The sequence below is a fragment of the Diadema antillarum genome, unplaced genomic scaffold (assembly GCF_040938485.1).
Source record: "Diadema antillarum isolate AM-2024a unplaced genomic scaffold, OU_Dant_1.0 seq00000965_RagTag, whole genome shotgun sequence".
In the NCBI taxonomy this organism is placed as follows: Eukaryota; Metazoa; Echinodermata; class Echinoidea; order Diadematoida; family Diadematidae; genus Diadema; species Diadema antillarum.
The window spans coordinates 191,613-479,970 of NW_027271811.1; the positions used below are offsets into that span (position 1 = coordinate 191,613).

General features: G+C 37.8%; 3 protein-coding genes, 1 long non-coding RNA gene and 1 other non-coding gene across 5 annotated transcripts; 4 read left to right on the plus strand and 1 right to left on the minus strand.

Moving 5' to 3' along the window:
* Nucleotides 1-85,212: 85,212 nt before the first annotated feature.
* Nucleotides 85,213-200,453, plus strand: LOC139741947 (uncharacterized). Its single transcript, XM_071652515.1, has 3 exons — nt 85,213-85,305; nt 87,792-88,035; nt 199,614-200,453. Exons 1-3 carry the CDS (start codon nt 85,244-85,246, stop codon nt 200,451-200,453), a joined length of 1,146 nt encoding a protein of 381 aa, XP_071508616.1. The 5' UTR covers nt 85,213-85,243.
* On the minus strand, nt 145,291-146,184 carry LOC139741952 (uncharacterized). The gene has a single exon (XM_071652521.1). It carries the CDS (start codon nt 146,182-146,184, stop codon nt 145,291-145,293), a length of 894 nt encoding a protein of 297 aa, XP_071508622.1.
* LOC139741953 (uncharacterized) lies at nt 168,869-173,195 on the plus strand. The gene is made up of 4 exons (XR_011711652.1): nt 168,869-169,023; nt 170,625-170,699; nt 172,049-172,339; nt 172,897-173,195. It is a non-coding gene; the product is annotated as an uncharacterized lncRNA (long non-coding RNA).
* A 15,330-nt stretch (nt 200,454-215,783) lies between the features above and the next one.
* On the plus strand, nt 215,784-215,857 carry Trnas-gga (transfer RNA serine (anticodon GGA)). The gene has a single exon. It is a non-coding gene; the product is annotated as a tRNA-Ser (tRNA).
* Nucleotides 215,858-221,644: 5,787 nt separating this feature from the next.
* On the plus strand, nt 221,645-250,788 carry LOC139741948 (uncharacterized). Its single transcript, XM_071652517.1, has 7 exons — nt 221,645-221,732; nt 222,478-222,501; nt 228,657-228,738; nt 229,205-229,454; nt 229,780-230,281; nt 248,460-248,777; nt 250,685-250,788. Exons 4-7 carry the CDS (start codon nt 229,221-229,223, stop codon nt 250,786-250,788), a joined length of 1,158 nt encoding a protein of 385 aa, XP_071508618.1. The 5' UTR covers nt 221,645-221,732; nt 222,478-222,501; nt 228,657-228,738; nt 229,205-229,220.
* Nucleotides 250,789-288,358: the final 37,570 nt, after the last annotated feature.

A 288,358-nucleotide genomic window follows, 5' to 3' on the forward strand; every position in this document is an offset into this window, starting at 1 on the left:
TCCTTGTTTCACGCCGTTTGTATTACAGGGAAGGGCTCTGATTGTTCTCAGTCTTCCTGCATGCTAGCTTGCATACCGTGAGGGAACTGTCTGACCAGTGAGATGAACTTTGCTGAGCAGTCGAACAACTTGTCCATGATCTTCCAGAGCCCTTTTCGGCAGATGGTGTCAAAAGGCTTCGTTAGGTCTATACCAAAGTTTTGTAGAGACCGACATTCTGTTTCTGACACTTTTCCTGGCTTTGATGTGCTGCGAAAATGATGTCCAGTGTGCAATTGCGACCCTGCCCCAACCCGCATCGACTTTCCAGTATAGGAAGCCTTCCTGCAATAGAGTGGTCAGTCGGGCGGTTCAGCAAGACGCTGGCCAAGACCTTGTAAAGGAAATGAAGAGTATGGAGATACCGCGGTGGTTGTACGTCTGTCGATTTTCTTTGTGCCAGTACAAGTGGACAATAGAAGCATCTTTTAGTTGCTGCGGGATTTTGGATTGGTTGCACACGTACTGGAATAGCTCAGAGAGCTACTTGGTCAGGGTTGGGCCACCAGAGGCGTACATTTACTCAGTAGGAGCCACATGTTGGAGTGGAGTGCCGGTTGGTATACCACAGCGGACAAACTACCTGTGGGTTCAATTGTCCCCCGTCAGGAGTACTACCCCTCCATGACATCCGTGTATGGGCTCCTTTTATAAGTAATATGTAGTATGAACACGGGTATGAACTGAGATATAGGATCATACAGAATGAAAATATAAACAACTTTAATATACCAATTATATGACGATGACATATGCAAAGGCAATAGCTGATAAAAGAAATTGGAAAATAAAAGTCGAGAAATATTCGAACTTTGTAGTTGGCAATTTTAAAACCATAAGGTTGCTATGTGGTTGCCTATTGGCTTTACGAAATATCCAGCACAAGCTGCCAGAAGTGAACATTTACTGCAGATATATTCTATGCTAACTTTTTAATGTTGCTTTACCTATCACATGTAGGCTGATGTATAATGCAAATTCCTAATGAATTGGACAATCTTTTTGGATGTGTGCTATTTTTTTCTCTCATTATTTGTGCAAAAAATAGACTTGGGGGACTGGATGCCTCAAGTCAGTCGAATGATGACTCCTATGACAGGCAATCGCAAACGTATCCTGAAGACACTTCAACCAGCTTTATACCTGGCACAAGAGATCACGTCACTCCACTTGATTCTACCAGTATTGATCCTGAAACATTGAGTCACCCTTTGCATCAATTCTCGGGCAACGAAGTCAGCGATGTCACAACTCTAGAAGACAACGTGTGTGACATCTTCCAGAACACATCACAGGTAGTGAAACAAAGATTACCTCTTTTAGTTGTCAGAAGTTCTGAACATGCCGATCGCTTCATATCACATAAATGACTCCGATAATTCGCTATTACTTTTCATAGAAGACTGAGTTAGTTCCCTCTACAAGCTGTGGATTGCGCTTGGCGTCCAAAGATATAGAGAGAAAGTGTTTGATACAATGAGAACGTTGTAACTACTTCACATCGCTAGGAAATTGTGGAAGTTAATTGTTAATTTTATGATTACTTTGAAAATGCTTACACATTGTATATGCTGAGGTTTAAACAAAGAAAAGATTTCTAATCAGCAAGTTTTTCGAGATTTGGAGTGTTTAAGAATATTCAAAGTACTAGTAAACTAATACTGTCTACAGAGCCCTTCCCTGGACTCCGCCCCGTCTCCACACTATTAATAATAGTGACAATACTAAACTTTGATCACTGGATTTTCGATCTGAGTTATTTCAAGCATGCCGTGTTACATAGAGTTCACACAGGGACACTGGGTTGTGAACATCCACATACCAAGACACACCAGGCAGTAATAGGTAAATAATCTGCAATACTGACACAGATGATTATATGAACAGTTATTACTCATTCTGTTTCATTGTACGTCTTAAGAGAATTATATACTCATGTCTCAATGGAGGTTGTCAACCCTGGATTTGTTAAAGATTTTCTTTATTTTTTCATTTTGTCTTTAAAGAGCGATGATTATAAAATGGAGCCTAGCAGCGAGACAGATACTACAAGTTCAGCAGAAACCAGGTCGCAACCTTCCAACGACGTCATACACCGAAGTTGTAAAGACGTTACTGAGAAAACAGCTAATGACAAGAAAGAACTTCACATGGACATGTCATGTGCTGTGAAGAAGAGAAGGGGGAACCTTACGTTTGTACAATCAAGGGATACCACTGCAGATGGTGAAGACACGGATGAGCATGGCTACATGGTTCCAAATGTCAATCTTTCCGAAGTTACGAGATGCCAACCTCAGACAAGTCGAGCTACGATGAAAGCTTTTGACAGCGACGACCCATCCTGCGACAACGACCCATCCTGCGATAACGTCCCATCCTGCGATAACACAACCCGCATAGAACTAGGAGCTGCTAAAGGCAATGGCAATTTTCAATCGTCAGTCTATCAGGAAATTCCCTGCACTGTTGAACGATCCCCATTCATTCCTGAAGGACAATACCACCAGAGGGATATTGATGGCAATGATGATATTGGCCTTACGGCCCTAGACCTGAATGACCCCTTTTATTGTCAATCTATCTATGTAGGCAGTTCAAGACAAGAATGTGAGGTGGATCCATCATGCGATAACCCAACTTGCGTAGAATTATCAAATCAGCCAAGAACTGTAAGTGAGGCTGGTAACACTGGGGACGTCCAGTCGTTAATCTATCAGGAAATTCCCTTCACTTTTGACCAATCCCAACCTTTTCCTGAAGCGCAATATCACATGAACTACTGGGATATCGATGGCAAGGACCCTTTAGCCGTTGATCTGAATGATCCTTTATATTCCCACTCTATCTACTTGAGCAGGCCAACAGAAGAATATAAGGTGGATGAAAATGGCTATCTCGTTCTGGAACATATTGAAGCAAATACTGGTGATTAAAGACCCAGTATAGAGTGGGCTGGGGTAAAAAAAAAATGATTCGTTTAAATCAATCTTCTTGTTGCCAACCTGGGTACATTAAAAAGTCATCACTAAATGTGTTGGCCTGTTAAAATAGAATTGCTCGTTAGCAAATATTATGTTCGCAATAGCATGCTTTTATTTCGTAACGTTTGACTCCAGTCGAGAATTTTCTGCTGTGTGTGTACTTATATATAGAGATAAGTAATCAATTAGCCCCCTTTGATAATGTTTAACGTGTCAGCAAATGGACATGATGTAGATCATTGGAATCCGTCTATTTTAATTCAATTTTGGCAGATTGTGGAATTGTTAATGTTTTTTTATGCATGCAATATTATATACGTGTCGTTCTTGGGCACTTTCAATGAAAGTTAAATACAAGCTGTTATACACTCACACACACACTCTGAACGCACACTCACACACAACAAAGAGAAGAGAATGAGAAAGAAGAAGAGGAGAAAACACAAACAAGACCATCATATAGAGACAGTATCAATAACGGCACCTGCAGCCGCAAGAGGAAAGAAATATGAAAGAAAAGAATGAAAAATGAAACCATGTGAAACTGTTCTGCAACCATGCCGAATAGTCCATATCAGTATTTATAATTTCAAATCATCTGCTTAATCCTATTAATTCTTATTATCTGCAGAGTATTGCAAAAGACATTTATTTCTAAGCTTATGTTTGAATGAATACCAACTGGGAGTTTGTAGTATTGTAGGGCCATTTTAAGTGAAAATATTCTGCAATATTCTTAATCTAGTTTTTGGTATATGGAACATATTACTCTGTCGTTTTGGATATCCATGTATTTCTTTATTTTTCTCTAATTCAAACTCTAGAACGTCAGGCAAAACACAGTCATCCAAAGTATACATCAGAATTCCTGAATTCATTAAATACAAATCATCTGTTTTAAAAATTCACTATCTATGAAAAGTGGATCAGTATGTGAAGATAAAAAACGTCCATAAATACATCTTAAAACTCTCTTTTGAGTAACCAATAACTTATCAATATTTATATTGGCTGAGCTTTCCCACGCTAACATTCCATAATTCAAATATGGCAAAATCATTGTTGAATATAACATCAAAAGTATTTCAATTGGAAAAATATATAGATAACTCCTTCATTTTATGAAATAAGTTTATTCAAATAATCAAGATGAGTGTTCCAATTCAAATGATCGTCAATAAAAAGCCTCAAGAATTTTGTTGAGTGTACACTACGTATAGTGTTTGATTAAAAACAATTTGTTCAAAAAGAAATCTGGAGAATTACTGAAGAACATGTAATATTTTTTTTTTATAACATGTAATGAGTTTTTTTTTTGTAATATCAAACGATTATGAATTCGCTTGAATCGGATTTCTTTATTAACAGTTTCAAAAAGGCAGTTGAATTACCTGGAAATTAAAAAAAGTACAAGTCAAAAGTTTATAACAATAAGTTATATCATCAATAAAACAAAGGAAGAGAAGAAGCCCTAATGAAGATTCTTGGGGAAAACATGATTTCTTTTAAGATGACTCATAATTATTTACATAAACATATTGCTGCCTGCCAGACATACATCTTGCTTCTGAACCACTCCAAGGTCTTCCGACGTGTACCATAATGATTCAGTTTGTAGAGAAGAATTTTATTTTGTCGTCAATTGTGTCGAAGGCCTTGGAGACGTCCAAAAGCACACCCACGGTATGTTCATATCCATTCATTGCAGAAACATTTTTTTTTTTTTCAGTGAAACATAACATTGCATGTGAAGTTGAGTGGTTTCTTTGCACGAAAATCAAATTGCGTTTTAACAAACGTATTGTAATTATTAAAATCTACTGTTTTTTATCAATAATTTTTCAAGAATTTTTGGAAAATGATTTACGTAAAGAAATATGCCTATAATTTGAGAAAATTGAAGGACTTCTTTTTCTATAAATCGGTATAACCTTGCCAATCTTCATCTTTGGTGCCGTACTGCTCTGCATGCATGTCGAACACATACACACAGTATATTGATCCATACTTTGTCCATTTACACAGCACATCTATACTTTATCCATGTATGTCAAGCCAGAACTCCTTGTTCAAGCCAATCGCTGTTTCATTATTTTTAGTGACAGGCCAAGTGGGCGGAGCTTATTTGTGCGTGACTGCAATGAAAGTGGGATGGGCCTGGGATCATTTGTCTCGGAGTTGGCGGAGATATATGGGGGCACGAGGCTGGGAGGGTGTCCGCCAGTGGTGGCTACCTGTGTTGCACCGTGGACATAACACATGTACACACACACACACACACACACACACACACACACAACACACACAACACACACACACACACACACAGGTCAAGTGGGCGGAGCTTGCTTGTTTGTGCATGACCGGCTGGCTGTATAGTTTGGGTACCGGGGGTCTGAAGAGTGTTTTGTTTCAGGGTCGGCAGGGATGAAAGCACACAGCTGAGAGAATGTCTGCCAGCAGTGGCTACCTATGTTGTACTATAGACACAGCACATGTATGCGCACACACCCACACACACACACATGCATGCAAATGTACTATACATGTACATAACTGTGAGTCAAAAAAAAAATCGACTCTCGCGAAAGTCGCATTTTCTTTTTTCTTTTTCAGTCCCTAGAGCTTCGGCTCGTGCGTGGTTTGCTGTACCCAGGTATATGCAACATTTGCCATAGCCTGTAGCTTGTCACTACAATGTATTTTCATACTAATTGTTGCCTCTCTGTACTACTCCCTTTGAGGAATATTTCATTTCAATGTTGTCATGGGAACTATTATCATGTTTTCGTTGTTTGTTTGTTCTTTGTGTTTGTGTTTGTGATGTAATGTATTTTTGTAAGGCAGCTCACCACAAGCTTTGCTTTTTTGAGGTTCTGCCTTCCTGTACAATAATTTCATGCATGTGATTTCCTACATGAAAAAAAGATGGAAAATAAATGTTATACAAACTTGAACTTGAACTTGAACAATACCACTATCTATTGACAAATTAAGAATTATATACCAAAGGATTAATTATTTGCAAAGAAACATCTTTTAATAACTTATTCGAAATGTTGTCAAAACCAGAACTGCATTTATATTTGAATTGTTTTATCATATTACACTCTTCCTGTTTAGTTATGGGGATCAAAAACTACAATTCAGGGATCGTATCATGTAGAAAGTATGAAATGGCTTGGGGGGGGGCAATTTATTTCGCCAAATAATTACCTAATGATAACAAAATAATTGTTAAATTCCTCAGCTCTAATTTGATTATATTTCTCAATTTCATTTGCTATTTTCATTTCCTTAGTAATCTGAAAATTCCCCGTATTAAAACAGTACTTATCCCGCTCCATTTTGCTTTAATATTCCTATAACATTTGTCAAATTAAGTATGTGCATGTATACACGTACATCGTATATATCAATACCATGTAATGCATTTAAACATGTGTTACAACACTTGGCATGGAGAAACTGCCCCGCTGACAGACTCCCATTTATAATTCAAAGCTTTCAAAACGTTTTCGTGGGGCAATATCTGCTCAGTCGTGTTTAGATCTGTGAGGGGCGGATATGCAAGGACGGAAATGGAGAGAATTGCCAACTGAGATGGGTAAAACACACTAGGCAAGGATATTCATAAGGCCCACAAGCTCGATAAAACGTACATTTAGCCATCTACGAACCAATTTAACCGATTTTGGCGTCAAGTTCGTAAACCATTCTTTTACATAGTGGTCCCTTATTTTCCTATCTAATAGTGTCTAAATCGCTCGCCTGTTTTACTTCGTTTCTTCCTTCGTAGGCCATATGACTCGTAGGTCGTATGACTCGTAGGTCGTATGACTCGTAAGTCGTATGACTCGTAGGTCGTATGACTCTTAGGTCGTATGACTCGTAGGTCGTATGACTCGTAGGTTGTATGACTCGTAAGTTGTATGACTCGTAAGTTGTATGACTTGTGGGTTGTATGACTAGTGGGTTGTATGACTCGTAGTTTATATGACCTATGGGTTTATGACTCAATGGACTTTTTTTTTCAATGTCTATCTCTAGTCTCTCTGTTCTTCCTCTTCTTTAAACATCTTGGGAGAGTAAAGAGATTGTTTGCTAATGGAGACCGAAAAAGATATGAAATTGAATCATTTATTGCAGCGCACCTGAAGACTTCGTTCCAGTTTCCTCCTCTATTTGTAGCATTGCTGTCGGTGTTCAGTATGTCTCATATACGATGTGCTGTGCACAGAAGAGGACGGAAACCGCGCCATAAAAATGATATTGGCAATGCTGTATGCAAACAAAATTTACAAACACGATGTATTGTTTGTGCATGTATCTTCTTATTCGTGATTTCTCATTCACTCTACTTGTACTTTTGAAAGTGTACTGAAGGACGCGTTAACAAGATTGATGACGTGAGGAGTCTCAGTCTTCATGATCACTTTGTGTCATGCTGAAAGTTTTATCAAATGTATCGTAGTAATGCAGGCCTACCACTTGAAGACTTACAGAATAGCTAAGGTGACTTTTATCAAACATTGTTGCTGTCCAGCATCCCATCCTCTTTGTTTCAAGCCTCCTGTAAATACGTTACATTTAATGCAATATAAATGCATAATGATAAGACATGGAAATAAAAGTAAAAAGAAATAAAAATGAAAATGAAAAATCGGTGTTAAAAAAACTTCTTTTTGATTTTGAAGAGAGGAAACAAAGTTTTGCATTTATATAATGATGTTATTTACGAAAATATAATTTTCATAATACAGTAAACTTTCAAAATGCCATGACTTATTGCGCGTCTATCGGAACAATCACCAGAACGTATGAACATGGGCTGACTTTAAATTGAGCTACCTTACCTACAGCACCTTAACAGGTGAAATTTTTGCACCATCCAGACCACAAAGGTGCAAAGCTGCACCTTTAAAGTTTGTGTACAGTTCTGGTTGAGGTGAGGATTTAGCTTTTAATGTTTTGCGAGATATTCGGAAACCACTCTATGAGATGTCAAAGAGCACGCAATTCTAAGAGGTAATTTGAATATGGATATTTGTTTTGGTGATGCTGTTTTAGAAAGTGTTTCCCATATCAAGTTTCTCGGAATCACAGTCGATAATAAACTCTCCTGGAAATTTCATATCGAAAATGTCTGTAAGAAAATTTCACGTAACATAGGTGTTATTAATAGATTAAAATTTTCTATTCCTCAACATTCGCTGTTTACATTGTATTCATCCTTGATATTACCCTATTCAAATTATGGAATTTTAGTATGGGGAAACACTCATCAAATATTATTGGAAAGGGTTTTACTGCTACAAAAGAAGGCTCTTCGCATTATTTGTAACACCGTTCCATATTCTCATACAGATCCTTTGTTTTTTCATAATAAGATTCTGAAAATTAAAGATTTGTTTTTGTTTCAACTCGGGCAATTTATGTATACTTATAATAATAACGGTCTTCCGTCTATTTTTAACTCCATGTTCATGCGCAACCGGACATATCATGGATATCCAACCAGACAGTCAAATGAATTTCATTTACCTTTATTAAGAACCGTGCTTGCTCAACAGACTTTCATTTATGTAGGTCCAAGATTCTGGAACTCCCTTCCCATGGACATAAAAAAATGCACCATCATTGTTTTCTTTTAAAAAGAGATTGAAGAGTTTTCTTTTGAAGTTTTATAATGCAACCGAATAAACATAATTCTGCAATGTATCTTCTTTCATCATAGGCAGCGTTCTCTTGAGGCATCGACCATTTTTTACCGCGTTTAGTATTTTTGTATTCCCCACGTGCCCTCACGGTTACAGTCTGTTCCGCTGGAAAGCAGCTCAACACTGTTTCACTCTCGAAAACGCGTGGCTATTTGTCTCTGTGGGCTTCGCCCCGTGGTGTATGCATCAAAATAAGTTAGGTTTTCTCTCTCTCTTTCTCACTCTCTTCCTCTTCTCCCCATTTTCTGTTCCCTATTTTCACACTTTTGCTTTCTTTTTCTTCTTTCTTTCTTTCTTTTTTTTCCCCGACTTTCCCAGTTTCCCGCACTCTTTGTAGTTGTAAGTTTTTCACCCCCTATACTTCCCCTCTTTCCCCCTTTTCCCTCAGAGGTACCCACATGTTACAAGCATAGTCTTTTGAGTGGGTACCTCCACTTTTTTTCACAGAGTGTATAAATGTTTCTTTTTGTACTACACATAAAGACATGAACATGTTGTTATCCCTATCTGACTATGTATATTATCAAAGACTCGCATGCCAAATGTATCATATTGTTTTTTTTTTGTACATTCTGTTGGAAAAAGAGTGAAAATAAAGTTTGAAGTTTGAAGTTTGAAGTTTGAAGGTATCAAATTTTTTTCCCTTCCACAGGGTGTTTCATTTATACACATATTCAGAAAGTGACATTTACAAATAATCTTTTAATACAAACGGGATAAGAATTAAATGATAATTCAATCATCGACAAAAATTGGCCTACTGCACTTATACGTAATATAAGAAAATTTCTTTAACTTTTTAACATATAATTTATATCATTTTTTTTCATTGGCAGAAACAACCCTGAAAATACTTTTGGTATTATATGATTTTGATTAAATGTTAAAAAACGCTTCGTGAGTAAAGCCCAATTTTTTTCACAAATTTCTTTTCTCTGCAATTCATTTGACTTATACATTTTTCCATCTCAAAATAACATATCATATCAGATATGATATGTTCGAATGACGGAACATTTTTTTTTTTATTTCGCTAAAAAATCATCTTCCTATAACAGTCATCATACAGTTTAATGCACTGTTGTTGAAACCATAAAATTCGAATAGGTTATGTTGGTTTGTAAATACAATTTGTTTATCTATCTTCAAAAGTAACCATCTCTCAAACTAATTCCATAATTGGAATAAGGACATGAACAAAATATGCATTATAGTTTCCTCACTATCATTACAAAACGTACACTTTTTATCTGTTACAAAGCAAAATTTTAAAAGGGCCTCTTTAAAATATTATATTCTATTCAGAATCTAAAATTGAAACCACCTCATATCAATATCAATAGTTGATTAAAAAGGAATCAAACAATATAAAGACCATGTTTCATCATCATAATTCAACATACTACTCCACTTTACAAAGCTAGTTGCTAATGCTTTGACGTGTGTCGTAGAAACGTTTATCAGAACAAATTTTATTTGTGTTTTAATATATTTAAGCCATGAGGAATAAAAGGTTCTGTCATCTTCGACATGCAGGTTTTTTTTTTTTTTTTTGCAAATGATTGAATAGAAGTACACAATCCACAGCGCTGAAGAAAGTTTGTTTGTATACCAAACTTCTTCTGAAATTCAAAAAGGAAAGAAATTTTCCGTCATTATCTAACATATCATTTATAAAACGTACACGTTATACACACCAAGACTTGATACACAGTATTGTTGTTCATTTTGATCAAAGGATTACTCCAAGGAGGCTGACTTGCCAAATTATCATTGGTATTAATTTCTAAAAATTCTGAAGAAGCCAGAAGTACCTCTTTCCAAAAAATATTAAGCATTATACCGGGTGCCCCCCCAAAAGCGGAACGGTGGATTTTCAGTACCTTGCCGTCTAAAAGGTATATATCTTTTGACATCATTAGAAAGAGCATCTTCAGCAGAAGACTATGATACCAAAATCATCAAATTTGGTTCAGTGCTTTTTATTCTACGCCAATTTCTGAAAATGCAGTCATTGCCAAATTTCGCCGGATTTTTGCGACTTATGAGATAATAATTTGAGTGCGACACGCGATCCATACGGTGAATATTGTCTAAGCTCGGTGATTCATGTCAACAAAAGATTCAGCTTTCACATTGGGCACGGGCCAGGAAAAAACCGTGTGTGTGTGTGTGTGTGTGTCTGCGTGTGTGTGTGTGCGCGCGCTCCCAATATGAAAGCCTTATCTTTTGTTGACATGGACCAACGAGCTTACACAATTCACCGTATGGAACGCCTGTCGCACCCAAATTATTATCTCATAAGTCGCAAAAAATTGAAAATGACTGCATTTACAGAAATTGGCGTAGAATAAAAAGTACTGAACCAAATTTAATGATTTTGGGAACATGGTTTTCTGCGGAAGATGCTCTTTCTAATAATGTCAAAAAATATATCACTTTTAGAACGCAAGGTACTGAAAATCCACCGTTCCGCTTTTTTTGGGACACCCGGTATTACCAATTTTTTTGTAGTATAATGATCCCATAAGTAAATGAAATGATACTGATTGGGGCAAGAAAGATGTATGCATCCTGGTGTATGCATCAAAATAATTTAGGTTTTTTCTCTCTCTTTCTCTCTTTCTTCCTCTTCTCCCCATTTTCTGTTCCCTATTTTCACACTTTTGCTTTCTTTTTCTTCTTTCTTTCTTTTTTTTTCTATTCCCGACTTTCCCAGTTTCCCGCACTCTTTGTAGTTGTAAGTTTTTCACCCCCTTTACTTCCCCTCTTTCCCACTTTTCCCTCAGAGGTGCCCACATGTTACAAGCATAGTCTTTTGAGTAAGTACCTCCACTTTTTTTTCACAGAGTGTATAAATAGAGTGTATGTTTCTTTTTGTACTAAACATAAAGACATGAACATGTTGTTATCCCTGTTTATGTATATTATCATCGACTCGCATGCCAAATGTATCATATCGGTTTTTTTTTGTACATTCTGTTGGAAAAAGAGTGAAAATAAAGTTTGAATTTGAATTTGAATTTAAATAATATGAGGAACGTGTAATTGTCAGTCTGCGTATCACAAATAAACCTTCTAATCCAGGATATTTTAAGAGATTTGGCATGCATAAACATATCTATCATTTAGTAGAATTTAGTATCATTTTGTACCACCATGACAATATAATTGTCACATTTAATTTCTATTTATTTCATCGGGTTTATTTTCCCATATAAACGAATAAGAAGAACGATTTATATCTGTCAATGTTTTAAAATTTGGTTCGGGAAGTGATAACAGCAAATAATTTAATTTTGACATCAATAATGATTTAACTATACTCTTCCTAAAAGAGTAAGTGATCGTTTAGACCAGAATGTCATTGTGTTTGTAATATCTCTCATTTTTCACAATAATTTTGTTCACCATTTTATGTAATTTAACTGAAAATTTTATTCCCAGGTATATACGTGAAGTACCTATCCTGAAAAATCCAATCAAAATTACAATCTTCCTATAATTTAATTCTACAATTCCGTTTCTTTCCTATCCATATTATTTTAGTCCTTCTGCTATTAATTCGTAAATTCGATATGTTAACAAAATTATGGAAAATCTCAAGACATCATTCGTTTAGATTTTGATCTGATCCGTTGAGTGTTAATAGTGTGCCATCTGCGTATTGTAATACCATGTACTTCAAATTTTTTTCATTAATTTGCAATCCATCTACAGACTTCGTGTGCCTCATCATAATTCCAAGGATTTCACTAACCAATAAAAAAAGATACGGTGATAAGGGATCCCCTTGCCGATAGCCCTGTTCTATTTTGAATCTATCTGTAAAATAACCGTTCACTAAAACACTGGAAAAAGCATTGTTATGAAACAATTGAACCTATTCTTATAGATTGGCCGAAGTTGAAAAAAAAATCTAAAACTTTAAACAGAAACTTATGAGACACGGAATCGAAAGCCTTTTCGAAATCAGTTAAAAGTAACAATCCGGGTATAATCATGTAACTCTGTATATAAAAGTATATCATAAAGTAAACGAATATTTTCACCAATGTACCGACATTCCAAATATCCGGTTTGATTTTCATGTATCAAATATGAGAGAAATTTCTTAAATCTGCTTGCTATACAACCAGATGCAAATTTATATATTATATTTGATAAAGAAATTAGACGCCAATTGTTTAAAAACTGTCGGGGTTGATTTGCTTTTGGAATTAATGTGATTACTCCCGATTTTTGTGTGGCCGACATTTATCCTGAAAAATAAGCATAAAAGCATAACAGAAAAGATTTAATTTAATTCCCCCCCCCCCAAAAAAAAAAAAAAAAAAAAAAAAAACCACGATAAAACTCTACGGTAAAACCGTCTAATCCGGGAGATTTATGACATTTCATATTTTTTAACACAAAGTATACCTCTTCTTCATTCAAGGGACCTTCTAATGATAACGACATTTGTCGTGATAATTTTGGGATATCAGAAGATGACAATAATGAGTCTAAATCTACATCTGCAGTTTCTTTTACTTCATACGAACAGGAATAAAATTATTAACACTTCTTTTTGTATATCACATTGATTCGTAATGATATCATTTTCACAGGAGAGCTGAAAAATTTGTTAACATTATCCTGTTTTTCAAAAGTTAAAAAATACTTTTAGGACTTCTCTCCTACTTCCATCAACTTAATCCTGCTTCTCATTGCGATTCTTTCATTTTCTTTTCAGCGAAATATTTCCAATTCTTTTTTCTGTTTATCAATTTCATCTAATATTTCACTTTTATCAATCCATAATGATATTTGTTTTTCTAAATCTTCTATTTTTTCTCCAATTCCTTTTCTCTGTTGATATTTTGCTCTTTGATATGAGAAGCGTAAGAAATAGTTTCTCCACGTATTGTCATCATTAAAGTTTCAAAAAAGAACTTATCATTAACAGTATACTGACATTTACTAACTACATTATCACTGTGAACAAACTGATCAGTTCCCTTTGCATAAAATATAATTGTATCTTTTATAATTTGTTTGAGTTTTTGGACATATGTTTCATCTTTCAATAAAGTATTGTTAAATTTCCAAAACCCTGGTCCCCGTTTAAACTCATTTAAATTTAAACTGAAAAAAAAAATATTTAGCATGATCAGTACGGTAACCTGAAGAAATGAAGAGTTTGTTCGCAAAAACCAATAAGTCCATTTTTGAAGATTTTGAAGTACGGTCTCTGTCATAAAGTACAAAATAATACCTTTTAAATGATATATTGTTCACTACATTAAAAGGTACATTTATGAAGTTATGGTCAAAAGAAGCAAAATTTTTCTTGTTATTCTCTTTATTTTTCGTGACCTTTAATCGCAGATATCTCCGTTTGGCAAATATGGACTTATCGGTTTTTGCAAACAAACTCTTCAAATATCAGTATAATGAACTAACGAAAGCAATTCGGATATCAAAAAAAAAAAAAGATCTAATCTAGTTTGCTTAAAAGGATTTGGTTGCCGCCACGCATAACATCTTTCACCCGGATTACATATTCTCCATGGATCACATAAGCTTAAATCATTCTGCATTATGTCTAATTGTTCTTTTGGCCCTAGGATTATTGACATGTACATAGTTCAATGTGTCGAGGGTTGTATCCTGAACTAAGTTCCAATCGCCACAAATTATAGTATGTGGGTTTTCAAAATTTAGTATAATCTTTTGAAAATCAACAAAAAATTCTGGTTTATCAGAATTCGGACCATATAAAGATGTAAACGTCAAATTCTTCATATAATTTCAAATGTAATACCACAAAATTTCCTGTTTTATCTGTCTGAACTCTATTAACTTTAATGGGATTGTACCTTTAGATAATTAGGCATCAACTCTTGAATTTGAGGTATTACGTGAAAGAAAACATTCCCCTTTCCATTCCTTACGGATTTCTGCCTCAAAGCTCGGTATAAAATCAGAGTCTTGAATACAGCAAACATCATAATTTTTTAACTTCAGATAGGACAGACTGAACATCTTGCCTTTTTGGCTACTCGCTAGGCCACGACAATTCATCGAAATAAACAGTTACATTATCCTGCATTAGGTAAATATACTTTAAGGAAACGTGCGAAAGAACAACCTCGGGAAGTAGTTTTCAAATGAATGATACACAATAGACTACAAAAGACAAATAGCAAAACACGCACGGAAGAGGGCGTGCTATTTTTAAACCAAAACTCGGTTGCTTGCCCGAAGAGTCTCATGCGACCCCTCAAGAACGAATAATAAAAAAAGAATAGACCCAAACGAAGCTCCGTGGTAAAAACTACCACAGAGTACTTAAAAAAAACTGTTTGCAAACAAAAACAGTGACTTCAATGTTTTGTCACACATTAAATAGTTTGTTTTTGTGGTTTTTTTTTTAAAGCGGGAGAACGGATAGCCAACAACTTGCGATATTTTTGCAAATTTGTCACTATTATATCCCGGTACAGCAAAATATTATCTTTCATAAAGAATATCAATTTTTCAATCAACTTCACTAATATCTTAGCCACTCATTGTTATACTTAACTTTGCTCATCCCTGTAGTATAATAAGCCTATTGCGAAAAAGTAAAAGAGAGAAAAAAGAAAGGAAAAACGATAGCTGAGCAGAATGACACGAAAAATCTTTACAGTGTGCAATTATATCAGCAATGTGTAAGGGACCTATCCGCGACCCTAAATACGTCATTGCCACGTTATATCATACGAAAGTTACAATATCATACAGCGTTTCAACAGTTTCAAAATATTACACCACTTCCATATGACGTAAAATTATACATATTCCCCTTACCGCAAGCTTATGACTATTTCCTACCATCGTACTCCTGTATACCACTAATAATGGGTTATTTTACGTGGACATTAAAGGGAACATAAACCCAAAGAGCAATGTGGATCGAGTAAAAGCAGTAACATTAGTAGAACACATCAGTGAAAGTTTGAAGAAAATCGGACAATCGATGCAAAAGTTATGAATTTCTAAAGTTTTGGTGCTGGAACCGCTGGATGAGGAGACTACTAGAGGTTATGACGTATGAGTGGACAATAATATGAGGAAAATATAAAATGAATTCAACAAAAATTCACTTTTCTAGCAAAATAAAAGAGTACTTGACTAGCTGCTCTTAGAAAGCAGGGGGAAGAAGTGCTACCCCTAACATAGTTATATGTTAGTATCAAGTTAATAGAATATGTAATTTTCATGAAAATGAATTTTTATTGAATTCCCTTTTTTTTCTTTATATTGTAGTCCACTCATACGTCATAACCTCTAGTAGTCTCATTACCCAGCAGTTCCAACACCAAAACTTTAAAAATTCATAACTTTTGCATCGACTGCCGAATTTTCCTCAAACTTTCACTGATGTGTTCTACTAATATTACTGCTTTCACTCAATCCACATTGGTCTTTGGGTTTACGTTCCCTTTAACAATTCTATACATTAATGAATATTTTTCCTGTTATTAATGCTGTTTTTGTTACTAACACGGTCACAAAGTAACATTCAACAAACGTCTAAGTTCTCCCAGTGCCAGACAGCGAAAAACCTGTAGCTTTGAAATAACACATGTGCTCATGACAACGAGAGGGCCACGGGAAGAGGGTCACGGGAAGAGGCGTCAAAAGTTTATTTGATGGAAATCGGTTTTGAAATGGCTGAGATATCCAAAAACAAGGTGAAACAAAGAAATCGTAATAAAAGGCGTGGCCTGTCGCCTTTTATTATTATCATTTTTTTTTTTGGATATCTCAGCTATTTGAAGACCAATTTTCATCAAATAAACGTTTGTTGCGACAAAGATTGTCGCCCCGTCAAAGATTGTTGCCCCCGGCTCGGGGCGACAATCTTTGACGGAGGTGGCGTCAAGATTGTCGCCTCGTCATAAATTGTCGTCTGGCGACAATCTTTGACGCTTGTGCAGTTCCCAATTTTTTACCTCGATGCGACAATTTATGATGGCAAAAAAATTGTCGCCCCCGGCTCGGGGTGGTTGCTCCGGTGTTATGCTTTGGTGGGATGGGTATGACTGGTAAGTTATGCGTTTGTGTGTGCGTGTGTGTGTGTGTGTGTGTGTGTGTGTGTGTGTGTGTGTGTGTTGGGGGCTGAATGGTATGTGCTGTATATGATGTGTAGGTGCGTACAATAAGTGACTTGTGAATGCGTTTGTGTATAATTGTGTGTGTGTTTTTGTGTGTGTTTGTTTGGAGTACAATTTTGACCGTGCACCTCAAAACGAACATAAAGTCGCACACACTGATTTTGCGTGAGGACTGAAAATAAGTGAAATGGGTCAACCTAGCCGAACTTGACTTTTTCATATTTTCTGAAAGAGCGGGTCTTCTTTGACATTATGCTAAAATTTGGTATCATAAAACGGGCAGGAAAGTGTGTTTTTTTAGCAGTTTATCTCGAACATTTTTGGTAGAATAGTGTGATTAGGTGTGTCTTTAGAATCCCTTTTTCATTTCTGAAAAACCTTGTCCACACTTTCACTTTCAACTCTAATAACTTTTGAAAGGATAGTGCTACTGCTTTGAAAGCTGGCATTAATTATGGACAGAATGTGTCAATGAGGCATGCTTAATTTCAGTTTAATCTGATAATCTCTTCATTGTTGTTACTCTGGTGGTTTACTTCCCGTTTTTTGTCCCATTCATCGCACAGCCAGCACGGTTTGGTAAAGATTAAGCGCTTGAATAGACACTGTACTTCAGAGCCTCTTTTCTCAGTTCACACTTTTCCTGAGTTTGTGCTTTCTTTCAAATATTTAGATAGGTTAAGAGAGTCCATTTTATTTGAGTTATACATCATTTTAAAGCTTAAAGTCTGTTCTTTCAGAATATGATGTTAACTAAAAATTCATGTCTGGCGACTTTTTGTTTGTTTTGAGGTGCCGTGTCACAATTATACAATATGTAGAAACTGTGCATGTGTGGCGGTTGTATAGTTGTCACATGGGTTAAACCAGAGTCGGATATAATCACACATGCCACTTACTGATCTAGTATCTCAACCAATCTGTAGTGTTTATTCGAACACAACAACCCTCAGGACTTCACAACTTCAAAATATCGTTAACGTATATCTCATCAACTGAGTTGCACATTCGTGTACACGAATTTTGATACTCAAATCCATACACAAGTACCTTATGGGATATCTCAGGTTCCTGATATGAACCTGCCGTGATATCTTTACATCACTAACCACTGCGTCGCCCTTACTACTGTTACAACTGTTGCAGTACGTTGTTACACCACTTCTGCAACTCACCTTTCACTTAGGGCGAGTATGGGACCTAGCTAACTAACATGGGCTAGTATACTCATGTTTTACACGATTCGATAACACTTGTAACACTTCCTCAAAAAAGAAGGGGGGTAGAAATTATAATTGTAACTATACACACGGCCGGTAATCGTTACTCCATTAACATCTATATACCACCCCCACTTATATGGTCCTAGTGGTACACATGAAGCGACTAAATATCCTCCTACTGATATATCATTAAGTGTTTAACTTCTAAGTTATCTATGTTATCGAACAACAAAAATATATATATATTCACTCAACCTTCTCCAAATGCTACGAAAAGAGCATCACAATGGAGCATCAAATGCTCGAGCTCACTATACACGGTTCCTCAAACAAACTTCCAGGTACATCACTCACAATTCGCCATAGGAAGGCGTGCACGTGAAAGGGACATAAACTCAACAAGCTCTTGCTGAGCTAATAATCATTCGGGCTTCTTATCCCTTTATCTTGTCAGTCATGCACGCACACAAAAAAAAAAGAACACCTCACGGTCGCACCATATATGATGAAAAAAAAATATATTGTTGACGTGTATCATAGGCACTAATGAACATCTCACTCCTCTCCAAATTGCAACGTGATGAGCCAACTCAAATATAATCGGGCGTATAACATCGCCAGTTAACTTGTTTGGCCACTGTTCCTAGTACCGTACATGAAATATCCAGTATTCAATTGTCAGTGTACATCACCAATGTTGCTGGACGCGAAAAAGCATACAGAAGTGTCGACAGGCGGATTGAAGAGCGTAATTTTGCCAACGTTCAGCACATCCAGTGAACTGGTTTTCCACTGGCCGGTATCGTAGTTGACAGCAACCTTCACCGCATCTGGAATGGCATTGCCGACTTTGGGGCGAAGTCCCGAAACCCAGTTGCCATTGCTGATTGTATGGATAGTATTCTTCTCCGTGGAGAGGAAAAAGAACCCTGGCTTCAAGTGGTCCAGACTGGCTTAAAAGGATTAATAACTGGCGAGGTTCTGCTACGACTCCTCCTTCGACCACATCCCTGCTCAGTCTGTCACACACTTAAAATATTCTTACCCTATCCTGTACAAAACTACACAATGTACTACATAGAAACCCAGGACGGCTCGCCCGCGGAATCTGGCACCTGTGGAAATTCCACCCTTTTGTCGCATCGCTTTTGTCTCATCGCATTCCCCACACAGCTTTCTGCAGTGGGTTATAAAAAAACACACTCGTCATTTTGTTACAACACAAATCGCGCTTCATCACATTTCAACGCACTTATACTACACCAGCAATGGCAACTGTTCCTACTCTATTCACTGGTATATATTCTAATAAAATAGAAACAACTAGAAATGTCGCTACGGCGACTGATGCCTCCGCCATAATGCATGATTCTCCTAATAGGTGTATAGTACAATGTCTTCACAATGTGTGATGACAGTTTCACATAACTGGCAAAATATCGAAATAACACGTTTGTCAGAAATATCTTGAATGTTCACTTTCTACGAACTGGGTTTGCTATAATTGTCTATTAAAGAGTGTAGGTACACATATTTGGGGAATTGAAAATTTTTACTTGACTTCTGACCGACCTTATTATAAGTTTATGCATTGAGTATAATTTTCAAGGTATGAAGAAAGAGTGTAATTACAGTACAAAATATATCTTTTTTTACATTTAAACCTGACCTTTGACCCTTAACCTTTGACCTTTGACCTTCTGGCTGGAAATTTCCAAGAGAATCTCCATTACGTAATACACGTACATATATTAAATTTTAAAACAAATAATGCAATCATTGCATATGTAGTATATGAGGGAAATAGCAACATTTTGACGAGTTGACCTTGACCTTTGACCCCTGACTATTGACCCATGACCCCTAAATTCCCTAGATAATCCCTGCCAGTCAGTACATGCATATGTACCAAGTTCCATGAAGATACATCGAACCATTTGCGAGAAAAGTGATATTGCAACATTTTCACCTAACCTTTGACCTTTTGACCTTTGACCTTATGACATGAAACTCTCTCTGGAGAATCTTTACGCAGTAGTACATGTCTACACTAAGTTTCAAGAAAATAACTGCGGGCATTGCATAGATATGGGGGAAATAGCAACATTTTTAGCATTTGACCTTGACCTTTTGACCTTTGACCTCTTGTCAATGTCACTAGAATCTACTCAACTAATTGTCTCATCATATATCATCCTTGGACCAAGTTTGGTGAAAGCTGCTTCATCCAGTTTTGAGTTATCACGTAAACAGATAAATTTTAGGATTTGACCTTGATCTTTGACCTTTGACCTCTGTCCGATTTCACTGAAAACCTAATCAAGTAATTGTCCCATCATACATCATCCTCCAACAAAGTTTGGTGAAATTTGCTCCATACAGTCTTGAGTTATCGCGTAAACGGATACAATTTCATGATTTGACCTTGACCTTTGACCTTTGACCTTTAGCCGATTTCACCCAAAATCTAATCAAATCATTGCCCCATCATACTTCATACTTGGACCAAGTTTGGTAAAATTTCAGTAAATATTACTCAAGTTATCGCGTAAACGAAAGCGGACGGACGAACGGACATACGGACGTACGGACGTACGTACGGACGTACGGACGGACGGACGGACAACCCGAAAACATAATGCCTCCGGCACCACTTCGTGGCGGAGGCATAAAAAACCAAATACATTTCTCCTCTGACAATAGTGGTAGTGGTTTGTTTGTCTGTGTGTATACGTGTGCCTGTATGCGCACGTGCAGTGGCGTATGTGTATATCAAAGGGTGTGTGGTGATGCTGCGTGTTTGTGGGCGCAGTTTTGTGCCTGTATGAGTGTATATCTGAAGGGTTTGGTGTTCGTGGGCTACGTAGGCCCTACATATGTGTGTTGTGTGCGAGCGTTCGTGTGTCTACCTATGCCCACATGAGATAATAGGAACGAAACATTCAAGCGACACAATTCCCACAACACGCACAGCGATCCATCACACACACACACACACACACCGCTTGTTTTTTTAGTGTTCATAATAGGTAATCCGAGTCCGGGTTCGTTAATCCGAACATTTGTGGCGTGGAAATATTCCGAAGGTTCGTTGATCCGAAAATGAAATTCGGAATAACGAACCTTCGGACTATAAAGGGCCTTCGGAATAACGAACCCCCCCCCCCCCCCCACACACACACCCAAACCGATACCACCTTCCTTCCTGATGAAACGACTTCCCAATGTTCATGCATAAGTCATAATGGACCGTATGCACAAAAGCAGCAACCTCCCTCACGCAAGCACCACTCCGAATTCATATACATATCCGTCAAACAAACTCATCAAACTCAAAGCTGCCGATAAAATCAATGTATCGTTTATGCCAGCAATGGCTGGCCTCCCCACGCACAGCCAAAACACATACACTGACATAATAAACACATTCTTCCATCATATACACTAACACACACACACACGCGCACTCACACACACACACACACACATACACACACACGCGCACACACACGCACGCACACACACACACACACACGCACAAACGGACACTTAATTATCATGTGCGCGCGCACATACACACTTCCTTGAAACCCTCACCATGACTTTTTACATGGTGGGTTTGCATGGATGTAGCCATGTAAGTTATGTGTTGGTATTTCATTGACTATGTCAAGAACGATATTACCCAGCAAAATGTGCTTCGAGGACGGGCAAAAATCTTTGCCGCCAGCCCTCATCAAAGATTGTCGCCAGACGACAATTTATGACGGGGCCGACAATCTTTGACGCCAACTCCGTCAAAGATTGTCGCCCCGAGCCGGGGGCGACAATCTTTGTCGCAACAAACGTTGAATCCTAAAAATTACTTGTATTTTCATATTTCATAAGCGGTTTATTACTTATAGGAGTGATCAAAACATTAATCCCCACCTCAACCAGAACTGTACAGTCCTTTTAAAGGGATGGCACTGTTTAGGTTAAGAAATAAGGCTTCAGGTTTCCAATTCGTTTGATGATATATATTTCTAGAGAAAAATCTTGAGAAATATAAAACAGCATAACCTAAAGAGGAATTTACAGTTTGCTTGATCAAAATTGGTTAAAAGTCGTTGAGATATTAAAAACAAAGCAATCCTTATGAAAGGTTGGGCCCACCTTTAATTAGGATTGCTTTGATTTACTTTCTTTTGGATATATCATCCCATCCAAAACCAATTCTCATCAAGTAAGCTTTAAATTTCTCTTAGATTTGTGTGCTCTCTATTATTTCATAAAGTGGTTTCTAAGTATCTCTATAAAAAAGTTAAAAGCTGAATCCTCACCTCAACCAATGCCATATTATCCCTCAAAAGGTGCTAACTAGTCTGAAGGGTGCAAAGTTGCACCAGTGAAGGTGCTACAATTGTGTCACACGTAATGGTGCAAAAGTTGAACCTATTTTTTGTTTTCTTACAGTGTAAATGTGCAACGAACACAACAACACAACAATCATTTTATCATTATATGATTATTCTCAATTCTTCTACAAGTAGGTACCTACTACACTAAAAGGTGAAAATAAAAACGAAAGTGAGAACACTAACATCATTCATTGTTTGCTTTCTAATTTTCATCGTTTATGAACATTTTTGTAGTGCGTTTGTTAGTTTGTTTGTTTTTGAGGATCATAACATGTGCCTCCACATTTCACGAATCTCGTCCGGTGCTACGTTATTACGGCAATGGGTATAGGGCTTTATATGGACGTGAAAAATACAAATATAATACACGCATGCATATATCCATAGTTATATAGACCTGCACTGTACAAACACTTCATTACCGATATATTCACACAAGATGCATCCAGAGTGAATCAAATTTCAAAGTGGTTTGATAAGAGCCTTATATTATATATATATATATGATATAGGGCTCTTATCCAACCACTTTGAAATTTAAATCGCTGAGCGTCTACGGTGAAAACCCTTCGGAATTCGCTGAGGTCACCCACTCAGATAGAATAATGTCCTCTCTGAAGAAGTTTTAGTTTCACGCAATACATCCAGACAATGGCCGGGTAGTTTTGCAATATCACTGCGTGCAGTATGGGGCCTCTTTTACTGCTTCCAAGTACAAAACAACGGTATCACAAGCAGCAATAAACTGTTCGGGATTATGTGTGTGTGTGCATGTGCATGTATTTTGGGGGTAATCGTGACTTAAAGAAGTTCACTTTACAAAGTATTTAAAAATGTGCGAATCAAGGCGGTTTCTATTACAATTCAAGTAAATCATTTAGCTTTCAGCAAATTGCACTCGAAGTACGGCGTAAATAGTCGATGTACATCCATGTTCTTTTTATTTTTAATCTAAAAATCTAGCTCGACATACACTTCCATGCTAGACTTGAAATCTCTGAAACTCAATATAATATAATTTACAAAGATGAAAAATGTGACTGGGCGTGATTTTATGCGATGACCCTAAATAGGTGAAACTGATCAACCTGGTCAATCTTAAGTTTTCCATATTTTCTGAAAGAGAAACTCTTGTTCTGATCTGATAATACCCTAATTATTGCCGCTATATGAAATTTACACCCCTTTTGTCACATTCATTGTGTTACTCACAAGCGTTCACGCACAAAAGTAGTAAATGAAAATGGTCTAAAGAAACAAACAAACAATAACATAGAACCAAAAAAAAAAACCCCTAAAACAAGCTGTTGTTTGGAATATTCATCATTGTTCAACGGTCTGATGTACACACAGACCTTGACAACTAAGTGGTTTTCTCTGAATGTTCAGGTGTTTATTGAAGATCCTATATTTTGTGACTTTTTCGAAGCCACAGGCAATGTACGTAGCGAGATGATTACGTCAATAGATTAATTTTGTTTGTATACCCGCTCATGCAGTTTCGCTGATATCCGTGCAGGGTGTGACCATCACGTGTCTTTGCGCAGTTTCACTGCGCGCACGTAGGCTCTTTTTTTCGCGTAGAGTCATCACAGGTATGGGAAGTGGTTACTTTCGGTACAACGCACAAATAAACCATGTAGATCTCTTTACCATTTTTGAAACTCCGTATTGCCAACTTCCATCTCCTCTGGAGTGAAAATATTGTCAGACATTATAGCCAGTGATAATTTGCATCTCGGTTTTTCTACTGATGTGCGATTGATGTTGGATTTACAAGATGGAGAGAAAAGTAACTTTTTTAGTCTGGTTGTTTGCTGGTGTCATCAATCACAATCTGTTCGTCGCTTTTTCTTCTGTAGAAGCCCGTGAGACTTGTATGTATACTCTCTTATTTCTGTCTTAAAAGATCACAGGTAGTATTTCACTACACAAATGAGAAAGGTTTAGCAGATAATATTAGTATTGTTTATTGCAAAATCCAGAAGAGGACATTCACAGAAAAAAAAAGAAATGCACAAATCATTTATAATCCTTAAAATCTGGATGTTCCAAGCCTATTTTTATGCTAGTATAACATAAAAAAAATAATCCGTCCCTAAGAAAAGTACATTCTGAGAAATTGAAGGTATGAGTCTTAACAAGTACAGCTGAGTCGCTTGTGTGTGACACAAATCGGGTATTTTAAGCATTACTGCATCCACTATGATGGGATTAGGTGCTATCATTAAAGCCCCAAACTAGGTAGGTCTACAGGGCCATGTATTTATGTTATTCATGATAATGACAAATATCAAAGGTATACTTTAAATAATAGCACTGACTCACAGCCTGTTTTTAAAGGCTCCGTAGGGCTTCATTTACTCTATCAATGTACTACATGGATTAAAAACGAAGGAAAGCAACTGGAGGAAAAGGAAATAATTATGGCTCTTGTAGACATTATCCTTGTTACAAAACCCTCAAAATTAAAATTTCTCTTTAGATTTTCATGTAACATAGACTTTTGGATTAAGGGAAATGTTTCAATCTGTTTGATTGAATTAGCCTAAACATTGCAGTCCTTGTTAACGTACTTTTAAGAAAGATATAGACCAAATTCCATTTTAGCTAGAGAATTTTGAAAGAAGATCCTATATAAGAAATAAATAGATAGCGAGAAAAGTAATGAAATAATGAAAGAAAGAGAAATATTCTTGCATCCAGGAGCATCTGATGTTGGTATTGAACGAGTAGGAAAATTACCACGTATCGACTGTAACACTCTTTTTCTTCACACTATTTTTCATTACTCAAACATTAATCACTTGACTTGTGTTTTTCGCTTCTCAAATCTCGTGCAGACATCACTGTAAACTGTTCGGGAAAGCAACAACAGAAGGAGATATTGTGCGATGAAACCTGTCTTGCCAACGGCGATAGTTGGGTTTTCGAAGCACCTCGTGGACGTCGAATTCTTTCTGAAATTAACTCTGTTAATCACTCACTCATTGGATTTCAATTTCTGGATGAATTATCAAACAAATCATTTTTGACTGTGACGATAGAGGACGCCAAAACATTCCCCATTTTATCACTAACCCATCAGATGAAGCTACGGATAAAGTATAAGTTAAATGACATCCCCGTGAAGTTCATAACGATCGTGAAGTGCTACGAGGGTAAGTACAATTCCGTCTATAAGACGACGTGAATATCATTGTATTTATGCAAAAAAGGTTAAATGAATATTTGCACTCTATTTGTGTAAGATTCAAACTGATAATGTACAATTCGGGTTAAACTGGATGTTTAAATACATTGACAACTTACTCGGATCGTCTTTTAATGTATGAAAGTAGAGAAACATAAACGTTGTCTTGAACATCAAGATTGAGATTGGCAGAAATAATCTTACTTTATAAATATAATCATAAGGTAATTTCATAACGTTTTAATCAATGGAGTTCTAAAGTTCGCTGCTTATATATCATGCTGTGTTTATTTCGATGTAATTTCGTATTATCGATTTTCTTTGGTAGAATGTCGATAGGTTGAAAATTAACATGTAGGACTCCAGCCCTTTAAAGAAAGATACATAAAAAAGGATTTCATTTGCAGTTCTTTTAACTTCTGATAAGCAAATGTTTTCTGTTACTCCTCTTTGCATGTTGCACATAATAGGAGAAATTCCATTCAGACCACTTTTAAAAACAGTTTGAATAAGTTTCATGAACATTTTCATACAACCCAGGGTGGAAAATGAGGGGAAAAAAGCCTGCAACCCACAAACAAACAATCCAAAGGCAGAAATGAGTTCGCCACAACTGCTAAGTATTTCCGGAATATTTATTCACATTGTTAAAAAATTCCACTTTTAGTTGAAAGAGCAAACTCTAAAGCAAAATGGGTCACACATGCTTACATCGATAGTGTCTTTGCCTGTTCAGTTGAAAGTTCTAAAAGTCACACAATTCTTATTTCATATCCTCGAGTTTTAAAAATTCCGAATATTCCCACTTATTTATGTGCAACGTTGACAAAACCAATATCCATAAGTGACCCTGCACCACAAAACAAACAAATAGTCGCCAGATATGGATATTTAGTTAAGGACAGATTCTGAAAGAGCAGACGCTAAGCTTTAAAGGGATGTATAACTCAATTCAAATGGACTCTCCCAACCTATCTAAATATTGGAAAGAAAGCGCACACTCTGGAAAACTGTTAACCGAGAAAAGAGGCTTTGTAGTACACGGTCTATCTGTCTATTCAAGCGCTTAATCTTTACCAAACCGTGCTAGCTGTGCGATGAATGGGACAAAAACAGGATGTAAACCACTGGAGCAACAACAATGAAGGGATTATCAGATTAAACTGAAATTGAGCATGTCATATCAAAACATTCTGTCCATGATTAATGCCACCTTTCAAAGCAGTAACGATTTCTTTTCAAAAGTTATCAGACTTGGAAGTGAAGAGTGTGCAAAGAGTGTAAATATCAAGAAATGAAAAGGGACCTCTAAGATTATCTGATCTCACTACTCTACAAAAAAAAAAGAGTTGTAGGACAACTACTGAAAATGCACTTTTATACTCATTTTATGATCCCAAACCTAAGAATAATGTAGAAGAAGGATAGCTTCTTAGTAAAATATGAAAAACAAAATATTGACTTGGTTGACCCGTTTCACCCGTTTCGTTTTGTGATGCACGGTCACATATACAAGATAAAGATATAGAAACAAGCGATTTTCAATCTTTTGATCTAATTTTTTGTTTGTTTGTAAGATTTATCAAACTGCACACTGCTAACTAGAAAATAATTTCTTACAACATGTTGTACAATGAGAACCTAAAAAACTAATTTGTGGATATTTCTTTCCAAATACCTAGTTAAAATTTGCCATGTTTGCATTTGAAGGGCTTTTAGTTTCGCGGAGTCATTGAGTGAAGGTAAGCATTCTTGGTGTCAAATTTTTTTCCCATATCTTTTTGCTCCTGTAATGTACTATAGCTACCCCCTCCCCCCCCCCCCCAAAAAAAAAAACAAAACAACAGAAAACAAAACAAAACATATTATAAAGCTGTAAATCAATAGGCGAAAATAAGTTTATTTCAGACACCATCACAGATTTCAAGTGAATAGAGTGAGATAGATTCTTTTCAATTCAGTCTTATCCCATTCAAATTATATTTTGAATATCACATTTATTTTTTGGTTCAAATAAAATAATCACAAAAAATTGATTGAATACGAAATGTATTAACATACATTTGAAAGCGGAATGTACCAAATCTAGTGATTGTAATTGAATTTACTCATAAGGCAGCATACATTGTTTGTGCACACACACACACACAGACATAAACACACACAAATATATTTATATGCATCTTCATATACATGTATTCCTTTTTCTATGAGGAAATTCATCGGTGAAGCTAATCAATGGATCTTCGCCACAGGAAGGGTTAATAGTCTTCGAATCAGACACATATGCGTGCTTTGAAGGATTTAACGACAGAGCTGCTGACTGGATCTGCGGACAGCTCGGCTTTCCAGCGGTACAGCAATACCGGAATGAGACTCTGTCTAGCATTGTTACAGGGAAAGAGCTTAGGCAGCTGTCATGTGCTCAAGGTGAGAGCAAATAGAATTAACTCTTAGCCTGTCAAAGTAGCCATTTCCACACCTAATCCCATAGAACAGCTTTTTATCCTAGCATGTAAAGAATTAAAGAGGAAATCAACTCTAAAAGAATAAATAAAGTTCAAAAGAAAACAATATTCATTACAGAACGATTCAAAAATGACCAAAGTAGAATAAGAAATAAGGAAGATATGACATTTTTGAAATTTCACATTTTTTTTTCACATCAGCAAGTTGTCGATGTCATGCTCTCACAATTTCTTATTCATTTTATGTACCATGCATATAAAAAGGACAAAAATCTCATATCTCAGCACTACAAGAATAGCTCAGTTGCAAAAGGTACTACATCCGTTTTCCATCAAATTCCACTTTTTGGTCTTGATGTACTCATTTTTAGGACCTCTGTACACCTGTACTAACGAAAAGCCGAATTTCCAAACAGAAAGTGTTTAAAAATTACATTTTACAATCAGTTCGGTTTCAAAGGGTTCTACATCCATTTTATTTGGGTTTCAAAAGTGACTACATCCACTCCAATGACATCATCGGGAAATTGACCAATCAGAGAGGAGCATTGACTTGAACTTCTACCATTGTCTACTGACTTAATCTGTGAACAATAGCATTTGGCTTTTGACTTCTTGGCTTTCTCTTGAAATCGCCACGCAAATCTGACAAATATCTTGAAAATTCATCACATTTTCATCAGGCAGTTGAGGAAAGTGAGGGAAAACCCATTGACAAAACAAACCATCTCAAGAAAAGGATCAGGAATCAAAAGCAGCAGACAAGAGCAAAGGAGAAACGGCGGAGAGACTGGCGAAATTACGCGACTTTCATGTGGTCCCATGTACTGCATTCACATTTAGTTACCGGTACTGCATGCGCGTTACTCCTAGGGTGTTGAGTTTGAGCCATAAATTGTCCCCAGAATTAAGTACAAACACTTTGTAGGTATGGATTATGTCTTATATAGATGGCTTCACGTCCAATTAAAGTGTGTGACAACTAGTCTGAAAGCAAAGTTACTTTGTTAAATGTATACAATGGCATGAAATTCTGACATCCCTACCAACAGTGTTTTACCAATGGGTATCCCATGCTGTGCTATTCTATACGTGCATGATGTAAAATACCAGGGATGGAAAGTACGTAGTAGCATAAAGCCTTGAACACTAGATTCATTAAATTATTCATTCTTGTAAATGACACCTTTTACTTATACAGTGTCACAAAGGTAATACCAAATGTGTGTTTAGTATAGGTGGTCATATTACTCATCGACGGTCTTGATTTTATCAGCTTTTAGATTATCAGATTCATTTTACCTGATAAAGAACAAACCAGCATGAAATTCATGTAATGAATTTAATTAAAGCGTTGAGAAAATACAGCAAATTAAGATGCTGCTTTTCCAACTTTTCCCTTCGAAGTTCCATTGAAAAAAAAAATGAAGAAAAAAATGAATACAGTATTCATGAGACACGTGAAGGGAGGATTCACAGAAAGAAAGATAGCCAATCACCTGGTGAGATATTGTAACCCCTCCCCATCTATAACTATAATGGACCCCCCCCCCCCATGCTCGATGGATCCAGAACATTTGAAACATGTGAAAATTGAATGCTTATGACCAATGACAATCATTAATTCAAAATTTTGGTCAGCAAGGAAGAAGTGGGCATTAGCTGTGCACATTGGTTTGTTATTCTTGCTGCTAAATAGGGCAGGGCATTGCCAATTACCTAGGCCCCCTTGACCTCGTATCCAATTCCCATAAACAACATTGTTGGAAAAAATAAATCCGCGAAACATGTCATAACATCACACTGAATATACCTGTGGTATGTGAAATTTCGGTTTCAAAAGGTACTACATCCACAAAAATTTAAGAATGATTAATTCGTCAGAAATAAATGTATGGACCTGGATTTTCTTAGAGAGTGGTTTTAGTGTTGCATCATTTAGCAGTACAATAGGGGGAAAATATCATTGGCAGGTAAGCGGAGAGAGTCAAGCGCCTCACAGCTGCTTGATTACCTCTCTCCAACTCTTTGCTATTCCTTGCTGGTAACTGCAGATTATTCTCATTCATGTTATTATCAGAGTGCTTGGGAGTTATCACTGACACTACTGGACAAATTTTGAACTGCAATTCTGCTTCATTATCCTCGTGATTGGTAAACTCTGTTTTTGGATTTATCTGATATTCTTGTGCTGCTCAAACTCCATTACATGGGCAAGACCCAGCTACAGCAGCATGATTCCTGAGCAGCAACACCTTATACAAAGGTCCTATTGTGATTGAGCAGAGCCTCTGGAGAGACAATGTCTTCTATTCTGGTGTGGCTTATTGTTGTCCTGACCATCCTCTGCAACTCTGGCCAGGCAGACAAAGAAGTAAGCCTAATAACACCTGAGTCTACTAAGCAACTGGAATGGCATTTTAAATGTCCCATTGTCAAAGTGAAGTTCATAGGGAAGGCAGTACTTTACTACAGTAATGCAGACTCCACATTTAACATTGTACAGTGTGGTGATGTGCAGCAAAACCCAGGGCCTCTTCTACAGCATGGTACTTCCAATGCTAACCATGATGCCACTGCAGCATCATCCCGAACAACCCAGAATACAGCAAGGAAGAGAATTCAGTATGATAGGTCTGAACTCCTTGCCATCAACCATGTTCACCGACGTGTCAGTCCTTCAGTGTGGTCGACTATCAATGAACTCGAGATATCTTCCAAACAGCCAACAAAGAGGGGAAGAAAAGGTGGCAAGAAGCGCTCAACTTCCAGGCCCCATGCTGCTTTATGCCCCGAAGAAGGAGGTCTATCATCAATATGTCGTTTCGCTCTCTGGAATGCACGGTCCATAACATCAAAAACACCGGTAATCTGTGAGTTCATAATCAATCACCATATTAACATTCTAGCATTGACTGAGACTTGGCTGTCGGGTGATGTGAGAGATGATCGAGCTATTGCTGATCTAACTAGCTGCCTCAAGAATTACGACTTCCATCACGCTCCTCGCAAGAGTCGCTTGGGTGGAGGTGTGGGAGTATGCATTGAGAAAGTTTTCAATGTTCACAAGTACGACACAAGACAGTTTACATCATTTGAGTATATTGATCTTCTACTTAGTGCAAAAGAAAAATCATCATTTCGCCTCATGGTGGTCTATCGTCCTCAAAGAACTGAAGCTGGCCGGTCAACTACGCAGGTTTTCTTTGATGAGTTTTCCTCATTTCTTGAACAGATTGCTGTGTATCCAAATCAGCTAATGCTGGCAGGTGATTTCAATTTCCATGTAGATAATCCTTCAGATAGAGATGCATCCTGTTTTCTGGAGATGATCAACTCTGTGAACCTAAAACAGCATGTCACTATACCAACTCACCTCAGGGGGCACACATTGGACCTCCTCCTGACTCGTATGACTGATAACCTTGTCTCTGAATTGGACTCCACATACTACCTTCCCTCTGACCATTGTGCCCTAATGTGCTCTCTGATGATTGATAAGCCAAAGCAACAGAGGACAGAAGTTACGTTTAGGAAACTTCATAAGATCAATCTTGATGTGTTCCGAGAGGATGTCAGGAGCTCTATGTTATACGCATCTGTCCCTAATGATCTGGAACAACTGGTACAGCTATACAACTCAGTCCTGTCTGAATTACTGGAAGAGCATGCGCCACTGGTTACTCGCTTGATTTTCCCTCGCCCCCATGCTCCATGGTTCAACGAAGACCTTCATAAGCTGAAACAAGATCTCAGACGCCTTGAACGTAGATGGCGGTCAACCAAGTTGGAGGTACACCATCAAATCTTCAGGAAAGCTTGTTGTCACTATAAGAAAGCACTCACGACAAGAAAGAGAGAATATCATCAAGGACAGTTTGAGGACTGTAGCTCTCGTGAGTTGTTCCGGAAATTTGAAAGGATGTTTAAGCCTAAGCCTTCCTTAATTTTACCTAGTGTTGATTCTGTGGCATTACCTGAATATTTTCAGAATTTTTTCGTTGATAAGGTTAGACAAATATCTGATAGTTTGTGTAGCATGAGTACAGATCCCACACCAGCTCCAGACCAGATTTGCAAGAACGTGAATTTCGCTAAGTTCGAAAGAATGAAGATTTATGAAGTAGAGGAAATTATCAAGAAGTCGAGTGCTGCAACATGTAAACTTGATCCAATGCCAACTTCTTTTGTAAAGAAGTGTGTTGTAGAACTTGCTCCATATATCACATGCGTCGTAAATAGATCATTTGAAGAGGGTACATTTCCTAAAAGTCTGAATGATGTCATTGTTTTTCCCCTCATGAAAGGGTCAAGGTTGGATCCCGAGCAGTTGAAGAATTATCGACCAGTTGCTAATCTTTCATTTCTTGGAAAGATTATAGAGAGAGCTGCAGTTCGGCAGATTCAGCATTATCTTTCTGATAGCAATTTACACTCACCCCTGCAGTCTGCGTACAGACCATTCCACAGTTGTGAAACAGCATTACTCAAAGTGTCAAATGATATTAATCTTTCTCTAGACCATGGCAATGAAACCATACTTGTTCTGCTTGATTTTTCATCGGCATTCGACACCATCAGGCATGATGTTTTACTGCACAGGCTGCAACACAAGTTTGGTATCACATCTCTTGCTTATAAATGGTTTGAATCATATTTGAAGCAGAGAAGGCAGACAGTTGTAATAGAGAAGTTAGAATCCTCTGCTCATGTATTAGATATCGGTGTCCCCCAGGGCTCTGTGGTTGGCCCAGTGTTGTTTACCATGTATTCTTCTCCTTTACACGATATTATCATGTCCAACCGAATGTCAGGGATGTGTTATGCTGATGACACTCAGATATACATTTCATTTCAACCTTGTAACATGCAGGATGCAATCTCTCGAGTAGAATGTTGTATCAGAGAGATTAAACTATGGTCAATCCAAAATGGTCTTAAACTGAATGATGAAAAAACTGAGATCTTACACCTTACATCTCGATTTCGCAGAAGAATGGAACTTCCTGCTATAAAGATTGACAGTACTTCCATTGTACCTGGTAAAACAGCCAAAAACCTTGGTGTGATATTCGATCAGAATATGGTCATGGACAAATTTGTTTCAGAGAAATGTAAATCAGCATCCTTCGCTTTATATAAGCTTGGAAAAGTTCGTCAGTTTTTGGATGTTAAGACCACTAAGAAGCTTGTTCAGGCTTTTGTTATATGTCATTTAGACTATTGTAACAGTTTGTTGTATAATATCTCTGACTCACAGTTACATAAACTCCAGGCAATTCATAATGCAGCTGCAAGATTGATCACCCGCACAAAGAAGAATTCTCACATAACCCCCATTTTGAAACAGCTCCATTGGCTTCCTGTTCAGTCACGTATAGTTTTCAAGATACTGTTACTGACTTATCAGTGCCGCCATTCAATGGCACCAGAATATCTCAGTAAGTTCTTGGTCAGGTACGCTCCCTCTCGTAATTTAAGATCAACCCAGAAAAATTTTCTCCAATGTCCTATTATCACAACAAAGTTTTATGGTGAGCGATCTTTTGCCCATGCTGCTCCCACACTGTGGAACGCTGTTCCGTGTTATATAAAAGAAGCTCTCACAGTGTTAAAGTTTAAAACTGCTCTCAAGACATTTCTGTTCAAAAAGTATTATGAATGAGTTTGGTTCTGCATTTATGGTACACATATTGTACACTGCATTTCTTCTTTCTACTTCATCCCTCTCCTTAAAGCGCATAGAGACACCACGGTAGTGATATGCGCTATATAAGCACTGTGTTATATATATTTCAGTGTGCGCTTGCTAAATATGATAATCAAAAAATCACGTTTTTCTCAGAACTTCAACTTGAAAGTATGGATGTTGACATCGAACTCTCCATAAAAAACCAAAACAAACAAACTTGCCTTTAAACCACCAAAAATAATGATAAAAAAGAAAACAAGTGTTAACTCTGATACATCTTGTATGGGATCATGCTTTACTATTGGCTAAAACAAAACAAAAAATCAGATTTCATGTTTGATGTACATGAGAAATCGTGATGGTATGACATCATTAACTCGCTCATTTGAACATTTATAAGGTCTGGGAAAGAAATTCTTTTCCGAAAAAAAAGTGTGAAGTTTAAAAAAAAAATCTTCATCATTTCTTATTCGATTTTGTCACTTTTGCATCATTCTTTAGGGAAGATTTTCTTTTTCTTTTGAAGTTTATTCATGTTTGGGATGGAGTTCTTCTTTAAGAAAGAATGAAATACAATTGTATGGTATTGAGATATTATTCATCATAACAATTGACTTCAAAGAGCAAAGGAGATGTAGGGAAAAATCATTTTGTGTAGTTCACCGAATTATCTTTGTTCGCCATTCCTTTCTTATACCTGTTACAAATTAACATTTTATATTAATATAAATATTTATTGTTTTTATCTATGAAATCAATGACCATGGAGACGAACACCTTACGGAGTGTTCAGTGAAAACCTCTGGATGTCCTTCCGACCAGGGTGTTTGGCTAACGTGTCGAGGTAAGACTTTCCCTGTAATTAAGTATGATCTACACAAGAGGACCTGGTGTTTGGCGACAAAGTTTGTTCCATCAGTGTTTGAAAGCACAAAAATGAGCATAGATAATGTGTATTTGATATCATTGAAATTTGTATTCAATCTCAACTTCGTTTTCTCTTGTTTCATTGAGGTCTTCTAAAGTGTTTATGAGAACCCTATAACGGAAACTTGAAAACAGCCAGAGGCAACTTTATTACTTTGACATAAAGGAAGTTTTTTTCTGTCTGACAGTATGTTTTTCTTTTAATCTTTAATCTAATTGAAGTCTAATCTGATCGTATATTCGCCGTCTTAAGCGTCGAGTTGTGAATTCCGTTTTGTTTAATACAAAATAAAGTGTGTATAAGCGCATTTTCAAAAAGACTCTTCATTACAAAGCCCCACCTTTTTAAAAATCTATCCCCATGTATATTTCATCTTTTGAACACCTTTTACACAGCCTTGAATTTATTTCTAATGATTTTTATGTCAATTTGTATTTTCTTTTTTAAATAGTGTGTAACATCAAATTCCCCAAAGGTGGTTTTAGTTTCCAAGTATATGATAAGCCTCGAAGTGTTTCCTGAATTAATGCCGCTTTTCTCTCTAAGCATCTAAGTCTGGAAACATAATGTGAACAATAATTAGTGTTTCCAATAGTTACTTTTTAAACCAATTAACCTCTCATGCAGGTAGTCCTTCCTAAATTGTCCATCACCGCATGGTCTTTATTAAAAAAGAGCACAAAACAGACAAAAAAAAGTTACCAGTAGCTTTGATACTTTGACATGATTATGACTAGATTGATATTCATGAATGTAACCAACTTTTCGCAAAATCTGATAAATTCTTTCATTTCAAATTTCCGTTCGTTAAGCACACAACTAAGAATATATCCGTGTACTTAAGTTCAAAACCCCTTTTCTCAAAATAAGGTTAACTTCTTTCTCTTTTCGTTTCTTTTGTTTTTTGTGTTTTTATCAATGAGCTAGAAACACGAAACCTTGATGAACAATGAATTGTTTTTAAGCTGTAGATCACCTCTTCCAGAATCCGAATTTAGCCAAGAACTCTAATCTGGCGAGTTTTTGTTGACTTTGTGATCCATGGCCACAGATAATAATGTGCATACATGTGCATGCCCTTTTGTGTTTGTTTATATTGAAATACAGTAAATGTATACTTATGGAGTCTATCTGAATCGCCGTACAGTTGGCATTCGTCATATTATTTGGTAGTATGTGAGTACGTCATGATGTGCTAATTGGTTCCCGTTCGTCTCTTGCTGCTTCGTAGAGAAGAGATTGTGATTGTGCTTTCAAGGTACGAGCAATGAAACACGAGATGGAAAGGTTAACACAGAAAATTCCACATATTTCACTCAAACTATATGTCAGGTAGTTCTGGGTCGATTTCTTTCTGTAAATGAAACCAAGTGCGATTACAATCATTTTTTTTTTCAAAGCGGCAAGCATATCAAGTTTTCAATTTGCATGAGAAAGTATATTTTGACATAGAATACAACCTGTTATAAAATGACGTGTGTTTATCAATAATCATGATCTCTCATTCCCGGTCGTATATCGCCGTGCTGGTACGTTATTCTGTGTGCATGTAGAACCTGGATTTCTTGGGTGCTACCAAGCGTCAAGCAAAATACTTCCTTCGGCTTTCATCAACAATGACGTTGACGTTCATTCTGATGAGTGTGTGTCTACCTGTAAAGGAAAATCTGGGAACAAAGGCATTGCTGTTGTACATCAAAAGTCGTGCTCATGTCTCCAATCAAAATCATTTGCAAGCATAATTTCTGGTGGAAGTTATTCTCACAATTGGACCTGTCCCAGCCACGCTCAATTTGACTCCAGTCATCTTTTCTTCTCTGCATTTAACGGTAAGTGTCTGATACAAAAAACAACAACAACAACAAACAACAACAACAACAATATGACTGTCATAAAAAAAAAAATTGAAGGGGGAACAAGCAAAGGTGGAGTGACGATATTATTTGTTTCATAATCTTGAGAGTTATTACTGGTTACCCTGAATCCTATCGGTGTTCGATTGACAATCTTTTGAAATTTCTTGTTGCAGGAATCACTCCTTTTTTACTACTAGATGCACAATCGTCTTTAAAATGTGCCATTGAGATGTTATTTGCTGATTATAATTGCAATAAAGATTGTCGGTAATTGGCAAATTACTTGGTAGAAGTACAACGAGATTATGCACAATATTAGAAACATTTTTTTAAGTCTGCGAATTCAACATCCACAGACATTACTGCGCAATCCCAAAAAGTTACCAAGGTTCCAACGACCCAATAAAAGTTCACATGCACAAATGCGTATTTTGCAGCTGTCCATAATTTCTATATACTTCCTCTAATCATATTTCTTGTAGTTTCTCGCCGTTTTTCTTCTTCTGTCATAGTGTCAGTTGGGTTTTGTGATCATCCTGGCAACGTGTTCAGTGGAACGTGGAACTCTAGTATCACTCTTAAATTCGGATCCGAAATAACTCTCAACTGTGACGAAGGTTACGTCATTTTTGCCAGCAAGACATTACAGTGTGTCGCACCACCTGAAACGTCGACCTACTTCCCGGTTTGGAACGCTACTGTCCCATCTTGCAGCAAGTGTCATGATTTCTTTTCTTTCTTTTATTAAATCTTGATATGCAAGGCAAAGTCTAACGCTTCAAATTTAATTGTGTTTAAAAAATAAATCGCTCTGCTTTCTCTCCCTGTGGCACACACCTTTTCCCAGGAGATTTACTTGCGTTATCATTTGTTTATTCGAGATGAAATAAGGTTTGTTATTCTGAAGTTTCGATATTCCCAAACACACAAATGAAATAGATGTTCATTGATCGGCAAATTGAATAAGGTTCGTTATTACAACATTTGTGCCGTTACTCCGACGGTTCGTTATTACAACATTTGTGCTGTTACTCCGACGGTTCGTTTTGACGATGTTTCGTTAGTTTGAAAATGAGAGGAACCATCGCTATTGCTTGATCTGAAAATAGATAAGTTTCATAATTGAATCCGAAAGTAAAAGAAAAGTGAGCATACAAAAAAAAAAAAAAACACTTTCTGAATCATTTTCAAATAAACGAGTGTTAGGAATAACAAACTTTTTTTAAACTTTAGGATTAACAAAACTTAATTCGGAATAACGATTTTTTTATTTTTTATTTTTGGAATAAACGAATTTCTGGAAAAATGAAATGCTACCGAATTTTAAACAATCATTTTGAAACATGTGTTTTCAAACTAAGCATGATTTCCTTGCAAGTACAAACTGCTTAACACTCTCTCTGAAATGTAAAATAAAACCAATGTGAATGAGATAGCATCGCATTTAATACTGCGTATCATATTTTGATGAGTTTTCAGTAAACAGTACACAATATTCTCATGGTTTACATGCTATTATCATAATGCATTTGTTTTGTTGTAGCGGAATTTCGATATAACGAAAGAAGACTGACGACCTCAGGGCCTTCGTAATAACGGGAGTTCACTGTTCTTTAGCTTTTATTTCTTTCTCGTCAATTTTTGTACAGAACTTAACCAAGCAACTATTACAGAAAGAGACATTGATGCTAATACAGTAACAGGTGAGTTAAACGACTTTCAGCATGTTAATTCCTATTTTTTTCTCTCTGACATTATTCATTGTCCATGCACAGTCAGTGATTATACACGGTTTGTTTCTACTGCCCTACATTTGAAATAGTTGTTGCGATCACATTTATTACTTGTACAGGGGCCACAAATCGTCTGTTTTTTGTTTGTTTAAGGCCATATCACACCTTTCCGGGCAAGCTACTCGGGCTTGTTGCGAGAAGGGATTTTCCAGCATGCAGGAGAATTTCCGCGGACGGACAAGAATGTTTGCGAATTTCGCACTTGCTTCTTACCTACTAGACGCGGGCTACCTATGTTCTACTTGCTTGTATTCCGTTTGACCTGCCTGAGAGCTTTGAAACCGATCCGTTTTCTGGTACGAGCAACTTATAGGTACTGAGAAGTATCTGCGTTGGAGTTGCATGAAAGGTGCTCCCGGTAAGGGTCTCTTACTGGTGTTCTGCGTGTACCTCTGCGAGCGAACCCCCACGACACTCTCGGAACAAGTTTTGAGCATGCCCAAGGCCTTGTTATATCGTATCTGGGGAAGTTTTGCGGCTTGACTTGCGGGGAAACAAATTTGCTACCCGGAGCTCTCCGCAGTTGGTCCGCACCTGACAGTACCTAGCGCGTATCTCGCCTGTAGTTGCCCGGAGGTGCGCACGCAAAGCCCATTTAACCGCAGCCAAGTTTTGAGCATGACCAAAACTTTTTCCGGGAGAGTAGCGGAGATTCCCGGAGAGGTCCACTCAGAACGCCAGTAGGAGGCCCTTAGCGGCAGCACCGCGCAGGCAACTCCAACGCAGGTACTTCGCAGTCCCCGTATGCAGCCAAGATAATGACATTCTGTGCGATTTCTGCCATTCCTTCAGAGGAATCCCTTCACTGAGTTGTCAGCACCCACGGAAGTGTAGACAGGTCACACAGTATACCCGCAAGTAGAATTTAAGTAGAACGCGTCCAGCAAGTAAGACACATGCTCTGACTCGCCCAAATCCTTGTCCGCTCTCAGAAATTGTCCGGTATGCTGGAAAATCCCCACACACAACAGGCCCACGTCGCTTTCCCGGAAAGGCGTGACAGGCCTAAACATGGTTGTGGGTAAAAGGATTTGCGTGCACACCTCCGGGCGACTACGAGTGAGATACGTGCTGGGGTACTGTCATGTGCAGATCATCTGCGGGGACCTCGGGTAGTAAAAATTGTTCTTCATAAGTCGCACGCAATTCTTGCCCGGAAGCGTATTTTTTATTTACACCACTGCTCCGCCAGTATATTAAAAAAACAAAACAAAACAAAACACAGAAACGGCTCGCGCCCTATTAAAGACTATTGGGACTCTACCTATTAAAGACAAATTGTGTTCGCATAGTTCCTACTTCTTAAGCACAATGACCACCGTTGTCGGCATCGCCTCGCTTTGGCACGGTGTGGTCAGAGCTAGGACTGATAATCAGATGGTCCGGTGGCTCGACTCCCATTCGGGGTCTTGCTCAACATCTTGTTTTCATTTTTGCTCTTAATTTCTAAAGTATATTAAGTTTGTAACGGTTTCTTCCGTCAGGCCCAAGGCTAGAGAGAGTAATAAAGTCAAAGACTTCCCATACTGGGGAAAAAATATCGCCCTGAGCGCACAGATTAGATTTGCCCGCGAGCCGTTTCTTTCGTATTTCTGGGAATTTTGGCGAAGCAGTAGTGTAAATAAGAAATACGCTGCCCGGAAAGGCGTGACTCGGCCTTTACCCACGCCGATGAAATCGGGTTAGGTAAAGGGTTCCGTATGTTTGTTTGTTTGTTTGTTTTTGTTTGTGTACAAGACAACAAGAGAAAGGGTTAACAGATTTGCAGTAAATGTTCAGGGAATGTTTGGATAGTGACAAGAAAGAATCAGTTAAATTTTGGTGATAATTGGTTGACCCCTGCAAATTCTCTATGGCCTTGTAGTTTTGACCCCATAATATAGTGACAACTCTGAACATTTTCCCGTTTCTTACCTTGCGATTTCCGTTATCATACGATAACAGAACTCTAAGACGACGGACTTCGCTGCTCAAATGTTCGTGAGGATTCCGAAATTTACGTTTATTTGAGGGACTAGTCCTTCTGAATTTGTGAAAATATTGTGAAAGTTCGCTTTCCGTTGTGAAAAAATGGCAAGTATTTGGTGATTTTTCATATTAATATTGATTCCTTTTTTCTTTGGAGGAACATTCCTCAATCAGAGAAGAATTTTGTTCCGTCCCAGTCACACTGCAAGATATGCATGTTCAAAGTTAATGCGTGTTCAAGGCCGCTGAAAATGCGCCGCACACTACCTAGCCTTTTGTCAAGGCCCTCTCGCTGTAATGGGCGAGCGAAGCGAGCCCAGCCGAGCGCGCCAGCGCGAGGGCCTTTTGAGATCTGCTTCACACATTATTATTCATGACACGTGAACCCTTCTGAATACTCATTTTATCGGGTTCCGGTCAACCAATGGAATGGCGCGCTGTCATGCCTGTTCGCATGCATCACTGACCACCTGCAGAGGTCTGCCACAGAACTCTACACACTCTGTGTGTGCAAAGTTCTGTGTGGTCTGCGGCGTGCATTCGCTCCATTCAAATCGGGTTCGAGCAGACAGACACGCTGATTGGTCCGACTTTTGCTCCCGAAATCGGGGAGCAAAAGTCGGTAATTCAAGGGGCTAACAAAAGGATGCGAAGCAGATCTCAAAAGGCCCTCGCGCAACCCCACTCAGCTGGGCTCTCTTCACCATACAGCGAGAGGGCCTTGACAAAAGGCTACACACTACCATGTTGGCGCAAAATTGCATCGTGGACGTTGCGGCGCTGGTTGGTTACCGAATACTGGGGAATCGGCACTTGCATTCAGCCCTTGCACATTGAATCACTGCATCGGTACGTAATGACATTAAGTTTTTCTTTTGCGTTTTTTTTTTCCGGATACCATCAAAGATTGTACACTCGTACGATCTTTGATACCATGACACTCTCAGCTTGCGATAAGCAAAATATCCCGCAAGAAAACGGCGTATTTCTCGATTTTTTTTTGCGCTTTTATTTTGGAAAAGTCGCGCTGATTCTGCGATTTTTAAAGGCGGAATTTGGGTTTTTCGATGGATATTTGGAGGGGACTAAAGGACTTTCCCTGTTGTGAAAGAGTGTTCCAGTATGTGAAATGATGTGATTTGCGTGTGTTGTGACGGTAGAACTCACTGGCTGGTGATTAAGCCCCGGTCACACAGCACTCCACATCCAAATCAGGTACAAAAAGTTCTGAAAATCTGGTGAACGTGGACGTAAATCATTTGTCAGCGATAAGCCGCTAAACACACGCTATTTCCCGTGATACCAACGCGTCAGATGACCGTGCTCTGCCCGTGACAGATCGCTAAACTTTCGCGTCCTAACCGCGTCTCCCCAAGTTTTAATCACTGCCGGAACACGGATTATCACGTGTGTTTCGCGTGTGTTGCACGTCTTTACCACGTGTGCCGCCCGTGGTTGTCCGCGAAATAAAAATTTGAGCAGTTCAAAACTTTTTACCGCGTCCGACGCCGTTCTGATTTTTCCCCGCGTCCTGCCACGTCTATAAACCGACCGTAGCTCGTCTTAAACTCGACATTAACGAGAACAACATCGTCTGCTTCACGGGAGACCACTTTTTGACGTGTTTTGGCCGTGATTCAGCCGTAAAGCGCTGTATGACCGGGCTTTTAGTGATAAGTGACCAAATTACGGTAGGTAACCGAATACTGGTAGGCTTAATTACCCCCCGACTATGTATAGCGCCGCTTTTCATTTGTAATTGTATGTTTGTTTTGTGAGTATGAATGCAGTTGGGTGATGACCTCCGCACCTAAGGGGGTGTCAGGGTTCGAACCCGCGGTATTAATGTCGAGAGACAATACTCTTTGTTGTGTGTGTGTGTTCCTTGCATTTTGCTTAATTCATGTTGTCTGGGCAACTTTGAAACACGCATACACCCACACACGCACACCCAACCACCAAATGATATTTGGGTATGCATTACAACGTTGTGAATAATGCTACGTAGGTTTCAATTGTGTATGTCATGGCTTCTATTTTGTAATGCGCAGTAGAGTATGTTAGCTGCGCAATGTAATTATGCCATCTACCAATTTTACTGTTTTTGTTTTAGACAACTCATTTTGCACCACTTCTCACCAATTAAAGACCAGGTAGCGTGTGGATTCAAGGGTGATCCGATTCATTCGCTGCCTCACGGGGTACATTCGAAAACCACCAATCGAGCACGTACAGGTCGGCGAATATTGGGCATCGAAGCGTACACTTGCCACTATAAACAGTCAATTCCAGTCGAGATTCTTATGGCTGTGTGTGCACTTACATACATTATAGTGTGGTTTCAAGCCTCTTTGCCAACTGGACTCCGCAGCGACGAAGTCGCCGCCTTTGCCTTCGGCAAATTCCTCTGCAGGACAAATCCACCTAAACATGCTGCAGTTTTTTGACGTTGAGAGCGTCAATATCATGTATAGCAAAACAGTACGACCAGAGGGTCTGGAAGCCAGACTAATACATTATATACTTACATAGAGATTCGTTACGGGGATTCTTGAATATATCCGACCCGGGCCAGCCTCCCCACTCTACGATATCTCCACACTATCGAGTCTTTAAAGAATTGTAATTTCCTCTTCTTCAATTTTTTATTTTTTTTTGCGTGTGAAGAAGACAACAGACACTCCCCTTAAAACAAAGTAAAATTATATTTGCTGCCACGACATTTCAGTGAAACATCTTCGTGAACTCCCTCTGCCTTGACGCAATTTCATTATCTCTCTCTAGAAACAGACTCTGCTATGTGGTTTGTACCACTACTACTACTACTATCACTACTACTTGGTATTATCACACCGCAAGTCGTACTGCCCATTGTGGAGAAAAGGTGAGTCTTTGAAAAAATAAAAGGTATTTCCTTTTTCCCCATTTTTATCAATATGTAAATGTGTATTTGCAAGAAACAGTGCATTAGCATCTCTATACTTTGAATAGATAAATGATAATGCACTCAATAATATACAGAATCAAGTTCAGACATACTTCAACATAATCATTTCCAACACTGAGAAATATGAATGCAATAGCTGACAACAGTAATTGCAAAGTGAAACACACAAAATGCCCTTTTGAAACAAATAAGCTGCCATTTCGTTACCTGTTATTTTTGTTAAGATATACAGAAGGGAACGTTTAAGTAAAATATATCCCATGGCTACTCTTTAACTATGTTTTACTTATCATGATTCTGTAAGTTGATATACCATTATATTCTAAAATGAATTGGACAATATGTTTTGATTTCTGTCATCTTCCTCATTCGTACAATAATAGATTTTGGTGTAGGCCTAGGATGGAAACTTCAAGTCAGTCGAAAGTTGACTCCGATAGAGGGCGCTTGCAAACGTATCCTGTAGACACTCCAACCAGCTTTATACCTGACGCAAAAGATCCGGTGAAGTCATCACACTCCACCAGTATTGATCCCAATGCAGTGGGTCGTTCTTTGCCTCAAGTTCCGGGCAACGAATTCGGCAACGTCATAACCTCACCAGACTACGCGCGTCACATCTTCCAGAACACATCACAGGTAGTGGTGACGTGCCTTTTCAATTTCAGAGTTTTTACACTTGCCAAGTTCAAAACATGCAATAATAATTCAACCCTTCGCTTCAAGTTACGCATATGCATAAATAACGCCAACGGTATTGCATTTCACATCAGGATGTGGATATCCGGATATCAAGACACACTATGCAGTACCAGATAAAAAACATCGGAAAACCTAAATAGATAGTTATTCTTCATTCTCTATCACTGTATGTACCAAGAGATACTCGTGTCTTTATGAGGATTGTCAACTCTGGACTTTTTCAAGTATTTCTTTAATAATTTTTAATTTTACCTTTCAAGAGCCATGGTCATGAAACGGAGGCGAGCAGCGAGGGAGATGCTACAAGTTCAGCGGACACCAGGTCACAACCCTTCTATGACATCATACACCAAGATGATAAAGGCCTTTCTGAGAAAGCAGCTAACGAGAAAGAACCTTACATGGACATGTCAGGTGCTGTGAAGAAGCAGATGAGCATTTCATTTGTTCAATCCAGGGATACCAGTACAGATGAAGAGGACACGGATGAACATGGCTACATGCTTCCCAATGTCAATCTGTTCGAAGCTGCGAGATGTCAACCTCAAGCAAGTCAAGCTGCGATGAAAGCTTATGGCAGCGACGATGTCCCTTCTTGCGATAACCAAACCCGCGTAGAACAAGGAGCTGCTAAAGGCGGTGACAACCTTCAATTGTCAGTCTATCAGGAAATTCTCTGCACCGTTGACCAGTCCCCATCCATTCCTGAAGGACAATATCACCAGAGGGATATGGATGGCAATAAGACTGGCCTTTTTATTCTCAATATATCTATGTATAAATCAGATCAAGGCAATAATGTGAAGTGGATGAAACTGGGTATCATGTTCTAGGTGTTGATTGAAACAAAATGTGAGGTGGATGAAAATGGCTATTTGGTTCTTGATGCTGAAACAAATATGAGGTGATGGATGAAACTTGCTATCTGGTTCTTGATGTTGAAACAAAATGTTAGGTGGATGAAAATGGCTATCTCGTTCTTGATGTTGAAACAAATTGAGTTGAAAACATCGATGATTAAAGACTCAGTATAGAGGAGGGTAAAAAAGGTTGACTCGATTGAATGGATCTCGTATTGATGCTCACCTGGGTCTATTCGAAAACCATGACAAGCCTTTGCGTTCTGGAATAGAATTGCAAGGTAGTAAAATAAGATAATTAGGTTCGCCAAATCATAATTATGCTCACCGATAACATTCAATTACACGTCAACGAATGAACAAGATGTACATTGCAACTGATTGACAAATTGCCTTAAATTTAATGAAACAATCACTGAATTGATCATTTTTTTAGTATTGACCATGATAAAAATCACATAGACGTACATACTCGAGCAGGATTCGAACCTGCGACCTCCTGATCTCCGGAAAAGCGTCGCAACGTCTCCACTAGCTCTTTATGTGCCATGTTCGCACGTCCCACTCAGTCGACCGCGTGCCAACTTCGCATATATAGCAGCTGGTCATTAAAAATGAATAGAAATAGATTGTCATACAATTTGTATCAAAGTAAACTTAACATTCTTCTTAAACTTTGCTCACTACAGTATTATGTCCAGCTTAACATAAACTTGTAGAGTTATATATATTGGAAAAACAGAATTCTTTCTCAAAGCATGACTACCTTCGTGTCTCAGAATAACGTGGTACATAGGGGGTTTCATTGCATGGCAAATAAAGAGCTAGACCACCGAGCTTGGCTACTAATAAAACACTAGGTTTATGCCAAGTATCACAACAATGAACACATTGAAGCATCTTATCTTTTGAGCAGTGTCGCAAGGAATGTTAGTGGTACGTACAATGATTGTAATGTTTCACATCTTATTTGGGAAATTTCACGTCTTTGGGTCTGTACTTGTAATCTATGCGCCGACCCTATTCTGAAAATTGTATGTATGTACAGTCTAAAAGTATCTGCTGGTTGGCATGATAACAGTTGAGGCGAAGTGGAGAAGAGGTAAAAGATCACACTGACAGTATCTTGCTCCTACAAAAGAAAGCTATGCGTATACGCACCAATTTAGGTTATCGGGACCATTCAGATCCTTTGTTCGTAGAATTAAAAACACTAAAGGTAAATGACATTTTTTTGTTGTTGTTGCAAAATTCACTTTTTTATGTTTCGTTATATAACGGTTTGTTGCCATTTTCTTTTTCTTCTCATTATTTCAGTTAAACAAGGACATATATTCTTATCCCACTAGGCAATCTGATGAATTTCATTAACAAAATCCTTAAACGGTGATGGATCTGAAATCTATCAGACACACTGAACCCGATATTTGAAACTCTCTTCCTTCTGAAATTCGACCGTTAAAGTCTATGCACTCTTTTAAGAAAGCTGTCAAGACAATGCTGCTCTCCGGATGTCAGTGAGCTTATAATGTCATTGTAATTGTATTGTTTATGAAATTGCGTCGTGGAAATGTCGCCGTTTTGAATTTATTGCGTAATATTATGTAACCGACCATGACCTGTAACTGTTCACCTGTACCTTGGTGAGAAAATTCTTTGCCATGTTTTACTATTCAGTGATCCAGGTGATCTAACTTTGTGTATTAGCGAAAGCAGACAGACCTCTCCTCTCTCCTTTCTTCTATCCTATCTCTATGCAAGTCATCCCTCCCTCCTATGTTCCTATATGTCATGTATTATTCATGAGGGTTGCATGCAAATAAAGCAATGCTTAAACTGTAGACCTATGTTATTCATTGCATCAGTAATATGTTTTGTTGTACATTGTAAAGGCAATGAAGAAACTTATCTTGTTAACAATTAATGTTTATGTATATATATGTACACCGGTATGGCACCAATAATGTATATTATATTTGTATGTATCTACATGAGCAATGATATGATACAGGAACCAATAAGATCAATCAATCAATCAATCAATCAATCAATCAATCAATCAATCAATCAATCAATCAATCAATCAATCAATCAAGTTGATGAAACAATGGAGAGCTTCCTTGAGCAAGCGTAGAAATTCCATAAGTAATGCATGTTGTGCATACGTGTATATTACATTGTAAAACTCTTTATAGGCATTACGCATCCACTTTATTTTCGTTTTGGCTATAATTTCTCTCCTCAAGTCCGTCTCCTACATCATCATGTCTACATCCACTTTGCAATCCAACTTTAATGTTTGGCTAACAGAGTTCCGACAGTTTCTCTCTTCTTTATGTTGAGGTCTTTCGTTTGGATACAAAAGACATGTAAAGTAAAATACGTACAAGATTGTGAATAACTTAGCTTATCTGCTATGTATTTCAGGTCTTTGTCCATCTGCTTTCCTATCTCTCTCTGTCGAGTTAATGAAACATACAAGCGTGTGTGCATACACATTTACTGTGGAATGTATATTAAATATGCATTCAAATTGGTTGCAACACTTGAAATGCAGAAACTTGTCCAGCTGACAAGTCAAACAGCACGAAAAAAGCAAATGCATTTATCTATGTTGTTATTTTACATGGAATGCAATATACATGTACATTGCTTGGACATGGAACTAAGAATAAAAGAAATAAAATGAAAATGAACAATGAGAGTGAAAGACTAACTCTTAATTTTGAAGAAAGGAAACGAACAATTGTATTGAGTCTTCATTGAATTAGAAAATGAAGAACTTAGTTGAATACTATCTATTTCAAACTGCGATGACGTACTATGTGTTCATAAATATATTTTATTTGTTTAATGTTATCATTATCGACAAAATTTATAATGAACATGGACTGATTTTACATTTAAACGTTAACGATTCAAGATATATGTATAAAATTTAAAGCAGTATACTCTTCAACATAGATAAAGCTGTCTTACGGATTCTTTTTTTTTGGGGGGGGGGGGTGGTTGTAGGGGTCTTACGATACTCCATGTTTTAGTGTTCTTTCTGGGAGATCTAATCAGGAATGATAACAATGAATGATGTGTTATCTTGAAACAACCCACCACCATAAGTCTGTCCCAATTCCTCGACACACGGAATTGCTTGGTCAAGGTCAATTCAATTTCATAGTACCAAAAATAATTAGAATGAATATTTGTATGTAATGGGAATTCATGTACATTAAAGCAGGCGTATTACCAAAGAGCAGAGCTTGTATCGGGCGCGCCTAACAATACAACACATTTACAGATATAGACATCAATGACAAAAAAGGTCCTGTCTATCATGGGGAATATTTCACTGTAGGGACACACCTTTACAAATCTCTTCTTAATTGCATTCATTGTGTTTGAGATCACGGTGAGCAGTACAGATATTGGTTTTGGCTGTAATTCAAACAGCAGGTACTTACTGCCATAAATTTCATGTTGTTATGTGTATACAGTGGGCCCGACATGCGCATCCATATCATCAGTTTAGAATAAGATGCTAGCCCTATTGTTTTACCATGTTCCATTGCCATCGATACTTTCTAACCAGACTAAGATTAGAAGGCTTCTTGTTTTATCATGTTCCATTGTTGAAGGCCACTCATCTTTTTGATCATTAATACACGTATTTATACCTTAATCATTGATACACCTTGTATTGCATTACGTGTCCAAACTGGAAACGTTTATTTCATGCTGATTCATGAAAGATTTGCAAAGAATTTTTCTTTAAAAAATACACTTCCTTGTCTTCAATTAGTTCATCAGAACCACAACTAAAAGCGTCACGCACAAAAATATCCACTTTTCTACTCCCTGGACAGTACTGATGGTCAGGATGTCCACACATATTGTAGCAAGCCCGGTGTGGTTACATGGATGGAATTATACTGACGTTATGAAACCATTTACAGTATACATGTAAGATAAATCAGGGAGCACTCACCCTGCAATACATGTATTTTCCCAACTTTATATAATCTTATGTGAATATAATTCATTTAATGTAAGCAACGGGCAAGAGATAAACTTGCGTGGAGTTAACGTTACACTCGATTACCTTTCCAGATCGCAAAGTTGCAAAGTTGAACTTATTTTTCTCAGAGTCTAGAGTACAGAGTTGTTGCACAGAGTACAACTCGTTCTTTTTCTTCCCAAAATAAAGACTTCTCAGCAACGATGAGTCGTCCTATTTTCCCAAGTGTGGTTGAAAGGAGCTCACTTTAGAGTATGTACCAAAATATGCTATTCAAGGGGTGGAATTAATTACAATAATAATACGATTGATAATAATAATAAAAAACCCACACATTTGCCTGCAGCAAATTTGCCCTCGAGGCACGACGTTGTTGGTCGATGTTAACTGCGATGTGCGTCCATATTCTCTTCTTCTTCTTCTTCTTTATTGTTTAACGTGAAACTCCATATTGGCATCATTTCCATAAATGACTTGTCCTCCCACTGACGTGACTGAAATATTGCTACGAAACCCAACGGCAACATACAAGACATTGACCAGCCCTTCCACTTTTTGGACTTAAAAAATGTACATACACATTGTGTATGTTTATTCATCATGAGTTATTGCGTACATGTATTTGATTACATAACTACATAATCTTGGAAGTTATTAAAGTTGCAGAATGCTTACTCCATTCTTGGCGAAAATAATGAGGTGAGAAACTCTCCCCATCTTTCCTGTTTATAGGAAAGGCCTACTCCTTAAAGCATTCAATAATCATTACCTTCACGGAAATGAAAGTATAGCCGAAAGCATAACAAAATATGCGTGGTATTTACAAGTGTTAATGAATACCTCTTTATTATATTGCTTCTTGAAACCAGTAGCGATGTAGCGAGATAATTACTTTAGCGAAGCACGATCAGTTTCACTCAAATCCATGCAGGCAGTGGCCATTACGTAGTTGCACAGGTTGACTGTGCGCAAGAAGGCTCTATTTTTTTTCGCACAGAGTCGTCACAGGCATAGAAAGTGCTTGGGTTTGGTATAGTTCTCGCAACCATGTTTGAAGCTCAGTATTGCAGACTTCCATCTCCTTGGAATGAAATTATTGTCAGAAATTGGCCAGTAGTAATCTGCATCTCAGCTTTTCTACTTATGCGCGATTGCTGTTGGATTTATAGGATGGAGAGAAAAATTATTTTTTTGGTCTGGTTTTCTGGTGTCATCAATCACAATCTGTTCATCGCATTTTCTTCTGTAGAAGCCCTTGAGACTTGTACGTATACTCTCTTCTTTCTATCTTAAACGATCACATGTAGCATTTCATTACACAAACAAGAAATGTTTGGCAGATAATATTCTCATTTCAATGGCAAAATCCAGAAGAGGACATTCACACACACACACACACACACACAAAAGAAATGCACAAATTATGTATAATCTTTCATATTTGGATGTTCCAAGCCTATTTATTCATACTAGTATAACATCAAAAAAATCCCTCTCTGAGAAAAGTATGCTCTAAAAAAAATTGGAGATATGGGTCTTAACAAGAACAGTCGATTCGTTTGTGTGTGACACAAATTGGGTATTTCAAGTATTACTGCAGCCACTGTGAAAGGATAAGGTGCTATCATTATAACCCCAAACTAGTTAGTCCTACGTAAGGTGATGTTACAGATGTATTCATGTCAATGCCCAATATCAAAGGTAACAGCACTGACTCACCATCTGTTTCTGAAGGCTTCGTGGGGTTTTATTCACACTATCAATGTACTACATGGATTGAAAAATTACAAAACCTTCAAAATTCAAACTCCTCTTCTAATTTTCATATGACAGAACGTTTTGGAATAAGGGTAACGTTACAACTCTGTTTGCCTGAAATAGCCTAAACATTGCAGTCTTTGGTAACGTACAAGTAAAAAAGAGTCTAAATTCCATTTTATTTGGAACATTGTGAAACAAGATTATTAAAGGTTTGAAGAAGAAAGACAGGGGGAAATTTTGAAAATAGAAAGAGAAATAATTTCATTTTTTCTTGAAATAGAAAGGTTTGTTGTTGTTGAGCAGCCAGCAAGATTTTCACGCCTCGACTGTCATGACTGTATCTGCCATTTACTGTATACTCTTATTAAAGCATAAACAAGTTGACTTGCATTTTTCTCTTCTCAAAACTCATCCAGACTTTGCTGTAAACTGTTCGGGGATGTCACTTTTGCAGGAGATATTGTGCGATGAAACCTGTCTTGCCAACCGCGATAGTTGGGTTTTCGAGGCACCTCGTTCACGTCGACTTCTCTCTGAAATTAAGTCTGCTAATCACTCAGTGATTTGGATTCAATTTCTGGATGAATTCTCAAATAGATCGTATGTGACTCCGATCACAGAACACACGAAATCATCCCTCTTTTTATCACTGTCCCATCAGATAAAGCTACAGATAAAGCATACGTTCATTAACAACCCAGTGGCATTCATAATAAACGTTACGTGTTACAAGGGTAAGTATACAATGCCGTCTGTACGTCTGTGGATAAAATTGTATTTATGAAAAAAAATCTCAATGTAAGATTAAGATTTTATGTCAAAGCTTGATATGCAAGTCCAAGGGCAAACGCTTCATACTTCAAGGCGTCTATACATAAATCAATCTGCTTTCATTCACTGTGTCACACACTTTTTCCATAATGAATTAGTTTGATTCGATTTGATTTGATTCAGTTATTGTCCCTGTATGCCTTTTTACTTTCAAATTGGCCTACATCAAATTTGTCCAATTTCATCAATAAAGTACAAAATAACGGTAGTATGAATACTTTCAACAATTAAAATTTGTATCATCATTTTAATCAATTATACAATACATCTGTAATATATGTATGAGCTACATCAAAGTTTGCATACAGAACGATTCTTAAAGTTTAATTAGTATACACTAAACAACTTGCAATATAATCATGGTTTGTGTGTTTCAACATAATGCACTTGTTCGGTTGTAACGACATTTCGATATAACAGAAGAAATTGTTGTTCAAGGGACTTCGGTATAAAGGGAGTGCACTCTTCTCTTGTTTTTGTTTTTTCCCCTTATATTCTTGTGCAGAGGTTAACATAACAAGTCTTTCAACTAAAATCTTTAAATTTTCGTAATTCTTCCTGTTTGTTTACTTTCTTTGAAATATTTTTTCTGTCTGACATCCTTTTCATTGTCCTTGCACAGCCGGTGCTTATGCATAATTTTGCTTATATACTGCCATAAATTTGAAATGATTATTTCGGTCACATTCATTATGAGTAAGGGGGCACGATTTCATTCTAAAATAAACATGTCTTCGGAATAATTAACCTTTTTCAATTTTGGATTGGCGAAACTTTGAAATAATGAATCTTATTTTATTTTCGGATTAACGAAACGTAGAAATGACGAAACTTGAGAATAGCAAACCTTCGGAATAAAGAACATCGGGAATAAGGAACCTTCGGAATAACGCATTTTTCTAAGAATGAACTGCGACCGATCTTAAACCGCACAATCGAAACATGTGTGTACAAACTAGGCATGAAAGCCCAGACAACTTTAAAGGGGATGGCTAGAAAGATTTAAACAACTAAAGGGCAGTGCGCTCCCGTTATAGCGAAGTCCTTGGGGCCCACAATTATCTGTTTTTATATCAAAATTTCGTTACAACCAAACAAATGCATTGTGGTGAAAAAACGCAAACCATCCATGTATTGCATGTTGTTTATTAAATACTCATCAAACTCTGCAAAGCAGTCTTCAAATGCAATAAACACTATCTCATTGATTTTTCTTTCAATATCACATTTAAGAAACAGCTAGTAACTGATCAGTGGGAATCAGTGGGAATGCTGGGGGATGATTGTTCAAACCCTTAAGGGATTCATTTAAGAGTACATTATATATCTATTGTTGTGTAAAAATTGTTTGCTTCAGAATGGTCTCATATCAAAGTAATGTGCAGTTTAATGTTTCCAGGTTAGCATGCCTGTACAGTGACGGGGCATTAAACTGCACATTACTTGAATATGAGACCGTTCTGACGCAAATAATTTTCACACAATAATAGATATGTATTGTACTCTTAAATGAATCCCACAAGGATTGGAACAATTATCCCCCAGCATTCCCACTGATTCCCACTGATCAGTTACTAGCTGTCTCTGAAATGTGATATAGAAATAAAAATCAATGAGTGTTTATCGCATTTGAGACTGCTTTGTAGAGTTTGATGAGTATTTAATAAACAACATGCAATACATGGATGGTTTGTGTGTTTTCAACATAATGCATTTGTTTGGTTGTAACGAAATTTAGATATAACAACAGACAATATTGTGGGTCCCAAGGACTTCGCTATAACGCGAGCGCACTGCCCTTTAGTTGTATAAATCGTTCTCCTAAATTATTAGGCAGAGCTTAACTCGACAAGTCTTTCCACTATAATCTTCAACTTTTGTATTTTTTTTTTGTTTCTGAACAGAAATGACCGTTTATCCTACATCAGGTAAGTGAAGCAGATAAATGACTTTCAGCATGTTAATTCTAATTTTTTTCTCTCTCTCTGACTTGTTGCGACAAAGGTAATTTTTTGACGGAGTTGGCGTCAAAGATGGTCGCCCCGTCATAAATTGTCGCCTGGCGACAATTTATGACGCTTGTGCAGTTCCCAATTTTTGACCTCGATGGCGACAATTAATGATAGCAAAAATAATTGTTGCGACATAAATTGTCGCCCCCTCAAAAATTGTCACCCCGGCTCGGGGTGGTTGCTCCGGTGTTATGCTTTGGTGGGGTGGGTATGACTGGTAAGTCATGCGTATGTGTGTGTGTGTGTGTGTGTGTGTGTGTGTGTGTGTGTGTTGGGGGCTGCATGGTATGTGCTGTGTATGATATGTAGGTGCGTATAATATGTGACCCTGCACCTCAAAACAAACAAAAAGTCGCCAGACATGAATTTTTAGTTAAGACCACATTATGAAAGAGCAGACTTTAAGCTTTAAAATTATGTATAACTCAAATCAAATGGACTCTTCTAACCTATCTAAATATTGGAAAGAAAGCACAAACTCGGGAAAAGTGTGAACTGAGAACAGAGGCTCTGAAGTACAGTATCTATTCAAGCGCTTAATCTTTACCAAACCGTGCTGGCTGTGCGATGAATGGGACGAAAAACAGGAAGTAAACCACCAGAGTAACAACAATGAAGAGATTATCAGATTAAACTGAAATTAAGCATGCCTCATTAATACATTCTGTCCATAATTAATGCCAACTTTCAAAGCAGTAACACTATCTTTTCAAAAGTTATTAGAGTTGAAAGTGAAGAGTGTGGACAAGGTTTTTCAGAAATGAAAAAGGGATTCTAAAGACACACCTAATCACACTATTCTACCAAAAATGTTCGAGATAAACTGCTAAAAAAACACACTTTCCTGCCCGTTTTATAATATCAAATTTTAGCATAATGTAAAAGAAGACCCGCTCTTTCAGAAAATATGAAAAAGTCAAGTTCGGTTATAGGTTGACCCATTTCACTTATTTTCAGTCCTCACGCAAAATCAGTGTGTGCGACTTTATGTTCGTTTTTGAGGTGCACTGTCACATATGAAGAGCTCAGTTGCAAAAGGTATTAAATCCATTTTCCATCAAAATCCATTTTTTGGTCTCGATGTACTCATTTTTAGGACCTCTTTACACCTATACTAAAGTAAAGCTGAATTTCCAAGCAGAAAGTGTTTAAAAAATTGCATTTAAAAATCGGTTCGGTTGCAAAAGGTACTACATCCATTTTAGTTGGGTTGCAAAAGGTACTACATCCGCTTCAATGACATCATCGGGAAATAGACCAATCACAGAGCAGCATTGGCTTGACCCTCTACCATTGTCTACTGACTTTATTCTGTAAACAATAGAAGTTGGCATTTGGCTTTTTGGCTTTCTGTTAAAATCACCACGCAAATCTGACCAATATCTTGAATAACTAATCACATTTCGATCGAGCAATGTAGGAATATGAAGAAGAACTCATTGATAAAACAAACCATCCCAGGATAAGGATCGTTAATTAAAAGCAGTCGACAAGAATAAAGGAGAAACGGCGGAGAAACTACCCCACTCTCATGTAGTCCCACGTACTGCATTTACTGTTAGTTGCCGGTACTGTGCGTTACTGCTAGGGTGTTGAGTTTGAGCCATAAATAGTCTCCAGAATAAAGTACAGACACTTTGTAGGTATGGTCTATTTCTTACATAAATAGCTTCACAGCTGATAAGTGTTTGACAACTAGTCTGAAAGCAAAGTTACTTTGTTAAATGTATACAATTGCATGAAATTCTGACATCGATCCCTACCATCAGTGCTTTACCTGTGGGTATGCTGTGCTATTCTATACGTGCATGATAGGGCTTGAAAGTTCATGGTGACATAGAGCTTTGACACTAGATTTAATTCATTCTTGTAAATGACGCCTTTTACTTATACAATGTCACAAAGATAATATATACCAAATGTGCGTTTAGTATATGTGGTCATGTTACTCATCGACGGTCTTCATTTTTATTAGCTATTAGATTATCAGATTTCTCTTACCTTATAAAGAACATACAAGAATGAAATTCATGTAATCAATTTAATTACAGTGTTGAGGAAATACAGCACATTCAGATGCCACTTTTCCAACTTTTCCCTTCGAAGTTACATTGAAAAAAAAAATGAAGAAAAGATAATGAATACAGTATTCTTGAGACACTTGAAGGGAGAATTCACAGAGAGAAAAATAGCCAAATTTTGGCTATGTAATACATAGAGGAAAAAGATAAGAAATCATGAGATAAAGCTCATGAGAGAAAAGCAAAAGGAGAAATGGGAAGAGAGAAATCACCTGGTGAGATATTGTGACCCCTTCCTGTCTATAACCCTTCACACATAATGGATCCCCCATGCTTATGTCCAATGACAGTCATTCATTCAAAATATTAGTCAGCAAGGGAGAAGTGGGGCATTATTGATGCACATTGGTTTGTTATTCTTAATGCTAAATAGGGCAGGGCACTGTAGGCCCCCTTGACCCCATCTCCATGAAAACCATTGCTGAAAAAAAAAATAAATCCGCGAAACATGTCATAACATCACACTGAATATGTCTATGGCATGCGAAATTTTGGTTGCAAAAGGTATTACATCCACTTTCGGTTGCAAAAGGTACTACATCCACAAAAATATAAAAATGTTTAATTTATAAAAAATAAATGAATGGACCTGGATTTTCTTAGGGAGTGGTTTTAGTGTTGTATCATCTAGCAGTATAGTAGGGGGAAATATCATTCCAGTCTGAGCTTCCTTAATATGATAATTAAAAAATCACGTTTTTCTCAGAACTTGAAATTATGGATGTAGTACCTTTCGCAACCGAACTCTTCATATGTGACTTGTTTATGCGTTTGCGTATAGCCGTGTGTGTGTGTGTGTGTGTGTGTGTGTGTGTCTGGAATATAATAATACAATAACGTAGAAACTGCATGTGTGGTGGTTGTATAGTGGTAGTGGTTTGTTTGTCTGTGCGTACCCGTGTGCCTGTATGCGTACGTGTGTCTGTTTGTGTTTGTGTTTTGATGTTTGTGCGAGCGAACTTTTCTGAGCGACAGGCAATGAAACTGCCTTCAACGTGTATGAACACGTGTTTATAGAGTTCACAGCAGCGTTGATTTCAAAATAGTATGGGTGTGTCAATTTCAGCGGTGAGGCGGGCTAGGAGAGAGAGACCGAGAAAAAAAGGCATAAGAGGGAGGTGCCCTACCTAAATGTTATTTGTCTTTGTTCATTTTTTCACTGCAGTCATATTCTTCCATCAGTCTTAACTACAACTTCCATATCACTATTCTTTGTCATATGCACACCGCCAATACATACGTATTGCAAACAAACACCAACAAACACTCAAACAAATCATCATAATGCAAATAAACCACCTCAACCCTTTTTTCCTTGATATTTATTGATTTCACTCAAATCATTCATAAATCATCTACTTATTGGTGTAACATGAACAAAAACGTTAAAAATGCAATCAAAAACACAAACAAATCCATTCGTCAATTTATATTTCAAATAATCTCACTTCAACCTAGATAACTCGATTAGAAATTTATTTTCATTATCGCTGTCCCCTTCTTCTTTGTTTTTCTTCCTTAGCATCACCTGCGTACATGTCCGTGTATGTTTTGTTGTGTAGGCATAACTGTTTTTGTTGTGTAAAACTAGTTTGTCTTGTTGTAGTTAAGTAAACCGACAGTTGGTTGAAACTGTTTATCTATTTATCTGTGTACGAGGCCCCAATATCAAGCTCGGCTTACTGGGGATCCTCCTGTATGGTACCTTGACTTTTTGTTTATTATCATTATGTCTTCGTTCTTTGTCACAATGGTTTGATTACCTGTCATGTGCAAAATCAGCCATGCATTATTATGAATCATGTGTTTATTTCTGAATGTGATCAGAGTCGATTATATTGTACCATACAGAAACAATAAAATGAAATGAAATGAAAATAAATCAACCCTACTAACAATTTCTTCACGAGAAAGTTTTGACATGTAACCTATATCCCTTGAATATATTGGTTTGGATCATGTAACTCCTTCTTACTTACAAGAGCACATATATATTAAAAAAAACACACACACAAATACATTATAGATTGAAATAATTCATAAAAACCCGACCAACCCTCCCCCAACCGAAACAAATTTACATATTATATCCTAAATATTAAATCCTCCCAAAATCTGTCATCCTTCTTCAAATCAAATCCCTATCCCACCAACCCCCGATTTACCAAAACCTAAATCATTCCACATCCACATTTACCAACCCACATACATACACACACCCACACACATACGCACACATGGGTGCTATTCGTTATTTCGAAGGTTCGTTATTCCAAAGGTTCGTTTTTCCGAAGGTTCTTTTATCCGAAACACACAAATTCCCTGTACCTAGAGGTTCGTTAACCCGAAAATGAAAAAGGGTTCGTTAATCCGAACATTTGTGGCGTTATGCCGGAGGTTCGTCGATCCGAAATTCGGAATAACGAACCTTCGGACTAAAGAGCTTGCGGAATAACGAACCTTTGGAATTACGAAATGTAACCCACACATACACACACACACACACACACACACACACACACACACACGAACCAATACCACATTCCTTCCTGATGAAACGACTTCCCAATGTTGATACATAATTAAGACATAATGGACCGTATGCATAAAAGCAGCATGCATCCGCCCGCACGCAAGCACCATTCCGAATTCATATACAAATCCGTCAAACTCATCAAACTCAAAGCTACTGATAATGAATACAACGTTTATGCCACAAACAGCTTATCCTTCCCCACGCGCAGACGAAACACGTACGCTGACATGATAAACACATACTTCCATCATATACACTAACACACACACAAACACACACACGCACACACACTCACACACACACGCACAAACGGACACTAAATTATTATGTGCGCGCGCACATACACACTTCCTTGAAACCTCACGATTACTTTTTACATGGCATGTTTGCATGGATGTAGCCATGTAAGTAATGTGTTGGTATTTCAATGACTATGTCAAGAACGATATTACCCAGAGGTTTCGGAACTAGAGTTGGGTATTGGTATAGCAGAGAGCAGATTGGTGGACTGATAAGAAGATATGCTTTCAAGTTTCCGACAAAGTGCTTTAAGTACACCGCATTAGTTTGCGTCTTGGTTCTTGGTTCTTGCTCAATTATGGCACAATAATTTTGAGTTGAGTGGGCATTTAAATGACTATGAAATTTCATGAGAATGATTATTGGGCCAAAGGTACAGAGAGTTGAATTGCATTGATAGTGAAGTTCCATCCTGATATTGTTAGAAAGTGAAAGGTGATAATATATCTCTTGTGGAAATGAGTTTAATGTAGTCAAATGCCAATGAGAAATCTCCTGTCTTTGGTGGTCATAGATGCTGTCATTTTTTTATGTTGTCTAAGAAAAGCATGTATGCTCTGAATGAGCACTTTACATGAGACGTGCACAGTTCGTCGGTTGCCCTGCAGAAAGGCCTTAGCTTAGGTAAATGTTCCCGGCAGAAAGGTCTTAGCATAAAAGTGAGTGTAGCGTAAAAACTATCAAAGATTATTAATTCAAATTCTAAAAAACAGTGTACAACAATATTGACTAAATGGAGATAAATTTCTAGCCCAGAAAATTAAGTACTCCATTTTATAGAGACATTCGAACATAAAAAATGTGATTATCTAAAAAGTACTTTTTTTGTGTGTATAACACATCAGGTAAGGCCCTTCTGCATGGCAATTGCCGAGTTGTATGCCTGAATCATGCAATTATAAAAGTGAAAAAAAATTTAATTTGAATTGAGGTATTGGCTTCAAATGAATGTATGTTCTCGGTGCACAAGATGAATGTTGCAGTGGACTTTGAGGTAGAGTGAAACTTGCTATGATGTAGTTAGAAATTACACAGAATGTGGGAATGTTTCTTTTCGACAATAATATCAAAATTGGAAACATGGGGGTGACTATGTTCCTGGTTGTTTGGAGGTGAGAGGATGCATTACCTAAGGGAAATGCACCCTCTCACCTATTGACTTCAAATTTGAAATGATTGGATATTTGCAAATGTGTACATGAGCATTGTAAATGCTGCCCAAAGGAAATGCATCCTCTCACCTATTGACTTGAAACTTGAAATTATTGGAAACAGTAAAACTGCGATTATAAGCGGATGTGGACACATTGTTCTTTAGGGTATTTTTTAAGAGTTACCAGATTCTGGTAAATTATTATCAAGCAACAGCACAAATTCCTTTTGTAGGAGCCACCCAGAAATATTCTTAAGTTCAATGTGAAATTCTAATGTGGCGATAATTAGAATATAGTGTGGACGAGAGGGATGAGTTTGAAGGGACCTGAATATCCATTTAACATTTTTGAGCAGCAGAGAAGGCTCCCGCATAAGGAACTTATAAAAAAAACATTTTTGGTATTCATACCTATCATGTTTTTGATTAGAAATAGTTTATTCCTGGACATTTAAAAAGTTTTTCTTATGGCAATCTATGGCCCACAGGGTGGCAGGAAAGCAAAAAGCCAACAGTAGGGAGGCCAACGAATTTTGGATTCTTTTATAAAAACCAGACAAGTTTGGTATCGCTGGAAAGGTCCTGCCAAGAAAAAGACAATGGTGTTAGAATCAGCTAAATCGATAAAGAATTGGTGAAGGTACAATCTTTAAAATTGAAAATTACATTTAAAACTTCTGCTGCAAAACCGGACCCTCTAAAACAAGACTAGCAGTAAAATAAATGATTGGAAAATGATCCCCATACTTCAAACTTTCATGTGATACCACTTCCATATGGATTTTTTTTAAGTCCTTCATATCCCATTCCAAATTTTACAAAAACTAGAAAAATGTTCAATAGGACATTTTTGGGTACTGGCAGATATAATTTCAAAATAACCAGATTTCACTGTCCTCCCTACCAACAGGCATTAATTTTGGGCCTCCTAATTAAGTATCTTAATTTCTACATTGACATTTGTTTCCTGTGAAGTTAAACTTGATTTTTTTTTACCTGAAGAATATTTTGAACTCGTACCATTTATGCCTCCTAACTAAAGTGGAGATATTTATATAGCTTGAAGGATCCCCAAAATCCATTTAAAAGTACTATCTGCAGTAATGCTGAAGAAAATACACGTGTACGCAACTCTTTCCCAAGCATGGCCTTAGCCTTCGCGAGGGAGGTAAACGGTGCAAGTGGTGCAGAGCGGCTACAGCTACGACGTGACACAAATTTTTACTTTGAATTTTATTGAAGGCCACACCTACATGTAGTCGTTCTTGGCGATAGGATATCATCTATAAACACTAAATGTAGCACGGTGTGGCAGGCTTAAGGGGGTCCCATGTGGCCCATTTAAAAACCCAAGTTGGATAGTTGCTTCTTGAGGTTAATGGGTGTGGGGGCATCAACAGCTGATTGTGGAAGCTTGTTCCACTCATTTACTAGGCCTATACTCCTTGGCTATAAAAGCTTTTCCTGATGTCCAGGCGACTCCTTGCTTTGGCTAGTTTCATGGAATGGCCTCTTGTTCTATGATAACCACGAGTGGCAAGTTCAAAATAGTTCTAAATTTCAGGTTGGTTTTGAATTGTCAATGACAATGTTTATGAATATTCTGCAATGTTCTGCATGTTCGATGTTCTGTATGATTGGAGTAGCCTATGTCTCCTCTCTTCTTTTTTTCCAAAGTGGTCAGCCTTAGTCTTTCTTCGGTATAACTTTAGAGTGAAGTTACTAGGCTATCATTATAAATATAATGAACACGTTGATTTGGCTTAATCGTGGTTTAGGCCTTGGGTCGCCCTCATTCACCTCGCACACGTAGCACTAACACTATCGCTTTATTCAGTGTGCGGCAATGGGGACTTCAATCCACCTCCATTGACTTTGCGTTAGCCATGCTTCACGAAGAAGAGTTGATAATACAGCTAGGTCTAGAACCACACCGGTACAGGTTGAAAGAGTTGAACGCTAACTAGGCAACACAGATATTTATGTGTGGGACAACAATCCAGTAATAGTACGCGGCACAAATTGTAAAGGAATGCGTGCGCTCTCACTTTCAGCGAGTGGGGACCTAAACCACGAAATCGCCTTTGATTTTGTACTGTATGTGCGACAGCGTGACATTACAAATAATAATAACACACTTTAGTTTACTTACATACACACCAGATTCATTTTTATTTCTCACTTCTCATGAACTTTGTCTTTGATGGATGCCTGTCGAATGTAACACATGCGATGACGGTTAACACGCGATGCATCGATGGCGTTCAAGTTGTTCGTTTGCATTATAAATCGCACAAAAATTGCACAAAGTCAAGATATTATAAATCGCCAAAAAAATCGCAAAGAGGATAATGGTTCATGAATAGCCAATGGCTTATAGGTCGCTTATAAATCCACAATGCCTTCATCAAATCACACCAAATGCTTGAGAGAAATATTATTTGAGATATAACTCGCCAAAAAATCGCACTCGTGATAATGGCTTATACATCGCTTATAAATTGCCGATAACGTCTTCAAATCAGGCCAAGTCACAACCAGTCATTTCCTTATGAAAACATTAGCGGTGTTCCGATAGAGTTTTCGACGAATGGGGGCGCCTTCGGCGTTCCGGGAACTTTGCGTCCAGCAAAATGTGCTTCGAGGGCGGGCGACAATTTTTGCCGCCAGCCCTCGTCATAAATTGTCGCCAGGTGACAATTTATGACGGGGCGACAATCTTTGTCGCAAAACTGACTTGCTTTTCATTGTCTATACGCAGCCATTGCTTAGACCTGGTTTATATCTACTGACCTAAATGTGAAATTATTTATCAAACAACATGCAATAATATTATGTTGATGGTTTGCGTGTTTTCAACATAATGCATTTGTTCGGTTGTAGCGTAATTTCGTTATATCGAAAGAAAATTGTCGGTCCTATATACGACTTCGGTATAACTGGCGTGCACTGTTTTGCTGTTGTTTATTTCTTTCTCCTCCATTCTTGTGCAGAGGCTAACTCAACACATCCTTCGTCTAAAATTCTTAAACTTTCATAATTCTTTCTGTTTGATTATTTTCTTTGTAGGAGATGAAAAGGGCGCTCTTTCAGGTAGGTGAATCAGATGAATCTTTTTCAGCATGTTAAGTCCATTTTCTCTCTGACATCCTTTTCATTGTCCATACACCGCCAGTGCTCATGCCTGGTTTGCGTCTATACTGGGGTATCATAATTATGGGGTGGGAAGGGTGGCCCGTTTCGAATATATAACTCGAGAATTCCTGTAGCGAATCTGTATGTAAGTAGGCCTATGAATGTATGTAAGTATACACACAGCCGAAGGAATGTCGACTGTAGCCTTAAAGTGGTGGTAAGTGGTGCAAAATAATTGAAGGGGTCGCGGTGCAATGTAGTGCTAACCCACACAATAGTCATTTTGAGATAATCGCTGTTGAATCTTTGGAAAGTCCATACATTTTACTTTAATAAAACATGAATGCATGCATTTTTTACCATCTTATTGGTTGAATATGATACTTTCACGGAGGTTAGAGTGAAGGATAAGGATTATGAAAATGCATGTAACTCAATTTTGACAAAAGTGTGGGTTAGCACTATATTGCACCGACCCCTTCAATTTGTCTTAAAATTTTCTATTAATATCAATAACATAATTACATACGTAGTTAATATACTCAAATGCGCATTACAAAATATGTCATGATATGCATTATTCTCTCCTTTTTTGTGTGAAGAGGGACATCATACACTTAAAAAAAGCAAAAAAAAAAATGAAGTTATGCTTGCTGCCACGAAATTTCCAAAGAAAAGAAATCTTCTTTAATTTCTGCTGCCTTAACTCAATTTCATCATAAATAATTTATCTTTATTTGTGAAAAAGATCCCTTGATGAACCTGAACGTCGTCGACGGAATAATGTGGATCGTAGTTGGTATTTTCATCACACTGTCTGTCGTTCTGCTCATTGTCTGGAAAAAGTGAGCCTTTAAAAATACCATATTTCTCTTTCATCTGTTTTTTTATCAATGTGTTTATATGTATTTGCAAGAGACAGTGCATGTCTATAATGAAAATTTCTCTATACATTAATGAACATGCATTTTTTCTTAAACAGTGTCAAGTTCAGACACATACATCTCCTACGCAGCTGACAAATATGAATGCACAAGATGATTAAAATTCAAAGTTTATTCGGATTTTTTTAACGGAATATACAAAGTTCTGTGTCAAATTTGACTTGCATCTTATCGACAGGTACACATAAACCGAAGAATACAACATATGTTTATATATATTAGTAGTACGAGAAGAGACATATACAAACATAAATTTGCGAGAAAATGGAGGTTACTACTCAAAAGACTACATACTTGTTTTATGTGGGTATACCTCAAAGGGAAGGGCGAAAGAGCCTATAACTATAATATAATACAAAGAGTGCGGGAAAATGAGGAAAGAGTGAACAAAAAAAAAGAAACAAAAAAGAAGTGGGGAAAGAATGAAACGGAAAATAAGGGGGAAACAGATGAGATAGTAAAAAAAAAGGCTACATCAATGCATACTATATATCGATGGTCAAAGCCCACAGAGAAGATGAGTCATTTCAGGACAGTGTTACGTAAAAAGCGACGACGAGAGTGGATAGGGATCTGCTAGCAGCGGAGCTGACCTTCTACTCAGTGAAGGCATGTATAGTGCAGGCAATAAAATGAAGATTGGAATGGGAATGCTTGAAAAGTGGACAAAGCCTAGGAAGAAACAATGCCGCCCTACTGGAAAGAACACAGTGTGTCACAGTGTGTCACAGTGGGGTCACACATTCGACTATGTAAAAACGATCGAATTTAACAGCGTGGAGATGATTTCACACTGTATTTGGTTTTCAAAGAGTGTTCATGGCGTAATATTCTGTGTCGCACTGTGAATTGGTGATTGACAATGTGTTCACACTGCTAAAACGCTGGAATTTAACAGTTTGAAGAGATTTCACACTGTAATTCTCACACTATGGGACATTGTGTTCTTTCCAGTACACTCTAAGAAAAAAAGGTTCTCAAATGGTTCTCGTCGGCTCCAAAATGGTTCTCATCAGATGGTTCTCGCAAAATGGTTCCGATGAGCACCTTTAAATGGTTCCCAATCGAAATGGTTCCGTTCGTCACCATTTGCTAGTATGCGACCCAGTCCCCGAGTGTTATTTGTGGTACTCCTGCAGGTCAAACAATATCTTTAGGTCCACTTTCATTTTTCCCCTTGCTGTATATTCGAATGCCAGATGTAAGAATCACCAAAAATGTGGTATTGGTACAAAAATATTGTATTTGTTTCTACTGCTGTGATAATAAAAAGTACATATTGTTTTTATCGTAGACTAATGACTTCTCTTGGCTGCGTGCCAACTGACAGCTGCCACCATCCAATTTTAGCGCTCGATCAGATATGCGTACGCGTAAACGCACACATACTAGTACTGCACTGTTGCACCATCGCAAATGGGAATCTTGTAACCGCCGCGGCACGCGCCGCGGCTATGTAGCCCTGTGCTGCCTCTGCGCGCCTGCCTATGCAAACCTACCACCACAGCGGGCAGAGTGCCAATGCAATGTACCGTGCATGCAGCAACAGCTACAGACGGCTAGTAGACACATACACAGTAGGTCTATGCATCACACGAACGGCACCCGGTAACGTTAGACATTAATTTTGTCAAAGTGGACTGGAAACGTGTCACTGATGTCAATTCCATTTTCGCCATGGCAGTCATCACAATTTAGGAGAATAGGTAAGATTTTTAGTTTTAATGTGGTTTTATCTCATTTTTAGATGACATTTGTTGGTACAAAATCAAGTTAGATTCATCACTCAGTTTTCGTTTTCAGTCAGTACCCAGGTCCCAGGTACCATGATAACCTTTAACGGTTAGATCCTAATGTAAGATCTGATTTGATCGTAGCAGCTATCTTGTGTAATGTTTACCAGGTACAGCAGATCCAGATCTAACAATTATTATGTTAGGCCGAACGTTAAAACTTTACAATTAGAAATTTGGCATAGCAATGGGCTAGCCTGAACAGACGCCGTGCGGAGCATGGCTGTCACGTTTTTACAGCGATATATAGCAATGGGCTAGCCTGAACAGACGCCGTGCGGAGCATGGCTGTCACGTTTTTACAGCGATATAGCAATGGGCTAGCCTGAACAGACGCCGTGCGGAGCATGGCTGTCACGTTTTTACAGCGACTGCCTGGACTGGGCCGGGCTAAGTTACTTAGTTAGGCCTGCATGTAACGTTTATGCCTATTAAAAGTAGAGTCAAACTCCGAAACACAGCCAGGACGCCGAACGCAAAGATATAACTGTGTACAAGGAGCACCCCGGGGTAAGGCCTATACCGGTACATGCAATAAGGAAATTTGTTCTATACCTGGTATAAGTTATAACTGTTGTTTAATGTTAGTGTTAACGTTTGATAGAGCCAATAGAGGTCTGTCTACAGCCCAGTAGGCCTAGGTCAAAATCTCTTCAGTATGTTTTTAGGCTTATTCTAAGTAAGGAGTCACGTCATGTAATGCCGTGTTCTGTTTATCGAATTATAGCAATGACTTTGTTTTATTAACGCGGTGTAGGTCTATTGTATCTTTCAATTCATATGTCAGGGAAGTGGACACACCAACATGCACAGAAACCAGGGAACAAGTAACTCCGGCCGGGACGATAACCAGTACGGACGTGTTTGGGTCGCTGGTGCGGTTAGGGAACAAGGTAGACTCTACAGTGATCAGAGAGACAGCCCGTGCGTGGCAGACCGTTGACAACATCGGCCAGAACCGTAGGCTTAACACTAGCCAAGAATGAGCTAGGCGGCCACAAGAATTCGTCGATCAGAATAAGAGCCCGGGATAGCCCATCCACAGCATCAGCCAGAACCCTGGGCTAGTCGAGAATGAGCTGTGTTGCTAAGACAATACATCGATCAGAATGACAGCCCGTGATAGCCCGTTGACAGCATCAGACAGAACCCTGGGACAGTAAAGAATGAGCTGGGTGCCCAAAAGAATACATAGATCAGAATGACAATTTTAGCCCGGATAGCCCATTGACAGCATCGACCAGAAACCTACGCTAGCCAAGAATGAGCTGAGTTAAAGAGAAAACACTGATGCTGCCAGAGAAAACCTTTTAGAAATATGTAGATAGGGTAGGTAAGTCCGTTTGCATTGACGTTCACATAGTGTATTTTATAGCTGCTCTTTCAGAATCTGCCGTCAACCAAAAATTCATGTCTGGCGACTTTTTGTTGGTTTGTGTGATGGAGGGTCACATATGTTTTGTTATGATCCCAATACAGTATTTGCAACTTACAATGTACCAGTGATAATGTTTCAGTATAATTTGCATTTAACAACTTTGAATCAACTGTATTGGGGGGGGGGGGGGGTAGACGTAATGAGATCAGACCAGATGCCAATCTGAGAAGTGGAGTCATTCATAGTTTTAAACTTTAAAAGCACAAACGGAAAATGCTCTTTATACTTCTCCAGTTATTGTGTGGTCAATTTCTGCACACTTTTTAAAGTTTGCACCTAGACTGGTAAAACTTATTGCATTTATACCCACGCAGGAATTACGTATTGTGTAGAGAATTGAAGATTATGTAATTTATTTCAAAGCACTGATGCACCTCCTGTCAACAGTTTATTGTCCCCGCCGAACGAGTTCGAGCAGGGGACTATTATTGTTTTTGCAGAGATACAAAATGTACGGGATGTACGTGATGGTGGTGTTTAAAAGACTGTTGCCAAATTTGGTGAACAAAATGACAAATGCTAACAGCATATTATTGTCATGGGCAGGTTATAGGACAGCAAATTCAAACCTCAGCTTTAGGCCTGCATTGTATATAGTTTACTCTAATGAATTTATGGCTCTGCTTTTAAAAAAGTGTAAATTTTTATTGATTCCCAATGTTATATATTTTAGATCATGGTTGAGGAATTTTGTTCATTCATTCTTGTGAAACTGTGTGGGTGTGGTATCCTAGCTCTTTTCCCCTTGGGATTCCTATTATCTTTCACATTATGATACAATGTGTTCTTGTGTGTGTGTGTGTGTGTGTGTGTGCGTGTGTATGTGTTTTCGTAGGACATGCTGTAAATTGTCAGAGGTCATGATTAACCAGAATTGATACTCTTCTTGTATTTGCAGTTGTATAGAATTGTCTATGGTGCTTTCAAATTGCAGAACAACAACAACAAAAAAAAGGTCACTCGTATACAAACAAAGATAAGTTAATTCAAGTACTCGACGTTATAAATGTGAAGTGAAGTGGAGGAGTGTAAAGCTTATCCTCTCCCAAGTATCATACCAGCAATATAATGTATGTTTTCTGTGACAATACCAAAGGTCCTGTTGAATGGAATTGTTTTTGTGCCCTTTGTAGTTGCTGTTAGGACAAATATGCTTTAAAAGAAACAAAAAAAAAACCCCAACACCAAACAAACTAGCAAATATGTGGAAAAAGTTCCTCATACTACTTAAAATGACTGTAAGTAATGTACTTAAGACTGACTATCTTAAGACTGACACAATTACTGTATCTCATCCATGCAGGAACTTTTTCACAGAGAATTAGAAATTTTGTTATGTATTTCAAAAGCCTGATCCACCTCTTGCTATTTCATATCATCTGTACAGAGATGTGTGATGGTGTTTCAAGAACTGCTCGGTACACAAATGACAAATATTGTGGAAAAAAATTAGTGAACAAATGAAAATATTTTGTTAAGAATATTTGACAGATTATAACATGACAAATACAAACCTCACCTTTAGATTGTAAAAGTTAAGGTGAATAAATACATTTCTGCGAATTTGTGAAAGAGCAAATATCTATGGTTTTCAGTTATTGAGTGATGTTTCATGAAAAAAAAAAAATAATGGTGAATTTCATGTACATGTGAAAGTTTGTTTGCAAAATGCGAAAAGTCCATTTTTGAAGATTTTGAAGTACGGTCTCACTGTCATAAAGTACAAAATAATACCTTTTAAATTATATATTGGTCACTGCATATAAAGGTACATTTTTAAAGTTATCGTCAAAAGAAGCAAAAATTTTCTTATTATTCTCTTTATTTTTCTTGACCTTTAATCGCAAATATCTCCATTTGGCAAATATGGACTTCTAGGTTTTTTGCGAACAAAATCTTCATGTACACGTTTGTATTCATGCTTGTGAAACTGTGTGTGCATGGGTGTGTTATCCTTGCTTTTTTTTCCAGTGTCAACGATAATGTATGACATGCTTATGTATTGCTAATATGTATGTTTTGTACGTATGTTTGACTGATGAGATGAAATTCAGTTCAATTCATTTCATTTCAAATGAGTTTGTGATGCACATTTTCAATACAGATATGTACAAATGTACCTTTAAGAATGGTGCCAGTGAAGCAACTTACCAGCACTGCGTGTGAAACACACCCAAAATACACAGACATCAATTCACATACTACATTCTAAGAAAAAAAAAAAAAAAGGTTCTTTTGAGCACCATTAAATGGTTCTCAGCACTGTCACAATAGCGACACCTTTTTTGGAGCCTGTGAGAACCTTTTTAAATGGTGCCTGTCGGCACCTTTTAATATTGATGCCCATTAGAACCTTTTCCAATGAAATGGTTCTCATGAGCACCTTTTGAAAAGAGTCAAAAAGGTGCCCATCTTTAGTCAAAAAGGTGCCCATGAGCACCTTTCAAATGGTACTCACGAGCACCATTTCATCGGGAAAAAGGTTCTAATGGGCACCTTTTGCAAAAGGTGCCGACAAGCACCATTTAAAAAAGGTTCTCACGAGCACCAAAAAGGGTGTCGCTATTGTGACAGTGCTGAGAACCATTTAATGGTGCTCAAAAGAACCTTTTTTTCTAAGAGTGTAGGGCGTGCTTAGAAGAAACATGAGAACAAAATCGACTTGTTTCTGTGTTTATCGTGTATAAGACTTCAAAAGAAACAGTATCAATCTTTTTTTAAGGGAGTCATTGAAGGTGCATTTCCATGTCCATAATAAGGAAGATCCAGAATCTTGGATCTGTTTGGATAAATGTCTGCTTAGCAAGGGTGAATAAAATTCATTTGACTTTTTAGTTTGATTTTTATGATATGTCAAAATTACATGTAAAAAAAACATAGAGTTCAAAATAGATGGTCTGCAGTTTGTAGTATAACTGTACGTAAATTGCTGTAACTGAAATAAAGTCAATCTCTTATTTTCAGAATCTTATCGTTAAAAAAAAAAGAAACAAAGAAGCTGTATGCGAACGTGAAGAGGCATTACGATTCGAAGAGCTTTCTTGTAACATTAGACGGTATCAAATTATGTTTCATGCATGTTTCCTCATACTAATAATTAAAGGTAATAACATCAAGGACGAATAGAGTATACATAACGAATGTTGAGGGATAGATAATTCTATAGATAAGAGAAGTACATTAACAACACCTCTAGTATTCAAAATGATTTTACAAACATTATCAATACGAATTTTTATTTTCTTTAATAAAACAAACACGAAAAAGTAATATGTGAAACACTTTGGAGACATTGGCACCCAAACAAATATCCATATCTAAATTATCCAAGATGTACTGAAAATCGGAAACTTAGAAAGTGTTTTCTTTTATTTGAATTTAAAAACAACTTATTTGCTCGTAATCACTAACATGAATTTTATAACTCATAATTAACTGTGCTCACAAGAGTATTTGGGTCATCAAGGGGAAAATGCATTGAATCGTTGGCAAAAAGTATGAATGATAACACATTAGAGGAAGCACAAACTCATTAATATAGACAGTAAACAACAGCGAGTCCAATGAGCTACTATGTGGCTTTGTCTCTCATAATCATCAGTGTTCCGTTAAAAAAAAAACACACAAAAAATAGTTATTGATAACGATAAGTTAGGTAACTACTGAACCACTTCAAGGCCTTCTCATGTATACCGTAGCGGGGCATTATTATGATATTTAGTGTCGAAGACCTCTGAGAAGTCCAGAAAGATACCAATCAAATCCGGGTTATCGGTGTGCGACTTTATCAACAAATTCAATACACGTGACATGTGCTATGCCTTTCTAGAAAGCCAAACTGGGAGTCTTTAAGAACATATTTTTACAAAACCCCCCTTTCTTTTATATATAATTTCCTCCAAGACCTGATACAAACAACATAGACCTGTAATTACTAATATCTAACATATCTTCACTCTTAGATATAGGAGTGTATAACTTGATGTATTGTCATTTGTTCCGGATACAAACCATTTAACATTGACGAATTGAAAACATACAACAAACGATCCGCAATAGAAAATATGACACCTATTTATAAAATGAAATTACTTTTATGTCACTATATCCCACTTTTTTTTTTTATTTTCAAACCAAAGTTCAATATCGATAACCTCATAGGTAGTGGTAAGAGTAAAAGATATAGAAAACAGAATATGCTGATTAAAGAAATCAGAAAAAAAGCTTATCAGTATATTGGGAAATTCTTGAGGGAGATTTTCTCCAACTGTATTAAAGCATATATCATAAGTATTTGAAACATCATATCTTATATCAGAAACTGAAAGGTGAAACTCACAAAATGTTGAATTCTTATAAGTGACACTTTTAACACACACCAGCTGTTATTTCGTTGCTTTATTTTGATGTTTAGATATGCTGAAGGGCACGTTTTCATTCAATATTTACTCTTTAGACGCTGTTCTACCTATCATCATTGTATAGGTTGATGTACAATGATATATTTCAAAATAAATTGGACATGTTTTAATTTTCTGAAATTTTTTCCTCATTTGCACAATAATAGATTTTGGTGTGTGGAAACTTCAAGTCAGACGAATGTTGACTCCGATAGAGGGCAGTTGCAACTGTGTCCTGGAAACACTTTAACCAGCTTCATACATGACACAAGAGATCCTGTGACGTCACAAGACAACAGTACTGATCCCAATACAGTGGGTCGTTCTTTGCCTCAAGTTCCGGGCAACGAATCCGGCGACGTCATAACGTCACCAGACAACGCGCGTCACATCTTCCAGAACACATCACAGGTAGTGGTGAAATGCCTTTAATATTCCAGAGTTTCCACAGTTGCCAAGTTTAAAACATACAACTCAACCCTTCTCTTCAAGCTTCGTAAATGTATAAATAATGTCAATATTTCGCTATTGCTTTTCACATAATTAAGATAAAGTTGAGTTGGTTCCCTCTACAAACTGCTAATTGCGCTTGGAATCCTAAAATGTAAAGAGAGAAAAGACTTAATACAATTATAAAGGAATATTCCAAGTACATCACATCATTTTGAATAGTGTTTGTATAATAAGTTTTAAACTGAGCAAGGATTTCTAATCAACGAGGCTTCGAGTGTAGAAGAGTTTTAAAGTATTCAAAGTAAACTAATAGTGTCTACAGCTACCTTCCCCCGGGACACCTCCCAACCCCCACTCCACACCAAAAACGTACTCATAAATATTCATAAAGGCTTATTACAGTTTTTTCTTCCCCCCGAACTGAGTTATATCAAACATGCAGAGTTATATAAATAGTGCAGACATCGGCATCATGATGCAGATATCCCTATCCATCAATAACGTATTCATAATCAAGAAATATGCATATCTATTGCTCCAATGCATTATAACATGGAAAAGAGAATCCAAATAAAAAGAACCACAAAATATCATATCATTTATCACTGATGTTTCATTACACTGTTACAAGAAACGTGTACAATACGCGATGAAACATGGCTATTTGACCAAAACATACGAGGTAAAAAATCGCCAAACCTATTATAGATACTTATTCCTCATTCTCTGTTACTGTATGTCTCCAGAGATACCCGTGTCATTATGAGATTTATCAACTCTGGACTTTTACGAGTCTTTCTTTAATTCTTAATTTATCTTTAAAGAACCATGGTTATAAAACGGAGGCGAACAGCGAGAGAGATGTTACAAGTTCAGCGGACACTAGGTCACGATCCTTCAATGACGTCATACACCAAGATGATAAAGGCGTTTCTGAGAAAGCAGCTAACGAGATAGAACTTTACATGGACATGCCAGGTGTTGTGAAGAAGCAGATGGGCGTTACATTTGTTCAAGCCAAGGATAACAGTGCAGATGAAGAGGATACGGATGAACATGGCTACATGTTTCCCAATGTCAATCTGTCCGAAGTTACGACATGCCAACCTCAAACAAGTCGAGCTACGATGAAAGCTTTTGACAGCGACGATGTCCGATCCTGCGATAACCCAACTCGCGAAGACCTAGGAGCTGCTAAAGGTGATAACAATCTTCAATCGTCAGTCTATCAGGAAATTCCCTGCATAGTTGACCAATCCACAAACAGCGACAATGTCCAATCCTGCGATAACTCAACCAGCGTAGAATTATCAGGAGCTGCTAAATGTGACGCTAATACCTCTGGAAACCTTCAATTTGCAATCTATCAGGAAATTCCCTGCACTTGTGACCAATCCCCATCCATTCCTGAAGCGCAATACCATCAGAGGGATCTTGATGGCGATGAGATTGGAAATTCGGCCTTAGACCTGAATGATCCCTTTCATTATCAATCTATCTATGTAGGCAGGTCAAGACAAGAAGGTGAGGTGGATGAAAATGGCTATCTGGTTCTCGATGTCGAATCAAAGTGTGAGGTGGATGAAACTGGCTATCTCGTTCTTGATGTTCAAACGAATTCAGGTGAAAACATAAATGATTAAAGACCCAGTAGAGGAGGATAAAAAGGTTGACTCGATTGAATCGATCCTATATTGATGCCCACCTGGGTGTATTCAAAAACCATGACAAGCGTTTGCCTTCTGGAATAGAATTGCAAGGTAGTAAAAGAAGATAATTAGGTTCGCCAAATCATATGCTCACCGATAACATTCAATTACACGTCAACGAATGAACAAGATGTTCATTGCCACTGATTGACAAATTGCCCTAAATTACCTTAAATAATTACTGAATTGATCATTTTTTTATATTTTTTTAGTATTGACCATGATAAAAGTCACACAGACGTACATACTCGAGCAGGATTCAAACCTGCGACCTCCTGATCTCCGGAAAAGCGTCGCGACGTCTCCACTAGACCACCGAGCTTGGCTACTAATACAACACTAGGTTTATGCCAAGTATCACAACAATGAACACATTGAAGCATCTTATCTTTTGAGTAGTGTCGCAAGGAACGTTAGTGGTACGTACCATGATTGTAATGTTTCACATCTTATTTGGGAAATTTCACGTCTTTGGGTCTGTACTTGTAATCTATGTGTCAACCCTATTCTGAAAACTGTATGTATGCACAGTCTAACAGTATCCGCGGGTTGGCATGGTAACAGTTGAGGCGAAGTGGCGAAGAGGTAAAAGGTCACATTTACAGTATAATTGCTCCTACAAAAGAAAGCTATGCGTATGTGCACTAATTTAGGTTTTCGGGACCTTTCATATCCTTTGTTCGTAGAATCAAAAACACTAAAGGTAAATGACTCTTTTTTTTCAAAATTCCCTTTTTATGTTTCGTTTATATAACGGTCTGTTCCCATCTTCTTCTTTTTTCTCATTATTTCAGTTAAACAAGGATATACATTCTTATCCCACTAGGCAATCTGATAAATTTCATTAACAAAATCCTAAAACAAAGATGGCTGTGAAATCTATCAGACACACTTGACCCGATATTTGGAACTCTCTACCTTCTGAAATTCTAACGTTAAAATCTATGCACTCTTTGAAGAAAGCTTTAAAGACAATGCTGCTCTCTGGACATCAGTGAGCTTAAAATGTCATTGTAATTGCATTGTTTATGAAATTGCCTCGTGGAAATATCGCCGTTCTAAATTTATTGCGTAATTTTATGTAACCGACCATGACCTGTAACTGTTCACCTGTACCTTGTTGAGAACATTCTTTGCCATGTTTTACTATTCAGTGATCCAGGTGATCCAACTTTGTGTATTAGCGAAAGCAGACAGACCTCTCCTCTCTCCTTTCTTCTATGCTATCTCTATACAAGTCATCCCTCCCTCCTATGTTCCTATATGTCATGTATTATTTATGAGGGCTGCATGCAAATCAAGCAATGCTTAAGCTGTAGACCTCCTGTGTTATTCATTGCATTAGTGTTATGTTTTGTTGTACATTGTAAAGGCAATGAAGAAACTTATCTTGTTAACAATTAATGCTTACAGTGTATGTATATGTACACCGGTATGGCACCAGTAATGTATATTATATGTGTATGTATCTACATGAGCAATGATATAATAGAGGAACCAATAAAATCAATCAATCAATCAAGTGGAGGAAAGATTGGAGAGCTTCCTTGAGCGAGCGTAGAAATTCCATATGCAATGCATGTTGTGCATACGTGTATGTTACATTGTAAAACTCTTTATAGGCATTATGCATCCACTTTATTTTTGTTTTAGCTATAATTTCTCTCCTCATGTCCGTCTCCTACATCATCATAATGTCTCCATTCACTTTGCAATCCAGCTTTAATGTCGGGCTTACAGCGTTCCGACAGTTTCTCTCTTTTTTATGTTGAGGTCTTTTGTTTGGATACAAAAGACCTGTAGAGTAAAATACGTACAAGATTGTGAATAGCTTAGCTTATCTGCTATGTATTTCATGTCTTTGTCCATCCCATTTCCTATCTCTCTCTGTCGAGTTCATGAAACATACAAGCGTGTGGAACTGTGGAATGTATATTAAATATGCATTCAAATTGGTTGCAACACATGAAATGCAGAAACTTGTCCAGCTGACAAGTCAAACAGCACGAAAAAAGCAAATGCATTTATCTACGTTGTTATTTTACATGGAATGCATTATACATGTTCATTGCGTGGACAAGGAAATAAAAATAAAAGAAATAAAATGAAAATGAACAATGAGAGTGAAAGACTAACTCTTAATTTTGAAGAAAGGAAACGAACAATTGTATTGGGGCTTCATTAAATTAGAAAATGAAGAACTTATTTGAATAAAATCTATTTCAAACTGCGATGACGTATTATGTGTTCATAAAGATAATCTTACTTGTTTAATGTTATCATCATCGTCAAAAGTTTAAATGAACATAGACTGATTTTACATTTCAACGTTAATGATTCAAGATATATGTATAAAATTTAAAGCAGTATACTCTTCATCATAGATAAAGCTGTCCTTCGGATTTTTTTTTTGGGTGGGGAGGGGGTGTTTGGTTGTAGGAATCTTACGATACTCCATGTTTTAGTATTCCTTTTGAGAGATCTAAGAAGGGATAATAACAATGAATGATGTGTCGTCTTGAAACAGCCCACCACCATAAGGGTTTCCCAATTCCTTGACACATGGGATTGCTTGATCAAAGTCAGTTCAATTTCAAAGTTACATTTCTATTCTCCAGTATCAAAAATCATTACAATGAATATTTGTAAACAATGGGAATTTATGTACATTAAAGCAGGTGTAACTCCAAAAGCACAGCTTGTGTCGGGTGCGCCTAACAATACAACACATTTGCAGATAGACATCAATGACAAAAAGGTCCTGTCTATCATGGGGAATATTTCTTTGTAGGGTTACAACTTTACACATCTCTTCTTAATTGCATTCATTGTATTTGAGATCATGACAAACAGTCAGACGCAAGATATTGTTTTTTGTTGTAATTCAAAGAGAGCCATTTTTCAGGTTGTGTGGATAGAGTGCGCCCGACATGCGCAATCATATATTCAGTTCGAAATAAGATTAGTAGGCCTATTGTTTTACAATGTGCAATTGCCATCCGTACTTTCTAACCAGACTAAGATTAAAGGCCTATTGTTTTATTATGTTCCATTGTTGAAGCTCATTCAGCTTGTCGATCATTGATACACGTAGTTATACATTGATTATTGATATAGCATTACATGTCTAAACTAGAAACGTTTATTTTACCCACATTCATGAAAGATTTGCATAAGATTTGTCTTTAAAAATACAGTCCCTTGTCTTCAATTAGTTCATCATATAAACCACAAGTAAAAGCGTCACTCACACAAATCTCCACGTCTCTACTTCCTGGTATGGATGGTCAGGATGTCCACACATATTGTAGCAAGCCCGGTGTGGTACATGGATGGAATTAAACCTGGCATTGTGAAACCATTTACAGTATACTTGTAAGATAAATTGGGGAGCACTCCTCCGACGTTATGAAACCATTTACTGTATACATGTAGGATGAATCGGGGAGCACTCATCCTGCAATATATGTATTTTGTTTCTTTATATAATTTTATGTGAATATAATTCATTTATTATTAGCAAAGGCAAGAGATAAGCTTCCATGGAGTTAAAGGGATGGTACAGTATTGGTGGAGATGAGAATTGGGCATTGAACTTTTTGTGAGATACCAAGAAAACACTTATTAATAGTACAAAGCATACCATTTTAAAAGGAATTCAAAGTTATTTGATGAAAATCGGGTTTGGAATGACTGAAACATCCAAAAACAAAGTAAAACAAAGCGATCGTAATAAAGTGAGTGTCCCACACTTTAAGAATCGCTCTGTTTTGGATATCTCAGCCATTTCAAAAATCAATTGTCATCAATTGATGTTGAATTCCTCATGGAATAACATGCTCTTTCATATTTCATAAGAGGTTTCTCATTATCTAACCCAAAATGTAAGAAATCTAAAATTAGTTCTCAACCAAAACTACTTTAACGTTACACTCGATTAATAGGTTCAACTTTGTACCTTTACAGGTGCTATATTGCACCTTTCAGATCAGAAAGTTGCAATGTTGAACCTATTTTTCTCAGTCTACAGGACAAAGAGTACATTCAAGACAAAAAAAAATACAATACAAAAAACGCTCTCAGTTTATTCTACAAGTACTAAACTATAAATGAAAATGATATGATTAATATCATGAATTCTTTTTCGTTTCCAAACTTTCATCGTTAATTATCATGTTTTGTAGTATCTTTTTTCTTATAAATTTCATGGTTACGTACGTTCCAAACTTTCATCGTTAATTATTATGTTTTGCAGTATCTTTTTTCTTCTAAATTTCATGGTAACGTGCGTCATCACGTTTCACAAATCTCGTTCACTGCTACACGAACTGTATATATTACGGTAATGGGTATGATATGGCTTATGATCGTGAGGAAAAGCATACTTAAATGCACAAAATATGTTTATATATAGATACATTGTATACACACTACATGTCTGTTCTGTCAGAACAAAAAGGCATCCAGAGTGAATTACATCAGTAAAGTGGTTGATAAAAGCCATATTGTATAGCTGCGCCGCAGTCATTGAAATCTCTGGGAATTTACTGAGACGTCTTTTTTAAATGAAATTCTGCTTTACAGAACTTTTAGTTTCACACAGCACATTCAAATAAAGGCAGGATAGTTTGGCACTCTCATTACGCGCAGTCGATCTCGTTCTTTTTATTCCTAACACAAAGATTTACCAGCAACAAGGAATCGTTCTTTTTTTTTCCTCCGTGTGATTTAAAGGAGCTCACTTTACAGATTGTACCAAATATGCGATTCAAGGGGGTGGCTATTACAATGATAATGATAATAATGATAATACTAATAATAATAACAACAACAACAATAGTAATAAAATACATTTGCTTTCAGCAAAATTGCCCTCAAGGCACGACGCTGTTAGTCGATGTTATCTGCGATGTGCGTCCATATTCTTTTCTCCTTCGCTATTGTTTAACCTAAAACTCCATATTAGCATCAATTCCATTCTTGACTTGTCCTCTCACTGACGTGACTCGAATATTGATACGAAAATCAACGGCGACATACAAAACATCGACCAGCCCTTCCACTTATTTGACTCGAAATGTGTACGTACACATTGCGCATGTTTATGCATCATGCGTTATTGTGTATTTGATTATACAGAACCACATGACCTTGAAAGTTGTTAAAGTTGCAGAATGCTTACTGCATTATTGGCGAAAATAGTGTGGTGAGATACTTCCCCATCTGTCAAGTGTATTATAGGAAAGGCCTATTCCATAAAACATTCAATAACCATCATAATCACGGAAATTGAAATAAAGCCGAAAAAATATCGAAATACGAGTGATATTCTGAAGTAATATTGAAGACTTTTTGTTTTATTGCTTTCTTGAAACCACTGGCAATTAGCGAGATAATTACTTTAACGAAGCACGGTCAGTTTCACTCAAATCCGTGCAGGGAGTGGCCATTACGTAGTTGCGCAGTTTGACTGCGCACAAAGGCTCTATTTTTCGCGCAGAGTCGTTACAGGCATAGAACACTAGAAAGTGCTCGTTTGGGTGTTGTTCTGTTAACATGTTTAAAACTTAGTATTGGAGACTTCCATCTCCTCGGAATTAAATTACTGTCAGACCTTGACCAGTAGTAATCTGCATCTCAGTTTTTCTACTGATGCGCGATTGATATTGGATTTACAGGATGGAGAGAAAAATATTTCTTTTTGTCTTGTTTTCTGGTGTCATCAATTACAATCTGTTCATCGCTTTTTCTTCTGTAGAAGCCCACGAGACTTGTACGTATACTCTCTTCTTTCTATCTTAAACAATCACATGTAGCATTTCGTTACACAAACGAGAAATGCTTAGCAGATAATATTCTCATTTCAATTGCAAAATCCATAAGAGGACATTCACACAAAAGAGAAATGCCCAAATCAGGTACGATAATCATTAAAATTTTGATGTTCAAAGCCCATTGATTATTTATACTAGCATAATATGAAAACAAAATACAACTATAATCCGTTTCTTAGAAATTTACGTCCTGAGAAATTGAAGTTATGAGTCTTAACAAGTACAGCCGATTTGTGACACAAATGGGTATTTCAAGCATTACTGCAGCCACTGTGATAGGATAAGGTGCTATCATTGTAACCCCAAACTAGATAGGGCTACGGAAGTTCCTGTAACAAATGCATTAATTTTAATGCCCAATATCAAAGGTAGCACCACTGACTCACCGTCTATTTTCTGAAGGCTCCGTGGGGTTCCATTTACACTATCAATTTACTACATGAATTGAAATATAACAAAACCTTCAAAATTCAAGCTCCTCTTCAGATTTTCGCATAGACTTTTGGATTAAGGGAAATGTTTCAACTCTGTTTGATTGAAATAGCTCAAAGATTGCAGTCTTTGGTAAGTGTAGACACGTACTACATAAAGGTGAGAGTTTACTTCAGTCAGTCACAGTTGGAACGCACAGGTTCGTTCATTTATTGAAGACATCAATACCAGCTGGACTCGTGTACTTGTAACAAACACAAACTTGTGTTGAACCAAAACTTGTGGAACACACCAACTTGTGTACTTGTGTGCTTGCATACTGCTGTCGAACCCGAACTTGTGGTTCGCTATAAAAAGAGAAAAGAAATAATAAATGCTTAGTTATCACTACCTTGAACAGCTTGTCAAGTGTAATTATTTCTGTGTCTTCCAAATATACTTAATACTTGTAATAATCGAAACACCTTTCGATTTGTGCAACTAACATAAACAACAGTAACAACCTTACACTGTTAACCCAAATGCATGCAATCATATGCAGTGCACTAAATATGCAAGTGTTCGGTGTTCAGTCCTAAACATTAACACATGAATGTCCTGCAGAGACAAATTCTGACTCAATATTTGATGTATGGTACATGTACTGCATTTCTCAGTGTCCAATACACTGCACCATGAGATAATAATATTGTTCTAAATGACCTGACTCTATCACACTTGTTTACTTTGATCATTCAAACAAAGTGTACATTATCAAATGACCTTTATCTCTATCACTCACATAATTCAGTTCAAATGATGCAATTGCATCCCTACAACACTATCCAAAAATGCAGCCTGCCTTTCTTACAATAAAATAAATCCAAAGTCATCTTTCCCTTTAAACCCATGAATGTCTTTCCTTTTGACACCTCCACATCCATGTGATACACCAAAAAAGGAAGTAACCCTTCACAAACATTGAATAAATTAGCCCTGTAACTGCAGTAATGTATGGGACTGTATGAACCGTACGGTATACGTACATGTACTTGTGTAAATCTAACAGTACGTATACAGCTCTGTGAAAGTGACAAAATTGAATCCCTTTATCTGATTCTCATTCCTATATAACCATGACACAATATTCTTCTGAATATGGAGTCTTACATTATTCCTAAATAAAACATACACAGTGTTGTAAGCTTCAATCATACACTCACACTTCCAACATTTCTCTTCCCTGCCTGCTAAGCAGGAATCATGTACAATAATCAATACCTACAGCGTACCGTACTGTTCTACGTATAATCACTTTCTATACGAACACCGTATCGAATCGTTTTGTCAACCTAAATTCTGAACTCAATTACAAGCTAACAACACAACACATATCACTACATAAAGGATTAAACAAAGCTACAGCAATCAAATATTCGTCTGTTTTCCATCATAATTTCTCTTACCAAACTGTTTAGGTTCCTAAAGTAAATCAATCACAGATCCAAACTCATTCTGTTTTGATCGTGTCTTACATCTTGGCCCATATCTTTTGCGTGGCTATCATGTAGTACGCATACAGCATACTTTATAGTACGTAAAGCAAAATCAGTGCGCAAGCAACCGAAGGAATGCGCACTTGACGGTGTATCCAAGGTAACGATCTGCACCTTAAAGGGGGTGTAACAGTCTAAATTGTTCCAATCAAATATTTCTTGAATAAATCAATACTGCCGCTACAGTAAGGTACAATAATTATATAGAGGATTGTGAAACAAAATTACTAGACGTTTGAAGAAGAAAATAGGGAAAATATATCGAAAATAAAAAGAGAACTAATTTACTTTTTCCTGTAATAGAAAGGTTTGTTGTTGTTGCGCAGCCAGCAAGATTTTCTCGCATCGACTGTATCTGCCAATTACTTTATACTCTTATCAAGGCATACACCAGTTGACTTGCATTTTTTTCTCTTCTCAAATCTCACCCAGACTTTGCTGTAAACTGTTCGGGAAAGCCACTACAGCAGGAGATATTGTGTAATGAAACCTGTCTTGCCAACGGCGATAGTTGGGTTTTCCTAGCACCTCATGGACACCGACTTCTCTCTGAAATTCAGTCTGCTAATCACTCAGTGATTTGGATTCAATTTCTGGATGAACTCTCCGATAGATCGTATGTGACTCCGATCACGGAGCACACAAAAACATCCCCCTTTTTATCACTGTCCCATCAGATAAAGCTACAGATAAAGCATACGTTCATTAACACCCCAGTGGCATTCAAAACAAACGTTACATGTTACAAGGGTAAGTATACAATTTCCTCTATAAGACTGTGGATAAAATTTTATTCATACAAAAAAAAGTCGAACAAATATTCTTTTTTTACTCTATGTAAGATTCAAATTCTATGTCAAAGCTTGATATGCAAGTCCAGGGCAAACGCTTCATACTTCAAGGTGTTTAAATATGAATCGATGTGCTTTCGCTCTCTGTGTCACACATTTTTTCCCTGGAGAATTAGTTTGATTCGATTTGACTTGATTTAGTGATTTATACCCTGTATGCCTTTTTTTTCAAATAGGCCTACATCAATTTTGTCCAATTTCATTAACATGGTACAAAATATCATATATCATATACGATTCTTAAAGTCCGATGAGTATACAGTAAACAACTTGCAATATAGTCATGGTTTGTGTGTTTTAAACATAATGCACTTGTTCGGTTGTAACGACATTTCGATATAACGGAAGAAATTGTTCAAGAGACTTCGGTATAAAGGGAGTGCACTGTTCTCTTGTTTTTGCTGTTTTTTCTGTCTGTTATATTCTTGTGCAGAGGTTAACCAAACAAGTCTTACGACTGAAATCTTAAAGTTTTCGTAATTCTTCCTCTTTGCTTATCTATTTTCTTTGAAGGAGAGGAATCGGGAGATTATTATCTTTCAGGTGAGTAAAGCAGCTGAATGACTTTGAGCATGTCGAGTCCTATTTTTCTGTTCGACACCCTTTTCATTGTCCTTGCACAGCTGGTGCTTATGCCTAATTTTGGTTCTATGCTGCCATAAATTTGAAATGATTATTTCGGTCACATTCGTTACGAGTGAGGGGTCACGATTTCATTGTAAAATGAACATGTCTTCGGAATAATTAAATATATTGAAATCAAAAATCTTATTTTATTTTCGGATTAACAAAGCTAAGAAATGACGAATCTTGAGAATAGCGAACCTCCGGAATAACGAGCATCGGGAATAAGGAACCTTCGGAATAATGCATTTTTATAAGAATGAACTGCGACCGATCCTAAACCATCACAATCGAAACATGTGTGTACAAACTAGGCATGAAAGCCCAGACAACTTTAAGCTCTCTCTGAAATGTGATATAGAAATAAAAATCAATGAGATAGTGTTTATCGCATTTGAGACTGCTTTGTAGATTTTGATGAGTATTTAATAAAAAACATGCAATATATGGAGGGTTTTTATGTGTTCAACATAATGCATTTGTTCGGTTGTAACGAAATTTCGATATAACGACAGATAACTGTCGGCCCCAAGGACTTCGCTATAACGGGAGTGCATTGCCCTTTAGTTGTTTATATCTTTCTCCTCAATTCTTGGCTAGAGCTTAACTCGACAAGTCTTTCCACTATAATCTTCAAATTTCGTAATTCTTACTTTTTTTGTTTGTTTCTTAACAGAAATGACCGTTTATCCTAGATCAGGTAAGTGAAGTAGATAAACGACTTTCAGCATGTTAATTCCTATTTTTTTTATATCTCTCTGACTTCCTTCTAATTGTCTCTACGCAGCCAGTGCTTAGACCTGGTTTGCTTCTACTGCCCTAAATGTGAAATTATTTATTATACAACGTGCAATATATCGATGGTTTGCGTGTAATGAATTTGTTCGGTTGTAGCGTAATTTCGTTATATCGTAAGGAAATTGTCGGTCCCAAGGACTTCGATATAACAGGAGTGCACTTTGTTTTGTTGGTTATTTCTTTCCCCTCCATTCTTGTGCAAAGGTTATCTCAACACATCTTTCGACTAAAATCCTTAAACTTTCATAATTCTTTCTGTTTAATTACTTTCTTTGCAGAGGATGAAAAGGGCGCTCTTGGCCCACCTTCAGGTAGGTGAAGCAGATGAATGACTATCAGCATGTTAAGTCCAATTTTTCTCTCTGACATCCTTTTCATTGTCCATACACAGCCGTGCATATGCCTGATTTGCGTCTACTGGGGTATCATAATTATAGGGTGGGGAGGGTGGCCCGGTTCGAATATATATTATACAGTAACTCGAGAATTCCTGTGGGGAATCTCTTTGGAAGTAGGTCTATGAATGTATGTAAGTAGACACATAGCTGGAAGAATCTCGGCTGTAGTCGCCTCAATGCACAATCATGAAAATATTCGCTGACCGGTGCTATATTTGAGGATTTCGAATGTACCCCTGGGAGCAGCGAATGAATCGGCTCACCCATGAATCCACACGCTTCCGGGTCTTACAGTGGTGCGAAGTGGAGCAAAATGATTTGTCTTAAATAGTACAATTAATAATATATATAATATATGATATTAATAACATAATTACATACGTAGCTAATATACTTAAATGCGCATTACAAATGTGACCGTGCACCTCAAAACGTGAGGACGTGAGGACTGAAAATAAGTGAAATGGGTCAACCTAACCGAACTTGACTTTTTCATATTTTCTGAAAGAGCGGGTCTTCTTTTACATTATGCTAAAATTTAGTATCATGAAACGGGCAGGAAAGTGTATTTTTTAGCAGTTTATCTCGAACTTTTTTGGTAGAATAGTGTGATTAGGTGTGTCTTTAGAATCCCTTTTTCATTTCTGAAAAACCTTGTCCACACTCTTCACTTTTGAAAGGATAGCGCTACTGCTTTGAAAGTTGGCATTAATTATGGACAGAATGTGTTAATGAGGCATGCCTAATTTCAGTTTAATCTAATAATCCCTTCATTGTTGTTATTCTGGTGGTTTACTTCCTGTTTTTTTGTCCCATTCATCGCACAGCCAGCACGGTTTGGTAAAGATTAAGCGCTTGAATAGACACTGTACTTCAGAGCCTCTTTTCTCAGTTCACACTTTTCCTGAGTTTGTGTTTTCTTTCCACTATTTAGATAGATTAGGAGAGTCCATTTGATTTGAGTTATACATCATTTTAAAGCTTAAAGTCTGCTCTTTTAGAATATGGTCTTAACTAAAAATTCATGTCTGGCGACTTTTTGTTTGTTTTGAGGTGCAGGGTCACATTTTAAAAATCATGATATGCTTAATTACCTCCTTTTTTATGTAAAGAGGGATATATCATACACTACAAAAAAGCAAACATAAAAGTGAAGTTATGCTTGCTGCCACGAAATTTCCAAAGAAAAGAAAGTCAGCTTGAATTTCTGCTGCCTTAACTCAATTTCATCATAAATATTTAATCTTTCTTTGTCAAAAAGATCATTTGCGAAACTTGAATGTCGTCGACGTAATAATGTGGATCATTGTTGGTATTGTCATCACACTGTCTGTCGTTCTGGCCATTGCCGAGAAAAGGTGAGCCTTTGAAAAAATGCCAAATATCTCTTTTATATCTTTTTAAATCAATATGTTAATATGTATTTGCAAGAAACAATGCATCTTTATAATGAGAATTTCTCTATACATTAATCAACATGCACTCTATATTAAACAGTGTCAAATTGAGACATATACTTCTACATCTCCAACGCTGCTGACAAATGTAAATGCAATGCAGTTTTTAGTATAACATTATACGTAAATTGCTGTAACTAAAATAAAAGTCAATCTCTAATTTTCAGAAACGATTACGATTCGAAGAGCTTTCTTAAACAGTAAAACGGTATCCAATTATGTTTCATGCGTGTTTGCTCATACTAATGATTAAAGGTTAACATCAGGGACGCATAGAATATACATCACGAATGTAGAGGGATGGACAACTTAAGTCTATTAACAACATCTATATTATGTGAAATAATAGTATTTTAGAAACATTATCAATAAGAAATTCTTATTTTCTGTAATAAAAGAGTAATATGTAAAACACTTTTGCGGACTAGGCACCCAAACAAGTTTGAATATCTAAATTATACAAGGTGTTACTGAAAAGCGTAATATGCAGTCGTTTCCTTTTATTTGTATTCAAAAACAAATTATTCGCTCGTAATCCCTAACATAAGTTTCATAACTCATAATTAACTGTGTGCACAAGAGCATTTGGGTCATCATGGGGGAAATGCATTCAATCGTTGGCAAAAATTATGAATGATAAGACATCAGAGGAACACAAAATCATTAATATAGACAGTAAACAACAGCGAGTCCAATGAGCTAGTATGTGGCTTTGTCTCTCATAATAGAGTTCCGTTAAATAAAGACCAAAAAAACCCCATAATAGTTATTTTGTGAAGAACAGTTAGGTAAGTACTAAACCACTCCAAGGCCTTCTCACGTATACCGTAGCGGGGCATTATTATGGTTTTTGTCGAAGACCTCGGAGAAGGTCAGAAAGATATAAGTTAAATCTGGGTGATCTAAACGGTGTGCAACTTTATCAACAAATTCAAAAGACGTGACAGGTATTATGTTTTTGTTTTTTTTTTAGAAAACCACTAGAGAGTCTTTAAGAACACATTTTTACAAAATCCCCCTTTCTTTTATATAAAATTTCCTGGAGGACGTGATACAAAAAACATAGCCCTGTAATTATTGATATCTAACATATCTTTACTCTTAGATAGGAGTGTATAACTTGATGAATTTGCATTTGTTCCGGATACAGACCATTAAACATTGACGAATTAAAAGTATGCGTCAAACGGTCCGCAATAGAAAAAATTACACCTATTTAAATGAAAATACTTTTATATCACTATATCGCGCTGTTTTTTAATTTTTCTTACCGAAATTCAATATCAATTACCTCATTGGTAGTGGTAAGAGTAAAAGATTGGAAAAGAAAATATACTAATTAAAGAAATCAGCAAAACGTTTATCAGTATATTGGGAATTTCTTGAGGGATGTTTTCCGCAACTGTATTTACACATAATCACATTATAAGTATTTGAAATATTCATATCTTATATCAGAATTTGGAAGATGAAACTCACAAAATGTTGAATTTTTATAAGTGACACTTTTAATACATACCAGCTGTTATTTCGTTGCTTTATTTTGATGTTAAGATATGCAGAGGGGCACGTTTTCATTCAATGTTTCCTCTTTAAACGCTGTTCTACCTAATATCATTCTGTAGGTTGATGTACAAAAATAAATTGTGACCCTGCACCTCAAAACGAACAAAAAGTCGCCAGACATGAATTTTTAGTTAAGACCATATTCTAAAAGAGCAGACTTTAAGCTTTAAAATGATGTATAACTCAAATCAAATGGACTCTCCTAACCTATCTAAATATTGGAAAGAAAGCACAAACTCAGGAAAAGTGTGAACTGAGAAAAGAGGCTCTGAAGTACAGTGTCTATGGAAAGCGCTTAATCTTTACCAAACCGTGCTGGCTGTGCGATGAATGGGACAAAAAACAGGAAGTAAACCACCAGAGTAACAACAATGAAGAGATTATCAGATTAAACTGAAATTAAGCATGCCTTATTAACACATTCTGTCCATAATTAATGTCAACTTTCAAAGCAGTAGCACAATCCTTTCAAAAGTTATTAGAGTTGAAAGTGAAGAGTGTGGACAAGGTTTTTCAGAAATGAAAAAGGGATTCTAAAGACACACCTAATCACACTATTCTATCAAAAATGTTCGAGATAAAATGCTAAAAAACACACTTTCCTGCCCGTTTTATGATCCCAAATTTTAGCATAATGTAAAAGAAGACCCGCTCTTTCAGAAAATATGAAAAAGTCAAGTTCGGTTAGGTTGACCCATTCCACTTATTTTCAGTCCTCACGCAAAATCAGTGTGTGCGACTTTATGTTCGTTTTGAGGTGCACTATCACAATTGGACATGTTTTAATTTTCTGTCCTTTTTCCACATTCGTGCAATAATAGATTTTGGTGTGTGGACACTTCAAGTCAGTCAAATGTTGACTTCGAAAGAGGCCACTTGAAACTGTATCCTGTAGACAAATTAACCAGCTTCATACAAGACGCAAGAGATCCTGTGGCGTCACAAGACAACAGTACTGATCCCCTTACAGTGGGTCGTTCTTTGCCTCAAGTTCCGGGCAACGAAGGCGGCGACGTCACAACCTCACCAGAATACGCGCGTCACATCTTCCAGAACACATCACAGGTAGTGGTGAAATGCTTTTAAGATTTCAGAGTTTCCACACTTGCCAAGTTGAAAACATACAACTCAACCCTTCTCAAGTGTCGTAAATGTATAAATAATGCCATTATTTCGCTATTGCTTTTCACATGATTAAGATTATAAAGATAGATTGAGTTGGTTTCCTCTACAAGATGCTAATTGCGCTCAGAATCCTAAAATGTAAAGAGAGAAAGGACTTTATACCATTAAAATGGAATATTCGAAGTACATCAGATCATCAAGAAATAAAGGAAAGCTGTTAATTGTTGGCCTTTTTTCTAACTTTGAATAGTGTTTATATAGTAAGTTTTAAACTGAGAAAGAATTTCTAATCAAAGGGGCTTCGAGTGTAGAAGAGTTGTAAAATATTCAAAGTAAACTAATAGTGTCTACAGATACCCTCCACGGGACACCTCCCAACCCCCACTCCACACTAAAAAAGTACTCATCAATATTCATAAAGGCTTACTACAATTTTCCCCCCGAACTGAGTTATATCAAACATGCAGAATTATATACAGTTCAGACATCGGCATCTTGATGCAGATATCCCTAAATTCATCAATAACGTATTCATCAAGAGATATGTATACATATTGTTCCAATGCATTCGAACATACATGAGAGAAATCCAAATAAAAAACAACAAAAATGATATCACTTATTACTGTTGTTTCATTACACTGTTACAGTAAACATGTACAATACACGATGAAACATGGCTATTTGATCAAAACATAATACCATGTAAAAAATCACCAAACCTATTATAGATAGTTATTCCTCATTCTCTGTCACTGTATGCCCCCAGAGATACTCGTGGCACTATGTGGGTTATCAACTCTGGACTTTTATAAGCCTTTCTTTAATTCTTAATTTTATCTTGAAAGAGCCATGCAGGTTATGAAACGGAGGCGAGCAGCGAGAGTGATGCCACAAGTTCAGCGGACACCAGGTCATTATCCTTCAATGACGCCATACACCAAGATGATAAAGGCGTTTCTGAGAAAGCAGCTAACGAGAAAGAACCTTACATGGACATGTCAGGTGCCGTGAAGAAGCGGATGAGCGTTACATTTGTTCAATCCAGGAATACCTGTACTGATGAAGAGGACACGGATGAACATGGCTACATACTTCCCAATGTCAATCTGCCCGAAGGTACTCGATGCCATCCTCAAACAAGTTGAGCTACTATGAAAGCTTTTGACAGCGACGATGTCCCATCCTGCGGTAACCCAACCCGCGAAGACCTAGGAGCTGCTAAAGGTGATAACAATCTTCAATCGTCAATCTATCAGGGAATTCCCTGCACCGTTGACCAATGCACAAACAGCGACAATGTCCATTCCTGCGATAACTCAACCAGCGTAGAATTATCAAGAGCTGCTAAAGGTGACGCTAGTACCTCCGGAAACCTTCAATTGTCAATCTATCAGGAAATTCCCTGCACTGTTGACCAATCCCCATCTATTCCTGAAGCGCAATATCACCAGTGGGATATTGATGGCAATGATAAGATTGGCCTTTCGGCCTTAGACCTGAATGATCCCTTTGATATATTTGATTCTCCATCTATCTATGTAAGCAGTTCAAGACAAGAATGCGAGGTGGGTGAAACTGGCTATCTCGTTCTTGATGTTGAAACAAATGCTGGTGAAAACATCGATGATAGAAAACCAGTAGAGGAGGGTAAAAATGTTGACTGTATGGAATGGATCTCATATTGATACCCACCGAAAACCCGAACAAGCGTTTGCTTGTTAGAATAGAGTTGCCAGGTAGTAAAATAAGGTAATTATGTTCGCCAAATCATATGCTCACCGATACATCCATTTACACGTCAACAAATTAACAAGATGTTCATTGGCACAACTGATTGACAAATCGCCTTATATCGACCGAAATAATAACTGAATTGATCAGTTTTTTAAAGTAGTAACCATGATAAAAAACGAACCTGCGACCTCCTGATCTTCGGAAAGGCGTCGCAACGTCTCCAGTAGACCGCCGAGCTTGACTACTGATAAAACACTAAGTTTATGCCAAGTATCACAACAATGAACACAATGAAGCATCTTATCTTTTGAGCAGTGTCGCAAGGAACGTTAGTGGTACGTACCATGATTGTAATGTTTCACAACTTATTTGGGAAATTTCACGTCTTTGGGTCTGTACTTGTAATCTATGTCCCAACCCTATTCTGAAAATTGTATGTATGCACAATCTAAAAGTATCCGCTGGTTGGCATGGTAACAGTTTAGGCGAAGTGGCGAAGAGATAAAAGGTCACATTGACAATTGGTATTGCTCCTACAAAAGAAGGCTTTGCGTATATGCACCAATTCAGGTTATCGGGACCATTCAGATCCTTTGTTCGTAAAATTAAAGACACTAAATGTAAATGACATCATTTTTTTGTTGTTGCAAAATTCACTTTTTATGTTTCGTTTATATAACAGTCTGTTTCCATCTTCTTCTTTTTTTTTTCTCATTATTTCAGTTAAACAAGGACATATTCTTATCCCACTAGGCAATGTGATAAATTTCATTAACAAAATCCTTAAACGGTGATGGATATGAAATCTATCAAATACACTTAACCCGATATTTGGAAATCTCTTCCTTCCGAAGTTCGAACGTTAAAGGGGATGGCTAGTAACTGATCAGTGGGAATCAGTGGGAATGCTGGAGGATGATTGTTCCAATCTATGTGGGATTCATTTAAGAGTACATTATATATCTATTGTTGTGTGAAAATTATTTGCTTCAGAATGGTCTCATATTCAAGTATTGTGCAGTTTAATGTTTCCAGGTTAGCGTGCCTGGTCAGTGACGGGGCATTAATCTGCACATTACTTGAATATGAAACCGTTCTGAAGCAAATAATTTTCACACAACAGTAGATATATAATGTACTCTTAAATGAATCCCACAAGGATTGGAACAATCATCCCTCAGCATTCCCACTTTAAGTCTGTGCACTCTTTTAAGAAAGCTGTGAAGAAAATGCTGCTCTCTGGATGTCAGTGAGCTTATAATGTCATTGTAACTGTAATGTTTATGAAATTGCCTAGTGGAAATATCGGCGTTCTGAATTTATTACGTAATGTTATGTAACCGACCATGACCTGTAAATGTCACATGTACCTTGGTGAGAAAAAAACTTTGCCATGCTTTACTATTCAGTGATCCAGGTGATCTAACTTTGTGTATCAGCGAAAGCAGACAGACCTCTCGTCTCTCCTTTCTTCTATCCTATCTCTATGCAGGTCATCCCTCCCTTCTATTTCCCTATACGTTATGTATCATTTACGAGGGCTGCATGTAAATCAAGCAATGCTTAAGCTGTAGACCTTCTGTGTTATTCATTGCATCGCTGATATGTTTTGTTGTACATTGTAAAGGCAATGAAGAAACTTACCTTGTTAACAATTAATGGTTATGTATATGTATGGCACCAAAAATGTATGTGTATATATCTGCGCGAGCAATGATATAATACAGGAACCAATAAAATCAATCAATTGATCAAGTGGAGGAAAGATTGGAGAGCTTCCTTGAGCAAGTGTAGAAATTCCTAAAGCAATGCATGTTGTACATTCGTGTATATTACACTGTAAATACTCTTTATAGGCATTTTTTATCCATGTATGTATTATTTATGTATAATTTTCGTAATTAAAGACTCTAACCTCAAGACCGTCTGTTACATCATCATAATGTCTACATTCACTTTGCAATCCAACTGTAATATCAGACTAACGGCATTTCGACAGTTTCTCTCCTTTTTTATGTTGGATTTTTTGTTTGGATACAATAAAATAATTATATAGTGTAAAAAACATACTAGATTGTGAATAATTCAGCATGTCTTTGTCCATCTGCTTTCCTTTCTTTTTCGAGTTAAGGAAAAATACAAGTTAGTGTGCACACACGTACATCATGTATGTATATTAAGTATGCATTTAAATCTTTTACAACACTTGAAATGCAGAAACTTGTCCAGCTGACAAGTCAAACAGCACAAAACTGTGGCATATTTTGGGGGCAATGTCAGTATTCATGGAGGTCTATTGAGGGCGGAGAGTTACGGATAGAAATGCAGAGGTAAGATCGTAAAAGGCAAGGAGGTATATAAGGTACCTCCTGAACTGGCAAAGGAGTAAAAGGCATGCACATAGTACCAATTGATGATGCAGGGAGTTTACAGGTTAAAGGGGTGCAGTGGGATTCATACAAGTTCACTATTCTGCAGTTCCTCTCAGTATTTCTCTATGTTATTATTTTACATGGAATGCCATATACATGTACATTGCATGGGTGTGGAAATAAAGATAAAAGAAATAAATGTGCAGCAATGAATTAATGCTAAGCAGAGAATGAGGGGGAAATCTTGGGCGTCCTTTCCCTTTTATCCAGGCTGATTTTATAGTGTTGAGGTAGGTACTTTAAGATCCGATCTACAATGGGTGATGTGCACGAAAGGCAAAAGAAACAAACCTGTCTATATTTAAGATTTTTTTTTTTTTTTTTTTGGGGGGGGGGGGTTTACCAATCACCTGTAGGCATCCGGTTATAATGGTAACCATGCACAATATTATACCTTACCATGTATCCCATTGTATTGCTGACATCTCTAGCAACATGTACATATACAGTTTTATGGAGTTTTGATGAATTCTTCAGGAAATAAATGCAAAAACTGATAATTTTGTCATTTTCAGTGCCCCAATAGCGATAAGCGACACCGACCCTATATATATAGTCTAATTTCTAGCCGTTTTTATGTCGTATTTATTTCTCTGAGTTGCAGCTTGTGTATTGTGCAGAAGCCCGCTGTATTGCGCTATTAAAAAAAGCCGAGTGAGGGCGCATACCCAGTGATTGCGAAAAAAAAAAAAACACGGTTCGGGCGTGGCAATCACTCGGTATGCGCTCTCACTCGGCTTGCTGCAACTCGGAGAAATAAAGACGAAATAAAAACGGCTAGAAACTACACTACACCGACCCCAGCTTGGCATAAAAAGTTAGTTTGTAGGCAAAAACCCTTGTTTGTCGAAGAAATAGTCTGTGTGCGCTAAGACTACTACACTCACCACTGGCTCTGGCGCGCCATGGCGCCTGTAGCAGTGCTAGTGGTGCGTGTAGTAGTCTTATCGTGCGCACACTCTTTTTCGAACAGTAAGGTCTTGTCGCAACTAAAGTGGCCTGTAAAATTTTATTGATACCACAATTTCGAACCACATACTACCTAGGGGTGTTCCAGAGGGTCCAACCGACCACCTCATGCAGTCAAACCTTTTCTGCGGGGTGGGTTGAACGAAGTCATTTTTTCTGGGTCCCTGCGCCTTGACTATTAATTGCATTCATTGTTTTTGAGATCATGACAAAACAGTCAGACGCAAGATATTGGTTTTTGTTGTAATTCAAAGAGAGCGATATTTCATGTTGTGTGGATACAGTGCACCCCACATGCGCATTCATATCTTCAGTTGGGAGTAAGATTGGTAGGCCTATCGATACACGTTTTACAATGTGCAGTTGCCAGCCATACTTTCTAACCAGACTAATTAGAAGGCCTATTGTGTTATCATGTTCCATGGTTGAAGCTTATTTACCTTGTCGATCATTAATACACGTAGTTATACATTAATTATTGATATTGCATTACGTGTCTAAACTAGAAACGTTTATTTTACTCTCATTCATGAAAGATTTGCATAAGATTTTGCTTTAGAAATACAGTTCCTTGTCTTCCATTAGTTCATCATAACCACAACTAAAATCTTCACAGACAAATCTCCACGTCTCTACTCCCTGGTACTGATGGTCAGGATGTCCACGCATATTGTAACAAGCCCGGTGTGGTACATGGATGGAATTTAAACTGGGGGTATGAAACCATTAATTTTACAGTGTATTTGTAAGATGAGTTGGGGAGCACTCAGTCTGCAGCTGTTTCTTCATATGCTATATGTGAATGTAATTCATTTATCATTAGCAACGGGCAAGTGATGTTAAAAGTTGAACCTATCTCAGAGTCTAGAGTACATAGAGTACATACAAGACACAATAATGACTATTTGAAGACAAAGAAAAAAAAACGTTCTCAGTTTATTTTAGTAGTACTACACTAAAAATAAAAATGATACGATTAATATCATGTATTCTTTTTCGTTTCCAAATTTTTATCGTTAATTATTATGTTACGGTAATTGGTATGATAGGGCTTATGACCCCATTTTAGTAGTACTACACTAAAAATGAAAATGATACGATTAATAGCATGTATTCTTTTTCGTTTCCAAATTTTCATCGTTAATCATTATGTTACGGTAATTGGTATGATAAGGCTTATGACCATTGTATACCGAGGAGATTTCTGTTATGTCAAAACAAAATAGCATCCAGAGACAGAGTGCATTATATCCTAAAGTGGTTGATAAGAGCCCTATTATATCGCTGCGCTGCAGTCATGCAGATCTCTGGGAATTAACAAAGACTTCATTGAATTAAAACGCTCCTTTGAAGAACTTTTAGTTTCACACCACACATTCAAATAAAGCCAGGGTAGTTGGCAATCTCATTACGCGCAGTCGAACTCCTTTCATTTCAAAAACAAAGATTTACCAGCAACAATTGATAGTTCTTTATTTTTCCTAAGAGTGATTTAAAGGAGCTCACTTTACAGATTGTAACATAATATGCAATTCAAGTTGGTGGCTATTACAATACTACTACTACTACTACTACTACGAATAATAACAATAATAATAATAATAATAATAATGATAATAATAATAATAATAATAATAATAATAATAATAAAGATAATGCCGAGAAAGAAACGACACAGTGCAACATATCGTATGTTGCTGTAGTAAACTGGCGCAAAAAAGAGTACAAAAGACGACACGAAAAACTAGAACAAGTCGTTCACTGGGAGCTTCGCAGAAAACATGAAATACCATGTGAGAGAAAAATGGTATATGCATGAACCACAGAAAATTTCTGAAAATTATCAAGTTAAAATCCTGTGGGATTTCGATGTTGAAACTGACAATGTCATCCAACACAGGCGTCCGGATATCATCGTCGTAGACAGGGCTCGACAGATGTGCACGATCGTCGATGTCGCGGTACCGGGAGACAGCAGAGTAGCCGAGAAGGAGAAGGAAAAGATAGAAAAAGTACCAAGACCTTGCCAGAGAGCTTCGCCGCCTGTGGAATATGAGAACGAAGGTGACCCCTATTGTCTTTGGAGCACTCGGAACAACGCCAAAGCAGCTGCGACGGCACTTCGACGATGTGGGTGTGACCGATCGAGTGCAAACGCTCCAAAAAGCAGCATTGCTGGGGACGGCGCGAATCCTGAGAAAAATATTGGAAGTCTAAGGTTCCAGGATGGAACTTGACGTGATATTGATCTCCAAGAGATATCTTGAGAACATATAGAGATAACTATGATAATAATAATAATAGTAGTACAATACATTTGCTTTCAGCAAAGTTGCCCTCAAGGCACGACGTTGTTGGTCGATGTTAACTGCGATGTGCGTCCATATTCTTTTTTCCTTCTCTATTGTTTAACCTAAAACTCCATGTTGGCATCAATTCCATTCTTGACTTGTCCTCTCACTGACGTGACTCGAATACTGCTACGAAAATCAACGGCAATATAGAAAACAATGACCAGCCCTTCTACTTATTTGACTCAAAATGTGTAAATACACATTGCGCATGTTTATTCATCATGCGTTATTGTGTATTTGATTACATAACGACATGATCTTGGAAGTTGTTAAAGTTGCAGGATGCTTCATTCTTGGTGAAAATAATGAGGTGAGATTTTCCTCATCTCTCCTGTTCATAGGAAAGGCCTACTCCTATTCAATAACCATTACCTTCAGGGAAATGAAAGTATAGCCCCCCCCCCAAAAAAAAAAAAAATATATATATATATATATGAAGGGTTTGTTTGCAAAAACCGATAAGTCCATTTTTGAAGATTTTGAAGTACGATCTCTTTCATGAAGTACAAAATAATACCTTTTAAATGATATATTGGTCACTACATATAAAGGTATATTTTTGAAGTTATGGTCAAAAGAAGCACAAAATTTCTAATTATTCTCTTCATTTTTCTTGACCTTTAATCGCAAATATCTCCATTTGGCAAATATGGACTTATCGGTTTTTGCAAACAAACTCTTCATATATATATATATATATATATATATATAAGTGGTATTCACATGTTCTATTGAATTTTTTTTTTAATATTCTATTGCTTTCTTGAAACCACCGGCAATGTAGCGAGATAATTACTTTAACGAAGCACGATCAGTTTCATTCAAATCCGTGCAGGGAGTGGCCATTACGTAGTTGCGCAGTTTCACTGTGCGCACGAAGGCTCTATTTTCGCGCAGAGTCGTCACCGGCATAGAAGGTTCTATGGTTTGGTATAGTTCTCTTAACCATGTTTAAAACTCAGTATTGCAGACTTCTATCTCCTCTGAATGAGATTACTGTCAGACCTTGGCCAGTAGTAATCTGCATCTCAGTTTTTCGACTAATGCTTGATTGATATTGGATTTACAGGATGGAGAGAAAAATAGAATTTTTTGTCTGGTTGTTGGCTGGTGTCATCAATCACAATCTCTTCATCGCTTTTTCTACTCTAGATGCCCTCGAGACTAGTACGTATAATCACTTCTTTGTCTCTTACGTTTATATGAAAATCCAGGAGGTGATATTCGCAGAACAGAAAACCCAGTAAGGGTAATTGTTTATAAACCTTCAAATTTGGATATTCCAAGCACACAGTTATCCTATACCGACGGATTATATATAATGTATACTATGATAGAAATGTGAGTTCTGAGAAAAACGAAGTGATGGTATGTGTCTTCACAAGTGCATCCATGTTACTTGCGCGTGGCACAAATGGGGTATTTCAAGCATTAGTGCAGCCACATATGGTGGGACTTGAATCAGTCCTATCATAATAGCCCCAAACTATATAGGAACGCGTACGTGATACATGTTAAACATCAAAGTCACAACAGCCGCGAATCCAGTGGGTTTTTGAAGGCTCCGTTGTGCTTTCATTCACATTGTCAATATACTTCGTGGATCGAAAAAGAAGAAAGCAACTTGAGGATGTCTCTTTATAGGTATTTTCCTTGCTACAAAATTTTCATGTACTTTCGTGTACTTTTAACAAAATTGGAGTCCAAATTCCATTTTAGCTAGCGGATTGTAGAAGAAGATCCGGTAGAAGAAATAAAGATAGTGAGAACAATGGTGAAAGATAGAAAGAAAAATATTCTTGCATTTAAAAGCCTCTGTTGTTGGTCTTGAGCGAGTAGGGAAATTACCAATTATCCACTGTAACACTCTTTTGCTTCACACTATTCTTTCTCACTCAAACATAACCACTTAACTTGTATTTTTCGCTTCTCAAATCTCGTGCAGACTTCACTGTAAACTGTTCGGGAAATCCACTACAGCAGGAGATATTGTGCGATGAAAGCTGTCTTGCCAACGGCGATAATTGGGTTTTCCAGGCACCTCGTGGACGCCGAATTCTTTCTGAAATTGAATCAGCTAATCACTCACTGATTGGATTTCAATTTCTAGATGAACTATCTAACAAATCGTTTTTTACTGTTGTGATAGAGGATGCCAAAACATCCCCCATTTTATCACTGACCCATCAGATGAAGCTTTGGATAAAGTACACATTAAATGACCTCCCAGTGAAGTTTACAACGAACCTGAAGTGTTACGAGGGTAAGTACCATGCCGTCTATACAACCACGTGAATACCATTGTATTTACGCAAAGAAAGGACGAATGAACATTTTCACTCTATCGTTTTTAAGATTCAGACTAATAGGGTATAATTGGGGTAAAACTGAATGTTGAAATACATTGGCAACTCAGGCAGTGAGCAATTTAGTCTTACAAAGAACATGTTAACGCATGAAAGTAACGCATGATCGAAGAAATGAGATTGGTGTACGTTTTCTTCCCTCTGATCTTCTTTCAATGTATGGAAGGAGAGAAACTTAAACGGTGTCTTAAAGATCAAGATTAGGGTAAGCAGAAATAATCTTACTAAATAAATATAATCATGCGTAATTTCATACTGTTTTAATCAATGGAATTCTAAAGATCTGGTGGTTTCAGTTATCGCTTTATGTCATGCTCAACACGGAATGTGTTTATTTCGATGTAATTTCGTAACGTAGATGTTCTTTTCAGTAAAATGTCGATAAGTGCTGAAAATGAACTTGTAGGATTGCAGCTCCTTAAATAAAGATATATAAAAAGGATTTGCAGTTCTAATAACTTTTGATATGATTTTTTTTTCTGTTACTCGTCATTGCATGATGCACATAATAGGATATTTGAAATTCCATCCAGACCACTGTTCAAAAAATGATTACGTGAACAATTCATTCACATAAACAACATTTTATGCGTAAGTACTGGTGAGATTACTTTTTTAAAGAATTTGAATGAATTTTCATGAATATTTTCATACATGATGAAAAAATATGCGAAAAATAGAAAAGCACTCTGAGAGCGCAGACCTCCGCCAAGCAGTTATAGTCCGGGAGCCAGCGGGGGTCAGCCTAGCTGAAAAGGTTACCAATTTTTATGTATATAGCAATTTAGTACATATGCCCCTAAGTATGGAAATGCACGTCTGGCTGGTCATCGGTGGTGGGTGTGGCCAGGAGGGCCAAAAAAAGGACCACTCAAAATTAGGCTAGCCTAGCTGGAAAAGTAACCCCATGAAAACAACTGGAACTTGTTCATTACACTTACAGGATAAATGAATGACCATTGCCAGACGTTTTAAGTGGTGGGGGTAGCCGCCAGACGCTCTTAAAGACCCAACTCCAGCTAGGCTAGCCTAGCTGAAAAAGTAACCTCGTGAAACCCACTGGAACTTGTTCGTTACACTTACAGGATAAATGAATGACCATTGCCAGACGTTTTAAGTGGTGGGGGGGGGGGGGGGGGTAGCCGCCAGACGCCCTTAAAGACCCAAATTTTTCCAGCTAGGCTAGCCTAGCTGAAAAAGTAACCTAAAGAAACCCACTGGAACTTGTTCGTTACACTTATAGGATAAATGCATGACCATTGCCAGACGTTTTAAGTGGTGGAGGGGGGTAGCCGCCAGGCGCCCTTAAAGACCCAACTTTTTTCCAGCTAGGCCAGCCTAGCTGAAAATATAACCTAATGAAACCCACTGGAACTTGTTATTTACACTTACAGGATATATGCATGGCCGTTGCCAGACGTTTTAAGAAGTAGGGGGGGGGGGGAGTAGCCGCCAGATGCCCTCAAAGACCCAATTTTACCAACTAGACTATAGCCCTGGCTGGAAAAGTAACCTCCTGAAACCCACTGGAACTTGTTCTATGTTTGTATCTCACCTGATAAACACTGTCAACATAGTATTCTGGTGTTCTTTCAATAACTTTCCACACTTTTGAGCTATGTGACCACCAAATTCACTCCTCAGATCATCTAATGATTGCTGTCAAGTGTTAATATTGGTGAAGTCCGAGTACATCGACAGTCAAAAAGTCAATGAACTAGGCCTATACAATTTGAAAATCTCTGTAATCACAAAGTCGATACGTGGACGAGACATCACTTCGCTTTTGCCTTGTTAGATGGTGAATATTTGTAAGCTTCCGTTTCTAATTCATACAGCACCACCATACATGTCTGAGAATAGCGGTAAAGAAGATTAGAGTCCTTGGCAACAAGTGCAAAATTAAATTCTGTGCCTTATTTGCTAAACAAACGTGGTAGGGAGACAACGACCTGTTAGGCAATATGGCGGACCAATAGCTCTATATTATTAGTGTTATAGAATAAATGACAATGATGTAGTTCTGAAGCATACTTTTCATTAGATGCTTTTGCAATGACTCAATGTATACTTTTAATCGAACTAAGTATATATCCATGACTTACTCATGAATTACGGCAGAACGATTCGGTGAGGAAAGTTTTCTGTCATGTCATTACGGAAGAAGTGAACGTGTCAATATGTTGCTATTTGTTCCATAATTATTTCTGAAGTGGTTAAATGTATTTTCCTAAAACATTTTTCCTTTTATATAATACCTACGTTGCATCCAAATGCCTATTCGTTGAAAAAATGCGGGTCATGTATTCAAAGGTCAAAGATCATAAGTTAATGGAAGTAGGGCATACATTGTGCAACATTTCACTAAGTTGGTTTTTTTTTGGTGGGGGGGGGGGGGGCATGATTCAAAGTGTCCTAAAACCTTGTATAATACATGTATTTAGTTTTGTAGTCACGACTCTTGCTATGTATGATGCCAAACTCTTCCCGCTCATACAAATGCAGCCGTTTGAGGAAAATAATTAGGTGATACGCTATCAGCGTATCACCTATTGTGATTGTCAAAATCTCTCTTTATTAGGTGATACGCTTTTAGCGTATCACCTATTGTGTTTGTCAAAATCTTCCTTTCTTTCTTTTTATTCTTCTTTCTTTCTGGCACATTTTGTGTCGTGAATATCTCAACATTGACATGACGGAATAACATAACATTTTCAGTCAACATGTCTCATGACAATATCTAGCCACAATAAGGTTTTCATGACAGTAACATATCTATGACGTCATCTAGGCGCCATTTTGTGATTTTCGGACAATGTTACATGATCGATCATAACTTCATAACTAAAGGTCATTTCTGTATCATTTTCGTTGGACATAAAGTTCAGGTCACGCTCTATCTTACTTTTTAATGCTAATTACCCAGGACATCATTACGCGCGCATTAGCGCGCGTCAAAGTTTTTAAATGCTTAAAACGACTTCCCAATGGGAAATCTCGAAGTTTCAGACAATTTTAAGCGTTCCGCGCGTTCGCGTCCGTCCGCGCATTTCCACGCGCAGTGCGCGTAAGCAACATGAAAATGCACATTTTTTGACAGATTTGGATTCCTGATACATTAAGTAACAATATCCATTGATTTCCGATCAATTTCGACCTATAACAAAGGAATGCGCTGGCGTCAAAGTTGAAATTTCGTGTGCGCGTCTATGTGGAAATATAGCGAAAAACATGTCTTTGTTTATTTCGCCATAGCTCTTTAAAACGTCAGGTGACCCTATGTTCTTATTGCATATTACAAAAGCATATGAATTGAAAATAACGTTTCAAGTATCAATATTTCCCTAAATACATTATGACGTCATCATATCATCATCTGAAATCAAAAAAGTGGAATTAATTTTATTGAGGTACTGTTTCTGCCATTCATTTGCTCGTATCTCTGTTGTTTAAGCTCAATATTATCCCAAATTCAGATATGTTGTACTTTGAACATTTGCCTTTTAAGTCCAAGTCATGGTTTTGAAATTTGATGACGTCTTCATAACTTAAATTGTGATTGAAGGTAAAGATGCAAAATCGGACAAGTTTACGTGTTATGTCTATGGGAGGTGATTTTTTTTAAACCATGCATTGACTTGACAACGTTTAAGCACCTTTATCTCAGCTAATTTTGCTTCATTTCCTCTGAAACTTAAGTATGATGTAGCTGAGACAATAAGCTTCAGTAATCATGCATTTTATTTTTTGAAATCTCATCATCAGGTTGACAATTTGCAGTTTAAAACTGAAAATGAAAATGGAATGTGGACAAAACGATTCCCGATTCAGCTTTCACATACATAAGTTTACGTTCCTCATATTTTCTCGCCGAGACGTATGGCCGAGTGGTTAAAGGCGACGTCTCAGAGACGTGAGGTTGCGGGTTCGAACCCCACAAGATCACGAAACAAAATACTTAGCTATTTTACTTTTTTTCTTCAATTTTGTATTACATATTCGTCCATGTAGAAATCACGTTCCTATATAAACGCACCTATACACACACACAGACACACAGACACACACCATATCCCTCTTTTTTGTGTTGGAGACCACATTGCTTCGACTGCTGCAAAATTTTGCAAGCTCACTTTATCTAACCGATCATAGTATGTAATGACGACGACGGAGGTGTTGTACTTTGAACATTTGTCTTTCAAGACCATGTCATTGTTTTGTACTTTGATGACGTCATCACACTGAAAATTGTGATTAAAGGCAAGGTATCAAAACCAGCCGATTATAGGCTTTATGTCTACGGCGCGTATTTTTCCCAAGTTGCCAGAAATGGCATAGCGACATCAGTTGTTACAAGGCCGCATTTCCGTCTAGCAATGCAATACATGTTCACGCGGCCACGATTGTTGAGTGGGCATTGACTTTTTCCCCCTGTAATATCCATACATTTCTTTTTTGCCTTACCATTTCCGGGGATGTCCCGTGGCCGAGTGGTTAGAGAAACGGTTTTGCATGCACGCTCAATATAACTTCAAGGTGCCTACATCACATTCTTTTCTTTGTCGATCACAGATGACCGACACCTGATGACCCCAAGCGTATCACCTAACTCGTCAGCGTGACGAGTTTCATATCTCGTTTTTTATTCTTCTTTCTTTCTGGACAATTTTGTGTCGTCAATATCTCAACAATGACATTACGGAATGACATGAAATTTTCAGTCAACATGTCTCATAACAATATCTAGCCACAATAAGGTTTTCATGACAGTAACATATCTATGACGTCATCTAGGCGCCATTTTGTGATTTTCGGACCTTGTCACATGATCGATCATAACTTCATAACTAGATGTCATTTCTGCATCATTTTCGGTGGACATAAAGTTCAGGTCACGCTCTATCTTACTTTTTAACGCTAGTTACCCAGGTCTTCATTACGCGCGCCTACGCGCGCGTCAAAATTTTAAAAGGCTCAAAACGACTTCCCAATGGGAAATCTCGAAGTTTCAGACAATTTTAAGCGTTTCAAACATTTCCTCGCGTGCGCGTCCGTCCGCGCAATTTCACGCGCAGAGGGCGTAACCAACATGAAAATGCAATTTTTTTGACTGATTTGGATTCCTGATACTTTGAGTAACAATATCCACTGATTTCCGATCGATGTTGACCTATAACAAAGGAATGCACTGGCGTCAAAGTTGAAATTCCGCGCGCGCGTCTTTCTGCAAATATAGTGAAAAAACATGTCTTTGTTTATTTCGCCATAGCTCTTTAAATCGTCCGTTGACCCGATATTTCTATTGCATATTACAAAAGCATATGAATTGTAAATAACATTCCTAGTATCAATATTGCCAGGAAAACGCGATGAAGTGATCATATCGTCATTTTGAATAAAAAAAGTGGAATTGATTTTTTTGAGGTACTGTTTCTGACATTCATTTGCTCGTATCTCTGTTGTTTAAGCTCAATATTATCCCAAATTCACATATGTTGTCCTTTAAACATTTGCCTTTCAAGTCCATGTCATGGTTTTGAAATTTGATGACGTCATCATACTTTAAATTGTGATTAAAAGTAAAGATGCAAAATCGGACAAGTTTACGTGTTATGTCTATGGGAGGTGATTTTTTTTAAAAGCATGCATTGACTTAACAACGTTTAAGCACCTTTATCTCAGCTGATTTTGCTTCATTTCCTCTGAAACTTTAGTATGTTGTAGCTGAGACAATAAGCTGCAGTAATCATGCATTTTATTCTTTGAAATCTCCTCATCAGATTGACAATTTTGCAGTTTAAAACTGAAAATGAAAATGGAATGTGGACAAAACGATTCCTCATGTATCTTTCATATACATAAGTTTACGTTCCCCATATTTTCTCGTCGAGACGTATGGCCGAGTGGTTAAAGGCGCCGTCTCAGAGACGTGAGGTTGCGGGTTCGAACCCCACAAGATCACGAAACAATTTTTTTTTATTTTACTTTTTTTTCTTCAATTTGTATTATATATTCGTCCATGTAGAAATCACGTTCGTATATAAACGCACCTATACACACACACAGACACACACACACGCCATATCCCTCTTTTTTGTGTGTTGGAGACCACATTGCTTCGACTGCAGCAACATTTTGCAGGTTGACTTTGTCAAACCGATCATAGTATGTAATGACGACGACTGAGGTGTTGTACTTTGAACAATTGTCTTTCAAGACGATGTCATTGTTTTGTAATTTGATGACGTCATTACACTGAAAATTGTGATTAAAGGCAAGGTATCAAAACCAGCCGATTATAGGTTTTATGTCTGCGGGACGTATTTTTCCCAAGTTGCCAGAAATGGCATAGCGACCTCAGTCGTTACAAGGCCGCTTTTCCGTCTAGCAATGCAATAGATGTTCACACGGCCACGTTAGTTGAGTGGGCATTGACTTTCCCCCTGTTATATCTATACATTGTTTTTTTTTTTTTGTCTTACCATTTCCGTGGATGACCCGTGGCCGAGTGGTTACAGAAACGGTTTCGCATGCACGCTCAATATAACTTCAAGGTGCCTATATCACATTCTTTTCTTTGTCGATCACAGATGACTGTCATCTGATGACCACAAGCGTATCACCTAACTCGTCCTCAATGTGACGAGTTTTCATGTCTCGTTTCTTTTTATTCTTCTTTCTTTCTGGACAATTTTGTGTCATCAATATCTCAAGAATGACATTACGGAATAACATGACATTTTCAGGGAACATGTCTCATGACAATATCTAGCCACAATAAGGTTTTCATGACAGTAACATATCTATGACGTCGTCTAGGCGCCATTTTGTGATTTTTGGACCATGTTACATGATCGATCATAACTTCATAACTAAAGGTCATTTCTGTATCATTTTTTGTGGACATAAAGTTCAGGTCACGTTCTATCTTACTTCTTTTGATGCTAATTACCTAGGACATCATTAAGTGCGCGTAAGCGCGCGTCAAAATTTTAAAAGGCTCAAAACAACTTTCCAATGGGAAATCTCGAAGTTTCAGACAATTTTATGCGTTTCAAACAATTTTGCGCGTGCGCGTCCGTCCGCGCATTTTCGCGCGCACAGCGCGTCAGCAACATGAAAATACACTTTTTTTGACAGATTTGGATTCCTGATACTTTGAGCAACAATATCCATTGATTTCTAATCGATTCCTACAAATAACAAAGCAATGCACTTGCGTCAAAGTTCAAATTTCGCGTGCGCGTCTATGTGCAAATATAGTGAAAAAACATGTCTTTGTTTATTTCGCCATAGCTCTTTAAAACGTCAGGTGACCCTATGTTTTTATTGCATATTACAAAAGCATATAAATTGGACATGACGTTTCAAGTATCATTATTTCCATAATTACATTATGACGTCATCATATCGTCATCTGAAATCAAAAAAGTGGAATTAATTTTTTTGAGGTACTGTTTCTGACATTCATTTGCTCGTATCTCTGTTGTTTAAGCTCAATATTATCCCAAATTCAGATATGTTGTACTTTGAACATTTGCCTTTCAAGTCCATGTCATGGTTTTGAAATTTGATGACGTCATCATGCTTTAAATTGTGTTTAAAGGTAAAGACGCAAAATCGGACAAGTTTACGTGTTATGTCTATGGGAGGTGATTTTTTTAGAAACCATGCATTGACTTGACAACGTTTAAGCACCTTTATCTCAGCTGATTTTGCTTCATTTCCTCTGAAACTTATTTATGTTGTAGCTGTGACAATAAGCTGCAGTAATCATGCGTTTTATTCTTTGAAATCTCCTCATGAGGTTGACAATTTTGCAATTTAAAACTGAAAATGAGAATGGAATGCGGACCAAACGATTCCTGATTCATCTTTCACGTACATAAGCTTACGTTCCTCTAATTTTCTCGTCGAGACGTATGGTCGAGTGGTTAGAGGCGTCGTCTTAGAAACGTGAGGTTGCACACGTACGGGTTCGATCCTCACAAGAGCACGAAAGAAAATAATATATTTTTTTTACTTTTTTTCTTCAATAGAGTACTACACCTTCGTCCATGTAGAAATCACGTTTGCATGTAAACACACCTATACGCACACACTCACACAGTATACCTTTGTTTTGCGTTGGAGACTGCATTACTTCGACTGCTGCAAAATTATAGTTTTGCAGGTTGGGCTTTTCAAACTGATATAGTATACTGTCACAACATGAAATTTGTTCATATTAATTCAGTAACACAATGTAGTCGTGGTTACTTTGTGCTGATTTATACATGTAACAAGCTATACATTGTAAAAAAGGTATTCAGTCTTCTGTATTGATGATTATTTGTCAATTAGTGGTTTTTGTGGAGTTTCAGATAGTGATAAAAAGTATGGATGATAAGTGCAGCGATAATTCCTATAGTTAGTTCAAAGCTGTGTTACAGATGTTTGATACATACATTTAGCATTGTGTGTGTGTATATACGTGTGTATACAGGTTGGCCATATGACACATGCTAGACAATTACTCTTAATTGATTAGCAAACGTGATCAGCTATGGAACTGAATATGGTACTAATGTATGATGTTAATGATTCTGATTAAACTGTGACGAGTTTAAAGGGATAGCGTAACTGTGTGTAAAAATAAGGCAATTATAAGGATATTTTAGGGCAATTTGATAACCATGCCTATAATAATTTCATACAGGTACTAATGCCTGCCTCATATTCAAATGATAGATCGTCATGTCAATAGCAAACTGACAACGTACGATGAATGTGTTATATATTGAACAACTGTCTTTCAAGTCCATAACGTTCCCCATAATTATTTTCCCGTCGAGACGTGTCGCCGAGTGGTTAAAGGCGACGTCTCAGAGACGTGAGGTTGCGGGTTCGAACCCCACAAGATCACGAAACAAAATAATTAGCTACTTTACTGTTTTTTTTTCTTCAATTTTGTATTACATATTCGTCCATGTAGAAATCACGTTCGTATATAAACGCACCTATACACACACACAGACACACACACACGCCATATCCCTCTTTTTTGTGTGTTGGAGACCACATTGCTTCGACTGCAGCAACATTTTGCAGGTTGACTTTGTCAAACCGATCATAGTATGTAATGACGACGACTGAGGTGTTGTACTTTGAACAATTTTCTTTCAAGACCATGTCATTGTTTTGTAATTTGATGACGTCATTACACTGAAAATTGTGATTAAAGGCAAGGTATCAAAACCAGCCGATTATAGGTTTTATGTCTGCGGGACGTATTTTTCCCAAGTTGCCAGAAATGGCATAGCGACCTCAGTCGTTACAAGGCCGCTTTTCCGTCTAGCAATGCAATAGATGTTCACACGGCCACGTTAGTTGAGTGGGCATTGACTTTCCCCCCGTTATATCTATACATTGTTGTTGTTTTTTTGTCTTACCATTTCCGTGGATGACCCGTGGTCGAGTGGTTACAGATACGGTTTCGCATGCACGCTCAATATAACTTCAAGGTGCCTATATCACATTCTTTTCTTTGTCGATCACAGATGACTGTCATCTCATGACCACAAGCGTATCACCTAACTCGTCCTCAATGTGACGAGTTTTCATGTCTCGTTATGATAATGATTGGTAATGCTGAAGTGGTTCATAACATTCCATTGATACTATGTGTAGAAGAGAAAGTGAATTTGACAATGGTATATGATATCCGCAATTTACTCTTTGACAGGTTCTATCATCCGAATAATAATGCATAAATTGAATATACAATAGTCCCCTATTCAGTAACTACAGGTTAAGTTAGATAAGCTGCATCCATTTTGCACGCGGCCAAGGCGTTATAGCCAAAGATGATTGAATTCTGTAAATCTCTGTGTGCCTGCACAGGATTGGAAAACGAAACAAGTTTCTGTGTATAGAACAACGAAACAGAAAGTGGTGCGTGCATTATTCTCAGTCACTTATGCATAATGATGGTTTGCTCATTGCAGTTCCGGAATCTCAGCTCGAGGGACTCGAATTGATCCCAAATCAGTCGGCATGCGTGTATCACTCAAAACAATATCTGAACACAATTATTACTGCAGTCCTCCATAGTCTCTATTGGTTGCCGATAAGGGCTGGTATCAAGTTTGATTTTCATATTATTTACAGTACCTTGTATTTAAATGTTTTCATCGAAATGCCCGTATACGGTATGCGTATCTCAGTTAACTCTTTAAACCATAGTTGTAATCTACGTGCCAAGAATCTCATGTTTTCAATAAGCGTGAACTCCAAGACATGTCGTGATAAGGACTTTAAGACAATTGGCATCGTCATTATAAAACGAAATCCCCTTTTACAAAGACACGTTTTAGATTTTAGATAGAAATATGGATTCGTTTGAATGCATACAAACAGCTTCTTAAATCCTTTTACATTTTTTTTTAAGATAGGGTGTATACTTTAGAAGTGTAAGAAGCATGCTTTTGTTTTAGAGGCTTTGAGTACTGGTACTGTTATTCTTATAGATTATGTGAATAAGTACGCATTCAAGAACGTTTTGAATAAAACGTATCCAGACAACTGCATATCATATTTTCACCTCTCCCTTCATGCAGATGTATACTCTTGCCGAGAAGGTTAACTGTTTGATAGATATAGTGCTCACCTTATTGAAAAGGTAATTGGGTAAATTTTTGGTTTCAGTATATTATTGAAACACAACTAAGTTAACTTTTACATTAACATTTTCACAACTCACAAATTCCACACGCACACACATTTCATGATTCACAAGATCCAAGTTACACTAATCCTATTTACTTTGCAGAGTGCAACAACAACATAAGTTATATACTGAGCAAATAGGCTTACATCAGTTCGCACTATTCAAGGTTTAGAGTAGTTAAGGAACTAAATCGTACCCGATTATGTGATGCTAAGTTGCACCTTGAGATGATGGGCAATATTGCCCCTATAAAGGAGCAGGCAGTGACACTGACTTGCTCCTTTAAAGGAGCAATTTTGCAGCAGTCATGGAGCAAATAAGCACCACATAGGTGCAACATCATACCAATAAGGCACAAGATTTCACCCTCAAGAGAGGGTACATTCTTGCATCCTTCGGGCATAAAGTTGCACCTAAAGGTACGAGGTTGCGCCTTTTTCAAGGGGGCAAAGTTGCTCCCGAGGGTGTAACTTTCACCCTTTCTTGCGGGTACAAAGTAGCACCCAAAGTTCCAAGATTGCACCCTCAAAACAAGGCACAATCTTGGAACTTTGGGTGTTTCTTTGCACCCTCACGAAAGGATGTAAAGTTGCACCAAGATGTAAAGGCTACACGGGGTGCAAAGGTGCGCCGAAATGTAAAGGGTGCAAGATCGCACCCTCAAGAAAGGTGCAACTTAGCACTACTTAGTGTGGGTGGAAAGATGCACCCTCAAGAAGAGGTGCAATCTAGCACCACTTAGTGTGGATGGAAAGATGTACCCAAGGGAACATTTTCGCACCCTCAATAAAGGGTTCAACTTTGCACCCTCTCTGCAGTATTATGTTATACACACGTGAATTCCTTGTTCCTGTGAGCTACGTTTAATATGAGCGTGACCCAGTATTAGACACGTGTCAAGCCTTTGCAGACACAGAATTTTTTTCTTCACATTGTTTAAAGGTCATTTAAAACAAATTTAAATATGTATTTATTTCTTTTAAGTTAAGAGGAGCAAATGTGGAGAGATCATGATCTGTGATACATGTTACGGGAAGTCTATATTTTTATGTGTACTCGGTTTTTTTTTTTTCAACTACAAGGAATTACCTATGAGCTAATTGGATAAAGAAGCTGAGCATTCTTTTTTTTTCATCAGTTAATGTCAGTGCTGGTGTATTATTCTTGAAAAGTTGGCATCTAAATGTCCTCCAAACCAAGTACTTACTGTATAAAATTATATTCCTGTGAGTTACATTTCTTATGAGCATGACAGATCTGTAGACACGTGTCATAGTGGTTAAAAACACTAAGTTTCCTTTGCTTTCATCGTTATCAAGAAGCGATTTTGAACAATTTCAGATGTTCTGTTTTTTTCAATTTCGTTAGGACAAGGCAATAATGATTTTATGTAAAACATGTTAAGGAAAGTTGATAGTTTGGTTATTTTATCATTACTCATCTTCGTCTTCTCAACAAGAAGATGATACACATGAGCTCATTTGCTAAAGAAGTTGAAGGATGTTTAATTGCTGGTAGCCACGTAGGGGCTTTTGTCATAACATTTTGCATCTTAATCCCTCGAAACTAAGTACATGCAGTATTAGTTTATAGATAACATAATATTTTTGTTGTTGCTGTGAGCTTATTCATATGAATTTTAGACATGTTTCTCGTATGTTTCTGTAATATGCTTTACTGAAGAACAGCAAATGTTGAGTTTATTGGCAAGAGAGGTTGATCATTACTTTACGTTTAAGTTCATTGAAGTGCCGGAGCATTAACTTGTCTTGAATTATTAGCATCCAAAACCCTCCAAACCAAAAACGTGCAATACTAGACACGACAGGAATTCCTTGTTGTTGTGAGTTACGTTTCTTAAAAACACTGAATTTTTCTGCTTTTGCAATGTACTATGTTCAAAAACACTCTTGAACAATTTTCAGATTTCGTTTCATTCTCAAGAGAAGAAAACGGTGAGATCATGTGAAGCATGTTCCTATAAGTTTTATTTCGTTAATAATTTTTCTTTACCCATCTCCTCAACCGTAAGGTGATACGGTACCTAAAAAGTCATAGGCCAAATGTGTTGAGCTTTACTTCCCATTTTTAAAGTAAATTTAAGAGCTGGGGCATTATTTTTTAAAAGTTGGCATTTTAAGCTATGTACATCGAGGACGAGTCTTACTGAATGGATTTCTTGTTGCAGTAGAATTGTATTTTTTATGAGCTTGATGGAGTATTAGACAATTGTATAAAGTGTTTGCAAAAACTGTTAATGTATTCCCTGTTGCTAATGTCCAAAGAGTTCATTTGCCAAGTTTTGTTTGTCTTTTGTTTTAATCATCAGGGGTTTGTTTTATCATGGTCATAGAGGAAAGAAACTTAATTGAAAAAAGCCTTCATATAAGAAGAGATACTGTAGGACACAGTTTCATCAAAAGTTGTGATTTTCAACATTTCCTAAATGCAATTGACGAATATTTCTCTCCAGGGCACAGAAAGAAAGTAGTTTTTGGTCTTGTTTTTTTTTTCCACGTCAGTATGTTATAATACCCGCGGGTTTACGCCCATCCCACCAATTTCCATCCGGATACTGTACCCGGCCCTGGTTTTTTTTTTGTTTTTTGTTTTTTGTTTTTTGTTTAACACTGCAAAGAAAATGAGAACACTGATGTTTGAGAAAAATCCCGACATGTTTGATTGGGCAATTCTTTTTTGATGTCTATTATTCTTTCCAAATAAGTTTTTTGGTTATCACTGAGGACAAATACAGACACCCTATTTCTTCTACCAAAACCACAGCACTGTATATTCTCATATTTCTACAGTATTTCGTCTCAACACTTGCCCTATTGATATTTCAAAGCATGTTTCCCTGTGCGCTCAAGAAACTCCCCCATTAAAGGAGACCTCCGGGTGATTCTCAGATTTTTACATTTGTACAACTATGAATTAGTTATACTGAGGACAGAGTTTCAGAATTTGCTTAAATTGGGATGAAGAATAAGAATATTTTTTAAAAATAGAACAAATTGCAATGAACAAGGATGATGACATGGGAGAGTCACCATAAGAATGCATGAGTTGGGGCTCAAGGAAGCAGAACAAAAGAATAAGGCATGCATAGATTATAGACAGGTGAACTCGCAAGCAAGCGGTATTGTTATGGAATTACACTGCTATCATTTCTGAAATATGTGAACCTTATAGCTGGTAAAATTGGGTCGTTGAGAGCGTCTGGGGGGCTACGCCCCACCACTTAAAGCGTCTGGCAACGGTCATGCATTTATTCTGTAAGTGTAAGAACAAGTTCCAGTGGGTTTCATGGGGTTACTTTCCTAATTTTCAGCTAGGCTAGCCTAGCTGGTAAGAGTTTGGTCTTTGGGGCGTCTGGCGGCTATCGTCTGGCAACAGTCATTCAATTATCCTTTGAGTGTATCACAAGAACAAGTTCCAGTGGGTTTCAGGAGGTTATTTTTCCAGCTATAGGCTAGTCTAGCTGGTAAAATTGGGTCTTTGAGGGCGTCTGGCGGCTACCCCCCCCCCCCCCCACCATTTAAAACGTCTGGCAACGGTCATGCATTATATCATCCTGTAAGTGTAAAGAACAAGTTCCAGTGGGTTTCACAAGGTTACTTTTTCAGTGGGTCTTTAAGGGCGTCTGGCGGCTACCCCCACCACTTAAAACGTCCGGCAATGGTCATTCATTTATCCTGTAAGTGTAACGAACAAGTTCCAGTGGGTTTCATTAGGTTACTTTTTCAGCTAGGCTAGCCTAGCTGGAAAAATTTGGGTCTCTAAGGGCGTCTGGCGGCTACCCCCCACCACTAAAACGTCTGGCAATGGTCATTCATTTGTCCTGTAAGTGTAACGAACAAGTTCCAGTGGGTTTCATGAGGTTACTTTTTTCAGCTAGGCTAGCCTAGCTGGAAAAATTTGGGTCTTTAAGGGCGTCTGGCGGCTACCCCCCACCAATTAAAACGTGTGGCAATGGTCATTCATTTATCCTGTAAGCGTAACGAACAAGTTCCAGTGGGTTTCATGAGGTTACTTTTTCAGCTAGGCTAGCCTAGCTGGAGTTGGGTCTTTAAGAGCGTCTGGTGGCTACCCCCACCACTTAAAACGTCTGGCAATGGTCATTCATTTATCCTGTAAGTGTAACGAACAAGTTCCAGTTGTTTTCAAGGGGTTACTTTTCCAGCTAGGCTATCCTAATTTGGGGGGGTCCTTTTTGTGGCCCTCCTGGCCACACCCACCACCGATGACCAGCCAGACGTGCATTTCCATACTCAGGGGCATATGTACTAAATTGCTATACACATAAAAATTGGTAACCTTTTCAGCTAGGCTGACCCCCGCTGGCTCCCGGACTATTACTTTCCACCGATGAACTTGCTCTTTTTAAAGAGATATTTCTCCTCTCCCCCACTGGGGCAAAGCTATTCGGCTCTTCCATAGGGAGCAGTGATTTCCACCCATAGGTGTACATGCTGAAAAATTGCCAGATTTCCAAATTTAGAAGCCTTTGATAATTGCGTCGTAATCCCTATGCTGCGCCAGCAGAAACTAGAGTACGCACTTTAGTGCGCGTTTAAAACCTCGCAAATGCGCAGCTTAAACTCCCAAGTTCATTGACCCTGCCTGTCAAAACATAAAAAATCTAATAAATTCCCCCCAATTCTCGGATCACTATCAAAATTTAATGGTTTGTTACTTGTGTCATTCTTAATCTTTCCTGTAAGTTTCATCTAAATCTGTTAATTGTTTTTTTTTTTTATTTGGCACAAGAACAAATTAACTAACAAACCAACGGTAACGAAGACATAACCTTCCCCCCTTGGCGGAGTTAAAAAGCCTACAACCAACAAACAATCCAATGGCAGAAATGAGTTCGCGAGGACTGCGAAGTAATTTCTTAATATTTATTCACATTGTTCAAAAAATGTCTATTTTTAGCTGAAAGAGCAAGCTCTAAAGGCAAAAAGGATCACACATGCTTACATCGATAGTGTCTTGGCTTCTTCAGTTGAATATCCTAAATATCATACAATTCACAATTGATATCCTCGAGCTCTAACATTCCGGAAATTCCCATTTGATTTTGATTTGAAATGAATGAAAATGTGCCATTAAGGTATACAAACAAGCGAATTAACACTGTTTGACTTAACTTCTGTTTGCTTATAAGATCTATCTAACTGCACACTGTGAAGTACAAAATGATTTCTTCCGATGAGAACCTAGAAACCAATCTGTGGATATTTTATTCACAGTACCTAGTTGAAATCTACCAGGTTCACATATGAAAAGGAATTCCAGAAGCTTTTAGTTCGTTGAGTCATCCGGTGGAAGCTAATCGTTCTCTGTGTAAAAAGTTTTTCCTTTACTTTTTTTTGTCCTGTTATTTACTAAACGTAATATAACTCTCCCCCCCTCCATCCAAAATATTAAAAAGACTTTTTATTCTACACCAATTTCTGTAAATGCAGTCATTTTCAAATTTCGCCTGATTTTTGCGACTTATGAGATAATAATTTGAGCGCGACACGCGATCCATACGGTGAATATTGTGTAAGCTCGGTGATTCATGTCAACAAAAGATACAGCTTTCACAATGGGCGCGGGCCAGGAAAAACAATATGTGTGTGTGTCTGTGTGTCTGTGTGTGTGTGCGCGCCCAATGTGAAAGCTGTATCTTTCGTTGACATGGATCAACGAGCTTACCCAATTCACCGTATGGAACGCTCGTCGCACCCAAATTATTATCTCATAATCCGGCGAAATTTGAAATCAACTGCATTTACAGAAATTGACGTAGAATAAAAAGTACTGAACCAAATTTAATGATTTTGGTATCATTGCCTTCTGCGGAAGATGTTCTTTCTAATGACGTCAAAAATATAACTTTTAGAACGCAAGGTACTGAAAATCCACCGTTCCGCTTTTTTGGGGGGACACCCGGTATAGATGAAGACTCGCTCTGTCAGAAAATATGAAAAAACAAGACTGATAAGGTTGACCCATCTCACCTATTTTCAGTCCTGACACAAAATCAGTGTGTGCGACATTTCTTGGTTTTGTGATGAACGCCACATATTTTGTGTGTATATATTCTCACAAACACACACACACACACACATACACACACACACGCATACGCACACATATAATATATATATATATATATATATCTGTATGTGTGTGTGTGTGTGTGTGTGTGTGATAATTCTTTTCTAAGGAAATTCATCGGTGAAGCTGATAAATGGACCTTCGCCCCTGGAGGGGTTAATAGTCTTCAAACCAGACACATATGCGTGTTTTGAAGGATTTAATGACAGAACTGCTGACTGGATCTGCGGACAGCTCGGCTCTCCAGCGGTAGAGTACTACTGGGAAGAGACTCTGTCTAGTCTTGTTCCTGGGCACGGGCGTAGGCAGATAACATGTGCGGACGGTAAGTGAAAAAACAACAGACAAACGTCACTATCATCTTGTCAGTTTGGCAATATTTTCCATTATACAACCCTCTAAATCCAATAGAGCAGCAATGTTTTTGTAAAGAGTTTAGAAAAAAAATAACTACATTGTACAGTTTTAAGATACAGTTCTGCATCATACAAGGTCAACATCAAAGATCAATGGAAATGTAGAGCAAAAAATCATCTCATGTAGAATGAAGAATGGACTTTGTTTCCCATTGTATTCTTATGCATGTACAAGGAATTTAACATTATGATTTTCTTTTTAATCTATGAAATCAATGGCCATGGAGACGAATACCTTATGGAGTGTTCAGTGAGAACATCTGGATGTCCTTCCGACCTGGGTGTTAGGCTGAAGTGTCGAGGTAAGTCCCTGTAGTTAAGTATGATCTACACAAGAGGACTTAGTGTTTGGAGACAAAGTTTGTCCCATCGATATTTGGGAGCACAGAAATGAACATAAATAGTACTTGTTTGTTATTTATTGAACTTTGTTTTCATTCTCAACTCAGTGTCTCTTGTTTCGATCAGTGAGGTATTTTAACGTGTGTATGAGAATCCTATAAGAGAAACTTAACAACAGTCAGAGGTAACTTTGTTACTTTGACAATTCACGCAGGCAGTTTTTGTGATACACTATGATTTCTATTTTTAATCGAATTCAAGCATAATCTTATTGCATGTTCCCCATCTTAAGCATCGAGGTGTACTTCCCATTTTGTTCTATTCAAAATGAACTATCTTCATTAAAAAAAAAATCAAATACACAAACTAATTTTAGGTTACCTTTAGTTTCAATACTTTGATATTATCATGTCTATAATGTGTCATGAATGCAACCAAATGATAATAAGAATGTTAAAGGGATCGTATAGTTTTGGTTGAGACCTAATTTCAGGTTTCTAACATTTTTTGGTGAGATAATCAGAAACTGCTTATGAAATATGAAAGAGCATGTAATTCTATGAAGAATTCAACGTTTATTTGATGAAAATTGGTTTTGAAATGTCTGAGATATCAAAAAAGAGCGATTCTACTAAAGTGTGGGACCCACACTTTATCACGATCGCTTTGTTTTACTTTGTTTTTGGATGTTGCAGTCATTCCAAACCCGATTTTCATCAAATAAACTTTGAATTCCTCTTAAAATGGTATGCTCTGTACTATATAATAAGTGTTTTCTTGGTATCTCGCAAAAATTTAAAAGCCCAATTCTCATCTCCACCAATACTGTACTACCCTTTAATTCCTTAATTTTATATTCCCGTATTTTAAACACACAAATAAGAATGTGTACGCCATGAAGTAGACCATAAACTTCAAACACCCTCTCACAAAATTAGGCTTCCTACTTTTGATATCCGTGTGTTTGTGTCTGAAAACTTGAAAATATATCGTTTTGAAGCTGAAAGTCTCCTATTCTAAGAGCCGAACTCAGCCAATATCTTTTATTTTCCTGCGAGGTTTTATTTTTATTTGTGTGTGTGTGTGTGTGTGTGTGGTCCATGGACACAGATGATTATGTGCATTATGCGCATTCACTTCTGTGTTTGTTTATCAAGTTTATATTGAAATGGTTGCTTCTGGAGTCTTTTTGAATAGCCTTACACTTGGCATTCTTCATATTGGGTAGTATATGAGGACGGAATGTTGAGCTAAATGGTTCCAACTTGTTCGTCTCATACTGATTTGTAGTGAAAATAATATGATTGTGCTTTAACCCTATTCCCACGGGGGGGGGGGGGGGGGCATTTTGGCCCCCCTCTCGATTATTCCGCAACGCTCTCGCCGCGACATTTTATAACCTTTTTCTTTCAAGTATCGCGCAACTTTTGATACCAAATTTGTCGCTCCCGGCCTTACCGTTTAAAAAAAAACCATAAACAAATAGTTACAAAAAACAAAGAAATACATACGAAATTCTATAAACATTAAAATACTTTAAAAAAAATACGAAGCCAATTTTTTCTTTAATATTATTGTTAAGGATAATGAAAAGAATATGTTTACCAAAAATTAGAGGTTTTGGAGCTTTATCTTTTTTTTTAATTTATAGGCAAAAAAATATTTTTGCATAAATTAGCATAAATTAATTACTATAAAAACATAAATTAAAGTTTGAAAAATCTAACTATATATATACTATATATACTATATATATAACTATATAATATTTTAGATCTTTTAGAAATTTTCGCGAGGATCGCGCGATCCACGACCGAGATCTGAAGGGGGGGGGGGGGGAAGCCCCCCCCCCCCCCCCGGTGGTTTCAAGCCCCTCAAATAACCCGGTAGGATTAGGGTTAAAGGAACGAGGAAAAAAATATGAGATGGAATGGTTAACACAGAAATTTTCACTTTCTCACTCAAACTGTATACCAGATAGTTCCTGATCTACTTTTTTTTCTTTTTAATGAAATCAAGTCCCATTGTAATCATTTTTTAAAGCTGAAAGTGTTTTTATTTTTTGCATTTGCACGAAAAAGTAAGTTTTGATGCAGTGACAAGCTGTTATAAAATGACATGTGTTTATTAGTCTCATTCCCGGTCGTATATGGTTTGCAATTCTGTGTCCATGTAGAACCTGGATTTCTTGGATGCTACCAAGGCTCAAACCTACTGGCTCTGTATATTTACGCTGACTTCGACAATAGATTTTACTATTTTTCTAATGACGAGTGCGTATCTACCTGTAAAAGAAAATCTTCAAAAGAAGACGTTAAAATTGCTGCTATGTCTTTATATGGAGCGAGGTGCCTATGTCTCCAATCGGAAAGATTTGCAAGGGCAATTTCTGTTGGAAGTTATTCCCACAATTGGACCTGTCCGAGCCTCTTTCAACTTGGCTTCAATCGTTATTTATTTTCTGCATTTGACGGTAAGTGTCCGATGAAAAAAAGCTATGACTGTTATAAAAAAAAAGAGATACATAAAATCGAAGGGGGGGGGGGGGGAACGAGCAAAGGAGTTTCATAATCTTGAGATTCATTACTGGTGCCCTGAATACGATCGGTTTCCGATGCATCGTTATTCACAATAATAGTAATATTTTAATAATCATTCCTTTTTTTTTACTAGATGCACAATCATCTTTAAAATGTGCAATTCAGGTGTCAATTGCACATTATAATTGCAATATATGGTTGCTTAGTAATTGGCAATACTAATACTTAATGCTTACAGTTTTTAGAAGTCTGGGATTTCAATATCAACAGAAACTAAAAGTTTACAGAGGGTCCGATGATCCAATGAAAGATCACATGCACTACCGGGTATTTTGTAGTTTGCTATAATACCTACTTCACCTATCATTTATCTTGCAGTTTATTGTCGGATTTCTTCTTCTTTTTTAGTGTCAGTCGGGTTTTGTGATCATCCAGACAACAACGTGTCCTTTGGCCAGTGGAACTCCAATTTCACTAACTTCGGGTCAGAAATAATTTTCAGATGTGACGAAGGGTACGTCAGTTCTGCTAGCAATACATTAGAGTGTGTGGCGCCACCTGAAAAGTCGCCCTACTTCCCGGTTTGGAACACTACAGTCCCATCTTGCGGCAAGTGTCATGATTTTTTTTCTTTTATGAAATCTTGATATGCAAGGCAAGGTCGAACGCTTCACATTTCAACCTATTTAATCGCTCTGCTTTCACTTCCTGTGGCACGCATTTTTTCATGATATTTGCTTGGGCCGTTCTCCGAAAGAGTGTGCAAACACAGTTGTACAGATGACAAAAATTAAACATTAAAGCTTTCATTCATTTTTATCAATTCGGAAACTTTAATCCCTTAGGAATGCAAAACAATCAATGGGTGATTTCTGAAAGCTCATAGCATCTTAGCAAATTGTTGATTGTCAGCTCATTTCTTGCTTGAAAATGACAATGCTTATGTAAAACTACAAGTCTAACATGAACAAATATCATGGAAGCATTTTGAGTAAACCTTGATCTAATTTGTAATAAAAGTAATATGCGAAATGCAAAAATGCCTGAGATGTCCATGATAACGTAAAAGAAAGGTGTCCAAATTAAAGTACATGGGCCATCACATTTTGTCAGGACCTCTTTCTTTTACTTTATTTTAGATATTTAGGCCATTTCAAAACCGTTTTTCATCAAATCAACTTTCTATTCCTCTTAGAACTGCATGTTCTCTAAGCAAGTCATATAGAAGACGATGTCAACCGGTTAAATCTGCGCGGAAAAGAGCGTCGCGGTTAACCTTGCTGCACTATACATTTTATTGGGAACGTATCTGACATGTCGGATGGCAACATAATTATGTGCCGTTATCGTTCTCTCACTATCATTTACAACAATATTGATTTTCTTGAACAGTTTCTATTGAGTGATTAATCAATACCTTAAGTATTCAAAAGTACCGGAGCTTTGCTTTTATCTTACTTTTTTTTTCTCGATGAAGCAAAATTTTAGTGACGTATCTGATATTAGCTTTTTTTTTTCGGGGGGGGGGGGTGAGGATGGGGAAACAAAATATTCAATGAATAAATCATGATTTTGACTTTGTTTAACACATTAGATTACACTGCTATGCGGCATTGCATTGATCTTCTCTGAAGAGTGTCAGAAGGAGTAACGTATCTGACGGCGATTTTGCGACATGATATAAATGATCTCTTAGAGAAATATCAAAACATCATGTTATTATGTATTACCATCCATACAGAGAATTTGTAGAGCCCAAATATAAGTGTTATTTTGTCGACGCACCTCATAACCTCCGACCCACTTAGAAAGTTTGTTGAACTCGACCAATATTTGTTGCCGAGGCGACCAATATTTAAAATATTGGACGGCAAGAGGGGGATTCTCCACAGTTTTTATAAACTGCCCCGTCATTGGCTGAGATATATACGAGATGACCTGAACTACGAAGTAAAAACGTCTGTGATTGGTCAATCACAAATTAACTAAAATATCGTTTCTTATAAAATTCTGTGTTTATACAAACAAATTTCATATATAAAGTAGCTGAAATTGTTTTGCATACAATTTCAAAATATCCCTTTCATACCAGGAAATTGAATTTAGGTTTGATGAAAACAAGTTGCATTTTTTTTTTTTTTTTTTTTTTGTGCAAGCGAGGATTGATCAGCTACTGTATCCCGCTAGCTCAGCGCTACTGCTAGATAGCCCGCGCGCGACATACAAATAAATACATGTAGCCGGCCGGCCGCCGCCGCTTGCATTTGCAAGCATGTTACGTTATGTGTAGGCCATAGGACCACAGTACTAACGTTAGTAATTCGATCTTTCACGATCTACGGTAGATGTGACTTGAATTATGTCTCAGATCTCAGATACAAGATCATCTAATTCTGGTCTAAATGAGCTAGATCTCGGCCTAACAGTATCATGACGGCTACCATGGATACATATAGATCACTGTTTTATCAGGGAATGAAGTAGATTAACTTCAGTTCAAATTTGTTCAGTTCAAATTTATTTCATATTTCCATTTTCTCAATGATGACATTACAAAATTATTGACAACAAAACAAGAGTACAAAATATATGCAATCATGTCTTTTGATTGTAGAAGAAAAAGAAAAAGAAAATATACTTGACACAAACGTACATTGTCACATCGTATGAAAATGTCACTAGTAAGTATAAAAAATATGATGGGGCCTACATTAAAGCTTTAAAGCTTGTAAAACTGTAGGTTCCCAAGAATTACTAAATACTATATAATGAGTTTTTTCTACGTTCAAGGATAATTTGTTCGCATAAATCCAGGATTGCACGGACCTGAGCTCAGTATTCATCATATTTATTAATGCATTAGGGTCTCGATGAGAAAAAACAAGCTTGTGTCATCGGCGAAACAAATGAATGACAAAATTTGCGATGATTTTGGAAGATCGTTTATGTATACGATAAATAAAAGTGGGCCCAAGAGGGAGCCCTGCGGGACTCCACATGAAATAGGCTTTAATTGCGAATCATGGCTATTGATATTAACAAATTGCTTTCTTTCTGTTAAATAACTCTTAAACCATTCTAAGGGGGTACCGCGGATTCCATAGTGACACAATTTGTAAAACAAGATTTCATAATCTATCGTGTCGAAAGCTTTAGAAAAATCAAGAAAAACTCCAATTGTATGTTCAAAACTGTCTATAGCATGAGCTACCTTGTCTATAAAAGTAAGTAAAGCATGGGTTGTGTTGTAATGTTTTCTAAAACCAAACTGAGAATCCGACAGAATGTTATGATTTGTGAGAAATTTTAATAATCGTGTGTAAACCACCCTTTCAAGAATTTTAGAGATTGAAGTCAACAAAGAAATTGGTCGGTAATTATTCACCAAATCTTTCTGTCCCTTCTTAAAGATAGGGACAACTTTTGCGACCTTCATCTTATTGGGGACTTTGCCATTAAATAAGGATTGATTGAAAATGTATGTAAGAGGAGTAATGATTTCGTTTAAAACATTTTTAAAAGAAAATTTGTAATTCCATCATATCCTGAACTGTTTTTATCGTTCAAATTCTTAATAATATCTATAATTTCTTCTTCAGCAATAGGTTCAAAAAATATTGATTGAGAATTCCTATTACCTAAGTATCTATAGAATTCAGTTGATGATTTCGGGATTTTACTGGCAAGATGTGGACCAAGAGTTGAAAAATAATCATTGAAAGATTGAAAGAAAATCATTGAAAGAAAAGAGTCATTGAAACTTGCACTGAAGAGTGTACCATAGTCCATACGTATACCCCATGTCAGGACCAAGTACAGTAGGACTAACGTTTGTTAGGAGACCATACAGCACTCGGAGAAAGAAAGGGTAAGTGACAATGTTCTTTCCTAAAATCCTCTGTAGGATAATAATGATAATATTGGATGTCGGAGGGCGCTGTTCGGCTTTGCCGAATATGGCTGTGTGAAATCCCATTCCTGCAGTTTTTTTTGTTGAGTTTTACTCATTTTAAATCCCGGTGGATTATGAACTTGCTACTATGAATACAAAATGACATTTTGACTCCTTGGGACTTTCATTCATTCTCCAGAGCGTTTTATCTTCGGTAAGTTTCTCGTTATTCCTGTGACCGCTTACCGTCTTGCCTATTGGCTCCATTTGTTAAAGTGTGTGCTGGAAAGGTATGAAGAAACGAGACCGTCCAGCCCCCGGCCCCGAGTGTGCCGGGGCGATGAAACCGGCGCCGACAGCCCCCGCACCAATGCTCACAGGATCCCCAGATCCGAAGAAGTGTCGTAAGGATACGAAAGACAAAATGCCGAGTGAAACTGTATGATCAGAGACATGTGGCTTCGCATGCCTACTCTCGATAAGCTTTCAAAGCAATTGGATAGTCTGTGTAGCCATATGGACACACTGGAGACAAAGGTCAAAGATCTCGAAAGCCAAAACAGAGATTTTGAAGAGGGGGTTGAGCATATTGAAACTGAGTTGCAGGAGATACGAGAGGTACTTGTCACGAAGGCATCATCTGTAGAGCTGAAGAAGGTCAATGAGCAGACTGTAGATCTAGAGAATAGGAACAAGCGAAACAACATAGTGATTCATAACATTCCCGAAGGTGCTGAGGTGTGTACACCAGATTGCTGTGGGCTTGTACACAGCATCCTCCGGGACAAGCTAGGAATCCAGGCCAGTATGGAGATAGAAAGAGCCCACAGAACCCCGATGGCTAGACCTTCCACCCAACACCGCAACGCCAACGGAAAGCCTCGACCAGTCCATGTTAGATTCCTTCGTTACCGGGATCGTGAATCAGTACTGAAGAAAGCCACACAGACAAAGAACCTGGAGGTCCAAGGTCAACGCATCTTCATTTCTGATGACATTCACAAAACCACACGCGAGCAACATCGTCGCATGGTCCAGAAAGTGATGCAAATGACAAAGGAAGGCAAGTTTGCCTTTATCCCTTGGAGAGTACCCAGAGTCATCAGATACAAAGATGGCGGGAAGGATTCTGCAGGCCCGCTTAAAACCCTAAAAGACTTTGACTCTGAGTCTTAAGCTGAAGGCTGCTGGGTGTGTATGATTTGCAACATCACATTCCACTGTGGATCAAGTACCGGGTATAATTTTATAGTTTCAACAAAGGACTGCAGGGATTCAGTCAGTATTTTGAAAGCTGCTTAGTTTGTGTTAGAGTTCAAGTCAGTAGTCTATTACCCTTTCAGGCAGTATTGCATAAAACTGCACTTCCTGTGTGTGTATGTATGCAAGGTCACAGTTAATACGTGTTACGACAAGATTGTTTTTGATTTGAAATCTTGTTTTTAATCTTGCACGTTCGTCGCCTTTTTGTTGTAAAGTTATCTCAATTACCACCTTTTTTGTTTTGTTTTGCTTATTTTTGGCAGAATATTTTCATCTTTGTTTCATGGGTAGTCTACTTTATACATCCAACATGTCAGACGGATTTTATGATGAAGATCAAATAATTTGTGACCCGCTACAACAAAATGATCCTAAAGTCGGGCGAGGTCGATTATTTGAAAATTGCATGAAATAAGCCCCTAATCTTTCTGCTTTAAATTGATATATGACACATTTTATAAAAATAATCGGCTGCAGAGATATCGAAGTGTAAAAGAGAGCATGTCGAGACGTCTGGAAAATCACTGTTTCGAGAAAAGCGCCCTAAAAGTCTTCCTTTCGACGCAATCGCGATCAAGGGACACGCAAGTCAGTTTTCACCTCTGGACAATAGAAGTAAGCCCTAGCAACCCCAGAAGAGTTCATTCAAGCACATCAGCACAACAACCAATCAATGGTCCGGATGTGAGAAGCGGCTGAGCATAGCGCACCCCGCCCGCACGCACCAGTCGACTGGGTAGTGTGCGAGCTTCACGCTTCGGTTAGCAGCAAGCAGCAAACTGACCAATGAGATCACTCTGGTCGTTGTTAACGGCGGAACCTATCTGTGGCGCTCAAACCAAATTTTCGAACCAGTTTCTGCTTCGTTGAAACGCCAAAAAAACATGGCTCAGAAAAACGCTATCATTTATCTTTCCTTTGATCATTTTGCTTCAAAATTTCGACAGATAAAAGAAGACATGTAAGACTCCAATAATATATCAAAATCAGAAAATCGTAAGTTTTGACCAATTTTAATGCTTTGACTTCAAACTTGATTTTCACGGCTTCGACCGTGCGCGACTTTAGGACCTTATTGTTGTAGCGGGTCACATTTGTGACCGTGCACCTCAAAAACGAACATAAAGTCGCACACACTGATTTTGTGTGAGGACTGAAAATAAGTGAAATGGGTCAACCTAGCCAAACTTGACTGTTTCATATTTTCTGAAAGAGCGGGTCTTCTTAAACATTATGCTAAAATTTGGTATCATAAAATGGGCAGGAAAGTGTGTTTTTTTAGCAGTTTATCTCGAACATTTTTGGTAGAATAGTGTGATTATGTGTGTCTTTAGAATCCCTTTTTCATTTCTGAAAAACCTTGTCCACACACTTCACTTTCAACCCTGATAACATTTGAAAGGATAGTGCTACTGCTTTGAAAGTTGGCATTAATTATGGAAAGAATGTGTTAATGAGGCATGCTTAATTTCAGTTTAATCTGATAATCCCTTCATTGTTGTTGTTCTGGTGGTTTACTTCCTGTTTTTTATCCCATTCATCGCACAGCCAGCACGGTTTGGTAAAGATTAAGCGCTTGAATAAACACTGCAATTCAGAGCCTCTTTTCTCAGTTCACACTTTTCCTGAGTTTGTGCTTTCTTTCCAATATTTAGATAGGTTAGGAGAGTCCATTTGATTTGAGTTATACGTCATTTTAAAGCTTAAAGTCTGCTCTTTCAGAATATGGTTTTAACTAAAAATTATTATTAGTTACTATTTGTTTGTTTTGAGGTGCAGAGTCACATTTGGTTTTTAATGTCAGCACTAGACTGTAATAACCCTTCATTATGGCTTTAAAATTGAACACGTTTAACTGTCGTGGATTGCAATTTTTTTTTTAAAGAAAGAAGATTTTTCATTATTTGAAAAGCACTGGTACTGATACTATTTTCCAGCAGGAAACACATTCAGATAAAACAGATAATATGTTGTAGAAAACTCCGTGGGGTGAACTAGCTTTTTTTTTTCAAGCTTTAATTTTGCTAGTAGGGGAGTAGCCATCCTTATTAGAAAATCTGTCTCTGTTCAGATACTTTCGTTATTTAGTGACCCTGAAGGAAGATTTATTATATTAAAGGCAAATTTAAATGAATTACAAATGACTTTGGTTAACATATATGTCCCAAATAGAGATGAACCTAATTTTTTTGTTAGAAGTTTTTGCTGAAGTTGATAAATTAAGCAGTCCAATCTTATTTATAGGTGGAGATTTCAATTTAGTAATCAGTCCTCTTGGTTATCAAGGTATAAGACTTCAACATTCAACTAAAAAATTCCAGTGAAATACTGTGTAATTTAATGGAAGAAATTGGACTTGTAGATGTGTGGAGACACTTTCATCCTAACTTAAGACAGTATACTCGTCACCAGAAAAACCCAAGGGCCTTATCCAGACTTGATTTTATCTTAGTGTCTAGTAATTTTATAGATAACTGTGTAAGCTCTAAAATACTACCTGGAATTCAATCAGATCATTCTATTGTACAAATTTCATTTAATGACAATTAACCCAAAATGGGAAGAGGTTTTTGGAAAATGAATTGTCACTATCTTCATCATGATTCAGATTTTGTTAATCTTATCAAAGGTACAATCAGTGATTTTAAGGAAGACCAGAAAAATTCTGACTGCAATCCTAACATATTATGGGACTCTTTGAAGTGTGATATTACAGGTATTAGTATGGAATATTCCTCCAGGAAGAAAAAAGAAAGAAATAATGAAAAAAAAAGTTATTATTTGATATCGATAAAATAAGATTACAGATGGCTAATACGGGCCCAACTCCGGATGACAATTCCCTTTTTACAAAGCTAGAAGAATTTGAAGAAAAACTTAATAAAATTTATGATTTTGAGACAAAAGGTTTGATTACTCGATCCAGGATAAGATGGGTAGAGGAAGGGGAGAAACGTACGAAATATTTTTGTAATTTAGAGAACAGGGGCTGGCAAAAGAAAAATAATTGTTCATAAACTAGTGAACAATGAAAAAGTCCCCAAAATCTTACCTACAACTTATTACTCGGTTCCCACATCCCGAACAAAAGATATGCATTTTTGAGTGAAATTTTGTCTGTACCAGTAGCTACGGATTGGGAAAAGGTACACAATACTATTTTTTTTTTGTATTATTGATACCAAACTAAGGCCTTTTTATATTAAGATTTTCCACAAAGCTATTGCGTTGAATGATTTTCTTTTTAAGATTAAACGGAAGGAATCTCCTAACTGCTCCCTATGTGATAAAAAGGAGGAAACAATTGTTCATTTATTTTGTAAATGTGAAAAGGTTAACCCAATTTGGCAGGACCTCCTTGTCATAATTTCACGGTATAACCGTTCAATCATTAATGTAACCAATTGTGAAAAACTTTTTTTGTTTTTGTAATGATAAATTTGTTTCATATTTATTTCTGTTAATGAAATATCATATCTACAGTTGCAAGTTTGGTAATAGTCTCCCCAATACAGTAGCATTCAAATCTTTTGTTAAAAAAACAGAAGGAAATTGAATATTATATACCAAAAAAGAAAAATAAATTAATTTCCCATTTCAGGAAATAGCGTTTTGAGATTTTACTCCTCGATGCAATCCTCAGGCCATTGTAATAGACCAAGTACATTGAATGCTTATTGATGCCATATCTTGTTTGTTTGTTTGTTTTTTGTTTTTTTATATGGGGCCATATTGCGTTATTCATTTGTAGTCGCATGTAGTGCATGTAGTACATTATACACTGTACTAGTAACGCTGCCATTTGTTGTGGATTCTGGCTCTTCAGGGACGATTTCTGAGATGGTAGCCTTCTTTGGCATTGACGTGACCTGACCTCCCGTGAATTGATAATGATTGTTTTTAAACTTTACCATCGGATGTAGGGTTTGCAGGACATCTTACAGAGTACATTGTGGCTGGATTGGGCCAGGTCGGGTGGTGGGGTGATCTCCATCTACATTTACATTTACAGGGTATGTGTGTGGGGCGTGAGTGTATGTGTGTTGAGACGATGATGTGTGGGGTGTGTGTGTGTGGGGGGGGGGGGGGGGGTGTGGGGGGGAGGTGTAGTTGTGGTGGAAGTCCAAGTAAAGTTTGGGTAATGCAGATCTTCTCGCCCCCTGGTTTGGCTTGTTCCAGTCTCTGCAGTGCACACACTTTTTTTGTCAGTTGGAAGGGAGGATGAAACTGTTAATTGGTCACTCATTAGTTTGTTTGCTTGTTTGTTTGTTTTATTCTCCTTCCCCATCTCGGAATATCGCTCTTGAACAAGATCTGATTTGTATATGGTAACTTGATGTTCTGCCTTTTTTTGTTAATTTTTACAATTCCTCTACATTTTTCAGTGATTGTGTTATTCTAATCAAGTTAATTATTGTAGATAGTGTGATTCTGTATAATTTTTCAATAAAACATAAATAAAAAAAGATAATATCGGATGTCCTATTTTCGATTAATACAAGGAAATATTGGACTCGTCTTCGACTCGTCCAATATTTGTGCATAGCTCGTCCAATATTTCTTTGTACTAATCTCAAGACCATCCAATATTATATAGATATTACAAGTATTGTAATTCAGGCACTTGAGTGGCAATGGAATGGGGTACAAAAGATTTGATTTGATTGATACATTAACGATTAAGAACGAGTTATATGAGCACTTCCTTTTCTGGCAACTTGGGGGTATTTAAGGTTACATGAAACTTCTGATTGAATTTCTAATATCATCCCGCATGTCCCAATATATTTGTTACCTCCGCCAAGGGAGAAGGTTATGTTTTCGTTACCGTTGGTTTGTTCGTTCGTTCGTTTGTTTGTTTGCCCGTGTGCAAAATAACTCAAAAAGTCTTTAACGGATTTGAATGAAACTTGCAGGAAAGGTTAAGAATGATGCAAGTAACAGATGATTAAATTTTGGTAGTGTTCTGAGAATTTGGGTGAATTCATGAAAGATTTTTGACATTTTGGCAGGTAGGGTCAATGAACTTGGGAGTTCAGGCTGCGCGTATTTGAGGTTTGCCTGCGCGCACTAAAGTGCGTGCCAAAGATAGTAGTTGGTGCGTGCTCTAGTTTCTGCTAGGAAGAGGCGCGCCGTACAGCTGAGGGTTTATGACGTAACAAAGGCTTTTATATTGGGAAATTGGGCGACTTTCAGCACACAATGCTATAAAGTACGTATGAGTGGAAATCACTGATATCTCTATGGAAGAACTAGATCAGTGGTGGAAATGAGCTGCATGCTTGGCGGAGGTCTGCGCTCTTAGAGTGCTTCTCTAGTTTATTATATTTTACAGGTCTAGCCTCTTTGATGATACAAACTAAAAATTTTGATTTCTAAAGGTCAAAATATCGATTTAAACGGCGATAACATGCAGCTGGCGACAAGAAAATCCCAGTTTTGCACACTTTTTGGGATAATGGCCCACTTGCGTTATCATGTTATTATGGGTTTTTTTTAGATGAAATAAGGTTCGATATTCTGAAGGTTCGATATTCCCAAACACACAAATTTAATAGATGTTGGTTACTCGGAAAATTAGATAAGATTCGTTATTACAGCATAATTAATTTTGACGGTTCGTTAGTTCGAAAATGAGAGACCATCGCTATTCCAGAGCTTAATTTGTTGATCGGAAAATAGATAAATTTCATAATTGAATCCAAAAGTAAAAAAAAAAAAAGTGAGCATACTAAAAAAAAACTTTTAGAATTATTAATCCTATACACTTTTAAACTTATAGATTCTACGGAATAACCAACGTTTTTTTTTTTTTTTAACATTGGATTAACGGAACATAGGAATAACGAATCTTATTTCATTTTCGGATTAACGAGGTTTTTGGAAAAATGATCTGCAACCAAATCCTTAACTATCACGTTTGAAACATGACGCGTATTCAAACTAAGCATGAAAGTACAGACTACTTTATGCATTTTCGTTTTTTTTTTTCCAGAGCTTAACTCCACAAGTCTTCAAACTGTCGTAATTATTTCTTCTTTGTTTTAATTATTGAAAGAAATGGTCATGTATCGTGCATCACGTCAGTTAAGACGATGAATGACTTTCAGCATGTTAATTCCTATTTTTGTTTTCTCTCTGGCATTCTATTCATTGTCCATTCACAGTCAGTGCTTATGCCTGGTTTGCTTTTACTGCCCTAAATTTGAAATGAATATCGCGATCACTTTCATTAGAGTATAAAGAGGTCACAATATCATTTTAAAATCAACGAATCTTTGGAATAACTAACTTTTTTTCAATTTAGGTTTTACGAAACTGGAATCTATTTCATTTTCGGATTAAGGAAGCTTAGAAATGACGAATCTTGAGAAGAGCGATCCTTCGGAATAACGAGCATTGGAAATTAGAAACCTCGGGAATAACGCCTTTTTTGTAAGAATGAACTGCGACCAATCCTAAACCATCAAAATCGAAACATGTGTGTACAAACTAAGCATGAAAGCCTAGACAACTTTAAGCTGTCTCTGAAATGTAAACTAGAAAAAAAAATCAGTGAGATAGTGTTTATCGCATTTGATACTGCTTTTTAGAGTTTGATGAGTATTCAATAAAATAACGTGCAATATATGGATGGTTTGTGTGTTGTCGACATAATGCATTTTGTTCGGTTGCAACGAAATTTCGATATAAGGACAGATATATGTCGGTCCCAAGGACTTCGCTACTGTTTATTTGTTTATTGTTTATTTCCTTCCCCTCTATTCGTGAGCAGAGGCTAACTCAACTTATACTAAAATCCTCAAACTTTCACAATTCTCTCTGTTTATTTATTTCCCTTAAAGGAGAGGAATCGCTCGATCATTATCTTTCAGGTGAGTAAAGCAGGTGAATGACTTGCAGCATGTTAAGTCCTATTTTCCTCTCTGACATTCTATTCATTGTCCATGCACAGCCAATGCTTAGGCCTGGTTTGCTTCTACTGCCCAAAATGTGAAATGACTATTGCGATCACACTTATTACTAGTACAGGGCCACCAAACGTGTGTTTGCTTGTTTGTTTGTTGGTGTGTTTCTTTTTTGAATGTGTTTGTCAGGATTTGGGGATGCCTTCAGCCCGGAAAGGGGGGGGGGGGGGGAGGAGGTTTCAGGGTTTCAGGGTAGTAAGGTCAAGCGTCAAAGCTGTGTATGTGTGTGTGTGTGTGTGTGTGTGTGCGCGCGCGCGTGTATGTGTGTGTGTGTGTTTGTAGGGGGCACTTTGGGGCTACTGTCTGGGGCCCCGTACAGGATAAAATCACTGGCTTTAGTGCTTTGGATATCTCTCATGAGTACTACTTCCGATTGCAAAAGACTGTAGTCGTGACCTTTTGCAACTGAATAAAATCAATGTGTGTGTGTGTGGGGGGGGGGGGGGGGGAGAGGGGAGGGGGTATGTAGTCCATGGGCCAAGACCCGAAAAATGGGTTGTTAGTACCATCTGAGGTGGCACAACCTTTTTGGTGTCAGTTTGTTTGTCGGGCATAGATATGCTTATCAAGCTATCATAGCATTTCCAAATGAGTAGCTTAGTCATAATAAATTTGGTCTCGTTTTTATATCCTTATACTTCTGCATCGAAACTAACCGCTATACAAAGGAGAGCACTGTCTTCCGTATGTCCACAGGTGTTCTGTTGTAAACGCGGTGCGCTTAGTCTTTGTTCAAGGCAGCGAAGGGAATATCCAAACGGCTATGATGTCCACAGCAGTCACGCGGTGCGCTTAGTCTTTTTTTAGACCAATGTACCGTTATCATATCTAAAGTTCCTCATAAAAGGGATTATCTATACTGTTTTTATACTACCCTATCAACAAATACATCAGTTTTAAACAAAAATCACTCTGTTGATTTACAATATTGTTTATTATAATGTATCGTAGTGAACCGGTACATTGTTTTCGCATTATCTTATATTGTTGGATGGAAATAAAGCGACATTGGCGTGGTATTAGCGTTTTCACCGTAGCGTTTTCGCCGGAAAATGATAAATAATTGAAAAATACGGTAAAATTCACGAGGAATTGCTTTTGTTATTGTTGTTGTTTTTAGATAAAAGGATATACACTGTATCATATTATGCTTTGGATATTCCCTTCGCCGTCTAGAATAAAGACTAAGCGCTGTGGACATCATAACCTTTGGATATTCCCTTCGCTGCCTTGAATAAAGACTATTAAAGCGCACCGCGTTTAGAACAGAACACCTGTGAACATACCATAGAGCTGCATTTTACAGCTCTATGGAACATACAGAAGACAGTGCTCTTCTTTGTATAGTGGTTAGTTTCGGTTCAGAAGTATAGGGATATAACAACGAGACCAAATTGGTTAAAAATTCATTTATTATGACTAAGCTACTCATTTGGAAATGCTATCATAGCTTGATAAGCATATCTATGCCCGACAAACAAAATGACACCAAAAAGGTTTTGCCACCTCAGATGGTACCAAATAATATCTGGCCTGGCCCATGGACTAAAGGGGGCAATTTGGGGCTACTGTCTGGGGCCCCGTGCAGGATAGAATAACTGGCTTTTGTATGTTGGATTTCTCTGATGGGTACTACTTCCATTGCAAAAGAAATTAGGCGTGACCCTTTTCGGCTGAATGAAACCAATATGTGTGTGTGTGCGTGTGTGTGTGTGTGTGTGTGTGTGTGTGCGTGTGTGTGTATGTCTTGCATGTGCTTCATTTATGCTGTCTGGGTAACCTTTGAAACAGGTTTACACACACCATGCACACGCACACACAACCAGCAACTTATATTTCAGCATGCATTGTAATGTTCTGAATAATGTAACTTAGGTTTGAATTACAGTGTACAATGCTTTAACCCTACAAAGCCGAAGGGGGGAGGGGCGCAATGTACCCCCTTCCAGATTTTCATTTGCCACTTCTTCTATGCACAAAGTGACAACCATGTCAGTCAGATTTTGCGTATTTTTGTGTTCCAATTTTATATAACAATACAGTACTCCGATTAAGCGGAGTACCCAATTAACAGAAAAACAGGTCTCATTCACAATTGACACACACAATGTGTATTATACATGTGTTGTACACTGTACCAAACACCTACACTGTATGCTTAACATGCGTGACTGCACGGCACAATAATATACATACCTTACCCTTGCTCAGTCATGAGCAATACTTAACTCTCTTTACACTCTTTTTATGGACAAATATGTCTTCAGAAAACGTTGCCATTTGACTTAGATAAACTCCTCGCTAACACGTAGGCACAGGAGCGCAAGTGTGTTCAACTCCTGTCTGTCTATGCAGTTGTGAGTGCCAGCCAAAGAGGTTCTAGAACCTCTTTGGTGCCAGCTATAGCTACATGACTTGTAATGTTCGTTTTCGTGTGGCAATTCAGTACGTGTACATATGTTTTCATGTTTAATCACTCCCAAAATGATCGGTCTTCTTTGCAAATTAAGCAGAGAATGCGATTAGTTGTGGAAAATTTGACATGAATGATTTCTTAAGTGTTATATCTGCGATAAAATATGGGTAGAAATTAGGTTAGAAGAAGATTATTTACCCATTTATGCGGAGAGGCAACCCGATTATCAGGTAATTTTAATGTGCATTGGAACTGACTCTGACATATACCCGATAAAACGGAGTACCCGTTTAAGCGATACCCGATTACGCGGAGAGTACTGTATTACAATAATCACAGTGTATAAAATGTGTGTTTTTGGATGAAGTTTGCTTAAGAAGCAAAACGTGAAGTAATAATGGGACTAAATTTTTTCAAAATTGAATTGAAAAAAATTGAATATAATAAGACATGTATACTGGGGATAAAGAAATTAAACAGAAAAATTATGTTTTTAGCATATTTCCTAAGTTTTTCTTCATATTTTGGTAGATAGCGCCTTCAATGGGTGATGTTGAAAAAAAATCAAATGTGCTGTCATGTAGAGTATGAGTTGCTCTACCCATGTGCCAAATATGACAATGTTGCATCAAACAATAACAAAGTTATAAAGGGTCCCACCCCCCCCCCCTTGGGCCTTCGAAGGGTCAAAATAGCTTGGGCTTTATAGGGTTAAAGACCCGGTACAGTGGGGATATCAAGAGGTGGCGGGGGAGGCTGGTCCGGCCCAGATATATTCGAGAATCTCCGTAGCGAATGCTAAGTCAAGTACGTTAAGGCCGTGTCACACCTTTCCGGGCAAGCTACGCGGGCTTGTGGCGAGGAGGTAGTTTCCAGCACGTAGAAGATTTTCCGCGACCGAGCAAGAATGTTTGCAATTTTCGCACTTGTTTCTTACCTACTAGACGCGTGCTACTTAGCTTCTACTTGCGTGCATTCCGTGTGACCTGCGTGAGAGCTTTGAAACCGATCCGTTTTCTGTTACGAGCGACTTATGGGTACTGAGAAGTACCTGTGTTGGAGTTGCCTGTGAGGTGCTGCCGGTAAGGGTCTCCTACTGGTGTTCTGCGCGTACCTCTGCGAGCGAACCCCTACGACTCACTCGGAACAAGTTTTGAGCATGCTCAAGGCCTTGTCATACCGTATCTGGGAAAGTTTTGCGGCTTGACTTGCGGGGAAGCAAATTTGCTACCCGAACTTCTCAGCAGTTGGTCCGCACCTGACAGTACCTTGCGCGTATCTCGCCTGTAGTTGCCCGGAGGTGCTCACGCAAGTCCGATTTAACCGCGGTCAAGTTTTGAGCATGACCAAAACCTTTTTCCGGGTGAGTGGCGGGGATGCCCGGAGAGGTCCACGCAGAACGCCAGTAGGAGGCCCTTTAACAGCGGCAGCACTTCGCAGGCAACTCCCACGCAGATACTTCGCAGTCCCCGTATGCAGCCAAAATAATGACATTCCGTGGGACTTCTGCCATTCCTTCAGAGGAATTCCTTCACTGAGTTGTCAGCCCCCACGCGACTGGTACAAAAGTCACACAGTATAGCCGCAAGTAGAATTTAAGTAGAACGCGTCCAGCAAGTAAGACACATGCACTGACTCGCCCAAATCCTTGTTCGCCCTCAGAAATTTCCGGTATGCTGGAAAATCCCCACAGGCAACAAGCCTGCATAGCTTGCCCGGAAAGGTGTGACAGGGCCTAAACATGGTTGCGGGTAAAAAGATTTGCATGCACACCTCCGTGTGACTACGGGTGAGATACGTGCTAGGTACTGTCATGTGCGGCTCATTCCGGGGACCTCCGGGTATTAAAAATTGTTCTTCATAAGTCGCACGCAAGGCTTGCCCGGAAAGGTGTGACACGGCCTTTAAGAACATACACAGCAGGAAGAATCTCGACTAGAATTGACCGTTACATCGACGAGAGTACCTTCTGGTGCACAATACTCGCTGACAGGTGGGGGCAGCAAATGAATCGGGTCCCCCATGAATCCACATGCTGGTGGTGGGTAGTGGTGCAAAGTTAGTTGTCTAGAATAAAAAAAAAAGCAATAACGATAAATAACACTGATACACTGCTATACTGCACGTTACAAAAAAAAAAATAAGTCATGTAATGCATATGTAGGCCTAATTCAATCCTATTTAGTTTTTCTGTGAAGGGGACAGCATACAGTACAAAATAGCCCAAAAATAAATCGTGCTTGTCTGCTCTCTTTAACGCAATGTCATTATCTCTCTATATCAAGGAGATACGATACTGTGGAGCCTGTTTGGTATGATTATCATATTGGTCGTCTTTCTGCCCATTGTTGGGATTAGGTAAGCCTTTTAAAAAGATATCGTATATCTCTCTTTTTTCAATATGTTCATATGTATTTGAAAGATAAACTTCATATTTGTAATTAGCATCTCGCTATAGAATATGCAGTTCTATATTACACAGGGAGAAATTCGGACATACATTATAGGCCTACACACAGTAATCATCGCCAACGCTGACAAATATAAATGCAATAAAGCTGATTCTAACTAGAAGTTTATTTTTCACTGTTGTAAACTCTTTATTTGCAATGGTGTAAACCCCCTTTGTGCCATTTTTTTTTCTGATACAACAAGCGTACAATCTTCTTTGAGTAACATTCTGTGTCTCACATCTTTGATACTCTTATTCTTTACAGATTTGTGTTTACAAGGACATGTAATCAACAAAGTTGTGGAGAAAATGTTAAAGGGACTGCACAGTAATGGTTGACGTCGGGATTAAGGTTTATAACATTCCTAAGTGAGATAATGAGAAACCTCTTATGAAATATTAAAAAAAACATGTAATTTTAAGAAGGGTTCAACGTTTGTTTGATGATAATTGTTTTTCAAAAGGCTGAGATATCCAAAAAAGTGATAATAAAAGGCGACAGGCCACGCCTTTTATTGGGATCTCTTTGTTTCACCTTGTTTTTGGACATCTCAGCCATTTAAAAGCCGATTTTCATCAATAAACTGTTGATGCCCCTTAGAATTGCATGCTCTTTGACATCTCATATAGTGGTTTCTGAATATCTCGCAAAACGTTAAAAGCTAAATCCCCACCTCAACCAGAACTGTACAGTCCTAGACTTGGTGTATATTGCGCGGCAAATATATGGTTTTTTGTCGAGCCCCATGTATGTCCTGAGGTGAGGGGAGACTAAGGGATCGCCTGCGGCGTCCGTCCGTCGTCTGTCCGTAACGCTACAAAAAACTTCATGGGTCATAACTTTTGATCCATAGGTCCGTTTGTGATCAAACTTGGATGGTAGATGTCCCTTGGGGAATGGATGGTCAACACAAGGTCAAAGGTCACAAGCAGGGGTCAACGAACTTTTAGAGCCCAATGTTAAGTTTTTATGACGCGTTTCTATTATGGGTCATAACTTTTGATCCATAACTCCATTTGTGACCAAGCTTGGATGGTAGATGTCCCTTGGGCAGTGGATGGTCACCACAAGGTCAAAGGTCACAAGCAGGGGTCAACAAACTTTTAGAGCCCAGGGTCTGATCCAAAAATCAAGGGAGCGTGACGGGACGGAATTTGAATGGGTTTTTTATTTAAAACAAAAAAGTTTTTGTTAGCAGCCATATGTCACTACAAATGTGTTAAGCTTACATGATGGCATCACACTGCACTATGAACAAGATCGGCATCTGTTTTGTTTCCGTGGCAACAACAATTTTATTAGCGCGACGGGACGGACTGAAAAAAATCACTGATTTTTGTGAAGAAGATGCAAATGAGAATTAATTCAAACTTAATGAGCAATACAGACCATGTCATGTGGTGTTTGTTTGTCAATGTTCCAACCATTACTTGCACAAATAGAGAAACATCTAGATCTGATAGATTTTGTGTTTTATGTAATTTTCTCAAAAGCTGTTGAAGTCCGTCCGGTCACGCGACAGGATGGACAAAATGAACTAGGTACAAAACGAATGGGAAATTCTAGAGAATCTGCTAATTTTCATAAAAATGTATTTAAACTTTGGAAAACACAGTTTTATACCATCTTAGTGTAGATTAAGCACACCAATATTCAAATTACTAAAGAATACTGAAAAAATTTGACCAACAATTATTATCATTAGGCCTATAATTCTCATTTTACAAGAATTCTTTTTACACTTTTGGTATGGTAATCCTTGATTTTCTTTCTGGAGCCAAATTACTTGTCATGAATGATAATGTTGCTTTTGCATTTCATTTGCCCAAAGACTGAATCTTTCCAACAAGATTTGTTCATCAATGCAAAGATTGTCTTTAATGACGATCTTGGCAACTGTACTCTTTTCATTTTCTCTCTCATTTTTTACTCCAATTTACAGCAAGAAAAAACAAAATGTGCCTCTAGGTCTGATCCAAAAAATTAAGGGACAGCGATGAGACGGAATTTAAGAGATTTTTTTTTTTGCTCACAAAAAGAAATGTTAGCATGATAGCAGCCATATATAACTACATATGAGTATATGAATATAAGAACGACCCAAGTCCATGGAAGATCATTTCGAGTAAACTAAAAAAAACTTCATATCTTTTTTATTTGTCCAATAATATTCTATTTAACTGTGGTGGGAAGGCAACATTGTATATACAAATTAGAACATATATTATTATGGCAATTTACATTTACATTAATTGTGGAGAGGCCATTTTGTGTGGTGGACTTGGGTCGTTCTTTGATTCATATGGACTTGGGTCGTTCTTTGATTCATATACATGATATTCTGCTATAGAGATGGGAGAAGGATGAGAGAGGGCGCTATTATATGAATGTAAGAATGACCCAAGTCCTTCATTCTTACATTACTATAAGATTTAACTCATTCATTTCAGGCACTTCCGGGGATAATTAGGATTTATCATTTCCACACAAGATGAGTCCATGCATAAGCTACAATTTCCCATGTCAAACTGAATTTGGCCAAAAATTGGACTTGGGTCGTTTTTATATTCATATACTCATATGTATTAAAAGCTTACATGAAAGCATAAAAGTGCACTATTTCATTTCATTTCATTTCATTTTTTATTTCATTTCCGGCCAAACCATATAATATGACATTGCATATACACAAAGTCAGTACAAAGTAACTTTTACATGTCCAAATGAAATTTAAATACACGTCATTTGTTTACATGAAACAAAAAACATATTTTGGTAGAAGAAGTACAAGGACAAAATGTGACTGAATCATAACAAAGAAAAGGTCGGAAATGGAGGGGACTGCTAAAAAGCCAAGCTTGTAGAATGCAGTCCCCTCGGAGTCGCTTTATAATAGTAATACACGAGACATTTTAACATAATCCACGGGAACCAGAACACAAAACGAGTACGCACTCAAACGCACACACATATAACACAGTAACAAAGCAGCTCTCTTACATACACGTGGAAAGGATAAAAAGGAGATAGAAAGGGACAGGAAGACAGAGGGAAGGGCAAAGGAGAAGAGTATTGGGGGTCGATGCAGGACACAGGAAGTTGTATTCATATGAATGATATAACATAATGGTTATGAAATAAAGTAAACAAAATAAAGGCGTTAGCAGCAAGAGAAATCAGTTAGGAGCTTTCAGAATGCAAATCCCCAGTAATATAAGAATTAATAAGCATTTTCTTTAATTTTAAAGTAAAAGTGTTGAAACTTAGAGATTCTTTTATACTGCTGTCAAGGGAATTCCAGAGTTTAGGTCCAGCGAAGGAGAATGTAGACTTTGCAAAAATTGTCCTAAACAGTGGTAAATGGAATTCATTGGTTTGTCTAGTGGGGTATGAATGTACAGTTTTATTTTGGATAAACATAGAGTCAAACACCAAAGGAAGGGAGTGATTTATTAATTTATACATAAACTGACCTAAATTCAGACAATATAAATCCTTAATTTCTAAAATATTATTTTGATGAAACAAGTCATTAGTATGACATCTCCACGATTCTCTACAAATGATACGAAGAGCTTTTTTCTGCAATAATAATATTCTTTCTAAATATGAGGAGTAAGTGTTGCCCCAGGCGAGAATGCCATAGTTCAGATAGGGTAAGATCAAAGATGAATATAACATTAACAAAACATTTTTCGGAAAATAAAATTTAACTTTATTGATAACACCCACATTTCTAGAAATTGTGCGGCAAATTGAATCGATATGCAAATTCCAGGTAAGCTTATTATCAAGAGTCAAACCTAAAAATTTAATTGAGGAAACTTCTTCAATGGCTATATTGTCTAAATAAATATTCTGAGATAACTTTTCTAAAGAATTACTGAAAAGCATACATTTAGTTTTTTGAAGATTAATTGACAATTTGTTAGCTCTAGTCCAATAAAGTAACTTTTTTATCTCGATGTTCATAGTATCGATCAAATACACTGGATCAGAGCTAGAAAGGAACACATTTGTATCATCAGCAAATAATAAAAAGGAAAGAATACTTGATGAATTTATGATATCATTGATGTAAACCACAAATAAAAGTGGTCCAAGTAAACTTCCTTGCGGTACACCACAAGTGATATCATGCATAGCAGATTTGTGACCATTAATATAAACAAATTGTTTGCGATTGGTAAGGTAACTCCTGAACCACTCCAAGGCCATGCCACGAATACCATAATGAGATAATTTGTAAAGGAGTGTTTTGTGGTCAATGGTATCGAAGGCCTTGGAGAAGTCCAGGAACACACCTATAGTATGATGATAATTATCAATGGCTTTGGAGACTTTGTCTAGGAAAGTGAGAACTACATGGGATGTGTTGTGTTGTTGCCGGAAACCAAATTGATTATTTGAAATAATCTTGTGCTTATTGAGAAAATCCAAGAGTCTAAAATGTACAACTTTTTCTAATAATTTAGAGATAATGGATAACAAAGATATTGGTCTATAATTACTGATGTCTTCCCTATCCCCTTTCTTAAAAATTGGAATAACCTTAGATACTTTCATTTCCTCGGGGACAACACCATTACTTAAAGACAAATTAAACACATGAACCAAAGGATCCACAATGCAGTTTATAATGTGTTTTAAAAGAACATTATCAATATTATCATAACCAACACTTTTTTTACTCTTTAAATTCTGAACTATATCAATTAGTTCATTCCGGTGAGTGGGAGCAAAAAAACAGGAGCTAGAATTGGGCGTATGTAAAAAATCGACAAATAACTTTTGGGACTTGGGAATCTTTCTAGCAAAACTATTTCCTATTTGTGAAAAATATTGATTGAAAACATCAGCTATAGACCTGGGGTCAACAATAATAAGATCATTATGTTTGATTGTAGTAATACGGGGTGTTGGTTTGTTTCTATTAATGGCAGAATCAATAACTTTCCAAGTATTTTGGATATCATGTTTAAAATAATATATCTGGTCACTGAAATATTTTCGCTTTGCACAACGCAAAATTTGAGTGAGAACATTCTTATATGAAATATATTTATGACGAGATTCCTCAGTGTGTTTAATTTTATCGGCATAATACAAATTATTTTTTCGGTTAATTGACCGCAGCAAAGACTTCGATATCCACGGAAGTCGCGGGGATCTTTTATAATTACTATTATTTTTCTTAACTAAAGGAACATACTCATCTAAAAGTGAATTCAATTTTCTCATGAATAAATCATAAGCATTATTTGGGTCCTCAGCATCATATACCTCAGACCAATCTACTTCATTAAGGCCATTTTGCAACCTAGCTACATTATCGGGGGTAATCTTTCGAAAATACATTGCAGAGGAATTCAGATTACGTTTGCGATTATAAGGAATATGGGTAAATATGGGGTAATGGTCGGACAAATCTGATAAAACAATGCCAGAAAAGGGTAAGGGGTTAATATTACAAAATATGTTGTCAATTAGAGTTGCTGAGTGATCAGTTACTCGAGTTGGCTTTGTTATAAGGGGTAAAAAGGATGAGGACATCATAATATCTAATAAATTCTGAGCTGAGTTTAATGTCTGAAACTTAGATAAATCTATGTTAAAATCTCCCATGATATAACAATCTTTATTGTTGAAAAGTGGACTTTGCAGTAATGATTGCAAATAACTAAAAAAACCTTGCATCTCAGAATTAGGGGGTCGATAAATGACTACTACAAGTATATTCCTAGAACAAGGCACGTTAACTTCAATAAAGAGTGATTCTACAGCTTCACTCATGCAGTTCAATCCACTGTGAATAATGTAATCAAGGTCTTTCTTTACGTATAGGGCAACTCCTCCGCCTTTCTTGTGCTGACGACTGTTTTCTATGAAGTCATAACCGGGAAGAGAGAACGTAGGGATAGAAGTCGGACTGATCCATGTTTCACTCAGTCCAATTACAGAGAAAGATGATTTATGAATGTCATTCATAAAACAGCAAAAATTATCGAAATTACGATTCAAACTCCTTATATTGAGTTGCATCAAGGAAAAACTTTGAGATAATTCAGTTAGAGCTTTGAATTGATTAATTGTAAAATATTCAGAACTAAGATATTGTTCATTATTATCTCCACCAAAAGCTACACTTCTAATATGAGAATTAAAATCATAATTTGCGTGGAAACATTTACTGTCGGATTCATTCATTGCATGAGATACCGAGCCATGATTAAACATATCAAAAAAATCTTCATTGTTTAGAGAGTGAAAAGGAAAATTCACAACCTGTGACGTACTATCCATCATAAATAAATGGAATTATAACATCCGCTGGTGGTAAGAACAAAGGTACATTCAAGTGTACGAGGAAAAGACCCAGAGAGAAGTGCAGAAGAAGCAGGGGCAGAAATGTAAGTGATATACGGAATGCAAGAGAGCGGCGCATCGACATTTTGAACTCACAATACAATACTAGACAAACACACGAAAAAAATAAGCGAAACAAGGAATACATGTTACATAATGGTAGGAGTAGAAGCTATGAATATAAACTATATACACACTCGACATACAAGGAACTGCCGCCACTCGCTAAAATTGATGAATGTCTGGAGGGTACAAATGCAGTGGAATACACTGGAATGTAATGCAAGCACTGTGATACAATACTCAAGTCTGTGACTTAGAGACCATGGAATTAACTAGGTGTTATATAATAACTGCGGAGCAGTAGTGAAACGTGGGCAGAGAGAAAAAAAACACACAGATAATTAAAATTATCAGTGAAGACGATTTATATCCCTGTCCCGAGTGTTGCTTTAGAGTATAGGTGATATCATGAGGGCAATGACGTTAATACCAAATACACCGAATTTAACCTTCATACCTTTAATGGTCTATTTAAATACATAGGTGAGTGGTTACCATGGCAACACATTTTCCTTATGCTAACACATTGGTGTCTTGCAAAACTACACTTCTAAATCAAAATACATGCTAAATTTGACTTGAATTGCTTGAATACTGTAGGTGACACATTATACAGACAGTCATCCTGCTGTATTTACGTATTCAATGTCATGCCTTATGATGAAGAGTAGCAATATACATGTACAATATGATGACATACGAATTGGCTTTAGCTTGTACGATGGATGTGAAACAATACTTTTCAATTATTCATAACTCTCATTAGGCAGTTAATTAAAAAGGGTGGAGAAGATAAAGAGCCCAGTTGGTTACCTGCATTTCGCCTCAAACTATCTGAATCACAGAAATTAAGTGAGTGATGTATATTATCTGCAATATTGGAATGTGGGTAGAAAGTTAAAAAAAGCAACTATCTCTACACACAGACACCGGTAAATAAAGGTACTGTAGCTGTAACTGCGGAATGCCATCTTGGAGGAAGTATAGTTCAATCACAAGCATTTGGAGTAATAAAAAATGAAAAAAAAAAATCGGTTATAGCCCTAACAATATAACAAGCTCACAGGTATGAAACAAATAGGCCTAATGTTTATACGATGTGCTTTAAAAAGACAGTTCCGAGGGAAATTGTCGCAGTGACAGTGCTCCAGGAAAGAAGACTACCCAGTGAATCAGTCAATCAGATTATTTCGGTATAATACCAAAATACCAAAACCTGAATTAGCAAGGAAAACACAACAACAAAAGAAAAGTAACTGTCCTTTATACCACAAGGTGTAAAAGAGGATAACATTGGGCGATGTAGTACAGGTCATAGATGAACACAAGACGACATTTAAAACCTTAAAGACTTGCACGGAAAAAAAAGATGTCCAATTTACGAATGGTGATGTTCGATCGATGCATAAGCTGATCGTCGGGCATATAAGAGAAAAACACGTGGTACAAATGTAGTGCATATCCCCTCAAGCTGGCCGGTATGGCAGGGGAATACACCGAATAATGAAAACAAAATTCTGATATTCGAAACTGTTATTGCGATGCAGATGAAATTTGGAAACAACTCGTATGGTTTTAGCATTTGTTTCCGTATGTACATCAGTGGTAAATAAAGAGTTGTTCATAATAATTGCAGCTGCACTAATTACTGTCTAAGAAATGGATCGACTCAGGAAACGAATTACAGACAGGTGCTTACTGAAGATCTACATGCGTGCATATTGTATGTCTACACGCATACAATATGATATGTAACAGAAAGCATGCATCCGTGTTATCAATCCAACTTTCACAGCTTCAAATTTTATGTCAAAATATAATCAGGAAAAACTTTACTTCCAAATAAAACATTATATCCTGGACTTCATACTCAGGCGATCGATTACAGTGTGGTCAAATTATGCCATAGAAAAAAAAAAAAGATTGTGTTAATGTATGATGTTCCAGAACGCGTGAGCATGAATGTACAGTCAACAGCGTTCAAGTACTTTGCTTTGGATGGTGGTACTGCAGCCAGAAATGCAATTGCTCGTGACATTCACCTGGTGTTTACCGCATAGGGTGGTTAAAAAAAAAAATAAAATAAAATAGCGAAACCCAGGTGGATACCTGCATGCCGACTTGTTGTAAACAGTAATCATGGGCCAGTCGATCAATACCAATGCGTTAAAATCAAACAATAGAAAAAAGAAAAAGAAAAAGTGCTTGCGTTCGTGTAGAATTTCACGGAGCTTCATACTAGGAATGTACAAGATACAAAGTCATAAAATGCAATTGTACTCTTAGGCATGGTGGTTTTACAGCCAGCAATGCATTTGTTCGTGACATTCACCTGGTGTTTGCTGCATAGGGTCGAAAGAAAGAAGAAGAAGAAGACGAAAAAAAAAAAGAAGAAAAGAACGAATCCAGGACTTGTGGTTACATACAATTTTACATATCATCTCAAACTCTCTGAACTGAGATCTGTGTGATTTTTAACTGTCACAAAGCAATCATTACACTGCAATGGCATGCGGGTTCGAAAGAAAAACGACTGAAGTGATTTTTTTTTCGTGTGTGTACGTGTGTAGGTCAATCACAGCAATAAGGGCATATTGCTCACCAAAGCACCCCCTCGATACAGTAATTAACATTATTATGCCGGTTCTTAAAAACCGGGAGACGCCATAAGTGTAAGCTCAGAAGATCAATATGGGTAGGGGAAAAGAGTATATCTCCGAGTAGTAAACACTACAGTCCGTACTATCTTCTGATTAGTTCACATAGTTGGAAAAACTGATAAAAGCTGTACCATTTTTCAAAGAAAAAAAGAAAAAGAAAAAGCGCCCCCTCGATACAATAATGAACATTATCATGCTGGTTGTTAAATACCGGGAGACGCCATGTGTATAATAAGCTCAAAAGATCAATATGGGTAGGGAAAAAAGAGCATATATATCTTTGAGCAGTAAACATACAGTCATTACTGTCATCAGATTAGTTCACATGGTTGGAAAAATTGATAAAAGCTGTACCATTCATCCAAAGAAAGAAAAGGAATTAAAAAACGGTCATCTGTGTTCATACATCTGTTTATCCAATAAATGAAAAGCTGGGAAATTTGTGTTATAAGGTAGGCGTGTTTATCAACAAACTATTTGTTGAATATCTGGAAACTACTGTAAAAAAAATAGGTTAGAAAAAAAAAGTTTATTTTCAAGAGTAAAAACTCTTATTGGCTGTGACGGAGACTTGAAACAAACAGAATAGACGTTAATTACCTGAATTACATTCATATCATTATGATAACTCATATCAAACAGGGTTTTGTGTAGGTACTGGAGAAGCCAACAGGCTGGATAGGTGACGCACCAGGTATAGGCCTCATAGCTCTATAATTTTCACTGTGAAGTGACGGACACATAAACAGCGTGTGGGTTGCACAATTAAATCCAAGTAGTCCAGAGTGAACGTCCTAAACTCATTAAATCGTAATTGTTTCTTATACAATGAATCAAGTCATAACAATCCAACAAATGAACATTTGGTACATAACACTTCAATTAAACATGTCTTTTGACCTGTATACTGTATAGGACATAAGGTCAATCGTCAAAATGACATCCGAACAATCTGCCAGATTACAACCAGGATCACTATGGCCCACAAAAACCAAACAAAAAAAAGTAAGCACATAAATTATACACAGTCTAAGCCTATTTTATTCTTCTTTTTTTCTTGTAGTTTCCGTTATGTTATGGGATGAAATTTCAACATGACAGTATGGTTATAGGGCCTAGTCCTCATCAAAGCTCACCATTCATTCTTTGTATGGTTGCCACTCTGTAGCACTCTTTGCTTTGGAGAATAACAGGACCCTGGTACCAACGACAACGATCTTGGTGGAGAGATTTTGTTCCTTCCTGAGCTTATAGGCGACGGCAGCAAGGTTGCCACGCTCAGCCTTGAGAGCCGGAGGAAGGTCGGTGCGCACACTGATTCTGAGCGGCCTGGGCTGAACGATTCCGGGTTGAGCGGGAACGGGATGTCGTGGTCGTTTTTCGAAGGCGGAGAGCACTCGATTCCGTTGGGACATGTACACGAACTTCGCGATGATCGGTTGGGGAGCCTTATTTGCGTCGTTACGCCTCGGAAGTCGGTGAGCGTTGACTAGGGCAACTGACTGGGCTTCTTCGTCGCTCAAGCCGAGACACACAAAAGCTTCTCGGAGCACGTTTTCCACATTTTCTTCTGATTTTTTCTCCAAGCCGTAGAACAGGAGATTCGACTTTCGTTGGTAAATCTCCGATAGCACCAGCTTCTCTTTCAGGGATTCAATCTCCTTCTGGAGTTTCTCCTCCAATAGGGGGAGCCTGCCTTTCTCCAGATCTAACACACGAGCAGAATTATCTTCCACTGCAGCCTCTAGGTCAATCATTTTCTTCTTCATAGAAGATATATCTGCATGGATGTCATCAAGCTTGGCACATACCTTGCTCGAGAAGTCGACGAGTTTTTTCTGCACGTCTGATAGCGTTGGCTCCATGTCCGTTTTGTCACCAGATTGCTGGCGAGACGGTGGCACTGGCGCTGCGGCTTTTTGCGTGGATGGAGGGACGGGTGACTTAGGGCGTGGGCACTGTGCACTGGTACTGGTGGAACGCTGAGATTGACCAGGCATGGTTTTGCGCCTTAAGTCATAGGTTTTCCTCATTGAGAAAGAAGCAAAAAGCAGTAACAAATTGTTCTACAGGTGCGAAAATGTAATTTTACCCCTTTTGCAGCGTCAATAGTTACCTCCAGGCATTGAAAATAGTATTGTTTCTTGAGGAGAGGACGGAGTTCAAAGATGGCGCGTCTACTCCATTCGGCTGCGCATGCGTATATCAGACAAGGCAGACGTTTGTTTTGTTTCCATGGAAACAAAAAATACTGGCGCGATTAACAGAATCACTGTTTTTTAAACAAAATTCAAAGAAGAATTATATCAAAGTTGATGACCCAGATTTACCATGCTACAATGTGTATGCTGGCATTGTTTGCTACTATTCCCTTACTATTCCCTATATTACTTCTACAATTTAGAGCTAACATACAGATCTAATATATTTAAGTTTTTATGTAATTTCCTCGAAAGGTGTTGAATTCCATCCCGTAGAGCAACGGCATGAAACGATACGCGCTATGTACAAAATGAATGGGAAATTTTCCACACTGACTAATTTTCATCAAAATGTGTTCAAACCTGTGGTTAACACAGTTTTATAACACTTTAGTGTAGAGTTCGAACACCAAGATGTAAACTACTGAGAAATGATGGAGAATTTCAGTATCAGTTATCACTATCATAGTTAAAGATTTTCATCACACAAAAAATCCTTACACTTATAGTGTAGTAATCCTTGATTATATTTTTCCCAGGAACATTGTTTTTTATGAGTGAAAATGAGACTCATACGTTGCACGTCATTTGCACAAGCTTTGAATTCTGCCTCCACGATTTGACTGACTGTGCTATGAAGTCTATACAGGTTTTCCGCAGCAACAACGCCACTCACAGTAGTGGCAAATCGTTTTGGGGAAGTAATTTTGTGATAATCTTAGTATCCAGGTGCTGTTTTTTTTTTTCCATCCACAAGGGGATGAGCATTGATCATGTAATTAGGATCACAGTTTTTGAAAACCATGCTGTAGTGTTTTTCAGCTGTAAAACTTCACATCTTTTTTGAGTTGCAGTAATATTATTGACATTTCTTTTTTTACATAAATTGACCTTTAATTTTGTATGTCAGAAGTGTCTAAGACTTGAAACAGGTTTATGTATTTTTTAGATGAAGAATTTTGAATCGTCAATTCCCCATGTGCATTCCAACATGGGGATGCTCAAAATTAATGTTTCAGTATTGAAATGCAAACAATTGTCCAAGAATGCTTTTTTCCCCCATTTTTTCTCATAGTTTATTTATTATTTTTTTGTGGCAATTCTTGTTACCTCACAAAAACAGATGAAAACTTGATGCCCCATTTCGACCAAAACTATACCATCTCTTTAACTTTAATTGGTCAACCTCAGACCATGGGAGGGGGGTAGAGATACAGTGTACATACTAATGTAAGAACTGAATGCAAGATGAAGGATCCATAAAACCCCTGACCACATACAATAGTTACTGTTTTCACAAGTTTGCCAATTTCATTGTAGTCTTTTTATTCTGTTCAAGTTAGGGACACTCTTTTTCTAGCCCATTATGGTATAAAAATTCTGTCCCGTCGCACTACCATTGTTAACACGTGCAGTCCGTCCCGTCACGCCTACCCTTATGTAAAGTCCATCCCGTCGCGCGACGGGACGGACATTATGTTGAACAATTATAATTGTCTTTAATGAATAGAGAATTATTTGATATAGTGTCATGGATATAGGGCCCTACTAATGAGTGACCAAACTCAAGTATATCATACTGAAAAATGATAATTTTGTGTCAAAGTACTGAAAACATGTTTTTTCAAGAAAAAATGAAGATTTTGATCCAAAATTCGACTATAATGAGAAAAAATTAATACCGTATATAAATTGCTCCTAGGAAGGGTACTCTATGATAAAAATTAATATTTCCCCTCGTCAGGGGGAACTTACTGCGCTACTTTACTCTAGTATAGACCACGTAAATAACACAGCGTGAAGATTTTTTCTTTTGGATTCAAAATGCAATAAACAAAAATGTATTCCTCTGCGGGTTCCATGTTTTCTGACAAATCTCATCATAACGCAATGCAACATAAATGAATTATCTGCTTATATACTTAAATCAAATATTCCACTGATTTCCTTAGATTAAATCAACCTCATCAAACTCCCTGTTACAATTACACTACACTTGTACTACTGCCTACGGAGCTCCTGAAACTATCAACTGTCAGGCGTTATCTTGCCGAGTTCTGTGTCCTATGACGTCGCTGGAGGGCGCCCTCGTGCTTCTTGTAGATCGCTAGGGTGCAGCGTCGGTGCCGACGTCGACCAGTCTGGCCCGGCCAGTGATGACAGCGTCTCTGCTGACGACCGTGACTGTGTCACCGAGCAGCGGCTGGTCCCGGACTCAGCTCGTAGTAGTGCGGCTGTCTCAGCTCGTAGCACTGCGGCTGCCTCAGCTCGTAGTGGTGCGGCTGTCTCAGCTCGTAGCACTGCGGCTGTCTCAGCTCGTGGCAATGCGGCTGTCTCAGCTCGTAGCAATATAAGGATGCGGAGTTATTTCTGCCCTGCACCCGCGCGGAGAGTTGCCGTCTGCCCTCGGAGTTGTCGTCCAGTACCCCGTCTGCCAATTCCGCTCAGCAGCAGGAATACTTTAGCCTCGGAGTATCACAGGTTCAATTTCTCTCTCGCTTTCTCCCTCACAGCCTTTTAGCTCGGATCTCAGCGGAGTCTTATCCTGGATTCCCTCCTATTTCGACGAGCCTGGACCCTTCCCAATGGGCACAAACGGTCTTTCCACTCTCGCGTCGGATTAGATTCTCCTCTCTTATTCCTCCTTCACAGCTATTTATCTTCTCTCACGCTTCCTCTCTCGCTCTTAACCTTGCATACATTATCACTCGCCAATCAGTGCGATTCCCTTAATTCTAACCTTTCACTCCCATACCAATAATATAATGATTAACCTGTAATTTGACTACTCACTGTCACTTACATTATCTTTATTCAAATACCGGGGTGCGGCCTTTATTGATAACCAAATGAATCATAACAAAATTCGCGGGAAACCCAGCCAAGCGTTTCTTACCGCGCTGCGAGCAGGGTGCAGCTTGCAACCTCGATCTCGCCAACTGTTGGCCTAAAAATTCTTTCTACCTAGACAGTAGCCCACCGTAATACCCCGTTCCCACTGCCGATCAGATCAACTCGATCAAGCGAGATCAATCTCGATCACCTATTTTTACCAGACCAATCCCGACCAAATGCTCGATCGTCCTTCAACACGATCCCTTGCCGACCGCTATTCGATCTTTTACGATCCACATCCGACCATTCTCGACATCTCCAGAATCTCTCCTCGACAACCACACAGATCTCTACTCGAACATCCCGATCTACACACAATCAATACACGATCGCTACACGGTCAATACTCGATTTCTACTAGACTTCTTAGACCAGCTCGACATGACTCGATCTGTGTAAGATCTTGCATCGAACGGGTCGGCAGGTTTGTACAGTGATCGAGTGAAAGAAGAATTGGTTACAGTATTCGTTTGGTTATATGAGACAACTCAGTATTTATGCTTGAATACGGCGTGGCCCAAAAGAGTGCTATAAAACTGACTATTAATTGCAAAAGCATGAATGAACGAAAGATTATCTTTAGTATAGGTTTTACCGGCCAATTTCGCACTTTTGTCAGTCCATTTGATAAAAGGTTCATTCAATTTAGCGAAAATCCTCATCACTGCACATTCTGTCATTCAAAATTGCAAGTTGTTCGTTCAATTTAGCATTCCGATCAATGAGATTTGCACATAACGTGTGCCTTTCGAATTCGTAAAACGGGCATTCAAATTGGCACGTGCTCTTCAGTCATTCAAATTCGCCAGCACCGGCGAAAGGGGTATTTCAGTCATTCAATTTCGCGTATGGGCAGTCAAATTCCTATATATATAACATGTTCATTGAAATTAACGTCATGTTATTTCTTTTTTGAAAAGGTGATAACATTTTAAACGCGTATTTCTATGTGACTTATTGTTTCATCCACGCACTGTTAAGCAGTAAAAGTATCGTGTTTTTGACCATATTATTATCATATAACTCGAGTTTGCTGTTCTGTAACGCCCCTTTTTATGCCTCCGCTACGAAGTGGTGCCGGAGGCATTATGTTTTCGGGTTGTCCGTCCGTCCGTACGTCCGTACGTCCGTAGGTACGTCCGTACGTACGTCCGTACGTACGTCCGTCCGCTTTCGTTTACGCGATAACTTGAGTAATATTCACTGGAATTTTACCAAACTTGGTCCAAGTATAAAGTATGATGGGGCAATTATTTAATTAGATTTTGGGTGAAATCGGCTAAAGGTCAAAGGTCAAAGGTCAAGGTCAAATCATGAAATCGTATCCGTTTACGCGATAACTCAAGACTGGATAGAGCAAATTTCACCAAACTGTGTTGGAGGATGATGTATGATGGGACAATTACTTGATTAGTTTTTCAGTGAAATCGGACAGAGGTCAAAGGTCAAAGATCAAGGTCAAATCCTAATTTTTTTCTGTTTACGTGATAACTCAAAACTGGATGAAGCAGCTTTCACCAAACTTGGTCCAAGGATGATGTATGATGGGACAATTAGTTGAGTAGATTTTAGTGACATTGGCAAGAGGTCAAAGGTCAAAAGGTCGAGGTCAAATGCTACAAATGTTGCAATTTCCCCCATATCTATGCAATGCCAGAAGGTATTCTCTTGAAACTTGGTGTGGACATGTACTACTGCGTAAAGATTCTCCAGAGAGGGTTTCATGTCTAAGGTCAAAGGTCAAAAGGTCAAAGGATAGGTGAAAATGTTGCAATATTACTTTTCTCGCAAATGGTTCAATGTATCTTCGTGGAACTTGGTACATATGCATGTATTGTCTGGCAGGGATTATCTAGGGAATTTCGGGGTCATGGGTCAATAGTCAGGGGTCAAAGGTCAAGGTCAACTCCTTAAAATTTTACTATTTCTCTCATATACTAGTATATGCAATGCTTGCATTATTAGTTTCAAAACTTAATACATGCATTACCTAATGGAGATTCTGCAGGAAATTTCCAGCCAGAAGGTCAAAAGTCAAAGGTTCAAGGTCAAAGGCCAGGTTTCAATGCCCCCCCCCCAAAAAAAAAAAATATATATATATATTTTGTACCGTCATCACAATCTTTCTTCGTTCCTTGGAAATTACTCAATGCATAAACTTCCCCAAAATTCCCCAAATATGTGTACCTGCACTCTCAGAAAATTATAGCAAACCCAGTTCAAAACATTTCTGACAAACCTGTCGTTTCGATATTTTGCCAGTTATGTGAAACTGTCACACACATGGATCACACATTGTGAAGACATTGTACTATACGCCTATTGGGAGAATCATGCATTATTGCGGAGGCATCAGTCGCCATAGCGACATTTCTAGTCTTTCATACATGACATATTAGGCCTACATGTACCAATACTCTAGTTTAACTTCATCTTCTTACAGTCATGACGGCACAAGTTAGATACAGACGTATTTCTCAAGGGGACAGAAAAAGAATTATAGGAATATTTGATGATCATAACCTTGACTTCCTACAACTGGCCGACACACGGAATAAAGCGCTCAACGGCGAGATAAGTTGTGGCCATGCACATGTTGCACTATCTTCGGACTTGAAGAGACACTAAGCACATTAAAAAAAAATGTTGCCAAAATCTCTGAAATGAGTACGAAAATATGAAATGTAATGACGCTTGGAAAACAATAACTATGTTAAGAAAATAAAGAAAGAAGCAAACCATAAGCATGCGTGCTAAATTGACTGCAAAAGATGTTAAATTGATTGCCAAAAAATGAATTGGAATGAACGAGAGCAGCATGTCCGTGATCACGTGACTATATCATTCTAAACTGAATGAGCGAATAACCAAATGGTGCTTGTTTTACGAATTTCAATTGAAAAAGTGTTAATTAGAATGAGGCTAAAGGTAATTTGAATGCTCAAAAATTAATTTGAATGAAGAGATCATAAAATTGAACTACCGAACATGTCATCTATGGTATATTTTGCTAAATTGCATGCAGCAATTAGGAATTGGACTGACAAAAGTGCGAAATTGGCAGGGAAAACCTATAGTTGATAGAAGAACACTTCCTATTTTGAAACCACAATCATCAATTTTCGTGCAGGCGTTTCGATTCTATTCATTTTTCCTGAAAAAAAAAGATGACAAAGACTGATCACTACTGTTTGTGAGCCCAAAAAGGTACAAAAAATGCATTCAGTTGTATTCATTCATTTTATCCGTTTTCAGTAGCTATTTTTGACGCATTCGTTATCAGTTTTTACGGCTTCACTATCGCTCAGTCAAGTAGGATATCAGTGCCCAAAGTTACAGATTTTGTAAATCACAAATTTTCATGGAGATCAAAGCGCCTGCACAAAGATTGATTATCATTGTGTCAAATAAAATTTGAGGTGTTCTTTCTATTGAATAATGTAACGATTTCATTCAGTCGCTCATATCTTTTTAAATAAGAGACAGTTTTGTAGCACTCTGTCTGCCGGGACACCATGTATAATATAATAGGTTCGTTCATATGCATTCGATATTTGCAGTGGATGTGAAGAATAGCAAATCTAAGTTTGATGTCTCATTAAAAAAAATGTTACACTGCCACGCTTCGTAAGTGCATTACATATAGGTGGGCTGAAATTAATTTGGTTTAAAATGAAACATAGGCCTATATGCCCATAAATGCACCATTATATAGAGTTGAAAAAAAATTGACTATTCTGCAACCCTAATGAGTCGTGTTATCTTTGTCATTATTGTTCTCATTACTAAAGAATGAAAAAGTGAATGAAAAATATGTATGTATAGTCATTGATAAAGTATAGGCCCAAGAGTGTGTAAAAGAAAATATATGTATCGTTAATTTCTAAATTCATGAAGTGTGCTGATATGTGGAACAGAGTACATTGTTATGAAAATAAAACAATATAACATTTTACACTAGCAAGATGAAAATCTTGGTCGTTTATTTTTTTATTAACTCAGCCAATTGATATCAAGGTGGACTTCAAGCAATGTACATACAACTCTCAATAAAAAAAAAAACCTTATTAAGCGAAGCAAAAGTGTAACATCTACGTAAATAAAAGTAAAGTAAGTCACTGAGCATTTATGAATCTATGTTACAACTACTGTTTTAACACGTCAGCGTAAGAAATAGATTTTATATCAACGTAACCAACTTCAACTTTGAAACAGACAAGCTAGCAAAAGAATTCAAGAAACATTTCTCAGTTTATAAGTAAAGTAGATAATCTAGAAAATTTCCTTTCACGTTACAGTCATATTGCCAGAATATCGAATTTTTCTCAGTTTCAGTTGTGTTTCCTCTCTTTCTTCTGGTAATTGTCTGGAGAGTCTAATTCTGCCATGTCTGCTGTTTAGGGTTTGCTGTCTTTTCTCTCTTCGTGGCCCTTTTCTTTTCTTTAGTGGGCCAGGAGTGGCTGAAGATACTGACGACATTTAACTTTTTAACGTTACCAAGGACTGCATATATTTTTTCTTAATACCTGAACAATAAATGAGTGCTAAGAAAGTACGTCTGCACCTGCTGCAACCACTGTCAAAAAGTGCTCGGTATTTGATCGAGTGCCGGTCGAAGCATGATAGAGTTTTGTCGAGTATCAATCGATAGCAGTCCTGTATCGGTCGTGTAGCGGTCGAGTTATTCATGAAACTGATGAATCCTGGATCGAGATGATCTGAAATCAATCGTGTAGCATTCGAGTATAACTCGAGATGATTGGGAACTGAGCTCGGGGAAAAATCCGTCCCGACCACACTAGATTTCTATACGACCGATTCCCGATCAGCTCGATCTCTTCTCGATCACTACCCGAGATGTTGGTGTTCGGGCTTCCTACTCGAATATTTATGTCCAAAATTATCGTGAAGGAAGCAGGAGCGATACCGATCAAGGTAGATCGACCCCGAATACCAATGCCGAGCGAGCCCGACCAGGCTAAAAAAGCTTGATCGGGATTGATCGAGTTGATCTGATCGGCAGTGGGAACGCACCATAAACAAGAGGGTAGGAGAAAAGGAGAAAAAAAAAACCCTTCCGTGCCGTTTCCCTCTGACACCCCTACTTTTGAAGTTTTTGTGCAAATTACTTGAAAAAGTAAAGTCCGTCCCGTCGCGCAAAGAGGACTCTTTTCCTGTTTTACTGGCAATTTACGGAAGTCTGACGTCAAGTATGCTAGACATGCACTTTTCTGGAAACTGCAGATTCTTAGCTTTTATATGATATATAACATGAAATACAAGTGTCAATATGAAAATTTAGTCCAAGTGAACATTATTTTTGGATCAGACCCCCAAATGTTAAGTTTTTATGGCGCGTTTCTATTATGGGTCAGAACTTTTGATCCACAACTCCATTTGTGACCAAACTTGGATGGTAGATGTCCCTTGGGGAGTGGATGGTCACCACAAGGTCAAAGGTCACAAGCAGGGGTTAACGAACTTTTAGATCCCATTGTTAAGTTTTTATGGCGCGTTTCTATTATGGGTCATAACTTTTGATCCATATAACTCCATTTGTGACCAAACTTGGATGGTAGATGTCCCTTGGGGAGTGGATGGTCACCACAAGGTCAAAGGTCACAGGCAGGGGTAAAGGAACTTTAAGGCCCGATGTTAAGTTTTAATGGCATGTTTCTTTTTCGCCATAAATTTTACCCATTTATATCTCTTTTATCTGTTATATTTTTTTTTTTAAATCTGTTATATCCGACTCGTGTACAATTTCTTGTACGCAAATGGGCGAGACACATTATGGCACTTGCCTTGTTCTTTCTTTCAAATGACTAGTAGCTTCATTATTGAAGAGGCATGATACTACTTTGTCTACCAAACAGCGATAGAAACCTAGAATATTTTCTCACAAATCCAGTAAAAAACACTCTTTCATAGTTAATCACAACACATGGAAGCTACGATTGTCAGGAATAGAATCGCAAAAACGCTTTCATTGTACGGTGGCATTTAGCGATTTATAAATCTTTTTTAGGGGGGGGGGGGTGGAGGTGTGCATTTGAGCAGAATATGCGAACTTGGCACGCAGTCGACTCACTCAAGCCTGCGAATGCGTTACAACTAGTTAAACAGAATATACAAAGTCATGCGTGAAATTTGAGTTGGATTTTATCGAATAGTACACATGAAGAAAAAAGAATGACGTAATCACATTAAATATAATATTTCAAAATGAATTTCTGTTATTTTTCCCCTTTTCGTGCAATGATAAATTCTGGTGTAGGCCTAAGGCAACTTCAAGTCAGTCGAATGTTGACTCCGATAGAGGGCGCTTGCAAATGTATCCTGTAGACACTTCAACCAGCGTTATACCTGACACACGAGATCCTGTGACGTCACAAGACACCAGTATTGATCCAAATGCAGTGGTCGCGGCCGCGGGTCGCTCTGTGCCTCAAGTTCCAGGCAACGAGTCCGGCGATGTCATAACTTCACCAGACTACGCGCGTCACATCTTCCAGACCACATCACAGGTAGTGGAGAATGCCTTTTCAATTTTAGAGTCCTTCGCTGCAAGTAACGTAAAAATTGTTAACGCAGAGATAACGACAACGATATTGCTTTTCACACCAGAATGTGGATATTCCTTTTTCAAGACACACAGTGCTGTACCTGGTAAAAAAAAATAGCAAACATAATAGATCATGTAGATAGTTATTCTTAATTCTCCACCACTGTATGTCCCCAGAGATACTCGTGTCATTATGAAGGTTATCAACTCAGGACCTTACAAGTATTTCTTTAATTCTTAATTTTATCTTTAAAGAGCAATGCAGGTTATGAAACGGAGGCGAGAAGCGAGAGAGATGCTACAAGTTCAGCTGACACTAGGTCGCTATCTTTCAATACCGTCATACACCAAGATGATAAAGCCGTTTCTGAAAAAGCAGCCAAGAACAAAGAACCTTACATCGACATGTCAGGTGCTGTGGAAAAGCCGATGAGCGTTACATTTGTTCAATTCAGGGATACCAGTACAGATGAAGAGGGCACGGATGAACATGGCTACATGCTTCCAAATGTAAATGTGCACGAAGTTGCGAGATGCCAACCTCAAACAAGCCGAGCCACCATGAGAGCTTTTGACAGCGACGATGTTTCATCCTGCGATGACCCAACCTGCGAAGTCCTAGGAGCTGCTAAAGATGATAGCAATCTTCAATCTTCAATCTATCAGGAAATTCCCTGCACCGTTGACCAATCCACAAACAGCGACAATGTCCCATCCTGCGATAACTCAATCAGCGTAGAATCATCAGGAGCTGCTAAAGGTGACGTTAGTACCTCCGGAAACCTTCAATTGTCAATCTATCAGGAAATTCCCTGCACTTTTGACCAATCCCCATCCATTCCTGAAGGACAATATCACCGGTGGGATATTGATGTCAATGAGATCGGCCTTTCGACATTAGACCGGAATGATCCCATTTATTCTCAATCTATTTATGTAAGCAGATCAAGACAAGAATGTGAGGTGGATGAAAATGGCTACCTGGTTCTTGATGCTGAAACAAAATGTGAGGTGGATGAAACTGGCTATCTGGTTCTTGATGCTGAAACAAAATGTGAGGTGGATGAAACTGGCTATCTGGTTCTTGATGCCGAAACAAAATGTGAGGTAGATGAAAATGGCTAGCCCGTTCTTGATGTTGAAACAAATTGAATTGAAAATATCCACGATTAAAGACCCAGTAGAGGAGGCTAAAAAAGGTTGACTCGATTGAATGGATGCCCACCTGGGTCTATTCGAAAACCATGATAAGCGTTTGCCTTCTGGAATAGAATTGAAAGGTAGTAAAATAAGATAATTATGTTCGCCAAATCATATTCTCACCGATATCATTCAATTACACGTCAAGGAATGAAGAAGGTGTTAATTGCAACTAATTGACGAATTGCTCTATATTGACCTAAACAATAACTGAATTGATCATTTTGGTTTAAGTAGTAAATATGATAAAAAGCAAGCCTGCGTCCTCCTGATATTCGGAAAGCCGCCGCAACATCTCCAGTAGACCACCGAGCTTGACTTCTAATAAAACACTAGGTTTTTGCCAAGTATCACAACAATAAACACATTGAAGCATCTTATCTTTGAGCAGTGTCGCAGGGAACGTTAGTGGTACGTACAATGATTGTGATGTTTCACATCTTATTTGGGAAATTTCACGTCTTTGGGTCTGTACTTGTAATATATGTGCCAACCCTATTCTGAAAATTCTGCACAGTCCAACAGAGTAACAGTATCCGCTGTGTGGCATGGTAACAGTTCAGGCGAAGTGGAGCAGAAGGTAAAATGTCACATTGACAGTATCTTGCTCCTATAAAAGAAAACTGTGTGTTTACGCACCATTTCAGGTTATCGGGACCATTCAGATCCTTTGTTCGTAGAATTAAAGACACGACCAGAATTTACAAGACATCTTTTTTTTTTTGTGTCTGTGTGCAAAATTCACTTTTTATGTTTCGTTTATATAACGGTCTGTTGCCATCTTCTTTTTTTCTCATTATTTCAGTTTGAAAAGGACATTATATTCCTGTCCCACTAGGCAATCTAATGAATTTCATTAACAAAATCCTAAAACGGTGATGGCTCTGAAATTTATCAGATACACTTGATTCGATATTTGGAACTCTGATCCTTCTGAAATTCGAGCTTTAAAATCCATGCCCTCTTGTAAGAATGTTGTAAAGAAAATGCTCTCTGGATATTAGTGACCTTATAATGTCATTGTAAATGTATTGTTTATGAAATTTCCTCGTGGAAATATCGCCGTTCTGAATTTATTGCGTAATGTTATGTAACCGACCATAACCTGTAACTGTCACCTGTACCTTGGTGAGAAAAAACAAACAAACTTTGCCATGCTTTACTATTCAGTGATCCAGGTGATCTAAGTTAGTTTGTGTATTAGCGAAAGGAGAGAGACCTCTCCTCTCTCCTTTCTTCTATCCTATCTCTATGGAAGTCATCCCTCCCCCTATTTTCGATGTTATGTATTATTTATGAGGGTTGTATGCAAATCAAGCAGTGCTTAAAGGGAACCCAAATCCAAAGACCAACGTAGATTGAGTGAAAGCAACAACACTAGTAGAATACATCAGTGAAAATTTGAGGAAAATCGCACAATCGATGCAAAAGTTAAGAATTTTCAAAGTTTTGGTGTTGGAACCGCTGGATGACTATTAGAGGTTATGACGTATGAGTGGACAATAATATAAGGAAAATGTAAAGGGAATTCCACAAAATTCACGTTTCTCGCATAACGAAAGAGCACTTGACTAACCGCTTTCAGAAAGCAGGGGGAATGATTGCTCCCCTTAACATATGTCACTATCAAGTTGAAGGAATGCGTAATTTTTCATGAAAAATGGATTTTTGCAGGATTCCCATAATATTTTCTGTATATTGTTGCCCAGTCATACGTCATAACCTGTAGTAGGCTCCTCATCCAGCAGTTCCAATTCCAAAACTTTAAAAATTCATAACTTTTGCATCGACTGTCCGATTTTCCTCAAACTTATACTGATGTGTTCTACTAATGTTGCTGCTTTCACTCAATCCACATTGCTTTTGGGGTTTGGGTTCCCTTTAAGCTGTAGACCCTCTGTGTTACTCATTGTATCGCTGATATGTTTTGTTGTACATTGTAAAGGCAATGAAGAAACTTACCTTGTAAACAATAAATGTTTATGTATATGCATGGCACCAATAATGTAAGTGTATGTATCTGCACGAGCAATGATATACTAAGGAGTAATACAGGAACCAATTAAGTCAGTCAATCAGTCAAGTGGAGGAAAGATTGGAGAGCTTCCTTGAGCAAGTGTAGGAATTCCATAAGCAATGTATGCTGTGCATATTGTGTATTAACATTGTAAATTTGACCCTGCACCACAAAACAAACACAAAGTCGCCAGACATGAATTTGTAGTTAAGACCACATTCTAAAAGAGCAGACTTTAAGCTTTAAAATGATGTATAACTCAAATCAAACGGACTCTCCTAACCTATCTAAATGAAGAGCTCATTTGCAAAAGGGGTTAGATCCATTTTTCATCAATTTCAATTTTTTAGTCTTAATATGTTGATTTTTAGTAGTTCTTTGTGATGATACCAACGAAAAGTTGAAATTCTCATCAAAAAGTTAACAAAAATGGGAAAGAAAATTCACGTTCTTTGCAAAAGGGTAAGATCCATTTCAGTTTGTTTGCAAAAGCGTCATTCTCCAACTGACCAATACGATTTACACGTTTTTTAAATTGTGTTTGACAGCATCTTTGACTGTGCATGAGTGTATAAGTGTGTTTGAGGGTGTTTGTGTGTGTATGAGTGTGTGCGCATGTGAATGATATTGTAAATGCAATTATGTAAATTATGTGGATAAGTATGGGTATGTATGTGTGTGTGTGTCTATGTGCGAGAGTGTGTGTCTGTGTGTGTCTGTGTGAGTGTTAATGTGTGAGTGTGTGTGTGTGTGTGTGTGTTTGTGTGCGTGTGTGTGTGTGTGTGTTTGAGTGTGTGTCTGTGTGTCTGTGTGTCTGGGACACAAACAAAGTCAAAATGGAAATGAAAAGATTCTTACAATGGGGGAAAATTCAGTTTTAAAAAAAAAAAAGCTCATTATTATTATTATTTTTTTTTGGGGGGGGGGGAGGAGGAAGGGGGGGCCAAGGGGGAAGGTAATCCCAGTTACTCCTATCCGAAAAATGTCATCACTGACGATTTTTCTTTTCGTTATGATTAAATTTCACCCATCAGAGGCAAAGATGTAAGAACAACTCATAGGTCACTAACATTGGCCAACTGTCTAATGTTTTGTTTGCAAAAGGGGTTATATCCACAAAAGTATTTGTTTTAAAATATTATTTTTAGAAAATGAAGACAGGTAGATTTTTTTCTATACTCGGTTTTGCACTCATATGGTAGGGTAGTATCCAGACAAATTCGTTTTGTGTAATATCTTTGCAATATGGGAGAAATAAAAAAGCTTGATTTTCTCGAAATGGTATAAAGTGGATCTAACCCCTTTTGCAAACAAACTCTTCAAATATTAAAAAGAAAGCAAAAACTCAGGAAAAGTGTGAACTAAGACAAAGAGGCTCTGAAGTACAGTGTCTATTCAAGTGCTTCATCAATACCAAACCGTGCTGGCTGTGCGATGAATGGGACAAAAAAAAACAAGGAAGTAAACCACCCGATTAAAAACAATGAAGAGATTATCAGATTAAAGTGGAATTAAGCATGCCTTATTAACACATTCTGTCCATAATTGATCCAAACTTTCAAAGCAGTAGCACTATCATTTCAAAAGTTATTAGAGTTGAAAGTAAAGAGTGTGTACAAGGTTTTTTCAGAAATAAAAAAGGGACTTTAAAGACACACCTAATCACATTATTATACCAAAAATGTTGGAGATGAACTGCTAAGAAACACACTTTCCCGCCCGTTCTATGACCCCAAATTTTAGCATAATGTAAAAGAAGACTTGCTCTTTCAGAAAATATGAAAAATCAAGATCGGCTAGGTTCACCCATTTCACTTATTTTCAGTCCTCACGCATAATCAGTGTGTGCGACCTTTTGTTTGTTTTGTGATGCACGGTCACAAAATATAGGCATTATGCATCCAGTGTATCTTTGTTTTGGCTATAATTTCTATCCTCATGTCCATCTCCTACATCATCATAATGTCTCCATTCACTTTGCAATCCAACTGTAATGTTTGGCTAACAACATTCAAGTAGTTTCTCTCTTTTTTAATGTTGGATCTTTCGTTTGGAAACAAAAAATATGTAGTGTAAAATGCATTCCAGATTGTGAATAATTGAGCATGTGTTTGTCCATGTACTTTCCTTTCTTTTTCGAATTAAGGAAACAAACAAGATGCAGAGGTAAGATTGTAAAAGGCAAGGGGGTAAAAAGGCTACCTCCTGAACTGGCAAAGGGGTTAAAGGCATGCACATACATTCTTAAAACATCCGAGTCAGAACTGACCCGGAACTGGGTCCGTTGGGATCATACACCGTTACGGGTCAGAAATGACAAGAATTGGGGTCAGATATGACCCATTCAGAGTTATGAATTGGGTCAGGGTGACCCCATTCGGAGTCTTCATGACCAAATTCCAAGTCATTTTTTACCCGGAATGGTGTGTGACCGCAACAGATCCAGTTCCGGGTCAGTTCTGACTCGGTTTTTTTTTTTTTTTTTTTTTTTTTTTTAACCAATTGGTGACACGAAGAGTTATAGGTTAAAGGAGTGCGGGAATCGTACAAATTCGCTCTTCTGCAGTCAATTCATTTTCATTTCTGGCCTTTTATGAAAGCAATTGTATTTCTCTATGTTATTATATTAAATAGAATGCAATGTACATGTACATTGCTTGGACCTGTAAACAAGAAATAAAAGAAATAAAATTAACAGTGAACAATGAGAAAGAAAGGCTGCCTCTTTATTATGAAGAAAGGCTACAGACAATTGTATTGAGGCTTCACTGAATTAGAAAATAAAGAATTTAGTTGAATACAATGTACTTCAAACTGCATTGACGTATTATATTATGTTCATAGAGAAATAAAACTACTTGTTTAAAGTTATCATAAGCGTCAAAATTTACAATGAACACGAACTAATTCTACATTTAAATATTAACGATTAAAAATATCTGTATTTAATGCAGTATACTCTTCAATATAGATAAAGCTGTGCTTTGGAGTTTTCTTTTTGTTGTTGTTGTTGTTGTGGGGGCGTTTGGTTGTAGAGATCTAACGGTACTCCATGTTTTAGTGTTGATTCTGGGAGATCTGAGAAGGAACAATATCAATGAATGTTATACTACTGAAACAGCCTACCACTATAAAGCTGCCCATTTCCTCGACACATGGGATTACTTGATGAAAGTCAGTTCCATTTCAAAGTTACATTTCTTTTTTTTCAGTATCAAAAATCATTACAATGAATATTTGTATACAATGGGAATTAATGTACATTAAAGCAGGCGTAACACCAAAAGCACAGCTTGTTTCGGGCGCGCCTAACAATACAACACATTTACAGATATAGACATCAATGACAAAAAGCTCCTCTCTATCAGGGGGAATGTTTCATTGTAAGGTTACAACTTAACACAATTCAAACAGCAGGTACATGCTGACATGATTTTTATGTTATCATGTGCATACAGTGGGCCCGACATGTGCATTCATGTCATCAGTTCAGAATAAGATTGCTAGCTCTATTTTTTACCATGTTCCATTGCCATCGATACTTTCTAGCCAGAATAAGATTAGAAGGCCTCTTGTTTTATTATCCTCCATTGTTGAAGGCCACTCGTCTTCTCGATCATCAATACACGTGATACACCTTGTATTGTATTATGTATGTAAACTGGAAACGTTTATTTTACGCTCATTCATTAAAAATTTGCATATAAGTTATTCTTTAAAAAATACAGGTCCTTGCCTTCAATTAGTTCATCATAACCATAACTAAAAGCGTCACCCACAGAAATCTCCACGTCTCTACTGCCTGGACAGTACTGAAGATCAGGATGTCCACGCATAATGTAACAAGCCCGGTGCGGTACATGGATGGAATGCAAACCGGCGCTATGAAATCATTTACAGTATAATTGTAAGATAAATCGCTGAGCACTCATCCTAAAATACATATTGTGTCTCTTCACTGTAAATATGTGACCTCATATATGCACCTCAAAACGAACATAAAGTCGCACACACTGATTATGCGTGAGGACTGAAAATAAGTGAAATGGGTCAACCTAGCCGAACTTGACTTTTTCATATTTTCTGAAAGAGCGGGTCTTCTTTTACATTATGATAAAATTTGGTATCATAAAACGGGCAGGAAAGTGTGTTTTTTTTAGCAGTTTATCTCGAACATTTCTAGTGGAATAGTGTGATTAGTTGTGTCTTTAGAATCCCTTTTTCATTTCTGAAAAACCTTGTCCACACTCTTCATTTTCAACTCTAATAACTTTTGAAAGGATAATGCTACTGCTTTGAAAGTTGGCATTAATTATGGACAGAATGTGTTAATTTCCAGATCAGAAGTTGCTAAGCTGAACCTATTTTTCTTGGAGTCTAGAGTACAAAGAGTACATACAAGACACAATCATGATCATCTAAAAAAAAAAACAAAAACAAAAACAAATAAAAACCCTCTCTAAACTTAACTAAAAATGAGAATGATATGATTGATATCATATGTTATCACTTGTTTCCTAACTTCCATCCTTAATCATTATGTTTTGTAGAGTTTTTTTTTTTCAATTTCATTGTTACGTGCGTCTCCACAATTCACGAATATCGTCCACCGCTCTGAACCGTAGATATTATGGTAATCGGTACGATAGGGCTTATGATCGTGAGGATATGCATACATAATATCGCACACATAATGGTTATACATAGATACTTTGCATACACACTACATCCCTGCTATGTTAGAACAAGAAGGCATCCAGAGTGAATTATATCTTAAAGTAGTTGATAAGAGCCCCATTGTATCGCTGCACCGCAGTCATGCAAATCTCTGGGAATTTACTGAGATATCTTTTCATGAAATTCTGCTTTGAAGAACTTTCAGTTTCACACAACACATTCAAATAAAAGCAGGAGAGTTTCGCAATCTCATTACGCGCAGTCGAACTCCTTTTATTTCAAAAACAAAGATTTAGCAGCAACAATGAATAATTTCTTATTTTTCGTAAGACTGATTTAAAGGAGCTCACTTTACAGATTGTACGAAAATATGTGATACTAAGGCGTGGCTATTACAATAATAATAACGATGATAATAATAATAATAATAATAATAATAATAATAATAATAATAATAATGATAATAACAAAGCAAATTTGCTCTCAGCAAAATTGCCCTCAAGGCACGACGTTGTTGGTCGATGTTATCTGCGATGTGCATGCATATTCTTTTCTCCTTCTCTATTGTTTAACCTAAAACTCCATTGACATCAATTCATATCAATTGACACCAATTCCATTCTTGACTTGTCCTCTCACTGACGTGACTAAAATATTGATACGAAAATCAACGGCGACATAAAAAACATCGACCAGCCTCCCTCTTATTTGACTCAAAATGTGTACAAACACATTGCGTTAGTTTACTCAGTATTCACCATGCATTATTGTGTATTCGATTACAGAACTACATGATCTTGGAAGTTGTTAAAGTTGAAGAATGCATACTGCATTATTGGCAAAAATAATGTGGTGAGATACTTTCCCCATCTCTCCAGTTCATAGGAAGGGCCTACTCCTTTTAAAAAAGCATTCAATAACCGGACGGGTACCTTCACGGAAATGAAAACATAGCCGAAAAAAAAATTACGAAATACAAGTGGTATTCTCAACCTCTATTGAAGACCTTTTAATTTCATTGCTTTCTTGAAACCACTGGCAATGTAGCGAGATAATTACTTTAACGTAGCACGGTCAGTTTCACTCAAATCCGTGCAGGGAGTGGCCATCACGTAGTTGCGCAGTTTGACTGTGCGCACGAAGGCTCTATTTTCGCGCAGAGTCGTCACCGGCATAGAAAGTGCTTCATTTGTTTATAATCGCACAAAGCTGTTCCCTAAACCATGTTTAAAACTACGTCCTGCAGACTTCGGTCTCCTCTGTAGTGAAATTACTGTCAGACCTTAGCCAGTGATAATCTTCATCGCAGCTTTTGGACTGATGCTCGATTGATATTGGATTTACAGGATGGAGAGAAAAATTAAATTTCTAGTCTGGTTTGCTGGTGTTATCAATCACAATCTGTTCATCGCTTTTTCTACTCTAGACGCCCATGAGACTAGTACGTATACTCACCTCCTTCTCTCTTACGATTATATTCACATTTCATTACACATGTGGCATAGGTTTGTAGACAATATTCTTTTATGTAAATGCAAAATCCAGAAGGGGATATTCGCCAAAAAAAAAAAAAAAAAAGAAAATACAGTGGGGGCCGTAATTATTTACAAACCTACAAATTTGGATGTTCCGAGCATACATTTATGCTATAGCGACGGATTATTTATCCTATATAGTATGAGAGTATACATGATGAATAATCCGTCGCATAATGTGAGTTCTGAGAAAACTAAAATTATATTATGGGTCTTCACAAGTGCACCCGCGTCACTTGCGCGTGACACAAATTGGGTATCCCAAGCATTACTGCAGCCACATATGGTGGGACTTAGTCCGATCATAATAGCCCTAAAACTAGGAACGCGTACGTGATAATGTTAAACATCAAAGTTACAACAGCTGTGACTCCAGTATGTTTTTGAAGGCTCCGCTCCGCTTTAATTCACATTATCAATATACTGCGTGGATCGAAAAAGAAGGAAAACAACTTGAGGAGGGTCTTTATAGGTATTTTCCTTGCTACAAAGTTTTCTGACTTCAAATTCATCTTGTGATTTTTATAAGATGTTTACTTTCACACACATGCACACACACACACAAAGTATATAACCTTTAATTTTATACAATTATTCATATACGTATAAACATACATTCATTTGTATTGTTTAGATTTCTTATATAGTTATTATTAATTGATATACATGTATATATGAAGAGTTTGTTCGCAAAAACCGATAAGTCCATATTTGCCAAATGTAGATATTTGCAATTAAAGGTCAAGAAAAATAAAGAGAATAATATGAAAATTTTTGCTTCTTTTGACCATAACTTCAAAAATGTACCTTTATATGTAGTGACCAATATATCATTTGAAAGGTATTATTTTGTACTTTATGACAGAGACCGTACTTCAAAATCTTCAAAAATGGACTTATCGGTTTTTGCAAACAAACTCTTCATATATTTGTACACCCGTATACATATATCATATGCACACCATATCCAATACAATGTTGACTCATACAGATAAATACTCCTTTAATATTATGTATTTCTGACAATGATAGTAATATTGTATTGCAGTATATATCTTGTATGTCTGTCTGTCATGTCTAAGTATTTATTTTATACGTGTGCTTTGTATATGTATAATGTATCGATGTAACCGGGTATGCATGCAAACAAAACAAATTTCCAGAAACGGACAATAAAATTGAATTGAAATGAATTGAACCGATTCGAATTGAAAAGTGACGTTGGGATTGGGGTTAATATTAGACCTCTGTTGGATCGTGTACTTTTAACGAAAGTTGAGTCAAAATGCCATTCTAGCTAGCAGATTGTGGAAGAAATAAAGATAGTGAGAACAAAAGTGAAAGATAGAAAGAAAAAAAAAATTGCATGCAAAAGCATCTGTTGTTGGTATTGAGTGAGTGGGAAGATTATCAAGTATCGACAGTAACACTCTTTTTCTTGACACTATTCTTTCATGCCCAAACATAACCGTTAACTTGTATTTTGTGCTTCTAAAATCTCGTGCAGACTTCACTGTAAACTGTTCGGGAGACCCACTACAGCAGGAGATATTGTGTGATGAAAGCTGTCTTGCCAATGACGACAGTTGGTTTTTTCAGGCACCTCGTGGACGCCGAATTCTCTCTGAAATTAAGTCTGTGAATCACTCACTGATTGGATTTGAATATCTGGATGAACTATCAAACAAATCATATTTGACTGTGTTTATTGAGGACGCCAAAACATCCTCCATTTTATCACTGACTCATCAGATGAAGCTACGGATAAAGTATACGTTAAATAACATCCCAGTGAAGTTCATAACGATCGTGAAGTGCTACGAAGGTAAGTACTATGCCGTCTATACAACTACGTGTATACCATTGTTTTTACGCAAGAAAAGTCAAATGATTTCACTCTATTGGTGTAAGACTGAGACTACAGTGTATTAGGGTATAACTGGAGTTTAACTGGATGTTTAGTCGTACAAAGAACATGTTAACGCATGAAAGTAAGGCATGGTCAAGATCCAAGAAATGAGATTGGTGTACGTTTTCTTCCCTCGGATCGTCTTTTAATATATGGAAGGTTAAACGTTGTCTTGAACATCAGGATTGAGAGAGGCAGAAGTAATCTTACTTTATAAATATAAACATTCGGTAATTTCATAATGTTTTAATCAATGCAGTTCTAAAGTTCCGGTGGTTTCAATCATTGCTGTAGTTTTATATGTTATGTTGAACACGGAATATGTTTATTTCTATCTAATTTCGTATAATCAATTTTCTTGAGTAGAATGTCGATAGGTTGAAAGTTAACATGGAGGATTGCAGCCCTTTAAATAAAGATACATAAAATATATTTGCAGTTCTAGTGACTTTTGATTAGCAAATGTTTTCTGCTCCTCCTCATTGCATGTTGCACAAAATAGGAGGTTTTAAATTCCACCCAGACAACGTCTGTTCACACACACACAAAAAAATGATTACTCAAGTATATGAACAACTTCAAACACATAAGCAACATTTTATGCGTAGGTACACCTGAGATGGCTGTTCTGAAAAGTTTGAATACATTTTCAGGAACATTATTTTTTCATACACCTCAGGATGAAAAATTAGGGGGAAAACATCCTAATCCCACAAGCAATCCAAAGGCAGAAATGAGTTCACCAGGACTGCTAGGTCATTCCGGAATACTTATTCACATGGATCAAAAATTCTATTTTTAGTTGAAAGTGCAAACTCTAAAGGCAAAAGGGGTCACATATGCTTACATCTACTGTCTTGGGCTGTTATCATGCAGTTGAAAGTCTATAAAATCACACAATACCCCTTTGCTATCCTCGAGCTTTAAAATTCCCAAAATTCCCCTTTCATTTGAATTTGATTTTCGCTTCAATGTGCTGCGTTGATAAAACAAATATTCATGTACAATAATATGCGATAAAGATATAGAAACAAGTGATTTACCACCGTTTGAATTAAATCTTTTTTTTTTGTAAGATTTATTAAACTGCACACTGTAAACTAGAAAATAAAATCTAACAACGAGAACGTAGAAAATAATATGTGGATATTTCTTTTCCAGTTGCTAGTTAAAATCTGCCACGTTCGCATGTGAAAAATGCATTCCGATAACTTTTAGTTTCGTTGAGTCATCCCATGGAAGGTTTTAGTAAGCGTTCTTGGCTTTAGCACTTTTGTTCCTGTAATGCACTCTACCTTCCCCTCCCGCCCCCAAATATGAATATATAAAGCTGTAAACCAGGAGGCCAGAATAAGTGTATGTACGACACCATCACAAATAGAGTGAGATTTTTTTTTTTTTTATTCAGTCTTGTGCCACTCAAATTCTATTTTGAAAATATCACATTTTTTTTTTTTGGTTGAAATACAATAATCACACAAGAATGAATTTGATACAAAATATATTAACATACATTATATTTTGGAAGTATGATGTAAAAAATCTAGTGAGTGTTATTAAATGTAATCATAAGACACAATGCATTTTGTGTGTACACACACACACACACACTCACATATGTGTATATGCATCTTCATAATATTATTTTATCTATGAGGAAATTCATCGGTGAAGCTGATCAATGGATCTTCGCTACTGGAGGGGTTAATAGTCTTCGAACCAGACACATATGCGTGCTTTGAAGGATTTAACGACAGAGCTGCTGACTGGATCTGCGGACAGCTCGGCTTTCCAGCGGTACAGCACTACTGGAATGAGACTCTGTCTAGTGTTGCTACAGGAAATGGGCTTAGGCAGCTATCGTGTGCTCACGGTGAGTGAATAAACCCTTAGCTTGTTAAAGTAGCCATTTCCACATCTAAATCCAATAGAGCAGCATTTTTTCCCTGGCATGTAAAGAGTTAAAGCGGAAATCCATCCTAGAAAATAAATCAACTTCAAACGAAAGCGAACAATTATATTCCCTACAGAACGATACAAAAATGACAAAAAATAGCATAAGAAATACGGAAGATATTACATTTTGAAATTTCACTTTTTTTCACTTTAGCAAGTTGACGATGTCATACTCTCACAATTTCTTATTCATTTCGAATAACATTCATAAATGTCAAGAATCCCATATCTCAATTGTATTTAAAAAAGATTGCCTTAACGATCCAAAATAAAAACAAAAAGAAGGGAACAATTGTAAACTCTGACATATCTTACATGGGAGCATGCTTCTACTTGTATTATAGCTAAAAAAAAAAAAAAAAAAATCCGAATTTCATGTATGATATACGTGAAAATTTATGAGGGTACTATAGTAAAACATCATCAAATCGCTCATTTGAATATGCATATGAAGGACTGGTAAAGATTTTTTTCCCCGAAAAATGTGAAATGTCAAAATGTAATATTTTCATTATTTCTTATTCAATTTTTGTCATTTCTGTGTCATTCTTTAGGGACTATTTGTGACCCTGCACCTCAAAACAAACAAAAAGTCGCCAGACATGAATTTTTAGTTAAGACCAAATTCTGAAAGAGCAGACCTTAAGCTTTAAAATGATGTATAATTCAAATCAAATGGACTCTTCTAGCCTATCTAAATATTGGAAAGAAAGCACAAACTAAGGAAAAGTGTGAACTGAGAAAAGAGGCTCTGAAGTACAGTGTCTATTCAAGCGCTTAATCTTTACCAAACCGTGCTGGCTGTGCGATGAATGGGACAACAAACAGGAAGTAAACCACCAGGGTAACAACAATGAAGGGATTATCAGATTAAACTGAAAATAAGCATGCCTCATCAACACATTCTGTCCATAATTTATGCCAACTTTCAGAGCAGTGGCCCTATAATTTCAAAAGTTATCAGAGTTAAAAGTGAAGAGTGGGGACAAGGTTTTTCAGAAATGAAAAAGGGATTCTAAAGACACACCTAATCATACTATTCTACCAAAAATGTTCGAGATAAACTGATTAAAAACACACTTTCCTGCCCGTTTTATGATACCAAATTTTAGCATAATGTAAAAGAAGACCCGATCTTTCAGAAAATATGAAAAAGTCAAGTTCGGCTAGGTTGACCCATTTCACTTATTTTCAGTCCTCACGCAAAATCAGTGTGTGCGACTTTATGTTCGTTTTGAGGTGCACAGTCACATTTTCTTTTTCTTTTACAGTTTATATGTGTTTGAGCTGGATTTCTTCTTTAAAAGAGAATGAAATAGAATTGTATGATATTGAGACACAATTTATCATAACAATCGACTTCAAACAGCAAAGGAGATGTAGGGAAAAATCAGCATATGTAGTTCGCCGAGTTATCTTTGTTCCCCATTCTTTTCTTATACCTGATACAAATTAACATTATATATCAATATAAATAATTACATTTTTTTCTCTCTAAAAAAATCGTTGACCATGAAGACGAACGCCTTATGGAGTGCTCAGTGAGAACCTCTGGATGTCCTTCCGACCAGGGTGTTAGGCTGAAGTGTCGAGGTAAGTCTTTCCCTGAAGTTAAGTATGATCTACACAAGAGGACCTGGTGTTTGGCGACAAAGTTTTTCCCTCCAATATTAGGAAGCACAAATGAAAATAGAAAATGTTTGCTGAGTATTTTGATGAAGTTTGTACTCGATCTCAATTTCGTTTTTTCTTGTTTCATTGAGGTCTTTTAAAGTGTTTATGAGAACCCTATAACGGAAACTTGAAAACAGCCAGATGTAAGTTTATTACTTTGACATATAAAGGAAGTGTTTGTATGACAGTATGTTTTTCCTTTTATTTTCATTCTAATTGAAGTTTAATCTGATCGTATGTTCGCCGTTGCAAGGATCATTTTGTTTAATAGAAAATAAAGTGTGTATTAGCGCATTTTATAAAAGAGAAGAATCTTCATCACAAAGCCTCGCCTTTTTTAAAACCTTTTCTCCATGTATGTTTGAACTTTGATACCTTATTTACACATTTTCTTTGATTTTATGTCATTTTGTAGTTGCTTTTTTGAATAGTGTGTAACATCAAATTCCCTGAAGGTGGTGTTAACTTTCCAGGTATATGATAAGCTTCGAGATGCGAATTAGGTCCATTAGACCAAAGTGTTTCCTGAATTAGTGCCGCTTTTTTCTCTTAGCATCTAAGTCTAGAAACATAACGGGAACAATTATTAGTGTTTTCAATAGTTTTTTAGACCAATCTACTTCTGATGCAGGAAGTCCTTCTTAATTGTCCATCAGCTCATGGGGCTCATTTGAAAATAACACTAAAACAAAACAAAACAAAACCACTAAAAAGTTACCACTAGCTATGATACTTTGACATGATTACGACTAGAATGCTATTTAGGAATGTAACCAACTTTTCTGATAACTGATAATTCTTTCAGTTTCAATTTCCGTTCGCTAAACACACAACTAAGAATGTTTCCCGTTTTCTCAAAATTAGGTTTACTTCTTTTTCTTTTCTTATTTTTCGTGTTTTTATTAATGAGCTAGAAACACGAAACCTTGATGAACAATACATTGTTTTAAAGCTGTATAGTTCTCCTCTTCCAAAAGGCAAACTTCACCAAGAGCTCTTATCTGGAGAGTTTTGTCTTGTAGATTTTGTGATCCATGGAAACAGATGATAATGTGCATGCATGTACATTGCTCTTTTGTGTTTGTTTATATTCAAATACAGTAAATGGTTGCTTATGAAGTGCATCTGAATCTCCTTACAGTTGGCATTCGTCATATTGTAGTACGAAAGGACGAGGACGTGATGTGTCGATATTACTTATCATGATATCCCATTCCCGGTGGTAGTGTTGTATCGTCCTGCTGGTTTGTAATTCTATGTTCATGTAGGACCTGGATTTCTTGGTTGCTACCAAGGCTCAAACCAAACACTTCAGCTTTTCTCGTCTTACATCGACAATGGAGTTGACGTTCTTTCTGATGATGAGTGCGTATCTACCTGTAAAAGCAAATCTTCAAACCAAAACGTTAAAATTGCTGTTAAACATCGAAGAACGTGCGCATGTCTCCAATTAGAATCATTTGCAAGCATAATGTCTGCGGGAAGCTATTCTCACACTTGGACCTGTCCCAGCCAAGCTCAACTTGACTCCAGTCATATTTTCTTTTCTGCATTTGATGGTAAGTGTCCGATTAAAAAACAAACAAAACAAAACAATGACTGTCATTAAAAATGAGACATAGGGGCCGGGGGGGGGGGGGGCAAGCAAAGTAGTGAAGATATTATTTGTTTCATAATTTTGAGATTTATCACTGGGTTGCCTTGAATCCGTTCGGTGTCCGATGCATCGTGATTGACAATCTCGTGAAATTGCGTGATACTGTTGCAATCATTCCTTGTTACTACTAGATGCACAATCATCTTAAAGATGTGCAATTCAGGTGTGAGTGGCAGACTATGATTGCTTTATGTGGGTACTCAGTAAATGGTAAATTACCTGGTAATACTTAAATGATATCATGCGCAATATTTAAAGCAGAAAAAGAAACCAGTTTTTACAAAATCTACTAATTCAACATCAACATGCATTACTGCACAATACCAAAAAGTTACGGAGGCTCCGATTACCCAATGAAAGATGAGATGCACAAACGCGTATTTTGTAGCTCTTCATAATACCTACTTCCCCTAATCATATTTCTTGCATTTTGTCGTCGGATTTCTTCGTCTTTTATAGTGTCAGTCGGATTTTGTGATTATCCTGACAACGTGCCCTTTGTCCAGTGGAACTCCGATTTCACTAACTTCGGGTCAAAAATAACTCTCAACTGTGACGCAGGTTACGTCATTTCTGCCAGCGATACATTACAGTGTGTCGCACTACCTGAAGAGTCGACCTACTTCCCGGTGTGGAACGCTACAGTACCATCGTGCGGCAAGTGTCATGACTTATTGTCTTCTTTATTAAATTTTGATATGCAAGGCAAGCCCATTTAAAAATAAATCGCTCAGCTCTCATTCCCTGTGGCTCACACCTTTTCCAGGAGATTAACTTGCGTTGTCATATGTTTATTCGAAATGAAATAAGGTTTGTTATTCTGAAGATTCGACATAACCAAACACACAAATGAAATATATGTTAATTGATCGGCAAATTAAATAAATTTTGTTATTACAACATTTATGCCGTTAATCCGACGGTTCGGTTTGACGAAGTTTCGCTAGTTTGAAAATGAGAGGAACGATCGCTATTGCTTGTTCGGAAAATAGATAAGTTTCACAATTGAATCCGAAAGTAAAACAAAAACGAGCATAGTAACAAAATGTCTGAATCACTAACCCTATATCATTTTCAAATAAGCGAGTCTTCGGAATAACGAACCTTTTTTAATTTTAGGATTAACGAGACTTCGGAATAACGATTCTTATTTCATTTTCGGAATAAACGAATTTCTGGAAAAAATGAAATGCTACCGAATTTTAAAATATCGTTTTGAAATATGTGTTTTCAAACTAAGCACGATTTCCTTCCAACTACACACTGCTATACGCTCTCTCTGATATGTGAATAAAAACAATATAAATGAGAGAGCATCGAATTTAATATTGCTTTTCATAGTTTGATGAGTATTCAGTAAACAGTATATAATATTTTCATGGGTTGCATGCTATTTAAATGCACTTGTTTTGTTGTAACGGAATTTCGATATAACTAATGAAAAACTGTCGGCCTCAAGGCTTTCGTAGTATCGGGAGTGCGCTCTTCATTAGCTCTTTATTTCTTTCTAGTCAATCATTTTACAGACCGTAACCTAACAAGTATTTCTTAATTCTATCTTTTTTAATTTTCATATAACAGAAAGAGACGTTTATGATTTTGCAGGTGAGTTAAGCAGGTAAATTACCTCCAGCATGGTAAGTCCAATTTTTTTTCTCTCTCTCTGTGACATCCTTTTCATTGTCCATACACAGCCAGTACTTATCTGCCTGGCTTGTTTCTACTGCCCTGAATTAATATGATTATTGCGATCACATTTATTACTTGTACAGTTTCCACAAAAACGTCTTTTTTTCTTGAAGTTTGTTTTGTAAGTGTGTATGTTGGGTGATGACCTCCGCACCTAAGGGCGTGTCAGGGCTCGAACCCATGGTATTAAGGTCGAGAGACAATATTTTATGTGAGTGTGTATGTGCGTGCATGTGTTTGTTACTTGTATTTGCTGAATTCATATTGTCTGGACAACTTTACAACACACATACACACACACACACACACACACACACAGAACCACCAATTGATATCTGAGTATGCATTATAATGTTTTGAATAATAGTACTTAATTGTCTATGTCATTGTGTAGGTCATGACTTCTATTTTATAATTTCATTCTTTTGTGCGTGTGTGTGTGTATGTTTAGATATGTTTGGGAAGAAGACAGACTGTCCTCTAAAAACAAAGTTAAGTTATGCTTGCTGCTACGACATTTTTCAGTGGAAAATCTTTGTGAATTCATGCTGCCTTTAACGCAATTTCATCATCTCTCTCTATAAAAAAGCTCCCTCATCGCGTGATATACTACTAGCAACAATTATATTTGTTGCTGTTATCACACTGCTAGTCGTTCACCCCATTTTCAGGAAAAGGTAAGCCTTTGAAAAAAAAGCATACTATTTCCTTTAAAACGCATTATCAATATTATATGAATCATGTATTTGGAAGAAACAGTGGATTAACATAAATAATTACAGTAGTTTTCTTAGCATGCTCTAAACAGAATCAAGTGTAGACATCCTTTTAGAAACCGACTTAGAGAAAGTTACAAAATGTTGGATCTTTACACGTTGCACTTTCGTTAACCATTACTTGTGTTAAACGATAGAGGAGGGAAAATTTAAGTAATATGCATTTTTTTTCTTTTTAACTATGTTTTACCTGTCATTATTCCGTAAGTTGATGTAAAATAATACGTTTCATAATGATTTGGACAATATGTTTTGATTTTGGTTATTTTGCTTCATTCTTAAATTAATAGATTTTGGTGTAGGCCGAGGATGGAAACTTCAAGTCAGTCGAATGTTGACTCCGATAGAGGGAGCTTGCAAATACATCCTGTAGACACTCCAACCAGCATTATACCTGACGCAAGAGATCCTGTGACGTCATCAGACTCCACCAGTTTTGATCTCCATGGTCGCACCGTGCCTCAAGTTCCGGGTAACGAATCCGGCAACGTCACAACCTCACCAGAATACGCGCGTCACATCTTCCAGAACACATCACAGGTAGTGGCGATATATCTTTTCAATTTCAGAGTTTCAACACTGTTAAAGTTTAAAAAATGCAATTCAATCCTTCTCTGCAAGTAATGTAAAATTTGTTAATGTAGAGATAACGTCAACGATATTGCTTTTCACACCAGGATGTGGATATCCCGATACCAAGACACACTATGCAGTACCTGGTAAAAAATCGGCAAACCTAGATTGTTATTCTTAATTCTCTATCAAGACCTTCTACTATTCTTAATTTCATCTTTAAAGAGCCATGGTTATAAAACGGAGGCGAGCAGCGAGAGAGATGCTACAAGTTCAGCGGACACCAGGTCACAACCCTTCTATGACATCATACACCAAGATGATAAAGGCGTTTCTGAGAAAGCAGCTAACGAGATAGAACCTTACATGGACATGTCAGGTGCTGTGAAGAAGCGGATGAGCGTTAAATTTGTTCAATTCAGTGATACCAGTACAGATGAAGAGGATACGGATGAACATGGCTACACGCTTCCCAATGTCAATCTGCCCGAAGTTACGAGATGCCAACCTCAAACAAAACGAGCTACGATGAAAGTTTTTGACAGCGACAATGTCCAATCCTGCGATAACTCAACCCGCGTAGAATTATCAGGAGCTGCTAAAGGTGACGTTAATACCTCTGGAAAACTTCAATCGTCAATCTATCAGGAAATTCCCTGCACTTTTGACCAATCCCCATCCATTCCTGAAGCGCAATATCACCAGAGGGATATTGATAGCAATGATAAGATTGGCCATTCGGCCCTAGACCTGAATGACCCCTGCTATTCTCACTCTATCTATGTAAGCAGGTCAAGACAAAAATGTGAGGTGGATGAAACTGGTTATCTTGTTCTTAATGTTGAAACAAATACTGGTGAAAACATCGATGATTAAAGACCCAGTAGAGGAGGGTAAAAAGTTTGACTTGATTGAATGAATCTCATTATTGATGCCCACCATGGTTTATTCGAAAACCACGACAAGCGTACGGTTAGCCTGCTGGAATAGAATTGCAAGGTAGCAAAATAGGACAATTATGTTCTCCAAAGCATAAGTTCATCAATAACATTCACGTACACGTCAACGAATGAACAAGATGTACATTGCAACTGATTGGCAAATTACCCTATATTGACCTAAATAATGACTGAATTGATCAGGTTTTTTTTTTTAAATAGTAACCATGATACAAAACACATAGACGTACATACTCGAGCAGGATTCGAACCTGCGACCTCCTGATCTCCGGAAAGGCGTTGCGACGTCTCCACTAGACCACCGAGCTTGGCTGGTAATATAACACTATGCTTATGCAAAGTATCACAACAATGAACACATTGAAGCATCTTATCTTTTGAGCAGTGTCGCAAGGAACGTTAGTGGTACGTACCATGATTGTAGTGTTTCACATCTTATTTGGGAAATTTCACTTCTTTGGGTCTGTACTTGTGTGCCAACCCTATTCAGAAAATGTATGCACAGTCCAACAGTATCCGCTGGTTGGCATGGTAACAGTTGAGGGGAAGTGACGAAGAGGTAAAAGGTCACATTGACAGTATATTTTTCCTACAAAAGAAAGCTATGCGTATATGCACTAATTCAGGCTATCGGAACCTTTCATATCATTTGTTCGTAGAATTAAAAACATTAAAGGTAAATGACTTTGACTTTTTTCGAAAATTCACTTTTTTGTTTCGTTTATATAACGGTCTGTTACCATCTTTTTTTCTTATTATTTCAGCTAAACAAGGACATAATTATATTCTTATCCCACTAGGCAATCTGATAAATTTCAGTAACAAAATCCAAAAGCGGAGATGGCTCTGAAATCTTTCAGACACACTGGACCAGATATTTGGGATTCTCTTCCTTCTGAAATGCGAAGGTCAATGTCGATGCACTCTTTTAAGAAAGTTGTAAAGACAATGCTGCTCTTCGGATATCAGTGAGCTTATAATGTCATTATAATTGTATTGTTTATGAAATGGCCTCGTGGAAATACCGCCGTTTTGAATTTATTGCGTAACATTATGTAACCGACCATGACCTGTAACTGTTCACCTGTACCTTGGTGAGAAAATTCTTTGCCATGTTTTACTATTCAGTGATCCAGGTGATCCAACATTGTGTATTAGCGAAAGCAGACAGACTTCTCCTCTCTCCTTTCTTCTATCCTATCTCTATGCAAGTCATCCCTCCCTCCTATGTTCCTATATGTCATGTATTATTTATGAGGGCTGCATGCAAATCAAGCAATGCTTAAGCTGTAGACCTCCTGTGTTATTCATTGCATTAGTGATATGTTTTGTTGTACATTGTAAAGGCAATGAAGAAACTTATCCCGTATGGCACCAATAATGTATATAATATGTGTATGTATCTACATGAGCAATGATATAATACAGGAACCAATAAAATCAATCAATCAATCAAGTGGAGGAAAGATTGGAGAGCTTCCTTGAGCAAGCGTAGAAATTCCATAAGCAATGCATATTGTGCATACGTGTATAATACATTGTAAAACTCTTTATAGGCATTATGCATCCACTTTATTTTTGAATTAGCTATAATTTCTATCCTCAAGTCCGTCTCCTACATCATCATAATACACGAACCAATAAAATCAATCAATCAATGGTGTGGAGGAAAGATTGGAGAGCTTCCTTGAGCAAGCGTAGAAATTCCATAAGCAATGCATGTTGTGCATACGTGTATAATACATTGTAAAACTCTTTATAGGCATTATGCATCCACTTTATTTTTGAATTAGCTATAATTTCTATCCTCAAGTCCGTCTCCTACATCATCATAATGTCTCCATTCACTTTGCAATCCAACTGTAATGTCGGGCTAACAGCGTTCCGGCAGTTTCTCTCTTTTTTATGTTGAGGTCTTTTGTTTGGATACAAAAGACATGTCGAGTAAAATACGTACAAGATTGTGATTAAACTTAGCTTATCTGCTATGTATTTCATGTCTTTGTCCATCTGCTTTCCTATCTCTCTCTGTCGAGTTAATGAAACATACAATTTCCCACTTTTGATTCTTAATAATTCAAAAAATATATATTAGATAACACTGTCATTGATATGAGTGATAGCTGAATGTGTACAATTTGGTTGAAGGTGGTTTAATATGAAAGCATAAATCAATTTCATGAAATCCATGATTAATTTCACAGTTAGGTTCCAGACTTTGCTCTATTTTCAACCCTCTGTACAAAATTTCACTTTGCACAGGGGTCAATGGGTGTGTATGGGAGTGTGTGGTTAACACCCTGACAATGGTCCTGAACAATGGCCAGGGTTTGAATGCTTCATTATTCATTCATGAGAAATTCCACTATCACAACTAGTCTTTATTCAGCCTCTGGTAATATCTGTGTAAAGTCAAACGCCTGTCGATACTGTCGTTGAGTCGCGAAATTACAATGAATACCTTCTGTTCTATCATAAACGTGGTGACAGGAAGCAAAGAAAATCAATTAGAGTATCCACACTTGTGCATATGGAGCCTTAAATAAATCTACTGTGAAACAAATCGCCCCAATTATAAATGCTGCTGAACTCTTTACCAAAAATGATCTCTTTTTATCGAAAAAGCGAAAATTTGTCAGACTATTTAATTAGTAGACAGTTGTATGAACTGAAGATTATTTATTCTTATTTATATCCCAAATTTAGTGATATGTGAAGCAAAATTTGAAAATGAGTGCCAGCTGGAATGAAATGTGGTGTTTGCAAGCACTTTACCGTGCATGAATTCAGACTAGCAGTGCTCAGGGCAATCCACATGAATTATTGATTAAGCATTCATGTGCCAGGGAGCGCGAGACTGACGCCTAGTCAACAGGTGGTTCAGGCATGTCCATTGTTCAGGGCCATTGTCAGCACACACTCACATACACATCATTGGTTCCTGTGCGAAGTTCAATTTTTGTACAGAGGGTTAAAATTTGACCAAAATCTGAAACCTTGCTTCAAAATCAATCTTAGATTTAATGAAACTGATTTATGCTTTCACGTCCAAATCACCTTCAACCAAATTGCACACTATCCAGCTATTACTCATATCAATGACAGTTTTATTGAATGAATAGTTTTTGAACTATTAATGATCAAAAGTGGGAAATGTTTCTTGAAACACGTAGTATATATCAAATATGCATTCAAATTGGTTGCAACACTTGAAATGCAGAAACTTGTCCAGCTGACAAGTCAAACAGCACGAAAAAAGCAAATACATTTATCTATGTTGTTATTTTACATGGAATGCATTATACATGTTCATTGCTTGGACATGGAACTAAAAATAAAAGAAATAGAATGAAAATGAACAATGAACAATGAGAGTGAAAGACTAACTCTTAATTTTGAAGAAAGGAAATGAACAGTTGTATTGGGGCTTCATTAAATTAGAAAATGAAGAACTTACTTGAATAAAATCTATTTCAAACTGCGATGACGTATTATGTGTTCATAAGAATAATCTTATTTGTTTAATGTTATCATCATCGTCAAAAGTTTGAATGAACATAGACTGATTTTACATTTCAACGTTAATGATTCAAGATATATGTATACAATTTAAAGCTGTATACTCTTCATCATAGATAAAGCTGTCCTTCGGATCTTTTTTTTTTTTGGGGGGAGGGGGTGTTTGGTTGTAGGAATCTTACGATACTCCATGTTTTAGTGTTCCTTTTGGGAGATCTAAGAAGGGGTAATAACAATGAATGATGTGTCGTCTTGAAACAGCCCACCACCATAAGGGTTTCCCAATGCCTTGACACATGGGATTGCTTGATCAAAGTCAGTTCAATTTCAAAGTTACATTTCTATTCTCCAGTATCAAAAATCATTACAATGAATATTTGTAAACAATGGGAATTTATGTACATTAAAGCAGGTGTAACTCCAAAAGCACAGCTTGTGTCGGGTGCGCCTAACAATACAACACATTTGCAGATAGACATCAATGACAAAAAGGTCCTGTCTATCATGGGGAATATTTCTTTGTAGAGTTAAAACTTCACACATCTCTTCTTAATTGCATTCATTGTATTTGAGATCATGACAAACAGTCAGACGCAAGATATTGGTTTTTGTTGTAATTCAAAGAGAGCCATTTTTCAGGTTGTGTGGATAGAGTGCACCCGACATGCGCAATCATATATTCAGTTCGGAATAAGATTAGTAGGCCTATTGTTTTACAATGTGCAATTGCCATCCGTACTTTCTAACCAGACTAAGATTAAAGGAATATTGTTTTATTATGTTCCATTGTTGAAGCTCATTCAGCTTGTCGATCATTGATACACGTAGTTATACATTGATTATTGATATAGCATTACATGTCTAAACTAGAAACGTTTATTTTACCCACATTCATGAAAGATTTGCATAAGATTTGTCTTTAAAAATACAGTCCCTTGTCTTCAATTAGTTCATCATATAAACCACAAGTAAAAGCGTCACTCACACAAATCTCCACGTCTCTACTTCCTGGTATGGATGGTCAGGATGTCCACACATATTGTAGCAAGCCCGGTGTGGTACATGGATGGAATTAAACCTGGCATTGTGAAACCATTTGCAGTATACTTGTAAGATAAATTGGGGAGCACTCCTCCGACGTTATGAAACCATTTACAGTATACATGTAGGATGAATCGGGGAGCACTCATCCTGCAATATATCAGTTCAGTTCAGTTCAGTTCAGTTTTTATTTCTGCATTTCAAAATCAATACAAATCAACAAATCAACAAAATACTTACATAGTCATTTACACAGCTAATATTCGTAACGTTTGGATCTTACATACATTTTCTTTTTTTTTTCAAGAACGAATATCATATATGAAAGGAAGCAATAGGAAATGATAAAAATGAAATGCAGGGGACCATCATCATAAGCTAAGCTTGACGAGGATGATGGACCCAGGTAAAGAGATACAGAAAGAAAATCTTGCCACTCACTGAGTGGGGGGTAATTGTGCAATGGGCTCAACGAAGAGATACATAAAGAAAATCTTGCCACTCACTGAGTGGGAAGTAATTGTGCGAAGGGCGTGCGGTGCAGTGCGGTGTGCATTGTGTTGGGATGAATCTTGGTTTGTACGTTGTGTAGAATATTTTGTGTATCAGTGTGATGAGGTGAATGTTACTTCAGTTATGGCCGTGAACTCATTGTTTAGGGTGTTTGTTGACCAGGTGGTATGAATATTTATGTGTCAGAAGTATACTGGATTATGAGGGTGTTTTTTAGTTCTCGTTTAAAAATGTTCAACGACGTACGTTGTTTTAAATTAGGGGGTAAAGAATTCCAAATATCTGGTCCATTGTGCTTTAATGATTTTTGAGTTAAAATGATTCTGGGGTTTTCGAGATGGTAATCGGACGACTGACGTGTTGGGTATGAATGAACGGTGAAATTTGGAGTGAAGAAGCCATCAAAAATTTTTGGAAGACAATTAAATGTATATTTATACATAAAAACAGCAGTTTGAAAGGTGTGAAGATCCTCAATTTTCAATGTTTTTAGTTGACGAAATAGGGGATTGGATGGGGATAAGTAACGGGAATTGGTAATCAAACGTACAGCACGTTTTTGGAGAGTAAAAATTGGATTAATTTTAGTTGAGCCACAGTTTCCCCAAGCGATATTGCAGTATGTGATATGTGGTAAGATCAATGCATTGTATAGAATAGTCAGGGAATTTTGAGAAATGAAGTTTTTCAGTCGATATAAAATTCCTACAGTTCTTGAGACAGACGTGTGGATATTATGAATGTGATCGTTCCAAGTTAAACTCGAGTCAATTGTGATTCCTAAGAATTTAGTAAATCTTACTTCAGTTAAAGATAATCCATCAATATTGATATTATAACTGCTGTTAATGTTCTGTGAAGCAGTAGGTTTGAAACGTATAAAATTTGTTTTAGAGACATTAAGGGATAATTTATTACATATAAACCATCGGGAGACTTTGTCTATTTCCGTGTTCAGAGTATTAAACAGTGTTTCAAGGTTCTCATGGGAGTAAAAAATATTAGTATCATCCGCAAAAAGTATAAATTTAAGAGTTTTTGATGTATTTATTATATCATTAATATATACAAGGAACAGTAGGGGGGCAAGAATTGATCCCTGGAGAACACCACATACAATATTAGAATTCGGAGATTTAGATGACTTAAATAGTACATATTGCTTTCTGTTGGATAAATAATCAATAATCCAAGAAAGTGCTAAACCACGAATACCATATCTTTTTAATTTGTAAATTAATATATCATGATCTATGGTATCAAAAGCCTTTGATAAATCCATGAAAATTCCTATAAAATGTTTTTTATTTGCAAAAGATTCAGTAATCTTATCTAACAATTGAATTATAGCTAAATCGGTGGAATGGCCCTTTCTAAATCCAAACTGGTTAGGTATAAGTAGGTCATTTACATGAAGAAAAATGTACAGGCGTTTATGAATAATTTTTTCCAGAATTTTAGAAATACTAGGTAATAACGATATTGGTCTATAATTTGTTAAAAGAGAAGGGTCGTCTTTTCTTTTGAAAATTGGAACTACTTTCGCAATTTTTAATGACTTTGGGCATATTCCAGAAGACAGTGAAAGATTGAAAATGTAAGATAAAGGTGTGGTTATTTGTTTGATGATTTTCTTCAGTATATAAACACTTATTTCATCATGGCCACTAGATCTACTTGGCTTTAATCTGTTAACAATCTCCAGTATTTCTTCCTCATCTGTTGGGGTAAAGAAAAGGGATTTGTCGCAGTTTGGTGGAAGAAATTCAGTAAAGTTTGAATGAACATGTTTGTTTTTTTATTTTTGAAGCTAATTGGGGGCCAATATTTACGAAGTATGAGTTAAAAGCATCAGATATTTCATCAGGGTTTATGAGTTCTTTGTTGTCATTATAAAAAACGGACCATGTTTCCTTATTATTTTTACCTGTTATTTCATAGTTTCCCATAAACCATTTACGTTATCCTTTTGATTATCAAACTTATCAGAATAATACATTTTACGAGAAATACGAATCAAATTACTGAGTATATTTCTATACTTTTTGTAATCTGTAAAATGTTTTGTATTGTGGGTAGTAATCGCCAGTTTATACAATTTATTACGGTTTTTTATTGAATTGATGATTCCCTTTGTAATCCAGGGATGTTTGTTCTTTCTGCGTGTTTTTTCTTAACTAAAGGAATGTTTTTTCGATAATAATATAAAAGTTTATCTAAGAAAATATCATAAGCTTTATCGGCGTTATTTTGAAGATACACTTCTTGCCATTCTTCCTTCACTAAATCAAGATTAAGTAATTCAATATTCTCGTCTGATTCTTTTCTGTACATTATCGGCCTGGGTTTTGAAATACTTTTGACGTTTTCAGAATAACGAAGAATAATGAATATCGGTAAATGATCAGATATATCATAATATAAAATACCATTAATGAATTTATTTACAGAAAAGTTATTAGAAAAAATATTATCCAACAAGGTTTTAGATGTTTGGGATATTCTTGTTGGGTTATCAATATGGGAATGGAAAGCATATGAAAAAAGAATAGTTTTTAATTTTACCGCTAAAGTATCTATTTTCGTCATGTCAATATTATAGTCGCCCATAATATAAATTTCCTTATTTTCTTGTGTAATCGTGTTGAGGCATTCGTCAAAATTTTCTAAAAACATTTCGGTTTTATGATTTGGTGGCCTGTATATAACACCAATTATCTTATTTTTCATTTTATCATTAATGATTTCCACAAACAGGCTTTCACAACCTTCAATATCAATATCAGTTCTTATTTTTACTCGCAATTCGTTATATATATATATATATATAGGGCTACCCCTCCCCCTCTACCTCTCTTACGATCAGAGCGAAATATTTTATATCTATCAAGGCTAAACAAATTTGGAGACGTGTGCCCTAGCCAAGTTTCAGTTATACCGATTGCGGAAAAGGGAAAATTTTGTAAAGAAAGAAGAAGTAGTTCATAATGAATCAAAATTTTTGTTTAAACTTCTAGCATTCCAGTGGAATAAGCTAAAATCTTTAATGGGGTTATAATTAGTGTCATCATTCCTATTTGTGGAATTACTACGGGAATTATTAACATGACTTGCAGTGGAATCAAGTGAAGATTTGAACATATTATTGAAATCCGAAATAGTGTAGTATTTACTGTGATTACTTATGATACCCTGGTCAGGATGATCGTTGTTATGAGTCATGAGGATTTGAGTGCAAAGTTGAGAATGGTTGTTCTGGGGCCATGTATTTTGTGTAGTACGTTGCAATGTCTGTGCGTGAATGTAAATGTGAGTGTGTGCATGTGTGGGGGTGTGCAGTGCATGTGCGTTGATAATAACAATAATGATACTGATACATTTTTACGTTATACAATAGAACAAATGTTACATCATATAGTCTCGCTAAATTTATGTCTACAAAAGTAAATGGAATCCTCCTACACTTAACGTTGGTGAGGTAAATTCGTATGCGTAATATGAAATAACAATGATTATAAAAGAAGACAAGGCGCTTCTATGGTAATAACAGAAATATAATAACTCCAATAATAGCATACGAACGAGGTGTTCTAACAGTTAAGGTAAAAAAATTAGATTGGTTGTTTTACAGAGTCATGCTGACAAGCCCCTTCGAACGTCTATGCATTTACGTAGAGATAGTTTGTGAAGGTGAGACATGAAAGAGGAATGTACATCTGGAGAAAAATTCTTGTGTCAAACTACAATGAAAGGGTTCACAAGTTTACAAGAGTGCAAACGGAACATTCTTGAGTGATTTATAACTGTGCACGGACACAGTCTTGACAAAAATAAAAAAAAAATTATGTTATACAATAGAATAAATTTTACATCATATAGTCTCGCTAAATTTATGTCTACAAAAGTAAATGGAATCCTCCTACACTTAACGATGGTGAGGTAAATTCGTATGCGTAATATGAAATAACAATGATTATAAAAGAAGACAAGGCGCTTATATGGTAATAACAGAAATATAATTACTCCAATAATAGCATACGAACGAGGTGTTCTAACAGTTAAGGTAAAAAAATTGATTGGTTGTTTAACAGAGTCATGCTGACAAGCCCCTTCGAACGTCTATGCATTTACGTAGAGATAGTTTGTGAAGGTGAGACATGAAGGAGGAATGTACATCTGGAGGAAAATTCTTGTGTCAAACTACAATGAAAGGGTTCACAAGTTTACAAGAGTGCAAACGGGACATTCTTGAGTGATTTATAACTGTGCACGGACACTGTCTTGACAAAAATAAAAAAAAAATCATTCTGTATACATTATCTACTGGTAGCTTAGGAAAATCCAGACCAATTGAATTTGTCCCGATCGTCAAAAACATCAGCCGTTTGTTTATCGTATACAAAATTTTTAGAATCTGATTTAAATGTAAGCTGGTATGTTGTTTGATTCGTCAGAAGCGGAAATAAATGATACTCTGCTGATCAATAGTGCTCTATGGGGAAGAAGTTCAGTTTAAACAAAAACAAAAAACAAAAACAAAACAAAACAAAAAAAAAACAAACAAAAAAAAAACAAACCAAGATGCGGCCAACTGATGTCATTGTCAATATCTAGGTTGAAAGGTAAGTGCAGTTTAGGTATAGATATGCACGTAAATAGAAAGTATTTCCGGTAATGCAGCGGCGCCGGCAGGGCCCGGCATTCGGACGAAAGGGTCATAACAAGATTAAAAAAAAAGAATATCTCAGTTGCTATTACTGAGTCATGCTGCTTAACCCCTGCTAACGACTGTGCACTAGCGGAGAGAAACTTTGTGCAAAGTTCATGCATTCTAAGTAGTAATATGACAATAATAAAATTATATTTCATTAAATCCAATGGAATGATGTGGTGGGTGTAAATCCACGAAGACCTCTTTAAGAAAGAGAAAAGAAATGTGTTAATTTTGGTTTAGCCCCTTTGACTTTGATTTGTTTTACGGGGGGGGGGAACAAATCAACGATAAAAGAAAGCTCTTCCACATAATAAAGACATTCGTCGTGGATTTGTGCTCAAACATGCGACAAATGATATAAAACGTTGTTCGTTGTACATGATTTTCTGCGTATTTCGTTGGTATACTGTACTCCCTTTGGCTATGTCATTTTAATGGCATTCCAAGATATAAGTGCATAATGTATCTATATAAATATACACAATAAGATTTGTATTATATTGGTACATTGCTGGAGAACACAGTAAGATTTGTTTGTGTTTATATATTGCAGATGTATCAACATGATTACAACGTCATACTGTGTTGGGGAGGTCAATAAATTAATGTATACGGCAATTTTGATTGTATACCTCGCTTTTTAACAGTATTGAGTACAGGCATAATCATACAGTAATCTACAAGAGTTACAGGGAGTTCTGCCACAATAACAAAAAAAAAAGCAGTATGCACGTTTTGACAAAATGGGTCCTATGTATTGGGCAGGACAATAGCATCCTTTACAATAATATCATTGTCTATTAAGGTAAAGTTTATCACATCAATTGACCAGATCATGCAGTACGATCTAATTTAAAGTCATTACAGCATTTTGGTAACTATACACAATGATCTATACATATGTTGAGCTTTTTTATCGTAGTGAAATTGTAGGGTGTGTTAGTTGTCTTATATAAATGCACATTTAAATAATAATTACGATTGTTTTCAGTCTTCGGTCTTATATCACGAAAATACATCGTAGTATAGGCATATATGAATGTCACAAGTGAATGTATCAATTGCAGTTTGAAACTGATGCATTATTGGGTTTCAAAAAAAGAGTTTACTACAAGTACTATCAATCTGTATATATCAAACAAATCAATCTGTATATGTATTATGTCAAACAGTAAATAATGTCATAAATTTCCACTGACCATGTTCACTCGATGATCAGGGAGTGAATGAGGGAACATGTGTAACTACTCACTTGAAGTTAAAGGGAATGCCTCCATGTTGGCGCCATTTCCCGGCATAAAAAAAACTCAATTTGGTCCCTTTTTTGTACATTTCTTGGACTTGATCCCTCCATTTTCGTTTTTCCTCCAGGTCACTCTGGGTGAGGTCGTCGACGACGAAGCATCGCTCATCCTTTAAGGCCTCCCGGGCACGACGCATCACATCTACCTTTTCTCGGTATGAGAGAAATCTAACTAGGATGTGCCTTGGACGGCCTTCAACCTTACGACCATCACGATGGGCTCGTTCCAGTTTCGTTTCCATCTCGAACTTGGATCGAAGTAAGCCTTGTATTTTGTTTCTTTATATGATTTTATGTGAATATAATTCATTTATTATTAGCAAAGGCAAGAGATAAGCTTCCATGGAGTTAAAGGACAAGTTCACCTTCATAGACATGTGGGTTGAGTGAATGCAGCAATATTAGTAGAACACATCAGTGAGAGTTTGAGCAAAATCAGACAATCGGTTCTAAAGTTATGAATTTTTGAAGTTTCTGCTCAGTCACGGCTGGATGAAAAGACTACTATAGCTTGTGATGTCACATGAGTACAACGATATAAAGAAAGAATAAAGAAAATTCAACATCTTTCCATTTTTCTCGCATAACAAAAGAACACTCGACTTCTCTCTTTCAGAAGGCAGGGGGAATAATATTACCCTTAACATACGTCAGTAGCAAGTCGAAGAAATGTCCACTTTATTCAAAAAGTAAAGTTTTGTGAAATTCTCTTTTTATTTTCCTTATATAGTTGTACGCATGTGACATCATACACTGTATAGTCTTCTCTTCCAGCAGTGACTGCGCAGATACTTAAAATATTCATAACTTTTGAACGGATTGTCCAATTTTCCTCAAACTTTCACTAATGTGTTCTACTAATATTGCTGCATTCTCTCAATCCTTATGTATATGAAGGTGGACTTGTCCTTTAAAGGGATGGTACAGTATTGGTGGAGATGAGAATTGGGCATTGAACTTTTTGTGAGATACCAAGAAAACACTTAGTAATAGTACAAAGCATACCATTTTAAAAGGAATTCAAAGTTATTTGATGAAAATCGGGTTTGGAATGACTGAAACATCCAAAAACAAAGTAAAACAAAGCGATCGTAATAAAGTGAGTGTCCCACACTTTAAGAATCGCTCTGTGTTGGATATCTCAGCCATTTCAAAAATCAATTGTCATCAATTGATGTTGAATTCCTCATGGAATAACATGCTCTTTCATATTTCATAAGAGGTTTCTCATTATCTAACCCAAAATGTAAGAAATCTAAAATTAGTTCTCAACCAAAACTACTTTAACGTTACACTCGATTAATAGGTTCAACTTTGTACCTTTACAGGTGCTATATTGCACCTTTCAGATCAGAAAGTTGCAATGTTGAACCTATTTTTCTCAGTCTACAGGACAAAGAGTACATTCAAGACAAAAAAAATACAATACAAAAAACGCTCTCAGTTTATTCTACAAGTACTAAACTATAAATGAAAATGATATGATTAATATCATGAATTCTTTTTCGTTTCCAAACTTTCATCGTTAATTATCATGTTTTGTAGTATCTTTTTTCTTAAAATTTCATGGTTACGTACGTTCCAAACTTTCATCGTTAATTATTATGTTTTGCAGTATCTTTTTTTCTTCTACATTTCATGGTAACGTGCGTCATCACGTTTCACAAATCTCGTTCACTGCTACACGAACTGTATATATTACGGTAATGGGTATGATATGGCTTATGATCGTGAGGAAAAGCATACTTAAATGCACAAAATATGTTTATATATAGATACATTGTATACACACTACATGTCTGTTCCGTCAGAACAAAAAGGCATCCAGAGTGAATTACATCAGTAAAGTGGTTGATAAAAACCATATTGTATAGCTGCGCCGCAGTCATTGAAATCTCTGGGAATTTACTGAGACGTCTTTTTTAAATGAAATTCTGCTTTACAGAACTTTTAGTTTCACACAGCACATTCAAATAAAGGCAAGATAGTTTGGCACTCTCATTACGCGCATTCGATCTCGTTCTTTTTATTCCTAAAACAAAGATTTACCAGCAACAATGAATCGTTCTTTTTGTTCCTCCGTGTGATTTAAAGGAGCTCACTTTACAGATTGTACCAAATATGCGATTCAAGGGGGTGGCTATTACAATGATAATGATAATAATGATAATACTAATAATAATAACAACAACAACAATAGTGATAAAATACATTTGCTTTCAGCAAAATTGCCCTCAAGGCACGACGCTGTTAGTCGATGTTATCTGCGATGTGCGTCCATATTCTTTTCTCCTCTATTGTTTAACCTAAAACTCCATATTAGCATCAATTCCATTCTTGACTTGTCCTCTCACTGACGTGACTCGAATATTGATACGAAAATCAACGGCGACATACAAAACATCGACCAGCCCTTCCACTTATTTGACTCGAAATATGTACGTACACATTGCGCATGTTTATGCATCATGCGTTATTGTGTATTTGATTATACAGAACCACATGACCTTGAGAGTTGTTAAAGTTGCAGAATGCTTACTGCATTATTGGCGAAACTAGTGTGGTGAGATACTCCCCCATCTGTCAAGTGTATTATAGGAAAGGCCTATTCCCTAACACATTCAATAACCATCATAATCACGGAAATTGAAATAAAGCCGAAAAAATATCGAAATACGAGTGATATTCTGAAGTAATATTGAAGACTTTTTGTTTTATTGCTTTCTTGAAACCACTGGCAATTAGCGAGATAATTACTTTAACGAAACACGATCAGTTTCATTCAAATCCGTGCAGGGAGTGGCCATTACGTAGTTGCGCAGTTTGACTGCGCACGAAGGCTCTATTTTTCGCGCAGAGTTGTTACAGGCATAGAACACTAGAAAGTGCTTGATTGGGTGTAGTTCTGTTAACATGTTTAAAACTCAGTATTGCAGACTTCCATCCCCTCGGAATTAAATTACCGTCAGACCTTGTCCAGTAGTAATCTGCATCTCAGTTTTTCTACTGATGCGCGATTGATATTGGATTTACAGGATGGAGAGAAAAATATTTTTTTTTGTCTGGTTTTCTGGTGTCATCAATTACAATCTGTTCATCGCTTTTTCTTCTGTAGAAGCCCACGGGACTTGTACGTATACTCTCTTCTTTCTATCTTAAACAATCACATGTAGCATTTCGTTACACAAACGAGAAATGCTTAGCAGATAATATTCTCATTTCAATTGCAAAATCCATAAGATGACATTCACACAAAAGAGAAATGCCCAAATCAGGTACGATAATCATTAAAATTTTGATGTTCAAAGCCCATTGATTATTTATACTAGCATAATATGAAAACAAAATACAACTGTAATCCGTTTCTTAGAAATTTACGTCCTGAGAAATTGAAGTTATGAGTCTTAACAAGTACAGCCGATTTGTGACACAAATGGGTATTTCAAGCATTACTGCAGCCACTGTGATAGGATAAGGTGCTATCATTGTAACCCCAAACTAGATAGGGCTACGGAAGTTCCTGTAACAAATGCATTAATTTTAATGCCCAATATCAAAGGTAGCACCACTGACTCACCGTCTATTTTCTGAAGGCTCCGTGGGGTTCCATTTACACTATCAATTTACTACATGAATTGAAATATAACAAAACCTTCAAAATTCAAGCTCCTCTTCAGATTTTCGCATAGACTTTTGGATTAAGGGAAATGTTTCAACTCTGTTTGATTGAAATAGCTCAAAGATTGCAGTCTTTGGTAAGGTACAATAATTATATAGAGGATTGTGAAACAAAATTACTAGACGTTTGAAGAAGAAAATAGGGAAAATATATCGAAAATAAAAAGAGAACTAATTTACTTTTTCCTGTAATAGAAAGGTTTGTTGTTGTTGCGCAGCCAGCAAGATTTTCTCGCATCGACTGTATCTGCCAATTACTTTATACTCTTATCAAGGCATACACCAGTTGACTTGCATTTTTTTCTCTTCTCAAATCTCATCCAGACTTTGCTGTAAACTGTTTGGGGAAGCCACTACAGCAGGAGATATTGTGTAATGAAACCTGTCTTGCCAACGGCGATACTTGGGTTTTCCAGGCACCTCATGGACATCGACTTCTCTCTGAAATTAAGTCTGCTAATCACTCAGTGATTTGGATTCAATTTCTGGATGAACTCTCCGATAGATCGTATGTGACTCCGATCACGGAGCACACAAAAACATCCCCCTTTTTATCACTGTCCCATCAGATAAAGCTACAGATAAAGCATACGTTCATTAACAACCCAGTGGCATTCAAAACAAACGTTACATGTTACAAGGGTAAGTATACAATTTCGTTTATACGACTGTGGATAAAATTTTTTTCATACAAAAAAACAGTCGAACAAATATTTTTTTTAACTCTAGGTAAGATTCAATTCTATGTCAAAGCTTGATATGCAAGTCCAGGGCAAACACTTCATACTTCAAGGTGTTTAGATATGAATCGATCTGCTTTCGCTCTCTGTGTCACACATTTTCCCTCTGAAGAATTAGTTTGATTCTACATGTATTTGATTTGATTTAGTGATTTATACCCTGTATGCCTTTTTTTTTTCAAATAGGCCTCCATTAATTTTGTCCAATTTCATTAACATGGTACAAAATATCATATATCATATACGATTCTTAAAGTCCGATGAGTATACAGTAAACAACTTGCAATATAGTCATGGTTTGAGTGTTTTAAACATAATGCACTTGTTCGGTTGTAACGACATTTCGATATAACGGAAAAAATTGTCGTTCAAGAGACTTCGGTATAAAGGGAGTGCACTGTTTTCTTGTTTTTGCTGTTTTTTCTGTCTGTTATATTCTTGTGCAGAGGTTAACCAAACAAGTCTTACGACTGAAATCTTAAAGTTTTCGTAATTCTTCCTCTTTGCTTATCTATTTTCTTTGAAGGAGAGGAATCGGGAGATTATTATCTTTCAGGTGAGTAAAGCAGCTGAATGACTTTGAGCATGTCGAGTCCTATTTTTCTGTTTGACACCCTTTTCATTGTCCTTGCACAGCCGGTGCTTATGCCTAATTTTGCTTCTATGCTGCCATAAATTTGAAATGATTATTTTGGTCACATTCGTTACGAGTGAGGGGTCACGATTTCATTGTAAAATGAACATGTCTTCGGAATAATTAAACTTTTTCAATTTTGGATTGGTGAAACTTTGAAATAACGAATCTTATTTGATTTTCGGATTAACGAAGCGTAGAAATGACGAATCTTGAGAATAGCTAACCTTCGGAATAACGAGCATTGAGAATAAGGAACCTTTGAAATAACGCATTTTTGTAAAAACGTGAACTGCGACCGATCTTAAACCTCACAATCGAAACATGTGTGTACAAACTAGGTATGAAAGCCCAGACACATTTAAGCTGTCTCTGAAATGTGATATAGAAATAAAAATCAATGAGATAGTGTTTATCGCATTTGAGACTGCTTTGTAGAGTTTGATGAGTATTTAATAAACAACATGCAATACATGGATGGTTTGTGTGTTTTCAACATAATGCATTTGTTTGGTTGTAACGAAATTTAGATATAACAACAGACAATATTGTGGGTCCCAAGGACATCGCTATAACGCGAGCGCACTGCCCTTTAGTTGTTTAAATCTTTCTCCTAAATTGTTGGGCAGAGCTTAACTCGACAAGTCTTTCGACTAAGATCTTCAACTTTCGTAATTCTTACTTTTTTGTTTCTTAACAGAAATGACCGTTTCTCCTAGATCAGGTGAGTGAAGTAGATAAACGACTTTCAGCATGTTAATTCCTATTTCTTCTCTATCGCTGACTTCCTTTTCATTGTCTATACGCAGCTAGTGCTAAGACCTGGTTTGCTTCTACTGCCCTAAATGTGAAATCATTTATTAAACAACATGCAATATATTGATGGTTTGCGTGTTTTCAAAATAATGGAATTGTTCGTTTGTAGCTTATAATTTCGTTATATCGAAAGAAAATTGTCTTTCCCAAGGGCTTCGGTGTAGCAGGAGTGCACTGTTTTGTTGTTGGTTATATCTTTCCCCTCCATTCTTGTGCAGAGATTAACTTAACACATCTTTCGACTAAAATCCTTAAACTTTCATATTTCTTTCTGTTTAATTATTTTCTTTGTAGGAGATGAAAAGGGCGCTCCTTCAGGTAGGTGAAGCAGATGAATGACTTTCAACATGTTAAGTCCAATTTTTCTCTCTGACATCCTTTTCATTGTCCATACACAGCCAGTGCTCATGCCTGGTTTGCGTCTACTGAGGTATCATATGAGGTGGGGAGGGTGGCCCGGTTCGAATATAACTGGACAATCTCCGTGACGAATCTCTAAGTAAGTATAGGCCTATGAATGTATGTAAGTAAACACACAGCCGAAGAATGTCGACTAGAGTCGCTTCGATGCGCAATATTCGCTGACCCGTATTATTTGTAGATTTCGAATGTACCGGGGGGGGGGGGGCAGCGAATTTTACGGCCCACTAATAAATGCTCACCCTCCCTGGTCTTAAAGTGATGGCAAGTGGTGCAAATTGATTTGTCTCGAATATTACAAGTAATATTGATACCATAATTATATACGTAGTTAATATACTTAAATGCGCATTACAAATATGAGTCATGATATGCACAATTCCCTCCTTTTAATGTGAAGAGGGATATATCATACACTACAAAAAAGCAAAAAAAAAAAGTGAAGTTATGCTTGCTGCCGCGACATTTCCGAAGAAAAATAGTCTTCTTGAATTTCTGCTGTTTTAACTCAATTTCATTATAGATATTTTATCTTTCTTCGTCAAAAAGATCCCTTGATATACCTGAATGACGTAACAATGTGGATCGTAGTTGGTTTTGTCATCATACTCCCTGTCGTTCTGCTCATTGCCTGGAAAAGGTGAGCCTTTAAAAAAATATCATATTTCTCTTTTATCTGTTTTTTTTTTATTCATTATGTTTATATGTATTAGCAAGAAACAGTGCATCTTTATAAGGAGAATCTCTCTATAACACGCACTCTATCTTAAACAGTGTTAAGTTCAGACACATACATCTCCTACGCAGCTGACAAATATACATGCACAAGATAATTAAAATCTAAAGTTTTTTTTTTGATATTTTTAACGGAATATACAAAGTTCTGTGTCAAATTTGACTTGCATTTTATCGACTGGTACACATAAACCGAAGAATAACAACATGATGTTTATATATATATATATATATATATATATATATATATACATATATATATATATATATATATATGACGAGTTTATTCGCGAAAGGGGCTAGATCCACGTTTAGTACTTTAGAGAAAAACTGGTTTGTTTGTGAGAATTTGTACACAAGTGTATGGAAAATCAAAATCTAATTTCACTATAGTTTCTATTCAAATGTTTGTCTGGATTTGAAATTTTCACTGTAACTAACTCAAATGGGATTCTGTGCAGTGATGCTAATAACTCAATTTTCATCAAAAATGGATCTAACCCCTTTTGCAAATGAGCTCTTCATATATATATATATATACATATATTACCATTACGAGAAGAAGCATATACAAACATAAATCTGCGAAAAATGGAGGTAACTACTCAAAACACTATATACTTATTTTATGTGGGTATACCTCAGAGGGAAGGGCAAAAGAGCCTACAACTATAAAGTACAAAGAGTGCGGGGAAATGAGGAAAGAGTGAACCAAAAAAAAGGAACACAGAGAAGTGGGGAAAATGAAACGGAAAATAAGGGGGAAACAGATGAGACAGTTAAAACAAAAAAAAGGCTACATCAATGCATATTATATATCGATGGTCAAAACCCACAGAGACTATGATTCATTTCAGGACAATGTGACGTAAAAAGCGACGACGAAAGTGGATAGGGAACTGCTAGCAGCGGAGCTGACCTTCTACTCAGTGAAGTCATGTATAGAGTAGGCAATAATGAAGATTGGAATTGGAATGCTTGAAAATTGGACAAAGCCTAGGAAGAAACAATGCCGCCCTACTGGAAAGAACACAGTGTCCCACAGTGTGTTCACAGCGTGGCCACTCAGTCGACTATGTAAAAACGATCGAATTTAACAGCGTGGAGATGATTTCACACTGTGTTTGGTTTTCAAAGAGTGTTCACGGCGTAATATTCTGTGTCGCACTGTGAATTGGTGATTGACAATGTGTTCACACTGCTAAAACGCTCGAATTTAGCAGTTTGAAGAGATTTCACACTGTAATTCTCACACTATGGGACATTGTGTTCTTTCCAGAAGGGCGTGCATAGCAGAAACATGAGAACAAAATCGACTTGTTTCTGTGTTTATCGTGTATAAGACTTCAAAAGAAACAGTTTCAATCTTTTTTTTAAGGGAGTCATTGAAGGTGCATTTTCCATGTCCATAAAAAGGGAGATCCAGAATCTTGGATCTGTTTGAATTAATGTCTGCTTAGCAAGGGTGAATAAAATGCATTTCAGGTTTTAGTTAGATATGTCAAATTACAATGAAACATAGAGTTCAAAATAGACGGGCTGCGGTTTTTTGTATAACTGTACGTAAATTGCTGTAACTGAAATAAACTCAATCTCTTATTTTTAAAAACATTATCATATAAAAAAAGAAACAAAGAAGCTGTATGCGAACGTGAAGAGGCATTACGATTCGAAGAGCTTTCTTGTAACATTAGACGGTATCAAATTATGTTTCATGCGTGTTTCCTCATACTAATAATTAAAGGTAATAACATCAAGGACGAATAGAGTATACATAACGAATGTTGAGGGATAGATAATTCTATAAATAAGAGAAGTACATTAACAACACCTCTAGTATTCAAAATGATTTTACAAACATTATCAATACGAATTTTTATTTTCTTTAATAAAACAAACACGAAAAAGTAATATGTGAAACACTTTGGAGACATTGGCACCCAAACAAATATCCATATCTAAATTATCCAAGATGTACTGAAAAGCGTAAACTTGGAAGGTGTTTTCTTTTATTTGAATTTAAAAAGAACTTATTTGCTCGTAATCACTAACATAAATTTTATAACTCATAATAAACGGTGTTCACAAGAGTATTTGGGTCATAAAGGGGAAAATGCATTGAATCGTTGGCATAAAGTATGAATGATAACACATTAGAGGAAGCACAAACTCATTAATATGGACAGTAAACAAGAGCGAGTCCAATGAGCTACTATGTGGCTTTGTCTCTGATAATCATCAGTGTTCCGTTTAAAAAACACACAAAAAATAGTTATTGATAACGATCAGTTAGGTAACTACTGAACCACTCCAAGGCCTTCTCACGCATACCGTAGCTGGGCATTATTATGGTTTTTAGAGTCGAAGACCTCGGAGAAGTCCAAGAAGATACCAATCAAATCCGGGTTATCTAAACGGTGTGCGACTTTATCAACAAATGTGACCCGCTACAACAAAATGATTCTAAAGTCGGGCGAGGTCGATTATTTGACAATTGCATGACAAAATTCCCTAATCTTTCTGCTTTAAATTGATATATAACTCATGTTGTGAAAATAATCGGCTGCAGAGATATCGATGTTTAAAAGAGAGCATGTCGAGACGTATGGGAAATCACAGTTTCGAAAAAAGCGCCCTGAAAGTTTTCCTTGCGACGCAATCGCGATCAAGGGACACGCAAGTCAGTTTTCACCTACGGACAATAGAAGGTAAACCCTAGCAACCCCCGAAATGCTCATTCAAGCACAGCGTCGGTGGTCTCCTCACCGACCAATCAGTGACCAGGATGCCAGGAGAAGCGGCTGGGCATAGCGCACCCCGCCCGCACACTCCAGTCGACTAGGCAGTGTGCGAGCTTCACGCTTCGGTTAGCAGCAAGCAGCAAACTGACCAATGAGATCACTCCGGTCGTTGTTAGGGGCGGAGCCTATCTGTGGCGCTCAATCCAAATTTTTGAACCAGTTTCTGCTTCATTGAAACGCCAAAAAACATGGCCCAGAAAAACGCTATTTTTTGGTCTTTCCTTTCATCATTTTGCTTCAAAATTTCGACAGATGATAGAAGACATGTCAGACTCCAATAATATGTCAAAATCAGAAAATCGTAAGTTTTTACCAATTGTGATGCTCTGACTTCAAACTCGATTTTCACGGCTTCGACCGTGCGCGACTTTAGGACCTTTTGTTGTAGCGGGTCACAAATTCAATACACGTGACATGTGCTATGTCTTTCTAGAAAGCCAAACTTGGAGTCTTTAAGAACACTTTTTTACAAAATCCCCCTTTCTTTTATATACAATTTCCTCCAAGAGCTGATACAAACAACATAGACCTGTAATTACTAATCTAACATATCTTCACTCTTAGATATAAGAGTGTATAACTTGATGTATTGTCATTTGTTCCGGATACAGACCATTTAACATTGACGAATTGAAAACGATCCGCAATAGAAAATATGACATCTATTTTTAAAATGAAATTACTTTTATGTCACCATATCCCGCTGTTTTTTATTTTTCAAACCAAAATTCAATATCAATAACCTCATAGGTAGTGGTAAGAGTAAAAGATTTAGAACACAGAATATACTGATTAAAGAAATCAGAAAAAAGCTTATCAGTGTATTGGGAATTTCTTGAGGGAGGTTCTCTCCAACTGTATTAAAGCATATATTATAAGTATTTGAAATATTCATATCTTATATCAGAAACTGAAAGGTGAAACTCACAAAATGTTGAATTTTTATAAGTGACACTTTTAACACACACCAGCTGTTATTTCGTTGCTTTATTTTGATGTTTAGATATGCAGAAGGGCACGTTTTCATTCAATGTTTACACTTTAGACGCTGTTCTACCTATCATCATTGTATAGGTTGATGTACAATAATATATTTGAAAATAAATTGGACATGTTTTAATTTTCTGCCATTTTTCCCCATTTGCGCAATAATAGATTTTGGTGTGCGGAAACTTCAAGTCAGTCGAATGTAAACTCCGATAGAGGACAGTTGCAACTGTATCCTGTAGACACTTTAACCAGCTTCATACATGACACAAGAGATCCTGTGACGTCACAAGACACCAGTACTGATCCCAATACAGTGGGTCGTTCTTTGTCTCAAGTTCCGGGCAACGAATCCGGCGACGTCATAACCTCACCAGACTACGCGCGTCACATCTTCCAGAACACATCACAGGTAGTGGTGAAATGCCTTTAATATTCCAGAGTTTCCACAGTTGCCAAGTTTAAAACATACAACTCAACCCTTCTCTTCAAGCTTCGTAAATGTATAAATAATGTCAATATTTCGCTATTGCTTTTCACATAATTAAGATAAAGTTGAATTGGTTCCCTCTACAAACTGCTAATTGCGCTTGGAATCCTAAAATGTAAAGAGAGAAAAGACTTAATACAATTATAAAGGAATATTCCAAGTACATCACATCATTTTGAATAGTGTTTGTATAATAAGTTTTAAACTGAGCAAGGATTTCTAATCAACGAGGCTTCGAGTGTAGAAGAGTTTTAAAGTATTCAAAGTAAACTAATAGTGTCTACAGCTACCTTCCCCCGGGACACCTCCCAACCCCCACTCCACACCAAAAACGTACTCATAAATATTTATAAAGGCTTATTACAGTTTTTTCTTCCCCCCGAACTGAGTTATATCAAACATGCAGAGTTATATATATAGTTCAGACATCGGCATCATGATGCAGATATCCCTATCCATCAATAACGTATTCATCATCAAGAAATATGCATATCTATTGCTCCAATGCATTATAACATGGAAAAGAGAATCCAAATAAAAAGAACCACAAAATATCATATCATTTATCACTGATGTTTCATTACACTGTTACAAGAAACGTGTACAATACGCGATGAAACATGGCTATTTGACCAAAACATACGAGGTAAAAAATCGCCAAACCTATTATAGATACTTATTCCTCATTCTCTGTCACTGTATGTCTCCAGAGATACCTGTGTCATTATGAGATTTATCAACTCTGGACTTTTACGAGTCTTTCTTTAATTCTTAATTTATCTTTAAAGAACCATGGTTATAAAACGGAGGCGAACAGCGAGAGAGATGTTACAAGTTCAGCGGACACTAGGTCACGATCCTTCAATGACGTCATACACCAAGATGATAAAGGCGTTTCTGAGAAAGCAGCTAACGAGATAGAACTTTACATGGACATGCCAGGTGTTGTGAAGAAGCAGATGGGCGTTACATTTGTTCAAGCCAAGGATAACAGTACAGATGAAGAGGATACGGATGAAAATGGCTACATGTTTCCCAATGTCAATCTGTCCGAAGTTACGACATGCCAACCTCAAACAAGTCGAGCTACGATGAAAGCTTTTGACAGCGACGATGTCCGATCCTGCGATAACCCAACTCGCGACGACCTAGGAGCTGCTAAAGGTGATAACAATCTTCAATCGTCAATCTATCAGGAAATTCCCTGCATAGTTGACCAATCCACAAACAGCGACAATGTCCAATCCTGCGATAACTCAACCAGCGTAGAATTATCAGGAGCTGCTAAATGTGACGCTAATACCTCTGGAAACCTTCAATTTGCAATCTATCAGGAAATTCCCTGCACTTGTGACCAATCCCCATCCATTCCTGAAGCGCAATACCACCAGAGGGATATTGGTGGCAATGAGATAGGCCTTTCGGCCTTAGACCTGAATGATCCCTTTCATTATCAATCTATCTATGTAGGCAGGTCAAGACAAGAAGGTGAGGTGGATGAAAATGGCTATCTGGTTCTCGATGTCGAAACAAAATGTGAGGTGGATGAAACTGGCTATCTCGTTCTTGATGTTCAAACGAATTCAGGTGAAAACATAAATTATTACAGACCCAGTAGAGGAGGATAAAGAGGTTGACTCGATTGAATCGATCCTATATTGATGCCCACCTGGGTGTATTCAAAAACCATGACAAGCGTTTGCCTTCTGGAATAGAATTGCAAGGTAGTAAAAGAAAATAATTAGGTTCGCCAAATCATATGCTCACCGATAACATTCAATTACACGTCAACGAATGAACAAGATGTTCATTGCCACTGATTGACAAATTGCCCTAAATTGCCTTAAATAATTACTGAATTGATCATTTTTTTTTTCAGTATTGACCATGATAAAAGTCACACAGACGTACATACTCGAGCAGGATTCAAACCTGCGACCTCCTGATCTCCGGAAAAGCGTCGCGACGTCTCCACTAGACCACCGAGCTTGGCTACTAATACAACACTAGGTTTATGCCAAGTATCACAACAATGAACACATTGAAGCATCTTATCTTTTGAGTAGTGTCGCAAGGAACGTTAGTGGTACGTACCATGATTGTAATGTTTCACATCTTATTTGGGAAATTTCACGTCTTTGGGTCTGTACTTGTAATCTATGTGTCAACCCTATTCTGAAAACTGTATGTATGCACAGTCTAACAGTATCCGCGGGTTGGCATGGTAACAGTTGAGGCGAAGTGGCGAAGAGGTAAAAGGTCACATTTACAGTATAATTGCTCCTACAAAAGAAAGCTATGCGTATGTGCACTAATTTAGGTTTTCGGGACCTTTCATATCCTTTGTTCGTAGAATCAAAAACACTAAAGGTAAATGACTCTTTTTTTTTCAAAATTCCCTTTTTATGTTTCGTTTATATAACGGTCTGTTCCCATCTTCTTCTTTTTTCTCATTATTTCAGTTAAACAAGGATATACATTCTTATCCCACTAGGCAATCTGATAAATTTCATTAACAAAATCCTAAAACAAAGATGGCTGTGAAATCTATCAGACACACTTGACCCGATATTTGGAACTCTCTACCTTCTGAAATTCTAACGTTAAAATCTATGCACTCTTTGAAGAAAGCTTTAAAGACAATGCTGCTCTCTGGACATCAGTGAGCTTAAAATGTCATTGTAATTGCATTGTTTATGAAATTGCATCGTGGAAATATCGCCGTTCTAAATTTATTGCGTAATGTTATGTAACCGACCATGACCTGTAACTGTTCACCTGTACCTTGTTGAGAACATTCTTTGCCATGTTTTACTATTCAGTGATCCAGGTGATCCAACTTTGTGTATTAGCGAAAGCAGACAGACCTCTCCTCTCTCCTTTCTTCTATCCTATCTCTATGCAAGTCATCCCTCCCTCCTATGTTCCTATATGTCATGTATTATTTATGAGGGCTGCATGCAAATCAAGCAATGCTTAAGCTGTAGACCTCCTGTGTTATTCATTGCATTAGTGTTATGTTTTGTTGTACATTGCAAAGGCAATGAAGAAACTTATCTTGTTAACAATTAATGCTTACAGTGTATGTGTATGTACACCGGTATGGCACCAGTAATGTATATTATATGTGTATGTATCTACATGAGCAATGATATAATACAGGAACCAATAAAATCAATCAATCAATCAAGTGGAGGAAAGATTGGAGAGCTTCCTTGAGCAAGCGTAGAAATTCCATATGCAATGCATGTTGTGCATACGTGTATGTTACATTGTAAAACTTTTTATAGGCATTATGCATCCACTTTATTTTTGTTTTAGCTATAATTTCTCTCCTCATGTCCGTCTCCTACATCATCATAATGTCTCCATTCACTTTGCAATCCAGCTTTAATGTCGGGCTAACAGCGTTCCGACAGTTTCTCTCTTTTTTATGTTGAGGTCTTTTGTTTGGATACAAAAGACCTGTAGAGTAAAATACGTACAAGATTGTGAATAGCTTAGCTTATCTGCTATGTATTTCATGTCTTTGTCCATCCCCTTTCCTATCTCTCTCTGTCGAGTTCATGAAACATACAAGCGTGTGGAACTGTGGAATGTATAATAAATATGCATTCAAATTGGTTGCAACACATGAAATGCAGAAACTTGTCCAGCTGACAAGTCAAACAGCACGAAAAAAGCAAATGCATTTATCTACGTTGTTATTTTACATGGAATGCATTATACATGTTCATTGCTTGGACAAGGAAATAAAAATAAAAGAAATAAATTGAAAATGAACAATGAGAGTGAAAGACTAACTCTTAATTTTGAAGAAAGGAAACGAACAATTGTATTGGGGCTTCATTAAATTAGAAAATGAAGAACTTATTTGAATAAAATCTATTTCAAACTGCGATGACGTATTATGTGTTCATAAAGATAATCTTACTTGTTTAATGTTATCATCATCGTCAAAAGTTTAAATGAACATAGACTGATTTTACATTTCAACGTTAATGATTCAAGATATATGTATAAAATTTAAAGCAGTATGCTCTTCATCATAGATAAAGCTGTCCTTCGGATTTTTTTTTTTTTTTTTTGGGTGGGGAGGGGGTGTTTGGTTGTAGGAATCTTACGATACTCCATGTTTTAGTGTTCCTTTTGAGAGATCTAAGAAGGGATAATAACAATGAATGATGTGTCGTCTTGAAACAGCCCACCACCATAAGGGTTTCCCAATTCCTTGACACATGGGATTGCTTGATCAAAGTCAGTTCAATTTCAAAGTTACATTTCTATTCTCCAGTATCAAAGATCATTACAATGAATATTTGTAAACAATGGGAATTTATGTACATTAAAGCAGGTGTAACTCCAAAAGCACAGCTTGTGTCGGGTGCGCCTAACAATACAACACATTTGCAGATAGACATCAATGACAAAAAGGTCCTGTCTATCATGGGGAATATTTCTTTGTAGGGTTACAACTTTGCACATCTCTTCTTAATTGCATTCATTGTATTTGAGATCATGACAAACAGTCAGACGCAAGATATTGGTTTTTGTTGTAATTCAAAGAGAGCCATTTTTCAGGTTGTGTGGATAGAGTGCGCCCGACATGCGCAATCATATATTCAGTTCGGAATAAGATTAGTAGGCCTATTGTTTTACAATGTGCAATTGCCATCCGTACTTTCTAACCAGACTAAGATTAAAGGCCTATTGTTTTATTATGTTCCATTGTTGAAGCTCATTCAGCTTGTCGATCATTGATACACGTAGTTATACATTGATTATTGATATAGCATTACATGTCTAAACTAGAAACGTTTATTTTACCCACATTCATGAAAGATTTGCATAAGATTTGTCTTTAAAAATACAGTCCCTTGTCTTCAATTAGTTCATCATATAAACCACAAGTAAAAGCGTCACTCACACAAATCTCCACGTCTCTACTTCCTGGTATGGATGGTCAGGATGTCCACACATATTGTAGCAAGCCCGGTGCGGTACATGGATGGAATTAAACCTGGCATTGTGAAACCATTTACAGTATACTTGTAAGATAAATCGGGGAGCACTCCTCCGACGTTATGAAACCATTTGTGACCGTGCACCTCAAAACGAACATAAAGTTGCACACACTGATTTTGCGTGAGGACTGAAAATAAGTGAAATGGGTCAACCTAGCCAAACTTGACTTCTCCATATTTTCTGAAAGAGCGGGTCTTCTTTTACATTATGCTAAAATTTGGTATCATAAAACGGGCAGGAAAGTATGTTTTTTTAGCAGTTTATCTCGAACATTTTTGGTAGAATAGTGTGATTAGGTGTGTCTTTAGAATCCCTTTTTCATTTCTGAAAAACCTTGTCCACACTCTTCATTTTCAACTCTAATAACTTTTGCAAAAATAGTGCTACTGGTTTGAAAGTTAGCATTAATTATGGACAGAATGTGTTAATGAGGCATGCTTAATTTCAGTGTAATCTGATAATCCCTTCATTGTTGTTACTCTGGTGGTTTACTTCCTGTTTTTTGTCCCATTCATCTCACAGCCAGCACGGGTTGGTAAAGATTAAGCGCTTGAATTGACACTGTACTGCAGAGCCTCTTTTCTCAGTTCACACTTTTCCTGAGTTTGTGCTTTCTTTCCAATATTTAGATAGGTTAGAGAGTTCATTTGATTTGAGTTATACATCATTTTAAAGCTTACAATCTGCTCTTTCAGAATATGTGACCGTGCACCTCAAAACGAACATAAAGTCGCACACACTGATTTTGCGTGAGGACTGAAAATAAGTGAAATGGGTCAACCTAGCCGAACTTGACTTTTTCATATTTTCTGAAAGAGCGGGTCTTCTTTTACATTATGCTAAAATTTGGTATCATAAAACGGGCAGGAAAGTGTGTTTTTTTAGCAGTTTATCTCGAACATTTTTGGCAGAATAGTGTGATTAGGTGCGTCTTTCGAATCCCCTTTTCATTTCTGAAAAACCTTGTCCACACTCTTCACTTTCAACTCTAATAACTTTTGAAAGGATAGTGCTACTGCTTTCAAAGCTGGCATTAATTATGGACAGAATGTGGTAATGAGGCATGCTAAATTTCAGTTTAATCTGATAATCCCTTCATTGTTGTTACTCTGGTGGTTTACTTCCTGTTTTTTGTCCCATTCATCGCACAGCCAGCACGGTTTGGTAAAGATTAAGCGCTTGAATAGACACTGTACTTCAGAGCCTCTTTTCTCAGTTCACACTTTTCCTGAGTTTGTGCTTTCTTTCCAATATTTAGATGGGTTAGGAGAGTCCATTTGATTTGAGTTATACATCATTTTAAAGCTTAAAGTCTGGATTTTCAGAATATGGTCTTAACTAAAAATTCATATCTGGCGACTTTTTGTTTGTTTTGAGGTGCACTGTCACATATGGTCTTAACTAAAAATTCATGTCTGGCGACTTTTTTTTGTTTTGAGGTGCAGGGTCACATTTACAGTATACATGAAGGATGAATCGGGGAGCACTCATTCTGCAATATATGTATTTTGTTCCTTTATATAATTTTATGTGAATATAATTCATTTATTATTAGCAAAGGCAAGAGATAAGCTTCCATGGAGATAAAGGGATGGTACAGTATCGGTGGAGATGAGAATTGGGCATTGAACTTTTTGTGAGATACCAAGAAAACACTTATTAATAGTACAAAGCATACCATTTTAAGACGAATTCAAAGTTATTTGATGAAAATCGGGTTTGGAATGACTGAAACATCCAAAAACAAAGTAAAACAAAGCGATCGTAATAAAGTGAGTGTCCCACACTTTAAGAATCGCTCTGTTTTGGATATCTCAGCCATTTCAAAAATCAATTGTCATCAATTGATGTTGAATTCCTCATGGAATTACATGCTCTTTCATATTTAATAAGAGGTTTCTCATTATCTAACCCAAAATGTAAGAAACCCAAAATTAGGTCTCAACCAAAACTACTTTAACGTTACACTCGATTAGTAGGTTCAACTTTGTACCTTTACAGGTGCAATATTGCACCTTTCAGGTCAGAAAGTCAATGTTGAACCTATTTTTCTCAGTCTACAGGACAAAGAGTACATACAAGACAAAAAAAATACAATACGAAAAACGCACTCAGTTTATTCTACAAGTACTAAACTATAAATGTAGAATTATAAATGAAAATGATATGATTAATATCGTGAATTCTTTTTCGTTTCCAAACTTTCATCGTTAATTATTGTGTTTTGTAGTATCTTTTTTCTTCTTAATTTCATGGCTACGTGCGTCATCACGTTTCACAAATCTCGTTCACTGCTATACGAACCGTATATATTACGGTAATGGGTATGATATGGCTTATGATCGTGAGGAAAAGCATACTTAAATGCACAAAATATGTTTATATATAGATACATTGTATACACACTACATGTCTGTTCCGTCAGAACAAAAAGGCATCCAGAGTGAATTACATCAGTAAAGTGGTTGATAAAAACCATATTGTATAGCTGCGCCGCAGTCATTGAAATCTCTGGGAATTTACTGAGACGTCTTTTTTAAATAAAATTCTGCTTTACAGAACTTTTAGTTTCACACAGCACATTCAAATAAAGGCAAGATAGTTTGGCACTCTCATTACGCGCAGTCGATCTCAATGAATCGTTCTTTTTTTTCCTCCGTGTGATTTAAAGGAGCTCACTTTACAGATTGTACCAAATATGCGATTCAAGGGGGTGGCTATTACAATGATAATGATAATAATGATAATACTAGTAATAATAACAACAACAACAATAGTGATAAAATACATTTGCTTTCAGCAAAATTGCCCTCAAGGCACGACGCTGTTAGTCGATGTTATCTGCGATGTGCTTCCATATTCTTTTCTCCTTCTCTATTGTTTAACCTAAAACTCCATATTAGCATCAATTCCATTCTTGACTTGTCCTCTCACTGACGTGACTCAAATATTGATACGAAAATCAACGGCGACATACAAAACATCGACCAGCCCTTATTTGACTCAAAATGTGTACGTACACATTGCGTATGTTTATGCATCATGCGTTATTGTGTATTTGATTATACAGAACCACATGACCTTGAAAGTTGTTAAAGTTGCAGAATGCTTACTGCATTATTGGCGAAACTAGTGTGGTGAGATACTTCCCCATCTGTCAAGTGTATTATAGGAAAGGCCTATTCCCTAAAACATTCAATAACCATCATAATCACGGAAATTGAAATAAAGCCGAAAAGATATCGAAATACGAGTGATATTCTGAAGTAATATTGAAGACCTTTTGTTTTATTGCTTTCTTGAAACTACTGGCAATTAGCGAGATAATTACTTTAACGAAGCACGGTCAGTTTCACTCAAATCCGTGCAGGGAGTGGCCATTACGTAGTTGCGCAGTTTGACTGCGCACAGAGGCTCTATTTTTTCGCGCAGAGTCGTTACAGGCATAGAACACTAGAAAGTGCTTGATTGGGTGTAGTTCTGTTAACATGTTTAAAACTCAGTATTGCAGACTTCCATCCCCTCGGAATTAAATTACCGTCAGACCTTGACCAGTAGTAATCTGCATCTCAGTTTTTCTACTGATGCGCGATTGATATTGGATTTACAGGATGGAGAGAAAAATATTTTTTTTTGGTCTGGTTTTCCGATGTCATCAATTACAATCTGTTCATCGCTTTTTCTTCTGTAGAAGCCCACGAGACTTGTACGTATACTCTCTTCTTTCTATCTTAAACAATCACATGTAGCATTTCGTTACACAAACGAGAAATGCTTAGCAGATAATATTCTCATTTCAATTGCAAAATCCATCAGAGGACGTTCACACAAAAAAGAAATGCCCAAATCAGGTACGATAATCATTAAAATTTTGATGTTCAAAGCCCATTGATTATTTATACTAGTATAATATGAAAACAAAATACAACTGTAATCCGTTTCTTAGAAATGTACGTCCTGAGAAATTGAAGTTATGAGTCTTAACAAGTACAGCCGATTTCTGACACAAATGGGTATTTCAAGCATTACTGCAGCCACTGTGATAGGATAAGGTGCTACCATTGTAACCCCAAACTAGATAGGGCTACGGAAGTTCCTGTTACAAATGCATTAATTTTAATGCCCAATATCAAAGGTAGCACCACTGACTCACCGTCTATTTTTTGAAGGCTCCTACGGGTTTCATTTACACTATCAATTTACTACATGAACTGAAATATAACAAAACCTTCAAAATTCAAACTCCTCTTCAGATTTTCGCATAGACTTTTGGATTAAGGGAAATGTTTCAACTCTGTTTGATTGAAATAGCTTAAACATTGCAGTCTTTGGTAAGGTACACTAATTATATAGAGGATTGTGAAACAAAACTACTAGACGTTTGAAGAAGAAAATAGGGAAAATATATCGAAAATAAAAAGAGAACTAATTTATTTTTTCCTGTAATAGAAAGGTTTGTTGTTGTTGCGCAGCCAGCAAGATTTTCTCGCATCGACTGTATCTGCCATTTACTTTATACTCTTATCAAGGCATACACCGGTTGACTTGCATTTTTTCTCTTCTCAAATCTCACCCAGACTTTGCTGTAAACTGTTCGGGAAAGCCACTACAGCAGGAGATATTGTGTAATGAAACCTGTCTTGCCAACGGCGATAGTTGGGTTTTCCTAGCACCTCATGGACATCGACTTCTCTCTGAAATTCAGTCTGCTAATCACTCAGTGATTTGGATTCAATTTCTGGATGAACTCTCCGATAGATCGTATGTGACTCCGATCACGGAGCACACAAAAACATCCCCCTTTTTATCACTGTCCCATCAGATAAAGCTACAGATAAAGCATACGTTCATTAACAACCCAGTAGCATTCAAAACAAACGTTACATGTTACAAAGGTAAGTATACAATTTCGTCTATACGACTGTGGATAAAATTTTATTCATACAAAAAAACAGTCGAACAAATATTTTTTTTTACTCTATGTAAGATTCAATTCTATGTCAAAGCTTGATATGCAAGTCCAGGGCAAACACTTCATACTTCAAGGTGTTTAGATATGAATCGATCTGCTTTCGCTCTCTGTGTCACACATTTTCCCTCTGAAGAATTAGTTTGATTCTACATGTATTTGATCTGATTTAGTGATTTATACCCTGTATGCCTTTTTTTTTCAAATAGGCCTCCATCAATTTTGTCCAATTTCATTAACATGGTACAAAATATCATATATCATATACGATTCTTAAAGTCCGATGAGTATACAGTAAACAACTTGCAATATAGTCATGGTTTGAGTGTTTTAAACATAATGCACTTGTTCGGTTGTAACGACATTTCGATATAACGGAAAAAATTGTCGTTCAAGAGACTTCGGTATAAAGGGAGTGCACTGTTCTCTTGTTTTTGCTGTTTTTTCTGTCTGTTATATTCTTGTGCAGAGGTTAACCAAACAAGTCTTACGACTGAAATCTTAAAGTTTTCGTAATTCTTCCTCTTTGCTTATCTATTTTCTTTGAAGGAGAGGAATCGGGAGATTATTATCTTTCAGGTGAGTAAAGCAGCTGAATGACTTTGAGCATGTCGAGTCCTATTTTTCTGTTTGACACCCTTTTCATTGTCCTTGCACAGCCGGTGCTTATGCCTAATTTTGCTTCTATGCTGCCATAAATTTGAAATGATTATTTCGGTCACATTCGTTACGAGTGAGGGGTCACGATTTCATTGTAAAATGAACATGTCTTCGGAATAATTAAACTTTTTCAATTTTGGATTGGTGAAACTTTGAAATAACGAATCTTATTTTATTTTCGGATTTACGAAGCGTAGAAATGACGAATCTTGAGAATAGCTAACCTTCGGAATAACGAGCATTGGGAATAAGGAACCTTAGAAATAACGCATTTTTGTAAAAATGAACTGCGACAGATCTTAAACCTCACAATCGAAACATGTGTGTACAAACTAGGCATGAAAGCCCAGACACATTGAAGCTGTCTCTGAAATGTGATATAGAAATAAAGATCAATGAGTGTTTATCGCATTTGAGACTGCTTTGTAGAGTGTGATGAGTATTTAACAAACAACATGCAATACATGGATGGTTTGTGTGTTTTCAACATAACGCATTTGTTTGGTTGTAACGAAATTTAGATATAACAACAGACAATATTGTGGGTCCCAAGGACTTCGCTATAACGCGAGCGCACTGCCCTTTAGTTGTTTAAATCTTTCTCCTAAATTGTTGGGCAGAGCTTAACTCGACAAGTCTTTCGACTAAGATCTTCAACTTTCGTAATTCTTACTTTTTGTTTCTTAACAGAAATGACCGTTTCTCCTAGATCAGGTGAGTGAAGTAGATAAACGACTTTCAGCATGTTAATTCCTATTTTTTCTCTATCGCTGACTTCCTTTTCATTGTCTATACGCAGCTAGTGCTAAGACCTGGTTTGCTTCTACTGCCCTAAATGTGAAATCATGTATTAAACAACATGCAGTATATTGATGGTTTGCGTGTTTTCAACATAATGCATTTGTTCGGTTGTAGCTTATAATTTCGTTATATCGAAAGAAAATTGTCTTTCCCAAGGGCTTCGGTATAGCAGGAGTGCACTGTTTTGTTGTTGGTTATTTCTTTCCCCTCCATTCTTGTGCTGAGATTAACTTAACACATCTTTCGACTAAAATACTTAAACTTTCATATTTCTTTCTGTTTAATTATTTTCTTTGTAGGAGATGAAAAGGGCGCTCCTTCAGGTAGGTGAAGCAGATAAATGACTTTCAACATACTTTATTATTAAGTCCAATTTTTCTCTCTGACATCCTTTTCATTGTCCATACACAGCCAGTGCTCATGCCTGGTTTGCGTCTACTGAGGTATCATAATATGAGGTGGGGAGGGTGGCCCTGTTCGAATATAACTGGACAATCTCCGTGACGAATCTCACTAAAGTAAGTATAGGCCTATGAATGTATGTAAGTAAACACACAGCCGAAGAATGTCGACTAGAGTCGCTTCGATGCTCAATATTCGCTGACCCGTATTATTTGTAGATTTCGAATGTACCGGGGGGGGGGGGGGGGGGGCAGCGAATTTTACGGCCCACTAATAAATGCTCACCCTCCCTGGTCTTAAAGTGGTGGCAAATGGTGCAAATTGATTTGTCTCGAATATTACAATATTGATAACATAATTATATACGTAGTTAATATACTTAAATGCGCATTACAAATATGAGTCATGATATGCACAATTCCCTCCTTTATATGTGAAGAGGGATATATCATACACTACAAAAAAGCAAAAAAAAATGTGAAGTTATGCTTGCTGCCGCAACATTTCCAAAGAAAAATAGTCTTCTTGAATTTCTGCTGTCTTAACTCAATTTCATTATAGATATTTTATCTTTCTTCGTCAAAAAGATCCCTTGATATACCTGAATGACGTAACAATGTGGATCGTAGTTGGTTTTGTCATCATACTCCCTGTCGTTCTGCTCATTGCCTGGAAAAGGTGAGCCTTTAAAGAAATACCATATTTCTCTTTTATCTGTTTTTTTATCATTATGTTTATATGTATTAGCAAGAAACAGTGCATCTTTATAAGGAGAATCTCTCTATAACATGCACTCTGTCTTAAACAGAGTTAAGTTCAGACACATATACATCTCCTACGCAGCTGACAAATGTACATGCACAAGATAATTAAAATTTAAAGTTTTTTTTTGGATATTTTTAACGGAATATACAAAGTTCTGGGTCAAATTTGACTTGCATTTTATCGACTGGTACACATAACCGAAGAATAACAACATGATGTTTATATATATATATATATATATATATGACGAGTTTATTTGCGAAAGGGGCTAGATCCACGTTTAGTACTTTAGAGAAAAACTGGTTTGTTTGTGAGAATTTGTACACAATGTATGGAAAATCAAAATCTAATTGTGCTATAATTTCTATTCAAATGTTTGTCCGGATTTGAAATTTTCACTGTAACTAACTCAAATGGAATTCTGTGCAGTGATGCTAATAACTCAATTTTCATCAAAAATGGATCTAACCCCTTTTGCAAATGAGCTCTTCATATATACAGGGCTCGACACTAACGGTGGCCCGGTGGCCCGGGGCCACCAAAAATGAAAGTCGGGCCACCAAATTTTTAAAAAGGGCAAATTTGGTGGCCCGCCTCTGGCCACCACCTTTTTTTGTGAAAAGTACATCAATAAATTCGAGACTTTTTGCGCTGGAAATTAGCAGTTAAATTTGTCAAAAGGATGGATGAAAAGGACTAAATGAGTGCCTGAGAGTAAGTGTCGCGAGTTTGTTGAGGTTTATTTATGAGTAGATATGTCCATCTTCCATTTCTTATGATAAAACTTAAATATTTGACTCATTAAAAAAACAGAACTTTTAATTCTTTTTATTGTTTCTTTTGGGCCACCAAATTTTTCTCTCGGGCCACCACAAATTTGAAATTGAGGATTTTGGTGGCCCCATTGGGCCACCAAAAGAAAAAGTTAGTGTGGAGCCTTGATATTATTTTTATAGTACCATTACGAGAAGAGGCATATACAGTGCACTCCCGTTATAACGAAATGCTCGGGACCGGCAGTTTTCTTTCGTTATAACGAAATTTCGTTATAACCGAACAAATACAATATATAACGAAAACAAGAAAATCACATATATATCATATTCTGTTTGCTGAATACTCATCATACACTGAAAAGCTATATGAAATGTGATGGGATAACTGTATTACAATAATAAACGCAAGTTCCCCTCAGAAACTGTGCGTGACACAAGGAGCGAACACACAGTGATGTGAAGCGTTCACTCATGCAGGGACGCTATATATGGTTGTTCCGCTACGTATTTTCGAAAGCAATTCGCATTTCGTTATAACTGAGCACATTTCTTATGTTTTTCTTTGTCTGTGGCACTCGGAAAAGACTTCGTTATAACGGAAATTTCGCTATAACCGTGTTCGTTATAAGCGAATTTTGTACCATAGACTTTAATGGTGATAATTTTGGGACCAGAAGATTTACTTCGTTATAACGAAATTTCGTTATAACCGTGTTCGTTGTAACGGGAGTGCACTGTACAAACATAAATCTGAGCGTAATATTCTGTGTCGCACTGTGAATTGGTGATTGAAAATGTGTTCACACTGTTCAAACGCTCGAACTTAACACTTTGAGGAGATTTCACACTGTGTTTCTCACACTATAATGGGACATTGTGTACTTTCCAGCAGGACGTGCTTGGAAGAATTTGCTGATAGATTGAAGATCGAATGTTTCCAGAGGTACTAGCGTCACCTTTAGCAGCTCCTGTTGATAATTCTACGTTGGTTGGGTTATCGCAGAATGGGACATCGTCGCAGTCAAAAGCTTTCATAGTAGCTCGACTTGTTTGAGGATGGCATCGAGTTTCTTCGGGCAGATTGACATCGGGTAGCATGTAGCCATGTTTATCCGTGCCTTCTTCATCTGTACTGGTATCCCTGAATTGAACAAATGTAACGCTCATCCGCTTTTTCACAGCACCTGACATGTCCATGTAAGGTTCTTTCTTGTTAGCTGCTTTCTCAGAAACGCCTTTATCATCTTGGTGTATGACATCATAGACGGATCGTGACCTGGTGTCCGCTGAACTTGTAGCATCTCTCTCGCTGCTCGCCTCCGTTTCATAACCATGGCTCTTTAAAGATAAAATGAAGAATTAAAGAAAGACTTGTAAAGTCCAGAGTTGATAACCTCCATAATGACACGAGTATCTCTGGGGACCTACAGTGACAAAAAGTGAGGAATAACTATCTAAATACTGTTTGATGATTTTTTTATTATTTTTTTTTACCTGGTACTGCATAGTGTGTCTTGATCAAATAGCCATGTTACATCGTGTATTGTGCATTATTCTCGTAACAGTGCAATGAAACAAAAGTGCTATTAAAATGATATGAGTTTTGTTCTTTTAATTTGGATTATATTCTTTATGTTCAAATGCATTGGAGCAATATATGTATGTATATATACATATATACATATATATATATATATATATATATATATATATATATCTTGATGATAAATACGTTGTTGATGAATAGGGATATCCGCATCACGATACCGGTGTCTGAATTGTATATAGCACTGCCATGCTTGATATAACTCAGTTCGGAAAAAATAACTGTCATAAGCCTTTATGAATATAAGTACTTTTGTAGTGTGGAGTGTGTGTTTGGGGGGGGGGGATGGGGGGGGGGGAGGTGTCCGGGGAGGATACTATTAGTTTACTTTGAATACTTTAAAACTCTGCTACACTCGAACCCTCGTCGATTAGAAATCCTTTCTCAGTTCAAAACTTACTATAAACTCTATTCAAAGTAACAAAAAAGTCCAGCAATTAACAGCTTTCATACTTTCTTGATGATGTGATACTTGGAATCTTCCTTTATAATTGTATCAGGTCCTTTCTCTCTTTACATTTTAGGATTCCATGCGCAATTAACAGCTTGTAGAGGGAACCAACTCAACTTTATCTGAATTATGTGAAAAGCAATAGCGAAATATTGGCGTTATTTATACATTTACGAAACTTGAAGAGAAGGGTTGAGTTGTATGTTTTAAACTTCAATTCACTTCAATTCAATTCAATTCAATAATGGTTTTATTTCAATCGCATTGCAGTCAGAGACTCAATTGCACGATGTTACAATACAATATATCACATACACAATACGGAAAAGGAGTTATACAGTTACAAAAAGCATTTCCATCATGAATACACAATATTTTGGAAACTCTAGAATCTCAAAGGCATTTCACCACTACCTGTGATGTGTTCTGGAAGATGTGAAGCGCGTAGTCTGGTGAGGTCGTAACGTCGCCGAATTCGTTGCCCGGAACATGAGGCAAAGAGCGACCCACTGCATTGGGATCAATACTGGTGTCGGATGACGTAACAGGATCTCTTATGTGAGGTACGAAGCTGGTGGAAGTGTCTACAGGATACATTTGCAAGCGCCCTCTATCGGAGTGAACAACCCACTGATTTGAAGATTCCGCACACCAAAATCTATTATTCAAAATATTGATAACAATGATAAGATTGACCTTTCGGTCTTAGACCTGAATGACCCCTTTTATTCTCACTCTATCTATGTAAGCAGATCAAGACAAGAATGTGAGGTGGATGAAACTGGCTATCTCGTTCTTGATGTTGAAACAAAATGTGACGTAGATGAAACTGGATCTCTCGCTCTTGATGATGAAATAAAATGTGAGGTGGATGAAACTGGCTATCTTGTTTTTGATGATGAAACAAAATGTGACGTGGATGAAACTGGGTATCTCGTTCTTGATGTTGAAACAAATACTGGTGAAAACATCGATGATTAAGGACCCAGTATGAGAGGGTAAAAAGGTTGACTCGATTGAATGGATCTCATATTGATGCCCACCTTGGTTTATTCCAAACCACGACAAGCGTTAGCCCGCTGGAATAGAATTGCAAAGTAGCAAAATAACATATGTTCTCCAAAGCGTACGCTCATCGATAACATTCAAGTACACGTCAACGAATGAACATCGACATAAATAAGCACTAAATTTATCACTGTTTTAGTTGAAGCCATGATAAAAAATCATGGGCGTACATACCCGAGCAAGATTCGAACCTACGACCTCCTGATCTCCGGAGAGGCGTCATCTCCACTTGACAACCGAGCTTCCACCCGACATGGCTATAATACTACTTAAACACTGATCAATTCAGTGCTTATCTACGTCGATGTATATAGGGCAATTTGTCAGTCAGTTGCATCGAAAACATCTCGACGGAAGAATTTCATGAATTTGAATAATTACGCAGTGCCCTCTGCATGCTATAAGGATAAGAGCCACCACTTGCTGTCGGGCGGAAACTCGATGGTCTAGTGGAGAATGACGCCTGTCCGGAGATCAGGAGGTCGTAGGTTCGAATCCTGCTCGAGTATGAACGCCCATGATTTTTTTTTATCATGGCCATTACTAAAACACCGATCAATTCAGTGCTTATTTACATCGATGTAGGGCACTTTGTCAATCAGTTCCAATGAAAACATCTCGACGGAAGAATTTCATGAATTTGAAGATGTTAATTGTTGACATTAGCATATTTTAGTTCTAATTCGGCAGGTTATGCACATTTGGACCAGAAATTTACAATATTCTTGACAAAGGCAGTTTCTTTTTTTTTGTATAATTTCTTCCTTCTGAAGTCGTATTCATTATACATGTTTAACTATTGTATTGTCTTCTGGAAGGCTCCCTTTAAAGGCATAATTTATCATTTGCAGGTGAAACAAAAACCCAGCATTAGTGCTTTAAGATAGTTCTATTATGTGTGTTAGGGATAGAAACAATCACTGTAAAATTTTGAATTAGTAAAATCAATGGTAAGTATTGCTAAATATACAAAATGTGAACAATAGTTATAATAAAAATGTTTCCAGACTAAACCGTCTACAGTTACTGTTTGTTAAGAAAAATACTTATATCTCCTTGTATTTTAGGCTTTATTGTGAAAATTTTATGTGGTAGGATGTTTTGTGGTACAACAGACCTACTCATATGCGTCAAATATGATATCTTGAATATTCTAAAATCACTGCTCCCGAAGGTAAACTGGACCTTAAATAGCAACAGCTCTACTCTCCCCTGAGAGTACTGAAAATTATTCTCATCTTTGAATAGATTTAAGCCAAGTTTCACAACAATGAACACATTAAAGCATCTTATTTTTAGCAGTGTCGTAAGGAAGTGGTTCGTAGCATGTTTGAGACATGTGCCAACCCCATTCTGAAAATTGTTCGTGTGCACAGTCTTACAGTATCCGATGGTTGGCATGGTAACAGTTGAGGCAAAGTGGAGGAAAGATTGAAGAGCTTCCTTGAGCAAGCGTAAAAATTCCGTAAGCAATGCATGTTGTGCATACGTGTACATGTATATTACATTGTAAATACTCTTTAAAGGAATTACGCATCCACTTTTTTGGCTATTATTTCTATCCTCAAGTCTGTTTGTTACATCATCATCATAATGTCTGCATTCACTTTTCCATCCAACTTTAATGTCGGGCTAACAGCATTCCGACAGTTTCTCTCTTTTTTATGTTGAGGTCTTTTGTTTGGATACAGTGAAATATGTATTGTAAAATAAATACTACTTTGTGAATAATTCATCTTATCTGCCATGCCTTTGTCCATTCGCTTTCCTCTCTTTCTCTGTCGAGTTAAGGAAACACACAGGTCTGTGTGCATACATATACATTATGACAGTATGAATATTAAATATGCTTTTAAATTTGTATATTGATTTGATACACCTTGTATTGCATTACGTGTCTAAACTGGAAACGTTTATTTTATGCTGATTCATGAAACATTTGCATACAATCTTCTTTAAGAAATACAGTTCCTTGTCTTCAATTACTTCATCATAACCACAGCTAAAAGCGTCACTCACAGAAATCTCCACGTCTCTACTCCCTGGACAGTGCTGATGGTCAGGATGTCCACTCACATTGTAGCAAGCCCGGTGTGGTTCATGGATGGAATTTAAACTGGCATTATGAACATTTACAGTATACTTGTAAGATAAATCGGGGAGTACTCATTCTGCAATACATGTATTTTGTCTCTTTATACAATTTTATGTGAATATAATTCATTTATCATAAGCAACGGGCAAGAGATAAGCTTTCATGGAGTTAACGTTACACTCGATTAATAGGTTCAACTTGTACCTTTAAAGGTGCAATTTTGCACCTTTCTGATCAGAAAGTTGCAAAGTTGAACCTATTTTTCTCAGAGTCTAGAGTACAAAGAGTACATACAAGACAAAAAACAATACAATACAAAAACCCTCTCAGTTCATTCTACAAGTACTACACTAAAATGAAAATGATATGATTAATATCATGTATTCTTTTTTCGTTTCCAAACTTATATCGTTAATTATCATGTTTTGAAGTGATTTTTATTTTTATTTTCAGTGTTATGTGCGTCTCCACGTTTCACGAATTCGTCCATTGCTGTGAACCGTATATATTACGGTAATGGGTATGATAGAGGTTATGATCTTGATGAAATGCATACATAATAATGCACGCAATAATGTTTATACTTAGATACATTATATACACAGTACATTTCCGTTATGTCAAAACAAAAAAAGCATCCAGAGTGAATTATATATCTTAAAGTGGTTGATAAGAGCCCGAGTGTATCGCTGCGCGGCAGTCATGCAAATCTCTGATTGATCAAAATTCTCCTTTGAAGAACTTTTAGTTTCACACAACACATTCAATAAAGGTGGGGTATAGTTTCGCAATCTTATTACGCGCAATCGAACTTCTTCTTTTTCTTCCCAAGACAAATATTTACCACTCCTACTCCTCAAAACATGCAATAACCATTACCTTCACGAAAATGAAAGTATAGCCGAAAAACATAACGAAATATGCGTGGTATTCACAATTTCTATTGAAGACCTTTTATTCTATTGCTTCTTGAAACCGGGAGCGATGTAACAACATATTTACTTTAACGAAGCACGATCAGTTTCAGTCAAATCCGTGCAGGGAGTGGTCAATACGTAGTTGCGCAGTTTGACTGGGCGCATGAAGGCTCTATTTTCGCGCAGAGTCGTCACAGGGATAGATAGTGCTTCGGTTTGGTATAGTTCTCTTAACCATATTTAAAACTCAGTATTGCAGAATTCTATCTCCTTGGAGTGAAATTACTCTCAGACCTTGGCCAGTAGTAATCTGCATCTCACTTACTCTACTGATGCGAGATTGATATTGGATTTACAAGATGGAGAGAAAAGTAACTTGTTTAGTCTGGTTGTTTGTTGGTGTCATCAATCACAATCTGTTCATCGTTTGTTCTTCGGTAGAAGCCCGTGAAACTTGTACGTATAATCTCTTCTTTCTGTCTTAAAAGATCACATGTAGAATTTCATCACACAAACGAGAAAGGCTTAGAAGATAATATCCTTATTTCAATTGCAAAATCCAGAGCAGAACATTCACAAAAAAGAAATGCACAATTCATGTATAATCCTTAAAATTTGGATGTTCCAAGCCTATTGTTTTTTATTCTAGGTAACATGAAAAAATAATCCGTCGCTAAGAAAAGTACGTTCTGAAAAATTGAAGTTATGAGTCTTAACAAGTACAGCTGAGTCGCTTGTGTGTGACACAAATCTGGTATTTCAAGAATTACTGCATCCACTATGATGGGATTAGGTGCTATCATTAAAACCCCAAACTAGGTAGGCCTACAGGGCCATATATTCTTGATAATGCCAAATATAAAAGGTAACAGCACTGATTCACCGTCATTTTTTGAAGGCTTCGTATAGGGTTTCATTTACACTATCAGTGCATTACATGGACTGAAAATGAAGGAAAACAACTGGAGGAAAATGAAATAAGTCTCCTTGTAGGCATTGTCCTTGCTACCAAATATTCAAAATTAAAACTCCTTTACTGATTTCATACAATAAAGACTTTTGGATTAAGGGAAACGTTATTACTCTGTTTGATTGAAATATAAATAGCTTCAACATTGCAGTCCTTAACGTACAAGAAAGATAGAGTCCAAATTCCATTTTGGCTAGCGGATTGTAAACAAGATTATTTAGAAGAGGAAAAATAGGGAAAAATATCGAAAATAGAAATAAAAAATACTTTTTCTTGTAATAGAAAGGTTTGTTTTTCTTGAGCAGCCTGCAAGATTTCCACGCATCGACTGTATCTGCCATTTACTTTATACTCTTCTCTCTTATTCAAACATTGACCAGTTGACTTCTATTTTTCACTCCTCAAATCTCGTGCAGACTTCACTGTAAACTGTTCGGGGATGCCACTGCTACAGGAGATATTGTACGATGAAACTTGTCTTGCCAACGGCGATAGTTGGGTTTTCCAGGCACCTCGTGGACGTCGGATTATCTCCGAAATTATGTCTGCCAGTAACTCAGTGATTGGAGTTCAATTTCTGGATGAACTGTCAGATAAATCGTATCTGATTGCGATCACCGAGCACGCCAAATCACCCCCTTTTTTATCACTAACCCATCAGATAAAGGTACAGATAAAGTATACGTTTTATAACAACCCAGTGAAGTTCATAGTAAACGTGAAGTGTTACAAGGGTAAGTGCAATGCCGTCTATACGACTGTGGATGAAATTGTATTTATGCAAAAAGAAAGTCTAAACAAGATTTTCACTCTATGTAAGATTCAGATTCAACTTCAACGTCAAAACCTGATATGTAAGTCAAGGTGCTTAAATATGACTTGTTCTACTTCCATTCACTGTGTCGCACACCTTTTCCCTGGAGAATTACTTTTGCTATAACATATCAGAGATGAAATGTAGTTCGTTATTCCGAATATTCGATATTCCAAGATACACAAAGTTGATAATTGTTCGTTAATCTGTAGATTAAATTATGTTCGTTATTACCTCATTTCTGCCATTATTCCGGCGAATTCGATAGTCGTTACGCTCGACAATCCGAAAAGGGTCCATGACATTTGCTCCTACGGCAATTGTTCCCATCAAATATCTGCATGCTCAAGCAACCATAAGTTCATCCTAAAAAACAACCCTAACCCTAATCATAATCCTCGTTTCAAACTTTATACCCTAAGCCTAAAACAACCCTTACCCTAACCCTAATTCCATGGAAAAAATAAGACCGGATCATTTTTTCAGAAGTAAATATCGTGTCACCCGGAAAGGTTCGTTATAATTATGAAGAAAGGTAGTTTGTTTGAAAATGAGATAAATAACCGATATTTAGGAGGTTGGTTTAATCGGAAATTGATTATGTTTCATAATTAAATCCGAAAGTGAAATGGTTACAGCTCGTTATTCCAAAGGCTCTTCAGTCCGAAGATTCTTTATTCCGAGGGTTCGTTTTTCCGAATTTCATTTTCGGATGAACAGATCTTCGGAATAACCAACCTTCGGAATAACGCCACAAATGCTCGGATTAACGAACCCTTTTTCATTTACGGATTAACGAACCTCTAGGTATAGGGAATTTGCGTGCTTTGGATTAACGAACCTTCGGAATAACGAAGCTTCGGAATATCGAATCTTCGGAATAACTAACAGCACCCAGTGAAATAAACTGGGTATGCTAACAATCTTTCGTAATCACTAACCTGATGTCAGTGTGAAATTAACGAGTCTTCTGAATAAGAACCTTTTTCTTTTCTTTTTTTCTGATTTAGGAAACTTCCGGAATTATGAATCTTATATCATTTTCGGATTAACTAATCTTCGGAATAATGCATCTTGAGAATACAGTACCTTCGGAATGATGAGCATCCGAAATGAGGAATCTTTGGAATTAACGCATTTTTGAAAAAATGAACTGCAACAGATCCTAAACCATCACATTTGAAAATGTGTGTTCAAACTAAGAATGAAAGCACAGACAACTTTATGCTCTCTCTTAAATGTAAAATAAGAAGAACATACATGCGAAATTATCGTATTTAATACTGCTTTTTAGAGTTTGATGAGTATTCAATAAACAGCACGCAATATAGGCATGGTTTGTGTGTTTTTAACATAATGCATTTGTCGATTGTAACGAAATTTCGATACAACGATAGATAACTGTCGGTCCCAAGGACTTCGGTATAACGGGAGTGCACTGTTCCGCTGTTGTTTATTTCTTTCCCCTCTATTCTTTTGCAGAAGTTAATTCAACGAATCCTTCGACTGAAATCTTCAAACTATCTTAATTCTTTCTGTTTTTGTTTTTTCTTTGAAGGAGATGAATCGGTCGATGATTATCTGTCAGGTGAGTTAAGAGGGTGAATGACTTTCAACATGTTAAGTCCCATTTTTCACTCTGACATCCTTTTCATTGTCCATGCACAGCCGGTGCTTAATATGCCTGGTTTGCCTCTACTGCCCTAATTTTGAAATAATTATCACGGTCACTTTATTACGAGTAAAAAGTGTTCACACTATCATTTTAAAATGAAGGAGTCTTCGGACTAACTAAACTTTTTTTTTTCAATTTTGGACTGACGAAACTTTGCAATAAGAATTGTATTTCATTTTCGGATTAACAAAAGCTTAGAAATGACAAATCTTGGGAATAGCGTACCTCCAGAATGAAAACTTTGAGAATAAGGCATTTTTGAAAAAATGAACTGCGACCGATCCTAAACCATCATATTCGAGACATGTGTTCAAACTAAGCATGAGAGCAGAGACATCTTTATGCTCTCTCTGAAACTTGAAATTGAAAAAAAAACCCAATGAGATAGTATCACATTTAATACTTCTTTTTAGAGATTGATGAGTATTCAATAAACATCACGCAATATATGGATTGTTTGTGTGTTTTAAACGTAATGCATTTGTGTGAAATTTATGCAAGATATAGAAAAGATATACAAAAGAAAACTGTCGGCCGCAAGGTCTTCATAATAACGGGAGTGCACTGTTCTTTAACTCTTTATTTTTTTCTCGTCAATTTTTGTACAGAGCTTAACCAAGCAAACATTTCTTAATTATTTCTTTTTAAATTTTAACAGAAAGAGACATTCATGATAATTCAGGTGAGTTAAACGACTTTCAGCATATTAATTCTTTTTTTTTTTCACTCTGGCATTGTTCATTGTCCAAGTACAGCCTGTGATTATGCCTGGTTTGCTTCTACTGCCCTACATTTGAAATGAATATTGCGATCACATTTATCACTTGTACAGAGGTCACCAAACTTCTGTGCTTTGTTTGTTTGTTTGTTTGTTTGTTTGTTTGTTTGTTTGAATGTTTGCTTTGTGAGTGTATAAGGTGTCACTGGTGCTATGTTTGTTTTGTGACTGTATAAGGTGGCACTGGTCATTCAGGTTTTAACCTTAGTAAACGCTGGCATTTTTTTTTCATTTCTTTGCTGGCTGTGTAATGTTAATCTGTTGAACATCTCTGTGTAAGGGAGTGAAGAACACTCGCTGCTGCAAAAAAAAGCTGGTTTGCTGTGGAAATGAAACAGACGAGGAAGGAAATGGAGAGAAAATCCGATGACAGAGAGAGACTTTCAGCCGGGCACGGGATGCTCCCCGCTGAATTAGGAGTGAGAGCAGCAGTGGTTCTTCCCTCAACACAGCTGGTCAACCGACCATCAAGGCGAACAATGCTAGCAGCAAAGCCATTGAAACTGACAATGAGCATACAGCGGCCATCAGGGACCACATAAAAGAAATAATTTCCTCTGAGCCAATTGTCAACAAGCTCGTCACCCTCATAGCCGACACCATCATGGAGCGAGTTTCGCAAAACATCAACCAGGCTCTCAACCATGATATCTCTGCGAGAGAGAACGAAGTATCTGCACTCAAAAAAAAGGTGAAAGATCTGGAGAAATCCCTTGCTGATGTGCAAAACATACGGGAAGAGCAGGAACAGTACAGTAGGCGAGAGTCCCTCAGGTCACCTACGGAATAAAAGCAAAATTAGAACACAGTTGAAATAGTTCGTGGTGTTGTGAAAGAGCACCTTGGCATCGAGCTTGGCCCGTCAGATATTGCACGGAGTCACAGGATCACAACGAAGTCGAGACTGGGAGCGAGATCTACTGAAGCGCCCAAACCACTCATTGTCGAGTTCCACACGTACAGCACCAAGCGAGCAGTGTTCGACGTCAAGGCCAGACTTCGTGGTACAAGAAACTTCATCCAAGAAGACCTGACTAAGCATCGACGGGAACTGATCAACGCTGCAAAGCAGATATCAACAGCAAAGCGAATTTAGACAAACAATGGGAAAATCACGGCGTTGCTGTCTCTCCCTGGATCACACGACAGAAAGATCCCCATCAGAAACTACAAAGATTTCGAGAGACTGGATTGATTCGAGGTGAGAATCAACATTACTCAAAGGAGCAAGGGAAATAGATTGGATGGGACTTAGCTGTACATGTATACTCTGTATTAGAGAAGGTCACAAATAATCAAAATGCACATTTTGTGTTAAATGTCGTGAATGGTGTCACTTAGACTGTTGTGGTGAAAGTGATGGTGTCTTTCTAGGTGATATTGATTGGATATGTACTCGATGCCACTTAGCCAAATTACCAGGATATGATGATATGAAATCAAACGAACCTAAAATACAAAGTGATAATAACATCTCAAAACCAAAAGGGAGATCGTTGACTGTCGAATCACAACGTTGACTGTGGTTAATAACCTGGATAAAGTCGGAAAAGTAGATGTTATTTCGGTCTCAATAAGTGACCATTATATGGTTTTCTGTACATGGGGTAAAAAAAAAATGCGCAAAGAATACTCACATAGGTATAATGTTAGCAGAAACATTTAAAAAGTAGAGATTGTTAAATATGCAGAAGATATAAGTAAATTGCGCTGGGATTGTGTTTATGATGCTACCGATGTTAGTACTGCGTTCTCTGCTTTTAAAGAGAACTTTTGAAAGTAATAGACGGTAATGCTCCCCTGAAACGTTGACGTATTCAAAGAAAAAAGAATCTCCATGGATTAATGATCATGTGCTACAGCTCATCAGAGGTCGTAACAAGTTGAAACGCAAAGCTGTCACAAAACTGGGCCCGATATAAAAAGGCAAAAAATTGTGTAACAGCAGGTATACGGAAACAAACCAATTGCTCATTTAATCGTCAAACCTCTCACATATTATATGGAATATGTCAATGAGCAAGCCTCTGTTCGAGATGTACTGAAAGTTGCTAAAATTACACCTGTCTTTATAGGTGGGAATAAAATGGTAATTGGAAGTTAAAACCAATCAGTACTTTACCTGTTTTGCTAAGATTTTTGAAAAGATAATATTTACCCAACTATATGATTATTTGACCAGTCATCATCTTCTCTGCGATCAACAGTCTGGTTTTTGCCCTAACAACTCGACTACCACTGCCTTGTTAAAAGTAACAGAGGAATGGCTAGACAAGCTTGATCGAGGTAATCTAGTTAGGGTAGTAACATTGGACCTCAAAAAGGCTTTCGACACTGTTGACCACGTGGTATTGTTATCCAAACTGAAAAGACTGGATGTCACCTGTCGGTAATGCATTGCAATGGGTAGAGCACAATTTGTCCAATTGCGTTCAGTATACTGTTGTGAATGGTGTAAAATCCCCAAAGAGAGAGAGAGAGAGAGAGAGAGAGAGAGAGAGAGTTATTGGGTGTGGCGTTCCACAAGGGAGCACCTTGTTACGGCACATTTTGGTAAATTACCAAAATGTGCAAGTTACCAAAATGTGCCGTCAGTATGTGACGGCACATTTTGGTAACTGCACATTTTGGTAGTTTGCCAAAATGTGCCGATAGTGCACCTATTACTGACGAGATCAACTGTTACCAAAATGTGCAGTTTAAAGGGATAGTACAGTATTGGTGGAGATGAGAATTGGGCTTTAAATTTTTTGCGAGATACCAAGAAAGCACTTATGATATAGTACAGAGCATACTATTTTAAGAGGAATTCAAAGTTTATTTGATGAGAATCGGGTTTGGAATGACTGAAACATCCAAAAACAAAGTAAAACAAAGCGATCGTAATAAAGTGTGGGTCCAACACTTTATTAGAATCGCTCTTCTTTGGATATCTCAGCCATTTCAAAACCAATTTTCATCAAATAAACGTTGAATTCGTCATGGAATTACATGCTCTTTCATATTTCTTAAGAGGTTTGTCATTATCTCAAAAAAAATGTTAGAAACCTGAAATTAGGTCTCAACCAAAACTGTACGATCCCTTTAAAGTGGATTTGCCTGCACATTTTGGACAATCTGCACATTTTGGTAACTGAACTAAAAACCCATGGATGGGCTTGAGATTTATAATACGGTCAAGGAGTTAAGGTGATGGTCCTGCTGCAGCAGTAAAGACAGGCAAGACACTTATTTAGCTCACCCGAGATGAAGGCTCGAGTCAGCTATTGCGATTGCTTTTCGTGCGGATATGCTGTGTGACCTGCGTGCCAGGTGCGTGGGACTGACAACTCGGTGAAGAAATTCCTCTGAAGGAATGGAAGAAGTACCACAGAATGTCATTAATTTGGCCGCATACGGGGACTGCGAAATACATGCATGGGAGTTGCCTGCGAGGTGCTGCCGCTAAGGGCCTCCTACTGACGTTCTGCGTGTACCTCTGCGGGCAATTCCCACGACTCACCCGGAAAAAGTTTTGGTCACGCTGTAAACTTAGTTGCGGGTAAATCGGACTTGCGTGCTCACATCCGGGCAAATACAGGCGAGATACGTGGTACTTGGTACTGTCAGGTGCGGACAAACTGCGGAGAGCTCCGGGTAGCAAATTTGCTTCCCCGCAAGTCAAACTTCCCCAGATACAGTATGACAAAGTCTTGAGCATGTTCAAAATATGTTCCGAGTGAGTTGCGGGGGTACACACAGACAACCGGTTGGAGACCCTTACCGGCAGCACCTTGCAGACAACTCCAACGCAGGTACTTCTCAGTACCCGTAAGTCGCTCGTAACAGAAAACGGATCGGTTTCAAAGTTCTCACGCAGGTCAAACGGAATACACGCAAGTAGAACGTAAGTAGCACGCGTCTAGCAAATAAGACACAAGTACGAAACTCGTAAACATTCTTGTCCGCCCGCAGAAAATTTTAATTTTCCTGCGTGCTGAAAAAAAATCCCTACTCGCAAGCCTTGCATGCGACTTGCGAAGAACAATTTTTACTGCCCAGCGGTCCCCGCAGATGACCTGCACGTAACAGTATCTAGCACCTACGTATCTCACCCGTAGTCGCCCGGAGGTGCGCATGCAAATCCTTTTTACCCGTAACCATGTTAAGGCCTTGTCACACCTTTCCGTGCAAGCTACGCGGGTTGTTGCTTGTGAGGATTTTCCAGCATACTGGACAATTTCTGAGGGCGGACAAGGATTTGCGCAAGTTGTGCCTATGTGTCTTATTTGCTGGTTGCGTGCTACTTATGATCTTCTTGCGGGTATTTTGTGTGACCTGCGTGTCAGGCGCGTGGGGACTGACAACTCAGAAATTCATCTGAAGGAATGGCAGAATTCCAACCAACAGAAATGACAGAATGTCATTATCTTGGCCGCGCTGACCGCATACGGGGACTGCGAAGTACCTGCGTGGGAGTTGCCTGCGAGGTGCTGCTCAAAATTTGGCTGCGGATAAATCGGACTCAGATGGAATAAACAAACAAACAAACAAAGAAAAAAACAAGCAAACACGGCCTTTAGGCTGCCGAACTCATTCGGTGGCGACAAAAACCAACTTCACTTACAATTTGTGTTTGTGATGATTGTGGAGGAGCAGAAAGTTACCAAAATGTGCCGTCAAAGCCCTGCACATTTTGGTAAATTTACCAAAATGTGCAGTTACCAAATGTGCCGCAACATAGTTACGGCTCATTTTGGCAATTTACCAAAATGTGCCGTAACACACCTTCGGTCCTCTGTTATTTGTTATATGCGCCAACGACCTAGCTGTATGCATTAATGAATGTATCATGTCTCTGAATGCTGACGGCACATGTATATATTCACTACACATAAAGATGCTGAATCTGTGGTCGATAATTTCAACAAGGATTTGGAAGCAGTAAATCACTGGCTTAAAGAGAATAAACTCGTACTTAATGTAAATAAATGTGAATGTTTATATCTTGGTACCAAAAACGACTAAAATGTATAAAGTATTTTATTGTGTATATTTAATAAAGTAAAATTAGAGGAGTTATACATAATATACATATCTTGGCGTTGATATTGATGAACATTTAAATTGGGATCAGCATATTGGAAAAATATCAAAGGAAGTAATAAACAGAATATATTTATTGAAACGGATACGACTTTAACTAAACAGACAGCATTAAAATATAAGAGTATTATACAAGGAAGATTTGTTTACTGTACAATACTCTGTGGGTGTGTGTGTGTGTGTGTGTGTGTGTGTGCGTGCATGTGTGTGTACCTTGTATTTGCTTAATTCATGTTGTCTGGGCAACTTCAAAAAACACATACACAAAAACATACACGCACACATAACCACCAAATGATATTCATCGATATTTGAGTATGCATTATAATGTTCTGAATAATGGCACTTAGGTTTGAATTGTGTATGTCATGACTACTATTTTGTAATACGCGGTATAGTGTGTCAGCTGCGCAATGTAATTACGCCATCTACCATTATTACTGTTTTTATTTTAGACCACTCATTTTCACCACATATTACCAATTAAAGACCCAGTAGCATGTGGATTCAAGGGTGGCCCGATTCGTTCGCTGCCTCCCGTGGTACATTCAAAAACCACAAATCGAGCACAGGTCAGCGAATATTGGGCATTGAAGCGTACGCTTGTCACTGTACAGATTATAAAACTATCAAGATTCTTCCGGCTGTTTGTGTACTTACATACATTATTAGTCTGGTTTCCAGCCTCTTTTCCAACTGGACTTCGCAGCGACGAAGTATCCGAGACGGACCAGCCTCCCCACTCCGTGATATCTCTGAACTATCGAGTCTTTAAAGAATTGTAATTTCCTCTTTTTTGTTTTGTTTTTTGTTTGTTTGTTTATGTTGTTTTTGTTATTTTAGTGTGAAGAATACAGCAGACGCTCCCCTAAAAACGAAGTAAAGTTTTGCTTGCTGCCACGACATTTCAGTGAAAGATCTTCGTGAATTTCTGCTGCCTTAACGCAATTTCATTATCTCTCTCTATGAAACAGCTCACTTGTCGGTTGTAATATCGTTAGTACTGCTACTTGGTACTATCACACTGCTAATCGTTCTGGCCATTGTCAGGAAAAGGTGAGACTTTGAAAAAAAAAAATCGTATTTCCTTTTTTCCCATTTTTATCAATATGTAAATATGTATTTTCAAGAAACAGTGCATTAGCATCTCTATACTTTGTATAGATAAATGATCATGCACTCAATATCATACAGTATCAAGTTCAGGCATACTTCTACGTATATCTCCAACGCTGACAAATAATGAAGGCAATAGCTGATGAAAGTATTGCAAAGTGAAAGTCACAAAATGTTGGATCTTTATACGTGGCACTTTTAAAACAAATAAGCTGCCATTTCGTTACCTTTTATTTGTGCTAAGATATACAGAAGGGAACGTTTAAGTAAAATGTAAGCCATGTTTACCCTTTAATTATGTTTTACCTATCATTGTTCAGGAAGTTGAAGTACAATAATATATTTTACAATGAATTGAACAATGCATTTTAATTTCTGTTACTTTGCCCCATTCGTTCAATAATAGATGTTTATATAGGTCTATGGCAACTTCAAGTCAGTCGAATGATGACTCTGATAGAGGGCGATTGCAAATAGATCATGTAGACACTTCAACCAACTTAATACCTGACACAAGAGACCGTGTGACGTCAGAAGACACTGGTATTGATCCCTATGCAGTGGGTCGCTCTGTGCCTCAAGTTCCAGGCAACGAATTCGGCAACGTCACAACCTCACCAGACTACGCGCGTCACATCTTCCAGAACACATCGCAGGTAGTGGTGAAATGCCTTTTAGATTCCAGACTTTCCACACTTGCCAAGTTTAAAACATGCAATAATAATTCAACCCTTCGCTTCAAGTTACGTTTATGTATAGATAACGCAACGATATTGCATTTCACATCAGGATGTGGATATCCCGATATCAAGACGCACTATGCAGGCCCAGGTAAAAAAATCGGCAAACCTATATAGATAGTTATTCTTCATTTTCCATTCTCTGTCACTGTATGTCCGAAAAGATACTCGTGTCTTTATGAGGATTGTCAACTCTGGACTTTTTCAAGTCTTTCTTTAATTCTTAATTTTATCTTTAAAGAGCCATGGTTATGAAACGGAGGCGAGCAGAGAGAGAGATGCTACAAGTTCAGCGGACACCAGTTCACGACCCTTCTATGACGTCATACACCAAGATGATAAAGGCGTTTCTGAGAAAGCAGCTAACGAGACAGAACCTTACATGGACATGTCAGGTTCTGTGAAGAAGCCGATGAGCATTACATTTGCTCAATCCAGGGATGCCAGTACAGATGAAGAGGACACGGATGAACATGGCTACATGCTTTTTAATGTCAATCTGCCCGAAGTTACGAGTTGTCAACCTCAAACAAGTCGAGCTACGATGAAAGCTTTTGACAGCGACGATGTCCCATCCTACGATAATCCAAACAGCGTAGAATTATCAAGTCGGCTAGGAGCTGCTACAGGTGACGCTAGTACCTCTGGAAACCTTCAATCGTCAATCTATCAGGAAATTCCCTGCACTGTAGACCAATCCCCATCCATTCCTGAAGCTCAATATCACCAGAGGGATATTGATGGTAATGATGATATCGGGCTTTCGGCCTTAGACCTGAATGATCCGTTTTATTCTCAATCTAGCTACGTAAGCAGGTCAAGACAAGAATGTGAGGTGGATGAAACTGGCTATCTGGTTCTTGATGTTGAAACAAAATGTGAGGTGGATGAAACTGGCTATCTCGTTCTTGATGTTGAAACAAATCAAGATAAAAACATCGCTGATTAAAGACCCAGTAGAGGAGGGTGAAAAGGTTGACTCGATTGAATGGATCTTATTGCGGTCCACCTGGGCTTATTCGAAAACCATAACAAGCCTTAGCCTGCTGGAATAAAATGGGAAGGTAGACATGGTAGCAAAATAAGATAATTATGTTTGCCAAAGCATACGCTCATCGATAACATTCAAGTACACGTCAAAAAATGAACAAGGTGTTAATTCTAACTCGGCAAGTTATGCAACTTTTTGCAATATTTGCTGACAATGACAATTTTCTTTTTTGAGAATTATTTGTTTCCTCTGAAGTCGTATTCATGATAAATGTTCAACTATTATAATGACTTCTAGAAGGCTCCCTTAGCAAAAGCTTTACGATACGCCGTGAAAGTACTGAACATTATTCAAAACTTTGAATAAATATAAGCCAAGTATTACAAAATGAACACATTAAAGCACTTTATTTATTTTTTGTTGAGAACTGTCGCAAGGAAATGGTAACTACCATGTCTGAGTCATTAATGTTTCACATCGTATTTGGCAAAGTTCACGTCATTGGGTCTGTACTTGTAGTCTATGTGCCAACCCTATTCCGAAAATTGTTTGAATGTGCATGGTAACAGTTGTGGAGAAGTGGAGGAAAGATTGGAGAGAATTTGGAGAAATTCCGAAAGCAATGCATGTTGTACATACGTGTATATTACATTGTAATATTCTTTATAGACATTATGCATCCAGTTTTGGTTTTGTCTATAACTTCTATCCTCAGGTCTGTCTGGCGCATCGTCATAATGTGTACATTCACTTTGCAATCTAACTTTAATGTCGGGCCAACAGCCATTTCAACAGTTTCTCTCTTTTTGATGTTGAGGTCTTTTAGTGTAAAATACATAATAGATTGTGAATACTTTAGCTTCTCTGCCATATCTTTGTCCATCTGCCTTCCTCTATCTCTCACTTTCTCTGTCGAGTTAACGAAACATACAAATGTGTGTGTGCATAGACATATATTGTATATTGATATAAAATATGCATTTAAATTTGTTACATTTTGGACATGCAGAAACTTTTTGCCCCGCTGACAAAGTCCCACAGCACAAAATTATAACATTATTTTGAGAGCAATATCAGTATTAATTCAATTCAATTCAATTCAATTCAATTCAATTCAAAGTTTATTTCATTTTTTGCCTAAACATATGTTTCACTTCCTTTGATAACAAAGAATAAGGTAAATAGTCCGGTGTAGGTCGGAGAGTTACAGATGGGAGTGCAGAGCTGGTGAGATTGTTAAAGGCAAGGAGGTATATACCTCTTGAATCGGTAAAGGGGTAAAAGGCATGCACATAATTATAGTACCAACTGGAGATACAGAGAAATATAGGTTAAGGTGTGGGAAGATGGAGAATAAGAGAGAGAGAGAGGGAGAGAGAGAGAGAGATGGGGCAACAAAAAGAAAGATGGGGAGGGAAGGGAAAATGAAAAAAAAAGCCACCATGGATTGGACGGCGCTCAGGTTACGCAGAATTTGGCTATGATTGTACAATGGGGAAACTTGCTTTTGTATTTATGTTTAGTCGCATGAGTTCTCTAAGGAGCTATGATAAATTTGTGTATTTCAGTTGTTGCTATATCAAAGTCATGCAAATCTCAAATTCTGGCAAGATTCTTCCATCATTAATATAATTCCGGTCCACTTGTTAACCATGGACCCACAGTTTCACCTTTCAATAAATCAGTGCGCATGACAGTATTTTGTGATTTAGAGATGGGAAATTTACACGAAGCGAATATGTTTCAAAATAGAGAAATAAAACAAAAAAAATGAAACCTAGCAAAGCAATGCTATAATACTAATGTTCTCCTCCGTAAACCTGTATGCAGCTTACGAGATAGACGCTTATAGCTTTAAGCGATCAAGGCCTATGAACTCGCAATCAAATAAATTACAGTAAGCCCGACTATAAAGATCACAAGCTCGACACAACGATCACAACGCCTCGACAGGATGAACAGCCCCATCTATCAACTAATGTTACGAAGCGTTGCGTTCGTAGAACCTTTTTTACCTCCGCCAGTACGTGAAACCTATACAGTTGGGGAAGGTTATTGATTTTTTTTTTTATACAACACGTATTTTAGAATGTAGCTATCCGATGGATCGATTGCCCATCACATGACATTTAGTGAAAAGTTCCATTGCACGCTCTGGCTGTCAGCCGTGCAATTATTTTTGTTTGAACAAAAATGGATAGCGCATGGCTGACGTCACCCATTTCCATTGACTCCAAGATTGACTCGAAGTTCTTGTTCCATTGCACGGCTGTGAAGTCACAATAAACAAACATTTGTAGCGCGCACTCAACAATTACAAGCGAGCTTACAAGTGCGTACTTTTCTCACTCATTTTTGCAAACAACTTGTCACGGTGACTGCGACTGTGTGGCTACTCATTCGTCTTTCACGGAAAATGGTTGCCATTTCCGTACTAAATTTAAGAATCTGTGCGGACCAAATCTGTTGACGTTCGAGGTGTCGTATAAAACAAAGATATGGTCTTTGCTCGTGCAATGGAACAAGGATTCGCACCCGGTGAAAGATGAGGCGCACTGTTCAACTCGGTTATGCCTCGTTGAATAGCGCGCCTCTGTCTTTCACCTCGTGCGAAATCTTGTACCATCGCACTCGTGACCATTCACTGTTTGCATAGGCTACGGTTCCGTACGCTTGTTTGATTAATTTAGTCAATTTAATTCAATTCTGCCTGTCTGCGTGTATGTTTGTCTGTTTGTTCACAAGATAACTTGAGAATAGATTAACAAATTTTCACCAAACTAGCAGGGTGTGTTCATGTTGAGGTAAGAAATTATTAAGGTTGGGAGTTGTGGACGAGGTCAAAGGTCATAGGGTCTTAAAGGACATTACATGATAATACAATAACTCAAAAACGGATTATCGGGTTTTTAACAAACATGTCGGGTGTTTTGTAATGAATTACAAGAGAAACTATTGAATATTTGGTTCACGATGCCAAAGTTTAAAGGTCATAGGATCATTAGAAACATTTGTTTAATCTCCCAATAATTCAACAACGAATAATCAGATTTTCACAAAACTTGCAGGGTGTGTATGTAATAAAGAAGGAAAGAAAAAAAAATAAAATTGGTGTCATGAGTTCAAAGGACAAAGGATATGGGATCATAATCGACATGAAATAAGCTTACTCTCCCAATAGTTCAACAGTGGATAATGAGATGTCCATATACACTGAAATTCTATGTTTGCGTTGAAGCTACTGCCTACGTAATGGTGATATTTTAATCACGGCTGCTTGACGGAGGTCTGCTCTCTCTCTCTCTCTCTCTCTGAGTGCCCTAGCGTTGAGCTTAAGCGCCTTATTTGTCTATGCCACGACCAATGGAAGAGAGCTATGACGTAGCCAGTTGAATTGAACTGCAGTACAAATACCTTTGTGTAGATTATACTTCTGGCTAGTCACTTTCCACACGTAACTGGTTGACAAAACAGATTACTCCCGGACGTGCCCCCATTTGTCACGACCAATAGAAGAGAGCTATGACGTAGCTAGTTGAATTGTTACAAAATTACATTTATTATAACTAAATTGTGTATTACAATTGAATGGTTGCCATTGCAACTGAATTATCACATTGACATCAATTTCCGGAAATTAAATTGTCTCATGAGTTCCAAAGAATATAAATGCTCTTTCCTGTATTAATCGACGACTGAAGTCCAGTCCATTCAACGATTATAGTTGACCGCGTTATGACATCATTGAAGCGGCGTAACCACGATGGCGACTCGTGTGATGACGGCTCGTGCGTGACGGCTCGTGCGGTGACGGCTCATGCGGTGGCAGCTCGTGCGATGACGGCGGCCCAGAAGAAACATTCGACGTTCATGAGACAGCATGTATACTGCATCCCCAGTGTGGGTAGATACTGTGGTGCTCGTCTTATCAATGCTGCGTTGACGGCACCATGGCATTGAAACAACTTGACCCTTCTTTCTCTGCGATGTGGAGTACACTCTTATTTCTGCCGAGTCAAAGTTTCAACTCTGAATCCGAGTCAAAAAATTTTCACTCCGATCCGTGTAAATTTAACACCAACCGTGTACTTCTGACTCAAATCCGAGTTATCATTTTGGTTATCGGACTTTTTACACCTGCGCAGAGTCACATCAGAAATACCCAGCGCGGTGTACATGACATACGCGCGCTACAATTGGACAAAACATGTCATGTGTCCTATGTGACGTAGTACCCCCGCGAAAAAAAGCGTCATTTCTCGACGATCCGCCGCGGCCGCAGGATGTCTTGCAACTTGTTGTCTTCAAGATGGACAATTTTGTGTGCACTTTTCTAGAGGAATGCGGAATGGAGGAATACATAGGAGTTTTCATCGGTGAGTACCCGCACCTCATTCACAACACTCATATAAATAATTGCCTGAAACATGGTCTAAACAGTCAGTTTTATTTATGGCAAAATGAACTTTCGACACGGACACATTGACTGGTAATGGCGTAGCCGTAGGCGGCCGTACGGCAGCTCGTACCTTTTGTACGTAGCCTGGGCTATATGCTATACGTTCGAACCAATTGTGAACCTACCTATTCTAGTAACATGTAATAAATAAGTTTTAATCCACCCCCTTCGCGTAGTTTCATCGTACCATACGGGTAGGTTCCATGCATGTACAGTGGAGGTGTAGCTAGCAACGGCGTAAATCCGTACTGAGGAGTGGGGGGGGGGGGGGATGATCGGATAGTCACCATCACCACGATTACAAGCCCATAAGCGGACCGGCGCAGCCTTGGTTGGGGGTGGGGGGGGGGGGGGCTTGGTGAAGCTTGGTGCCCCCCCCCCCCCATACACACGCACACACACTTTTTTTTTGTCAGCCGACTTTCGGCGGAAAAGCAGACCTTAAAGTACGAAGACTTTTTTTGTTTTTTTGAAATACCTGTGCGAGGGAGAGGTGCATGTTTTTGCGCGTTTTGCCGACTTGAAACAGTCCCACTTGTTTAAGGTATAGCAATATATTTGGCTGTAAAATGGTGTCATATAAATAAACTTCTTGTATTAATTCTTACACTGAATATCATGAACGCGACCTAACCCAAGCTAGGGAGGGGGGGGGGGGGGGGAGGGCGAGGGTGTGGGAGGGGGATGTTCCCCCTGCTACGGTGAGAACTTTTTGCATTTTGATGCTGTAAATGGTGGCGCACCGGGTGCAACTGCTGGCAATTATTGGCAGCAGCATCAGGAGAATGGCATAACGATTCAATGAGAGCGAGTGGAGCGAGCGAGCTTGAAAATTTTGACATTTTACAGTCCAAAAACTGCGGTTTGTAGCTACATCCTTTCGCTTTGAAATTTAAGGAGGGGAGAGGCGTACCGGGCGCAACTGCTGGCAATTATTGACAGCAACATCAGGAGAATTGCATAACGATTAGATGCGAGCGAGCGAAGCGAGCGAGCTTGAAAACTTTGACATTTTACAGTCCCAAAACTGCCGTTTGTAGCTATATTTTTTCGCTTTGGAAATTAAGGGGGGGGGGGCGCACCGGGCGCAACTGCTGACAATTACTGGCAGCAACATCAGGAGAATAGCATAACGATGAGATGCGAGCGAGAGAAGCGAGGGAGCTTGAAAATTTTGACATTTTACAATCCCAAAACTGCCGTGTGTACCTATATATTTTCGCTTTGGAAATTAAGGGGGGGGGGGCACCGGGCACAACTGCTGACAATTACTGGCAGCAACATCAGGAGAATAGCATAACGATGAGATGCGAGCGAGCGAAGCGAGCGAGCTTGAAAATTTTGACATTTTACAGTCCAAAAACTGCCGTTTGTAGCTATATATTTTTCGCTTTGGAAATTAAGGGGGGGGGGACGCACGGGGCCTAACTGCTGACAATTACTGGCAGCAACATCAGGAGAATTGCATAACGATTAAATGCGAGCGAGCGGAGCGAGCGGAGCTTGAAAATTTCGACATTTTACAGTCCCAAAACTGCCGTTTGTAGCTATACTTTTCGCTTTGGAATTAAAGGGGGGGGGGCACCGGGCGTGACTGCTGGCAATTATACTGGCGGGAACATCAGGAGAATGGCATAGCGATTAAATGCGAGCGAGCGGAGCGAGCGAGCTTGAAAATTTTGACATTTTACAGTCAAAAAACTGCCGTTTGTAGCTATACTTTTTCGCTTTGAAATTTAAGGAGGGGAGAGGCGCACCGGGCGCAACTGCTGGCAATTATTGACAGCAACATCAGGAGAATTGCATAACGATTAGATGCGAGCGAGCGAAGCGAGCGAGCTTGAAAACTTTGACATTTTACAGTCCCAAAACTGCCGTTTGTAGCTATATTTTTTCGCTTTGGAAATTAAGGGGGGGGGGGGGGCGCACCGGGCGCAACTGCTGCAATTACTGGCAGCAACATCAGGAGAGCACGATGAGATGCGAGCGAGCGAAGCAAGGGAGCTTGAAAATTTTGACATTTTACAATCCAAAAACTGCCGTTTGCTATATTTTTTCGCTTTGGAAATTAGGGGGGGGGGGGGCACCGGGCACAACTGCTGACAATTACTGGCAGCAACATCAGGAGAATAGCCGATGAGATGCGAGCTAGCGAAGCGAGCGAGCTTGAAAATTTTGACATTTTACAGTCCAAAAACTGCCGTTTGTAGCTATATATTTTTCGCTTTGGAAATTAAGGGGGGGGGGGGGACGCACGGGGCCTAACTGCTGACAATTACTGGCAGCAACATCAGGAGAATAGCATACCGATGAGATGCGAGCTAGCGAAGCGAGCGAGCTTGAAAATTTTGACATTTTACAGTCCAAAAACTGCCGTTTGTAGCTATACTTTTTCGCTTTGGAAATTAAGGGGGGCGCACCGGGCGCAACTGCTGGCAATTACTGGCAGCAACATCAGGAGAATGGCATAACGATTAAATGCGAGCGAGCGGAGCGAGCGAGCTTGAAAATTTTGACATTTTACAGTCCCAAAACTGCCGTTTGTAGCTATATTTTTTTGCTTTGGAAATTAAGAGGGGGGGGGGGGGCGCCCGGTGCGCCCCCCTGGATCCGCCACTGGTAGTCAAGGGTGTCGGTTTATGTTCATAATTGGGCGAGGTATATGACCAGCGAGGGGGCGTCGCAAAGTGACCAAGCGGCGAAGCTGGGGAAGGATGTACAAAATCTGCACTTTAGAACATCCCCTAATTGTTTGTGTTTGTTTGTGTGTGTGTGTTTTACACACATCAAAAAGTTAGGAAATAGCCCAAGTCAAGTCTTATTATTGGCAATGCAAGGCATTTTGATATAGACTAGTATGTGAAGCAACACCGCAAAATCAATGATCTAGCTTTACAATGAAGCGTAAGGTACAAAGGTGTACATTCTACATCGAGACTTTGCGCAACATTGCAGCGACTCTTTTGACACTGCGCACATCCTGCTTATATTCCGAATGCCAACCAGGAATCAGGCTGAATCACAATCTTTTGTCGGCTTCGGGCTTTTTGAACAATGTTTCAAACTATATACCTCTTTAATTATGGTTAAAAGAAATCTTATCAAAATATCTTATTTCTTGATCACCCTTTCATGTCGATTTAAAAAACAGTTTACTAACTCTTAAATTACCATTTAGGTATTTTTTTTTACCGGTGGATGGGGGAGGGGGGGGGAGGGTGGGGGCACGTGCTCCCCCGTGCTCCCCCTCCACCCCCCCCCCCTCCCCGTAGTTACGCCACTGGATAATAATATATTAGGGAAGTCGTCAATCTCAAAAGTGTACAAAGGGATCCAGTAGCGGAGCTATTGCATGTTTATGATTGCAATTCATCGATTTGGTGCATAGTTCTGGCGGTATTTGGACAATTTTCCATAAAGACAGTTCGAGATTTGTCCTCATCTCGGGAATTGGTTGTAAGACAATAGTGATTTGTCGGCCCCAACACTACCGTAGGGGCGGGGCAAATGCCCCTTTGCTCCCCCCCCCCCCCCCCCCGATAGATTCCATCCCTGGGTATGCCCATCGATGTATCCTGACTGAGTCATCAGAGTCATCATTGTTTCAGGAATGATTCAGGAAATGGAGGGGGTATCAATTATGGCGATATAGTTTTTGTTATCGTTTGTTTGTTTTCGTACATAATGTGTAGATGGTCCCGAGTTGCTCACGTCATAGCACGTTTACATGTAGGCCTACACTATTTAACGCTGTCAACGTCTAGACCATACCTTATGTAGATATTACTTTCTTCGCGAGCCAGCGAAGCCAGCGAGCGCTTGAGAAAGTATACATTATCCTATATACAAGATAGAATACCGTTCAGCTCTGTTACCTGTCTGAAGGCTGGCGTACGAACGTCATGCAATATGCCAAAATTGATACAATCACATTTCTGCTTCCTCCATTTTTTCCTCAAATTTCAGGGGGGGGGGGGATGATTGTACAGGCCATCTCCCCTCCTCCATTTCAGGGGGGGGGGGGGGGAGAGATTCATTCCCCCATCCCCAGGGATTTATTACGGTTAAAAGAGATTTTAGAAAAAAAAGTTTATCTTTATTTTCATGATCACCCTTTCATGTCGATTTCAAAAGCAGTTTACTAACCCTTGAATTACCATTTTGGTAAGTTTTTTTTTTTTTTTTTTTTTTTACCAGCGGATTGGGGAGGGGGGGGGGGGGGGCACGTGCCCCTATTTTCCCAGAATTGAAATTCAGCCATCTTTGGGTGAAACATTTAAATAATTTTCTATCAAAAAAGTACAAACATTTCCACATCTCGGGAGTTACGAGGAGGAGCAAAATGACATGTTTGTCCCCAATACTTTTATGGGGAAACCATCCCCCTCCCCCTCCATCGACGTCTCTGCATATGAGGGAGCTTTAAGTGAAAGATCTGCTGCACACTCTTTGATAAAATTTAATGAAATACGTCAATCTCAAAAGTGTGCAAAGTCTATCGAAAGGAACCCGGTAGCGGAGCTTTTGCATATTTCTCATTGCAATTCAACGATCCGGTGCATAGTTCTGGCGGTAGTTGGACAATTTTCCATGAAGAAAGTTCGAGATTTGTCCTCATCTCGGGAATTGCTTGGGGGACAAATGATTTGTCTGCCCCCAACATTTCCGTAGGGGCGGGGCAAATGCCCTTTTGCCCCCCGAGATAGATTCGACGCCCCTGATCATCCCTGGGTATGCCCATAGATGTATCAGAGTCATCATTGTTTCAGGAATGATTCAGGAAATGGAGGGGGAGGGGGTTCAATTATGGCGGAATAGTTTTTGTAATTGTTTGTTTGTTTTCGTACATAATTCGGAGATGGTCCCGAGTTGCTCGCGTCAAAGCATGTTTACACGTAAGCCTATGCTATTTGACGTTGTCATTGTCTGGACCATACCTTATGTCGATATTACTTTCTTCGCGAGCGAGCGAAGCGAGCGAGCGCTTGAGAAAAATTATTTACGATCCTACAAGATATAGAATACTGTTCAGCTCTGTTACCTGTCTGAAGGCGGGCGTACGAACGTCATGCAATATGCCGAAATTGATACAATCACATTTCTGCTTCCTCCATTTTTTTCTCAAATTTCAGGGCGGGGGGGGGGGGGGGGGGGGATGATTGTACAGGCCATCCCCCCTCCTCTATTTCGGGGGGGGGGGATATATCCCCCCATCCCCCCGGGATTTACGCCCATGGTAGCTAGGTAGGTTCACATCTATTGCAGATTGGTTCTAACGTATAGCATATAGCCCAGGACTACGTACAAAAGGTACGAGTTGCCGTACGGCCGCCTATGGCTACGCCATTACCAGTCAATGTGTCCGTGTCGAAAGGTCATTTTGCCCCAAATAAAACTGACTGTCAGGTAATTATTTATATGAGTGTTATGAGTGTTGTGAATGAGGTGGGTACTCACCGATGAAAACTCCTATGTATTCCTCCATTCCGCATTCCTCTAGAAAAGTGAACACCAAATTCTAGTCATTACTACACCAAAATGGGTTACTTACAATGCGGGTAACGACACCGTATCAGAGTGAAATCGTGATCTTTTGATTCGGAAATCCGTGTCATTTTGCACCTAACTGACCCCATTTCCGAGTCAAATTTGACACTTTCCGAGTTAATTTGACGCCACAGAAATGACTCGGAGAGTGACTCGGAATCCGAGTGAAATCATTTGACTCGGAAGTCCGAGTAGCTTTCACTCGGAAGGAGTTGACTCCCAGCTGGTGCCATTTCCGAGTCATATTTCACACTTTTCGAGTTATTTTTGACGCCGCAGAAATAAGAGTGTACGAACTCAACATGTAGAGCGACTCGAAGTGAAGCACGAACCCGGCTCGGAGTAGGTGCAGCACAGGAACTCGGGGTAGGAGTATGAACTCAGGATAAAACCCACCATTGTGGGCTCACAACTCCTCCCAAAATTAGCAATACTCGAACTCGAGGGCTACAGCCTGTTGGCTCCTCAGAACGCAATTTGACTCTCTGCTGCCAAAATGAAGAGTGACTCTCTCCTACACTGTGGCAATACAACCTGTCGCTTCGGGCGGGTCTTGGCATTCCAAGTATCCCTGACATTCACCCTTGCCTGGAGGCGATTACATGATACTACCTGTCTCCCTCTCTGGGTGGATTCAATACATTTCCACTAAGCTACTTATTTTCTTTACAAACGCAATTATACCTATAAGCATATTATCTTCACAACATCTTCCCGTCAAGGATATACGTAAACAAATGACAGAACTTTCTTTTTTTGCAGATTTCAGATACTACATTGTATTTCATACTTACTTTCCAAATTTCAGAATTTTGCTGTTGGGGAAAAAAACTACCTGTGACAGTCTAGTAGGGCCTATCTAGCTCATTTGCTTGTTTTTCGCGGTTTCTTCCTCGTGGGCCATATGACTCATAGGTTGCATATTATGACTCGGAGCCTTTTTTCAATGTTTCCCTCGTGGAACGTATGACTCATGAGTGTCTAGCTCATATGATGACCCCAAAATGGATACCATCACTATGTGAGTTATATTTAGTCTCTTTGTCCTTCCTCTTCAAACACCTTGGGATAGTAAAGAGATTTGTTTGCTAATGGAGATCAAAAAAGAAAATGTAAATTGAACCATTTACTGCAGCTCACCTGAAGACTTCGCTCCAGTTTCCCCCTCTACACAATTTAGCATTGCCGTGTACAGTATGTCTCATACGATGTGCCGTGCACAGAAGGAGATGGAAACCGCAACGAGTATTGGCGACGCTGCATGCAAACAAAATGTATGCACTTGATGTATTGTGCGAATCTTCTTATTCGTGACTTTTTTCACACACTCCACTAACCTTGCACTTTCGAAAGTGCACTGAGTTACGTGTTAACAACAATGACGTAATTAAGTCTCAATATTGTATTCCTTCTACCCCCCCCCCCCCCGTCCATTTTTGGTCACTCTCAATTCAGTTTCATTCTCTCACACTTTTCATTGTTCCTTATTCAGAGACAACGCGTTTGTGTCTTTCTTGTATTTGTCGTTCTGCGCTATTATGAGCGAATATGTGTGTAACATTGTGTGTAAGTTTGTGTGTCTTTGTGTGTGTGTGTGTGTGTGTGTGTGTGTGTGTGTGTGTGAGTTCGTGCGTCATATTACCAGTAATATTTTGATAAGTGTATTTAGCGCTGTTTATATGCTTCATGTTTACTTTCTCTTATGCTGAAAGTTTTATGAAATGCATCGTATAGTTATGTAGGCCAAGTCTTAGAGGTGTACAGAATAGCTAAGGCCACTTATCATTACATGTTCTCTATTCAGCAGCCCTTCCCTTTTTATTTCAAGCCTCCTCTAAAAGCAAATTCATTTCTCTATGTTATTATGTTCATTTAATGCAATATAAATGTACAAAGATAGGACATAGGAGATGGAAATAAAACTGCACAAATTATAATAAATGAAAAATTGAAGTAAAAGATTACTTCTTGATTTTGAAGGTAGGAAATATAAATTTTTTGACGTTTCATTTCACCAAGGAATAGATAACTTAGTTGAATAATAAATATGTTTTTATTTTCATACCAATGTAAAATGTCAAAAAGCCATGACGTAATGAGCATCTATTGGAACAATTATCTTTGAATTGGTTTAATGTTTTTATTATCACCAAGACGTACAATGAACACTCACTGGATTAAAATTGAGCTCCTTAACAGGTGCAATTTTTGCACCATCCAAACCAGAAAGGTGCAAAGTTGCACCTTTAAAGTTGCTCATTAGTCTGAAAGGTGCTACCCCTGAAACCCCTTAAGGTGCTACAATTGTATCACACTTAAAGGTGCAAAATTGAACCTAGCTATCTTTGTTTCTTAGAGTGTAAAATGCAACGAGCACAAACGAAACAAAAAACATTATAATTTAGGAAAAAACATCGTTCTCAGTTCTTCTATTTGTACTTCAATAAAAGGTGAAAACAAAAAAACGAAAGTGAGATCATTGATATCATCCAGTGTTTGTTCCCTAATTCTAGTCGTTTACAAACATGTTTCGAAGTGTGTTTGTTAGTTTGTTTTTTGAGGATCATTCGTGCATCCACATTGGGTTTTAGGAATCTCGTCCGGTGCTATGAACCGTTATTATACGGTAATGCGTATGGCTTATGGTCGTAAAAACACGTATATAATACAAACATAGATACATCTACACTGTATACAGACTGCATTGCGTTCAAACAAAAGTGCATCCAGAGTGAGTCATAGTAATATTAAAGTGGTTTGATAAGAGCCCTATATTATTTCTATCGCTGAGCGGCTACGATGAATATCCTTTCGGAATTCGCTGGGGTCATCCACTTAGATACAATAATGTTTACTGAAGAAGTTTTAGTTTCACACAACACATCCAGACAATGGCCGGGTAGATTTGCAATATCAGTGCGTGCAGTAGGGCCTCTTTTACTGCTTCCAATTACGAAAACAACGGTATCACTTGCTAGCAACTAAGAATCGTTCGGGGTTGTCTGTGTGTGTGTGTGTGTGTGTGTGTGTGTGTGTGTGTTTCTATGTGGGGTGTGTGTGTCATGGTGTGTGCGTGTGTGTATGTTTGTGTGTGTGTGCTTTGGGGATTATACAGTGAGTTAAAAAGTTCATTAAAAAAATTTTACAACATACAGGGGCCGCCGAACGTTTTTCAGTGTGTGTGTGTTTGGGGGGGGGGGGGGGGGGGAAACAGGGGGGCCGTGGGACGGGGGGGGGGGGGGTGGTAAGTCAAGGTCAAGCCCCCCCCCCCCCCCCTAGACGCACTGTCGTAGCCAGAGGGGACGGTTTTTATGCCAGGGAGCGAAGCGAGAGGGAGAGGGGAGCGACATTTTCAGACCTGAAATTCAATGATCTGGTGGAAACATTTGATGCAATACTTGGAATTCTTTCTAGCTAAAATAAATAAAAATAAAGATAAAAATAATGATAATGGAAATAACTAGGGCTTTTTTCATGGAAGTGTTCACAAAAAAATCACGGCATTTAGCTCTTATTCCGCGTGTACATCATGTGTGTGTATGTATAAAGTCTAATGAGGTAGAGGGGGAGGGTGTGGAAGGGGGTGCCCCCTCTCGCTCGATGGAGCTTTTGCGTTTTTAGAATTGAAATCAAGCGATATGAAGCACACTTTTTGTGAGAAATTCGGAAATTGTCATTCCCCCAAAGTGTACTAAGTCTATAGAGGGGACCAACAAATGGGAGATTGGCAAGATACCCCTCTCCTCCTATACTTTTCGAGGGAGTTTTTGATGAAATATTTGGGAAATAATGAAAAAAAAAATGATCGAGGGAACAGAGAGAGAAAAGGGTTGATTAAAAAGGGATATTCCCCTTGTATATGAGGGAACTATTGAATTTTCGGAATGTAAGTGATATGTCTTGTGCACTCAGTATTATTCAGAATCTTAAGGGGCGACCGCCCCCATCGGCCCCCCTTTTTTTTTTGCTACGCCGGTACTTAGACGGGAACTTTATGTCAGGGCGGAATCTTTAGAAATTCAAATTTATGCGTGTTTTGATTTTTTCCCCGATGTTCAATTTTTTCTTTCTTTCTTTCCGTTTTTTTTTTTTCACGAACCAAAAGTGTGGGGGGCTGCAGCAGCTGCAGCTCCCCCCCCCCCGCCCCCCGGTTCCGCGGTCCCTGAAATATGCGAAATAAAGGAGTTGATAGCGAGATAATTCCGTCCATAGATTAATTTTATTTGTATACACTCCCAGTTTCGTTCATATCCCTGAAGGGAGTGGCTATCACGTGTCTTTGCGCAGTTTCACTGCGCGCACATAAGCTCTCTTTTTCGCGTAGAGTCATCACAAGTATTGGAAGTGGTTACTTTCGGTACAACGCATAAATACACCATGTTAATCTCTTGACCATGTTTAAAACACCGTATTGCCAATATCCATCTCCTCTGGAGTGAAACTACTGTCAGGCATAAGCCAGTGACAATTTGCACTTCAGTTGTTTTACTTATGCTCGATTGATATTGGATTTACAGGATGGAGAGAAAACTAACTTTTTTAGTCTGGTTGTTGACTTGTGTTATCAATCACAATCTGTTCATCGCTTTTTCTTCCGTAGAAGCCCACGAGACTTGTACGTATACCCTATTCTTCTATCTTAAATTATCACATGTAGAATGTCATTACACAAACGAGAAAGTTGTAGCATAAAATAATTATGTAATATTGTAATTTCAATTGCAAAATCCAGAAGAGGACATTCAAAGAAAAACTAGATGGCCTAATACTGTATAATCCTTCAAATTTGGATTTTTTTTTTACTTGTATAACATAAAAACGGTAATCTGTCGCTAAGAAAGGTAAGTTCTGAGAAAATGGATATTGAAGTTGTGGGTCTTAACAAGTGCAGCCATGTCGCTTGTGTCTGACACAAGTCGGGTATTTCAAGTATTACTGCAGCCAATATGATAGGATTAGGTGTTATGATTATAACCCCAAACTGGGTAGGCCTATACGTAGGGTTATGATATTCATGCCAAATATCAAAGGCACTTTAACAGCACTGACTCTCAGTCTGTGTTTTGAAGGTTCCGTATATAGTTTCAATCACACTGTCAATATATTAAGGCTACGATTACAACTTCCCAAATCAGCCTGCTCGGCGACCTGTCGGCGAATTTTTAGCAAATTTCGGTCGGACAACGACCGGTGATTGACCAGTAACCTATCAGGCACCATTGAGTTTTCCGGCATCGGTCGGTCGCCGCTGAAGTTTTAACGCGGAGTTAAAATTTCATCGGCGACCGACCAGTTTTCACTCGCTGCCCATAATACGATCGGTGTCCGAGCGGCAACTGCCCGGGCAATGACCTAATTGAGTGGTTGCCGCCTAGCGATTTAGAGAACAAAAATAACAGACACACACACACACACACAAATCAATGATAAAAGCACAGAAGAAAACCGAGGGAATATATCGAGCGGTCGCCATCGAGCGATATAGGGACTATTTTTAATTCAATTATAAAGATAAAAATGACAGAAGCACTGAAGGAAACCAGGGACTAGATGGGGAAGAGAAGTCAAGCCAATGTGGAAGAAGCAGAGGGAGGGATAGAGGCAAGAAAACCCCACTAACATCTCAGCATCTCAATATCTCAGCAACCAACATGAGGGACATGGAAGACAGGGAAAACCACTTTGGGGCAAAAGAGATGAAAGCTAAAAGTTATAGTGTCGATATGACTTAGTAATATAATGGTTTGGTTATCTTATCATTAATTGAAGGCGTATTGAATGAAGAATATAAGTCTTGAATGACAAGAGATGGGGAAATGAATGAATAGGAAGAGAAAAATACTGTTGAATATTGAAGCAAACAAAGATATTTTGGAACGTTCTAATCTATTCTAATCTTTGGTCCATCTTGGGTTTTCCTCCCTTTTGTTTGATTTCTAATTTCTAGTTACCTGTAGTTTCACATAACTGAGGTTTGGTAGTTGGTAATTTAACTCTTAAATCTTTAGCCTCGAGTTTTATCTTAATTGATTAATTGATTAGAACATCACAAATCCCATTATCAATTGTAGGTACATGAATAAACCCAGGTAGCTCGTGAGAAATTTTCGGCAGAGACCGGCGGGTAGCCGCCGGAGTACGCCTACGGGACACCGGTAGATGACCCATCGATCACCCGTCGGTCGCTGAGCGAATTCGTAAAAATTATGGGCCAGTGACCGGTGGGAGATCGTCCAGTTGCCAATGGGGCATTGCTCTGTGACTGCTCAGTCTCTGCGGGGGGAAGATCCCCATATTTCGCATTTTTTTTTTTATCTTGATTTTCAGCGGGCGAACAAGAATGTTTACAATTTTCATTCATGCCTTGTCATACCGTACGGGGGAACTTCTGCGGCTTGACTTGCGGGGAAACAAATTTACTCCAAGGAGCTCTCCGCAGTTGGTCCGCACCTGACAGTATCTAGCGCGTAGTTGCCCGGAGGTGCTCACGCAAGTCCGATTTAACCGCAGCCAAGTTTTGAGCATGACCAAAACTTTTTTCCGGGTGAGTCGCGGGAATGCCCGTAGAGGTCCACGCAGAACGCCAGTAGGAGACCCTTAGCGGCAGTACTTCCCAGGCAATTCCCACGCAGGTATTTCCCAGTCCCGTATGCAGCCAAGATAATGAAATTCTGTGAGATTTCAGCCATTCCATTAGAGGAATTCCTTCACTAAGTTGTCAGCCCCCACGCGACTGGTACAAAGGTCACACAGTATACTCGCAAGTATAACGCGCCCAGCAAGTAAGACACATGCGCTGACTCGCACAAATCCTTTTCCGCCCTCAGGAATGTCCGGCATGCTAGAAAATCCCTACACGTAACAAGCCCGAGGAGCTTGACCGGAAGCCTGTTTTTTTTTTAGACGGCGCAGATTGGGGACCCTAAAAATCTATTGGGGACCCTATCCCTAAACCTAACCCTAATCCTAATCCTAACCCTAACCATCAAACCCTAACCCTAACCCTAACCCTAACCCCAACCCTAACCCTAACCCTAACCCTAACCCTAACCAAAAACCCTAACCCAACGTTTTTCCCATAGGTTTAACACGCGCCATGCCCCAATCTGTGCCGTCTTAAAAAAAAAAAAAAAAAAAAAAAAACGCTGCCCGGAAAGGTGTGACAGGGCCTAAACACGGTTGTGGGTAAAAAAATATGCGTGCGCACCTCCGGGCGACTACTTTTGAGATACATGCTAGGTACTACCTCCGGGTAGTAAAAATTGTTCTTTGCAAGTCGCACGCAAGGCTGATGTGACACGGCCTTAAAGAACGACCGGTGACCGATGGGAAATCGACAGGGCATCGCTGGGGTTTTATAGCTTGCTCGACATCTCCAAAAACTGCTGGGCGGTGCTGGGCGGCGACCGAGCTGGCTACAAATCGGTCGGTCGCCGCTGTGAGTTGTAAACGTAGCGTCAGTGGAGTAAAAACGAATAAAAAGCAACGTGAGGAAAAAGGAAATATGGCTCTTTATAGGCATTATCGTTACTTGATACATAACCTTCAAAATTTAAATTCCTCTTCTGATTTTTATATGACATAAGGTTTTTTTATTGAGGGAAACGTCACAACTTTGATTGATTGAAATAGCCTTAACATCGCAGTTTTTGTTAACGTATTTTAAAGAAAAATGGAGATCAAATTTCATTTTAACTAGCACTTTGTGAAAGAAGATCCTTTAAAAGAAATACAGTTAGAGAGAAAAATAATGAAAGATATATAGAAAGAGAAACATGCTTACATCCAAAAGCATCTGTTGTTGGTATTGAGCGGGTAGGAAGATTACCACGTATCGACTGTAACACTCTTTTTCTTCACACTATTTTTTTTTTCTACTCAAACATTAACCACTTGTATTTTTCTTTTCTCATATCTCGTGCAGACTTCACTGTAAACTGTTCGGGAAATCCACTACAGCAGGAGATATTGTGTGATGAAAATTGTCTTGCCAACGATGATAGTTGGGTTTTTCAGGCACCTCGTGAACGCCGAATTTTCTCTGAAATTAAGTCTGTGAATCACTCACTGATTGGATTTGAATATCTGGATGAACTATCAAACAAATCATATTTGACTGTGTTTATTGAGGACGCCAAAACATCCTCCATTTTATCACTGACTCATCAGATGAAGCTACGGATAAAGTATACGTTAAATAACATCCCAGTGAAGTTCATAACGATCGTGAAGTGCTACGAAGGTAAGTACTATGCCGTCTATACAACTACGTGGATACCATTGTTTTTACGCAAGAAAAGTCAAATGATTTCACTCTATTGGTGTAAGATTGATACTACAGTGTATTAGGGTATAACTGGAGTTTAACTGGATGTTGAAATACATTGACAACTTAGGCATTGCGAAATTTAGTCGTACAAAGAACATGTTAACGCATGAAAGTAACGCATGGTCAAGATCCAAGAAATGAGATTGGTGTACGTTTTCTTCTCTCAGATCGTCTTTTAATGTATAGAAGGAGAGAAACTTAAACCGTGTCTTGAACATCAAGATTAAGATTGGCAGAAATAATCTTACTTTATTAATATAATCATACGGTAATTTCATAATGTTTTCATCAATGCAGTTCTAAAGTTCCGGTGGTTTCAATCATTGCTGGAGCTAATCGATATGTCATGTTGAACACGGAATTTGTATATCTAGATGTAATTTCGTATAACAAATTTCCTTAAATAGAATGCCGATAGGTTGAAAGTTAACATGGAGAATTGCAGCCCTTAAAATAAAGATACATATAAAAGTATTTGAAGTTCTAGTGACTTTTGATAAGCAAATGTTTTCTGCTCCTCGTCATTGCATGTTGCACATAATAGGAGGTTTGAAATTCCACCCAGACCAATGTTCCCCCCCCCCCAAAAAAAAAAAAATGATTACATGAACAACTTCATACACATAAAAAGCATCTTATGCGTAGGTACGCCTGAGATGACTGTTTTGAAAAGTTTGAATAAATTTTCAGGAACATTATTTTTCATACACCTAATGAAAAATTAGGAGAAAAAAAACCCTACAACCCACAAACAATACAAAGGCAGGAATGAGTTCGCCAGGACTGCTAAGTTGTTCCGGCGGGAGTACTTATTCACATGGATCAAAAATTCCATCTTTGGTTGAAAGAGCAAACTCTAAAGGCAAAAGGGTCACACATGCTTACATCTACTGTCTTGGGCTGTTATCATGCAGTTAAAAGTCTATAAAATCACACAATACCCCTTTGCTATCCTCCAGCTTTAAAATTCCGAAAATTCCCCTTTCATTTGAATTTGATTTTCGCTTCAATGTGCTGCGTTGATCAAACAAATATTCATGTACAATAATATGCGATAAAGATATAGAAACAAGTGATTTACCACCGTTTGAATTAAATCTTTTTTTTTTTGTTTGTAAGATTTATCAAACTGCACACTGTAAACTAGAAAATAAAATCTAACAATGAGAACGTAGAAAATAATGTGTGGACATTTCTTTTCTAGTTGCTAGTTAAAATCTGCCACGTTCGCATGTGAAAAATGCATTCCGATAACTTTTAGTTTCGTTGAGTCATCCCATGGAAGGTTTTAGTAAGCGTTCTTGGCTTTAGCACTTTTGTTCCTGTAATGCACTCTACCTTCCCCTCCCGCCCCCAAATATGAATATATACAGCTGTAAACCAGGAGGCCAGAATAAGTGTATTTACGACACCATCACAAATAGAGTGAGATTTGTTTTTTTTTTTTTAATTCAGTCTTGTGCCACTCAAATTCTATTTTGAAAATATCACATTTTTTTTTTTTTGGTTGAAATACAATAATCACACAAGAATGAATTTAATACAAAATATATTAACATACATTATATTTCGGAAGCATGATGTAAAAAAATCTAGTGAGTGTTATTAAATTTATTCATAAGACACCATGCATTTTGTGTGTACACACACACACACACACACGCATACACACACTCACATATGTGTATATGCATCTTCATAATATTATTTTATCTATGAGGAAATTCATCGGTGAAGCTGATAAATGGATCTTCGCTACTGGAGGGGTTAATAGTCTTCGAACCAGACACATATGCGTGCTTTGAAGGATTTAACGACAGAGCTGCTGACTGGATCTGCGGACAGCTCGGCTTTCCAGCGGTACAGCACTACTGGAATGAGACTCTGTCTAGTATTGCTACAGGGAACGGGCTTAGGCAGCTAACATGTGCTAACGGTGAGAATAAACTCTTAGTTTGTCAAAGTAGCCATTTTCCACATCTAAATCCAATAGAGCAGCAATTCTTTTCCTGGCATGTAAAGAGTTAAAGCGGAAATCCACCCTAGAAAATAAATCAACTTCAAAAGAAAGCGAACAATATTCCCTACAGAACGATACAAAAATGACAAAAATACCATAAGAAATACGGGAGATATGCCACTTTGAAATTTCAACTTTTTTCACTTAAGCAAGTTGACGATGTCATACTCTCACAATTTCTTATTCATTTCGAATACCATGCCTAAATTACAAGAATCTCATATCTCAATTGTATATAAAAAAGATTGCCTTAACTATCCAAAAAAAAAGAAGAAGAAGAGAATAATTGTAAACTCTGACATATCTTGTAGGGGAACATGCTTTTACTTGTATTATAGCTAAAAATAAAAACAAATTCCGAATTTTATTTATGATATACATGACAAATTTTGAGGGTACTATAGTAAAACACCATCAAATCGTTCATTTGAATATTCATATAAAGGACAGGTAAAGAATTTTTAAGTTAAAAAAATGTAAAATGTCAAAATGTCATATTTTCATTATTTCTTATCCGATTTTTGTCATTTCTGTATCATTCTTTAGGGACTATACTGAAGAGTTTGTTTGCAAAAACCGATAAGTCCATTTTTGAAGATTTTGAAGTACGGTCTCTGTCATAGAGTACAAAATAATAACTTTTAAATCATATATTGGTAACTACATATAAAGGTACATTATTTTTTGAAGTTATGGTCAAAAGAAGCAAAAATTTTCTTATTATTCTCTATATTTATCTTGACCTTTAATCGCAAATATCTCCATTTGGAAAATATGGACTTATCGGTTTTTGCGAACAAACTCTTCAATATTTTTTTCTTTTACAGTTTATTTATGTCTGAGCTGGATTTCTTCTTTAAGAGAGAATGAAATAGAATTGTATGATATTTAGACACAATTTGTCATAACAATCGACTTCAAACAGTAAAGGAGATGTAAGGAAAAATCATCTTATGTAGTTCGCCGAATTATCTTTGTTCCCCATTCTTTTCTTAAACCTGCTACAAATTAACATTATATATCTATATAAATATTTACATTTTTTTCTACAAAATCAATGACCATAAAGACGAACGCCTTAAGGAGTGTTCAGTGAGAACCTCTGGATGTCCTGCAGACCAGGGTGTTAGGCTGAAGTGTCGAGGTAAGTCTTTCCCTGAAGTATACACAAGAGGACCTGGTGTTTGGTGACAAAGTTTCCCCGCCAATATTTGGAAGCACAAATGAAAATACATAGTGTTTGCTGAGCAGTTTGTTGAAGTTTGTACTCAATCTCAATTTCGTTTTCTCTTGTTTCATTGAGGTCTTTTAAAGTGTTTATGAGAACCCTTTAACGGAAACTTGAAAACAGCCAGATGTAACTTTGTTGCTCTGACATAACAAGGAAGTATTTGTACAGCAGTATGTTTTTACTTGTATTTTTATTCTAACTGAAGTTGAATCTGACAGTATGTTCGCCGTTGTAAGGATCGTTTTCTTTAATACAAAATAAAGTGTGTATTAGCGCATTTTTTTAAAGACTCATCGTTTACAAAGCCCCGCCTTTTTAAAACCTTTTCCCCATTTATGTTTTATCTGTTATACATCATTTACTGATTTTTCTTTGTTTTTTATGTCAATTTGTGTGTGTGTGTGTTTTTTTTTTAAAGAGTGTGTAACATCAAATCAAATCAAAATGCGAATTAGGTCCATTAGACCGAAGTGTTTCCTGACTTAGTGCCGCTTTTCTCTCTAAGCATCTAAGTCTGGAAACATAAAGTGAACAATAATGTGTTTGCAATAGCTTTTATAGACCAGTTTACTTCTGATGCAGGTGGTCCTTAATTGTCCATCACCGCATGGGGCTCATTTAAAAAGAAAACTAAAAGAAACAAACAAAGGAAAACTAAAAAAGTTACCACTAGCTATTATACTTGGACAATTTTATGACTAGAGTGTTATTTAGGAATGCAACCATCTTTTCGGGAAAACTGATAATTCTTTCATTTTAAATTCGTTAAACACACAACTAAGTATGTATCCGCGTACCTACGTTCAATACTCCTTTTTTTCAAAGTTAGGTTTATTTCTTTTTCTTTTAGGTTTTTTTTTTTCATTGATGAGCTATAGAAACACAAAACCTTGATGAACAATAAATTGCCTTGAAGCTGTAGATCTCCTTTTCCAGAAGACAAACTTCGCCAAGAACTGTAATCTGGAAAGTTTTTTGGTTTTTTTTATATTTTGTGATCCATGGCCACAGATGATAATGTGCATGCATGTGCATGCCGTGTTGTTATGGTTTATATAGCAATACAGTAAATGGTTTCTAATGGAGTGTATCTGAATTGCCTTTCAGTTGGCATCCGTCATATAATTTGGTAGTACGTGAGGACGAGGACGTGATGTGTGTGTATTTCAATTCAATTCAATTCAATTCAATTCAATCATAGTTTATTTCCAATCAACGAAAATCAAAACATAGTACAAAGTATACATGTCATGAAATGATATTGTTCAAACATTTGCAGAAGACTCATGTAGTATACAAGATACGTTATATAACAACAACAATAATTAGGAGGAACAATGCATATATACGTCGTGGGCGTGCGGAAAATAAATTCGATTATGGAAAATAGAGATCCACTGAAAAGCAAAGTTTGTGGGACGTGGATCGCTAGATAATTAATGCGTAAACAATGTATTATTCAAAATTCTGTATAACTATTGTATCTAATATAGATTATTTATGTCATCTGTAGAGATATACATGTAGTTATTTTAAGATACGCAGGTCGGGAATATATAGAAAAATGATAATGATAATAATGGTAATAATAGTAATAATACCAATAATAATAATAATAAAGTATCGTTGCTAATGCCCGGACACTGTTCATTGAACCGAGGTACCGGGAAAATATGACAAGGACAACACACTCGTACACACATTCAATTACACACACACATATAAGACGCGAGACAGTACCGAGAAGAGAGAAGAGGATAACAATACAAGTCTATGAAGAACAAAAGACAGGAAGGGAAGAGGAGATTACTTTTCATGACATCCCATTCCCGGTCGTAGTGTTATATCGACCTGCTGGTTTGCAATTATGTGTTCATGTAGAACCTGGATTTCTTGGTTGCTATCAAGGCTCAAACCAAACACTTCAGCCTTTCTCGTCTTACATCGAAAATGGAGTTGACGTTCTTTCTGATGATGAGTGCGTATCTACCTGTAAAAGCAAATCTTCAAACCAAGAAGTTAAAATTGCTGTTATACATCGAAGATCGTGCGCATGTCTCCAATTAGAATCATTTGCAAGCATAATTTCTACTGGAAGTTATTCTCACACTTGGACCTGTCCCAGCCACGCTCAACTTGACTCCAGTCATCTTTTCTTTTCTGCATTTGACGGTAAGTGTCCGATACAAAAAGCTATGACTGTTATAATACTAATAAAAAAAAAACAAGATACATAAAATTGAAGGGGCGGAACAAGCAAAGGAGTGACGATATCATTAGTTTCATAATCTCGAGAGTTGTTAGTGGTTACCCTGATTCCTATCGGTGTCCGATTGACAATCTTTTGAAATTTTGTGTTGCAATTATCACTCCCCTTTTTTACTACTAGATGCACAATCGTCTGTAAAATGTACAATTGAGGTGTCATTTGCTGATTATAATTGCAATGAATATTGCTCAGTAATTGGCAAATCACTTTGTAATACTAAAATGAGATCATGAGCAATATTCGAAGCAAAAAAAAAAATAGTTTTAAAGAGTCTGCGAATTCAACATCAACAGGCATTACTGCGCAATACCAAACAGTTACTGAGGGTCCGTTGATCGAATGAAAGATGACAAGCACAAATGCGTATTTTGTAGCTCCCCATAACACCTGCTTCCCCTAATCGTATATCTTGGAGTTTATCGTCGGATTTCCTCTTCTTTTATAGTGTCAGTCGGGTTTTGTGATCATCCTGACAACGTGTCCTTTGGCCAGTGGGACTCGAATATCACTAATTTCGGGTCAGAAATAACTGTCAACTGCGACGAAGGTTACGTCATTTATGTCAGCAAGACGTTACAATGTGTCGCACTACCTGAAAATTCGACCTACTTCCCGGTTTGGAACGCTACAGTCCCATCTTGCAGCAAGTATCATGATTTATTTTCTTTCTTTTATCAAGCCTTGATATGCAAGGCAAGGTCGAACGCTTCACATTTCAGCCTGTTTAAAAATTTCATTCCCAGATGCTGTAGCACACACCTTTGCCCAGGAGATTTACTTGAGTTAGCATGATGATGCTTATTCGACAGGGGATGGCTAGTAACTGATCAGTGTGAATCAGTGGGACTGCTGGGGGATGATTGTTCCAATCCTTGTGGGATTCATTTAAGAGTATATATATCCGTTCTTGCAGCGTCTTGTGTGAAAATAACTTGCTTCAGAATGGTCTCATATTCAAGAAATGTGCAGGTTCATGTTTCCAGATTAGCATGCCTGTATAGTGACGGGGCGATCGTTAACGGGCTCGTTAACTATCTCCCCGTCACTGTACAGGCATGAATATGAATATGAATATGAATATGAATATGAATATGAATATGAATATGAGAACATTCTGAAGCAAATAATTTTCACACAACAATAGATATATAATGTACTCTTAAATGAATTCCACAAGGATTGGAACAATCATCCCCCAGAATTCCCACTGATTCCAAGTGACCAGTTACTAGCCATCCCCTAAGGTTTGTTATTCTAAATTTCGATATTCCCAAACACACAATTGAAATAGACGTTCATTGATCTGCAAATTAAATGAGATTCGTTATTATAACACTTGTGCCGTTATTCCGAGGGTTCCTAATGACGAAGGTTCGTTAGTTTTGAAAAAGAGAGGAATCATCGCTATTCCGGAGCTTAATCCGTTGATCGAAAAATACATAAGTTTCATATTGAATCCCAAAATATAAGAAAAGAGAGCATATATATATATATATATATATATTGTAGCCTTCTCTCCTTCTGTCGCTAGTGTATATGTTGTTATACGCTGTGTGCCATCCGGCCCCGGCAACTAGCTGGAGAAGGGTCAGGATGGTCCGAGCTAGGCTGGGGTCCGTTTGGTTGAAATATACAACCAGGCGTGGAGAACGGCGTTGAAATGTACCATATTGCTGGGTTACTTACTACCAGTCTATTCCCATTACTTGCTTACTACCAGACTACTACCAGTCACAATTCATCCAACGAAGATAGCAGTACCAGAGCAGCTCATCCAATCGCAGATACCAATACCAGTGCAGCTCATCCAATCGCAGATACCAATACCAGTTCACTCGCATATCATTTCATCAGTTCCGTAATTGCACTGCACTACTCACCAATACTTGTGCTATACTGCAGCAGACTTCAAATGAAACGGTCCAGGCAGTAGTATCCACTTCAATCAACGCTTTATTAACATAACACTACTCATCCACACTTTGGCCTGTATCCAGGCCCACCCAGCTCTATCGGCCTGTATCCAGGCCCACCCAGCTGTTTGTATGTTGTTGTTGTTGTTTTAGATTGTGGAGCTCTCTGCCGGGTGGGCAATTTGCTCCAAAAAATATAATTATTCAGATATGCCTGAAATTTAATTATAAAAACCTAAACTACTTTAAATTATTTACAAAAAACCAAATTACATTTATTTTCATATTTACAATGATATATATATACAACGGAAGGAAGGGGACAGGGTTCCGGAAATGATGTCATCTGCCTACTCCTGCATCGAGAGAAATGCAGGGTTACGCCGTTCCCGTCGGCAAAGCAGGTATAGGACCCGCCCGCCGACGCCGGTGATGTCTTGGCCTTTCCCGGGGTCAGGCGCCTCTAGTTGCCTTATCGGCCTAGGTGTTAATTATTATTAGCCTAGTAGGCAGAGACATCGTGGAAGAGAAGTGTTGATAGAAGAATAGCGGAAAGGGTGAAGACAGAACGAGAAGACAGACAGCTAGGGGGGTGGAGGGTGCTGAGCTCCTCTCTCTGACAAAGGGTCAGCCCGTTACCAAGATTACATGCATGGGATATAAAAATGGATCACAATTGAAAGAAGCGTTACCGTCGGTCACGAGCCATTTTGTATACATATTCAACCTCTTATTATTCTCCAACCGCTATATTTTCGAAACGGTTACGCATTTTACTTACTGACCTTTTCCTCAATACTAACGCTTATTAACCTTCCTCATCATACGGAAATGATTAGATAACAAAGCAATAATTATATAAAAATTATTACTGAACATAATCACATCTCCAACAATTATTACCCCTCTAAAATTCCTAACAAAACAATCCATAAACGTCAGTTTCCTTGAAACTGATCGATTCATGATCGATTGCTAAAATAATCGATCGATTATGTAATCTATCACGGAACTTCCAGTATTGGGCTAATTTTCACCCGTTTTCTTACTAATACACTAATCTACCAATTCTCCATTGGTTACACGACACCCCTCCCTCGCTAAGCTCGGACCCCGAGCTGACAAATAACAACTCGACAACTTGAACTGGTAAGTATAAAATACAACAAAAGGCAACACTCGATAAAAACCTTGCTACTATCTCAACGTCTTGATAGCATTTTCCTCAAACATCCAACCACATAACGTTTTATACCAAACATCTGTACGTTCTAACTTCCGCACGAATGGAAACCTTATGAGCACTGCTCAAATCACAAAATCCTACCGGGTCTCACGTCCTATAAACATGAACATGAACATGCTGTAATCTGTCTTCTAGCGCATTGTGCTGAATGAGCAAAACATGGCACTTCCCATCTTAATGGGCCTTCACTGTTTGATTTTCATCCTAACAAATCAAGTAAATGATACCAGCCTAATCAAACATGCATCATCCAAGATTACGCTAAACTCTCCTTAAATAGAACACGGTCTCTACCACTTTGGTCCTATTTCTTCTTGAAAGAGAGACAAAATATAATTCAGTGCGATTACTCCAAAACAACCTGGTTTTATCTAAACCGCAACTAATATAAAAATCCACAGTCTGCACTGTTAATCCCAATATGATAACAAAAAGGATACCTCTCTGGTAGTATGGTCTTTGCTAAACATCGTTATCTTCCATCACTACCAATTAAGTGAATACCTACTTGGTATAAACTGAAGTGCTTATGGTTACCTATGACACAACATTGATATCTGCCACTCGAAAACCAAAACCCTACATTTGACATATGTGAGCACAACATAGAATCTTAGCATGAGAAACCAAGTCCAGTGCGATACTTAATGTCCAATGATTACAGCTCATAAATCGGCAAAGCGTCCATCCTGCTCATCCCGGCTTCCGTCCTTTCATTTATTTATTGTCCATAAATGTTTCAAAATTTAAACCAAATTAGAAAAACACTGGTTGCTACGTTAAACTGGTTCCCTTGCTCAATCGTCGGCCACGATATCTGTCTGCACCTCCAGCCACTCCCCGGCTGTAGTGATGTACCGCTCAATACGCCTTGTCCACACACGGCCTGGCCGCAACACCCGCCTGGTAGTGTGATCGATGCTGTCCGTCAGACTAGTGGCCTGCTCGCACTGGCGCAACTGCAAAAGTCTGTCCCTGATGATGGTCCCGTCCAGATCCGCTGGCCTCACCTGTACCTCGGCATCAACAGCCATCTTAACCTCTGACCCTCTGGAGGCGGAGGCGACCGGGGACCTTGGAACCTCCCTCTTTCTACCCCCAGTCAGGTCCAATAGCTCACACTCGCTGTCTTGCTCCAGACACGCCTCGTCAATTAAAGGCGTCTCACCCCGTGATGGTGAAACGCGCCGAGCGGGTGACATGCTGCTAGATGGGACCCTCTTACGCCCCACTGCCACAGGTGACCGGCTCCTGCTTCTGTCTTTGTTGGGCGTGCTTGGGGCCTTATTCTTAACCGGTGCGGAGACGGGGGTCTTGGTGTGTACCCTGATGGTTGGAGCGCAATTAGAGGCATGCTCCCCATAATGTCTTTCCAATTCCTTACGGTACGTGGTCCTAAATGAGCAACGGTCGCAGTAGTACTTTGGAGAATGTACGTCCTGCTCGTGTCTCTTCACCGAAGCCCGCGAGGCATAGACTCGTGAACACACCGGGCAGCGGTATGTTTTCTTGGGGTCCTTTTCGTCTCTTCTCTCCTCGGTGGGCATGGTCTTAAAAATAATGATAACAAAACACACACAAAAAGAAGGCATCATTGAATTGTCCGATTTGGCACTGGCGTGTATGCTAAATTTATCCAGTCACTCCACATACAACGACAATCACTGTTCCGGCTCTGATATCACTTGCAGAATCCGAAACACCAACAATCTGCGCGACCAGTATCTGGCCTAGCCCATACCGGTTCCTGAACTAGATGGGGGTAGCACTCGTGAGTCCCACATGGCGTATGCAGTTTATGTCGGTAACAGTCTACGACAGATCTGCTACCACGCAGGAAGTCGAGGCCCAATATTCCTTCATGGCGTATGTCAGCAACAATTACGTCTACCGTATACGATAGAAGTCCCAATTGTAAATTGACTGTTGCCTTCCCATCCATTGCCAATAGCGATCCGTCTGCCATCATCATCGGCTCATCCAGTGGGCTTAACGGTGGCTTACTGCTCGAGTCAATCGTGTCGTAAATCCTCCTGGCTATGAAGGAATGGGTTGAGCCAGTGTCCACCATCGCTTCAACTCGTGCCCCATTTACTGTGGCTTTTATAAACAGTCCGTGCCAAGTCCCATCCAGAACTGTCCTTTGCTCACTTTCAGCAACATTACTGCCCCCAGCGGACCACTGTTAACCCCTCTGGTTCCTCGCCATGTCGGAAATGTCCTGCATGAATGCGAATACCAAAAATTAAATAACATGAGATTTCAGTCCCCAAACAGTGAGAGTTCGACATGCCGATATGTGCATGCCTAGAAGTATCTGGGGGGACGTCTGTTCCGTCTCGGGTATGGGTGCGGTTCATAGCTGGAATCTCTTCCAGGCTCATCACCTTCCAACGCCAGCTCTGTTGATACAGCCTCATCAACTTGATTTGGGTGGGCATCTGAACCTCCATCAGACTCCTCGTCATCTGTAGCCGGTTCTGGTACAGCCTCCTCTACTTGTTTCGGTCTGAACTCCCACGTTGGCCTCTGCACCCCTGTATATGGCTTCAGGCGGTCCACATGAACCACCAGCGGCCTGGTCCTTGGTGAAAGCTGCAGCCGTAGCGTAACATCTGATAGTTTCGTGACGATCAAGTATGGCCCCAACCATTTCGTCTGCAACTTGGGACTGCAGCCCTTCTTCCGCATCTTTTTCCGGAGCCACGCATACTGCCCAACATTGTATGCTGCGACATGGGACCTCTGATCGTAAAACCGCTTCTGTTTTCTGCAGGCCAGCCCCAATCTAGCTCGTGCACGATGATGTGCTCGTCTCATCCTTGTACGCAGACACTCTGCATAATCTGTGCAGACCTCCTCCTGGTGGTCAGCATCATCTGGTTCAGCGACATCACCTGGCATCAGCACCTCTCTTTCCATTGGGAAGCCGCTGATTCTCTGTTGCAGTGGGGCACGCGGTGTTCTACCAGCACCCTTTCTCCTTGCACATATGTCACATTCACGCAGAGCATACCGGAAATCCGCTGCCATCCCAATCCAGTAGTATCGTAGCCGAGCACGAGCTAGCGACTTGCCCATACCAAAATGGCCACCAGTCATAGAAGCGTGAACCGCCCGAATCACATCTCTCACAAGGACTCTTGGTAGGATAATCTGCCTCCTCACAGTGCTACCATCCGCTGCCTCCCAGCGACGGACAAGGACCCCATTGCTAACCTCCAGCGCTTCCCAGTGATCCAATAGCTGTCTTGCCTTGGCAGACCATGATGCTGCTTTTTCATCAGACGGTCGCTCAGCCGCCAGTTTAGCGGCACGAACCGGATTGATGTCCTCGTCTTGTTCCTGTAAACTGCCGATATCGGGAGCCTCATCTGCTTCTTGCTCTACCAGTACCCTGGCTTGGTCTGCTGGTATCTCCTCATCACAACCGCATTGTCTACACGGTCGGCGTGACAACCCGTCTGCATTGCCATGACTTCGCCCCTGCCTATGACGGATCTCAAAATCATATTCCGAGATCAACTCCAACCACCTTGCCAGCTGACCCCTGGGGTCCTTGAATCTGACAAGCCATTGCAGCGAGCCATGATCTGTCCGTATCACCACATGATGGCCATATAGGTACTGACGAAACTGCTTCAGAGAGACCACCACTGCTAGGAGCTCCTTCCTCGTCACGCAGTAATTTCTCTCCGCTCTCCTCAGTGTGCGGCTTGCATATGCCACCACCCTCTCAGCACCATCTTGGACTTGGGAGAGCACGGCCCCAACACCAACGTCGCTGGCATCAGTATCAAGGATATAACTGCCATCTGGGCGTGGATAGGCCAGGATAGGAGGCGATGATAATCTCCCCTTCAGCTCATCGAATGCCTCTTGGCATTCTTTCGTCCAGAGGAACTTGTGATTTTTCTCCATTAGCTGGTGGAGCGGTTTGGCGATGGAGGCGAAGCCTGCAACAAACCTGCGGTAGTACGATACCAGCCCCACAAAGCTCCTCACTTCCTTGGTGGTCCTCGGTGTTGGCCATTGTTGAATGGCGGATGTCTTGTCTGGATCTGTTGTCACTCCATCCTTCGACATGATATGCCCCAGGTACCTAACGCTGGTGTGAAATAGCGAGCACTTCGACGGCTTAAGCTTCAAGCCGGCCTCACGGAGTCGCTGGAAAACCACTCGAAGTCGTGACAGCTCATCTTCCACTGTCTTGCCAAAGACAATCACGTCGTCCAAGTACACAAGCAACATTTCCCAGGTAAGGCCTGCCATCACTCTATCCATCAGACGCTCGAAGGTGGCTGGCGCATTACATAGCCCGAAGGGCATAACGCGCCAGGCATACAACCCGCCATTAGCGATGAAGGCTGATTTCTGCTTAGCCTGGTCGTCTAGCTGCACTTGCCAATACCCACTGGCAAGATCGAGGGTTGAAAACCACTTTGCCCCACTGAGTGCATCCAGTGTGTCATCTATTCTGGGCAGCGGATAAGCGTCTTTCAGTGTTGCAACATTCAGTTGGCGGTAGTCTATGCACATCCTCTTGCTCCCATCCTTCTTTGTGACCAAGACCACGTTGGAAGACCAAGGACTGCTTACTTGCTCAATCAGCCCCTGAGATAGTAGCTGATCTATCTGTCTGTCAATCTCCGCCCTCTGCTCTGCTGGATATCGTCTTGGTGCTTGTCGCACTGGTCTCGCATCACCAGTGTCAATGGTGTGCTGGACTAGGTCAGTTCTGCCCAGATCTGTTGGTCCATGTGAGAAGACATCTGCAAAATCTTCCAGCAGCTCTGCTACTTGCGTGTGGTACTGCTCTGGGACCTCTTCAATGCTTCGCTCGTACAGCTCTGCCACATGTGATGGCATGCCATCACCACCGTTCTCGTCACGTGGAATTACCTCGACCTGTTCAGCGTTTTGGAGCTGAGTCAGACAGGCCACCATAGTGCCCTGCTTCACCACTCTCTCTTCCTTTGTGGGGTTGTAAACTCTGATAGGGAGTACCTCAGCATCCGCTTCAACGACAGCCCTTGCTATCAGCAAGCCCTTACTGAGGGTCTCAGCCTGGTTGGTAGGAGCTTCCAGCAGGCCAACTCCTGCGATTGGTTGTGGCCTTCCACCTGCCACCATGCCTTTCAATATTGCCTCGTGTCCTGGGGGTACTGAACTGGTCTCGCTTGCTATGATTCTGCGGCAGAAAGGCTGACCCCGATGATCTTTGCATTGGATCGTCTCCCATGGCAGCTGCAGCTCCAGTTTGCGGCAATCCAGCACCGACTGTGTTTGCATCAAGAAGTCCAACCCGATGATACCCTCATTGTGAAGATTGGCCACCGTCACCTCAAACACGAACAGCAAATGTCCCATCTGGATTTCAGCCAGTGTTTTACCACTGGTCTCGAGTGGAGAACCGTCTGCTTGGCGCACTGTACGAGTTGCTCGCTGCAATACCGGCTTCCTTGCATCTGCAATCTTGCTGAAGATCGCATTGGACACATACGTCTGCGATGAACCGGTATCAATTAGGAATGTGATGGGCTGACCGTTGATCTTAGACTCAACATGAAGACCATGATATCTGCTATTGCCAACTGGCCGTGCTTGCTCTGCTTGTTCAGCCTGGGGTGCTGGCTGTGGTTGTTCTGGTGTCCTTTGTTGCACGCCACCAACATCGCTACGAAGTGGAGCTGGTCCCCACTCTGGCTGACTGCGCGCTGGTATCTGCTCGATATTTGATGCTTGGGGGCAGTGCCTCCAACCATGGCCAACTTGATTGCAGTGGTAGCACCTCCTCCTGTCTGCATCGATGTTTGCTGGCATACTTCTAAGTGGTTGCTTCACTAGACGTGGGCAATCTCGTTTCCAATGGCCAGCTTGGCCGCAGTTGAAACAATTGTTGCTCTGGTCCCCAGGCAGTGATGATGCTGGTACCCTTGCAAATTGTGATGTCGCGTTGGTTCTCGATCGTGTTGGTGGAGAAGATTCCACTCTGGAAATCAGCTCTTCCACTGCTTTCATCATTCGCCTCATAGCGCCGTCTTTCTCCTTGGTTGCAGGGCTCTTCTGCTCGACATCATCAGTCGCCAGTGCTCTGCTATACCGCTGCGACCGACCATCGCTTCTCTCCGTCTCCATCCTCAGGAAAGCCTCTGTACTCAATGCTGCTTCGATCGCCTCGTCAAGTGTGCGGGGCTGGGCGCGGAAAAGACCTTCTCGTATCTCTGCTCTTACGACCGCGTCCATGAAGTGGCCTCTTGCTAAGCGATCTTGCCCCGCCTCGTCAAATTCTTGGTAGGCTAATGCAGTCAGCTCCCGAATACCCTGCCCCAACTCCTGCAGAGTTTCCTTTGGTTTCCTCCTCCTGGTCCGCAGCTCAGCCAAGAAGACTTCGGATTTGCCTGCTGGGCCGAACCGTTGCTTAAGCCTATTTACCAGCTCGCTGTACGTTAACCTCCTTCCTGTCTGTTGAACAAGGACCTTTACAGCTGGGCCTCGCATGCTGGCAGCCAAATACTGCAATGCTTCATCTTCGGACCATCCGTTCACCCCTGCACAGGCCTCAAAATGACTCAAATAGTCAAGAATCGGCCCCCTGCCGTCGAATCTATCGGGAGTCATCCGCAGCTTATCTCCACCTCTATATCTGCGCTGGTAACTGCCTTCGTCCCACAGTTCTGGTCTTCGCCACGGTGTACCCATTGCTGATGGCGCTGCTGATGAATTACATCCAGCACCTACCAGAACTTCATTTACTGGTGCTGGCTGGTTGCCCGTTGCTGGTGTCTCCCAACTGGTCTGCTGGATCCTGCTGGGGTCGCCTGCCATCCTACCTTCACATGTAGGACCACTCTGCCATTGCTGACTTCCAGTCATCATGCCGACACCAAGCCGTTGCGCTGTAACTGGTTGATTGCAATACCTGCTGTATCCATCGTTGACTGGTCTGCTTTCAGGTGTTGCAAAGCTACTGGGGAACGAATGAGGAATCTCAACGCTTCCACCAGATCGCCTTGCAAAACTAGCAGGAGGAGCTTTACTTCCGGATGACTCTGCTGCAGCATTCGGTGCTGTGGTGAAGCCATCCTGGTCTAGTGGTGTGCTGCTGCTAATTCCTGCCCTTCCTGAACTCATCGTTCCTGAGCTGGGGTAGCTGGTGGTAGCGGGTCCCTGCGATGGAGCTGGAGTTCTTCCGAGTGCTGCACGAAGATCTGTCATCATCGCTTCGACGTCTGCCAGCTCCTGTTCTAGCTGCCACCAAATTTCCGCTGGAGTTTGCTGACGCAGGCCAGCAGCTCTTACTGGGTGATGCATCTTGCGCTGCCCTGTCTACTGCCAATCCCACTCCTGACACCACGTGTAGCCTTCTCTCCTCTTTTTGCTAGGGTATATGTTGTTATACGCTGTGTGCCATCCGGCCCCGGCAACTAGCTGGAGAAGGGTCAGGATGGTCCGAGCTAGGCTGGGGTCCGTTTGGTTGAAATATACAACCAGGCGTGGAGAACGGCGTTGAAATGTACCATATTGCTGGGTTACTTACTACCAGTCTATTCCCATTACTTGCTTACTACCAGACTACTACCAGTCACAATTCATCCAACGAAGATAGCAGTACCAGAGCAGCTCATCCAATCGCAGATACCAATACCAGTGCAGCTCATCCAATCGCAGATACCAATACCAGTTCACTCGCATATCATTTCATCAGTTCCGTAATTGCACTGCACTACTCACCAATACTTGTGCTATACTGCAGCAGACTTCAAATGAAACGGTCCAGGCAGTAGTATCCACTTCAATCAACGCTTTATTAACATAACACTACTCATCCACACTTTGGCCTGTATCCAGGCCCACCCAGCTCTATCGGCCTGTATCCAGGCCCACCCAGCTGTTTGTATACATATTCAACCTCTTATTATTCTCCAACCGCTATATTTTCGAAACGGTTACGCATTTTACTTACTGACCTTTTCCTCACATACTAACGCTTATTAACCTTCCTCATCATACGGAAATGATTAGATAACAAAGCAATAATTATATAAAAATTATTACTGAACATAATCACATCTCCAACAATTATTACCCCTCTAAAATTCCTAACAAAACAATCCATAAACGTCAGTTTCCTTGAAACTGATCGATTCATGATCGATTGCTAAAATAATCGATCGATTATGTAATCTATCACGGAACTTCCAGTATTGGGCTAATTTTCACCCGTTTTCTTACTAATACACTAATCTACCAATTCTCCATTGGTTACAATATATATATACATATATAAATAAAATCACTAACCCCGCCATTTTCAAGTCATTTCATTCCTGGTCTTCGGAATAACTAACGTTTTTCAACTTTGGATTAACGAAACTTTGGAATAACCACTCTTATTTCATATTCAGACTAACGATTTTTTTTTTTTTTTTTGGGGGGGGGGGGAATGAACTGCAACCGAAAAATAAGCCATCGCTTTTAAAACATGTGTATTCAAACTAAGCATTAAAGTACACACTACTTTATGCTCCCTCTAAAATGAAAGATATAATCAACATTGATAAGATAGCATAGAATTCAATACTGCTTTTCAGAGTTTGATCAGTATTCAGTAAACAGCGTAAATGATTATAGGCATGGTTTGAGTGTTTTTATCATATGTGACCGTGCACCTCAAAACGAACATAAAGTCGCACACACTGAGTTTGCGTGAGGACTGAAAATAGATGACATGGGTCACCCTAGCCGAACTTGACTTTTTCGTATTTTCTGAAAGAGTGGATCTTCTTTTACATTATGCTAAAATTTGGTATCATAAAACGGGCAGGAAAGTGTGTGTTTTAGCAGTTTATCTCGAACATTTTTGGTATGTTAGTGTGATTAGGTGTGTCTTTAGAATCCCTTTTTCATTTCTGAAAAACCTTGTCCGCTCTCTTCACTTTCAACTCTAATAACTTTTAAAAAGATATTGCTACTGCTTTGAAAGCTGGCATTAATTATGGACAGAATGTGTTAATGAGGCATGCTTAATTTCAGTTTAATCTGATAATCCCTTCATTGTTGTTACTCTGGTGGTTTACTTCCTGTTTTTTGTCCTATTCATCGCACAGCAAGCACGGTTTGGTAAAGATTAAGCACTTGAATAGACACTGTACTTCAGAGTCTCTTTTCTCAGTTCACACTTTTCCTGAGTTTGTGCTTTCTTTCCAATATTTAGATAGGTTAGGAGAGTCCATTTGATTTGAGTTATACATCATTTTAAAGCTTAAAGTCTGCTCTTTCAGAATATGGTCTTAACTAAAAATTCATGTCTGGCGACTTTTTGTTCGTTTTGAGGTGCAGGGTCACATATAACCGGGGGGCCAAAAGCTAAAAACAGAGGTCGAGTTGCACTCTCTCTACAAACTACGTAGACCATGCTTATTTTCAAGATTTTATTGTAACAAACAATATTCCACTCGTCTACCTCAAAAAATTTGTTGCGAAAGCCTCCAAATCCAAGATGGCGTCCAAGATGGCCGCCATATTCACTGAATTTGTTATTTGAAAGATAGAATTTGATTGAACCATCAAATTTCAACAAAACTGATGTCATATGAAAGAAAATAAAATTTTGTACAAGTTGATACCATTTTTGTGGGTTATTGTGATAACTGGATTGAGATTTTAAGGAAAAAACACTAATTTTTTGATATTTTTCTGAAAAAAGGAAAATCATGAAAATGCTTGATTCAGCATAAATCAGAGAAAGACTGAAGGATTATCTTGAAACATCTCAAGAATTTTGTTTGACATATAATTAATATTTGGAGAAAATTAGGGGTCAGTACCGTTTTTGGTTCAGGAGTTATAATGTCTCAAACTTGAAAACTCACTACGTAAGAATGGCCACTTTAGTTGTGACCAAGACCTTGTTGGTCATAAAAAAGCCTGCGCGCGCCAAGACTACTACACGCAAGACTGGCACTGGCGCTGGTAGCAGCGCCAGTAGTGCGTGTAGTAGTCTTGGCAAATGCTGACTTTTTCTTTGACAAACAAGGGTTTGTGCCTGCAAACTAACTTTTCATATCAAGTGGTAGCTCAGGTGATACTGATCGCTATTATTTCAAAGTAGATTGTACTTTTGATGTGAGGAGTGAATAACAGAAAACGGTGAATTTAGAGTGAAATTGGAGTGATTTTTGAGTGGAAATGTTCATTTTCACTCATTTTAGAGTGACCTTTAGCAGGGCTCCACACTAACTTTTATTTTTGGTGGCCCAAAGGCAAATATCCGACCTTTTTTGGTGGCCCAATCAGGCCACCAAATTCTTCATTTCTGACATTTTGGTGGCCCGACGTGCGTTTTTGGTGGCCTCGGGCCACCGGACCAACGTTATTGTCGAGCCCTGCCTTAGGGATCACTCGTCACTCTTCGAGTGATCCCCGAGGTCACTCTAAAATAAATGAAAATGAACATTTTCACTCTCGAGTGATCCTGATATCTAATATGGGAAAGCATCTACCAATGGCATAAGTTCAGATCAATTGTGACACTATAACCCACATGAAATCAGCCCAAAAACAATGTAAGAAAAATCTGATAACAGTAAATACAATTTCAGCATGCTTATTTGTAAATGTGAATATACAGCACGAATAATCAATTCGGACAATTTTATTCAAGCAATATACTGAAAAGTAATTTCGCACAACACATCTAACAGCAAAGTTGAGAAATTGCCGCCATGTCGGATTTTTTTTTTTTTTTTTTTTTGGGGGGGGGGGGGTTCGGATCAGAAGGGCTTTTAAGGACATCTACGGATCAGACATTATTACACATATACCATCATCATTCACGCAGTCTACAACAGCAGAGTAACATACAAGTAAAAAAGCATATAGTATCTTTGATACAGAAGCATTTCTTTTTTTTTATCAAAGATTGGGCCTTACCCAAACACTGGAATGAGCTCCAAACCCCCCCCCCCAAAAAAAAAAGACCCTCAATATGGTTTACACTATAGTACAATATCGTTCGGATGTATAGAAACATGTAATAGACAGAAAGATGAGAAGATTAAAAATATATATCAAATTATAAGTTATAAGTTGAGATTTAACTTTGACGCAACACACTTAAGGTATTGTTTGCCATTGGGAGAGATATCACATTCGATTTATGTGCAGGTTAGTTGTGTTACAAAACATTCTACCATGTAAAAAAAATCATAATAAAGCCTAAAACATACGGAGATATCACCATTTCTTTTCAAGAAACCATAACCATGATAACTGTTAACAATTTAGTATTTGAATTTGAATTTGAATTTGATTTTGAATTTGAATTATATAAAAAAACATTCTTATCAGATCTATTTAGTACATCTAACAATATTTAGCATTAAATATACTGATTTAAGTTTGTACATTGTTGTTCTATCCCTAACTCACAGTTTAGAACTAGCTCGAGGAATTAAGTAAAGCTGGGTTTTTGTTTTACGTGTACTAATGGTAAATAATGCCTTGAACGAAAACCTCGATTAATTACCGCCATCTTGAATTTTGTGTGGATACTATTTTTATCGCTAAATATTACACATTGGAAAAATTTGTGCCAAATTCCAAGCTCCTATCTCTTTTTGGAAAATACTTTCTGTTCAATCTTATCTGCCTCAGAACAATCTACTATGATGAAATGCTACAGTAATGGCGACCAGCGTCACCTACCACTTGGCATGAAAAGTTAGTTTGCAGGTACTTGCAAGTCACTAGACCATTACAGTATTACATGTGACCATGTAAAAACATTGTATGCAAAATTTATAATGCATGAATATAATTTTTTCAAGTTTTAGATGTTAACTTGTCAACAGTGTATGATATTGCCTGTAATTCCAGAAATATGAATTATGTCTCAATCTTAGTAAATCTCAATCTCAATCGCAGGTTTCAAAATAATTCTTCAGTTCTTCTTTGATAAATACTTAATCATGCATTTTTACATTTCTTCCTTTTTTCAAAAGAATATAAAAATATGGATTCCCCCCCCCCAAAAAAAAGAAAGAGAAACAACCCCCCCCCCCCCCCCAATTTATCACAATACACAGCTAAAGTGGTATCAACTTTTAGGAAGTTTCGCTCTCCTTCATATGACATCAAATTTGTTGCAATCCAATGTCTCTATCAAATTTTATGTTTGAAATGTTAAATTCAATAAAAATGGCGGCCCTATTGGACCGTATCTGTACTTTGGAGGTTTTTGCAATAAATCTAATGAGGTGTACTTACGGAACATTGCTTAGTGTGCTTAATATTATGTATGATTTTGTTTATAGAGAGAGTGGAACTCGAAAAGTAAGCACGATCTTGGATTTGACCCTCTGTGACGTCTTTGGGAACAGATGCGTGCAAATACATATTATGTAAAATGGGATTTCAAGTTTGAGACATTATAACTCCTGAACCAAATACAATACTGACCTCCAAATATTGATTATATGGGAAAGTTTTTAATTTCTGCATGGTTTTCATAAACATGTTTTATTTAATTTTTTTAAAACTTTTTAGAGAAATATTCATGGTGCATTCTGAAAAATGTCTCCATAAAAACCTAAGATGGTTTGAAATAGCATTATAATGTTCAGAATAAATATACACCAAAACAGACAAAATTGTATAAAAAAATCGAAATGATACATTTACTTTGGCGCAAATACACTATGTCAGCTTTGATGGCCTGCAATCTTGAATTTTTTGAGTGATTGATCGAAAATTTTGTTTTAAACTTTCTCTAGCAAGGTTATTTTCAAGCTTCTACATCTATTTGAAAGATATTTTTTTGCTTCATCTCATCTGCTTCAGAACAATCTACTTTGAAAATAATAGCAAACCAGCGTCACCTGAGCTACCACTTGGTATTAAAAGTTAGTTTGCAGGCACAAAACCCTTGTTTGTCAAAGAAAAAAGTTTGCGTTTGCCAAGACTACTACACGCACCACTGGCACTGCTACAAGCGCCAGTGCCAGTGGTGCGTGTAGTAGTCTTGGCGCGCGCAGGCTTTTTTTATGACCAACAAAAGTCTTGTCACAACTAAAGTGGCCATTTTTACATAGTGAGTTTTTCAAGTTTTGAGACATTATTAACTCCTGAACCGAAAACGCTACTGACTGACCCCTGATTTTCTCCAAATATGTCAAACAAAATTCTTGAGATGTTTCAGGATAATCCTTCAGTCTTTCTCTGATTTATGATGAATCAAGCATTTTCATGATTTTCCTTTTTTTTCAGAAAAATATCAAAAAATGAGTGTTTTTTCCTTATAATCTCAATCCAGTTATCACAATAACCCACAAAAATGGTATCAAATTTGTAGGAAATTTTATTCTCTTTCATATGACATCAAATTTGTTGAAATCTGATGTTTCAATCAAATTCTATCTTTCAAATAACAAATTCAGTAAATATGGCGGCCATCTTGGACGCCATCTTGGATTTGGAGGCTTTCGCAAAAAATTTTTTGAGGTAGACCAGTGGAATGTTGTTTGTTACAATAAAAAACTTGAAAATAAGCATGGTCTACTTAGTTTGTAGAGATAGTGCAACTCACATCGTTAAGTAAGCGACTTTTTGGGGTTTGGCCCTCCGGTTAATAATGCATTTGTTCGGTTGTAACGGAATTTCGATATGATGAAAGAAAAAATGTCGGCCTCAAGGACTTGGCAATGAAGGAGTGTACTGCTTTTTAGTTGTTAATATTTTTCTCCTCAATTCTTGCGCAGAGAGTTAACTCGACAAGTCTTTTGACTATAATCTTCAAACTTCCGCTAAATCTTTCTTGTTTCTTTTTTTATTCTTAACAGAAATCCCCGCTTTAAATGCAGGTGAGTCGAGCAGAGTGGCAACGACTTTCAGCATATTAAGTCCTATTTTTTTTTTTTTGACATGCTTCCATCGTCCATACACAGCCGTGCGTATGCCTGGTTTGCTTCTACTGCTCTAAATTTGAAATCATTATTGGGTTCACACTTACTATACTAGTACTGGGGCCATCAAATGTCCGTTTGTTTGTTTGTGTGTTTGGTTTTGTAAGTATGTATGTTAGGGAATGGGGGTGATGACCTTCACACATAAAAAAAAGGGGGGGCCCGGACTCTAGCTCGTGATATTAAAGGGGAAATTTAGTCCAAGTATAAGTTAGTCTGATAAATGAAAAGTGAAATTCTACGAGTTCAACGGTAAACATTTGACTGAAATCGGATGAGAAATAAGAAAGTTATGACATTTTGATTTTTTTTTTTTAATTTCTGCAAACCGGTTATTGTTCAGTAGATGCACATGTAAATGAATTGGCTATCAATGTCATACCCTCACAATTTTCCAGTGATCGTGTAACCCCCCCCCCTCCCCCCCCCAAAAAAAAAGAAAGAAAAATGACGAAAATTCCATGTTTCGCTGTCATTAAAGTATCAAATATGATACTATTCCTGGTTGAATATTCAGAGAAGTGATTGGCTAGATATACCAGGATCTGAGCCTCGGGCATAATTGCGTTTGAATAAAAAACTGGAAATTTCAAAATTTTATGTACAAACTATATGGCAAGTTGTGAGGGAGGTGACATGCTCACTTTGGCATTTGCATATTCATATTGACCGTTCAAGGTCTGTTTCCTGAAAACTCTGCTCTGGTAAATTTTACTCTTTTTTATCATACTAACTTATCTTTCGATTGGATTTCCCCTGAAGGTCGAGAGACAATGATCTGTATGTGTATGTGTGTGTGTATGTGTGCACGTGTGTGTGTCTTGTATTTGCTTAATTAATGTTGTTTCATCAACTTGAAAACAAACAACTATATTTATGTACACACACACACGCAACCACCAAATAATATTTGGGTATGAATCATAATGTAGTGGGATAATAGTTTTGTATTGTGTGTGACATGACGACTATTTTTGTAATGCTCAGTAGAGTATGATTATTACCTGCGCAATTTATTTACGACTCATTTTTGACTACTCTCCACCACTTTAAGACCCGGGACCATGTGGAGTCATGGGTGACGCGATTCATTCCCTGCCCCCCCCCCCCTCCATTTTCCATGCCATCGAGTCTTTAAAGCATTGTAATTTCCTCACTTCGTGTGTGTGTGTGTGTGTGTGTGTGTGTGTGTGTGTGTGTGTGAAGAAGACAGACACTCCTCTAAAAACAAAGTAAAGTTTTACTTGCCGCTACGACATTTTCAGTGGAAAATCTCCGTGAATTCCTGCTGCCTTTAACGCAATTTCATTATCTCTCTCTTTCAAAACAGTTAATGCGTCGGGTATTATAATATTTCTTGTACTTGTTGTTGCTGTTATCACACTGCTAGTCGTTCTGCCTATTGTTGGGAAAAGGTGAGCCTTTGAAAAACATATTTCCTTTTAAACGCATTATTGTCAATATACAATATGAATTATGTATTTGGAAGAAACAGTACATTAGCATCTATTATAATAGTAATTTTATGAAAATGCTTGTATACAGGATCAAGTTCAGACATCCTTCAGATAATTATCTCCAACGCTGACAAATATGAATGTAATAGCTGATATGTAACTACAGAGAGAAAGCTACAAAACGTTGGAACTTAACATGTTGCACTTTTGAAAACCAACAAATGGCCATTTCGTTACTTATTACTTGTGTTAAGATATATAAAGAAGAGACCCTTTGAGTAAAATGCATTTTATGTTTTCTTTTAACAATGCTTTACATATCATTATTCTGTAAGTTGATATACAATGATATGTTTCACAATGATTTTGGCAATATGTTTTGATTTCCGTTATTTTACCTCATTTGTAAATTAATAGATTTTGGTGTAGGCCGAGGATGGAAACTTCAAGTCAGTCGAATGTTGACTCCGATAGAGGGCGCTTGCAAATATATCCTATAGACACTTCAACCAACTCTATACCTGACACAAGAGATCCTGTGACGTCATCAGACTTCACCAGCATTGATCCCTATGCAGTTGGTCGCTCTGTGTCTCAAGTTCCGGGCAACGAACCCGGCAATGTCAATACCTCACCAGACTACGCGCATCACATCTTCCAGAACACATCACACGTAATGCTGAGATGCCTTTTCAATTTCAGAGTTTCCACACTTGCCAAGTTTAAAACAGGCAATGATAGTTATTATAATAGAACATTCGCTTCAAGTTACATTACGTCAATGTATAAATAAAGCAAACGATGTTGCTTTTCACACCAGGATGTGGATATCCCAATATTAAGACACACTCAGCAGTACCTGGTATAAAATCGGCAAACATACAAATAGTTATTCTTAATTCTCTGTCACTGTATGTTCCAAGAGATACTCGTGTCATTATGAGGGCTATCAACTTTGGACTTTAACAAGTCTTTCTTTAATTCTTAATTTTATCTTTAAAGAGCCATGATCATGAAACGGAGACGAGCAGCGAGAGAGATGCTACAAGTTCAGCGGACACCAGGTCACGATCCTTCTATGACGTCATACACCAAGATGATAAAGGCGTTTCTGAGAAAGCAGCTAACGAGATAGAACCTTACATGGACATGTCAGGTGCTGTGAAGAAGCGGATGAGCGTTACATTTGTTCAATTCAGTGATACCAGTACAGATGAAGAGGATACGGATGAATATGGCTACACGCTTCCCAATGTAATTCTGCCCGATGGTACGAGATGCCAACCTCAAACAAAACGAGCTACGATGAAAGCTATTGACAGGGACAATGTCCAATCCTGCGGTAATTCAACCCGCGTAGAATTATCAGGAGCTGCTAAAGGTGACGCTAGTACCTCTGGAAATCTTCAATTGTCAATCTATCAGGAAATTCCATGCATTTTTGACCAATCCCCATCCATTCCTGAAGCGCAATATCACCAGAGGGATATTGATGGCAATGATAATATTGACCTTTCGGCCTTAGGCATGAATGATCCTTTCTATTCTCAATCTGTCTATGTAAACAGGTCAAGACAAGAATGTGAGGTGGATGAAAATGGCTATCTCGTCCTTGATGTTGAAACAAAATGTGAGGTGGATGAAACTGGTTATCTCGTTCTTGATGCTGAAACGAATTCAGGTAAAAACATTGATGATAAAAGATCAAGTAGCGTAAGGTAAAAAGGTTGACTGGATTGAATGGATCTTAGTTTAGTTACAGCTCGTTATTCCGAAGGTTCATTATTCCGAAAGCTCTTCAGCCCGAAGGATTCGTTATTCCGAAGATTTGTTGAACGAACCTTTGGAATAATGCCACAAATGTTCGGATTAGCGAACCCTTTTTCATTTTCGGATAAATGAACCTCTAGGTGTAGGGGATTTGTGTGTTTCGGATTAACGAACCTTCGGAATAACGAACCTTCGGAATAGCGAACCTTCGGAAAAACGAACAGCACCCCTTAGTTTTGCCCACCTGGCTCCAATGAAAATCCACGACTTATGCTGGCCTGCTGGAATAGATTTGCCCGTTAGCAAATTATATATTTTACTGAAGCACATTAGGCTCATCGATAATGTTCGACTCCAGATGAGTTATTTCTTTTTTTTTTCGGATGTTTTCTATTTATACAGATACCGATGATAAAACTAGTAAACGATTTGTTACGCGCATCCCCAATAATACAGCCGAGTGGGTCAGCCTTCCAATTGCATGTTATCCCTACCCCTCCGGGTCGTTAGGTTGTTAGCAAAAGTGACTAAAGTGCTCTCCACAGGATTCTGTCTTGAAATGAACATTTCCATTGGACCAGTCCTTCATGTGTCACAGACCTCCTTCGGCCAATTTAATAATATCGGGTAGTGTTTTCAGTGTTCCGCAGGAGTCTAGAGATACTGATGATTATAATATAATAATTCAGTTTCATTTTATGCTCAACTGTAATAACAACAATGGAAAAGGGACACATAGATATGAAATGAAGGAGGGACAACACTGAACATTTAAATATGGCGTGTCTATATGGTCGTGAATTACGCTGTAGATGACTCATATTTATTATATATTTTTTTTCTCTGTAGTAGAATTTATATTTGACCGTGTATTAAACATGCAGGACTCTCGGGGAAATGGAAGTACCACCGTGCTGTAACAGAGCAAAAAAAAAATGAAAAAAAAAATATATAGGTGACGAGGCAATGTAAACACAAGCAAAAATCTAGTATTATCTGAGAATAAAACGTGAGGAAGTCTCTGCATGTTGACGGCCTTAGAATGGCTCGGTACATTTTTATTTCCAGTTTTGTGTAGTTAGCTCTAATACTGTCATCGTTGCCTAGCGGCATTCCTTTCATTTCATTTGCCACCAATTACTACGATCTTTTAGAGTAATAAGAAAGAGTGACAAGTAACATTGGACGCTTGAATCATTAAATTAATGTGAGCCGTGCAGACTAAACAAAAGCACCAGAAAAATAAAACTTTGATTATTCCTTTAACTAGTGGACACAATTCAACCATGCATTACCAAGCAATAGGAATAGCTATACAATAGAGTGAAAATACCTGCTTGGCTGCACTTTAAAGAGAAATTCTACTCTTAATTTTAATCAACTCCAACTGCAGAATCTGAATAGTTAACGATTAGCGTTTCCTTAACAACTGTCATTCGCACAAAAGGAAAAAAGTAGAAGTGACATTCATCTCTATAAACCCTCAGCTACACATTTAATAAAGCCATGTTGTCATCACAACATAATTTGTACATGTGTATTATGATTTTCTATGAGAACGTCTTGAAATTAATTCGTTTTTAACTTACTGTAATAGATCCGGGGAGCCACCAGTGTTAAGTTTATATTCAGCTGAATAATACATGTATTTACAATTTGGTAGAAGATTAGTTCATTTTAGGAAAATTTGTGGAAGCCTGTTGAAAATGTGTGATCCTGGAAAGGACAGATTAGAATCATATAATAGCAAAATATTAGATTATATCATTATTGTTCATTGTGTGAATATTTTATGTATTTGTTCGTTCATTTATTAATATATCTTTATTCGGGAAAGCTTGGTCTGCATGCTGGTTTACAATGAAGTCGATGCCATTGTTGAGATAAGACACAACAAGAGCATTGTGCATAAATGAGCATATAACTGGTGCTAACTATTTCGCACCACATTTCTGTTCACCTATGTTGGTAACAGGGAGGTAGTTGCCAATCATGGAAACTTTGCGTACTAATGTATTTAGCTTTGCATTCAAAATTTTCTTTGTATGAATACGAAGGTGTAAGCATTATTACCAAGATATAATACCTACGTCAGCATGTTATGAAGCTGCACTGATTTCAATACAGCCACACGGCAGACGATTTTTTTTTTTTCATGAACCTCAAAGATTATGACAATATAGGCAAGGCCGGGTATTGTAAGTATCACCGTCATTTAAATGACACATAAATTAAATGCAGTAATAGTTATTGTATATAATATAACACAAAGCGTAGTATCTTACGCAAGTATAGCTGGATTAGTTCAAAAACAAAACAAAAGAAATGTACGTATCAGGAAGTTCGTTTAATAACTTGAAATCTAATGTAGGTAATTTTGTGAATAATGCTCTCTTTTGCTAATGTCATCACGCTGGTCATCCATGACAGTCCTGGGTAATATTGAAATAAGATATGTGTGATTTGATAAACAATTTGCAATGGAGCTTTTGATAAACTAGGGTATGTGTCAGATGAAATTAAAAGATAACATCAATCAATGAATGAAATTTAAAATGCAGACATCAACACCACTTCTTATGAATGTCAAAACATGAATTGATGACTGCCATATTTCCCTATAGATATTTGATTTGGTTCTTCCTTTTTTGTGCTTTTTCATTGAACATAGCGATATATGTTAATGATGATTATTGTATACTTGTGCTTGTGTATGCGTGTTTGTGTGTGTGTGTGTGTGTGTGTGTGGCAATTTGGATTTTCTTTTTGCATTATACTTATACACATATTGTTAATTGTATACATAATATAAAATTATTTTATATACAAACTCGCGCGGAGGTATAGAAATGTCTGCCTTCTCCGCTATGTAATGGTTTCAAACAGAAGCGAAATGACGCTCAGCATTAAAACATCTCGGTAGGGAGGGGGTTACATCGTGGTCAGTCTCAGGCGGCTTTGTACATTTTAATCAGAGGGAGAGTTCATTTTTGATTATTTAAATGCAATCAAAAGTCAAATACGTCTCCAAAGCTTAATTGAGTATGACTCTGAATACCATTTTCTCCCCAATGTGCGACGATAAAGTGCAGATCCACTGTAGATGAACACAGACTTAATAAAGAATCTTTATTTACCAGTGAAGGTACTTGTCACGTACCACACATTCTTTCTCGTCTTTTGATTTGAGAAGGTGAAAATGGATTCACTGTGGATTTGAATCATTAATTTCTGTAATGACGATTCGACGTCTCCATTGATAGTAATGATTACTTGCCATATGAACATTTAAATCTCTACAATCTTAATTTCAATCTTAACATCAACATATATCATGGTGCTGGTCTTGCCATCATTTTTTTTTTTTAGATTTTTTTAGATTTTTTAAAGATTTGTCTGCCATATCTATAATATGATAAAAAATGTGAGGTGACTGACAAAAAGAAAACACTTTTTCAAACAAACAACACTTTCTTTCGATTTTTCATAAAAGTGACATCTATGAAGTAGACTGAGTAGACTGGGCGATATGGATCACCATAATGTGATTGTTAAGACATGCCAATATACATTAGTAAAACTGACTTTTTAATAGTGAGGCAGCAATATAGCTAATGGTACCGAATGCCCTTTAGGGGCAATTTTCAGCGATCAGTGTTTAAAGAAAGGCAAGAAAGCGCTGATTACAGTGTCAAAGAGAAAGAAACTTGCCGTAATGGATCCAAGAGTATAGATCACGATCGTATTTATTCCGGTTGATAGCCATTATGCAGTTTTAAAAAAAAGTATACGGAGAGTCTGTATGCCATTCAGATACTTAAGGCTCCTTTTCATTATCACATTGTCTACTTTGCATAGCACTGGGACACAAACCCGTTTTTTTTTTTCATCTTTTTACATTCCTAATGCTACGTTGATACGGTCTTCCGAGCTGTCACAACAATCACCCAAGGCTATTCATATCGACAAAACGGGCTTGACGTGAGACAACGTGGAAGAACTAGATGTGCAAACATGGCAGGCCGTGACTACCAGAGTCCTTGGGTGATGTCGGAATTTTAAAGGGGAAGGCTAGTAACTGATCAGTGGGAATCAGTGGAAATGCTGGGAGATGATTGTTCCAATCCTTATGGGATTCATTCAAGAGTTCATTGTATATCTATTGTTGTGTGAAAATGATTTGCTTCAGAACGGTCTCATATTCAAGTAATGTGCAGATTAATGCTCCGTCACTGACCAGGGACGCTTACCTGGAAGCATTAAACTGCACATTACTTGAATATGAGACCATTCTGAAGCAAATCATTTTCACATAACAATAGATATACAATGAACTCTTGAATGAATCCCATAAGGATTGGAACAATCATCTCCCAGCATTTCCACTGATTCCCACTGATCAGTTACTAGCCTTCCCCTTTAAACTGTCAAGAGATTTGCCACCACAGTCACTGTATAAAATCAGAAACCTATAGCCTGAGCCACAGCAAAACGGAGTGAACTCCAGCAAACGGGACTCCAGCAAACGGGACAATAAACGTATGGAAAGGCCGTTGCAATACTTGGAGGCTGTAGGTAGTGGGACGCCGCGAAGAGAAACACGTGTATAGTTTATGCAGAACGGACACCATGAGAACGGTGTCTGACAGCTGTGTTTCTTGCAAACGAATGAAATTTATTACGAAATAATGGTGTTAACTAATTGCACTATTCTCTTACGTAACATCCAAATTTCAATTTCAGTTATTGGTTGGTATCATAACCAAAATTGCTATAACGTTTAAAGCAAGAACCGGAATTCGCGTTAAAAGAGATCCTGACACTATCAGGGAGATACAAATATGAAAAAGAAAATGGCAAAACCTCTCGTGTATTCTAACGACAAAGTTGCACGTACTCATGCCAGGGCATTACACAGAGAAACCTCTTATCAACTTCACGTCTCATGAAGTTTTAATGAGAAATGTCGTCTGGCGCCTATCAGGTCGGACGTGAATGTAAAATATGAATACACACACACACAAACACACACAAAAATCGTAACTGCACGCAAATAAACATGGTAAAAACGAAGCAAAAAAAAAAAGACAAGAACATGTCTTAACTTTCGGCAGAGAGATAATGTCACCGGATGCATTTTCGTCTCTCTTCGAGTTCTGCAGTCAGTGTAGAAAGAAGGCGCCGATCGCGTATCGAAGGTAGTGTCTTCAGCTGAAAGCTAAAACAAAACAAAGCAAAACAAAAACATGACGTGTTCTACGCCCAACATTGTGAAACAGATCATAATCATTTCACTTTAGGTGGAAACTTGGCCTCTTGTAAGAAAAGGGTATTGCCGATAGAAATTTCATGAAAAGATCATACATGTTAACAGAGAATTAGAGAATAAATTACAATAGTATACATTGTAGAAAAGGCATTGAACGATGCTCTTTCCGTATAGGATTTCTCTCACTATTTTCCAAAGAAAAAATTAAGCATGACACAACATGATTGACGGAAACAGAAATGATTTGTTAACCCACCTCTATAATGATATTATTAAAAAAAATCATATTATCTATTTGTTTAAAGACACAATTGAGAGCAGATCAAGATTTAAAAATTAGAACAAAATTAAAAATGATATATAAGAATTGAAGAAATGCTAGAAAAAAATAAGAAAAGAAAGAAAGACCGCAAAGATTTTATTTTGCTTTTTTTCTATTCGTTACCATAATGGATCCAAGGTTAAAGGACAAGTTCACCTTCATAAACATAATGATTGAGAGAATGCAACAATAATAGTAGAACACATCAGTGAAAGTTTGAGGAAAATTGGACAATCGATGCAAAAGTTATGAATTTTTAAAATTTTTGTGTTGGAACCGCTGGATGAGGAGACTACTACAGCTTGTGAGTCATATGCGTACAACAGTATAAAGAAAATGTAAAAGAAAATTCAACATATTTTCACTTTTTTCGCATAATAAAAGAGCACTTTACTTGCCTCTTTCTAAAGGCGGGGGAATAATATTACCCATAACATTTGTCGGTAACGAGTCAGGGGAATATGTACTTTTTTCAAAAGATGGAATTTTGTGAAATTCTCTTTATATTTTCCTTATGTTGTTGTACGCATGTGACATCTCAGTTATACATACACTGCAGTAGTCTTCTCATCCAGCGGTTACTGCACAAAAACTTCAAAAATTCATAACTTTTGAACGGATTGTCTGATTTTCCTCAAACTTTCACTGATGTGTTCTACTAATATTGCTACATTCTCTCAATCCTTATGTTTATGAAGGTGAACTTGTCCTTTAATGTAGTTCCTTGCGATTGCAATATAAAATGTGTACAGATTAGTGTGTGGTATAATGCAGGCGCGGATCCAGCAATTCTGTAAAGAGGGGGCGCATTTACCGAAAATAAGAGGGGGGGGGGGTGCGCAAGCACCCCTCCCTCATTTTTGTTCTGTGTTGCTTTTGTTTCGACGAAATATAAATGGGAAGGGGGGGGGGGGAGGGGGATGGGTCGTGCGCCCGGTGCGGTCTCCCCTGCATGGATCCGCCACTGTAATGGAATTCTCTTCTTTAATGCTGGTGTCAAAAACCGCCCTGAATTATAGAAATTTGTTTACTCGTTTAATTGGATTCAAAATTTGAATCAGCAGTGCGATGTTGGTCTTGTTCGCAAAACTGTATTTATTATGATCAAAAAGAAGAATTTCATTCTGATATTCTTGCCATGCGGGTACCCCCACCTCTCAAAAAAAAAGAAAAAAAGAGAAAGAAATGTATACATTTTTAGAGTAATTTCCCTACAAACATACACTGACAGACACCATACAAAAATATTTTTGATATGTATATTAAAGTATGGTTGTAAGTCATAGACATAAACAGTGAAACGCACCCATAAACACACATAAAACAATATGTTGTATTTTTGACAGGGAGCTAATGGCATAATATGCATTTGTGTTTTGCTATAAGTATTCCGATCGTGTAGAATGACAACGCTGGTTGTGCTCTAATGTTGGGTTTTCCCTTAAAAATGCATGTTCTATATCATTCTAAAATTATGTTATTAATCACTGCCGCAAGCTTGAAACTTCTGGTAAGAAATGGTACGCCCAGACAAAGGGTACATCCCTACCAAGCGAGCCCCCACCCCCATAATAATAGTAATAATAATAATAATAATAATAATAATAATAATAATAATAATGATAATCATCATCATCATCATCATCATGATAATAACAATCACAATCATAATAATGGATCGAAAATGAAAACGTAAATGAAACGTAAATCAATTCATTCATCTTAATTCATTTTTTTCTAATAGAAATTGTCAATGAAAAAAAACTCGATAATATGAAAAGGAACAACTTGTATCTATCAATATCTGTATAGTTACGTACTTTGTATCCACAAGAGTTGTAACGAGCTGAACTCTGTATTTTGCCGAATTATGAGACTAGTTTTTGTTTGACTATTCATTAGATTTACGCGTAAACAAAGCTACACTACATTTTCGCTGTTAACGGAGGAAGGAGAGTGTTAAAAACACACTTTGTTTCATCAGAAAGCTCCACATTGAGTAAATAGTTCAACTCAACTTTTGGCTCCACGCGGTCTATACAGGGACGATTAGTAATGAATCCTTTTGACAACTTTACCAAAAAAAAAAAGTAAAACTGAATGACATGTTGAAGAAGAAACGTGTCACTCTAAAAGGGAAGTTGATGTAACACCACCAAAATGGCTAAGAAAAAATAAACACATACACACAACAAAATGCACTTGAAGTGGTATACAGTGACAAATAGTTATGGACCCCTTTCGAGAGCTTTACCAAAAAGGTTTCATACACTAAGTGCCATGTTTATGAAGGAACGTGTCATTCTATCAACTTAACGCGCTCATGAATAGCAATGAGAAATGTCTGGCGCCTATACAGGTCGGCTATGAATGTAAATTATGAACGAGGGAATGTTGATGTAACGGCATCCAAACACTCGTTTACATTCGTGAAAACAAATGACAAAAAGAACAACAACTTGGGAGTAAACACGCTTTCAGCACTTGACAGGCGCCGATAGCACTTACAGCCTCTCTTCGAACTTCGTGATCTTAGTAAGGAGAACAATCGCCGATGACGGTAGTCAGCTCAAAGGTAGGTTCGCTCGCTTTTGGTATCCTCCGTCACAGCTGACGTGATGTTAGATAACAGCTACTTCGTTAAATATAGCTGGAAAATTTGGCCGTAAAACAAAAGAGCATTTTCCCCATTTTCACGATCCTGTTGTTCTGCATGATGTAATAATATCACATTATTGCCAATAATCATAATTATGATTGATATGTTTGACTATTAACCTTAATCATTCCTGTTTCTCGTAATCTTTTTGTAACAACATTTTGTTATAAAACTATACACGTAATTTGAAAGTAACGATGTTCCATCTAAAGAAAAGTAACAACGTAAACAATCAAATTTAATACATGCTATGAGTCTGATTCGTTGACACATTAATTATAGCGCCAATTCATTCCTTATTTCCTTCCAAAATCTAATCATGAGACGACAACGGCGGATAAGGAAAAAAAACATCTTTACTTCGTTATCAGAGGTCCAAAACACCGAACTCCTGTTGTGGGTTTCGTTTTTCTTTTACCCAACTCAAAAGCTATATTTGGTAAGTTTGACGAATCCACTTCGGAATTTGTTCCTCCTGTTAGAGACTTGGATCATGCTCGCTTCATGTTTAGAACTGATAGGCCTACGTCTTCACTTTCTGCCAGGTCATGAGGGAATTGTAATATTTCAATGCTTGAACTCCATAGGCAACAACAGATGTCACCGCTGGCGCCACGTTTTTTAAAAGTGAAGGCCCTTTTTGGGTTTTTCAGCTGACAAGCAAAAAAAAAGGGAAAAAGAAAAGATAAATAAATAAACCAAACAAACACAATCTTTCTTTCTCATTCCACTTCCGCGTTTCTTCAGTTGGCAAGTCCCCCACCTTTAACCTCAAAAAGAAATAGCAAGCAAAAAACAAAACGCAACAACACAAAAACAAGAACAGCGCAAAAATATAAAGCGTTACCGCTGTCACATTTCAAGGTTTCTAGACCACTTACGCACTTGCGGGGTAAAAAATAAGAAGAAGGAGGGGCAAAGTCTGGATGTGTCATCATGCCAAGCCTGTTACAAGAATACAAAACAGCTAGTTTCTTTCTGTATTGCTGTCTTCTTTGTTTACGTTTCATCTATCATAAAAAGCACCTCAAAAATCTTATGTAAAGTAAAGTAAAATTCGTATAGCAAGAATCCTCGTGTCTGTCAAAGTATCACAAATTGCAGGAAAAGCATCCTGTCTGTCACAATTAGAAAATAATACGCGTTTTTCGAATTGAATGTCAATAATATTAATCTATATCAATTTATATAATACATAATTATTATAATACATATTACACGTTCAATTCTTTACACCATGTACGCATTATTACTAGGGCGGAAAATGAGCATTAAATCAATTGTTGCAGTTTTCATACACTTGAATTCACAGAGTGTGCCTCCGAATTGAAAGGAATCTTATCATGAGATCGACAATCTTTCTTGTGATGATCAGCATTGCAGGTGAGCAGCTCCTATTACCCCCCCCCCCTCCCTCCTCACCTCAACACACATAGGCCAGGACATTACAAAAGTAAATTCAAATCTAGTACATGGATATGTTTCGATTGCGTATTATAGATAGGGGCCTACGCGTCACCTTTCTCTATTAAACGCCAATAGACATCAACCAAAAGCACATGGAAGATAAAACTGGCATAACAAGAAACTGTCAAGATTGTTTAAATGCATGAAAGCATAATGGGATTGGCAGTTAGGACACTTTATTATAATAAGAACACTTATCGGGAGTAACACATTTCCGTCATTTTTTAAGTTTGTCCTATTTTTTATTCGGCTGGTCTCTGCAAATTCCGCAACTCATTTACACACATACATTGACATAAGAGGGTAAAGTAATGACTATAAGCATGTAGACGTTTTAGATATGATATAGTAATTACATTGAAGAGGGTATTTTACCTTCATATCTTTGAAGATAACTACAGGGAATTTGAATCAATTTTTCATCCATCCTGAATCTTAAGTGAGAGGAAAGCGCCCGATATCATTAGTGTATTTGATTGGCTGTTATTTTGTTTTCATCCCCAATGAACTACACATTTCGGACGCCCAGTGGGTGTGCAGGATCTCGTTGCAGGGTATACCTCCTCATGCCAACTTGTCGCCTGCACTGACGGTAGTGATTGTGATTTTGAACCCGTTGTAACGCGTATGAGTCGTCCACCATATCATGAGCTCGTCTCCTGTCGACCAAGACGAAAAAAGCCTGCAGGTATGCCTAAACTATCAAGAGACCTCGGCACACCAAGCACGGTAACGGCAACGGTCCCGTTTCCTTTTTTCTTCGTTCGTTTGTTTGTTTGTTGTTTTTTTTTTGCTTCCTATGGAGTGCCAAAAGGTACAATATTTGGTTCTGTTTAAAAAAAAAAAAAAACAAGAATCAAGAGCAACGCGCGCACACACACACACACACACACAAATGACAAGATGAGGATTTTTTTTTTGCAACAATTTTTTTTTTTTAAATAGCGAGAAAGTGATATTGTAACAGAACTAGACATGGTTTCTTTTAGCGCACCATAAACCGGACTGATGCAGTTACCATGCTTGGTGTGCTCAGGCTTTTATAACACAACATGGCAGAACATGGCAGAACGTGGCAAGACATGACCCGGAAAGCATAACTCCTGTACATGTGTGGTGGTGCATAGTCAAACATCTATTCAGTGAAAACTATCTGATTATTTGGGACAAACTATAGGGTGTCTATTCAGGTGCACGTCACGAGACCGACCCCACGAATCATACAGCCCACGAGTCATAACAGCCCATGAGCCAAACAGCCCACGATTTAAAAATAAAGCTCACGAGTCATACATCTCATTAGTGTGACACTGAGCAAGCAAGGCCCACCTAGGCCGACATATTAAGCCATTTGTTGTATTTTGTCGAACTCGTGGGCTGTACTGACTAGTGGGTGTCGGTCTCGTGGGATGACCCCGTCTATTCGGGTGCACGTCACGAGACCGACTCAGAGTCATACGGCCCATGAGTTGGACACTGAGCAAACAAGGCCCATGAGACAGACACATTAAGCCTCGTGTTGTGTCTGTCGAACTCGAGCGAGCTGTTCTTACCTCGTGTTGAACCCGGCTTTGGACCGTATTTTCCTAGTTAAGAAAAATGATGGATTATATGTGACATGACTTTTCTGCTGTATGATTCATGGATATGAGCATCTGAATATAAGAACGACCCAAGTCCATGGAAGGCCATTTCGAGTAAACTTTAAAAAAAAAAAAAAACCTTCATATCTTTTTTTATTTTTTTTATTTGTCCAATAACATTCTATTTAACTCTGATGGGAAGGCAACATTGTATATACAAATTAGAACACATATTACCATGACAAAATTAACATTTACATTAATTGTGCAGAGGCCAGTTTATGTGATGGACTTGGGTCGTTCTTTGATGGACTTGGTCGTTCTATGAATCGTATACAGGATAGGCTGCTATATGAGATGAGAGAAGCGATGAGAGAGGGCGCTATATGAATATAAAAATGACCCAAGTCCTGGAGTTGGGTCATTCTTACATTAAATTCATATAAGATTTCACTCATTCATTTCAGGCACTTCCGGGGGTAATTAAGATTTATCATTTATACACAAGAAGAGTCCATGCATAAGCTACAATTTCCCATGTCAAACTCAATTTGTGACCCTGCACCTCAAAACAAACAAAAAGTCGCCAGACATGAATTTTTAGTTTAGACCATATTCTGAAAGAGCAGACTTTAAGCTTTAAAATGATGTATAACTCAAATCAAATGGACTCTCCTAACCTATCTAAATATTGAAAAGAAAGCACAAACTCAGGAAAAGTGTGAACTGAGAAAAGAGGCTCTGAAGTACAGTGTCTATTCAAGCGCTTAATCTTTACCAAACCGTGCTGGCTGTGCGATGAATGGGACAAAAAACAGGAAGTAAACCACCAGAGTAACAACAATGAAGAGATTATCAGATTAAATTGAAATTAAGCATGTCTCATTAACACATTCTGTCCATAATCAATGCAAACTTTTAAAGCAGTAGCACTATCCTTTCAAAAGTTATTAGAGTTGAAAGTGAAGAGTGTGGATAAGGTTTTTCTGAAATGAAAAAGGGATTCTAAAGACACACCCAATCACACTGTTCTACCAAAAATGTTCGAGATAAACTGCTAAAAAACACACTTTCCTGCCCGTTTTATGATACCAAATTATAGCATAATGTAAAAGAAGACCCGCTCTTTCAGAAAATATGAAAAAGTCAAGTTCGGCTGGGTTGACCCATTTCACTTATTTTCAGTCCTCACGCAAAATCAGTGTGTGCGACTTTATGTTCGTTTTGAGGTGCACGGTCACATTTGGCCAAAAATTGGACTTGGGTCGTTCTTATATTCACGTCTTCATATGTATTAAAATTAATGTCCATGACATGGACTGTTTGACACGTAGGTGACGGTCTTGACCCCATTTATTTATACTTTCTCTTACTTGCGGAAGAGTTCTTGTTCTGAAATAGCACTTGTGATCTGAAATCAAGCGTATGCACAATTTTGACTGCAGCCGTTCGCTGGATTGTTAAACTGATTTGCATGCAATACAGTAGAAGGAAGGAAGGAATTGGCCATACCGACTAAAACAAAGACATTTTCAATTTTCCTACTTATTAGTGGACAATGAATGTGTGTACAACTTTGTTAACACTAATGTTTCGGGTTTATAGGAGAGTAGAAAATGAGACAAATACAGCAAATATAATCAACAGGACTTTTCCCCCAAACTCTCGCAGTTGACCAAATTTTATGAGAGCCTTTGAACCAAATATTAAGGTTTTTATCCTACATCTAGAACATAGAAAGTGCAAATGAAGGCCTTTTCTGAGATTTCAACTACAAACGAAATTTGTAACATAGAATGGTATTGATAAGTTTTTGATTTGTCAAGTAAAATAGATCCACTGCTCTGTGGGATCTTCACAAAACAAACAAACAAACAAAATTACCTATTTGACACTATGCTGGTCATTTCCATAGGTGGCAAATGCGTCCAGCTCCTCTACCCCCCCCCCCCCCAAAAAAAAAAAAAAACACACACAAAGAAAAAGAAAGAAAGGAACAAACAAACACTCTATTAACTGTGATAAGCTGGTCTAATCTCATGTTTTACCTTATGTTTCCCTGTCTTTAATAACGCTTACAGAAGACACTCTTGTAATCTTGAGTGATCGTGAAAACGTTTATTTGGCCAAAGGAACGAAAGTGAATTTCACGATCTACCGTACAATTCCAGAGGGAGCCAACGACCTCACATATGATCGACGGGATCAAGTAGTCTATTGGACTTTTCATCGTATCCGTCGGTTGAACAATACCGATGAACAGCCTGAAACGGTGTTTCGTAAGTTCAAGTTGTGATAATAATTGTTATGTTATCACCAGTAAA

Bases quoted from the DNA above. Each gene is read 5' to 3' on its own strand.
- LOC139741952 (XM_071652521.1), bottom strand. From the start codon at position 146,184: ATGAGGAAAACCTATGACTTAAGGCGCAAAACCATGCCTGGTCAATCT.
- LOC139741947 (XM_071652515.1), top strand. From the start codon at position 85,244: ATGTGGATCATTGTTGGTATTGTCATCACACTGTCTGTCGTTCTGGCC. The intron at 85,306-87,791 runs GTGAGCCTTTGA...GTGCAATAATAG, and splicing joins CTGGCCATTGCCGAGAAAAG to ATTTTGGTGTGTGGACACTT. The intron at 88,036-199,613 runs GTAGTGGTGAAA...TTATCTTTAAAG, and splicing joins TCTTCCAGAACACATCACAG to AACCATGGTTATAAAACGGA.
- LOC139741948 (XM_071652517.1), top strand. From the start codon at position 229,221: ATGGCAACTTCAAGTCAGTCGAATGATGACTCTGATAGAGGGCGATTG. The intron at 230,282-248,459 runs GTAATGATGATA...TATCTCGTGCAG, and splicing joins TCACCAGAGGGATATTGATG to ACTTCACTGTAAACTGTTCG. The intron at 248,778-250,684 runs GTAAGTACTATG...ATTTAACGACAG, and splicing joins GATCGTGAAGTGCTACGAAG to AGCTGCTGACTGGATCTGCG.